The 281,522-nt window shown below is 52.4% G+C and overlaps 8 protein-coding genes and 3 pseudogenes across 9 annotated transcripts in view; 7 read left to right on the forward strand and 4 right to left on the reverse strand.

Annotated features, from left to right (window-relative positions):
• Positions 1 to 39,480: 39,480 nt before the first annotated feature.
• Positions 39,481 to 44,542, reverse strand: SOX8 (SRY-box transcription factor 8). The gene is made up of 3 exons (XM_016207998.2): positions 44,015 to 44,542; positions 42,591 to 42,820; positions 39,481 to 41,777 (listed from the first exon to the last, which is right to left on the reverse strand). The coding sequence occupies exons 1-3, from the start codon at positions 44,434 to 44,436 to the stop codon at positions 41,038 to 41,040; spliced, it is 1,392 nt and encodes a 463-aa protein (XP_016063484.2). The 5' UTR covers positions 44,437 to 44,542; the 3' UTR covers positions 39,481 to 41,037.
• Positions 44,543 to 55,598: 11,056 nt separating this feature from the next.
• Positions 55,599 to 159,208, forward strand: LMF1 (lipase maturation factor 1). Its single transcript, XM_087815746.1, has 10 exons — positions 55,599 to 55,665; positions 67,360 to 67,469; positions 104,622 to 104,770; positions 121,805 to 121,870; positions 136,216 to 136,383; positions 154,526 to 154,709; positions 155,079 to 155,232; positions 155,444 to 155,627; positions 156,902 to 157,014; positions 157,535 to 159,208. The coding sequence occupies exons 3-10, from the start codon at positions 104,759 to 104,761 to the stop codon at positions 157,707 to 157,709; spliced, it is 1,056 nt and encodes a 351-aa protein (XP_087671872.1). The 5' UTR covers positions 55,599 to 55,665; positions 67,360 to 67,469; positions 104,622 to 104,758; the 3' UTR covers positions 157,710 to 159,208.
• A 26,960-nt stretch (positions 159,209 to 186,168) lies between these two features.
• On the forward strand, positions 186,169 to 187,194 carry LOC107533345 (uncharacterized protein C6orf136 homolog pseudogene; annotated as a pseudogene).
• Positions 187,195 to 194,832: 7,638 nt separating this feature from the next.
• On the forward strand, positions 194,833 to 195,397 carry LOC107533346 (large ribosomal subunit protein uL10 pseudogene; annotated as a pseudogene).
• A 26,984-nt stretch (positions 195,398 to 222,381) lies between these two features.
• On the forward strand, positions 222,382 to 222,813 carry GNG13 (G protein subunit gamma 13). The gene is made up of 2 exons (XM_016208014.2): positions 222,382 to 222,518; positions 222,708 to 222,813. Exons 1-2 carry the CDS (start codon positions 222,421 to 222,423, stop codon positions 222,811 to 222,813), a joined length of 204 nt encoding a protein of 67 aa, XP_016063500.1. The 5' UTR covers positions 222,382 to 222,420.
• A 235-nt stretch (positions 222,814 to 223,048) lies between these two features.
• On the reverse strand, positions 223,049 to 232,187 carry CHTF18 (chromosome transmission fidelity factor 18). Of its 2 annotated transcripts, none has more exons than XM_016208097.2 (22): positions 232,042 to 232,187; positions 231,641 to 231,817; positions 231,406 to 231,556; positions 231,050 to 231,218; positions 230,550 to 230,642; positions 230,403 to 230,455; positions 230,140 to 230,269; positions 229,430 to 229,639; positions 228,817 to 228,914; positions 228,458 to 228,581; positions 228,218 to 228,369; positions 227,936 to 228,029; positions 227,449 to 227,547; positions 227,242 to 227,372; positions 226,800 to 226,971; positions 225,696 to 225,920; positions 225,450 to 225,599; positions 225,227 to 225,357; positions 224,398 to 224,542; positions 224,158 to 224,289; positions 223,693 to 223,750; positions 223,049 to 223,619 (listed from the first exon to the last, which is right to left on the reverse strand). In XM_016208097.2, the coding sequence occupies exons 1-22, from the start codon at positions 232,130 to 232,132 to the stop codon at positions 223,483 to 223,485; spliced, it is 2,922 nt and encodes a 973-aa protein (XP_016063583.2). In that variant the 5' UTR covers positions 232,133 to 232,187; the 3' UTR covers positions 223,049 to 223,482. The 2 variants fall into 2 exon arrangements, with proteins under 2 accessions (XP_016063583.2, XP_016063582.2); XM_016208096.2 differs by having other exon boundaries at positions 231,641 to 231,820.
• Positions 232,188 to 232,644: 457 nt separating this feature from the next.
• On the forward strand, positions 232,645 to 235,972 carry RPUSD1 (RNA pseudouridine synthase domain containing 1). Its single transcript, XM_016208099.2, has 5 exons — positions 232,645 to 233,303; positions 233,402 to 233,525; positions 233,618 to 233,720; positions 233,844 to 233,945; positions 234,484 to 235,972. The coding sequence occupies exons 1-5, from the start codon at positions 233,122 to 233,124 to the stop codon at positions 234,909 to 234,911; spliced, it is 939 nt and encodes a 312-aa protein (XP_016063585.2). The 5' UTR covers positions 232,645 to 233,121; the 3' UTR covers positions 234,912 to 235,972.
• A 2,460-nt stretch (positions 235,973 to 238,432) lies between these two features.
• LOC107533417 (mesothelin-like protein) lies at positions 238,433 to 246,861 on the forward strand. Its single transcript, XM_016208102.2, has 15 exons — positions 238,433 to 238,787; positions 239,651 to 239,771; positions 240,789 to 240,909; positions 241,922 to 242,007; positions 242,160 to 242,286; positions 242,360 to 242,550; positions 242,908 to 242,998; positions 243,228 to 243,375; positions 243,743 to 243,930; positions 244,008 to 244,163; positions 244,270 to 244,397; positions 245,300 to 245,436; positions 245,513 to 245,607; positions 245,846 to 246,110; positions 246,542 to 246,861. The coding sequence occupies exons 1-15, from the start codon at positions 238,772 to 238,774 to the stop codon at positions 246,859 to 246,861; spliced, it is 2,190 nt and encodes a 729-aa protein (XP_016063588.2). The 5' UTR covers positions 238,433 to 238,771.
• Positions 246,862 to 247,338: 477 nt separating this feature from the next.
• LOC107533418 (mesothelin-like) lies at positions 247,339 to 250,681 on the reverse strand. Its single transcript, XM_016208103.2, has 10 exons — positions 250,597 to 250,681; positions 249,969 to 250,012; positions 249,765 to 249,864; positions 249,312 to 249,490; positions 249,058 to 249,213; positions 248,785 to 248,927; positions 248,579 to 248,706; positions 248,118 to 248,212; positions 247,652 to 247,838; positions 247,339 to 247,572 (listed from the first exon to the last, which is right to left on the reverse strand). Exons 1-10 carry the CDS (start codon positions 250,679 to 250,681, stop codon positions 247,484 to 247,486), a joined length of 1,206 nt encoding a protein of 401 aa, XP_016063589.2. The 3' UTR covers positions 247,339 to 247,483.
• A 9,642-nt stretch (positions 250,682 to 260,323) lies between these two features.
• Positions 260,324 to 261,786, reverse strand: LOC107533416 (GTP-binding nuclear protein Ran-like; annotated as a pseudogene).
• Positions 261,787 to 278,133: 16,347 nt separating this feature from the next.
• CIAO3 (cytosolic iron-sulfur assembly component 3) overlaps positions 278,134 to 281,522 on the forward strand; it is an 8,942-nt gene continuing 5,553 nt past the window's right edge. The window contains exons 1-2 of the mRNA XM_087815747.1: positions 278,134 to 278,199; positions 279,392 to 279,487. Of these exons, the coding sequence (XP_087671873.1) occupies positions 278,134 to 278,199; positions 279,392 to 279,487 (162 nt within the window). The remainder of the gene's footprint in view (positions 278,200 to 279,391; positions 279,488 to 281,522) is intronic.

Genomic DNA, 281,522 nt, shown 5'->3' on the forward strand with positions numbered 1-281,522 from the left:
ACTATCTCTCATGGAAGCAACCGTGTGTGTGTGTGTGTGTGTGTGTGTGTGTGTATCTGCCTTCCTGGTTGACCATCTGTCTGCTAGATTGTCCAGATCAGGAGCTCCATTCCCTGTCAATGACCCCCCCAGAGCCTAGTCCAGCGCCCGACACTGCAGAGGCATTCAACATGTATCGGCGGGTGAAACCGTGAATGAGTGGTGATCAGAATCTCCCTTGCAATCTGAAAATAGAGAACCAGTCATTCAGTTACATGATCTGCCAACATCTGGCATGTGATTCTTTTCACTGAATTAACCAGCTGTTTTGGAGTCACGCATAAACAGGCTGATTAAATTCATTTCTGTAGGTTGACTTGAGTTGACAGGATAGAAGAGTTCAGTAACGGATTTCAAACATGGGGGAACTTAGCAAACTGGGCATCAGTGGAAGCAAAGCATGGACTCTACAACAACTGATGAGGGGACAATTGTCTGCCTGTAAATACATGTATAATCAGATCCCTACCTCACACCATACACAAAATAAATGCCAGATGGATGGAAGCTGCTAACACGGGCAATAAAAACATCTGTGTGCTTGAAGATAGTGAGAGATAACATTGTAGAAAAATTGTGGTGGGGAATCTTGTGTGTAAGCCTGACATCAAGGCCAAAAAGCATCAGGGAGAAGACCAACATAGTTCATTCACAAATACTTTAAATATGTCAGGTACTACACAGCAACATGCACTGAATGAGGTGCAAAATTAACAACGAATGGTGGTGGGGGCAATATTTGCTTCAATAACAAAAGAGTTATGGTGCAGGAAGGAGGTGGTCTTAGTTTGGAAGATGTGTGGGCAATTGGACGAATGGATAAATAAAATGTAGTTTATCCATACAGTGGAATATTATTCAGCCTCAAAAAAAGGAATAAAATTCTGACACACACTAGCACATGAATGAATCTTGAGGACATTATGCTGAAGGACAAATACTGTATGATTCCACTTCGGTGAGGTTCCTAATTCATAGAGACAAAGTAGAATGGTGGGTGCCAGGGGCTGGGGGAGGGGAATGGGGGGTTAGTGTTTAATGGGGACAGAGCTTCAGCCTGGAAAGGTGAACACTTTCTGGAGATGATGGCAGCCAGAGCTAATGATGCCTGTTCATGCACCAGGCCTAGAGCTAATGATGCCTGTTCATGCACCACCCCTCTGCCTGGGGAATAGAGGCAAGGAGAGAGCCAGGAAAAGAGCTCAGGAGGATGCAGGGAACCAGTGATGAGGGGCAGGGGAGTCATCAGGGAGAAGATGGGGGACCTTCAGGAAGAAAGTGGGGGCTGGGGGGTTCTCAGGGAGGTGAGGACTCAGGGCCCACAGCCAGGAGGAGGAGCTCGGGTGGAGGCGCTCATAGTCACAGGGAACCCAGGTTCATGGCCCCGGGGCTGAGCCCCACCCGAACACTTTCTCCTTAGCATGGGTGTCTGGTGGGAACACACTTGGGGTTTGGCAGGGTGGCTGGCTGGTATCTTCTTTAGCTTACGGCACCAGGGCTTCTGGGCCACATGGTCTACCCAGGGCCCTGTGGTCCCCAGCTGAAAGCCCACTTCCCTAATTACATGTTGGGACCGCGGTGGGGACAGCCTGGCGGCAGTTGCAGGCCTGGCTGTCGTCTCCAAAGGCAGTTTCCCGCCTCGGGGCCCCAGGAGACCCAATATCCTCCAGGCTCCCAAGCAGCTGTGGTGCTGAGCACATACACAGCTTTTTGTAGAGTGGGAATGTCTGTGCCCCACGAGGTCCAAAGCCAGGCCCCACAGCACAGGCTGGGTCTCCTCTCTGAGAATTGTTTCCTTAATACCCAAAGATGGAGGCTTTACTGTTCTCAGTTAACAGATGGACTTTTTAGACTTGGGTTCAGTTTCCACACATCTCCTAGCTATGTGACTTCAACGAGGTCACTTAACCTTTCTGAGCCCAGTTTTTGCATGTGAGATAGGAATGATAACACTCTCATCCCTGGGGACACCGTGAGGACTGACAGTGAGGATGCTTGTGCAGCAATGGCCACACCATGTGGCTGAGCCTGCATCATGCCATCCTGCCCCAAGCAGGTGAGGGAGTGTGGGCATCTCTGTGCAAAAGGCCAGGACTCCACGTCCAACAGCAACACCACACATGGAGAGCCTTCCTCTGGATTCTCCTCAGCCTTTCCGTGATCTGCAGAGAAAGTCACGGTGGTGCCAGGGTGCCTGGCACTCTATCACCTGTCTTAGGGGGGAAGAGCAGGTCTGAGGCCCAGAGCCCTCCAGGACGTAGCAGCAGCTTTCATCATGGGGTTCAACCTGTACGAACGTGGGGTTTGCCACATGGTCCAAAAGACGGTGCCAGGAGTTTGTTTAACATAGTGAGGAGCTTAAGACCCCAGATTCACTGGCAGCCTGGTATGAACCCAGCTGTGCTGCTTTCTGGTCCTGACACTGGGCACATCACTCAGCCCCCTCTGCCTCAGTTTCCATTTTGCTATATGAGATCCTATAATCGGCAAATGAATAGTCTACCTACATTTATAGGAAAGTGTCTGGAGGGACATGCACCCACTGCTCCCCAGGATCATATGATTAGTGTGTTTGGGGCCACAGTAGAAACCTCGGCATTCTCTCTGCTGCTGTGGGCATGTTCTAAGGGTTTCCCAACAAGCATATCTTCTTTGTAAAATAATGTTTAAAACTATGCAAAAGAGAAAGAAAATGAACAAGACCAGAGATTTCTGAGTCCCGACCTTGACACTGAAGGCTGCCGGGCAGATCAGACCACCACCCCTGGGGTCCCAGAGAAAGCGAGGGATGATTAAGTGCAGGCGCCTGGCCCCACCAAACAGGCTCCTGCCCGCCTGTGCTAACGCTCCACCACCGGTCGGGACCGACTGCTTCTTCCTTCACTGCTGAGCAAATCAGGGTGTGTTTCTTCTGGTGGGTTCTGCTGCCACCTGGATGCATCCGTACACAGAAGTGTTGGCTGAGCCCTGCTCCCAGCCAAAGTCACGAACAGGAGGAAGAGGCTCAGCCTGCGTGAGGGCTCAAGAGCAGGGTTTGGGGCTGGGCAGACGTGGGCTAAGCATGGCCTTCTCCTGCTGAATGGACATCCTTCCTCTTCCCGAAGCACAAAGCCCACCCTGGGACTACAGTGGGGCTGAACAACAGGAATTCTGTCACAATCAAAGGTGACCGTGAAGGCAGAAGCAGAAAGAGGGCTGAACACGTAGTGGGCACACGTCCTCCTCGGACCCCTCCACAGTGGCCATGGCAGGCACGTTGCTACTGCGACCACCCCAGAGCTCTGAGAGCCTCTGCTAGCCGATGGCCGTGTTCAGAGAGGACACACAAGTCCACAGAGGTGAACGGGTCTATTGAGGTCACCTGGCTGGTTAGGATGGGACAGGGGATATCCTGGGCTGAGCCTCCACCTGCAGCAGAAACCATGGTGACAAGGCCTGAAGAGGGACCCTCCCATAGTGATCGACCTCGGTGCCATCCTGCCTCTGGCCTCCGTCCCTTTTCAGTCGTGGGCTGTAACTGACAATTACTAAAGAAAACCCCATTGGTGACTCTATGTAATTGTCCCAAATCCCCAAAACAGCAAACACACAAACCATGTGTGGGGAGGGCTAGGCTGCCCTCGAGGGGCATTTGTCTCCAGGCAGATCCCTTCTCTCAGCTGTAGGATATCTCAGCTGGTCCCTCCTAGGCCCCCCAAGATGCTGCAACCGCAGCCCTGCCAGAGGCATCCTCGGAGCTGGACCCTTGCCTTCCTGCCCCCTCCTCATTTAGGCGCCTCCAGGATTCCCGGCTCTCACTCAGGAAGCCACGCGATTCCCCAAGATGACTGGCCTGGGGGCTTCCTTTGGAAGTTGCTGGCTGGAACCTGAGGTTGGTGCAGGCGAGGGAGGGAGCCCTCCTAATTATGAGTGTGCAGGATCGCCGGGCCATCGGAAATGCGATGATTACATGCTCGGGGGCGGAGGGGGGGCGGCAATGTTGGCAGATGAGCAATCTGAAATGAGTTATGGCCACTGAGCAACTTCCCCCTCAACATTTGGCTCTGAGGGTTCCCTCTGCTTTGGGGGGGGCGGTTCTGGACACACAGCCCCTGGCCCCTCAGAACTGACAACCCCCTTCCCAGCCAGACCAGCTCCTCCTTAGCTCTGAGGTTCACAAGGGGGGGGTGCACTCTGGCTGAGCCCGAGACCAAGCCTGGTCTCTCACATACCTCCCTGAACTCGGTGAGTCCATGAGCAGGAGGGAGAGGAAGGCGAGGCTTCTAAGACCCCATGAGGAGCAGCCATGCAGGTGACAGTGGGGACTCTCACTTGGCCCAGTCAGCCTGTTGGCAAGGGTCCCAGAAGTGGCCTCCACCCCAACCCAGAGTCAGACCCTAGGCAAGGCCAAGAGCCTGAAGTTGGTCTGCAGGGGCGCGAGGAGGCAGAGCAAGGGGAGCAGTCATGGAGGGACCCTTGGCACTGCATCGGGGGGCAGGAAGCTGGATGTTTTTGCACCAGCTCCTGGGGGCCTTCCAGCATCCAGAGGGTGCCTGGGCAGACAGGCTGCAGTGGGAGCAGAAGGGGAGCTTGGGTGAGGCTGGGCTGCGGCTCCTCCGGGTCCCCTGTGCGGGCAGAGAACATGGCCCCACATACAGGGCTAGGGCACAACTCCCAAGCAGCCAGCATATAGGAAGCACTTAATAAATGCAGACACCCACCTGGGAGTGTGAGACCACAGCACAGTAAGCCTTGTGGAGATACCCTTTGTCCCGGCGACATGGCCTAGCCCCAGCACAGGCTTACATTGCACACAGTAGGTGCTAAACTAAGATCTGCCCCCTTAAGACCTACTGTGTGCCCAGGAGCACTGGAGAGCTGGCCCACCTGTCCCAGACTCTGGCCCCAGCCTTAAGGGGTTAATGATAGGCAGGCAGACAAACCCCTACACTGGTCCCTCCTGACCCCTAGAGCTCTTTCCATCCCCCCACCCCGGTGCCCACTCATCTAGCTCCGAACAGGGCCCCGTTGTCCACTGTAGCCCACGCTGGAGGAAGGGGGAATGTCAGGCCACTGCCTAGAGCACATGTGTCCCTCTTGGCAGGACTGCCGGGAGAGGCCGCTGCCTGCTCACTGCATCTCCAGGGCTGGTGGCCAGCTTGGGGGCCTCTAGGACAGGGCTCCGGCTGGTTGGCTTGCCCCCCCATCCCTGCTGGCCTCTGTCCACAGTGTCAGCATGGGCCAGACAAGAATGTGGGTCCCACCACTTACCACCTGCGTGGCACTGAGCCTTGGTCTCCCCACCCCGCAGCCCTCAGGGAAGCTGGAAGCTTGAGGGAGGTAATGGGGGCTGTGCTGGAGAGGGCCAGCACTCACCATGGTCCTCTCCTTCCCCACGTCTCTTCTGAAACCATGGTCCCATTCAAGCCAAGGCCCCCAAACTCCTAGCAGCCGCCTGTGGCCAACTCTGCCACCACTGCCCCAGACTGGCTACACCAGGTACCCTAAGGATCACTTCCGTGGCCGGTGGCCTCCGACCATCCATATCAGCCTGGGAGAGGGTTCAAGTCGGGGTCAGAGGGTGTCAGTCACTGCACCCTGGGCAGCATCCACTTGGGGCCAGGCCCCTCTAGGCCTCTGTCCCGATGCCCCAGTCATGTGCTCTGCTGTGAAGCGAGTCTGCACTGGGACCGGTGCCCTACTTGCTGGGTTCCCAGGGCCCTGGCAACCCAGTCACCTTGGCCAGCAGCTTGCCTCCCTCAGCCAAGCCCACCCCCCAGGCCCCAGGCCCCTCCCTGCTCCCCCTTCCCACCCAGGTTGGCACTGCACTAAAAGGCCCCTGCAAAGTCTGAACAGATGGATGCTGAGGGCACAGCTGCCTCCACCTGGAACTCCAACCCTTTCACAGCCACTCCTGAAGCCCTTCCTCTTCTGCCCAGACCACCCTTGTCCAGCTGCTCTGTTCTCTCCCTGCTCAGTCAGCATCTTCCCTCTCTGAGTTTTCCCCCAACCAAAGGAGGTGAGTGTTTATGCTGCTGCAAACTGGAAATACTTCTCAGCAGCAGTTACGGGAGCCAGCAGGTTCAGACTCCCACCCAGATCCTACAGCCGTGGGCAGGGCTGCCTGCCTCGAAGCCGGCAGGAAGGCCAAGACCCTGGGCATGAGGGTGGGCTGTGAGCAGCCAGGGGCCCGGCTGGCACTCACCTCTCCTCCCATTCATCACTCACTCAAAGTCAGACACACAGGAGGATGGATGAGTGGATGAACAGATAGTTGGGCAGACGGATGGATGGATGGATGGATGGATGGATGGATGGATGGATGGATGGATGGATGGAGTTAATAGAGCCTGGGAGGGCCAATGGAGCCTTCAATTCCCTTCTTTTGGCTGTCAGGGGCTCATGGGAGCAGAACTACCAGCTGGGTGTAGGGAGGTGAGCCCAGCTTTGGCCCTCACCCGAGGGGCTCATGCAAACCCTAATCCTACCCTTTTAATTTGGTGGATGATTCTACATGTGGGCACATCCTGTGTGACCCAAAAGCTTACTATGGGCTTTTCTTGCAAAGTCTTGGAGGTCACACAGCAACCTCTATCTGGTGACGCTAAAGGGCAGCAGGAACAGGCCTCCAGCCAACCTGGAAAGTTGCAGGTAGAGTCCAATCCCAGTTACCTCTAGGGCCTGCCTGTGTGCCTGGCTGTGGTGGGCTGAACAGTGCCCACCCCCCCTTCATGTCCACCAGAACCTGTGAACATGAGAGTATTTGGAAAAGGAGTCCTTGCAGATGTAATCAAGTTAAGGCTCTCTAGATGAGATCATCCTGGATTACTCAGGTGGGCCCTAAATCCAATTACCAGTGTTCTTATAAGAGACAGAAGAGAGAGACACACACAGAGGAGGAGGCCCAGATAAATGATGCAGCCATACACCAAGGAGCACAGAGGATTGCCAGCCACCCCAGAGAGCCACCTCCCTCCATCTGGTGGTCTGCCCCCACCCAGGCTGGGCACCTGGGTTCACCTCCTGGCTGAGCCTCGGGTACCTATTGTGGCCTCTCTGACCTCTCCGAGTCCCAGGCTCCCAGTGCACCCCTTCTCTCTGCAGCTCCAGCCAAGGTGTGGCCATGGCAATTGCCGCCTGTGCCTGCATGCCTCACTCCCCTGTGCCGCCACCATGGGGTTGCTCAGTGGCCTCTGTGTAAATGCCTTGGAGAGGTGATATCTCTTCTGGCAGGCCACTGACTAAGGGGCACTTTTTATCCGATTTGTCACCCTTTCATTAAGCCATTTGGCTCCCACCCTTGGCCCAGAGCTGCAGCTTCTGACCCACCGTCTGGGTGACCTAAGTGACCACAGGTAGTCCCTCCATAGCTGAGGCTATGAGCACCAGGCCCTCGCGCCAGGCCCTGGTCAAGTCCTCCTGCTCCAAGCAGCTGATGCTCAGGTGTCCAAGTTGTGGGAGTAGAGCCCACAACCGGCACCCTCCTAGCCTCCTCCCAGATAGGCCTCCATCAGAGCCCAGCGTATAGGGCCGAGCCAGAGTGGCAATGGGTATCCTAATGGAGCTGGGAATGGGAGTGCCCCCTTCATCGCGGAATCCTGGGGTCCCTGGGCACAGGGCTTTTGAGCAGGCCTCCCACCCAGCAAACCCCAGCCTAGCCCCCCAGGACACCCTCTGAGTTCCCCCAGGCCTCCCTGCCACCCCACCCTCTGAGGTCATTTTCCACCCAGCCCACGCCTGCTGGAAAAGAGACCAGGACACCTCATTGCCAAGCCAGGGGGGCCGTGGGGGGTGGGGCAGTGGGAACCGGACCAGGCTGCAATTTAAAACAGGAGGCGAAGCTTGGCAGCCACCAGGAGAGTGGACTGTTGGGCCCTGGCGGCCACCCTTTGAGGAGAGGCTTTGTCCAGGCCAAGGGGCACTTCAAGCCTGAGGGGTCCTTTCGGTAGACGGCCAGCCAATGCCCATGTGGGGTGACACCCTGCCAGTCCCGGGAGCAGCCCTTGCACCCTGAGCTCTCACCTTCATCCCGTCTTACACATGGTCACAGGGCCAGCATGGAGTGACCACATTCGGTCCAATGGCCCCGACTGGGGCTGGGTCAGGGAGAAGGGCCAGCCATGTGGACAGACTACGGGGTGGGGCTGGGCAGCCTCTCAGCCCTGTGGCTGCGGTAACAAGGCACCACAAACAGATGGCCTGAAACAATGGAAATTCATTCTCTCCAATCTGGTGACCAGAGTGTGAAATGGAGGTGTCTCTGGATTGTACCCCTCAGAGGCTTTAGGGCAGGATCCATCCTGCCTCTTCCAGCTCCTGGTGGGGCCTCCAGTCTTTGGCTTGCGGTTGCATCGCTCCAGTCCCCACCTGGTCGTCACACACCGTTCTCTCCCCTGTGTGGCTGGGTCCCTGTTTCCTCTTCCTGTAAGGATGCCGGCCACTGGATTTAGGACCCATCCCCTTCAGTGTAGCCTCATCTTAATGTGATTACATCTGCAAAGACCTTATTTCCAAATAAGGTCACTTTCTGAGGTCCTGGGTGGGTGTGAATTTTAGGGGGGACCCAGTACAGGGACTCAGGGGATGCCAAGGCCTCCTGTTGAAACTGTGGGCAATGTCTGGGGAATGAGGGGCCATCCACAGGGCACACTGAGGCATGAGGGAAGGTGGTACTGGGGTCCTGCACCAGGCAGAGGGGCCCCTGGAGGCTTTGGGGTAGGCCTGGCTGGGGCAGGCTGGGGGAGTGGGAGGGGAGATGGGACCCCCTGGGCTGGGAGCCTGTTGGAGCTCTGCAGCTGGCTCACAGCAGTGGTGAGTAGATGCTCATTGAGTGAGCAGACGGGAGGGAACAGCAGGACTGTGGAAGGAGCCCCAGGTGGGAGAAAATGGGATAGGACTCAGGCAGATTAGGGGGGGTCTGTTCTGACCCAGAGGGGAGGTGAAGAGTCTGGAGAGGAATAGCCATTGCCCGGCCAGGCACACGTCTGGGGGACATGTTGGCTCTGTTGGCTTTCCCTGGTGACAGATGTCCATGGTGCTGAGCAGAGACAGAACTGCGTCCACCCTCCAGGCAGCAAGCAAGGGGTTGTGTGGGTTTCCCTGGTGGGGGAGGTGAAAGGCCAGGGCCTCCTGGGGGCCTGTCTGGACAGGGGGCCTAGGGGAGGGCCCACTGAGAAGGCAGCTGTGCTTGGTGCGGGTCTGCTGGGTGCATGTCTGGGGGAAGGCGCGGGCCTCGCAGACTTCCTTCCTGCGCTGACACACGCGCATCAGCCGCTGCTGGAAGCAGTTGTGCGTCTCGGCATGCAGAGCGGGGGTCCCGGCCTCCCGGACCAGGCCAGGGCATTCCCTAGGCGCCCGGCCTTGGGCCCGGAGGAAGAAGGGCCATCTGTTTTCTGTCAGGCAGACAGTCTGGGGCTTCCCCGCATGTGGCTCAGGGACCTGCCTCCCAGGTGGGGCTTTCTGCAGACCAGCCAGCAGCTCTAATGTGCAGAAATAGGGAAATGACAACAGCAGCTCTGCCGGCCAGCCTGCGCCGCGGTTGATGTGGGTTGTCCCTGTTGTCCTTGCTAAACACACGGGGCAAGGAGGCCAAGCCTTCCAGAAGGTTCCAGGTTTGCCCCAGATTCCCCTGCACTGCCCCTCACCTCTGCCCCATGCCAGCCTACTGGCCCCTCAGTCCTTCATCACAGCCGAGAGTCATCGCTCAGTTTATAAACACGGAAGCCTGGTGTCCCACCACTGGGGACCGGTCAAAACAGCTAATGGCACATCCCTGTGACAGGGCACACGACTCGGGAACTCCTTATGGGACATGCATGAGAACCGAGGCAAGGAGGTGTATATGACTGCATTTCACCCCCTTTTTTGTAGTAAAATATACATAACATAAATTTACCAGTTTAACCATTTTTAAGTGCACACTTCAGTGACATTAAGTTCATGTACATTTTTGTACAATCATCACCACCCTCGGTCACCAGAACTTTTTCACCCTCCCAAACTGAAATTCTATAACAGATATATCCAAAATGCGATCATTGCAGCATGTCATTAATATAAACATTATTAATGAGATATTTTTCATTTTAGAACAGTTTCATTGATGTATAATTTGCATACCATACAATCCCCCCATTTAAAGTGTTCACTTCAATGGCTTTTAGTATATTCAGAGTTGTGCAACCAACTGCTCAGTCAATTTTGGAATGTTTTCATTCCTACAAAGAGAAACCTGTCCCCTTTAGCAGTCACTCCCCAATGCCTGCCTCCCCAACTATTTACTAATCCACTTCTGTCTGTGCGGATTCACCTGTTCTGGGCATTTCCTATAAATGGAATCATACAATATGTAACCTTTTGGGCCTGGCTTCTTTCACTGAACATCATGTTTTCAAGGTCCATTCATGCTGTAGCGTGTGTCATTCCTTTTTTAAGGCTGAGTAATATTCTGTTACATGGATCTACCACATTACATTCTTTTTTTAAAATTTAACTTTTTATTGATTGATTTTAGAGAGAGAGGAAAGGAGGGGGAGAGAGAGAGAGAGATAAACATCGATTTGTTATTCCACTCATGTATGTACTCATTGGTTGCTTCTTACAAGTGCCCTGACCAGGGATTGAACCCTCAACCTTGGTGTATAGGGATGACGCTCTAACCAGCTGAGCTACCCCTCCAGGGCTACTTTTTTTTTTAAGTCTTGGAAATCTGGAGAGTATTTTATACTGATGGACCATCTCGATTTGCACCAGCCACAGGGCAGGGCTCACAAGCCACAGTGCAGGGCTCACCAGCATCTGATAGAACAAGCTCAAATGTTGGGTTAAAGGGGGAGGGAAGGCCTGTCACATCCCTCTGGTGGTACAGCACATCCTGACCACTGTGCTGCTGCTCTGAAGGGACAGGGTCACAGGGACGGGCTATGTCCTCCAGCCATCGGCTCACTGCCCTGCTTCCCAAATAGGCAGATGCCCTCCCCACACCTCCCACTCAACTTCTCCACCCTCACTGGCCCAGTCCACGTCTGAGGGCACCTTTTGTACTGGGCAGTGGCCGTCTCCATGACAATGCTAGCTTGATGCTGGTGGTGAAGGTGGCCTTCTCAGGGGTATCAGGTTTCCAGCCCCTGAGCTGCTTTTAGCAGAGCCCTCACCCTGATGATGACCCATTTCACTTTCAGATGCCAGCATCTCCTGCTGCCCGGCCAGGAAGCGGAGACTCAGGGGGAGTGAGATCAGTGAGAGCCACTTCTCTGCTGACAATGTCCTGATGGTGTCAGGGGTTACCCCCAGCCCCTTGAGGGCACTTGGACTCGCCAGGATCCCCTTAGCAGTGCATGGCACCAGGGAAAGGCAGGGGCTGGTTCTTAATATCCTTCTAAAGTGTAGACACTGCCCCTTTAGATGGGAAAACAGGCACAGAGGTACAGGCCATTTGTCACCCAGTGGGTTTTCTAACTCCTAATTAATGTCAGTGCTATAGCACCTATCGCATGGGGAGGAAACCGAGGCTTGGGGAGAGGGATGGCTCACTCTCCATCAATCCCCCACAAGGCCCTCTGGCTGCAGCTCCCAGTGGCTCCACGGCGCCCAGCCGGCGGCTCTGCACCCTGCATTCACTTGAGCTGATGCTCAGAGCTCTCCCCGAAGCTTGTCCACCGAGCCAGGCCTCAACTTCGCTGGCCAATGTGCGGGGTCAGCGGCCTCCAGGCCCAGGGCTGAGTGAAGAACAAAGGGCCTTATCTGAGCTGCCACCCAACTCACACCTCAGGTCAGAACTCGGGTTCCCACAGTTGCCCTGCGCCCCAAGAAGCAGAAACCACTGGGAGAAGCTCCCTGATCACTGGCCCTGCGTTTCCACCCCCAACCCCAGCAGAGCCAGGCCTCCTTGGGAATTCCACTCACACGCCCAGCAGGGTGAGGCCATGTTTGCTCCCTCTAGAAGCGGAAGGAACGTCCTGCAAAGGTACCTCGGCCTCCTGCCAAGTAGATTCCCAGGGTGTTTTCCAGGCAAATCAGGAAGAAGAATCAGCCCCTCATCCAGCTCCCCGGGAGGGGCCCGCAGCACTGAGAGGGAGCTAGAGGAACCAGAGGAACACTGCACCTGACTCAGAGGCCTAGCACCCAGTCCTCACTGTCCCACAGCCAGGCACCTGTGACTCTGGACAGTCACTAATCCCGCTATGTCAACATCAGAGGGGTTTTGACGGTGTGGCCTTGTCGCCATGGAGCTGAGGCTAGAGCCACGACGGGGAGGCAGGGCTGGATTATATGTCAGACCCTGGGGGATGCGTAGAGACCCCAGTTCTGGAAAAGAATCAGTGATGAACAAGCTCCCACTGGAATGGAGGACACCCTGGGGGCCCTGGCCAGTGCGAGCTGCTTCTGGGATCCAGACAGGATTTGGAGGACTCAGAGTAGCTGGACACAAACCCCACTCCTCGTCCCTCCTCTGCAGCCAGCCAGTCACTCAGAGCACAGCCCTTCGCTACCAGAACCCCTGTCTGAACCCTGTATCCAGCCAGGAAAACCCCACTTTGCTAGGAATTCACCCAGAGCAGAAGTTTATTCAGAATACCTGAAACCTCCAGATGGGTCACAGCGGGTGAGGGACAACTCAAGCCTCCAAAGGGTCCCTGGGGGCAAAAGTCACCAGTAAAAATTTGGGGAGCTCCCTGAGCTCCCAATACTCTGGCTCAAAAGCAAAGCCTGGGGAGCTCTTGATGGTGTAACCCAGCTTTCTTTCTAGGTGGGGGGGGGACACCAAGTCACCTGTGGCCACGTTCCACCCCATGATCGAGGCCAGAGGAGGCGGTCAGTCCCTGGCTGCCCTGGCTCCCAGCTTAGCCAGCCGCAAACCCCAGCTAATTGGGATTCTCTCCCAACTTGAGGGCAGGGTCTACGGGGTCCATCGCCCACTTCCCTGCCCCCACCCGGCACACACATACACTAATCTCTCAGTTCCTGGTATGGGCTGGGACCAGGCGCCCCTGCCCTGGCCCCAGCTGGGCTGTGTCTGTCTCCAAAAAGCAGAGGGACAAGTTGACACGTTGAATGGAATCTTTGGGAGCTGATAACACAGCCCCTCCCAGGATGACCCTCCAAGCAGTGGAGCTGGGGCCAGAGTTCAAACTCATTAGCACGCACAGGACTCCTCAGCCCTGACCTCTCCACCTCTCGACCTCTGACCTCTAGTCTTTCACTCAGTGAAGGATAGACAGCCCTCCCTCCCCTCCAGGTGCTGTGACTTCACCATGCCCTGGTCTCTCTCCACAGCAGCGTCCCCCAGTGGCTTTGTGTGGCCAGGTGGAGAAGAGCAGAGAAGGGGCACCTCGGGGTGGGATGCGCCTCTCACCAGCTGTGTGGTCCCCAAGAGATGGAGGAACAGGGAAGAGGCCAAGGTGCCCCAGGCCCCCCACTTCCCAGCCCTCCCCAGCACCGCCACCTCTGCCTCCACCCAAAGTGCCTGAAAAGACCCTCCAAGGCCTCCCCGTTGGAGTAGTCACGCGTTCACACATACATCACACGCCAGCTCTGTGCACAGGGCGAACGCGGAGCTGCAAATGCCCTCAGGAAAATGTCCTTTTACTTCTCCCTAGTCCTTGTGCAGAGGTTGTCGTTCTGGGGCCCAGGGATGCCAGGACATGTGCGGAGACCCTCACAGCATGGAGACAGTGCTTTCCTGGGAGGAAGGTCTGTGGCTTTCAGACGGTTTCTGCCCAGGTCAGGAGCCCTCAGCAGGGCAGGCACAGGCCTGTGACTTGTCCACATGTAGGGAGGGGCAGGCACTGGGCACATGGAGGACTTCCAGGGCATGTGAAATAATGGCCATTGCCCCTGGAGGCCGCCAGGACACATCCCTTTGGCTATGTCTGCACAGTGGGCCTTCGCCAGAACCAGGATAATTCCTTTAACTCAGAATCATGGCAGATCTGCCCGGTCCTCACATACCTGGACCACAGGTGACCCTAAGGACATGCCCTGCATGCCCATCAGGGTGCACTTGGCTGGGTTGAATCCCAGCCAAACCCTGGCTCCTCCAGCAGAACAGCCAAAGGTATCTCAGTGGCCCAGCAAAGAGTGATGGGGGTCTCCAGAAATCCCAAAAAAGTTTTAAAGAGAAAGTAGAGGCCTGTGAGTGATTTACAAAGATCAGCTACAAAAGTGAGGTGCCAGTGAGGGCAGGCACGGCAGTGGGTGACCTCAGCCCCTCCTGGTACCTTCCTCTGTGGGATGTAGATGGCAAGTGTGAATGGCAAAGGGCTGTGGGCCCGGGAGAACGGGAGAAGCAAGGGGTCAGGGTGATGCCTGTGGGCGCAGCTTTCCTCTGGGGCTGTGGGCCGGAGATGCCAACCCAGGGCAGACCGTTGCTATGTCTGTCGCCGGCTCTGTGGGGCGTGCCCTGCTCCGGGATTCAGCTGCCTTCCCTGCTTGCTGATTTGTGGCCATCCTAATCCCACACTAATTAGATTTCTGCATTGGTGGTGAAAGGGGCCCGTGTGTGCCAGCCTGCAGGCAGCCCAGCCTGCTGCTTGTTTTGCACAGAATTTTAATTGTTTCCAAATTAATCCAGGGGCTCGAGTGAGCTCAGTGCAGATAAGCCAGTCGCAGGGAGGGGAGTCACCGCGTTCCCATCTTCCAGGCCCAGAGCTGGCTGCCCCTGCAGTGGCGTGAAGTGGGGGAGGCTAGCCTCGGACATGACGCCATCACCCAGAAATGTCCAGGGCCTTCTCCTGCTCTCCCGCCTTCGAGTACTCAGCCTCCAGGCTCGGGGAGTTTTCCTTCTGTTTGCGCTTGGCGCAGCTTCTCCCCTAATCCTATTTTCACCAGTTTCTATCCAATTTAATAGAGCTTCTGTAAGTCAGAATTAATTACCCCATGTGCTTCCAGCCCAGCAATCTCCTGCTCACCACTCACCATTCTGGGGACCAAGCATAGAAAGTGGGGTTTGGAGGGTAGGCAGGTAGAAGAGAGAAGGGCCTCAACACATGAAGGGGCTTTGGGGTCTCACTTCCACACCAAGGAGCCGCTGCGAGGCTACAGGTCCCAATCTGCTGCCTCAAGGCCCAGCCTTTCCCACCAGAAGCCTTTTCTGACTTCCTCGACCTAGAAGGACAGTCTGTGCGCAACTCTGGGTGCACCTTCCCGCCACCCTGCTCACAAGGACTTGCACCTTGCAAAATGCATCCATGACAGTCTGCTAAGATGAATAAAGATACCAAAGGCACAAGTGACAGGAGAAAAAATAGATACATCGGGCTTCGCCAACGTTTAAAACTTCTGTGTTTCGGAGGGCCATTCAGAAAATGAAAAGACAACCCACAAATGGGAGAAAATATTTGCAGATCATATATCTAATAAAGGACGAGTACCCAGAATATATAAAGAACTCTCACAACTCAACAATAAAAAGACACATAACTTAATCTTTAAAATGGGCAAAGGATCTGAGCGGATAGTTCTCCAAAGAAGCTACACAACTGGCCAATAAGCGCAAGAAAAAATGGTCACCATCATTAGTCATCGGGGAAATGCAAATCAAAACCACAGTAAGATACCACCTCACACCATCAGGAAGGCTGTTATCAAAAAACAAACCAACAAGGCACCCGAAATAATGAGTGCTGGACAGGATACATGCCCTTCTGGTGGGAATGTAAAATGGTGCAGCTGCTGTAAAAAACAATTGGTGGTTCCTCAAAATGTTAAAGATGGAATTATCATATGATCTAGCAATTCCATTTCTAGGTGCATACCCAAGAGAATTAAAAATCTATGTCCACACTAAAACTTGTACAAGCATATTAATACCAGCATTATTTACAACAGCCCAAAGTAGAAACAACACAAACATCCACTGATGAATGAATGGGTGAACAAAATGTGGCCCATCCATTCAATGAAATAGTATTTGGACATAAAGAAGGAATGAAGCTCTGACATATGCCACAACATTCTGCTGAGTGAAATAAGCCAGACACAAAAAAACACATTCTGTACAACTGACCCTATATGAAATGTTCAGAACAAGCCAGTCCACCTGTGCCTGTCACCTTTGCCTTTGGTGTCTTTATTCATCTTATCAGACTGTCAGAGACAGAAAGTGGACTAGTGGTTGTCTGGGCTGGGGGTTATGGAGTGAAGGCCAAGGGGTACAGGGTTTCCTTTAGGGGTGATGAATGTTCTGAAATTGATTGTGATAATGGATGCACAGCTCCAGTATGTTTAGTGTGTATACTAAAAACAATTAAATTGTATACTTTAAAATAGCAAATCTCGCCCTGGCCAGGTAGCTCCGTTGGTTAGAGCATCATCCCGAAATGCCAAGGTTGTGGGTTTGATCCCCAGTCAGGGCACATACAAGAATCAACCAATGAATGCATAAATAAGTGGAACAACTAATCTGTGTTTTTCTCTCTCCCTTCCTCTTTCTCTCTAAAATCAATAAATAAAATTTTAAAATAAAATAAAATGGCAAATCTTATACTGTGTAAATTGTATCTAAGAAAAAAATGATTATTTAAAAATGAGTAATGACTAGACAAGGGAAGAAGAAAAGGCAAAAGAGACCAAAAAGTTCAGAGAGTGCCCAGAACCCCTAAGGTTGCTTGAGGTGGGTCTGCTAGGAGCTTCCTGGTAGGCAAAGCAAAGATAGAAACTCATTATAATAGTGCTGTTGACTCCCATGTGCTGAGCACAAAGTGCTGAGCACATTCCAGGCACTTGTCATGTGTGAACTAAGTTCATCGCCATACGTGTGGGCAGGAGGCAGGCTTTACAGATGAGAAAACAGAGGCAGGTCCAAGGCCACCAGCTAGCAAATGACAGAACCCAGATGGCTTTCCTCACCCCCTGCTGACTCCACACCTGCCCACAAAGATGTGAGTGGTCACCACCAGCAAGAGCTGCCACACATGGCCTTTCCAAAAGTGGTTTTGTAACTTGTCTTGAGTGCAGGGTGCGGGGACACCCCCACAGGGTGCTGCACACCAGGACCAGCCATGTGTCTCCTGCAGACGGAAGACAGCTCTGAGGCAGCCTTGGGGAGAACATTCAGGGCTCGTCACAGAAGGACACTGGCCAGAGAGGTCCCGATTCAAGCCATGAAGGGCCCATTCCCAAATGGGTTTGGGGGTTTGTTGATGCCCAGATGGACAGACCCTTGCACCCAAAGGTCGTCAGCCCCTGTCATCCATGATGTCCACATAGACGGGCACACGCCCAAGGGATTCGGGCAGCCTCTCCAGATTTAGGCTGTCTTTCCAAGGACTAGACTCTGGAGAATTCTGGGGCTTGTGGTCTAGGGGGGTTCCTTTCTTCTTCGCTTTTCCCTGGAATGAGGTTGGAAAGGTGGAGCGGGCACCAGGAGACCACAGTTCCCCCTTCAGTGTCCTCTCAGAGGCCTCCGCAGACCCACTGGGCTCTGGGTCTCACCAAAGAGGAAGGGCCTGGGGGGGGGGGCTTGGCCCAGGGTTTGCTCCCGGGATGGCTGTGCCTGGCTTCCTGGAACCTTCCACCATGGATTCTGCCCTACCCTTTTTTTCAATCCTCACCTGAGGACAGATTTTTATTGATTTTAGAAGGAGAAGAAGGGGGAGAGAGAGAGAGAAAGAAGGAGAAAGAAACATCAATCAGTTGCCTCCCATACACTCCCCAACCGAGGAACAAATCCACAACTTAGGTAAGTGCCCTGACCAGGAATTGAACCTGTGACCTTTAGGTGTGCGGGATGATGCTCCAGCCAACTGAGCCACCCGGCCAGGGCTCTGCCAGATTCTTAAACACCCGCATCACATGGGGCATTGAGCCGGCCTCAGGCCTCCCAGGGGGAGGCTCAGCTCTGGGACCCACAGCCTCCACCCCGCAAATCCTGAGGCCCTTTGCCAAAAGCACCGACATCTCCCCCCCCTCCAGTGCTGAGCCCCCGGGAGGAGGGGACATTTAGGGCACAACCCATCCTGCTGAACCCTGGATTCCACAGTGTCCCTGCCTGGAGTTGAGACAAGTGGCCAGCCCTGGCCTACTTCGTAGAGCTCTGAGCAGGCTCACCCCCCTGGTAAGGGGCCCCCAGGGAAGATGGGAGTATAGGGGTGTCCCCCACCCACAGGTGCTGGGAGGATCTGCCCAGGTCTCTCTCAAGCTGCTGGTGGCTCCTGGGCAGCTCTCGCCAGTCTTCACGCGCTCTCCCTGAGTGAGTGCTGGGTCCACACTCTCCCTTCCCATAAGGACACCAGTCCTGTGGGGTCAGGGCCCACCCGCTCGGGCACCACCACATGCTACCTTCACTAATGACAGCTGCAATGATCTCATTTCCAAAGGAGATCATAATCAGACGTACTGGGGGTCAACATGTCAATGAATTTCAAGAAATGCAATTTAACCCATAACAGCTCCTGCCAGAAATTTCCCCATCAGCATGTTTTGTTTAAGGCCAATGTGCGCGCTGGGGAGTGTCGAACACGTTGGCCTGGGTGCAGTTTCTGGGCACGAGGGTGGGTCTTGGAGCAATTCCTAGGGGTGCCGAGGCCTGATGGGCTGTGCTGGGAGCAAAGAGCAAAGAGTCCCCGTGAACCCTGGCCCCTCCAGGGCCTGTGGGGGACACCGCTACACTCTCGTCTTCCCGGGAGGCCCCTTACCAGGACCCTGTTCCTCACTCTAGGGTCCTGCTCTTTGGGCCTGTGTTACACTATCTGGCAAAGGGAATTAAAGTTGCAGATGGAACTGAGCTTGCCAATCACTGACCTGAGATGGAAGGACCCTGGGTTTTTCAGGTGGGCCCAATGTCCTCACACATGTCCTCAGAAGCAGAAGAGGGAGCCAGAGAGTCTCAAGTGAGTACTGCCAGCCACTGCTTGAAGAGGGAGACGGGGCAATGAGCCAAGGAATGTGGTGCCTCTAGAAGCTGAAAGGCAGGAAGCGAATTCTCCCCTGGAGCCTCCAGAGGAACCAGCCCTGTCGACACCTGGATTTTAGCCCAGGGAGACCCACGTTGGATTCCTGACCTCAGAACTGTGCAAGAATAAAATGTCACTCTTTTAAGGCGTGAGTTAGTATAGCAGCGATGGGAAACTAATACACCCCCACCCCCACCCATCCCCAGGGGAACGGGGGTCTCCAGGAACGAGGCCCAGAGCCCCATGCTGCCCATGTGAATCCAGCGAACCAGCCACAGAGGCTTTGGAGCAAGTGCTGGTTGAGCACCACAGAGGGCTCCACAGAGGGACACAGCACAGCCACGGCCACAGCGACATCGCACAAGCCTGACACAGTGAAAGTCCACACCCTGCGCTCTCCACCTCCATGGACGCCCAGCCAGCTTTGACCAGGTAACCGAAGTTTTGGCCTAGGGGCTACCTTTCAGGCCCTGGGGCTTGTGGGGGCCTATGGGATGCCGACAGTGCTAGGCACGCCCGCCTGTCCCACCCCAGGCCCTGGAGGCCTCTGTCCTCCACCGACCCCGGCCTGAGCGGCCAGCCTGCCCAGCTGCTCTGAGCAGACTCGGCCACAGAGAATGGGCCCGGCCCCAACACACACAGCCCCAGAGCTCTGGCCGGGAGCACCCTCCCAGAGGGAGCAGCTTCCAGCCATCCAGGGCGTCATCTCTGTCACTGAGACTGGTTGGGGTCACATCATCACCAAACACTGTCCTTAAACTCGGGTCGGTGCCAGTGTGCTGTGCTCCATGCCACCCTACTGCTCAGAGAGGCCAGGGGCCACCAGCTAGAAGCCCATGCCTGGACCCCCACCCTGAAGAGACAGCTCCCCCACTCAGTTCTGCAGACAGAACCCAGGAAAGGTCAAAAGGAGACTCCACAGCCACTGGGCTCAGGCTGCCACCAGAGCGGGGGCGTCTGGATCTCGACCCCCAGCCCAGCCACTGTGATTCCTGCCAGAGCTGGACCGCTGCCCTGGGCTGGGTTCTGCTCCACCGGCCTCTGTGCCCCAAGTTCCTGGCCAGCTCCTCTCGCTGCCCGTGTCCCCGGCACAGCCTGAGATTCCCTGGGCCACCTGGAGCTCAGGATAACCCCGGAGGAGCCATTTAGGTTATTCAGACGCTGAGTGGGCTGAGAGGAGGTGGGCATTCAGACAGAAGGCTCGGCCCCCCAGTGGTAACCCACACCTGCTTCGCAGGCAGATTAGTGAACAAAGAGGACACGTATGAACTGGGCACACTGGCCTGCAACCCACATCTGTGTATGAGCACCACGTGTGTCTATATGTGTGTCCCCACGTGTGTGCACACATGTCTCTGCCATGTTCCCTGAGTGTGTGCGCATGGCAGTGTGTATGTGCACATGTAGCTGTGCACACATGTGTGTATGTGTGCGTCTAACTTGCGGGAGCGCTCCTGAGGGCTTTGAGAGCCACAAGGGGCCCAGCCCTGCCCCAGGACCCTGTGGGTTGCAGCCATCTGCCCTCCCATGGACACTGTTGGTGCTGGGCCCAGGTCTGGGGTGGGGCTGAGCGGACCTTTCTTCACCACCTCAGACACCCCCTGCCTGCTCTGGGCAGGGCATACCAGGCAGGGCACAGCCTGGGCGGAGGCAGGAGGCGGGACCCAGCACAGGACTGGGTGGCATTGGCTGTGAAGCTGAGCAGCCCTGACCAGGAGACCGCCTGAGCTCACACACCCTGGGACCCAGGGCGGCCCCCTCCCACCACTCTCAGCAACCCCGGCTGCCTTCCCAAATGTGCGGATTTCAGGACAGCTGTTCGGCTATCGAATCGCCTTGGGAAACCCAGACAGACGCTGCCTGGCAGTGCCGGGGTAATCCGCACCTTCCTGGGGACAAGGGTGGCCACTGGGAGCTCTGAAGACCGATTTTCCACCCAATTTAACTGGCTCCTGTTTCCCCCACCACTGCCCCCACCGTGGCCTCGGGATGCTGGGGTCCAGAGCTGCTCTTGGCCTCACCTTCCCCTAGATCTGGTCTTGCCTGCCTGCAGGGGGCTCTCGGGTGTTAGCACCTGAGGGGACACAGTGTGGCTCCTCCATTGCCTGGAAAATGGGCGCACATGAGACCTTCCGGGTGGTTTTAGGGCCTTGGATGAGAGGCTTTCCTGCTGGCAGGATGGAGGTTTTTCCAAGATGTCCTGGAAAGAGACCCCACCAGCATCACAAATATGCCATGGGAGTCTCCTTTCAAAACAGAACTTGAAGCTCAAAAAATCGATTTATTTTAAAGAAAAATATGTTGCTAGTGGCACAGGGAGCCATAGATCGATGAAGGCAAACAGTGCTATAACCCCCAACCCCTTGAGTGTCAGCAAGAGACATGAGGTTAATATGTATCTCTTGGTTCCTATTATGCATCCAGCCCTATGCTGCCAACTGAATGGGTTCAAGTAGAGAAAAATGCGTTTTAAATTATGGGTTGTGATCCTATCAGGAGCATGGGCTGGGGAGATAGGCCAGGCCCTTGGGCTATCTGACCCGGGGTGAGAGAGGGGGGATGGCCGGTCAGAGTGGGTTGGAGCCATGCTCTGGCCTCACTGAACCTGGCCAGGTCACAGCATCAACTGCATTTCCTAGGGCTTCCCCAGCCCACAGAGCCCACATTCCCCACTCGCTCCGCCCACCAGCTTCTCTCTCCACCCCATGAGCGTGCCTGCAGGTAAAGTCAGGACAGAGTCAATGCCTTCAGGAGCTTCCCAACCCACAGGGAACAGGACCAGCTGAGAATGTGATGTGGAGACAGGCAGGGAACCTGCGCTGGAGGAGGCGATCAGAGGGATGCCAACAACCACCAAGGACTACAGGCGCCCACAGCAGCCACAGGAAACTAATGAGAATCAGGGCCCAGTAACACAGGGCCACAGACCAGGGGCTCAAAACAGTAAAAACTTATTCTCTTATGTTCTGGAGGCCAGAAGTTCTCAATCAAGGTGTTGGGAGGATTGAATTGCTCCTGAGGCTCTAGGGAAGCAAATGCAGGGTGCATGGGCCTGAGAATGCCTGCCTCACCTTTCTTCATTTCTCTTCCTCTGGAGGGTCAGAGGTTTCCTGCCCCCAGACGAGGGCACGTGATCACACAGCTGGTCACCTCAAGTGGAAACGATCTGGCCTAGTGGTGTCACAGAAAGCACTCATGGCCAGTATGCTTGTCCCCACAGGTGTGTGGGGACCTCCTCACACATGCCCGCCTGCCTGGTGGTGTTGCTATAGGCCACCTGGTTTCAGTGTCACAGCCCAGGCATGTTTCCACGGCTGTCCCCGCTTGTTGACAGGCAGCGGTTTTAATATGGGGTTACTGCCGTCTGGCCATCCAGCACCTCCAATTTATAGCGGGAAGTCCTCCCAGGTCCCTCTGTGCCCACCTCTGCCTCTGTCCAGCCTTTTCATGGCCTCACGTTGGAGACACTAGGGAGGCTGGCAGGGGAGGACATGCTGGACTGAGGCGCAGGACAGGGGCTTCGTGCAGCCTGTAGAAGTATAACTGAGGCCAGGCCTTGCTGGCCCACAGCTGTTCCTGAAGTAGCTGCTGGCAAAGAAGCAGGGAATGGGGCTGGACCAGGCAGGCCAGCCAGGTGCCCGAGAGCGAGCCCCACAGTCAGTCCAGGCCCCCATCTGTGCAGCTCCCGCTTCCTGCCTCACACAGGACCAGGCTTCCTCATAGGCCAGGAGACCAGCCTCGTGGACACTGTCCCCCCTGGTCTGCCCCTTCGAGGGTGCCTGCGGGCCCAGTCCTTATTGTCCCAGCCATGAGCTTGTTCTAGAAGGACAGAGGCTCAGACAGCAGTAACCGCTACTGAAGGCCTCCAGCCTCCTTCTGCCAGTGTCCCACTAACCTCTCTGTCTTGTTTCTGCAAAGTCCCTTCTGTGGACATTCTCTGAATACCTACTGTGTGCGGCCTGCCTGGGCCAAGCCTCCACAGCCCCCAGACAGCAGGCACATGCCCCGCTCGGGAGCTCTTCCTCTGTGCTGCCGGCAGGCTCCCTTCTCCCTCCAGCGGGGCCTGTGACCTACCATCATCCAGGGAGAGGTGCGATTTCAGGCCGCTTTCTTTGCTCACTTTTTTTTTTATTAGAATCACAACCCAAACCACCTCTCAGAACATGGCTCTGCTTTTTATTAGCCAATGTCACCCCTATAAATCTAATAGAAAAGGGGGGAAAAAGAATATGCCTCTACGGTTGCCCTTCCAGCCTGATCCCTCAGGACTCCTCCCCCTGCCTTCCCACCTCCCAGACACCCGGGGGTGCCCCAGGAGGCCACCTCTTTACTAATCTGGCCAGCTCCAGCTTCAGCTCCCTGGGCATCCACCTCCAACCAGTTCATTCCCCTCAGCACTTGGGGGCTCCCTCCTGTCCACAGGCCCCTGTGTCCCCCAGAGCAACCCCCACACCTTTGGTCCTGGCTGTGTACCCAGAAGTTGGCCTGGACCTGGAGGCTCTCCCACCTCTGGGCCTCAACTGCCTGAACTATACATGGTGCTAAACTGGGTCTATCAGCATCCCTCAAATTCATGTCCACTGAAACCCCAGGATCACAGATGTAATTAAGTCAGAATAGGTTGTCCCGGATTAGTATGAACCCTGATCTAATGGCACATGTTTTTATAAGAGGAGACACAGATGAGCACTGAGGGAAGATAGCCATGTGACCACAGAGCCAGAGACTGGAGTGATGGACCCTGATTTCAGGCTTCTGGCCTCCAGAATTGTCAGAGAAGAAATTGCTGCTGTTTTCAGCTGCCCAGTTTGTATGGAATGATTGTAGTGGCCCCAGGACACTGACACAGGCACCCCATTACTGCCCCATCCCCTGCGAAGAGTGAAAATCCATTGGCTTCTTAGTCTCGCCTTAAAGGACCATTTGTGAGCATCATCAATGATATCCTGGAGTCCCCCCAGACTGCCAGGGAGGCGGGGGTAAGGGTAGGAAGCCAGCCAGGACATCCCAGCCGTGCACTAGGTGACAAGGTCTACGAGAACCAAGCTAGAGGTAGATCCCTGCTAAGAGTCTGAAGGTCCAGTGGGAGAGGTGCCCGAGACCTGCAGAGCCTCACGGGTCTCAGGAGCCTCCTTCCCTGGGACCACGGGAAGGAGGCAGTAGAGCGTTGCAGGCCCTTGGGCCTGAGCTGGCCGGGTTCCCCTTCAGGGCCTGGAAGGGCCTGAAGGGGCAGGAGGAGGACATGAAGCCTCAGGTAGGAGCGGGGACAGCTGGCTGACCCCCAGCTTTGAGCTTGGGCCAGAGGGTAGTCCCTGGGTCAGCCTCTGGTTACTTGGCCTGGCAGGGCTCCCTGCAGCCTGGGGCTTGTCCTTCCTTTAGGGCATCCATGCTCTCCTTCTTGCTCTGGACACCTCAAGAGCTATTTCAGGTGCCTAGTGGAGACTCAACCCATTTAGCCAGACAAAGGCATGGCCCCCACCCGCTGGGCCCTCCCTGCCAGGTGCCCTGGCCCTGCGTGTCTTGGCGACTCACACCCAACATTAGGCTGAAGCCCTTCCCCATGCAGAATGGCTCTAGTGGGGAGGAGCACCCAGTGCCAGGTGCCCTACGGAGAGCAAGCTGGCCAGGATCCTGTGCCTGGGAATGCTCCTCCAACCCCCTTGTCAGCTGCCCTGACTCCCACATAGGCATGTTTGCACATCCGTTCCCCACTAGACACAAGGGACCACCTGGAAGGTCCCCTGGTGGCCTGGGAGTTAACATAGTGGATAGGCCACAGGCCTCTCTTTTCAGGGTCCCAAGCCAGCCTCTGCCCCCTGGCACCAAGGCGTGTCCCCACCTAGAAGAGGGAGATCAGATGACACCAGTAACTTCATGCTCCCCTTGGGGTCCACATCAACCTCCCCTCTTGCTCTGCACCCTCCTGCTCTGGGCCAGAGTCTCAAAGCCACCACTGAATATTGCTCAATCTTTACTCAAAGGGCCCTGAGCAGCTCTGGGGAGCCCATCATCTGGAATGCTGGGACAATTATGGGTGACAGTTTAGTGTAGATAGTAGCAGGAGGGACCTACTGGCTCCTGAGCTGTCCACACCCTGCTTGGGATGTGGCCACAGTGGGAGGGTTGGACAATGAGACTGGCCTGGGCTGACCGATCATGCCACCTGAGATGTGACCAAAGACCAGCCAAGGTCCTATGTCCCTTGGGGCTGGGGTGAATTCACATCAATGGTCCCAAGACCCCAGACCAGGGGGAGAAGGCAGGTCAGCCCAGCCCATGGACAGCAAACACCACCTCCCCCTCCCCCCCAAAACTTCCAATCAACACAAAATCAAGAAAATAAAATGATCACTGCCTCTTCCAAACTGCAGTTCCCTTCCTCCCCTCTGATTATTGGTTACTGGAAAGTAAGTTTTACAAACGGTTTTCTGTAAAGAACTTGTTTTTGGCGAGTTTATATAGCTACCTTTGTTACTATAAAATCTGGAAGCTGCCCCTTGCATGCTGGGCCCCTCCCCCTCAAACACTTAGGAGAGGGATTTCTGCATGAAATACGGCTCCCATCAGCAGGGCCCTGCTCTGAAGCAAAAATGAGAGCAGTAAATTCTGAGGAGAAATTTGTTTAACCTCTCACCCCAAGGCAGTAAGTGTGGCGCTGAGCATCATGGCGCACACTGATGTATTTTATAACACTTGGCAAAGCCACTTTGGAAAGGAGAAAATCCACCAATCGGAGCTGCTGCAGGGGTGGGCTCGCTCGTGGGCCGGCTACTCCCTCATAGAAAAAGTTCTGAAGTCACCAGGTCTCTGCAGCAAACCCATTCACTCATTCATTCATTCATTCACTCACAGCCAACCTCCCTCTCTAGCCAGGCTTGCTGCTGCTGGACAGGACCCTAAAAGATGCTGCCCCCAACCCCAGCCCCCAACCCGTCTGCCTTAACGTGCTGGTGAATGGGGAGCTTAGTACCATGTCCAGCTCAGTCCCCCCATCCAGAAATTTGGAGAAACAGCTGAAGGAAAAGGAGGAATCAGGGGAGCTTTGCTGTACTTCAGACCGTCCTACCAAACAAGCCTGGCAGCCTTCACAGAGAGTGAGCTCCCACCTCCAGAGGTGAGCAAGGAAAAGCTGGGCGCTGTTGCAGGCTGGGCTAGGGGAACCCAGGCCTCTCCAGGAGCTCTTCGTCTTCCCCCTCGGAGGCTCAGAGACAGAAGGTTCCCTTGGACCTGGGCCTATAGCCTCTGGTCACAGCCCGCTTCTTCCTGCCAATGACAAGAATTGGAAGGAGGTGGGAACCTGAACCCTCATTTGTCCACATTGGAGACATGGTCCCTCACTAAGAGAGACCCAGCCCTGGGTTTTATAAGACTCTGGTTTTTTAGCTCCAACACAGAATTTGGGCCTGGATGACCATCCCCTAGGGAGATCGTCCCTCCACAGCCGTCAGCCACCAGGGGCTTCTGCAGGAGCAGAGCCTGGGACCAGCAGGGTGCTCAAGGAACAGGCCCGTCCTAGGACCAAAGAGGTGAGGATAGTCTTCAGCATTCCTGGACACCCACAGGAAATAGGTGTTTTATAAATGAAGTCTTAATTAAAATAAGCTAGGAAATTCTCCCCGATTTGGTTTTGGCAAAGCAAAGAAATAGACCTATTATGTTGGTTGGGGGTGGGAGTGTACCCATGCAGGTGTCACAGCTTCCTCCTCAGCCCACAGCCCCCATCTCAGCCCACAGCCCCCCTCTCTGCCCACAGCCCCCATCTCTGCCCAAGCCTGAGGGTTCCATCCACCCCAGGCCCAGGGCCTCTTCCAGCAGTGGCCCCAGAGCCGCCCTGCATGCTCCCTCCACCATGGAGGCCTGGCCGGCGCCACCTTCCCTCTGCATCAATATTGACCCAGCCCGGGAGTGGGGGGCCCTAGCGGCCCACAGGGGGCCCACAGTGCTGCTCACACGCGCCTGCCTCACTCCCCAGACTCCTGAAATGTTTGTGGAGGGTTGGGAACCACCCTGGGCTCCACGCAGGGCGTCCACATTTACATTGGGAAAAATAACAGGGTTTTTTTTTCTCTCTCCATGAAACGTTCATTAATGGCTTCTGGAGGGGAAAGAAGCGTTGGGATTAAAACCTCCCAGGAGTGTGAAGCTCACCGCTGTGCTTGCCACGGCCCGGGCAGGCATGGAGCCAGAGCAGAACATTACGCGGCTTCTCTCAGTGCGGCGGTTTGCCTGGGGTCTCGATGCCAAGGTTTGGTTTAAGGGAGGGCCAGCTGGGAGACCTGCCACCATGGGTGTCCCCATAGTGCTTCCTGCAAGGGGAGTCTGCACAGGTAGCGAGGAACCCTTGGGTCTGTCCCTGGGAAGGGGCTGGTGGATAGATGTTAAGGGGCACAGAAGCTTCTGGAACCCTCTCAGTGTGGGACCAGGGGCTGCCTGACATCACACCGCACTTGACCTGCAAATATCTTACCGGCTTTGTCTGCTCGGGCTGCCGTAACAAAGCACTACAGACCTGGTGGCTTAAACAACAGAAATATACAGGGTGTCCCAAAATAATGCATATGCACCTTAACAGCTGATAGCTCAGTTTTGAAAATGAAATTTATTTTAATGAACACCACCTTTATAATTATTCTAAGTGTGTGTATACATTTTTGGGGGACACACTATATTTATTTCATTCTACTCTTGGAGGCTGGAAGTCCAAGGCCAAGGTGTCAGCAGGGCTGGTTCCTCCTGAGGCCTTGGCTGGGAGATGGTTGTCTCCTCCCTGCCCTCACATGGCCTTCCCTGTGCACATCCGTGTCCTAATCTCCCAAAGATGCCAGTAACCTTGGGTCAGGGCTCACCCCAACAACTTCATTTCACCCCAATCACCTCTTTAAATCTGACACCTCCAAATGCAGTCACTGTCTGAGAAACTAGGGTCAGGACTTCAGCGTAGGAATTTTGGGGTACATGCTTGGCCCATAAGAGCTTCTATATCTGGCTATTGCCCAGGTGACAGTGAAAATGAGACCCACCACCCAGGTACTCAGAGCTTGGCCATTTGCAAACACCTCCAGGTTCATTATCCCCTTAACCCCACAAAAGGGGCAACAACTATCTTCTTCATTTCCCAGGCCCAAGGTCAGGGCATGCAGATGGTGACACAGTTCTATAACCACTGGGAGGCATGGGAGAAACACCCTTGATGTCCAGGGGTCCTAGATCTAGGCCCATGGGAACCCCAAGGGCACACAGGCCTGAAGGGTGGTGGGGAGAGTCTGGGAGATGATTTTTAACTCACTCTCCCACCCGCAGGAGTCCTGGTGCAGCACCTGGGCCAGTTGCATCATCTCTTCTAGTCTCAGTTTTCCTATCTGTAAAATGGATGCAACCAGAGTCCCCACCTGGGGACCATATGTGTGAGTTTCCTCTCCGCAGCAGCTGTTATTACTACCAGCAATGTCACGGTCAGAAAGTTATATCCAGGGACCAAAGGTGGGCAGCACCCAGACAGGCTTGAGCAACCGGTGCCCTAGAAACTTCTCCTCCACCCACTTCAAGGGCCACCCCTGCTGCTGTGTCAGTGGCCCCTATGTCCACCCCCTGCTGCCCGGGCCTGGGCCCCGGCCAGGCCGCAATCCCTGGGCCAAGTTAGGGGCTGGCTTCAGAGGAGCCTGCCTGAGATGCCATAGCCTCAAGGGGCACCAGGGGCCACTGCCCAGGCTGGCGTCATGCTCAGGGACCAAGTCCCCCAGCCTTTGGAGAAATGACTGGGCTGCCCCTCACCGCCCGTTAATGAGGCCTGACAACCAAAGAATAAGGAAAATGGATGTCATGCCAGGGAACTTTCCCCAGAGGGGTATTTGCCCTGCACAGCATCCAGGTGCTACTGTCTGGGGGGAGTGCGGGGCATGTGGGACTCTGGGCAACAGTGACCACTCTAGCCCCTTCTGGGACCACATCTGGGCTCCCAGCCCAGCCAGGCGGTGTGAGGGGCCCCTCCCAGACTTCAGCCACGGGCAGAACTTTCCATAAAGCCTGGAAAATCTCTTTGGGGCCTGCTCTTTTCTCTGAGAGTGGTGTGTGACTGGGGAGGGGAGGGCAGGGGGAGCTAGTCCCTGAGCCCAGGGCACCGTGCGGGTGAGCATGGGCTGAGTGTATCTGTGGTGGTCACCGGGTGTGCATGCAGCACGTGGGGCCTGGGCGTGGGGGAGCAGAAGGGCTGCTGTGGATCCAGCAGCAGATCCTCATTCTGACCTGGAGTCCTTGGCTCTGGCAGGGTCTCCAGGACGCTCACGAGGCCGAGTCCATGCCCCAGGAGGCCACTCGCCCTCCTGCCACCTCTGCAGCATCGTCTTCGCACTGGCTTCTCCCGGGAAGGGCAGAGGTTGTCCCAGCTCTTCGCCCCACACCCCCAGCCTGGTCCCAGACCCCGGACCCTACCCTGCCAGCTCGGCCTTGACAAGGACATTCGTTCCTCCAAACTCAAACCTTTCCCCTGACCTGGGGCTGAGCCTGCGTCCTCTGCCCATGTCCCTCGTTGGATGGATACCAGCCACCAGCCTCTCCAATTTGCCTCCCGCTTCCTGGCCCTCAGGACATCACTTTGGTCTTCTAGCTTTTTAGAAAATGTCAGATTTTAAGCCACCACATGCAAATGGTCTGGATGAGTCACCTTCAACCTGAGTCATCCTGGATCCTACGAATCTTTCTATTTTAATATCTTTTCTTTATTGAGGTGAGAGTGACATAACCTAAAACTGACCATTTCAAAGTGTACAAGTCTGTGACATTTAGTTCATTCGCAGTGGGGTGCACCCATCCCTTCCATCCAGTTCTGGAACACTTTCGTCACCCCAAAAGAAAACACTGTGCCCATCACCAGTCACTCCCCTCCCCCTCCCCCAGCCCCTGGCCACCACTAACCTGCTTTCTGTCTCTGTGGGTTTGCCTCTTCTGGACCTTCCCTGTAAGTGGAGTCACAATCTGTGACTGACTTCTCTCACTGGGCATGACATTTTTGAGGTTCATCCACAACCTAGCATGTGTCAGTGCTTCACTCCTTTTCACGGCTGAGTAATAATCCACTGTGTGGATGGACTACATTTGTCTACCCTTCAGCCTGACCCTTGTCACCCTGTTCTCCCGGGAACACAAGAGTGAGCACTTTCGAACATCCATGCTCGGTCCCAGCCCACATATCTGGCTACCGCACACTCAGCTATCAATTTATAGTCATTTCTCCTGGAGGAGTCCCTGGAAAGCCAGAAGACAGGGCTATCCAAGGACAGTTTGGATGTCACTAATTTTAAACAGCCCAGGTGTGGTGTGTCAGCTGTCCGGGCCCTGTACCAGCTGCCACCTCTGTAGGGAAAGGTTGATCCCCCATTCACGGAGGCCACTCCATGTCTACTGTCCCTTCTGAGGGCAGTCCCCATCACTCCAAAAGCAGGCTCTAAGCCTGAGTAAGGGGCTGCCTGTGTCCTGTAACCTGATCCCCTGGAGCCTTGTTGGAGGTGAGGCGTGGCCCCCAGACAGGCTGAGACACAAGCAGAGCCAGGGAGGCCATGTCCCCCAGCCCGCTCCAGAGCCGGAGCCCAGCCTCTGCCCACTCTCCATTACTCGGCTTCCAACTGATTTTCCTGCTGGCATTTTGGGGAAAGCAAATCCCCTGGGGGCGAATGGCATCTGTCCAAATGAGCTTTCTGAGCCTGCTTTAAAACACTTCGGGAAGCTCTAGGAGAGAAAATATGGTTTTGATTTTCTGGAGCAGGCTTAGGCCCCCAGCTCAGCCCACATGGCCCGAGAGCCAGTCTCACCAATTCTCACCCAGACACAGCGCCAGGGAGCTCGTGGCCCAGGAGCCAGCCAGGTGGAGCTGCTGACAAGTGCCTAGGGCTCCTGTCTGAGGGTGCTGCTCCCTCCGGCCCTGGCCTCCCCGGGCCTTGGACAGAGCCAGCCGTCTGAGCCCAGACAGGTCACTTGTCAAGGTCACTAAGAAACTTGGGCAGGGGAAAGAGTTGATCCCATGGGACTTCAGGAGAGATTTCAGCCCCCTGGGAGTCACAGCTGCCCTTCCCAGTCTCTCTGGCCAGGTGACTGGGGGATGTCGGGGGGGGGGGGGGCTTCCCACCTGGGACAGCCTGACAAGGTAGTGAGCTCTCCTGAGCAGAAAGGATTCTGTGGCAGCTGGGCATGTGGACCGAGGCCCTCCAGAGAACATGGTCCATTGCTTGTCTCGTCTCAGATTAGAAGTGTCGGTCATGCCTGCCTCTGTTAGGATTCTGAAGCCCACAAGTAGCAGGGAGGGTCCGACCACCCAGAGTCCTTGGCAAGCAGTTCCTTGGGGGCTCCTGCTGACTCTCCCAGGCCAGGCTCTCAAAAGCTCTGGGGAGCACATATGGGAGACCTATCAACCTCTTGGGTATGAGGTCACAGGGAAAAGGGCCTCCTGCTCCTGGGGGTCCCTGAAGGTTTGTACCCCTGCCTGCTCCTCCCCCACTGTCTGGAGTAACAGCCCAAAAAGCCTCACGATCTCTGGCTCCTTATAACCCAGGAGGCCTCAGTCCCCATGGGCAGAATGGGGGAGACCCCATCCAGCAGGGAGTCTGAGAGATATCACGTGGGGCCCTGGCCAGTGTCCAGTGCTCAGCCTGGGGGCTGGGCCAGGGTATAACTGAGAGCCCACACCCAGACTCTTCCCCAAAGTCCCCACCCACCCTTGTGTCGCTTGAAACCAATCAGCCAGTCACAGCCACTGATGGGCAGATCCATGTGCCTGGCATGAGGTGCTAGGGTGAACAATGACCAGAGCAGGCCTATTGCTGTCCTCTCGGGGCTCACGGTGTGTGGGCTGGGATGACTAGGACCCACACAGTCCCACCCATTGTGGTGATTGCCAATGGTGACCTAGGCTTCTGGGAAAATAATCGGATGGACACATTGTTCAGGGCAGTCAGGAAGGCTTCTTGGAGGAGGTGGCATATGATCTGAAGGTGAGAGGCTGGGGAGGCATGTTTGGGACTAAGGCCACCTAGGGACATGAGGCAGTAGGCATCACCTGCCCCTTCCTCCAGGAGGAGAGATGTCCTTTACAACAGCAACTTCCAGGAAGGTCAACTGGGGCCCACTCTGTCTTTCCCATGCTGGAGACAAGTATATGATCCACTCCAGTCCCACTGGTCTCAAGTGCCCATGCTGGCTTGCTCCCACCCAGGCCAGCTGGAGTCCTGCTTAGCTCTCGTCTTTCTTGTCAATCTTGGATGCAGAGAGCTGGGTGCTGCTCTGACCATCCTGGGCCCCCCAACCTCCTTAGTATTTTCTTATTACCTCCTTAGTATTTTCCCTCCCTGGCGTCTCCTCTACCTACTCCCCACAGCACCAGTCCAGGGCGCCTCAGCTCTTCCCAGGGCTGTCTCTTTGGAGAACCAGCCATTTGCACACACAGTGCCCTGCTGCTCACAGGCTCCGTCCAGCTCAGCACCCACCCAGGAGCCAGTACCCATAGCTGGTAGTGCATGTTTCCAACCGCTACAAGGAGCCTCAGACTTCCCCCAGGGTGGCCCCTGAACTCCCCAGGGCTCTAGAGCTCGGAGCCTCCTGTGTGTGCCTCCGAGGGGCAAGGTCTCTGGGTAATAACTGAGGTGCTAGCGGGGCCATTGGGTTCACATGCCCTCCATTTCATGAGGTCTTCCCCGGGAGTCACCCCAGCCTCAGAGCACGGCCCCAGCACTCATCCCCCTGGCTTCTCCACCCCATGGCTGCATGTGGCGCCTACCATTTTAATCCTGTTGCTCAGGCTCCTCGAGGCCCAAGCCTCTTCTCATTTAAACTGAGCACTTGGCCACCCACTGGAAAAGCTGCCTTCTCCTTTCGGGTTGACTCCCTAGCCCCTCTGAGGGCCCCAGACAGATAGCCCCTAGGTGCCCATTTCCCAGACAGGTAAGCTGTGTCTGAGCCTCCCGCGATATGCCCAGAGGGTGTGATCAACAGGAACCATGGGAGCTGCCTCTAGCTGGGACCCTCCTGACACTGTGTCAGGGGAGCCAAGGCTAGGGGACTGCATGGTGCATTTTGCAGACTTGAGTTTCAGAGACTCAGAATAAAAGAGGGTTCTTGTTGGGGACTCTCCTTGAGGAGTCTCCAGGGTCTTCATGCAAATGAGCCTCTGCTGGGACTGTTCTGCAAAAAGCAGGGAGTAGACATGCCCACACTCCGGATCTGCTGCGCCCCACCGCCCACGGACCCTGTGGAATTAGCTCGCAAATGGGAGGAACAGGTGACGGGCACCCTTGAGAAGACAGTCAGCCGCCCACCTCACACTGGGGTGTGCGGAATGGGAGGCAGGAGCCAGGATCCTGTGACCCCATTATAAATTGAGATGTGATTTGTCTCCTTTCCAAAGCCACCAAGCTGGCTGCATCCCTACTTTGCAAGAAAATTACTTTGCTACCAGATGAGAGCAGGACGCCCACCTCCCAGCAGCTCCAGCTTGTCTTCCTCCAGCGACAGGGTCCGCTAACTCCCGACACTGCTTGCATTCCTGAAACGATGAGAACCCCACTCATCTCGGCTGGCTGAGCCTGTGACATCCATTTGCCCGCAGTGGGGCTGGGGCTGGTGTTCATGGGAGGAAATACTCCAGCCAGCACTTCCTGCTCAGGTGGCCTGGTATCCCTGCAGCTCCCACCAGCTGGCAGTCATGGTGGCCAGGTCCAGGCCTGGCGTCCAAATCCTCAGCTCAGCACCTGCCCACATGCATCTGTGTCCCTGACACCGTTCCTGGGAAGATAGGCATGTTCTTCCCATTTCACAGATGGACCACTGAGGTCAGAGAGCCCAGTAACTTGTCCACGTCCATGCACCCTGAGAGCCCAAGTTCCCAGACACCAGGCACCATGCCTCAGGGTGAATTTTCCCTGCCTGACACCCCTCTCCCTAATTGGGAAAAGGTAGAAGACTTGGGTATCTAGAGCCAGGGCCACCAGGACTCTTATCCACCTTAGTCCCTCCCTGCTCCTCTAGTGGACAAGTTCCTCAGAGGGCTGAGTGACCCCAGGGTATGAGGGAGAAGGGAAGGGAGGCTCCCCTCTTCAGGGGTAATACCCAGTGTATCCAGGCCTGCCTCAGTGTTTGAGAAGGGACACACACACACACACACACACACAGCTGTGGATGGCGAATTGCAAAAGCACTGAGCATACTTCTCCATGGTGTCCGGATGCCCTGCCACCCAACAGGGCACTTGTTATCTGGAAACAGGTGTGGTCTCTTTTCTGTGCATCCCTGACTGGGGTGGAGCCTCCAAGAGGGGCACCCAGCACTTGCCCTCTGCCTGCACGTGGGAAGTCCTCTGCACAGAGCAGCCCAATCCCCATGAGGGCCTCAGGAGCCCAGAAGCAATGCCTGGGACACTTAGCCTGGGTTCAAGTCCAGGAACAGGCTCTGCAAGGTGTCCCAGTGGTGCCATTTGTCCCTCAACATCCAGCCCTGAAAGGGTTGATGACTGACCGGTTGACACACCCAGGGCAGGAGAGACCCCTCTCCCAAACCTGCCTTGGATTTCACACACACACACACACACACACACACACACACACACACGTCCCTATCTTTGAGACAACACCCACAGGAGGGAAAGGGTAAGACTCAAAGCTGCAGGAAACAGGAAGCCAGGGCTCCAGGCAAGTTTCAAATCCTGCCCCCAGGGTGCTGCAGGGTCATAGGGATGGGACAAGCTGAGCCTCCCACAGTCCAGAAGCCGTGGGTAGTGGGCCTCACCATGTACTCCCAATTCACAGGCCCCTCTGAGTGGGAGAACCGGATCTGTGGGTGGCACTTTTTCCTGGTGAAGTCTAAATAACCATGACAGCAGGAGCTAAGGAGGGAGGGGCCTAGCCCTGAGAAGTTCCTTCTAAGTCTTCAAAATTCCTCTCCACTTCCCTCCTCTCCTGCCTCCTCCTCTCTCCTCCCCATGGCCCCTTTCTCTCTTTTTTCCTTTCTCCTCTCCTCACCTTTCTCTTCTTTCCTCTCCTCTCCACCTCTCTCCCCCTCTGCCTTCTCCCCTCTTCCCCTCCTCCCCTCCCCCGTCTTCTGCTTCTCACAGTGTGGGTAGCACTCCCACTGCTGGCCTCTGTCCCCCGAGCTGGGAACTGGAGTTCAAGGGTCAGAACCCTTACCCAAAGTCCCTTCTGCACCTAAATATTTACTGCTGTGTCTGCCCACAAAAATTAATACCCCGATTCTGTCGGACGATTCCCACTGCCCACTTTGCCTTTGAAAGTCACGCTGGCGCTGGTGCGCTCAGGCTGGCCACAATGTCAGTGCCCACAATGCCCGCACAGAGGCCTCTGGTTGCGCATACAAAGCACCCGGCCAGCTATTATCATTCCGGAGCTGAAATCCACCCCAGCGTGCATCTCATCGGTCATTCAGCAGCCCTTAATGACTTGTCAGTTCCTTGCCCTGCCATTTTCTGTCTAATTAATTCTTTTATTGTGCACCGGATAAAGAAAGACAAAGGCCTCCCGGCAATAGTGATTCATTAAAATGCAGCGCCTTCCCTGGAGCTCTTGGCCCTGTACCAGCATGGCTGCTCTGCCCTGCCAGGCCTCGCGCCCCTTAACCCTTTGCAGGATCCTGGCTTGGGGTGCCAGCCTGCCTCAGCCTCTGGGGACTGGGTGAGTGGGGCTCCTACAGCTGCTGGTGCTCAGGGAGGAACCTGACCTGAGCTGGTTGGGAAGCCTCCTGAGCTGGTTGGTGAAGCGTCTCCCATGGCAGCAGCAGCTGGAGGAGGCCAGGGTCTGGCCCCAGCCCTCTGGGACAGACAGGGACTAGAGAGAGCTGAGAGGTGCAGAGAAGGCTTCTGTACACGCACACAGGACCCTGCTGGGCACAGCCTAGCCGGGGCAGGGGAGGCAGAGAGGCTACCTGAGCCCCTCCAGCAGCCATTCCAAGGCTGAGCTAAAGGGAGCCAAGCCAACAAGTCACTGTGAGTCTTGGGGAGAAAAGGGGAGAGGAGTGAAATTCCCAGGAGTCCAGGGACGAGTCTGCCAGCAGGATGGAGCAGGAAGGTGCCTGTCATGTGTGTCTATGTGCTGGCCTCGGCCACACCTGGTTAATCCTCTGGGCACCTTGGCAAAGCCATCGCCATCACATGGTCATGGGGAAAACTGAAGCACAGATTGGTAAACTGGCAAGTGGCAGAGCTTCCAACCACTGGCTCAATCAGCCTTCCTGTGGGGGAGCCTGGAGGCCATCTCAGTGCAGCAGCAGGATCCCAGAGGCAGAGATGGAGAGAGGTGGTATCAAGTCCTGTTTCACTTTTACTTAATTTTCTTATCAGCAAATTCACCCTGTTTTGCAAATGGGCAAAGAGAAGCATCCTGTGATTGGAGGTAATAATACCACCTATAGTCAGTCTCGGGAGTAGGGGCAAAGTGCTCAGTCACAGCAGGTCCTAACCTCACTGAGTACCCCCAACACTGGGGTGAGGGACATTCTCATCTCACAGATGGGAAAACCAAGCTCTCCGAGGAAAGCCAGGTGCCCCAAAGACAGCTGGACGAAACAAGACACAGCAGCCCTCAGCACCAGGCCTTGGCCCCTCTCTGCTCCAGATGGGCCTCACGTGAAGGTAGGACCCAAGCCCCAGGGCATCTCCCCCTTTTTCCCCTTCCCTCTCCGACTTTCCTCCTGTAGCCCCAAGTGAGCCCCAGGGTCCCCACAGCCCCATCCTGGGAAGATGTCATCTGCAGACCTGCTCTGTCCAGGATACAGGAGACCCCCAAAGTAGGGAGGCTTCTACCAGGGTGAGACAGGAAGCAGGAGGCATTAGGACACAAAGCCTCCGAAATGATGTTCCTCCCTTTCCTGGCCAACTCGGAATGTAGGGGTTCCCAAAGTGACAGGGACCAGGGTGGGTCCCTGCAGCTCCCAAGCATGTCCTGACCAGGGGCTGCAGGTGGTTTGGAGGCACAGCCCCCTCACGTGCATTGGTCAGCTCGGCCGCTGCCGTGTCCTCAGGATGGGTCAGGGCTACAGAGCAGGTTCCAGGGAGCAGGGTCCCGGGTGAGGCCATGTTTGGGGGCCCCATACATCTATAGTCTCCTTCCCTCGGAATGATTCCTTGGCCTGAGTGCCTGAGGTGGGCAGCCAGTCTCCCTGTCTTGGGGTCCACACTGTCCTCCAGTGAGAGTGGGGGATTTGGCAATGCTGACTCTGTGGCTCTGAGACTGGGTCCTCATTGACACAGGTTTTCCGCGAAGCTTGGTGGAATGAGTCCAACGTGGCCATCCACACAGGTGGCGAGGGCTCATCTAGTATCTGGTGGCTGTCATGTCACCACTGGGAAACACATTTCCCCAGCCCAATGGACAGCTGCCCCTGCAAACCTGGTCAGCCAGAGACAGAGTCCACAAAGATCCTCTGTCCTGGGCCAGGCACTGAGGAGAAAAGATTGGGGTCCAGAAACCAGGCCAGCACCCAAGTCTGTGACACTCATCCTGGGCGTTGTCCTCTTAAATGTGGCCTAAAGTAGAAGCAGGCTGTGCGTGTCCCAAATCTGACCCCTGGGTCAGGCCTAGTGAGTGCGGGTGACGGGCCTCTCCCAGGCAGCTGCTGGGAGGACGCAGGCCTCCCCAAAGTGGACAGCCACGCTGGCCGTGAACTCACGTTCAAACAGAAAATCCACTCCCGAAAGTTGACATTGTCCCAGGAAGAGCAATTGTGCCTGGGACCAGAAGGGGCTTTTCTAGACTATCAACGCAGGGCTGCATCATAAACGCCGTTTCCTCTTTCTCTCTGAACAGGGCATTCTCTTCAGCTGAGATCAGAGGCAACACACTCTTTTCTGCATGAGGAAATAAAAAATGAGGAACTTTCCCACTGGCCCATCCCCAGGATGGGCTGCTCTCAGTGAGAACAGGGCTCTGGACAAGCTTGGGCAAACACCCCTCGGACCTGGGGCAAGGCAGGGCCGAGGCTGGCCTTGTAAATAATGTTATCAACCAGAAGCTCCTGAAAAACCCTCACCAGCCCAAGGGCCAGGGCAGGCCCCAGGACTCCTCATAGAAGTCCTGACTCCCAGGGTGCCCACTTTGCCTCCCTCCTCAGAGTGTCACTGTGGGAGACAAAGAACCCTCATGACTCCTAGGGTCCTTGAGTGCCTGAGAATGCTCCTAGAGGTGAAGCCAGCAGCCAGGCCTCCACGAAGGGGGGCCAGGGACAGGCAGGAGAAAAGTTCACATATGTCGTCTTCAGGTCCAGGCAGGGGCATGGCCTCCCAGGATAGTGGTAACTGTCCTTCGTCTCCCTGAAGTTTCATGAGCTCAGAGGTAGGAAACCCATGGAGGCTCATCCGGGACCCATGAAGCTTTCACACCAGTGGAGGTTGGTGGGAAGGAGGGCCAGGCCCCCAGGAGTTAACACGCAGGAGCCCTGCCAAGTCCACACAAAACTGCAGAACGTCCAGCCCTCGGGAGCCTGGCAAGGCCTGAGCGAACCCGGAGCAGCCAAGGGGCGGCCTCACTCACCCTATCAGTGAGCTGGATGCTGGAGTTCCTCCGTTTGGGTTGTCAACGGGCAAGCTCTGAGGGCCATATGGACCTGGACAGCCCTTGGCTGCGCACAGGATGAGCTGGGCCAGTTCCATGCAGGCAGAGGGCTGTGAGAGTCAAGGGAGTCCAGGGGCCTGGCTTTCTGTAGCGCCCTCCCATACCCCACCTTGCCCTGGAGGCTTGGCACACCCTGGACCGCACCAACCCTCATAAATCCAGACAGCTCTTCCCAAACGCTACTCTTGGCAGGCCCTGGACGTGGCTCCCCAGCATGGGGCGAGGGACGTGCCCTGGACTGCAGCCACGAAGGCGGCTGGACAGGCAAGGGGAAGGGGTGAATGCCCCCCTACCTGGGCCACCCCATTAAAATTGCAGAGGCAGCTGCCTAGTGTATCTGGGTTCTCATGAGAAGCATAATCTTCCTCTTACCCCTAGCCCTGAGAGGCCCCCGAACCAGCCGCGTGTGCCGGGGAGGCCCAGCCAGGGGGTGAGGCTGCCCCTTGCTCGCTGTCACTCCCCACAACCATTTCTCCCTAGAAACACTGTCCGCCAACCAGACAACCCTGCCTGGCTCCTGCAGGGCGGCTTTTATCCCGCTCCCAGCCTGGCCCTGTGCCAGGGCCCGAAAAATGCCGTCAGCCACCCAGAAACCCGCTTTGGGATTTGCCTGGGAAGAAACCACAGCCCCTGAATCTGGCCCATCTGGACCCATTTTGCCTACTGAGGAGGCCCCCCAGGAAGGAAGATGTATCGCCAGCTTCCTGGAGTTCCCTGATAGCTGTCATGTTCAAATTCAGACACAGTGCCCAAGAGAGACGGTGGTCTGGCCACCCCCCTGGGATAGAGATGGGTCTCCACCTTCGGTTGAGGTCTGGCTGGGCCCAGGGGCTTTGACTGTCCACGTCCTCCGAGGCTCAAAGAGCCCCACCTCTGCCTTGGCCAAGCGCCTTCAAAGTGGGAGCCCCCTGGGCCTTGGAGCCCCACATCGCCCAGGCTTAGGGAAAGCAACAAACACAATGCTGCCCTCATAGATAGAAAGCATTTTTTTTTTTTTTAATTTCATCAAATCAATCTGTACAAAAGTTAGCATGGCTTGGCCAGAAAGTAGTGAAACACAGCAGGTAAGTGAGAGTAAAAGTTCAAACTCAACACTGAAAAATAGATTGCATAAAAATGAGTGTTGTACTTCCCCGCCCCCACCCACAGAAAGAGATATGCAAAAGACTTTTCTAGAAAAAAGGTAGGAAAAGTAGAAAAAGTAAAAAGAAGCAACTTCAATGTATTTAAATTTACAAAGTTTAAAGGCACAAGTTTCCATGACACTGGCAGTTATCATAGCTGAGCGTACAGCGGAAGCAGTACAGGTAAGTCAGGTATTATTATTCGTCTAAAACGAAGAATCTAAAAACGCTTAGTGAAGGTTTTAGTTTCACAGCTTGGAGGTGGCGCCTGGTTCCTAGGAGCCAAGGTTAATGTGTTTCTAAAGCCACCACATCCCAGGAAATTCCCGTCTCTACCACTTAGCACAGTTGTGGGCAGGGATGAAACACAATGATGTCCCTGCCTCCTAAACCTCAAGTTAATACCTGGTGCCCGGAGCACCCCAACCTGATCAGAGACACTACAAGGCAAATTCCTTCTCCCTCACAGTCCCAGCTGCCTCCCGGAAGCCTGGAGCTCAGGCCCTCCCTGGCGCCTCCCAGCAGCCCAGCTCCAAAAGGCCCAGATCGAGGGTCCCAACCCCACCTGCCCTCCGGGCCCAAGTCCTCAGCTCCCAGGCTTTCGTTTTATCTTAAATTCTACTCTCTGCACAAATTACTTCATTAATTAAAGATAAAATAATACAGGACATAAATACATTTTAACAGCTTTCAAAACAAATCAAACACGTTTGAGTCTCAAAAATAAAAATTAAAACAAAATAAAATAAAAAGAAAGAAGTGTTAATCACAGCCAAACCTTCCTCAGAAGAGCCCTAACTACAAGGAACACCTCAGATCTAACAAGCTGGTCCCAAGAGATGCTCCTGCAGACTCATCCCTGCCAAGGTGGTCCTGTGGATGCATCCCCGCCAAACTGCTCCTCCGAACGCACCCCCAAGGCTGTGGATGTGCCCTTTCGCCGTGGAAATGGCATCCATGGGTCCTGGGAGTTCTTGGTGCTGAGGCTGGCCGGGAGCTCAGAACGAAGGGGGCCTGGATACCCGTCGCCTCTTCCCTCCTTTTGTCCTTTGTACCGTGGCTCCGTTTGGCACCCACTGTGATGCAAAACCAAGGCGCTGGTGTCTGTGCAGAAAAGGGACCCAGTGGCTATCCTTCATTTCAGAGTTGCCAGTCACCACAGAGAGAGGGGAGGAAAAGAGGGCTTTGTCCATTGACAGAAGTTTGGAGATCTCGAAGCAAAGCAAAGGGGCTCGGGTGGTTTCCTGCACACATCAGCAGGCACTTGATGGAGCTGGGCACACACGGCTGCCTCTTCTCACCTCGATGACCAACACCTCCAGGGTGACCTCAGAGGCTCTGTCTTTGAAGAGATAAAGGTTCTCCTCTGCCCAGGCCGGCCCTCTCCACTCAACCACGGTGCCTTCAGGGTCTGGTCAGGGTGGTGTACACGGGCTGGTCCCAGTTACTAGGGGGGCTGTGAGCAGGTGGCACAGAGAGGCTGCTGAGCAGGGGTGAGGTATAGGGCCGGCGGGATGAGTGGAAGTAGGGATACTGATAGAGGCTGGACGGGTAGCCAGCATACGGGTTGTAGTAGTTGGGGGCCTGCAGGTCGGTGTAGTCGCACTGTGAGCTGGTGAAGGAGCTGGCAGCTGCAGCAGAGGCGGCCGTGGTGACACTGGCCTGGGCACTGTAGGAGCTGTAGTCAGTACGGCCTGGAGAGCTGTGCGATTGGTCACCATAGTGGCCGGGGCTCAGCTGCTCGGTCTTGATGTGCGGTCGAGGGGGACCTGCTTCGGTGGGTGATGCAGAGGCCGATGGGGCTCCCTTGTGTGCCCACACAGGGGATGCTCCAATGCCCGCCGACCCGGAGTGTGAGTAGGAGGCACCCCCGTAGGAGCCAGAGGTGGAAGGCTGGCCCGGCTCTGTGGGCAGGGCAGAGTGGCCATTGAGGGGCAGGTACTGGTCAAACTCGTGGACATCGAAGGTGTCCATGTTGCCGATGACCTCACTGCTCAGCTCTGAGATGTCCACATTACTGAAGTCGATGTTCTGGCGCCCACTGTCCACCAGGCGGCGGCCTTCCAGCTTCAGCTCTTGCTTGCCCCCTTGGTGCAGGTCCGTCTTGGGGGTGGTAGGTGGGGTGGGTGGCCCGTGGGTCTGCCCTAGGGTCAGAGCACATTTCAGGGATGAATGCCCCTTCTGTGGGGGCGGGGGGTGGGGCTGGCAGGGCCGGCAGGCTGGCGACATGCACATGGGAGGAAAACCAGCCTGCTAACAGCCGCAGGTAGGAATCAACAGCTTTTTGTTCCTGTACATTTCCCAGAAATTCCAGCAAAGCCAGACCCAGACCTCACTCCTTGCCTGAGAAAATTCCGTTAAGCACTGCTCTGTGGAAAGACCTGGGACCAAGGAGGCCCCACTGAAAACCACAGTGGAGAAAGAAGAGATAACTACGTCTAAGAAGCGTTCAAGGAGTGCCTAGCCCGTGCACGTAACAGCAACACAATCCATACAAAACCTGTTCATGACTTTAGCCAGCTTGACTGAGACTGCTTGCAGGCCAAGACTGCACCTCGGTCAGTGGGACCCTAAAGCTGGGCTGCTGACAATCATGCTGGCAGCAGGAGTGAGTCCTGGGTCAGAACCAGCAAAAAGGCCCAGGGAGGCAGGGGTGCCTTTGGGTAGGACAGAAAACCCTCTGTCACAAGGTGCCAACTAGGCAACCTTTGAGATCCTCCAAGCCCAGAGGGGCTAATCAGAGTACCCCCTCCCCACATAGAGTATGCATCAGAAGCAGTTGCCACCGGGAGCTTTGGGAGCTTTGGGGGGATATACAGGGAAGGTTTGGTCATCTTGTGAGTGCCTGCCCTGGGAGTGAGCCCCTTTTCACTCCCCCACTGCCCATCTCTGCCATGGCCAGAACCCCCACTTCTCCCACTGGGGATTCTCAGACACTGGGGGCTCCAGGAGCTGACCTGTGTGGTCGCCGTGGTGGTGTACGTCGCCAAGGCCCGTGTCAGTCTTGTACACAGCACCGCTTGGGTGGTGGCCCAGTTCGGCGCCCGAGTCGGAGTCGCTCTGGCCTGTCTTGACGCTCTTCCTCCGGCGGGGTTGGTACTTGTAATCAGGGTGGTCCTTCTTGTGCTGAACCCGCAGCCGCTCCGCCTCCTCCACGAAGGGGCGCTTCTCATTCTCACTCAGCAAGCTGCGGAGCCAAGAGTACAATCAGGATGGCAAGGGCGTCCAGGCTAGCACCGGTGCCCACGCTGCCTGGGAGCTGGACTGTGCCCCAGATGAAGTGCAAGAAGGGGGCCAGGACAACCCTGACCAGGAAAGCTTGGGTGCACCCGCACCTCAGTAGGCACTAGGCAGTGCTCCCCCTCTTTGAGCCATGGCGCCTGGGTGGTGAAATCTGTGTGTTCAATAAAGTCAAAGAAGGAACAGTAACAAGACCCAGATCTCTCATCTCCTTCCTCCTGACTCCCCCAGCCCAGCCTCTGACTGTCCCCTCCCTTATGGGCAGGTGGGGGAGGAGGGCAGGACCCAGCTGAGAATACACTACGGACAAAGTGAGCTTTCTGGGAATTGAGGTGGGACTTCTCGGACAGCTGGGCTTCCCAGACCTCCAGAAAATTCTGGCAAAATTCAGTGATTCTCAATGAGGCTCAGAACACACACTGGCCTCTCAGACTCTTCCAGAAGCTCCCTTCTAACTGCCTGCAGGACAGGGCATTGGGGCACAGAGGCACAAGTCCACGGTGCCCCGAACGGACAGGAACAAGAGCACAGAAGACAAACATGCAAGCTTCGATCGCCCACACTCATGAGGTGAGGAGCAGAGAACAGTGTCCCGGTGCCCTGAACCCAAAGCCGTCCATTTTGAGCCCGAGTAGAGAGTGTTTGGTGGGATGGGCTGTCCCGAGCGGCAACTTTGTCACTGCTGCTGTCCAACTTTCTGCAAAAACCACCAGCCTCACCATGCCAAAGTGTGCAGCTGTGCGGAGAAGGTGCCAAGGAAGCAGACCCTCCCTCTGCCCTTTCCAAGGCGGAGCACCCCCAGACACAGGCAGCTTCTCCTGGGGGAAGAATAGGCTTCCAGGCTCTCAGGCCACCTACAGCTGGGGCCCCCCAACTCTGCATGCCAGCCACCGCCTTAGGCAGGCTATTCCCGTTCCAGGCTCCAGAAATGTGGTAAGGGTGGCACGCTCCTGCTGCTGCCCTCTGTGGGCCCACACCCGGAGGGCCCGCGCCTGGTCCTTGCCGGCCAGAGGGTGTTTTTCCACTAGGGCTCGCCCTGGGAACAGCCACTGGGAGCAGGGCCGAGGCCGGGCATAGCGCCACCGCCCCGAGCCCCCCAGGACTCACTGGCAGCCCCCGCCCCTGGACCGGGGACACTCACCGCCACAGCTTGCCCAGTGTCTTGCTGAGCTCGGCGTTGTGCAGGTGCGGGTACTGGTCGGCCAGCTTTCGGCGAGCTGCCTGCGCCCACACCATGAAGGCGTTCATGGGCCGCTTCACGTGCGGTTTGGCCTTGAGTGCGCCCCCGCCGCCGCCGCGCACCGGCATGGGCACCAGGCTCCAGTCGTAGCCCTTGAGCACCTGCGACACGGCGTCGCGAATGCAGGCTGGGAAGCGTTCGTCCGCCGCCTCGGCCGAGTCCCCCCGGCCGCTGCCTCCCGCGCCCGCCGTGCGGCCCAGGCCCTCGGAGCCCGAAGGCGACGGCGGCGCGTCCGAGTCCGAGTCCTCCACGTGCGACATGGAGCTGGCGGTGCCGGACGGGCTGCAGGGCGGCTGGGCGCGGGGCTCGCTCATGTCCAGCATCTGGGCCGCACGCGGAGGGGCGCGCGCGGGGGATGCGCACCGGGGCCGACGCCCGGCTGCGCTGCGGCCGCTCTGGGACCCGAGGTCACCGCGCGGTGGCCCGACCTGCGTCCCCGCCGCCGCAGCCGCCCGGGTCCTCCAGCCGTCGCCTCTGCCGCCGAAAGCTCAGTCCCCGCGGAGGGACCTGCAACAAGTTTCTTTAAGCAGCAATCGAGAGGCCCCGCCCCTCCCGGTTCTTCATTGGCCGGCTGGCGCGGCCCGCGGCCCCCAGGGGCGGAGTTTGGACGCCCCCGCCCCTCCCCCCACCTTAAAGAAAGCGCCTTGATTCCCGCTGCGCCCCCGCGCGCCCCGCCCGGCCCTGCACCACGTGGGGCACGGTGCGCACCCCAGCCGAGGACCGGAGCCCGGGCAGTGCACCCGCCCGCCGGATCGCCCCCCACCGCCGCGGGGCCTCCTTCCAGGAGGAGCAATAAGGAAAAGAGGGTCAGAGGTGGGGAACGGTGGGGCGCTCCGGGCGCTCTGCACGCCACAGGGGCTCGCCGCCCAGCTCCCTTCAGCAGGCGCGGAGCGGCTTCTATGCACCCCACCCCAGGCCCAGTTGCCCAGCCTCGGGTATCCAGCTCCGAAAGTAGGCGGGTCCCCCCCCCCCCGACGGTCTCGAGCCCTGAGGTCTCGCCCGCAAGCCCAGAGGCGCCGGAGTCAGCTGCTGCCGGCCTGCGGCCCAGGGGAGGGTCGGCTCGGCTCGGCCGCCAGTCCCAGAGCCGGGCTCCCCGCCCGCAGGGCCAGCGAGACTCGCCGAAGCCTCCAGCGCGCCCCGAGCCTGCGAGCGGCGCTCGTTCAGTTAACCCGCACCCAGGAGCCGCGGCTCCGAGCGGGGTGATCCCAGGCGCCCCGCCCCATACGGGTACGGGCTTGGAAAGAGCGGCGGGGGTGCGGTCCCAGGAGCCCCGGCAGCCGGGGGGTCGAGGGATGGGGAGGCGGGGGCGCTGGGCGGGGCTTGGGCTGACCCTAGCTGTTGAGTCCCTGGGGCTGGCCGGCGGATGGCTCGGCCGGACGCGGGGGCCCAGGGCCTTCCGGGCGTGACCCTGGGGGTGGGGGCGAGGAGGCTGTCCGGCGGGGCGGTCCTGGGTGGTCCGGTGGAGGCGGAGGGCGCTCCGGGCTCCTGGAGTGGAGGCTGCAGGCGCACCCGCCGAGGAGGGGAGGTGGGCGGAGTGTGCCCGCCCTAGTGGGGGCAGTGGGGTCGGGAAAGGGACATTCCCCCCGAGGCAAGCGACGGGCCGCGGCTCCGAGTCCCCGCCTTGGGCTCGACGGTCCCCAAGGGCGGCACGGATTCTTTCGCCAAACCCTCCGGGAGGCGACAGACTGGCCGCGTAGAGCCTCCCCGTCGGGTGCCTCCGAGCTTGTGGCCCGGGAGCCCCGGGTGACCCTAAGCAAGGGCGCCGGGCTCTCCAGCTGCGCGCCTCCCGCCGAGTCACGGACGCCTGGGCGATAGCCTTTGGAACCGAGCGACGCCGATTCTCTGGCTGCAGAAGGGGCTGGTCTGTCACCAGGAAACTTCAAATTGAAAGTCTGCGGGTGGTGCCGAAGCCTTCCCGCCGCACCTTTACCAACCCTGGGGAAGACACAGCTCCTCTGAACGCGCAGGACGCGCCTCCGGCCCTCGCCCGGGCGCAGGAGACCGTGCACCCAGCGGCTCTGCCCCCGCCGGCGCTGTGAATTCTTTAGAAACGGAGCTGCGGCGCTTAGAGCTTAGAGCCGGTCGGTCCCGACCGTCCTTACCGCCCCTTGCCTCACTGCGAGGTCGGTCCGGTCCTGCAGCCTTGCATGCCCTTGCATCTGGAATGCTTGGCGCAGGATTCCTGCCACCTGCGGGTGATTGGAAGGTTCTCTTGTATTTGTTCATGGACTAACCCTCGTGCCAAAGGTCAGTGAGCCCCATTTTTCACCTAAGGGGAAAATGGCCCAGGGGGTGGGGGCAGCATTTGCTCTTTATGGTGAAGGTGTGCTGGGAAACCCTCACCTGATGGCAGGGGGAGAGCTGATCTCCAGAGTGGTCCTCCTCTTGCCTGCCTTCCTGCCACCTGCCTCCTTTTGCTGGGTGACCTGCCAAGGAACACCCTTCCCTGCTGCCTGCAGTGTCTCTCCTTTGGAGGTCCTGCCTTCCACTACAGGTCCCCACTCTGCAGTGAGAGAACACTGAAGGAAGGCTGAAGTGGGAGCTGCCTGGGGGCATCCACTGGACGGACCCATGCAAGTGAAAGGGTTTAAGGGTAGGGGACATGGATGGCAGACCTGGCCCAAACTGTCCTGCCCCTGTGGAGCAGATCCCACCCCCTTCCTGCACCCAGTATGGCCTCTGGGTTTTCAAGAAGAGCTCTCAGGAAAATGAGGCACGGGCTGCTTGCATGTGCCAGGCAAGGCAGCTTCTCCCTGCTCCCCACCCACTACCCAGGGGCATCACACAGCCACGCCCGAGTGCCTAAGACACAGACAAGTGACTTCTAGGACCCTTGGAGGGAAACAGGCTGAACTGGGGGAGTCCAGTGCTAGACCTAGGTCACACAGTGGTGTGGCATGTGTGGTCCTAGGCCCTACAGGGCTGCATTGACCACCCTGGGACTGATGAGGGGCTGCTAGTGGGCAGCCTCTGTTGTATATGTGCTGGCCACCCATCCAATGGAATGGGTGGGGAGGGGCAACTCCCCACCAGGGCTTGGCCTAGGCCACTGAGAGCGAATGTGTGTACTTTCAAGAGGGTAGCACTCAGGGTGCAGCCCCCACACTCCAGGATGGGCTGCTGACCCGAGGGGCCACACATGCCACACCACTTTGGTTCATGTCTTCAGCCACTAGGTGTGCCCTGAATGGAAACCAGGATGTAGCCTTCAGAGAAAGAGCTGGTTGCCTTTGGTTCTTGTGTTCACCAGTATTGATGAAGCCAGGGGCTCTTCTGGGCAGCACAGCACAGAAACCACAGTGCACAGTTCCTGTCCAGAAGGTGCTAGAGTTGAGGAGGGGGCTAACAGCAGACACACCAAGGGGCCAAAACACTCACCACATGGGGTGGGGGTCCAGGAAGGTGGCTTTGAGGAGGTGACAATTAAGCTAAGACCTGAAGCTTCCAATTTCTCAGAGAGAAAGGAAAGAGCACTTCCTGGGTGGGTGTGGGGTTATATGCAAAGGCCCTGAGGCAGCAGAAAGCACAGGGTATTGGAGAATAGGGAGGCCACAGTGACTTAAAATTTGAGGGACACCTCTTTGAGCCTCCTCTCAATCCACCTCCTGGCCTCCCCTTCTCAGCTTTTCCTTCCTGCCCCCACCTGACCCACTCCACTTGACCTCACCTTCATTTAGTGGGTTTTGTGGTTCCAGGGAAATGATCTGATTGGCTAAGTCTGGACCCTGGAGCGTGGGAAAGCTGATGTACCCATGCAGCCTCTTAGAGGCCCCGGGGCACCTGCAAAGAAGGAGGTGTGCTGGAAGCACCCCCTATGCATATGAGACCTGGGGCCTGGCCAATCTTGACCTGGAGAGCTCTAGGAAACCTCTTCCAGGCACAGAGACAGCCCCCCAACCCTCTCTACCCATGTCTTATCAGGAAGCCCATCTGTGCTGGGCACTGGAGAGGCTGAGCAGGAAGGAAGGGACTGCTAAGGGCTAAATGCCACCATGGAGGAGGGTGCCTTGCTGTCACTCCTTGCATTGCCCTTCCCATCCTCTGCCTGGCCCTGCTCTTGGACAGTCGGGGAGGCCATGTTGATAGTTTTTACAGTCTTTAAGAGAAAGGTGTTGGGGGCAGGCTACTTGGGCCCGTGAGCCCCAATGCCAGCACGTCGCCTGTGTCTGCAGTCCTGGCCTGAGCCTATCTATGAGCCAGCCTGAGGAGCTCAGCATCACATCCTGAAAACCCTGGCTCAGCCTCGGAGATTAATTGGTGCTCTTAATTACTGACTGATCCGCAGAAAGCAAATGTCCAGGGCAGAGATGGGCTAGTGGCTCTGAACAGCAGCTCCATCATGGAAGCCTCATCCTGCCCTCCTGAGTCTCCAAAAAGAGGAGAGGGGCTCACAGCGGTGACAGGAGTCAAGTGTCCCCTGTAACAGACTCAGAGCTCTGGGCCAAGCTTTTACTGAAACCCCCTCCTCGACTTAGTTTGCCAGCTGGCATGGAAGTTCTGGTTTGGGCTCAAAGCTGGCCCTTGGGTTGGGCTGATGTCCGCTTGGGAACTGGTCGTGTCCCTCACCCTTCCTTGTTTTCAGAGGACACGAAGGTCATGCCTGGATTCCTCCCCTCTGCCTGTAGGACCAGGGTGTTCTGGGCCAGCCTGTGATGGGCGCTGGTCCCATGCTTGGGAAGTGACCCCCAATGTGATTGCCTGGTGTCATGTGGGTGTGCAGATATGTCTGGAACAGCTGTGGTCTCAGCTCTGGCTTCTACTCACCCCTGCTGAGAGCAGTCACCGAGTCTCTGGCTGTGCCCATTCATCTCTCCCCAGGTTGTGACCACTGACCCCACCAGCAGCCATTAGGTCTCAGCATGACATCTCTTTGATGGCAAACAGAGGGTGCTTCTGCAGCCAAAAAACATCATCAGGCAGGGTCATGGGGATCTCAACATGCAGCCCTCCGTCAGTAAAGAGAGCACCAGGGGTCAAGGCCAGGCCCCAGCAGCATCTTCTACTAAGGAAACTGAGTCTGCTAAAGTGTTAGAAACTCAGAATCAGACTATGCCTTCCCCTGGATGTTTCCATCCCATAAGCCGATAAATTCCATTCCTTGTCCATGCAGAAGAGCTCTACAGGACACCAGACTCCTGGATCCCTGGACTCCAGCACCTACCCCAGGCACTCACTGTCCTGTACCCCAGCCCCATTTCTAACCCTCACTTCCCAGGACCCCCAGATCCAGCCGCATTCCAGATCCTCACTCCTTTGGATCCCATTCTCATTCTGGGCTTTCACCTCCTGGACCTCTGCCCTTCGCCCTCCCTTGGGCCTCTAGGCCTGTGTGTCAAGCTCCTCTGTCTTCTGGGTATTGAACTCTGAGAAGCCACAAGGGTCAGGAGAGGCTTTCTCAGCCCAAGTGCAGGAGGGCAGCCAGGACATCAAAGTCAACTCTAGAAAATCAGTATTCTGAACCCAAATAGGTGCTGAGAGCTGTGCTAGTCCTTCCAAGCTCAGTTTTCAGATTGGATGAGGCTTCTTGTTCAGGATGTCCAAATGTGAACCCCTCTGAAGTGGGGCCCTGTGTCAAGTGTGACTGGGAAAAGTATGTGGGGGATGGAGGTAAACACACCACAGAGAAAAACACTCTTTCTGAGTAAGGTGCCCCGACTGCCTCTACCAGACAGAAGGTTCCAGAGACCCATTAATACCACAGGCAAATGGAAACACACCTGTCAAAAGATTTCTGCTGTCTCCCAGGTATTTCTTTTCCTGAATATGGTGAAGGAGGGTTTAATTAAGATGCCCTCAGGAACATTGGGTAAAGTGGAAGGAAGCTGCATGGTCCCTCTGCAAAGTGAGGCAGTTGAGCTGTTGAAGAAGCTGGCATCTGGAAGGCTCAACGACAGCGTGGCAAAGCTTTGCCTCCCTAGGCTCTAGATTAGGAACAGAGGTGCGGGAAATTGTCAGGTCCCCTTTGCGTTGGTCTGTCAGGGCCTGGCAAAGAGAGCTGACTAGTGCAGACCCCAGCTCTCTCGACTGCAAATCCTCATGTCCCCTTCCTTGTGGGGAGTGGCATGAGTAGATAGGACCCAGCAGCCACCCACCCTTGTCCTCCAGGACCTGAGGACTGCGGAATATGCTCCAGCTTTGCTGCTCAAATTGGCAGTTCCCACCTAGTCACCTCCAATGTCAGTTTGAGAAGAAACTGGCTCCCTGGTCAGGCGAGAGCAGGAGCACCCATTGTCTAGGCTACATCCCTCACTGGTCATCAGAGGAGGTAGCTGGGACCTCAAGGGCAGTTACATTGGGGCTTCCTAATGGCTGAGGGTCCATAGCCTCTCCTTCGACAGGCACTGAGTGGGCTTTGCAGAGGTGGTCTGCATAAATGAACTGAAAGTTCTTGAGTGTTCCTTGGAAGTAATGATATACAACCTGAGGGGGTTAGAAGCACATTTCTGGTGACTTTCATCATGTATGACCATCCTGAGAGAAAGCACCTCATGCAGACACTTCATGGGTCCGTGACATGAGATCCTGGAGAGTGTTTTCTGTAGCTTTTCCCATAAACAATTCTGGAGCTACACCATGCCAGGCCTGCATGCGTGCTGGACAGAGGGTGATGACCCACAGGGCCCTGCCCTGCAGAAGCTCAGGCTGACAAAGCATTCTATGAAATATAAGAGGAGGAACCGCAGAATGGTTTGTCATTTGGGGCTGCCAACTGCCCTTGGGGTGTGGAAAGAGGTAGGAGGGAGTTGTAGGCTCCCCCAAGAAGGCATTGAGGTTCTGGAAAGGAGAGTGTTTAAGGTCACGGGACCTGCTGTTGTCCTCTGTGGCCCTTTGACTTTGGGCGAGTTAAGGGGTCACTCTGGGCAGTGCCTGTCCTGAGGGGCACCACTGGGCCTGTGTGGGTTGATGTATGTAGGATGCCAGGCATGCAGTGGCCAACACCTGGTGTTTGTTGTATTTTCTGCGCTTGTGAACCCATTATCATCTGCGGGTGGGCCCATCTGGGCATGTCTTCAAGGAGCACATGTAACAGGAAGGCCGCCCACTCTCCAGAAATGGGTTGTGTGCTTTAATCACTGGGGGAGGGTCACAGGAAGGGAAGACCAGGTGATGGATGGTGTTGGGCACAAGCTTCCCCTCAGCTCCCCTCCCCCACCATGAAATAAGAGGTTTGGGCCAAATCAGGGGTCTTGGACTTAAGTGGCATCAGGAACCAGGCAGAGAGGGGATGTGGAAGCTGCTGCAGAGGAAGTTGTAAGAAGTGGTGGGGCCTATGGACAGCTAGAGAGAGGTCCTGGTCATCCCAACGGCCAGCCAGGGCCCAGCTGCCACCCAGACCTCAGCTGAGCACAGATGCATGTCGGAGCCCAGCTTGGATGGGTAGCACTGCTGGCTGACACAGGACTGTGATTTTTTTTAGACAGCGTTATTGTAGCAATCAATAACTGATACATCTCTGTGGGCAGGATTCAGCTCAGGGGCCTCCTATTAGTAACCACTGGCCTAGGCAATTCCCAAGATTACCTCCAGTTCAAAATGTGATTCTAAGAAAAAAGAAAATTTTAACTACACGTGCTTTTACCCCACAGAGCTCTCCAACCAGAGAATTGGGATTTTTTGCTTTCTACTCTGCCAAGCAATCATGGCTCATCAGCTCACCGGGCCACACAGGGCCACATCCTCTGGGTTACAGGCAGAGCAATGCTCAGGGCCTGGAGCTTCGGGTGCCAGCAGAAGAGCTGGGTGAGCCAAGCAGAACAGCCGTCTGTGAGTGAGTCACGGTTCCAGGACAACCAGCAAATGGCCCAGCACCTGCTTGCCCAATTCACCCGCACCTGCCAGCCTTACCAGAGAGTTTTGGCCACTGGACAGTCATGGTGGGACAGGCCCAAACTGATCACCCCTCCAGAGAAAGTGACAGATGTTAGTGCCAGTGGGTCCTGCCCTCCCATCAACAGATGTCAAGACATGAAAAATTAGGGTAAATGAAGGGTGCACGATTAGATTCGGGCCCAAGCTGGGTTCTTATGGGTGCCAGAGACAGCTGCAAAGGCACGTCAGAGACAATTGCCCTGATGCGGCGGTGGCTGCCAGGCAGGCCAGGGTGCCTGGGGACAGCTGGACGAGGTGCTGACACGGGGCTCATTCCTCTGTGAAGTAGTCTCTCAGCTGCTGGGAATTGCCGCCAGCCCTCAGGTTTGTGTGTGTCCTGGCTCTAGAGCCGAGCTAGAGGAGCTGTGGGCCCATCGGGGACATGGGCCCACCTAGGGATCTCAGCTTGTTTGTGGGTCTCCACAACACTAGCCCCAAGCTTGAGCTGACAGCTTCTTTCAGGGGAGCCCCACCCTTTTCTCCCACCTCCTTTTCTCAGCTTTCTCTCTGGCTCGGCCCTGGGTCCTCCTGTGACCAGCCCCAAGCACTTGGGCCTCATCTCAGCACCTCACAGCCTCTCGCTTATCGGCTTGACTTTTTCTCATACTGTATTTTACTTGAAAATGTAGGTTCAGTAGTGCACCCCTCCCCAGTCCCCTGGTGCTGGTGAGCGGCTGCTTGGTGGAGACCCCAGTGTGCCTGTGACACAGGCACTGAGCTGTTGGCTGACTGCAAAGCATCCTGGTGCCTCTCCAGCACGAGCTCTGGGCACTGTGGTGGGCCCAAAGTTTGCAGGAAAGGTTTGCTTTGTTTTTAAGTGGAGCATCTTCGTGGGGCCTAAGACATACCCACATCTAAATATTATTCTAAAACTGTTCCATGTTCCCTAATATAGATGAAGAGGTAAGTTTGGTGTGAATGACATGACCTATCCTCACAGGTAAAACAGCAGTGCCTTGTAGGTGATTCTGAAACAACAACAGGGCTTTTTTTTTTTTTTAGTTGTGTGGGTTTTTTTAAGTGAAATTCACATAATGTAAAATTAAGCCTTTTTAAGTGTACAATTCAGTGGTATTTAGTACTTCCATGGTACTGTGCCACTACCACCTCTATCGGGTTCCAGAGCATTTTCCTCACCCACAAGGAAACCCTGCACCCATTAGCAGCCACTCCTCTCCCCCTCCCCCAGCCCCTGGCAACCATGGATCTACTTTGTCCTGTGAATTTGCTTATTCTGGACATTTCATATAAATGGAATCAGGCAACATGTGTCCTTGTGTGTCTGGCTTCTCTCACTTAGCATGATGGTTTTGTAGTTCATCTATGTTGTAGCATGCGTCAGTACTTCACACCTTTTTATGACTGAGTAATATACCAGTGCACTTTTGATTAAATCCAGGCTGAATGGGCAAGAACTGAGCCGCTGGCCAGCCCATCCGGTGCCCAAGCCCGGTCGGTGGGGTCCACTCCCTCAGATGAACTGGACCTCTGCGGTCAGCTCCCAGGAAGGAGGACCCTGGAGGAAACATGAGAACGGGAGGGCCCAGCAGACCTCTTCGATGGCCTCTCCCACCCCGGGCAAACCCAGAGAGGGAAGGAACCCAGAGCGCAGCAAGCTGGAGGCCAGACAAGGGGTCCCTTTCTGTTGTGCACAATGCCCCATTGTGCCATTCTCTGGGGACAACAATGCAGCCCCTGGCCAGGGGAAGCTGAGGACAAAGGGCCCATTTGTGAGGACCATTCCCACCTGAAAAGCAGCACCCAGGGTCACACCTGATGGCAGAGCTGTCCTTCCTTGCCTTCTATCTCTGAGCAGCTCCTGCATCCGGACAGAGACCCAGGGAAGCTTGGGCCAGCTTGGGCTGAGGGTGCTGGATTCTCCCTGCTCTCCCCAAACAGCTGTGCTGGCCCATCCCAAGTGCTGCGCCTGGACAAAAGGGAGGAAAAGTGCAGGTTGTGGGTTCTCATGGAAGGAACTGGAAACAGGGCATGGGCCAGGGCTAAAGTTCCTCTGATCCTCAAGGCTGTAGCCCTCTGGGCACATGTTTTCTTGCTGGGCCTTCACCAGGATATAGAAGATGTTTGTGCCACCCACTGCAACATATTTTTATAGGCCCCACTTTAGAGTTGGGTTCCAAAGGAAGGGTTTTTCATGAGAAAGGCAACTTCGGGGAAAAAAATCACACTGTAAGATGCACTTACATGCTATTACTCCAACAATGGTTGGAGGGAGGGGCGAGGAAAGGCTGGGGAGGGGTTCCAGAAGTTGCTGGTCTGGCCTAGATTTGGGGGACCCTATGTCCAGAGCCAGTCCCTGTCCTCAGGAAGCTCACACTCGACAGGTGGTGAAGATACAATTAAACATGCAAGAAAGACTGATAATTTGACCACACAAGTACTGATAATTTATATGTCAAAACACTGGTAAAATTTAAAAACAAAAAACGCAGGACAAACATTTGCATATAAACAAAAGAACAGGATCTTTAAAATGTAGAGAGCTCTGACAAATGAATAAGAAGAACTCATACCTACCTTTTTTGTTTCCAAGTGCGGCACAGTTTACCCAATGACCTCTGGGGCTCTAATGTCCACATTATCCTCACATGCCTTCTTTCTTCAAAGGAACGCCTATGATTCCACCCTCTTGGAGCTACCTCTCCTGACAGTGCCTGGACTGCTCTATCCTCAGAATGAAGAATTGCTGGTGTCCTCACTGGAGCTCTGCTTGGGTAATTCCACCATGGGTTGGAGGTCCAGTCTTGAGAGCACGAAGGAGCTCTGCCTGTCTAACAGCGGCTTTACCGACCTGAGCTGGAGGATCTGGCTAAATTTCAAGGCCTGCTCTGTCACTCACCAGCTGTGTGACTCCCACCGCAGCATCTTCCTTGTGCAGCAGAGATGAGAAGTCCGAGAGGAGACACCTGCAAGGCGCCTGGCCACACACCCCATGCAGGCAATGACAGCCTGGGGCCCTGGGTTGAACCACTGCTCCAGCCTTTCCTCTACCACTCCACACACCCCGGTGAAATACCCGCCAGAGTATCCAGCTGCCCACAGCCCAGCTGCTCTGAATGCTGACCAGGCCCCACTCATACTGGCCAGACACAAGCTTTCCAACAGTCTCCTTCCCATTACATTTCTATTCCTGGGGTGCCTTCTGCGCCCTCCCTAGGGTGAGGGTCCTTGAGGGCAGACGCCTAGGTCAGGGAATGAACAGGGGCGCCCTCTTCAATGTGGCTGGTGAATGAGTGAGCGGAGTGGGTCAACCCTTTCCAACTGGAGAGATGCTCAAGGTCTTCCCAGGTACCCACTTCCTTGCCCTCTGTTACAGTGCCCAACACCGGCTGCGGGAGGCGCGCGCGCGCGCTGGGGCCTGGCGCTAGCTCCCCGCACATGGGCGTGTCCTCCCGTCTGTGGGCGGGGCCAGGCGGAGTGGGCGTGGCCCCAGGCTGAGGGCCGGCGTCCCTGCGCCCGACGCTCCCCGCGCATGCCCCCTGACGGCCCGGCAATGGCGGCGCCGGAGGAGCAGCTTAGGAGGCGGAAGCCTGCGGCCGCGGGCCAGGGGTCTGGCTCTCCGCCGGCGCCACGGCGCGACCCCGCGGGCTGCCCGGCCCGCCTCCGCCCGGGCACCTTCTGGCTGACCAGGATCTTGCTCCTGAGGGCCCTCGCTTTCGTTTACTGTGAGTCCGCGGGGCCTTGGGCGCCGTCGGTATCGCTCCTCCGCGCGCGCACGCGACTCCTGCCAGTTACCCTGCCCCGTCCCGTGCTCAGGCCAATCCTCAGGCGGGTACACAGTGGAGCCCCCAGACATACACGCCCCCTCCACGCCACTGCACATGCACCCCGTCGCGCGACACCCTCCCCTCAGGTCCCGGGATCTGGCCGAGGTCTTGGCGGGGGTCGAGGGAAGGTTGGGTCCTCGCTGGTGACTTCGCACCTGGTCCCACTTTGCCTTCCATCGCCCTCCCCGACTCCCCCAGCCTCGCCCACCGGCCGTCGGTTGCCCGGACCCCAAGTCAGGTCCCCAAATTGAGCAGGGCTGCTCAGGGCCCCCTCGCATGACCTCGGCCGGCCTGGGGCTGCGCTACAGAAACCCCAGTTCATTAGTCTGATATGGGCTGGGGGCAGCAGGAACGTGGGCGCCGAGCACCCTGAGCAGCACCCCTTTCCCAGACCCCAGGAGGAGCCTAACCGCAGAAAGAGAGTAGCATCTCCACTCTGTGCCTCCGATTCCAGGAGCGCATCCCAACCGGTGGGCAGCCCCTGTGGGACCCAGAGCCTCTGGAACTTTCATCATCCCATAGGCCCAGTGGGTCCGCAGCGCTCCCTCTGCCTCCTGATGTTCACCAGAAATTTGTTGGCAGCTTTGAGACCGAGGCAGGTGAAGCTTGTGCAGGTGACATCCACATCTCATCAGGCTGACAACTGCCTGAGAACCAGGCAGCTGTACAGGGCTTGCCCATCCAGCCAGCAGAGCCTTAGAGAAGTCGGTCTGTGCCCAGAACACCAACTCCTGGCCTGGCAGCCAGCGCTGATTCCAGTCCCCCCCCCCCCAGTCCCTACACTCAGAAGGACACAGAGGCCCTGAGCATTAGAGCAGTAGTGAACACATAAGTACACACTCCATGAGCCCAACCTGCGGTCATGACTAAAACCAAACTCTCCGATTCTCAAAACACCTAGAAGTAGGGGAGACCAGTGGGGATGAGGAACAGTTCCAGGCTGAGATGGCCTGGGCAAGTGGGCAGTCAACTTCTATGCTGGTCCCTGGCACTGACTGTGTTCGCTGAAGCCCTCAGCTTCATTTCTAAATCTCTCCCCTCACACGTGGAATAAAGAGCAGAATTGCAGCTCTTTGGACAGTGACCTTCCAAAAACAGGCAGCCCCCCAGGAGGGTGAGGCTGAGTGTTTCCTTCACTGGGATAACTCAGGCCATCTCCTAGCACACAGTAGAGACGCGATTGTCACTGCAAGACTTGCTGGAGGGGACTCTGTGTGCCATGGGATTGCCAATATGGGCTTTCAACTCAGCCCTCTTTCTCGCTCTTTTAAGTTACATAAAAAATAGTTCTTGCAGTGTTGCTTTATCCACCACAGGATTAAATAGTCATTCTAAACGTTTGAGCTGTCACTTAGCAAAAGATGAAGTCAAGACAAAGTTAATCTGTGAGACTTTATTAGACCTTTAAAAGGGGAGCCTATAACAGTGGAAAAACCCCAGTGGCTTTGCTTGCAGAGAGAGCATAGCTTTATAAAACCTGGCTCTTGGCTTTCAAATGAGCAGGCTGCCTTTGATCTCCACAGGGATTCTCTGTTCAATTCAAAAGGAAACAGTTTTGAGCCACTGGGTCAAGCAGATATATTCTGTGCTGAGCACAGAATGATTTGCTTTGGCAGATGCATTTTTTTCTACCTTGCAAGTATGTTTGGGGTAAAATCTGTATTTTTCAGCTGTATAAAGGAACCAGTTTCCCCTGTTTCAGGGACAGGTTGTCTGGCTGAGATGGCCCGGGGCAAGTGGGCAGTCATCCTGCACAGATCTCTATCTAGAGGGTTCCAGATCTCACTGGACTGTGAGCCACTTCAGAGTCCCTGAAGTGCCAGTGATTGTCCACAATGCCTTAGGGGCTCTCCACACATTTCACTTGATGTTGAATTTTATAGTTACTCTTGAGGACTGCTAATCCCATTGCAAGGCTGAATAAGGGACCCTTGCCCTACGCATCCTTCACCCTCTATACATTTATTAGAATTCTTAGTGTTAACATACCAGTCTGTCCTTCCACCTGTGAGTTCCTTGCAGCCCAGTCACTTGTTTTTTATTTATACCTCTATCTCTGTCTTCTAGGGGTGCCTCCTGCTCTGTAAAATTTTCTTGACTTTCTACACCGTCTTTATCATTGCTCTGTGTCATCACAGGATACTTTACCAACCATGTTTTCTTCCCCTCCCTTGCCCCCACGACATCCTTAGTCCCTGGATGTGAATACTCACTTCATAGACTGCACACCCTCAAGGCCCTCTGGTTCTCCCTCCAGTTGTATTCATAATTCCCAGTCTTCTTATTTCTTGGTTTATTCGCTTTTTGCTGGAGTGTATTCCCAAACAACTTTTCAAGAAAGGATATGGAGAAAGTGAACTTTCATGTCTTTTCTTGCATGCATGGAAATTATTGGTTTGCCTGAGCCTACAAATCTTAGTCAAAGCAGTTTTCTCAGAACTTTCTGGTGTTGAGAAGTCTTCACACAGTCTGGCTCCTGCTCTTATGCAAGTGACTAAAGGGAAACTTTTACTCACACACTTCTGACACCAAATGTGTGAGTTTTTTTCTCCCATTAAACAATTCTAACAATGACTGCCTGGCAGTAATCAGACCCCATAGGCTAAGGTCTCCGTCCCACAAGATCATTCCCACTTCACACTCCAGGCACAAGGCCAGGTTGTCAATTGTGCATTTGACCAACCAGCTGTAAATCAGGGTTCCCACAACTTCCTCCTCGGGTTCCATAATGTGCTAGAAGGGCTCACAGAACTCAGGGAAACACGTTTACTGGTCTATTATAAAGGATGCAACTCAGGAACAGCAGATAGAAGAGATGCACAGGGAAGGTGTGGGAAGGGTGCAGAGTTTCCATGCCCTCTCCAAGAGTGCCACCCTCCCCACCCCTGTGCATGTTCAGCACAACCCAGATGCTCTTCAAACCCCTTCATTTAGGGTTTTTATGGAAGTTCCATTACACAGGCTGATTGATTAAATCATTGGTCATTGGCTATTAGCTCAGTCTCTATCCCCTCTCCCTTCAAGAAGGTCGGGAACAGGGCTGAGAGTTCTGGACCTCTAATCGCAAGGTGGGTTCCCCTGGCAACCATCCCTGATCCTCCAAAGGTCACCTGATGGGAATAAACCCAGGTATGATCGAAAGGAGTGTGTTAATGAATAACAGCAAATGCTCCTCTCCATCACTAAGGAAATCCCAGAATTTTTAGGAGCTTTGTGCCAGGATCACAGAAGACCAAATAAGTATTTATTGTCTGATGATATCATAGGGACCTATTTTTCTCTCTGGAAGCTTTTAGAGTCTCCCCATCCTTGCTCTGGGTCCTTGTCATTTAATGGCAGGTCTACGTGAGGTCCCTTTCTTGTTTCTTCTCAAAGAATCTCAAGACTCCTGCCCTATTCTGGACAAGGTTCTCTGGCCCTATGTAGTCTGCTTACTTGAGACCCATGTCCCAAACACCCCAGTGGATCCCAAACACAGCCCATTGGGGGGCCACCTGTTTGGGTGGTCCTGAAAAGCCATGTCATGAAGCTAAATGAGGATCCGATGGAGAAGAAGATGGGCTCCTCTCAGGCCCTGGCAGTTGTGCCCCCATGTGGAACCACCTCTGTGACTTCCGTGACCATGAGAGTAACCGTGCTGTGCCCATCTCCAGAAGGAACCATGAGCACTGGAGCCAATGGTGGACTTTTGACACATGAACAAAATTGCTTATCGCATCAGTTTCACATTGTTACCTCGGAGTCCCTGGGATAACATTCTTTAAAAATTCAGCTTTGAAAGAATCTCAAAGCTAGTTTTTGGTCAACTCTAATTCCTGCATTTGCTTATATTACCTTTTTTTGGTTTAGACACATCTTGGGATACCATGCTTGTCATGTGTATCCTGATTTTGTGCAGTTGCTCTGTCCTCTTTCTTTACATTACATATAGTAGAGTTTTATTGCTTTTTCCTCCTCAATTAATACTCATTAATTAATTGAGGTGAATCTCAGTTGCACTTTCTAAAGGGAGTAGCTTGTTACACTTTTGGTCACGATAAATCAAGTTTCCTGGGATCTTGTGGCTCACCCTGCCTCCCAGATGGCACCCGAGTGCAGGACTGAAGTAGCAGAGCTGAACCATTCACACCCATGTTTGCTAAACTTTTAGCTGTTCTTTGGAAATTTTGAGGGAAAAGTGGAACCAAAAGAATTCTTGAAACCTTGCCTCACTCTGTGTTGTTCTGAGCTTCCAGCGATTCTGAGAGTTCCTGGGACATTCCTTCTGTCCTCCAGACCACTCAAATTCTAATGAAATGCTCTGCTTGGTTTTACAAGCTTCTCTGTAAAATGCTTCCAGTTTGTTTAAAAAACAAACCCCACTGCCCTACCTCTCTCTGCAGCACGAGCCTTTAAAGAAAAAGCATCAGAGGCTATTGTACCAAGGCCAGAATTTAACCACCGTCACTAAAATTGCCTGGTTGGAAAGCAACATTTCAGGAGTGATTCTGATTTAGTTTTATAGTGATTTATCTGAAAGGAGAGAAAACTAATTTTTTCTTACTGAATTTATTGGGGTGTCATTGGTTAATAAAATTATGTAGGTTTCAGATGTAAAATTCTGTAACACATCTTCTGTATATTGTATTGTGTTCATTACCCCAAATCAAGTCTCCTTCCATCACCATTTATCCCCCCATACCCTTTCTTATTTATTTATTTATTTATTTATTTTAGTTCTCACCAAAGGATATGTTTTTATTTATTTTAGAGAGAGAGGAAGGGAGAGAGAGAGAGAGAGAGACATCAATGTGAGAAACATCAATCGGTTGCCTCCTGTATGCGCCCTGACTGGGCATCAAACCCGCAACCTAGGTACATGCCCTGACTGGGAATTCAACCCACAACCTTTTGGTGTACAGTACAACGCTCTAACCAACTGAGCCAGGGCTCTTTTTTATTTTTAAAGAATATTTGCAGACATCTTGATAATGCATGTATAGGTATATAGATGACCTGTTTATCTCCTCGATCAGACTCTGGGCTACCCCACAGTGAGCAGCTGAGAAAGCCTTCATGCCTCACCCCTGCCCCTTCCTTCCTAGAGTGGGGGTGGGGGGCTGACTGAGCCTTCCTGAGGTTGGTTGGTTGGTTGGTTTAGCTTTGAGATCCTATGATTTTTTAAAAATTTGTTTATTCTTTCTACTTAACCATTTCTATAACAGGAGTGGAAATTAAAATAGTTTCTTTTCTCTGAAATTTAAATCCAGTCTTCATTTTTTTTTTCTGATAAGTAGACTAGGAAGTTTCCTATGCTTTTTGCCTTAGAATTATTTTTTAAACTATTTAATTGATGAGACCAAATCTCATTTTTCTTCAGTGGCATTGGAGTTCGAATTGTGGTTTGGGGGAGAAAGGACATCCAGCTGTTTAGCCATTGATAATTAGGTCCCCGTGTGGAAGAGCCAGGTAGGCTCTGGAGCACGTAGGACCAGTCTGAGTCAGGAAAGAGATGTGCACACACGGTGGGAACTGCTGTGGGGAGCTCTCTGCCGCCCTCCCACCCGACCCTCTGCAGTGTCCAGCCCTCTACATCTGCCTTGTGTCTCCTCTGAGAAGTTCTGCTTTTCCTGTCTGTTCTCTGTCCTCTGGACGCTGGCCACTGATCCAGCCCATGCTCTAGTGGGTCAGGGTGCTCTGGAGGGGCATCTCCATTATTTGGAATTTTCTGTGAGGAAGATGTGTATCTTCTCCCTGTCTATCAACCACAGTTAGTTTCACTTTGGGTTGTGGTCCAATGCTGTTTATTCATTGTGGTGTCAGATGTCTGGCTTTGGTCAGTGGTGGGTCTTCCCACTTGTGTCCCGTGTCCCTGCGGCATGCCTCTTTATCCTTTGAGCACTTCTTGCCTTTCTGGTACTACAGGATGCTGCAGGCTCCTTTCATATTTCCTACACTTAAAACCAGTATTTCTCCAAAAGGCCTGGTTCTTTTTATTAGAGAGTGGTGTTAGGCACTCGAGTCTGGATGCCCATTGCTAGAGGTGTCGCTGCTTCCAGACCTTCTTGGCGGACAGAGCTAGGTTATATGTGTGTGTGCATCCATGTGCAATTGCTTCTCTCTGTATCCATCTGAATACATGTTCGGATGAGGTCACACTGGCTTCTCTGGTTCTAATCGAGTGCACAGGTGTGGGCTGGCCTCCCATTCTTGCTTATCTGCAACTTCCTTCTCGACCGGTGAGAAATCTTGCCCCACCATCCACCATGGTTTGTTTATTTGCTCACCCCCAGTGCACATGCAAAGCAGTTTCAGAATTGTTCACCTACCCCCGTGAGAAAAACCAACTAGACTCCAGTGTTTATATACAGTTCCTTTTGTCTTTGTCCTTAACAGTTTTCACTCAAAACATTTTCCAAAGTTACTTAGGCCAGCTCTCCCTTTACCCTGCCTTTAAGTGTGGTCTGTTATACATTTGCAATAGAGTTCAATTCATTTGTCACAGTCTGCATTCCATCCTGGCATCCCCTGACCTCCTGGCTAGGTTGTTTTGATAGTTTGTATACATTAAGGTTCAATTTTTGTGATGTACAGTTAGTTCTATGGGTTTTGACAAATGCATAGTTATCCATCATCCAGTACCCTGTAGTATAGTTCTAGCCCCTGAAAATTCCCTGTGCACGTATTCGCCACTACCCCCCCCCCCCCCCCACCGGCTCCTGGCATGCTCTGATCTGTGTCTGTCCCTGTGGTTTTTCTGTTTCCAGTATGCCGTATGAATGGAATCCTATAGTATTTAGACTTTGGGTCTGGATTCTTTTATTTAGCAAAATGCTCTTAAGACTCATCCACGTTGTTGCGTGATCAGCAGCTCCTGCATTTTTGTCTCTGAATATCATTCCATTGTATAAATGTACTGTAGTTTGTTTACCCACTTCCATGTTGAGGGACAGTGATGTTTGTTTTCCAGTTTTAGCAATTATGAACAAAACTCCTATAAACATTTGCATGCAGGTTTCTGTGTAAATGTGTTTTCAGTTCACTTGGGTGAATACCTGAGGGAATAATTGCTGGGTCATGTGGTAAATCTATGTTTAACTCGACAAGAAACTGCCAAACTCGTCCAGAGTGGCATACCAATTTGTATTCCCACCAGCAATGAATGAGAGTTCCTGTTGTTCTGAATCCTCTGGAGCATTTGGTATTTTCAGTTTTTTGGATTTTGGCTGTTATGATAGGTGTGTGGTGATATTGCATTGTGGTTTTAATTGGCATTTCCCCAGTAACAAATGATATTGAGCATCTTTTCATGTGTTTATTTGACATCTGTATATCGTCTTTGTGTGAAACAGATGACTTCGGCATCTGTTCAGATCTTTTGCCTATTTTAAAACTTGAGTTTTTGTTTTCTTATTAAGTTTTAACATTACTTTAAATATTCTGGATACAAGTCCTTTATAATGATTTGCAATATTTTTTCCCAGTCCATGGCTTGTCTTTTCATTCTCTTAAAAGTATTATTGCTCTAGCCAGTTTTTCTCAGTGGTTAGAGCATTGGCCTGCGGACTAAAGGGTCCCGGGTTTGATTCCAGCCAAGGGAAACATACCTCGGTTGCAGGCTCGATCCCCGGCCCCTGGTCAGGGCATGTGGAGGAAGCAACCAATCAATGTGTCTCTCGCACATCGATGTTTCTCTCTCTGTCTCTCTCTCCCCCATCCACTCTCTCTGAAAAGCAGTGGAAAAAATATCCTTGGGTGAGGATTTAAAAAAAGTATTATTTACAGAACAACAGTTTTTCATTTGATAAAGTACAAATTTATCAGTTTTTTTCTTTCATGGATCATGCTTTTAGTGTTGTATCTAAAAACATATTGCCAGGCCCAAGTCACATAGATTTTCTTCCAGAAGTTCTATACTTTCACATTTTACATTGAGGGACATGGTTCTTTTGGAGTAAATGTTTGTGCAAGGTATGAGGTATTGTCAAGGTTCATCTTTTTGTATATGGACATCCAGTTGTTCCAGTACCATTTTTTGAAAGGATTGACTTTGCACCTTTGTCACAAATCAATTGACTTTATTTATGTAGATCTATTTCTAGGCCCTCTGTTCTGTTCCATTGATTTATGTGTCTATCCTTTTGCCAGCATCACACTGTCTTGATTACTGTAACTTTGTAGTAAGTCTTGACATTGCATAATATGAGCCCCTCCAACTTTGTTCTTTATCAGAATTGTTTTGTCTATTCTAGTTTGCTTTCCTATATAGATTTTAGAATCAGAAAGTATCTACATGAAAGCTTGCTGGATATTTTTATTGAGACTACATTGAATCTATAGGTCAGATTGGGGAGACTTGACATGCTGACTTTTCAATCCATGAACACGACATATCCATTTATTTAGATTTTCTTTCGTCAGTGTTTTTTAGTTTTCCACATACAGATTAGAATCTGTTAGGTTTTATGCACTTTTTTGGTTGCTACTGTTATTTTTTTAAAAAAATTCAGATTATAGTTGTGCATTGTTGATATAAGAGGAATACAGTTGACTTTTTGTATATTAATCTTGTATTCTGTGACCTTCATAAACTCACTTATCAGTTTCAGGAGTTTTTTTAATAGATTATTTGGGATTTTCTACATAGACAGTCATGTCATCTGTTAATAAAAACTGTTTTATATCTTCCTTTCCTTTTCTTTCTTTTACTTGCCTCATTGCACTAGCTAGGACTTCCCATACAATGTTCAATAGGAGTAGTAAGAGAGACATCCTTGCTTTGTTCCAAATCTTAGGAGGAAAATATTTAGTTGTTCCTCTTTAAGTATAATATTGGGTGATTTTCATAGCTACCTTTTCTTGTTTTTCATAGCTGCCATTTATAGGTTGATGAAGTTTCCTTCTATTCCTAATTTGAAAGTTTTTATCTTGAATGGATGTTGAATTTTGTCATGTTTTGTGTATATCAGTTTATATTATTTATGTTTTCTCTTATTTAGTGTTAGTATGGCGAACTACATTGATCGATTTTTGAGTATTAAACTAGCCTTGCATTTCTGTGATGCGATTGGTTGTGATGTATTATCTTTATTTTTCCTTTTGTGAGTTTTAGTAGTTTGTCTTCCAAGTAATTGGTCTATTTCATCAAAGTTGTCAAATTTATGATCTTAGATTATAATGTTCCTTTTTTTTTTTAATATATCTTTATTGATTTCATAGAGAGGAAAGGAGAGGGAGAGAGAGATAGACATATCAATGATGAGAGAGTCATTGATCGGCTGCAGCCCGCAACCCGGGCATGTGCCCTGACCAGGAATCGAACCCCGATCGCCTGGATCCTAGGTCGATGCTCAACTGCTGAGCCACACCCGGCCGGGCTATTATCTTTTTAATGTCTGTGGGATCAGTAACAATGTTTCCTTTTTCATTCCTGATATTGAAGTCTTCTCTCTTTTACTTGGTCAGTTTGGCTGGAGGTCTGTCAATTAATTATATCGACCTTTTCAAAGAACCAACTTTTGGGATTATTGATTTTCCCTATTTTTTCTTGTTCTCACTTTTATTGATTTCTGCTCTTAAATTTTTAAGAGATTTCTTTCCTGCTGCTTGTTTTGTAATTTTTTTTTTATTTCTTAAAGGAGAAGTTTAGATTTGAGACCTTTCTATTTTTCTAAGATGGACATTTCACTGTAAATTTTCCTTTAAGCACTGCTTTAGCAGCATCCCACGATTTCTGATATGCTGTCTTTTCAATTTTCATTCAATTAAAAATATTTTGTAATTTCTCCTGTGCCTTTAAAAAACCCATGGTTTATTTAGAAGTATGTGGTTTAATCTGCAAAGACTTGAGTATGTTTCCAGATAATATCCTGTTAATGATTTTTAGTTTAATTCTGTGTGGTCAGAAAACATATTTTGTCTATTTCAATGCTACTATATGTTGATATTTGCTTTATGGCTCATACTATGGTGTGCCTTCCTGAATGTTCCATGTAAACTTGAAAATTATATATATCTTGCTGTTGAGTAGTGCACTAAAGATGTCATATAGTTGTGTCTTGCTTTTTTATACTGTATGGCAACCTGTTAGTATCAGTTAGGTTCAAGTTAAAATATGTAGAGAATATATACATGTATGTACTAGGTTAGGTCATTTTACATGTACATGTGCGTTGTTGTTAGGTACATGCACATTTAGTATTGAATGTTCGGGGAGCGCGTGGGAGGCTCCAATTGATGTCTCTCAAGTGGATGTTTCTCTCCCCCCTCTCCTTCCTTTCCTCCTCCCTTCCTCCACTATCCCTAAAAAAAAAAAAAATCAATGGAAAAAATATCCTTGGGTGAGGATTTAAAAAAAAAAATCTACCATTTTGCTAGTTATTTTCTATTTGTTCCTTCTGTTTTGTTTCTTTTCTCCTTTTTTCTTGGTTTCTTTATGGTTAAAGGAGCATTTTTTAATTATTTCATTTTAGTATCCATATCTATGATTTATTCCTTAGAATTGTTTAAAAAACATTTTGTTCTCCCACAGGACTTTTACAATATAATACATTCTAAGTAAATCTGAATCTGCCTTCACATAATAGTCTGCCACTTTCTAGCATTAGGTCTTTCTAAGAGCATATTTCCAGTATCTCCCTTCAGCTTTTGTGCTGTTTTCTTATATATTTTTCTTTACATGTGCTATAAACACACAGTTCATTGTTACTGTTTGCTTTGGACCAGGGGTTGCCCACTTTCCTGAAAGGGCAGATGCTCACTGTTACTCCTGTGAGCCTAACCCACCGCCTTGTTCTCAATCTCACCCACAGTCCTGCCTGTGATGCAGTTTTCTTCACTGTAGAGATGCAGTGTATTTAGCTTTTTACAAAGTGCAGCCTGTGTCTCCTTCAGTGTGAGTGTGTTTTCTACCCAGCAGTGTCACAGTGGTCATCCCAGCACTCTATATGGAACTGCTTTGAGCTGCCTTTTACTTACCTTTCCTCTCTTGGTGGCTGTGAGTTTCCCTCTTCATGCTCACAGACAGGAGTGCCATGCACTCCTGTAGCTTCTCTTTGCAAACATAACCACATACACACTGAAGTCCAGAGGACATGACTGCTCTTGTAGGAGTGGCAATTGTTAGAAACGAATTCAGAAACTGTAGTTTGAATGAAGGGTAATGGTGACTTACATGTAAGCACTATCATAAATTTCAAACACTGCAGCTAGTTCCAGGAGTAGCACCATTGACCAGACCCATGGGTTATCAGGATGTATTTATAATGGAAATGCTGCGTGCAGTCTGGGGTGGTTAACTGACCATTTACATGTATATATTTTATATACATGTATGTCTATATGTACACATATACAATGTGTATAAGTAGATACAACATGTGTAGGTATATATACATATACACGTGACTTCTCTAGGTTGGGTCTTCCAAAATTTCCCCCAAGATTTTGAGAAATACTCGGTCCCCAAATCTATGCTTTGGTTTCAAATCATTGGTCAGACTCTGCCTTGTCTTCTTGCCCAACCAAGCCCCACACATCAGAAGAGCACCCACTGGTGTCCGTGGATGGTGTGTTCCTGCTCACGTTCCTTTTGTCCTTTCCTTTTTCTTCCAGTTGTGGCATTCTTGGTGGCTTTCCATCAGAACAAGCAGCTGATTGGAGACAGAGGACTGCTGCCCTGCAGAGTGTACCTGAAGAGTGTGCAGCAACACTTCCAGGGGCAGGTAGGCTGGAGCGCCGTGAGCTATGCCCCGTCTGTCCTCTGGCTGCTGGACTGGTCACACATGGACTCCAACCTGGATGCCCTTGCGCTGCTCGGCTTGGGCATCTCGTCTTTCATCCTGGTCACTGGCTGTGCCAACATGGTTCTCATGGCTGCACTCTGGGTCCTCTACATGTCCCTGGTCAATGTAGGACAGATCTGGTAAGTAGAAAAAACTGGGCATATGTAAGCCAGGTGTGCTGTAACTCAGCATCGTGGGGATGTTACCGCAGAGCCAACCACAATCTCCTGGCAGCTGGAGAGATCGAGCAGGCTTTCCTCTTACATCAGCTCAGGAGAGTATCATCATGTTAATGAGGCTGTGGTAGAGACTGCTAATTGCCAAACAACTAAAATGCAGGGGACTTTCTTCTTTGGGAATGATCACGATTCTGTTGGGAGTGGCATGGCTTCAGCGAGACCACATGGCCACCTTCCTAGAGCCAGCGGGACTATGAGATGAAGATGGAAGTCACTGGGTGGGCTTCTCTTGACAAGACTGACTTGGAGGCTTAAGCCTGTTGCTCCTTACCAACCCCTCTCCTCCTTCCTTGTCAAGAGGGACATTTACCAGCTAGTACCAGGGGTCACAGACCAGGCCAGCCCTGCTCAGGGGAGTAGGCTCCAGTGCTGAACAAATCAGAAGTAGTGATGGAACTCTGTGGAGGTGAGGAGAGTGGAGAAGTACTGTGGGAATGCACACAGGGCACATGGGTGTGTCAGGGCAGCCTGTGGCCTGGGATAAGCCTGGATGAAGTCAAGGGGCCCTGAACTGTTACAGTGTTTCAGCTGGTCTCGGGGGATCCCTTTTCGTCTCAGTTCTAGGTTCCACAAATAGGGAAGATCACCTACCAGAGGAAGCACAGAAGACTCTGGAAGATAAGATGAAGCCTTGAGAGAAGGCTCTAGGAAAGAGGTGGTGTCTGTGTAGACATGCAGGAGTTAAATATGCAGGTTGCTGTCTATAGATACACAAGAAGCAGATGTAGGGCTAGTGTGTAGACGTAGGAAGTAGATGGGATGGGTTTCTGTATAGACGTGTAGGAGGTAGGTGTGGGGGTGGGTGTCAGTGTGGAGTGCAGAAAGTAGATGTGGGGGTGGGGGTTTATGTAGACATGTAGGAAGTTCTGCACATCTGGGGCCGCTGTTGGGGTGGTCCCTCCAGAGCCCATCTGTCCTCTGGGAGAAAAGCTTTGTCCATGGCCTGACAGTCTGTTCTGTGCTGGCCCAGGATGGAGAGGGCCACTGACCGTGACGCTTCCCAGAGAGGTCTTTAACCCAGAAGGTCCGACTCCTGGGCATGAGGAGCTGACCTTCAGTTCCCCCCGTTGACTTATTTTGAATGATCCCACAGCTATGGCATGGACTGGGGATCCCTTAGCGGTCCCTTCTTAGCTCAGTCATCTGCGCCCTGGTCCCCAATACACATGTGCACTGCTGTGAGAAGGCATCTGGGCTGGATCTTTCCGTGCTTCTTCCTGCTGTGGGAAGTGCTGGTTTGTGCTTGGCTTGGGTCAGGACCAGTGTGAATGACACTCAGTAGTGTGCAGAATGCTCTGCCCCCAAGTTCAGCCTGTTAAAAGAGGACTCAGTGTCTCGTCACCCTGAAACCCCCTCCACTCTGCCCCCCCCCCCCGGGGCCTTGTGTCCATGCGTTACTGTTGAGAGCAAACACCATGGCAGTCAGTGCCTGAGATTTAGGAAGAGACGGGGAAACTTCAGCACCTGCAGCTGTGGCATGAGTTGCATGCATTGGGAAAAACAACCAAGGGCTATGCCACTGGTTGCTCAACTGTGGGTGTCTGTATGAGTGTTCACACAGGTCACCCAGTGACCAACAACATATCATTTCGGCACATGCACCGTGTGTTCAATTCCATACAGAAACTATTGGTTTCCTAGAGAGGCGGGTATATTGAATGAGATTTATTGCATTTTCTTTTTGTAAAGGACATGACTGAAGGTGGAAATAGGGCTGGTGCATGGTCAGGTGTGTCTGGCCGTCTCTGTGGGCCCTGAGCACAAAGCAGCCATGAGGCACGTGATGCTTCCCTCACTCACATCTCCTTCCTGCATGGGCTTCACGGGTACCGCACTTCGGGGCGTCTCACCTCCATGGCAGCCACAGGTGGTTACTGCCCGCCTGCAGTCTGCTGGTCAGCGGTTATTTGCCACCACAAGAGGCCTCTGGCTGGGTTTTTCTGTGATGTCCAAGGGGCTGCTGTTTCTTGAGACCTATGATTTTAATCCACCCTAGAGGAGGGAGAATTCTAGGTGCGTCGGTCCTATTATAACGGAGTTACGGAGAGTGAGAGAGCCCCACTCAGTGTCATGCCCAGAGATGACATGCTCCCTCTGTAACAGGTGGTTCGGGTCATGTCTTACTGTACCTGGCAGGCAAACCATATCAACTTTAAGTTTTACTTCAAAAAGTATTTCTGAGTCGTGTCTAAAATATATTGTCAGGTATGATTAACCCCATGCTTAAAATTCTAAAAACCAGTCTGAGCACATGTGGCCAAAAATGGAGGCTTATATTTTTTCACTGGGAAAGGTATTCTGCTCCCCCTCCCCTTGGGTATGTTAAAAAGTGTGATTCGAATTAATTTAAGCTCACTAAAGCAAAATAAAATAAATGGCACCTGAGATGTTTTAGGTGAAAAATGTAAAAGAAGAAACCATCTGCCAATGGAGACGAGTAGTTTATTCACCATGTTCCTGACGCCAGATGCCCATGGTCACAGCTGAACTGTGGCACTGGTTTGGCACAGGCTTGGGGCCATGGGGTGGGACTTCATGAGCACCCAGGTGGGTGGCTAGCACAATTCAGGTACCCTCCATTCTGACAGTGTCTCAGGTCAGCTCTTGACTCACATTTCCCTGGTGGATGATAGTTTTTGAGTTGTCAGAGTGGCACTGAAACCTTACTGAGAGAGTGGACCACTTAAATGGAAAATGGGCTTTCTTTTTATTAATACCCTGAAATGAAAATTAGACACGATCTGTTCTTTCATGTCCCCTTTATTTTAAGTTGAGAGGAAAGAATATTTGTTTGGGATGAGATGCTCAGATAATAGACACCGTTGATGGAACGTCTTTCAAGTGTTGTCCAGCTGGCATCCCGTGGCAGGGACAGGAAGCCCCCGTGGGGCGAGGAGGCGCCTGGCAGGTGTGCGTGGTGCTTCGCCGGCACTCAGCCCTGCATTGGGTTGCCCAGCTATGCTGAGTGCGTGCTGTGGCCGCTGCTTCACTTGGAACCTCTTTCTGTCCCTTCTCTTTAAATGGGTGTCCTCTCAGCTTCTCCCTAAACCAGACCAGTGTCCATGACAACTTTACAGTGTCAGAAATGAATGTCTCAGCACACATGGGGATCTTGAACTGCTGCTACAGGAGACAGGTAAAACCTTGCTTTGCTTTTCCAAGGGCAGCGTCGTGGGGCAGTGTCAGCTAGCCTTACATGACATGCTGCACATTCTGGAACCATGCCTGCCCTTCGTCCACTCTCCTGTCTGGATCCTGATACTTGGCAAGGCAAGTGGGAGCCTAGTGATTCCTCTTCGTGATGGCAGTGGTTGAACGGCTTCCTTCCAGGGAGTGTGGCTTCAGTCGTGCAGCCTGTGCTTTGCAGGATAATGACCCACATTCTTGGATGTGGGCGACCCCACACCCAAAGCAGACTCTAGGGTCCAGGTTCAAGTAGATGGACTTAGAAAGTAAGCCTGGGCAGTTCAGAACTTGGAGATGGGTGAGAGAATTCCTTGGGTGGGAGGGAAAAGGAGCAGATTCACTTCCTTTGTGGCATTTTCTTAGGCTCGGATTGTGTTCTTGTTTGGTTGATTGAGATGCTCTCTGCTGTCTGAGGATGGGCTGTGGGAGACAGCTGGACAGGCCTTTCTAACATTGGCCCTTTCTTCTGGACATGGGAAAGGTGACTGGACTCGGGATTATATTCTACAAGACAGGAACTAGGAAAGTGGCCCAGCACCGGGTGGCCCGACATTCCCTTGTGTTGGCTACTGCAAAGAGGCGGTTAGAATGCGACAAGGCTGTAGGCCCCATGGTAGGAGTGCAGGGCGAGCCCTGCGGAGGCTCCGGGTTTCTGAGGACACAGTGCAGTGGTGCCAGGTGGCTGTGAAGCTGGGGCCCACCCTCTCTCCTTGTCAATCGGGTGTGATTGGAGTAAGTTTTGATTGATAATGCTCAGGTACAGGAGTGGTAATAGGTACCAAAGTCATCCTGAGGAAAATAGTGAGGGGCAGTTAAATGACCACTCTTGGTTCCTTCCTATTTTTTAAAGAAGGAGGCCTTGTTAGGAGAAAGCACAGAATTGTGTCTGTTGGGATGGGAGACAGGAGGCAGCCTGGGATTAGATTGGGCAACAAGGTACCTCAGATTGGGTGGCAGGCAGCCCACTGCTGTGGAATATTATCCCCTTCTCAGATGGGCTTGGGCTCAAGTTGGGTTCATCCTTCTTACTGAGAGTTTGAGTTTGTCTGCCCAGGTGTTGCTCAGAGCCCCCAGACATTGCATCCCGTGGAAGGAGGCATATGCTGTCCTGACCTGGGCGACCAGTCCTTCCTGGGGGCCCAGCCTGCACTCTGCTTTGTGCGCTGGTGAGGACCAGGCGGGGATGGAGGGGGGGCTGGCAGGCATAGGTGCTGGTGCTGCCTAGCTATGCTGTCTTGTTTTTAATTTAATAAGCTTCACTTTTTGGAACAGTTGTAGATTTCCCAAACTATCACAGCAGTAGTGCAGAGAGTTCCTGTGTACTCCACTCGTTTTCCCCAATGCCATCCTGTTACATCAAGTGAGACATTTGTCACACCTAATGAACCAGTGTCGACACATTATTACTTATTCACATTTCCCTAGCTCCTCCTTAATGCCCTCTTTCCATCCCAGGATCCCACCAAGACCAGCATGATGTTTGGTCATCGTGTCCCCTTACACTTATCTGGACTAAGCCCGTGTCTCAGACTCTCCTGTTTTTGATCCCTCCGAAGTTTTGGGGAAGACTGGTCAAGTGTTCTGTTGAGTTTCCCTCTGTTGGGATGTGTCTGATGTTTCCTCCTCATTGACTGGGCTTGGGGAGAAGACCACAGAGTTACAGTGCCATCGCCTTCCATCCTATTGGGTCTGTGCCATTGACACAACTCATCTCCGTGATGCTGACCCTGGCGTCCAGCCAGGTCATGTCTCTTAGGCATCTCCACTATAAACCTCCTCCTTTCCTCCCAAGTTTACGCCATGTGTTCTCTTTGGAGGCATGACTAGCACAGCCCATACTTCAGGGCTCCTTAAGGGTAGAGCACCTGCATGGTTATGTGGGTTCTTCCACATAGACCTGTCTCTTGTCCCATGATATTTATTCATTCATTGATCAGTATGGACTCCTGCATACAGCTGTTTTGGTACTTCAGGTGTCTCTTCTATGTCTCTAGGAGTTTAAAGTTCTTGGGGATCAGTGGCATTTCAGAGAAAGAGGCAGAGTGTGGTAACTAGTATTGCATAGAATTTAGGTGATCTTAAAGAAGAACCTAACCACCATTAGCACTGTTAGGCTCTGATTATGTTCTTGTTTGGTTGATTGAGGTGCTCTCTGCCTTCTGAGGATGGGCTGTGGGAAACAGCTGGAAGGCCTTTCTAACATTGGTCCTTTCTTCTGGATGTGGGGAAGGTGGAACCTTGTTGGAAATCCTAATTGTGACTTCTGCCCCAGTTTCTCCAGTTAGTTTAGCACCAGCTTTTCCAAAAAGCTGGATTTGTGATCTTTTTGTCCATGCTTTACTTTGGCAATAATCCTAAAAGCCTCCTTTGTTGCTATTAAGGATTGCTGTATAACTGTCCTCTCTTCCCACCTTCCTGGCCCCCCAAAAAGAAGAAAGAATTATCTCTAGAAACTTGGACCAAGGTTGGGCGGCTCAGGGGGTCCCTTCCTGTGGAGGAAGCTGCCTCTGGCACGTCCCTCTGACACAGGGACGGTATCAACTTCAAAGAGTACCGAGAACAGATGCCAACAGACCGGGAGATGTGGAGGGGACCAGGGTCAGAGCTCCGCACTGACTGTTGAGTATGAAAGCCTGATTTTAGCTCTAGGCCTTAAATACAAAGTCGTTCCACGGCTGCCTCTGCCCTAGTTTGTAGCCCATCAATTTCATCAGGTATAGATACATTTGATGCATAAAAATGAATTCCTCCTTCAGATTTATGAGGTCCAGGGAGCAGAATGGTGCCATTTTCATTCTGTGGTAATAAGGGTCAAGTACCCAATGCCAGGCAGGGGCGCAGTCCCAGGTGGTGGTGGAGGAAGGCAGGGCTGTAGGCTCTTCCATTCTTGTCAGACAGTCGTGTTCACAAAAGTCCAGCCATCTTAGAGACTCCTCACAACAAGATCAGCTCCACCACAACAAGACAGCCCTTCTCACCCAGAGAGAAGGCCCTTCTCTGCTCTTGCCCATTGGCACTGGGACAGGGCCTTGCCGGTGCCTTGGCTGGTCCCGCATTGCTGATCAGGTAGGGCTTCATTCCCCATGGTCCTGTGACGAGTATTCCAGCAGAGGTTGGGGTGGGGGCTGGGGTGGGGGCCGGGGCAGGGTAGATGCCCCCTGACTGCTTGGGCACACCGAGGGCTGCTGTTTTAGTTCCTGTGGCATTTTCATCCGGAGTTGCTTCTGTTTGGCCATCACTACACGACAAGGACTTCAGTGTGGATGATGTGTCAGGAATTGGGGTGGCTTAGAACAGGTTTTATCACTAACTCCTGTCTACCTGCTTCCTGAGTCAGCCTTTGGGGAGCTCTGTGCCAGGCAAGAAAATGCGGGGAATTGTCACAAATTCACAGCTTGCCTGTCCACAGCCATGGGAGCATAACTTAATAAATATTTATCCATGAAGCCTTTTTATGACACAAAAAAGTGCTGGAAACCTGATGTACTTTTCTAATCAGAGGTCTTCTGTAAAAATTGAAGCCTCATACAGAAGTGACTGGGGTAGAATGAGGCCCGGGGGGCCATGGACAAAACCGCTTTGTGTGGTGGGCAGGTGTTCTCGCCTGGATGTAGCTCCTTTACCAGGCTCCCCCCTTCTTGGTTCTGTCGCTTCCTTCACATGAAGATGGCCTTCCTCTGTGAAGAGGCCCTGTCTCTAATCGGCAGGCATGGGCACCGTGTTAACACAGGCCATTTGGGAGCAAAAACTAGGTCTCTTGGAAAACGGAAGGGCTTGAGTTTCTTTAAAGAACAAAACAGTAAAATGTCCCCAAATAGCTCCATGGATGGTCATCTCTTCTAAAGTAAGTTCCAGCTGTTAAAAAATATAATAAAAGCTATAAAAGTAATGAAGACTTTTTAGTTTTTCATGTAATTAGATATAATTACCTATATTTAAAAATCTTGTATCAGGCAGCCTTGAAATTCAAAATTCAAAACAGCGAAGTTACGGAAGAACACATTTTTAAATATCCTCAGTAAACGTGGTGGTAACACCACAGGCCTGCCCCTGGTTTCCAGGGGGCGCCGTCTCCTAGCTGCCCAGGCTGCAGGCGGGAGCCTGGGAAGCCAGCTCCGACCTGGCCGCTTTCCGTCTCTACTGACCAGACCTGATACCAGTGGAAAGCACTCATTCTTCATGAGTTAGTGCAGATGCTCCCTTTTTCCTTCTGCATCAACAAGCTGAGTTATTGAGAGAATTTGCTGGGGAAACTTGTTTCTTCAATTAGCCAGTGTGTATACTGGCTGTTTTAAAAGTTTTGAACTATGGGAACTTAGAACCTGTTCAAAAGTAGAGAGTATAATGCAAAGAACCCTCACACACACACGTCTGTCCCGTCTCCTCCCAACTTGTCTTTTCTGGAGTAAAGAGCAAACCCTACATCATGTTATTTTACCTGTAAATAGTATGATTCCCTGATGGGTCAGGATTGTTAAAAGTACCATTGCCAGGCCGCCAGCACCCTCAGCTCTGAGAGAAAGCCACCTGATGGTTCTTCCTCACCGCCCCCATTGCTTCAGTGTCCTTCAGTGCTGACTCTTGCCTTTAGGGTCTGCTTCTGAACTTTTCACAGTGGAAAATCACACATGCATTCAAAAGCAGTGTAGCAGTCCTGGGGCCCACAGTGCTCTAGACTCCCAAGATTTACCCTGGCCTCTTCCCTGAGGACTCTGTGCAAATTGCAGACCTGACCCTTTCAGTCACATGTGTCCCATTAAACAACTACTTCTTTAAACATCTTTATTGAGGTATAATTTGCATATCGTTAGATTTAACCATTTAAAGTATACATGTCAGTGGCCTTATGTAGTCACAGAGTTCTGCAATTATCACTGTCTAAGTGTAAAAAAATTTTATCGTCCCCCAAAGAGACCCATACACCCCCATTTCCCTCCACACACCCACTTCCCTCCCAGTCCCTAGCACCCACTCATCCACTTTCTGTCTCTGTAGATGCACCTGTTTAGGACGTTTCACATATATGGAGTTAACACACTGCACTCCGTTGCCTTTAGTGTCTGGCTTATCTCACCCAGCATGATGCCTTCAGGGTTCGTTCATACTGTAGCATGTCAGCTCCCCACTGTTTTTTACTCCTAAATAACAGGCTGTGATGCTTGTAAAGACAGGTGTGGTCTTTTTATCCTTAAGCCCAAGTGGTAGATTTTGTTATTAACTTGGGCGGGGGGACAGGTGCCAGAGCTGCACAGGTGTGAGGGGTATTTGGCCCAAGGTCACATGCAACCCCCCCACCTCACTTTTGTTCCGTTATATTTTAGGGATTGACTGTCTGTGTTTGGGCTCCTGTGTCTCCCCTCCCCAAGGGTGCAGAGTGAGCCTGCATCATGGAAGCCCCGGGCCAGTGTGAGGACTCGAGGTTCTACTCAGATTCAAGTGAAGACAGACCTCATGGCCTTAGAGAAGAGACAGGAGACAAACCCCCAAAGTCCTTTAATTTAGGGCTCTTTCCTAATAATATGGGCTCTGGGTAGTACCATCCTTTAAATTTTCAGATTCTAAGGTATGGCATTCTAATGGTGTTTGATGGAAATTATTTACTGCAAGAAAACCAAGTATTACATTTACTTTTCTCCAGAATATTTTTTGATTGGTCTGCTGTGGGTGTGGTGCTGTACTGGCTATGTGGGGCGTGGCAGGGGATGAAAAGACTTTTATCCCCCAGGACAGCCTGGTGGACTTTGGGGCTCCAATGTCCCAGTCAGAGCACCCGAGGATGGGCCTCCCCTCTGCTCTTACCTGCACGCAGCACCTGAGGACAGGTCTCCCCTCTACCTTCACCTCCTGCTGCATTTAATGCTCATAAGCTCTGTGCCCTGGGGTCACAGACATGGGCTCTACTTAGTGGGATAACACAGTGCTGTAGTCTTCTCTAAGTTTTTTGGCAAAGCATGCCAGATTTTAATACACTTTTCTCCTTTTGTTTTTCAGGTATTCATTTGGTAAGTGAAAATCATTTAGAAAAAAACTCTGCAAGAGTTAACATTTTGTGTTGGGGTATGTATCCTCGTGCCTTTTTTTCTGGCTTTCTCATTGCTTGAGCATCTGTCATCAGCCCGCAGGTTTCACCATGTTGTTCTGACACTGTGTTTATTATCTAACCTGGACTCCTACCCCTAGGCAGCCTCCTTGCCCAGAGTGGTGGACTAACACAGATGAGGGAACTCATGCATTTTCAGGTTCACTGCGTGTAGAACTGACTGTATTACTGGATAGAGTAGTCCCAGAGCAGTGACAGCAAGCAGTGATGGTTCCATCTCGTTATGGATCCATTCTTCAACCCTGGAGGAATGAAAAGGCCTATGACATGTGTGCTCCCCTTTCCAGGCCACACTGAGTCCCCAGTGGACACAAGCCCATAGACACCTTATGCAGAGGAGGGCTCCCCAAAGGTGGTTGGATTTTTGCCTGGTTTGGTAGGGCAAGGACTTTGGGTCCCCCCAGCCCATGGTCTGAGGGAAACGCTGCACCCAGAGTGAGCATGCAGAGTAAGGTTTTTGTTCACAGATGAATGGGTAAGTGGGACCGTGGCCACTGGCTAGGGGTAAGCAGAGAACAGCCCCCAAGTGGACAGGGCTGGGCACAGCACAGGTTACATTTGGGTCTCACCAGCTTACATGCTATTACAACAAAGACATCAGTGCTCTCCAGAGGGTGTGACAGAACCCAGATATCCCTCAGCTCGACATTCTCATGTTCAGGACACAGCCCCCAACCACACAAGAAACAAAGGACCAGGACATCAGGCCCATTCTGGAGGAAATAGACAGGCAACAGAGGCCAACCCCAAGATGACTAGATGGTGGAATTTTCAGACGGTCTAAGCAGCTGCAGAGACTGCATACCAAGGTGAGGGAAACCAGGCTCCTGAGGAATGAAAAAAAATGAGCTTGCAGCAGAAAAATTGAAAATATAGAAAAGAGCTAAGTGGAAATTTTAGAACTGAAAAATGCAATATCTCAAATAAGAAATTCACTAGATGGGCTGGATAGTAGGGTGGAAATGACAGGAATGAAAGTAGATCAGTAGACATCACCCAGGCTGAGACCAGAGCCCCAGGAGGAGGGGAGGGGACAGAGAATGGCTGAAAAGTTTCCAAATGTAGTGGGACTCATAAATGTGCAGATTCAGGAAGACTGGTCAACCTCAAACAGCATAAATAAAACTGCCTGCTCACATCATCTAAAATCAATACCGAAAACCAAAGGGGAAGGGAGAATTTTGAAAGCAGCCAGAGAAGCTTAACATGGCCCTTGAAATGGTTGGACTCTGGTACCCAGGAACAGTGGTGCTGAGAGATGGACACCATCCACCAGGATCCTGCACCCTGACAGTGCCCTCCAAGGATGAAGGTAAAAGGAGGAAAGTGAGAGAATTCACTGCTGGCAGATGAGCACTCCAGGAATGCCATAGGCAGCTCTCCAGGCTGAAGGAAAGTGACAGTAGGTAAGAACATGGGTCCCAGCACAGGATTGCAGAACACAGAAAACAGTAAATACACAGGTAAATGTGAAGATGGTTTTCCTTCCTTCCTTCAAAATACATAAAACTTTTTAAAGCAAAATGAATCCTTTGTCTTCTGACATTTGTAATGCACTCAGAAGGAAATACATGTGAGAAGCATGACATGGAGCATGGTGGAAGGTGCAGATGGATCTGTGTGGTTTCAGTGTCCACATTTTATGTGAAGCAGCATAGTATTTTAGTAGATTTAAAAACTAAGGCTGTGTATTGTAGTCCCCGGAGCATATACCAGGAAAATGTAGAGTAGCAGTAGAATGCCAATAGTCACATTAAAGGGGTGTTCTGAAAGTATATGAATGACCCAAAAAAGCAGGGAAGGAGGAACATAGGAATAAAAACTAAGGGTTTAATAGGAAAAAAAAAATTAAGTGGTAAACCTAAATACCATATCAGTAATTACATTGTTAATGGACTAAACACTCCAGTTAAAAGACAGAAATAGAACAAATTAAAAAGAAAAAAGTAAGATGCAGTTATATTCTTCTAGAGGTAATGCACATTAAATATAGAAGCACAGAAAATTTGAAAGAAAATGATGGGAAAGATACACTGGAGATAGTAGTCAGAAGGTGAGTTCAGGATCGAGCATCACTGGAGATAAAGGATCATCAGGCAGGAAGACGTAACAGACATCAAAGCACATGAAATTTAAAAAGTGACAACTAAAGGGAGACAGAAAAGGAATTTCAACGTCCCCTTCCCTCAGTTGACAGTTCACTTTGGAAAATTGGTAAAAAGGGATGGACTCTGAACAGCACTGCCTAGCACCTGACTCTAATGGGTGTTTGTGAAAACACATGATCTGTTCACATGCACATGGTTTGTCCACCGGGAACACCGGCCATATACTAGGCCATACACAAGGATTCCATTGAAAACGGATTAAATCATATAGAGGTTCTGCTTCCCTGAGAGACTGTCTCTCCCATCCTAACAGTGAGCTGGATATTGTGTGAAAGCCAACTTTTCTGTATTCCCTTAGTGTGCTGCGTTTGCAGAGCAGCTAAGGGATCAGAATTCCCATCTCCCCCTGAGGAGGGATGGACCTGTGACTGGCCTCACCTTCACCAGAGCAAAACAGGGAGAGGGTAAGGAGAAAGCCACCAACAAACTGACAAATTCTTAGGGGGACAGTTGTCACCAGACATGGGGTTCTTGCTTAATGTTATGGTCTGCAAGCCTCTATGAGGCTTGTGAGAAAGATTGGGGCAGATGGGGTGACCACATAGGGTCTTTTTGGTGGTGTGGTATGAGGTAGCTGGCCATCAAAACACCTACCTGCCCCCTGGACTCTCCTTTTATAAGAAGCAGAAGCCTCGAACCACTCAGAAGGGGACATCAGCCCTATGCACCAAGGTTCATGGGAGAAGGGGATCTGTGAGAGGGGCCCTAGATCATGTCTGATACAGAGCATGCTCTGCTACTGCTTTTCTACTGTTGGTGAGTGGCACTGGGGGAGAATCGAGAGGAATTCTGAGAAGGCCCCACCCCAAGACTGGAAGTGAGGCTAGACCAGGAGCCAAGAGTCCCTTCTCTCATATCTGCCCAGCACCCAAGGATAGGCAGCATCTTGGGAGAGACCAATCCTGCTGGTGCATAGATGCTGCTAGAAATGAGAAACCCCCAGGCCCCACACTGAACACAGCAGCTGACTGAAGCCCCTCCCTAGGAAACTGCAGCCTGTGGACACTGAGGGTCGTGAGGGAACAACAAATTGAAACCCAGCTCATTTTCTGGCTAGATTGTCCCACCCCCACCTCCACCCCTCCCAACTAACAGCCTCATTGTACATACTCATTCCTGGGTAATTATGTTCACCTCAGGAGCTACTGTTTTTCTACACACAATATTTGACATAATAAAAAATTATTAGACAAACACACACTGGGGAAAAAAATGGACTCACTGATAGTAGATTGTTGAGAGATGCAGCAATCAGTAGAGATGACCCAGATGTTGGGGCTCTCAGATAGGGTACCTTAAAAAAGAACTGTGAACATGTCAGAGGTTCTAGTGGAAAAGGTGGACAACCTGCAAGAGTAAATGAGCTGTCTCAGCAAACAGAGGGAAACTACAAATGAGCCAGGTGGAAATGCGAGAAGTAAACAATAGTGTCTGATCTGGACTTCCTTTCATGGGTTTGCAGCAGAGCAGACACAGCTGAGGAAAACAGCAGTGAACTTAAAGATATTAAAAATAAAACACAAATGGGAAAAGAAGAAAACACAGCACCTGAGGGGTGATGGACACTATCAAACAATTTAACGTAAAGGTAATTTAAGAGAGGAAAATTCAGAAAGAAAGGGCAGAAAAATATTTGAAGAAATAAAGGCCAAGAATTTTCCAAAATGAATGAGAGGCAAAATGCCACAGATTCAAGAATTTTAGAGGACACTAAGTAAGAATACCACATCCACACACATTTCTGGATATGTTATAGTAAAACTGTCAAAAATCAAAGAGAAAGAAAATCTTAATTGAAGCCAGAGGTGGGAAAGGCAGGTACAAAGGAACAAAAATAATAATTATAGCACACTAATTAGAAACTGTGCCAACCAGAGGACAAAGGAGTGACATCTTAAAGTGCCAGCAAGGAGGGAAACCCCACTGTCAACCCAGAATTCTATACCCAGCAAAACTGTCCTCAACAGTGACAGCAAAAACAAAGTCTTTGTCAGGTGATCTGCACTGTCAGAAATTTTAAAGGAAGTTCTTCAAGCAAAGCATTGGAATTTGTTAAAATGAGAGAAAATACCAAAAAATTTTTTCTGATTTTTAATTACCTTAAAGGTAGGTAATAAAGCAAAAATTAAGTTTAAAATTTAAAGCAAAGCAATCAGATTGTCACAAGCCAGTGTCCCTCACCAACTCCTTAACTGCCCAAACTGAGCCATCCAGTGGCATGGCTGTGCTCAGAGTTGGGAGTTGCCAGGACCTTGTGATAGGTGGTGGTGACATTCTCTTCCCTGTTCTCAGGTTTGCACTTTTTTTTTTTTAAGCAAGGAAGAAGCAAGCAATGGAATTATTTCAGGAAATACTCTCTTCCCCGTTTGCAAACCTAGCATGACCTAATCGTAATCTGTTCTATAACCTGTGAGTTATGTGCACTTGTGTCAAAGGAAAGGAAACTTTCATAAGTTTGGCAGTGAGGTTAGACATGAGAAAGAGCTGGGCTGCCTGCACCTTCTAAATTAGGGTTTAGTTGATATCAAAATTATCCTCAAAGAAACTTGCCTTGTCCAACATTTAGATAAGCCCTCTTGTCTTAGTAAACATTTATTTGATATATCTGAAACTGCAACAGTGTTCTTTTTTCCCAGTTGCTATGACAGATGAAACTACTAGGCCCTAACTCCTGTATACGGTGGGAGAATTCCCTGTGCTTTGAATTCTCGGCAGTTCAGTGAATTGCAGTGAATTCTAGGCAATTACCTTGAAATCGGCTCTTGTGGAGCAAGCCAAGCACACACTGTGGGGCCTGTGAATGGACAGGTACAGGTAGCAGAGGCAGCAAGAAGTAACTAACACTCAAGCACATGCTCTCATGACTTCCTGACAGATGCCTTTGGGGTAGGGTCGCTGTTCTGTCTCAGGTGAGGCAACAGGGGCTTAGAGAAATCAGTGGTCACTGAGGATCGTAAGACCAGTAGTGATGTGAGAGCTGGGGTAGGGATCCAGGGTCTCTGACATGGAGCTGATGCCCCTGGTGAAACTTGGCATTTGTAAATAGGGTATGGGGAAAGCATCGGGATGAGGTGCCTGGGCACCCCACAAAACAGTCCGCAAGAATGAATGCAGTTCCTTAAATCACGTGTTAATCCAAGAAAGGCTGCACCCTGAGGATGATTCTAGAGCTCCCCTCCCTGCACCCCCAACTGCTCGTCACAGCCCCAGACCTTCAGCCCCAGTTGGTGGCACGTGGGATGGGCTCTGCTAATAGGACACTTGGGCTGATAGCTACATTGCTCCAAATTAAAGCAATTCTGTCCTTCATTTATACTTCTGTTGACATATCTGGTGCTCTTCACAAGTTTAACTGCCTCTCTGGTCACAGGTGATAATGTTAGAGACTGAGAAGCGAGCCGTTGACTTGCTACTACATTTTCTCCTGAGGGGTCCTGAGTAGGACTGAATTTCATGTGCTGTCTTCTGTGTAGTACATGGTGGGCCACCCCCACTAAATGTCCATGAGCACAAATTCACAGGACCCCTAATAGTCACAGCAGCAGGCGTGCCACTGGGTGACCGCCAAGCATCTCTGCTCTGTTTCCTCCTTCAGCTACTGTGGTGCTGGGCCCAAAACAGCCAAACTGAATGGACTTTCGACCTTCTGGGAACTTTCCCAGCTGGCTTCGTTTGGGGGTTGCCTACAAGAACTTAGTTTTCTTAAGAAGCAGATCATCCTATCCTATTTGTATTTATTTCTCTATGTTCTCATTAATGAACATAGATATATTAATGAACATAGATCTTAATTATATCTGTTGTCTTTATTTTGCAAAATGGACTTTGATGAAAATAAAGCAACTCTGGATTACAGGCTGAAATTCTAAGCTGCACCACAGAACAGCATTCTTGGAAAATGCTGTGCCCCGGGCAGCTGGCTGACTTGAATTGAGCGAAGCTGCTGGAGCTATTGTGTTTAGTATGGTTGTCTCCAGCCACGTGTGCTTTCTGGCTTAATTTAAATTAAGTGAAATAAAGCTGGTGCTTCTCAGCCACACCTGTGGCACATCAAGCGCTCAATAGCCACGTTGGGCCACGCTGATCACGTACCATCTCCGTCACTATGGAAAGTTCTGTGGACAGCTGGCCAGAGGATGCCCTCCGTTTAACTGGCATTTTCTTCTGGGGAGCTCAACCACCCCTCTGACCACTTATGATGCGGCAGGTGTAAGTGTAACCCCATCAGTTTGGGAGTAGGGACACGGGCTGGTCTACTGTTTGAAGGAGATACAGCCAAGGCCTCTCTGGTTGTCTTTCCTTCATTCAGTGACCAGGTGTTTCTCAGGATTTCTGAGTTTCTATGAACATTTCTCCACAGTATTGAAGTCCCCTCTTCAATGTGGGTGTCACCTGCGGCCCTGTCCCCCAGGGTCTTGCATTCTCTTTTGCTCGGATGTGACTGCTGGGTAAGGAGACAGCATGTGAATGGAGGCCGTTTGCTCCAGGACACAGGAAAACCACAGCATTTGTGATAACACCACCTCGCCAGCTGCATCTCTGCTGAAGCATTGAGTGTGGCTGTGCTTTGAAATCTGCTGGTCTGGTAACTCTTACTTCAAAGAATGGCTCTAAAACGTGATTAATTCAGCGCCCCTCTACATGCTGTTTCCTGCTCCTCTGTAGGAAGTGAGCTTTTTGATATTTGTGAGCTTGGGGCTGGAGCCTTTTTTGAAACTTCATGTCGTCCTAGTGCATCTGAAAATAGTGCAGGATCTGGCAGGCGGCGAAGGGTTCCAGGAAGGGCTTTCTGGTCTTTTCACCAGGACGGGCTGTTCTTGGCCCATGCCCTCCTGATGTCCTGCTGAGCCCCTGGGGCCATGCACTCTAGGAAGGGGGCTCCTGGTCTCTGCATTTGGTGAGGTTAGGATGAGCAAGGGCTTTAGCAGTTGTTTTTTCAGGGCTGAGTCCTGTGACTTATTCCCGAAGCTTTTGTGGAGTCTGCCCTCAGAGGCCCACCCCTCATAGGCCTGGGGCAACCCAGGGAGCACTAGAGCAGGCACGCTACAGGCAGGGCCAGTCCGACTGCCTCAGGGACGTGGCAGGCAGGCAGGGAAAGACTCATTTTGAGGGATCCTTTGACTGTCACGGGCTCTTCACACTGGTCCAGACACAGACCTGAAGAGGTGGGCATTGAGGAAGGCAGCTAATGGCAGGAAGCTTCTGTGGGATGAATTCTGGACTTGTCCTGATATGTTATGAATTGATCCCTCTAATATAGTGTAATTCCTTTAATATTGAAAAGATGCAGAAATCAGTAAAATTGAGCCTCAAGATTAGCTGTATTGAATCCATGGTTTGGGTTCGCAGTGTAATGCTGGAAACAAGTGTGGGGGTAGCAAGGAGGCTGCAAGGTATCCTATGTAGACAGCCCTGAGGGGTTGGCTGGTGCAAAGGGGCGTGGGGGGGGGGGGGGACATACAGAGGAATTGGAGTGAGACTTGAGCACACTCTGGATGGATTGAGGGGTCTGAAGGGGATCTTAGGGAAGGATCCTGGGAAAAGACCATTTCATGTTTTACTGCAGGCCTGTCAGGCTGAGTTGGACAATTTAGCGATCCTTCATTTTGATAAGAACCATAATCAATGAATTATTGATTTACCCTAATGTGAAAACCAAGTGTCAGCTAGTCTAGAATCTTCTTCAGGGCTGGGAAGGTATTGGTGAGTTCTGCTAGGAACACTGGTCAGGGAGCAGGATCAGGAAGGAGGCCTTGGGGGCTGATTCAGATCATGTGCTGTGAGCACACCAAGATCTCCATGAGAGATCCTCATCGTGGGCACAAGGAATGAATGGCACACACCAAGGCTGTGGCGGCTGGTCCTTGGGTGAGCCTCGGGGTGGGGCTGGCTGAGCCCCCGAGGCTGGGCGGGGCGGCACTGCCCGGACAGTCAGGTGTCCGGTAGGGAAGCTGGCGTGCAGTGGGCCACACCTGTGCGAGGCGGGGGCCTGCGCTGCAGGGACTGTGCGTACAGGCTGCTTTTTAATTTCGTCACTGTCGCTGTACTGAGAGCAGCTTTTTGCTCTGTTCCTGTGTGACGCTTCGCATCTGCCTTATTAAGGCTGTTTTCCAGGCAGGTCCAACGCTGGCTTCGTGTGTTTATGGAGCCTGGACACTTGAACTCAATGTACTCTGTCACAGCAGCGCCTCCCACCAGCCGTTGTGAATTAATGCTCCCTGTGACCCCTCGCCCTTGCTGCTCTTAAATTCATGCTTTAAAAACAGCTTAATGAGGGGTTTACTGGCCCAATTGGAAGTTTTTATTAAAACCTATTAGTGCTGGAGTGGAGCCTGCCTGCAGGAAGCGATTAGCTGCCTTGGAGCTCTGAGCTTCCTCAGCCGCAGCAGGTCCCTCCCCGCCCCCCAAAACCGTCTCCAGGTCCTCGCTTCGCCTGGTTCTCATATCCTCTGGTTTAATTATGGTTCGTCTGATTCTCTTCCCAGCCCCCATGTCCAAGAAAGCAGTTTCTTTTAATTAAATTATTCCCATAATCAGAGGCAGCCTCATCCGCCCGACTGTGAGCTCGCCCAAGGCTGCAAGCCCTTTCTGGGGAGTCTCCACTGCCATGTCGTAGGTTCTCTGGGTTGATTAGAGAGAGGGGCCAGCCCTTCTGGGGACCTCCCCCTCCTTACTCAGCGGCCCATCCACCTCTGGTCTGCAACCCTCCCTTGTGCTCTGGGCTCTCTGGTGCTTCTCAACGAAGGTCTCGGGATCAGTCTTGATCCAGGGGTGGCGTCTCTACCTCGTTCTTTCCTTTGTCCCCACACCCCACTTTCCTCCCAGGTCAGTGGGACACCAGTGAATGTTTTGAAGGGACCTTCCCAGGATGTGACTCTGTTGCTGGTGGAGGAGTGAGGGGTTGGAACTGGGGAGGAGACTAAAGGTGACGGACATCCAGACAGGGAGAAGCCAGTGCTCCTGGCTGTCACCCAGTTTGGCACAGTTGTCCACAGGGCCTCACAGATCATCCAGATTTTGACTGTCAGGGGTGCATGGCATTTGGACCAGGACATCAAAGGGGGGAAAACTCGTCCTGGGGCACTGGAGAGTGTCTCTCGTAGTGTGGGTTCTACTTCCTTCATGTGTGGCCGCACACTGTACATAGTGCGTGTTTTTAGTGTCATCTTTTTCATCTAATAATGTCCCCTCCCCCCTTCCTGAGTTAACCACCCACCTGACTGTGGCCTTTCTTGGCTTTGTGCCTACTCAGATCTGTGCACCTGTGCACGAGCCTGGACATGCACACACACTCGGGCCGGGGCCAGTGCCTGCCCAAAGGGCAATAGTGTTTGCATTTCTGCTGTTCTCTTTTTTCACTTAGTAATGTCCGGTGAAAATTACTTATTCGAACCTAGAAGAAAGTATATTTTAAAGACCATTTATTTCTTATGTTATTGTTAACACTGGTTTAAATTTCTCCCATCACACCTAGTTACCTATTTGTACTTCTAAAACATGCTTACCTCTTTAATATGCGGAATTCTAGAATATTGAAGAAGCATTTTGTTGCTGTAATTCATACTTTCAGTCCTGAATCCATTTGAGTGGTTTTTGTCTGGAATGCTTCTACATTACCTTTTATTTTTATTAAATTGTGTTGATGTGTAAGTTTGGTGAGCATTTGCTTTTCAATTTACAGTATAATTAATGATAGTATCACAGTTTACTGTTGAGAGTTTCCTGGGTGCCAGCACCCTAACAGTTAAAGAAGGTGGTTTCATCACACCCCACTTTCTAGAGACTTGCTGCAGGTCCCTGCAGATGAGGGATCTTTTGACCTCAGCACTCTCTTCCCCGCTGCCTCCTGGCTGCATACTGTTCAGAGTGGCCTCTCCACTTCCATCCCCAGCTGTAGTTCTGCTGACTCTCCTGTGTAATGATAAGTACTGGTCAAAACAGCCATAGGCTGTTTTTGTTATGGTCTCTTCAATCAAAGAACTGGTTTTATTTATCAGATTATTTTTAAATAATGTTCTAGCTCATTAATTTTTACTTTTTATAGGTTGCTTCCCCCTTCTGCGAGGAAGGGGTTTATTATTTTCTAAGATCATGTGTTGATTGTTTAACTCATTAATTTTCCATCTTATCTGCTAATGAAAGCATGGAGGCAGGTGGCCACTCCCCTCTGACTGTGTTCATAGCCCACCCCATCAGTTGAGGCCCCAGTGTCTCCTTGACAGTTGCAGATAGTGTTGTTTGTAATCCTCAGTGCTGATGCCTCTTTGCTCCAAGTGCTGTTTAGAGAAGAGCTTCAAAAGTCCCAAGCCCTTAGGCTTTATAGGTTAATTTTGTTGACCAATTTCTGGTTTTATCACACTATGGCCAGATAATAAGGCCTGAAGATCATTCTCTTAATAATTTTTAAAATGTAGACATGTGCATGGATTAGAAAGTGAAATTGTATTACATAGCTTATAGCAAAAACAGCAGTACCTGTTACCTTTCCTCCCCCTCCAGTTCTCCATGGGAGCCTCTTCATCTTCCCTAGCACTCCTAGTGTTTACCTCCAAGGTCCTGAATAGGTGCATGTAGATGATTCTTGGTGTATCACTTTTAGAATTATCTGTATACTTCCTATTATGAATGATTAGGATTACTCTCCCACATCCCTAACATTCTTCCCTTCACTATCTCAGCATAGCTATGTCACAAATATAATTTTTTATTAAATAATATTCAGTCTTTATTGTGACTGTGGAAATATTGTTGACTGCTGAGCCAATCATGAAGTATAATTTTTCCCTAAGAACTCTTTGTTTTTCCTGGAGTTAATAGTTGCCTCTCCTTTTTTGGTTTGCTTTGTTTTTCATCTCGATCATGTCCCAATAGTTTGTTCCAGATTCACCAGCACAGCTGCTTGACCTTTCCCACTACCATTTTTTGATGAATCAGACACATTAGGTAATCTCTCAGTTTCTTCTCCCTGCTTCCTAGAGATTTCTGCTCAGGAGCTCTTGGTTACTGCCTGGAGTAGATGTTTTCCAGGCCCCTGGAGTTGGAGATTATGGGGCAGGTTTACCCTCTGTCAAATTGGGTACCACTGACAGATTTGCCCCTCTCCCCATCCTAGGGATCCTTATTAATTCATAGGTGCAGGTACCAAGTTGTGCTGGGCAAGGCTCAGGGACTCAGCCACTCCCCACTGCCTTCTTCCCCGACATGTCCCAGAGCAGCGTTCTTAGGGAGGGTCATTTTTAAGCCCTTTTCTTTTCTAAGTTTTTGTATCTACGTCTTTATATGAGATTGGGTTCTCCAAACACTGTGATACCGGAATAGAGAAGAGAAATTATCTGCACATTGAGTATAGATGAGAGCTCTCCCCATTTTCCCCCAAAACTCCAAAATTCACATATTCAGTATCATTTTGCCCATCAGTTCTGGAGGATAGTAGAAAATTTCCCTCATTCATAAATAATTTAAAACATTATTCTTTATATTGCTATCCCTCAAACACATCAAGTGTGTTCCCAACTCAGGGCCTTTGCACTAACTGTTCCCTCTGCCTAGAACTCCCTTCTCATGATTCTTGGTGTATCACTTTTAGAATTATCTATATACTTCCTGTTAATGAATGATTAGGATTACTCTCCCACATCCCTAACGCTCTTCCCCTCACTATGATTCTCTCATGGCCTCTGCTTGTCTCTATAGCATGTACCACCAACTGATATCTCGCACACAGTGTTTACTTGTTACATGTGTTTATGGCCTGCCTCTGCCCACTCAGATGTACACTTCATGAAGACAAGGGCTCTCTTGGTCTACTGCTGTACCCCCAGCTCCTAGAGCAGTATCACGTGTATGCTGGATACTCGCTGTTTGTCAAGTGAGAGAGGTGGCACGTAGAGTTATCCTCTAGCAGGTGAGCCCTTTTCTTGATCGCACTTATATAAAGACACTAAGAGCACTGGGTGAGCCGGCTCCGGCATCAGGAGTTGCCTGTGTGAGGCAAAGTGAACCAGGTTGGTTTCACTCACACTGCCTTAGTCTGCTTCCCCGCCAGGTAAACATGTATGTGTCCTAAATTGATTGCAGTGAGCACCAGAGGCCAGAGAAAGGCTTTTGCTCTCAACAGACACCATCACAGCCACTGGCTGGCCTGGAACCTCCAGAATCTGCCGTGTGTCCCCGGAGCTTCCTGGCTCCAATGCCCCATTGTTGAATGCAAGAGGAACACAACGTCGGCAAGCCTGACCTTTGCCAATGCAAGTAACAGGGAGAGGCATTGTTAAGTTAGCCCTGGAGTAGCAGCTGTGTGCCAGTTTCTTTTGTAAATGCTTTGATATTTTAAAACAGAAATTTTAGACGAGGAGGCCATGCCTTGCTGCTGTTACAATAGCAGCTCTTGTCTGTGTAGATCACTGAATGGAGACACAGATACCGGTGCAGCTTTAGCACTGTTAATGGTTCCTAAGTGCATATAACAGATCTCTTCCTGACGGTTGTGTCCTCCTCTTATCAGGAATTTTACACCCTTTTAAAGCAGTACCCCTATGTTTATTATGGGCATGTTTACTGGTCTCAGATTAATATCCCTTTAACAGCATAGTGTTAGTTTTGCCTTCTGGTTTCAGCTTTGGTGAATGTCTTTTGAGCATTTAGAAGACTGACATGCAGACAGGATTCAGTGATAAATTTTTGTGTGATCCCAGCCGGCGTGGCTCAGCAGTTGAGCATCGACCTATGATCTAGGCGATTGCAGTTTACTTCCCAGTCAGGACACATGCCTGGGTTTTAGGCTCGATCCCCAGCAGGGGGGCATGCGGGAGGCAGCCTATCAGTGGCTCTCTCATCATTGATGTTTTTCTCTCTTTCCCCCTCTCTCCCTTTCTCTCTCTGAAATCAGTAAAGACATATTTAAAACAAAATAAAAAAATTCTGTGTTGTCCATTACCACTGATGGTCCCTGCACTGGCTCTTTCCGCTGTAGGACATGGCCCCCAGGAGCTGCGTGTTTCTCACCTCTACCTCCTGTACCTGCATCTGCACAGCCCCAGCCCCCAGCCCAGCTTTGTTGTTCTCCAGCTTGCCACCCCTGATGTGGATCTTTACTTGTATGCCGGTTTATCATCTCTATACCTGCCTCTCCTCCTACCAGACTGTCAGCTGCATGAGGGCCCAGGGCTTTGCCCATCCCCTTTGTCCCCACAGTGCATAGGACAGGGAGGAGCTCAGTCACAGCTTGTCTGCACATGGAATCGAGGAACTGGGTCCACATGTAGGTGTCATGAGATGGCAAATAGTCTGGCGGCTGCCACATGCTCTTACATCATCACTCTTAAAGGGGACCACTGACAGCTTGGAAGGCCATGCTTAGTGGTGAGGGACATACTGAATCGAGAAACCTGATTAGTTTTCTTTGATTTTCAGTGAAATGTCTCCTGAACCCAGAACTGCTAACACAGTTGTGGTGTGCATTCTGGTGTTTCTGAGTGACCACGTGCATAGCCCTCCTCAGAGATGTTCTTCGCCTCAGTGACAGTCCACAGGTCTGGGAACATGGCACCTCCTCCTCTTGACACTTAGCCTGGCATAAAAGAAGCACTGAGCAAAACGTCCTCAGTCAGTAGATTAAACCCAACCAAAGGCAAATGCGCGATGGAGCACAACCATCATGGAGCTCTAGCCCCATGTGAGGTTTGCTGTCCTCGCATTGACCAGATTGCTTTTCTTTCTTGTCTCTAGTTCCAATTTATCTTCACTGAACATTTTTGCCTGTGATTAAAAATTAATAAATTAGTTTTAGTAAAATGAAATTAAAGGTGAATAGACATGAGCTGAGTTGGGGTTGACAGCAGGCGTCTTAAGAGCCTGGATGGGAAGAGGGAGGGAAGGGAAAGGCTTTGGCTAAGAGGGGAGCTCTACTGAGGCAGAGGGACTCACTGGCCCAGTGCATCCAGCTGGAGCAGGGATGCCTTGGCCTGGTAGAAAGGCTTCTTTCCCTGGGACTAAACAACCTGCCTGTGGAGGCAGGGTGCAGGCAAGGTTCAGGGGGCAACCTGCCAGTGCTGGGATTTGGGAGGGGTGGAGGTCTGCAGAGGGTGGCGGTGTGATGAGCCTCTGAGAAGGGACTATGGATCTGTCTTCGGCTAGTCCCAGGGTTGACCTGCTCTCTGCACCACTGCCCAGCAGGAGGCGTTGGACACTGGTGCATGGAGACAGTTAGAAAACTGTGAGGGGTGCAAGGAAGGATCAGAGATACAGTAGAGTCTTGAGTAGGTGAGGAAGGGCTGATCCTGATCAACCAGGAGAGATGATGGTGTCAAGATTTGAGGTTCAGTGAAGCCAGCTGCAGGCATGTGAGTGAGAGCGAGTTAGTCTGAGGAATGTAGAACATGCAAAGTACTTTATAAATAATCTCTTCTTCGTGCCCAGAGCACTTTGGGGTGTGTCTGCAGAACCTGGGGTGGTAGATGTGACGGCCTATTCTGCTCACAGTGTGGTAATGGACCTGGCTAGGCACTTGGTGCTTCATTAGGGCCTGGTGAGTTTAATATCCTTCTACTCGCTATGTTATGCTGTTTTATATTTTTTGAAGGCAAGAAATGTCCTTTCATCTTAGTAAGAGCTGTTTGATCTGCCTCAGGAAAGGCAACAGAGCTTGGGGATAAAAGCAGTGACACAGGAAACAGAAACCTTGATTCTCATCGCGCCAAATAGCTGAGTCTCCTGGACCTCTCCAGGCCTCAGAAACTCCTGGGCTCTCCATGGCGCAGGCCCCTTCTTCTTCCTAAGTTCTAAGTGTGTTTGTGTGTGTGTAATTTTATCAAGACTTATATGAAGGTCATCAGCGCATCAAGTTTTAGATTGGTGTCAGAGTCCTGCCGATTACAACCACAGAGGGAATGGGTCTCATGGTGGTCCCCATTTACATAAGACAGTGAGATCAGCATTTTAGAATAAACACTATTATGCAATCTTCGCTGATGAAATCTTGCCCTCCCCATTTAGTCACTTGGCTTCAGGACTTGGATTTAAGTGAGACAGTTGGTGCCATTAAATCCATTTGGCTCATCGTCAGTAAGTGTACAGCTCTGTTTCTTTTATTTCCTTTTGATTCTGCCCAAATCAGCAATTATAGTCATAATAACCAATGAAAATAACAGTTGGGAAATATCAAGGGAAGTGCAGGTAGCCAGCAGGTACACATTGGGCAGTGACAAGAGCAGAAACCATGGCTGGAGTGAGCAGTGAGGGAGCTTTGCTTGTACATGTGGGGGGCCCCTGGTTTGGGAGCAGAATGCCCAGGGTGAACACACCCCCTTTCTTACATGAGCATTGAACTAGAGCAAATCCTGCAGTTTTCTTTCTTTTTTAATCCTCACCCGAGGATATTGCTTTACAGAGGGGGGGGGGGGGGGGTGGTGTGCAGAGAGAGAGGGAGAAAGAGAAACATCGATGTGAGAGAGACAGCGATTGGCTGCCTCCCTCTCTCGCTGACCAGGGTCGGGGATGGAGCCTGCAACCGAGGTACGTGCCCTTGGTCAGGATAGAAGCCCGGACCCTTTAGTCCACGGGCCGGTGCTCTAATCACTGAGCCAAACTGGCCAGGGCTCCTACAGTTTTCTTAGCGAATGTGGCCTATGCACAAGAACTAGGACCCCGACCTTTCTTCCCTCGGGCCCCACATAATGCCTCCGCTCTGTTTGAAAGGCTATGCTTGAGGGAGTGGGGGTTCCAGGGGGTGGTCCGGGTATGCAGAGCCTGTGACCACCACAGGCTGAGATTGGTGACCTCTAAATTAGAACACAGAGAAGCTCCTCTCAGTCCCATTTCAGCCCCCAATTCTTAATCTCCTTGGGGAAATCAGTAACTCTAAAAAATACATCCCCTATGTTGTTCTGGAAAAACATTTTTAATTGTTTTTAGAGTTATACCTGAATAGTTTGATTAGACTCACTACTACAGACAGTACTGTCCCAGCTCCCAGAGATACTGGCTTTCAGCTGTTCTAAAGACTTATTTCCATATTCACTATAAGTTTGGCTTCTAGAACAAATGACAGTTCAAAAAATTGCATTTCACAATTTGTTACAGTTCATGAGAATTCCAGCGGTCATTTTTAAACATCCCAGCAGAAGATGGGAGAGCTTCCTACTTGTTTATTTTTCTTTAACTTTTGATTATCAAAACTTTCAAACAAATACAAAAGTAAAGTGAATGGTGTGTTGCACCTCCATGTATCATCTCAGACTGGCAGTTATCTAGCACATCTCCCATCCTTTATTAATTGACTTCCCCTCTGCTCTGTTGTTTAAAGTAAACCCCAAGCATCATGTTATTTATCTGCAAATACAGTGGTACCTTGGTTTTCGAATGTAATCCATTCCGGAGACCATTCGAGTTCTAAAACATTTGAAAACCCAGGGATCCACAGCTGACACCTGGGCCTCAGGATCTTGCCCTCAGTGGAAGCCTCGTGGCATGTTTGACTTCCGAGGTGTGTTCGAAAACCGAAGCATCTCCTTTCAGGTTTACAGCATTCCTAACCCGAAATGTTCGTCAGTGGAGACGTTCGAAAACCAAGGTACCACTGTACTTCATTACAGACGTCTGAGAGATGGGGTCTTTTAAAACAATGTAACTAAAGTATCATTATCACACCTAAAAAGTTAGGATGAATTTTTACACCTGAAGCTAATGTTATATATCAACTATAATTGAAAAAAATAAAATTTTAATTTTATTTATTGATTTTAGAGGGAGGGAAAGAAGCATCGATTTGTTGTTTTACTTATGTATTTGCTGAAAAACTTTTTTTAATTTAAAAAATTAGGATGAATTCTATCAAATATTTAGTGAGTGTTCCAGTGTTGCCAGTTGTCTCATGAATAAATGCCTTTCTACAGTTGGTTTGTCCATGTAAGGATATGACACATTTGATGGCTGTGGCCTTTTAGTCTCTTTAAAGCACCTCCTCCTCTATGTTCCCAGCCATGGATCTGTGTAGCAGAGTCGGGGAGCAGCAGCTTATAGCAGTTTATTCCAATTACATGTGTGTTAGATCTTTTGATGTTGTTTCACCAGTTCCTAAGGGGCTGTTCTTTTGCTATTCAATCTTTTTTTACGTCTCTATTCTTCAGATCGAATAACTTCAGCTGAGCTGTCATTATATTCACTCCCTTGTTATTCTCTGTTCTCCAATCTGCTATTAAGCTCATTTAGTAAAATTTCACTTTCAGGTATTTTATTTTCAGTTCTAGAATTTGTTTGGTTCTTTTTTATAGTTGTCGCTCCACTGAGTATTCCCATCTGTTTATACCTTAGGAGCATATTTTCCTTTACATCCTTGGTTATGCTTATTATGGATGCTTTACCTTGTCTGCTTGGAGCTTGCGTTGTGGGTGCTGCATGAGTGGAGAATGGAACTAAGTGAGATGTGAAGTATGTGGAGTGGTGAGAGTGTTGTGGGGTAGGCGGTGCCAGGAGGGACTAAGGCCCTGTTATACATGTTACGTTCAGGGAAGGCCTCTCTGAGCAGGGACTTGACAAAAGGCCATAGGGATGGGCACTGGGGGTCCTGGGCCTCCAGCAAAGGAGAAATCCCAGGACAGAGCAGATACTGGTGGAAGAGGCGGTCAGTGAGGCTCTGGTGAGCTTCATCTTTTCTCTGCAGGTCTGTGTGTGGTCACTCGTGCTATTTTCCTGAGATGATTCTTGTCAGCTGACCTAGCTGAAAACTGATCCTTGATCAATGTACAGTAGATGCCTAAGAATGTCACTGCCCATCCCCAAGTCGCTGAACCACCACCCAAGGCTCCTTTGAAAGGGACCTTTGAGTGAGACTATGACTGTCAGAAGTGCCCACTAGGTCCTCGTTTTGTGGCCAAGATGCTTGACCCTCTCCTCCCTGCCCCCATGAGGTCCACACACTGCCCAGAGTGGGTCTGTGGGGTGGGCTGCCCCTCAGCAGCTATCCCAGCCTCTGCGCCCAAGAGCTGCCTCTCACCACTGACCTTGCTAGAGAGCCAGAGACAACTCGCTTTCAGAGGGGTGTGAAGTAGGTTAGCAAAGTGAGTCCACTGATTAGGACATGCGGACAAATAGAGGTATGGGGAGGGAAGAAGAATGCAGGTTTTTCCACTGCGGTGACCCCCAGTGGAGACAGTGTCTGTGTGGGGCAGAGGCCAGAGGACCACCCTGACCTCTAACCTATGCACATGCCAGGTGGAGGTGTGTGTGTGATCCCTACTTTACTGGTGAACTGACCCTCCCCATTATTTCTTACAAGAATGTGTGTTTATGTAATAACTGGACCCGCTGGCCTCTCCCATAAGCCAGGCCCCACCCTCCCTCATGTGACAAGGGCCCATCAGGAACATGGAGGATGCCCAGAAATGATGTTTGGTGTTCACTGAGTGTGTGGGAAGATCTGGAAAAGCTGTGAGGGAAAACAAGTCATCCTCCAAGACTATGTGGGGTAAAGGTAACACCCACATCTGGGGATGTGGGTCCCTGTGTGCTGACAGCCCACTCAGATGTGAGTGAGAGTAACATCCGCTTCTATGGGCACAAGGGTCTTGCATGCTGATGGTCCACGAAGATGTGGGTGAGGGTAAAACCCATGGGCACAAGGCTCTGCATGCTGATGGTGCAGTAAGATGTGGAATGAGGCCTGGCCAGTGTTGCTCAGTGGTTGGAGCATTGGCCTGTGCACTGAAAGGTTGCAGGTTTGATTCCTGGTCAAGGGCACATACCTGGGTTGCGGGTTTGCTCCCTGCCCCCAGTCAGGGTGTATGCAGGAGGCAAAAGTCAATGTGTCTCTCACATTGATGTTTCTCTTCCCCTCCCCACCCCCCGCCTTCCTTCCCTCCCTTCTGCTCTTTCTGAAAATCCAGTGGGAAAAAAATCCTCCGATGAGGATTGATGACAATAAGGTGTAATGAAGGGGACACCCACTTTTGCAGGCCCAGGGCCCTGCATGCTGATGACCCACTCAAATGTGGGGTGAGGGATGAGTGACACCCATTTCTGTGGGCACAAGAACCCTCTGCATGTAGGAAGGAGCCCCTCCAGCTGCAGTGCTGGAATAGACCCGTCCACTGCACTCAGGACCTGTGGACACTGCCTCTGAGCAGACGTGCTTCTTGGGATAGACAAGCGTAGGGCCAGGTCTGCCCTGTCTGCCTCGAGCTGAGTTTAAGGCTCAGAAGCCTTTGTGTGGTCAGTGGGCACTGGACAGCACAGGCAGAGTCAGAACATTTGTTCCCATTGTCAGACAGCCCTGTGGACAGAACTGATCATCACTTCATGGGACTCTGACAAGGCACTCTGAGTCAGGCTTTGGCTAATTCTTATGCACAAGAAACAAAAGACAAAGAAATGGTAATGCACCGTGCCCTTCAGCCTGATATATGTTAAATATTTGGAATATATTAATCCTAAAAAATCTGTTGCTAAGTCTAATTTCCGTTGACAGGAAGCATTTTCATATTTATCCAAACCAATGAGCTAGCTAAGGTCATTACTGTGGATTTTGTTTTGGGGCTAGCTGGTGACACCTGCATAGATCTAAGCAACAGGGGACACCTGGGGCTAGGAAGTCTGGTTGCCACAGCAACCAAGTATTAGCCAGCGCCGTGACAAAGTGCAATGGACATGGAGGGTCACTGTGTGGGTGTGTGGGTTACATAGGCCACTTCCTGTTCCCTGCAGTGCCCAAGGACATCCCTAAAACATATATTAACAATTTGTTGAACGCCTCATAGTTGGGAGCATATAATTTAAAATGATTTTATTTAAAGCACGAAGCCTTTAACCTGCTCTTTCAAAAATATTCACTTGCTAGAAAATGCTCTCCCATTTACAGTCTGCTCTCTGGCTGAAATATGAAGTCCTCTGTGGCTGGTTCTTTAAGTGGGTAGGCTCTGTCCAGGAACAGACTGGGCTCTGTCCAAGGGACCTGCCCAGCTCAGGCTGGTTCTGGAGATTCCTGGGCAAACTGGTTCTAAGTGGGTCCTGCAGGCCTGTGTGGAGGCCTAGCAGGCTCCAGACCAGGCCCAGCAGGAGTGAGTGGGGCCCAGGCCAGAGAGGCAGGCAGGAGCATAGCCTCATCTCTGGAGTGGAGCTGACCTCAGTACCTCCCTGGCCCCTGAGGATGAAGGATGGCCCCAGTCTGTCCTCTCAGGGCAAGGGCAGCTCTGCGAGGTCATTCTGACAACCAGAAGGGGTTAATGGGCCTGGGCAAAGCCCTGTAAACGGTGCCTTCCCTACAGGCACACATGTGGTGCTTCTTGGCTGTGGCTGGTTGCCATAGCAAGTGTGTTTGGAGGGGAATATAAGATGGAAAGGATTATGTGAGCAGTCGGAATACAGATTCCTGGCCTCTGCTGACAGGCTGGGTGGGTTGCTGGGTGGCCTTTGTCCAGGTAAAGAAAAGACAAATGCATCTTCCCTGTGACTTGCTAGATAGACACTCGCTAACAGGATGCTATTTTTAAATGCTGGCAGAAGTTGCCTTTCAGATTTTGTCTTCGCCTCCCTTATGTTTTTTGTGGGTTTTTTTTACCTGATCTCATGTTATATTTTGTCTCAGTGAAAGAGGAAAATGTCTTAGCCAGTTGTTTGGTAGAGTGGGCCCATCGCAGTAGTGGCGTTTGCAGCAGTAACTGGACAGTCGGCAGCTCTCCCAGGTGCTTCCCAGGTGAAAGCCAGGCAGGTGAGCAGGTTCAGACAGTATCAGGGACCTCCCTCCGCTCCCAGCTGCTGTGCGGCCCCTGCCACCCCAGGCCCGGCTCTCAGGGAGACACACTGCAACAGAACTGTCCTTTCCTCACTTATCTGAGGCTGCATGCCAGTGGGAGTTGGGGCTCCAGCTGGCCCCCCCTGCCTGAGCACGCACCAGGCCTAATCCCTTGCGGTGTTACTTCTGTGTGCTGGCTGCAGGCGTGGGTCCTACGTTTGACCACCATTCCACTTTCAAAATGCAACTTTCCTTAAGCAGCACCTCCAGTCACACATACTGAGTGACAGTGATTAAAACAATAAAACGCGGTTTGGCGGAATGGTCATGTCTTGGGAGAACACGAGTAGCAGAAACAGCTCGAGTGGCTAGGATTTGTGAAGGCACAGCCTGAACCTGGGCCAGCTGAGAAGAAAGGCTCCTCCCTCCACCGGCCGTGACTTCACATGGTGCAAGACCTCCCAAGGCTGCGATAAGAGCTCACCTTTGAAGCGAGCACTCTGCATACATTATCACAGAAGTTACTTTCCCCGGAGTCAGAGACACAGAAGTGGGGCCTGTAGGCCATGCATTCATGACCCTGTGACTCTGGGCAGGTGTCTGCCTCCCTCATGATGGCACAGCCCCAGTGGCCAGGCCCTGCATTTTGGGCAGACCCAGGCGACCCTCTAGCTGTGGTCTGCAGAGTCCATGGTTGTCTCCCACTGTCTGCCGTCACAGTGAGTGAAGTAAGCTGCCTGCCTCATCCCGCCACCTTGCTGACCAAGCTCTGCCTGGGCTCCCCCCTGTCCAACCCTCCCCTGGAGCCATCGCTGGCCCATTGGACCTCAGCACGTGTTTGCCGTGAAGCCAGGGGAAGGGTGTGAGCAGGACCCAGAACCATCCACCAGCACGGAGGGTGCCAAGGACAGTGCGCCAGCACACCAGTGCCCCTTCTGCTGGCCCCCACCCTGTAGATCTGCACCCCACATCTCACACATTGGTTCTCCAGAGCCTTCCCTCCCTGCTACAGCAGTCTCTGCATTTCTACAGAGGTCCAGTACTGTGTGACAAAGGTGCTGCATCTGTGGAAGACAGGGCCACCCTCATCTGCATCGGGGTGCTTTCTTGTCCCTGAAGCTCATTGCCATGTCAGTGACTGCAGACAAGACTGGTGTGCCACTCTGGAACTTTCCATCCTAGCATACAACCCATAAAGATTAAGAAAATAACTTTTAAGAGCTCGCAGGTCTCCAGGGCATCATTAGGAGCCCCAGGTGGCCGAGGGCGGAGGCTCAGCGCAGGAGTGACAGCCCGTCAGGAGGGAAGCGCTTTTCTCCATTTTCCCTGATTTTAACTCGAAGCTAATGGGTTCCTACTTCTAACATGGATGGTGGCTGTCATTTCTGAAGGATCCATATGTGCGAAATTTAATTACTCTTTCTAAGTAGCTATAATAGTTTCAAGGAAGGTAATGAGGCCTCAGTTGATATTTTCTTTCTAGAGTGGCCATCCGAGCAGCTTCTGCCTCAAATGTTGATTTAGATTCTTCCTTGGTCAGAGGCGGCTTAACCTGTACTGTGTTGTCCTTGACTCTGGGTGACCTCTGAGCCCCAGCCCAGTGGCCCCTTGTCAGCTGGAGCGTCTCCACTGGCTTCCCCGTCTCTGCTCTTCCTGCCCAGGGCACGATCAGCGAGTGTCCCATTGACACCGCTCATCCTGCAGGCGCCGTGCCTCCCACCCGCTCGCCGGTGCCGCAAGTCGCCAAGCACAGGTCAGGCCTCTTGGTGAACTTTCTGGGTCATCAGTAGAAAATGTCTTCACTCTTCACTTGCCCCTAAGTAGATAGAAAAGAAACAGCACCATTTTTACATCAGTGTTCTTTGGGCAACAGGTGCCCCGAGATGGGGCAGAGGAGTGAGAGACCCCACAGGTCAGAACCTGGCCAGGAGGCTGAGGGTCCAGTTCAGCATGTTTTATGGGGCCTCTCCTCAGACTTTGTGTGCAAATGCCCTGGCAGACACAGGTCATGTGCTCCGTGCCAAGGCGTTTTGTATAAACTCGCAAATAAGTAGGAGAGCGTCTGACTGTTCTGACCGCTTGAATCCCCACAGCCATGGCTGGTCCCGACCAGCAGGGCCCCCAGGCTGCCACAGACCACAAGACCTGGGTGCCATGGACACCGACTGGCCCTGAGCTCTGGTCAGCGCTGCGTCAAGTTTCACTGGCCCATCAGGACCAGGCTGGAAGACCCCAAAGCTTACCCGAGTATGGTTCATCCCCACCCCCGCTGCCTGTCTGGGGACATCCCTGGGAGACAGTGGGCAAGCAAACTGTTCCTCGGAAAAGGGAGAAAGCACGGGAGCTGCCCCGGTCTAGACACTGCCCCAGTGGCCACTGAATCTGTCAGTATCCAGGGCTGGGAGCACCAAGTCCCCAGTCTCACAACTGGTGGCATCTTCCCTTCAATTTTATGTGGAAACTCCAAACGCAGCTGGTTCGGGGCTGGTTGTGTTGCTCAAAATGAGCCGGTAGCCATAGGTGTGAAAGTGCCAGAAGCAGGCAGGTGCAGCTTATACCCCATGGCTTCTTCGAGGGTGTTTGCTAACCGTCACCCCGAAAGCCATGGACAGGACTGTCACACCAACACAGCCGATGGAGCAGAACCTTCCAGGGTTACCATAATTGTTAGTAGATGTTTGCCAAGTGAAAGGGCTAAATATGCCCTCCCACCCCCAAAAGGCTCAGCACAGGTTGAAAGGCACTTTAACTGATTTCAGAGGCACCTGGTGGAGCCTGTTGACTGCTGGGGTCAGCGTTTGCTCACAGTCACGAGCACGTCTCTCGGCAGTGTGCTGTGTGCCGTGCGCTGTGCCATCCGCAGGCGCACGGACAGCCTCTCAGCCACAGGAAGCTGCCACGGCCGCGCACTGGGCATTTGTTTTTCTGGGGACGCCTCCCCACCACGCTGAAGCCGAGAACAATGGTGTTCCTTGTGCAGGCAGCACAGCTGCTGAAATTTGACAAGATCCAAGCAAAGAAAGCAGAAGCAGGTGGGTCTGCAGGCGACCCTTTCCTCCCCAGCGGTATCAGGGAGTGCTGATGGCCGGAGGGCCAGTGCCAGCGCCAGCGGGGCAGCATCCAGTTGGGGGGGCATGTGGGAGCAGAGGGGGTCCCGCAGTAGGAAGCCTGCACGCCTTGGCTTCCAGGCGCCCACTATCTCATGCACCCCAGCAGAGTAAGGAATATTTCAGTAGGCTCAGGAGGCAGGAGGGCCAGGGCCAGGTGACCCTCTGCTAGTATACGCACATCCCTAAGGTGACAGTGTATCCCATCCCTTGCCTACTCTGTCACCTGCTTCCTGGCACTTAGACGGTCTCTGGGCTCTGCCATTTGCATATCACTTTGATTGGTGTCACTCAAACAGCGTATTAAAATTCCGTTCATCACATCTGTGCAAAGTGAGGTGACAATTAGAGAAGGCAGGCCTGCACCCAGGGAAGGCTCTGCTCACCCACGTGGGGTCTCAGAGTTTACAAGGGGTTTGCAGGAGCAGGAGCGAGACAGGTTTTGCACTATGGAGTTGTGCAAGGACCCCACACTTGCAGCAGCGCAGCAGCTCCTCTAGGCATCCTGGGTGGTGGTCCAACCCGGCTTTCTCTCTGACCAGAACCCCCACCCCCCCGCTCCACCTGTGATGCTCACAGGGCTGTGTGAGGCAGGGGCCTCTCACCACCAAGTGGAGGAGGGATTGGAACAGGTGGCCTTTGAGGTGGTTTCTCAAAAAGTGGGCATGTCTATAGATAGTGCACTTGGAGCTGTGACTACCGCGCCTTCCACATTCTGCGTATCCTTTGCTCATCAAATCACGTATATTATAAAATGCACCTCAAGTAAAGTAAGTTCAGATTTAATGAAAATTATCTTGAAGTAAAACTACAGAAATTGTCATACACAACGAAGTTTGTTTTTTCCTGGCTAAGAGAAGGGAAGTTTGGAGCAAGTTGTAATGCAAAGGTCTTCTAAAACCACAAACAAGAGGAATGAATCCTTGACCCAAAGTAAGCAATTGCTCTGGGTCTGAAATCTCATAAGACTAGTATAGACACTATCTGCATTTTTCCCTCTTGAACCTCTGAAGGAAGTCAGGGGGTGTCCAGTGCTTGGTGGGGTGCAGGTGAGCCCTGGAGGGGCCTGGCTGAGCCATGCGGGCATCCCATGCATTCAGGCTCCCCTCCCCTGCCGTGGCCAGCGCCCTGTGGCTCAGAGCTGTTCTCTCCCCTCGGCAGACAGCTGTGCTACAGGACCCACCACAGCCTGCTTTCGCTGGGGCTCCCCCTGCCTGCCTTGCTTTGGCCCCCAGCGCTGTCCATGCTTCTTTCTGCTTCTGAACTCATCTCCTGATGAGGGCAGGGTGCTTGCTGATGGCCCCAGAGTCCCCAGCTGGCTCCACTGATGCTAGCTGCCCTTCTAGGCTGAGACTACCTCCCCCTCTGGGCAGTGACAGATCACTGTCACCCTGGTGTCAGACATGCTGCTCTCAGGCACTGCTTCACTGCAAACGACCTATTATCTCCAAAGAAGAACTGATTTGAAACTGGAGTTTCAGAAATCCACAGAACACATGAGAGTAAATGGAAACCTACCTCCCCCCCCCCCCATCTTATGAAAAATTTCAAACTACAGAGAGTTTCGAACAGTTGTGCGGTGAAACCTATGAGCCCCCCACCTGGACTCTGCAGTTTGTCTCTCGCTCTTCTGGCTACATCACGTCTATTCGTTCCTCGGTTTAATCTTCAATACAAAACAAGTTGCAGGCCTGAAGGGCTGTTCATCAGCCCTGAAACTAGGGTTCAGAATTCGTATAGGTTTGTATGTCTGAGGAAGAAACTAAACCAGAATGCACACATCCTAAGGTGCCTCTGGTAAGTCTTGGCAAGGACACCCGTGACCCACTCCCTGACCAAGTGCAGACTCCATGTCCCCCCGCCCGCCTCCCCAGGCAGCTGTGTTCCGATTTCTTTCACCTGCTTCAGTTTTCCTCATTCTAGAACCGTCTATAAATGGAACCACAGAATATATACCCGTCTAATGCATCTTCCATGCAGCATGATATTTTAACAGGAACTTGTGCAATACTCAAAACGAAGTGCAGGTTCCTTTTGAAGAGCCTGGTTTAAAACTCCCTGAAACCTGTCCTGGGTTCCAGGTAACACAGTGTGAGCAGCTGTTTCCAAAGGGGGGGCCCATTCTGAGTTTTTAGGAGAACTTGGAGTGCCAGCTCTGAGAATGAGAACTGAGGTGCACTTACTCGCCTGCATTTCTCACCTGGGGCTCCCAGCGGGAAGAATTGGCTAGCACCCCTCACGTCTAACCGAACAGCTGCCTGCATAACGACTGAGCCCAGGCGGCCGACAGGAGAAATTTCCATCTAGAGCCGCCATCACCTGTTCCTGTTTCTCCCCCTGACCTACTCCCTCACCTGGGCAGACAAGGGCATGTTACCTGTACCCGTGACTCCCCACGGCTTCTTCCCTCACCTGGGGAAGATGGGGGCTTTGTCGCCTGTACTGGCCCTGTATTTCCTTATGACTTCCTCTCTCACCTGGTGCAGGTGGAGGCCGTGTCACCTGTACCTATCCTGTCTCCCTCACCTGGGACAGATGAGGGCCACATTACCTACACCTCTGACTCCCTGTGCTTTCTTCCCTCATCTGAGGCAGACGGGCTGTGTCACCTGTCCCTGTCCCATGTCTTCCTGTGACTTTCTGTCTCAGCCTGAGGCAGACAGGGGCTCTGTCCTGTGTCCCCCTATGACTTTCTCACTTGAGGCACACAGGCTATGTCACCTGTACCTGTCTCGTGTCTCCCTGCAACTTACCCCCTCACCTGGGGCAGACGGGGCCATGTCATCTATACCTGCCCAACGTCTCTCCGTGGCTTCTTTCCTCATCTGAGGACTGTGTCACCTGTACCTGTAACTCCTCTGGCTTCTCCCTCACCTGGGGCAGATGGGGACTGGTTCACCTCTACCTGCCCTGTGTGTCCCTGTGACTTCCTCTCTCGGCGCAGACAGAGGCTGTATCACCTGTGCCTGTCCCATGCCTTCCGGTGACTTCCTATCTCACCTGGGGCAGAGGGGGGCTGTGTCATATGTACCTGTTCCATGTCTCCCTGTGACTTTCTCACTTGGGGCAGACAGGCTGTATCACCTGTACCTGTCCTATGTCTCCCTGTGACTTCCTCCCTCGTCTGGGGCAACAGGGACCAGAGTCAGCTTTGCATTCAGAACCTCACATGCAGGCCTCTGGCCTCGGTGCGCGTTGCCCATCCTGGTGAATCCTTGGAAGAATGCATAGAGCCGTGGTTTCAAATGCAAGCCTGTTGAATGAAAGAGGCCTCCCTGCCCCCATTGGCAGAGTGTGCTCAGCACGAGGCCGTGTCCCGTTTGCAGTGCCCTGAGAAGGACGGGGCAGTGGCCTGATGCAGCGTGTTGGCTCGGGCATGGGGGCACAGTGCCGTAGCTGCCACTGCTGCCACTGAGTGTGCCTTGACTGTGGGCTGACACGTGCTCCTTGGTTACTCTGCCCTGTGTTCAGGACTGTTAAAGTTACACTGAGTTCGGTGGGACTGTTTCTGTAGAGAATGTCCAGCTGTGGTTAACATGGCCTCTGTTCTCTTACTGTCACCATTCAGGATGGGAGTTCCAGCTTCTGGAAACAGGGTTCCTGGGGATTTTCCTCTGCCCTCTTTGGACTCTGTCTCGACTGCCCAGGAAGACCCCCACATCCCGGATTGTTCTGTGGGGCTATCGGTGGCTGATTTTCAGAATCATGCTCGGAGCAGTAAGTAGAACTTTTATTTGTAATATTTTGGGGGAAATGTACTAAAAATGAGTCCCTCGCCTTACTGTCTGCCCATTGGCTGGGCTGGGCCCACTAGGCCCCTTCTGCCTCTTTCTGTGATGTCCTGTGGCCCCATTTTTAAGTCCTGGAAACTCCATTGGCTTCCCTGGTCCTTCACACTGTGGACAACAACCTCAACTCAGGTCATTTCACACAGAAACCCATGGGGTAGAGCCTCTCAGTGCTGCCTTCTCACCAGCCTTCCTGGTGGTCTCTGGAATGTCGGAAACATCTCACATCCCTTTAAATCAGTGAAGAAGGGCACGACCTCACCTGTGCTTCTCAACCGGAGAAGCCACACTGGCTTCCCTTCCAGCTCTCTGCCGCTAGCCTTTTCTTTTGGACGCCCTGCTCATTGGGTTCGGGGAGTGGAGTGGGCTCAGCTGTTCCCTTTACTCCAGAGCGGCCCGTCGGTGGCAGCTGTGTGCTCTGTGCTGTGCTCAACCCTGGAGACTAGGGTTCCTTAGCTGCTGTCTTCCACAGAGCCTTTGAAAGTGCATGCCCTGCCTTTAATTTCACTAGCAGTTGCCTTAATATTTCTCAGAAACATTATCTGAGCTTTAAAATTTAGGAGTGAAGTGGTTCCTTCTGACTTCCGGCTGTAGACAGAGAATTTAGCAGTTTTCCCTTCTTTTTCACTCTCTCTTCTACTTCTCACTCTTCATAAATAAGATCTTAATTTTTTAAAAAAACATTATAAACTACTAAATTATCTTACATTGGAAACCTTGTCATACAGATATGCTAAGCATCTGTTTGCTTTCAGTTTTTCCTTGAGGGACACTCACAGACTTGGAGAATTGTTGGGGGATAGGGCAGAGGACTTGCTCCTGACCTGCCTGAGAATAAATATGAGTAGACTGACTCCACAGAAGAAGCCATGGGCATAAGTCAATACAAGCTGAGCAGGGCTGTTGAGGACAGGACACTGTCAGCATCACTTGTCCATAGGGTCACCAGGAGTCGGTGCTGCATCCACAGGGACCACCTCACTGTGTCCCCTCTAGTCCAGACTGTCCTCAGTCTCCCTACCCCATGACCCGACACTGCTGCTGTCTGATGTGCCCTTGAGCAGCCTGAGGTCCGGCATCCCTGGCAGGAGGCCCCACACTCTCCTCCTGGGGGCAGCATCCATCTGTCCCCTCGCTGCTCAGGTGGGCCCAGCTAGTCCTCCCACAACATTGCCTTTTTCCACAGTGTAATTAGCAAATGTTTTGTGGCGAGGCCTCTAAAATGATGTGGCTGTCCCATTTTTCATCCAGTGCTCAGCTCCCTCTGTATTGTGTGTGAGCCTGCACTCCTGCCCTCTGTTCAGCCAGCTCTCACACCTCTCTGTGGCTGTTGTTATGTGATGCCCTCATTCCCTGTATGTTTGGTGCTCCATAGCCCTCGAATGCTGACCAGTTGCTGCTTTTACATGCCCTCGAGTGAACTCCAACTCCTGGTGACCCTCTGAACGAGTGATGTCAACAGTGTCATGTCCTCAACAACCCTGCTCAGTTCCTATAGACTCATGCCCACAGCTGCTTCTGTGGAGTCAGTCTACTCATATTTGGTCTTCCTCTTTCCCTGCTGCCTTCCATTTCCCCAGCATCATTGCCTTTTCCAGAGAACCCTGTCTTCTCATGATGTGCCTGAGTAGGACAGCTGCAGTGGTGTCATTTTCGCCTCCAGCTAGTTTTCAGGCTTAATTTGCTCTAGGACCCACCTGTTCCTCTTTCTGCTGGTCCCAGGTATCCGTAAAGCTCTCCTCCCACACCGCAGTTCAAATAAGTCAGTCTTTTCCTGCCTGCCTTCTTCACTGTCAGCTTTCACATCCGTTCATAGACTTGACCAGCACTAGCTCTTAGCCAGCACTGATGGACATCAGTTCTGTGAAGGGGGGACGTGCCAGTCATTGAGCAGGATCTGAGTCCTAAAGGCACATGCCTCCTAGTTCTTTCTGTTACTGTCAAGAGCCCATTCACATATTCTTCAGATTCCCTCTTCGACGGCTTTCATCACAGCACAGTGGCCATCTGTGGTTGGGTTACCTGTGGCTGGGGCCCCAGGAGCACTGGAAACAGCTGGATGAAGAGAGACACGTTCCACCTGGGGCAGCAGGCTGGGGCCAGGGCCCAGTGTGACTGGTCACGTCCACTTGCGTGGGCAGTGAGCAGGCCCCCAGGGGCTGTGGCAGTGGCAGTGCCAACCAGAGGGGCAGACGGAGTGTAGAAGCCTGGAGAGCACCCCATTTGGAGTAGGAGTGGTTGGCAAGGTTCCCTACCTGGGCAAGTATGAGTAGCTACAGATACTGGGAGACACCATGTTGGGGGGATTATGTGTCTGGATTCCACACAATCAGGTGTGATGCTTTCTCTAAATTTACTTTCCCATTTATTTAGAAAAATAGTCATTTTCATGGTTCCTTTTAATGAAACATTGAAATTATTCGTTGTCCATGGTTCTTTGTCCATCTAAGACTTGATGTTGGATTCTCTCCTTGCTGACTTTAAAAAGTATAAAAATGTATGAAATGTGCCCTGGCTGGGTGGCTGAGTTGGTTGGCGCGTCGTTCCATGTACCAAAAGGTTGCAAGTTCAATTCCTGGTCAGGGCACTTGTGGGAGGCAACTGATCAATATTTTGCTCTCACATCGATGTTTCTCTCTTTCTCTCCCTTCCTGTCTCTGAAATCAATAAAAACATAACCTCGGGTGAGGATTAATTTTTTTAATGTAGGAATTGTTTCAAAGGACTTTATCGGGGACCCTATCAAATGGCAGTTTCATTAGGTGGGACACATAAAGCGAGGGGTCCCCAGTGCAGGGGCAGCCCCGGCTGGAAGCCCTGGAGGACGGGCCTGTCAGTCTGTTTTGCGCAGGTGTGTGATGCTGAGAGCTGAGCATGTCCCACCATGCCTGACAGGGTGCAGAGGATCATTAGCACATCCCAAAGCACCTTTTATGGCATTTTGATTGACTGTCAGCACCAGCTGGGTAAGAAATTATCAGGTGCACTAAAAGGTATAATTACTTGATTTAGCCTGTATGTTCGATTTTATTCATCTTCCTTCAGTAGAAAGCAGAAAGTTGAGTTGACTTGACAAAAAAAAAGTGCCAGCAGCAAAATGGCCATCCCTCTGTGAGGTCAGAGAAACCACAGCTGACCGGGTGATAGTAAAATGACTAAATGAAGCCCCTGTTCAGCTCCTGATCTTCTGCTACTGGGTCAGAACCGGGGACATAGAATTGGCTTAGAGGTAACTGTTCTGAACACTAAAAAAACCACTGTGGTTCTTGTCATCTGGAAGTGATTCATGTGCCCTGAAAGACGATGGGCTCTTGTAGAGCCCAGTCTTAGAGGGAACCCTGAAGCTGTGTGGGTCAAGGTGCCAGGCAGAAAGAAAGAAAACACATGGCCTCTGCCCACAGAAGGCCTGCTCTTCCCAGGAGCCTGAGATGGAGCCAGCACAGCTCCTGTCCTTAATTCTTCTGGGTACCGACTTATGACCCCCTGCAGTGCTGGGGGGTGTAGGGGTTGAGGGGGTATTGGCAGAAAGATGGCCCAGGCTACTCTGCTCTCTGTAAACAGCTGGACACTGGACACACACCATGACGAGGCTGTTTTCCTGTCAGACAACAGTGTGGGATGGGGGGCCAGAGGTAAACACATGAGGTGAGCCCCTCAACACTCTGGCTCTCTGTGGGGAGGCGAGAAGGAGGCAGGTGGGGGGAAGACCCAGGGAGGTAGGAGGCCAGCGGGGCAGGCAGAGTGGGGGACTTTGCGCACTGTTGGGAGTGGAGGAGGATGGAAGGCAGTAGGGCTCTCCTCAGCCTCTAATCCTGCTGGAATTCTGGAGCAGGGCAGAGAGAGGAGAATCTGTGCACAGAAGGAGCGCCAAGGATACTGCAACATTCCCATTGCCGTCTTACAAAAATGCATTGCTCTAATCTAATCATGAGAAAACATCAGGCAAGCCCCAAAATTCTTCAAAATTACCGACCAGAATTTTCAAGTATCAAGGTCATGAGATGCAATTAAAGACTGAGGAATTGTCGGACTCATGGAACATGACAGTTAATGAGGCACCCTGGGTGTCCCTGATACAAAAAGGACATTAATGGGAAAACTGGTGGAATCCAGATAAGGTTGATAGTAGTCGATTAATAACAACAGGTATACAGGAACTCCATACTGTTTTTACAGCTTTTCTGAAGTCAAAGAATTTTTCAAAATATAAAGTTAAAGAGAAATAATATGAACAACTTTATGCACATAGAGCATGTGATTCCAGGAAATGATTAAATTCCTTCAAAGACATAGGTTACTAGCACTAACAGAGGAAGAGACAGGAATCTGCGTAGTTCTATAAATTGAGACCATTAACACAAACAAACAAAAAGCACTTTCCCACTGAGAAAACTCCAGGCCCAGAAACCTTTCCTGATGAGCTCTAAAAAATATTTAAGGAAGAAACTATATGAATCCTATGCACACTCATTCAGAAGGCAGAGGAAAGGGAGCCCTTCCCAACTCATTTTTCTGAGGCTAGCAAAACAAGGTCATGTCAAGAAAAGGAAATTACCAAGAAAATTCTTCAAGAGCACAGACATGAAGTTCTTAAGGAATTATTAGCAAATGATTGTCCCCAGAATTCAAGGTTGGCTGGACATGAGTGAACGCATGTGATTCGCCAAATATCAGATCAAGGGAGAAAGATGTCAAATGATGTGACCATCTCAATGTGAGGAAAGTATTAGACAAAATTAAACGATTTTTTGAAAATCTTGGCCAACTAGGACTAGAAGGAAACATCCTCAACCTGATAAAAGATAACTATATGAACTACCTCCAGCTAATACTGTACTGAATGGTGAAATTCTGAATATTTTTACCATAAGATTGGGAATAAGGCAGGGTTGTCCACTCTCATCACATCTGTTTGACAGTGTATTAAAGATCTTAGCTTGTTCAATAAAACAAGAAAAAGTAATAAAAGCCCTGAAGATTGGAATAGAGAAAATCATCTGTATTCACAGATGAAAAGGTCATGTATGTGGGAGATCATAGGAGTCCTTAGAACCAGTGAGTGAATTTAACCGAAGTGCAAGATTCATGGGCAATATACAAAATAATATTTCTATATGTTAGCAAAATTTTACAAAGTGAAGTTGTAAAGTATAGCATTAATAATATCACAAACCATAAACTACCTAGGACATTTTAACAGAAGTAGAACACTTACACCCTGAAAGATACCACACATTGCTGAGAAAAATTAAAGAAACTTAGACCATGTTTGTGAATCAAGAGTCTCAATACTGATCAACTGTCAGTTGTCCCCAAATTGTTCTATGGATTTTATGCAACGCCAGACATAATCCTAGAAGGATTTCCTTTTTAGAAATTGATGAACTGCCAAGGACCTAGAATAGCCACAACAGTTTTGAATGAGTCAAGTTGTAGAAGTAACACTGCTGTTCAAGACGTACAAATGGCTGTTATAAGCACTTGAAAACTGCTCAGCTTTTATTAGCTATTAGGGAGATGCTAGTAAATCTACAGTGAGAGACCATTGTGTGCCCACAAGAATAGCTAAAATTAAAGACGGACTAAAGAAATACGGAATGTATCTTAGTTTGCTGATGTTGCTCTAACAAAATACCACAGACTGAAAGGCTTAGACATTTATTTTCTCATAGTTCTGGAGGCTGGAAGTCCAAGATCAATGTTCTGGTTAATTCTGTTCCTGGTGAGGACTCTACTTGGCCTGCGGACAGCCGCCCTCTTGCTGTGTCCTCACCTAGCGGAGAGAAAAGCTCTGGTCTCTCTTCTAATAAGTACACAAATCCTGTCAGATCGGGTCCCCACCCTTATGACCTCATCTAACCTTAGTTACTTAGTCTAAATACAGCCACACATGAATTTGGGGAGGTCACAGACATTCAGTCCCTAACAGCAAGGATGTGAACAAGAGGAACTCTCCCTGCATTTCCCTCCTATGGGTGTATAAAATGATACCAACGCTCTGGGGAAACAGTTCGCAGTTCTTTACAAAATTGATTTACTCTCACTCTACCATCCAGCATTTCCACTCCTCGATATTTACCCAAGAGAAATGAAAACGTGCTCAGAAAGGTCTTTTACACAAACACAGCAGCATTCACATGCACCAAGCACTGGAAACCAACGGAGCCCATGAACAGGAGTACAGGTGGACACCCCATGCTAACCCCCCCCCCAAAAGGAAACCACTCAGCAATAAAGAGGAACAAACGCTGCTCACTGTGTGACAGACCTGGCTGACCTCACAGCCATCGCACTGAGTGAGAGAAGCCGGACCAAGGATTGTGCACTACGTGGGCCCTTGTGTGGGAGGTTCTAGAGCCGGGAGAGCCAGGCAAGCAGTTGCCTCTGGGATTCGGGTTGGGGATTGACTGCGGGGCAGGAGGCATGTGGGAACTTTCAGAGTGATGAAAAAGTCCTGTGTGCTGATGGGGTGAGGGCCCCACAGGTGTGCACATCCCCAAAGCTCCTCGGTCACATGCTTCAGGGCAGGACAAATTATTTTTGAAACCTAACAAGAGGTCAGCAGCAGGGAACTTCAGGGAAGATGACCCCATGGAGCAGAGACATCTCGTTGTGGGCAGGACTGGAGAGCAATAGACCCCACCCAACAGACCCTACCCAGCAAACCACATTAGCCTGTGTGTTCCTCACTTGAGCACCAAATAAAAACCATGTGCCTTCAAGCTCTGGAAAGACTATCCACCTGGCCAGAGGCTGCAGTTCAAAACAGGCCCACGGGACTCAGCTTCTTGCCCTGCTCCCTGTGCCAACTGCGGGCCTGGGCTGTGCAGGGTGGGATATCCTGTTTCCTTTCTTCCAGTTTTTGGTGCCCACTGACATATAGGTGACATGATGGCCCCAAACTGTCACAACATGGTCCTGGTGGAGGCAAGGTGGTCACCCCACTATTGACATGATTGGACTGGAGCTGGAGTTCAAGCAGCGTGAGGAGTGTCCTTTTGGCTCCCTCTGTGTGGCTCCTGGCAGCCTCAGTGGGGGCTTCCTGAATTTGCATCCTGAAGCCAGGCTGTAAACAGCATGGAGTCCCCACATCCCTTCCATGAGAAGGTGGAGCAGCTCCTGTCCCCCTGTCCTCCTACTCGGGGTGATGGGGTGGCGGTGCAGGGTGGCTGTTTGGGCCCAGGCGACCCCACTCAGCTGCTTTCCTCAGAACAAAGACATGGGTCTGTTCAGGACACATACCTGTGCCAGTCCACTGGAATGAGGTAGATGCACACTAGATGTTTTTTGAGGGGAGAGCTCTGCATCGTTTCTCCGATTTGGGGCTCAGTTTTCTGCTCTAAATGCATAGATTTCAATCATATGAGAATGGAGACTCTCACTTGCGGACACGGGAAATGGTGTGGGTGTCTGAGTCCCTGTGTTTAAGGCAATAGGTTGCCTTTATGCTTTAAAAAAAAATTATTTTTTCACTTTTTCCTCAATCTCAAATTTTATCAAGACAATGTGTGTGTGACTGAGTTCATACTGACCAAAGTTTTTACCCTGGAGCACATCAAAAATGTCACCGAAGCCTTAGCTTTTTTGGCTCAGTGGTTAGAGCGTTGGCCCTCAGACTGAAGGGTCCTGGGTTTGATTCTGGTCAAGGGCACATAACTTGGTTACAGGCTTGATCCCTGGCCCCAGTCAGGGCGCATACGGGAGTCAACCAATCGATGTGCCTCTCATACATCAATGTTTCTCTCTCTGTCTCTCTCTGTCTCTCCCCCTCCCTTCCACTCTCTCTAAAAAATCAATGGAAAAATATCCTCAGGTGAGGATTAACAACAACAACAACAAAACACACAAAAAAAAACCTAGTCGCCAAAGCCTGGAGCCCTTTGCTTCTGCCCCCCTGCGCTTCTCAGGCAGGAGCAGACAATGGGTTTTCCACACGGCGCTTGGAGCTGAAGCTGTCCTTGATTATGTCATAGTGTGATAGGCTGATGAACTGTGTGTGCTGAGGGTTTGGAGCTCTCAGTTGCTAAAATTCTGGGAATTGAGCCAGTGCCCTTGTTGCTGGGAATTCTCAGACCTGGTTAGTACCAAAGGGAGGCCACGTGGTTTCAGTTTGACCCCCCCACCCCAAGAATTGAGAAACCGAAGCCCAGTCTCTTCTGCACCCCGCTCTCTCCCCCTCTCTGCACCCCCAGCCTGGCCTCGCCTGGGGCATGTGTACAGGGCCGTCGGGTTTGGCAGCAGCGGATGTGCAGGCCCTTTGCTGCCATCTCCTCCTGTAGGAACCTGCGCTGGCGTCAGCATTACCTTGTAGAGAACACGCAAACCTGAACCATGGCAAGTGAAAAAATACGGTGTCCAAACGCTCTTCAGAGCCGTCAGCATAAGGACAGTAGGTGTCAGGAACCTGGCTGCTGGCGAATGCCACTCTGGGGATACGTCTTCTGGACGCAGCTGCTCTGCATGCACTTAGTGTGTCAGCATGATTTTCATCTTCCTGCGCTCTCTCCAGTTCTGCCAACGTCTTGTACTACATTCCTCCTGATAATGAAGTATCTTTATTGTTGCTTCACATTTTAAGAGTTAAGAATGTAGTACCCTCAATTCTTATTGAGCAAAATCATAGCTAAGATTAGCGGTTTTCATTCCAGTTTGCATATTTGCTATGCTGGAGCAGGTGGTTTTTATATGAAGGGATACAACCATCGACATAAGAAACGTTTAAACCTGTAGAGAATTTCTGTAAGAGTTTATTTGAACCAAGCTGACGACCTGAGCCAGGGAGCAAAATCTCAAATGCTCTAGAGTGACAGTTTCACAGTTTCTGTTCTGCATTTTAAATTCAGGAAGATTGCATGAGAGTGGGAGAAAGCAAGGTGGGATTGAATTACAGGATAGTATGGAGACTATGCTCTTTTGAGGGTGGTTAAAATTATTTCAAAGGTGTGACAACCTAGAAACACAATGGATAGGGCTTGCTTAAGGCAGAGATAAACCTTTTACTAAAAAGTAATATGTCTGGGACTTGACTACCCACCATGACCTGCCCAGTTAAGAATTTGTGATTAGATCACCCTGTGAAGTTACTTTCCATAGAACCCCTTTTTCATCTGCACAATATAAAAGGAGGAACAAAGGGTCAGGACCTGGTGAATTCGGGCATGAGCAAGAGCCTCTGATGCCTCTCAGAAGCTGACGTGAGGATTAGCGTTCCTGGCCATACATTTCAGTGACCCCTGAGTAACCTACAGGCTGCAGAAAGCAGTGACAAGATGTCAGTGCATTTTCCATGCGGCTCCAGGCCCCTGGCCATTAATCAGCAGGGGCTGGACTGCTGAACACCTGCGCCGCCCACGGCCCTGCTCACACCTGGCTGCAGCACCCACAGCGGCCTTTCTGAAGCTCCTGGTGTGCAGACTGTCCTACTGTCTTGTTAACACACACGCCAAAAAGCCATATCTGCAGTGCAGAGAAGACAGGCCCAGAGGACCTATAGTTCTCAGGTCAGAACTCAGCAGAGCCGGGAGCTGCAGCCAGGCTGTGATTGAAGGGCACCGTGAGAAAACACTTTCCTCAAATAACTGGTAATTGCGTCCGAGATCCTGCCATAAAGAGTCACCTGGGATATTATGAAAGCTTTGGGCCAATAAATTCAACGATTTAGATGAAATGGACAAATGCAACTTACCAAAACTGAGACAAAAGGAAACAGGAAATCTGAGTGACTCTATACCTGTTAAATAAATTGAATTTGTAATCAAAAACCATTCCAGAAAGAAAAGTGCAGGCCCAGATGGCTTCACCAGTGGAATCTATCAAACGTTTAAGGAGGAAATAATAGCAATCCTGTACATAAACTCTTTTGGAAAATAGCAGAGGAGGGAACATTTCCCAGATTGTTGTACGCGACCAGCATGGCAGTGATACCAAAGCCTGATAAGTACATCAGAAAAAGGAAAATAGAGACTGATGATCCACAGAAGCCCTCTGCAGAAAACCAGCGAAGCAAACCGGCGATGTGAAAAGGCACGCGGACCGCAGGAGTGCGAGGTGGTCTTCACATTGAAAACCAATTAATACAATTCACTGGAGTAACGATATAGATGAAGAACCATTTTATCATCTCAAATGCAAAAAGAAGCCCATGGTGCAATTCAGCGCTCGCTCATGACGGGCTTATACAGAACTTCCCCAGCCCGACAGAAGCCTCTGGAGCCTCAGCTCACACCAGGTCCTCATGGTGAGAGGAAGCTTCACGTGTGGCTAGAAACCAGGCCCAGACAGCTGTTCCTTGTCTGCTCTGCCACACTACTGGAAGCCTTTGTGCAATAAGACAAGAAAAAGGAAAAAAGAAATGAAACTTATCCATAGATATGATTGTGTATGTAAGAAAATCCAGGGGGATCTAAAAAGCAATTACTAAAATGAGTACATGAATTTTACAAGGTTGCAGGATACAAGGTGAATGAGAAAAATAACTGTCCTTCATATACTATTAAGAAATCTCTAGAAAATAAAACTGAGAATACTAAATCTGATTAAGGAGGTTCAAGGCATGCACATTAAAACTGAAAAACATTGCTGATAGGAATTTAAAAGACCTACATAAATGAAGAGATGTACCATGTTCGTGTGTCAGAAGACTCAATATTGTTAAGATGTCTACTTTACCCAAATTTATATATAGACCCCAAGCAAAATCATCATGCTTATTTTAAAATTTACATGGAAATACAGAGAATCTTGAAAAAGAAGAACAAAGTTGGAGGACTTATACTTCCTGATTTTATAGCTTAATTTAAATCTGAAGTATGGCATTGATGTAAGCTGGAAAAACGTCAGCAGAAGAGAGTAAAGCCAAGAAACAAACCCAACCTCTCCTGTCGGTTGATATTAAACTAAGGTGTCAAATCAATGGATAAAGTGAAGTCATTTTTTTATAAATAGTGCTGAAATCATTGGATATCTGTATAGAAAAATAAAATGAGTTTTGACTGCAGTTTCATCTATACCAAACTCTAACCTGAGATACATCATGGACCTAAATGTAAAAGCAAAACCTTCAAGTTCTTAGCCTGGTGTTGTGTCTCAGTGGTTGAGTGTCAACCCGAGAACAAGGAGGTCACTGGTTCAATTCCCAGTCAGGGCACATGCCCGGGTTGCGGGCTTGATTCCCAGTAGGGGGCGTGCAGGAGGCAGCTGATTGATGTTTCTCTGTCATCGATATTTCGATCTCTATCCCTTTCCCTTCTTCTCTAAAATCAATAAAAACACATTTTTTAATTAAAAAAAATAAACCTTAAAGTTCATAGAAGAAAACATAAAAGAATATCTTCCAGAAATACATTCACACAGATACAGTGAATTGATTTTCAGTCAAGTCATTAAGTCAAAACAGTGGGGCAAGAAAAGTATTTTTTTATAGACAAAAGCCAGAATCATAACGCGTTTCAAAAATAACATAGTTACTTCAAGGTAAACAAAAATTTCTTGGACAGGGCACAAAAAAGCACTAAGCATTAAAGAAAAAATTATTGATAAATTTTACTTCACTGATACTAAAGTTTTCCTTGATCAAAAGACACCATTAAGAAAATGAAAAGACAAGCCAGAGACTGGGGAAAATATTAGCAGTGCTTAGGTCTAACCAAAAATTAACATCTTGAATGTACAAATCACAATAATAAGACATAGGACCTGAATGTACTTCACTAATGAAGATATAAGAAATGAGATGTGCGTGAAAAGCTCAGAGACATTTAACCTACAAGAGGGTGAAATGTGAAACACTGTCAGCACCCCAGGCTAATGACTATGCAGGGGACTGGAATTCCTAGTGGGGTTCATCGCTAATGGGGAGGAAGATGGCACAAGCACGTTGAAGCAGTTGGCAGTCTCCTACAAGGTGACGCTTGTGCCTGCACTGTGAGCCAGCCTTCCACTACTGGGAATTTGTCCAAGAGAAATGGAGACCTGTGTCCACACAGAGGCCATATACGTCCCCGGCAGCCCTAATCATAACTGCAGTGCCAGGAATAATCAAACGTCCCTCGGGGTGGAGAAATTGTGATGCATTCACCCGAGGGCCCGCGCTCGGCTGTAGACGGGAACCACCTCCCGATGCAGCAACACGGACGAACCCTAAAGCATGCTCAGCACGACCCACCAAACCCGGAGCCAGAGCTGCTGATGCCCAGGGGTCTCTGAGACCCCAGAGCAGGCAGAGCTGGGCCTGGCTGCACAGCTTTCTGGTGAGTGGGGCATGGAATTGCCTGGAAAGGGGTCCCAGAAAATGCTCTGTGGGATGGAAACCTGTATCCTGTTTAAGGTACTAGATATCTGATTGTATACAGTTATCAGAACACATTGAACTGAACACTTAAAGATTTGTGTGTTTTCATGTAAGTTGAAGCTCAACCCTCAGACTTAAGAAACTATCATGAGTTTGCTTTTCATATGTAACGATCACCGTGCAGCCCCATGAACCCCACACGCTGTGGATAATGAGGGTGTTGGCCATTGCCAGTGTTGGGAGAGCCTTGCAATCACCCCAGCCCTTGGGCACCCCAGCAGCGCAGGGAGGGCAGCTGTGTAGCCGCTGGCATTCTCTTCGACAGCAGCCGTGTGTGGGGTGCAGCCGGAGCCCACCCTGCGCAGGACTGTCCTGGGACTGGGGAGGCTTTGCTAGCTGCTGGCAGGGGCAGTGAGCCCAGCAGAGCAAGGGCGTAGCTGCTCGCTGCGGCCATGTCCGAGCCACACCGGGGCCTGGGCTGGCGTCGGCTCCCGTCTCCCGCTCTGAGGTTCCTGCGTCCATCTGATGGGAAGGAAGTTTCTCAGCTGAGAGGAGGCTTCGGCCAAGAAGCTCAGCGAGCCTGCACTTGGATCCCTGCTCTTTCCCATGGAGCCCGGGGACTGACTGGAACGGGTGACTCAGAATGACTGTGAGAGCTGTTTACTTGTTTGTGTGCCTCACTTGCGCATGTCCCGGAGACGCTCCGGCCCAAGGCGGCACCGAAAGGTTAGCGAAGAAAAGCAAGGAGCTAAGTCACTAAAGAAAAATGAGAGTTTCAAGTCAGGAGCTCTTTCTTGGAATTCTATTGCCTCCAGTAAAATCGTATTACATATAATGAAATAAATGTCGGAATGCAGCATGCCCCACGAAGACCCAAATCAAGCGGATGTCGTTGTCATTTCCTTGGCCAGCCTGCCCTGTCCTGGGATCCCCACTCCCCAAGGAGAGCAATTATCCCAATTTGTTTTATTGCATTAGTGTGGGCAGAGCTGAAGAAAGGGGCTTTCTTCCTTCCTGCAGGAGCACCCAGGAGGCCAGGCCTCAGACTCCAGCCCGGGGGCAGCGTGGGGATTTCTGGGAAACGGTGTCTGCCATGGTCTGACCTATGGCCCCCAACCCCCCAGGCTCCCAGGCTCCCAGGCTCGGCTCCTCAGCACCCTCTTTGTGCCTCTATTTCCAGCCACTTGTGAAGACAGTTGTTCCCGGTGGTCTAGAAAGTCATTGAGTCCTAAATGCCTCCACAGACCTGTGACAAGTCCTTCCACCCACTCCATGCAGCCCCGCTTCAAAGGCTGTCAAAGGCAGGTGCCCCATGGCAATTTTCAAAGGCTCTCCAGGATTTGGTAGAGGGCAAAAGAAAACTTGACAATAAATGCCTATAGTGATTTCTTTCCCTAACTGCAGGTTTCATTCCAGGCGATGTCCTGTAACTGACTGGCACTTACTGTATGCACTTGTGCTTGCCGATTGTGGGTTTAAATCATCGTACCTTGGGGTCAGAAAGTACCGACAGCACCAGACTGACGCTGGAGAGTAAGAGACGGAGCCAGGTGGTGACCCTGGCTTTGCTGGGGCCCTTCAAATGTGGAGACAAGTCGGCTGTTGTGGTTGCTAACATAATATATGAAACACTAAGCAGTGAACCTCAAATGTAGGGGTCACCACGCACGCTGAGACATGGGTCCCCCTCTGTCCACTCAGAGCACATGGGGTACCCCACCTGCTAAAGGTGCACGTGGGGTCCTATGGGCCCAGCTCAGCTCCCACGGGAGAGAAGCAGCATGCTACTTGGGTCAGGGCAGAACTCAGGGTGACCCGGCCCCTACTGGCCCAACCTCCCCATCACCCCTGAGTGGCACTCCAGACACCTCGTCTGCTCGTGTCTCCCCTACACTGGAAACCCCTCATTAGTGCTCAGGCCTCCAGGGCCCATGAAGCTTCTCCTGTGTGGGAAAGGAGCAGGCAGAGACTCGGGGTGAGAGAACAGGTGTATGTTCACAACGAGGCCCTGCAGACAGAGCTCGCTGTGGTGGTGCAGGTGCCCCGAGGAAGGGGCCTGCCTCCGCTGGCACTCATGGACTGTCACCCTCCCGTCAGTGCGAAGGGACTTGTGCAGCTGGGCAGAGATGCCGCTCTGGGGGGTGAGGCCTTGGAATTTCCCCGTCTCCAAAGGGGAGTCTTGGAGAGGAGTGTTCTCAGACCCTAGAGCTTCAGAGAGGAGCCCATCTGCATCCCACAGGCCCCTTACCTTATGGTCCTGCCTTTATGCTCCTGCCTCCCGCCCACTGCCTGTAAAGCCTGGGGCTTCCTCAGCCACTGCGGAATGTTCCAGCATCCTGGCACTCTCCCGTTCCCAAGCGGAGAGCAGGGGTTGTATGGACAGCTGCGGGTCACTCGGCTCTCTTTGGGTCTGCCTTGTTAGTGACCTATCTGTGCCGTTTTTTTTCAGAATTAATTTTGGGCGGAAAAAGTCTCAAAGAAGGCTTTGTTCCTTTGACACTTAACTCTGGAAGAAAAAAAATCTGTGGAAAATCTGACATCTGCATTGTAGGGAGAAATCAGTAGATGGGGAGGAATATAATTATCCTCCGCTCCTGAAAGAATGTCTCAGATTTTTAAGTGTCTCATATCAGCTTCGAGTTTGAATGACATTTTAATTATTTTGTTTTTTTCTTCTTCGCCTGGTTTGAATCTCCAAAGAGCACCACTCTCAGACTCTGAAGGGATGCAGGGAGCGCAGCCGTGCTCACGGGGGAGCCTCATGTGACCACATGGCTGAGTTTGCTGCAGAACCAGGGGCACGTTCATCAGAAACCAGCAGCGCTCCCCGGGGCAGGATGGGCTCACTCGGATCTGGGTCATCAGGACACGTTTGACTTTCTGAAGGGCTGTTTTCACACAACATAACTGCGTGGCCAAATTCAAACTGGGAGTTGTCTCTGGACTGTCACCTAAGTCCGGTTTCTAAGCAGATCATTTCCAGAAAGATGCGACTCTCTACTTTTCAAAGTGATCCGTTCAGGCCTTTCTCCTTGGAGCACAGCTCCACGTTGAGGCCACAGCTCCATGACGTTGGAAGCGGCAGGTGCGGCTGAGGGCCAGGCGTGAGACCCCAGCAAGGTGGCTGCCGAAGCAGAAGTAGCTTCTCCAGAACGAACTTCAGAATAGCCTTCGGGTCTTAATGGTGCTCAGAAAATTGAGTACCGCAGCCCCTTTGGAGTGCATTTGTAAACCACTGTTAGGTGCACCCATGTTTCCAGCCCATGCGCACCCCGGAGCTCTGTCATTCAGTCTTACTGTAGAAGCCGTGTGGCCCCCACATGTCACTCTGTATCTCCTCCCTGCTCCTTTGGGTGTTGCTGAGTCTGTACCGCCTACCCCACACCTGCTCCAATCCCTCAGCCCATCCTGTGGGCTCCACATGTCTGGAATTGGACACATCCCACATCCCAAACAGTCATTCTGCCTTGCTGGCTGCATGGCCACCAGAGGACCCATCAGTTCACGCTCCCATCCCTGGCTCAGAGTCCTCAGCTGCCCCAAAGTCTGTCCCATGCCTAAAGGTCAGTTTTATGTGTCAACCAGTTCCAGCCACCACCCCCCGTTATTCAGTCACACACCAATCTCAGTGCTGCAGCAAGGATGTTTCACATACATGACTAAGGCTCATGATCGGTTGGCTTTAATGAGGAGCACTATCCCGGGCATCCTCGGTGGGTGCATGGTGGATGGGTGGCTGAAACTGAGGTAGTCTTAGCTGCAGAAACCACCGTCACCAGAGAAAGCTGAGCAGCATCCCAGGGCTGTTTCTTTTTCGGCGCAGTTTCTTTCTCACCCTCTAATCCAGCTATTATGTAAGAGACAGAAATTAGAACTGAATCTCTGCTTCTCCAGCAATGTTTTTATTCCTGGTAGGGGAACAGTTGGTATCTGACTTATGAAGGAATCACGTGGGAGAGAAAGTGGATTGTTGGGAGTGGGGGCTGCATCCGACGGGCACGTGAGCTGACGGCCTCCCTGCGAGCGCAGACCAGCCGTGATGGGGACATTGCATGCGTCCCGGAAGCTGTGCAGGGTTGTGGGGCAGCGACTGTGCTGCTCAGAGTCCCCTCTCCCTGCAGCCACTTTCCCAGTGAACGAGCAGCACTCTCGGGCCTGAGCACCGGGGGCTTCCTGGGTGCCCTGAAACGGTAGTGACCATGCGAGGGGACAGGTGCAGGTTTTCATGTGGCCCACCTGAGTTGCTGAATGGTGTGTCATCATGGCAATTGTGATGTTGTCCCTTTCACATCCTCCTAGGTGTCTAATAGAAGTATAAGTAAGGTTGTGTGTGTGTGGCTTTGCAAATCTGTCCATTTTAAAGCCTCACAATGGCATTACTGTGATGATGCTCACAGTCTAAAATCTGAGTTTTAAAGAAAGCGCAGAAGGAACTGCCTTTATAACAAGGAAGCCAGTGTTCTTTTTCCCTGTAGCATTTGCTGACTTTCTGTCATTAAAGCCTTTGTGAAGCTTTCTTTAAATCTCACCCTTTACGTCACTTCAGGTGGAAGATAAAATTGGTTGCTCCCTTAAAGTTCCTTTCAGCGCAGGTTCTCCCCCCAGCAGCGATTCCCATCCCTGGGGACCTGGGGAAGTGATTCACATTGCTCTCTCTCCTTCTTGCCTTGGCAGGGCCTGATCAAGATCCGGGGGGACCAGTGCTGGCGAGACCTCACCTGCATGGACTTCCACTACGAGGTGAGCAGCGTTGATGCCATGATGTGATGACAGACTTTGGCTCATTTGAGAGCCATTTCCTGTTTTCCTGCTCAGGGAGGCAGAGTGTCCCACTCCCTGAGGCTGGCACAGTGGGGTGTCTGACCACTGCAGCTGTGGGTCTGGTGGTTCATTACGTTTCTGGGCACTGTGCCCCTCTGCTGCTGTCCACAGTGCTGCCCAGGCCCTGGACCTCAGGGCTCCCTCCTAGAGTCTGAGCTGGCCCTTTCTACCCTGTGCCCAGCCCCCAGCCTCAGTGGATGTGGGTACAGGGGTGCCCCAGCTCCCCCAGGGGTAAGCTCCAGCCCCCTCCCCACCTTGGCCCAACGCTTTGGGCACACTCCCCCTATCTAGGATCCAGGCCCTGGTCTGAGCCCCTCCAGACGTTCCTGTCTCTGCTGACTGCTGGCCTATTCATGGGGGGTTGGGATCACTTTTCCTTATGAATTAATTCGAGGGCATTTGGCATGGAAATGTCCTTTATCTTCTCAGTAATGTTGGCTAATTCGCATACAGAGTGCATGCCTGTCGGGTGCCCATTCTCGTGTTGGGCTTATGTTGCTTTGTTGGCAGTGAAAACCTTGGCACGCCTAGAGCACCACCCATCAGATAGGATGTTCCCTGCTCGTTGCTTATGGCTCAAGTGGTTTTTATCGCTCTTCTTCTGAAAGGTGGCTTGCAGACCATCTTATGCCTTCTGTGGCTTTCAGTCCCAAGTATGTTTAGTCCTGGGTGTTGCCTCTGAGCCCTGGTGGGATGTCCCCTCACTGCTGTCCCTGTGTGTGTTCTGGGCTCTGTTACCTGTTAAGCAGCCCAGGGCGGGGTGTCCTCTGCATGCTGCATTTAAGAGGTCAGGCTTTATCTTTAGGGTCTGGAGATCACCCCTTGTCTCACCTAACGTGCCTTGGACTGTCCTCCCCTCCTGCCCAAGGGCCCATATGACCCACCCTTGGTCCTAGAGCTCACCTTTCCAAAAGTGCCAGCCAGGAGATGTTTCTGGCTTGGCAGGAGGGGGTATGGGGCCCTGTGGGCTGTCCTAGGCCTGCCCACCAGCCCCCTCAGCCACCCTAACGCTGGCCCAACGTGTGAAGACAGTGTGTGTCCCCTGAAGGGCATCAGGGCATGGTGAACAGGCAGCTCCTGTCAGCCCCCAGAGTCCAAATGCCCGTGCTCACTGTGCATGCAGCTCTCTGGCCAGGATGGAGGCAGCTCCAGGACTCCTGTGTTAGGACAGTGGAGGGAGCCTTGGTGAGTGGAGGGCAGGGCTGGGTGAGTGTCCCCAGGAGGGCATGGAGTTGCATACACCCGGGCAGGGCTGTTGGTCCCCACAGGCCTGCCTGAGATTCTGGCAGGCAGTGGGAATGTAGCCACCACAGCACTGGCTTATGAACCAAGTCCTGGGGAGAGGCCAGCAGGCTATGGCATCAGTGTGTGTGAGGTCAGGGACACTTGGAATCGACCTTCTAGGACAGGACAGGTCGAGGCTCATTGAGAACTGGGAATGTGATGGCCAACGATCACTCGGGATCTAGGGCTGAACCAAGCAGTGCTCTGAGGCCCTGACTGTTCAGTGCTGCCATCATGAAGAATATGGGCCCGTGGCACTCACATCAGGCCCTTTGAGGGACTGAACCCCTTAATTCTCTATAGCCACAGAAGTCTTTTCTCAGTGAATCTCATTTGAACACCCGCTTTGTAAGCTGGATTGGAGCAAGGGCACCTACTGATGTCTTGTTAGCGGCCAGGCCATGCTGTTTGCTGACTGTAGACCATTTGATTCACCCCTTTGAAGTTGTCTGTGCCCCTGGGGCAAGGATAGGCGGGCCACATGGCCTGTCCTCTGTGTCCTGGACACCTACGGTCTGTGGCCAGCGGCAGCAAGGGTCCCAAGTGATGGTGGGGGCAGCAGGGAGGGGCTCCCAGTGAGACAAGAGCTCAAGTTCCTGTCCCTGCTCATCATTGCTTCTATTTCACCTCGAACTTGGCTGCTACCGAGGATGCCCTTTTGTATGGTGTGAGGCCGGGTGAAGGCCTAGGACATCAGGAAGTCACAGAGCTGAGCCCTGGCATGTCTGGGTGCTTAGGGTTGTGTGAATTCTCCCCAGCATCCCAACCCCAAGTGTGAGAGGAAATGGCCACTGAGCTCCGCTCACCCAGACCCAGCCAGCAAGTGGAGGGCTGATGGGAGATGCTTCAACCCCTGCCCTCCTGCCTCTTGGGCACAGCTCGTCTCATAATGTGATTGCTTGTGAGGCCCAGGGCCCTTGTGCTGTCTTTCTACACCCTCACCAGCTGGACAAGGCATCAGGGTCAGGGATACACTGTCCCTGCCCCTTGTGTCCAGAGACCTAGAGCACTTGGCAGGAGCCTGGTCACACTCACTTATGACATCTTTCAGTAGCACAGAGAGCGAGGTGAGCAGCACTGCCATCCTGATTCGCCGCACAGGTCCAGGAGTCCACACTGGAGTAGGACAGGCCCTCACCTGCCATGTACCCTTGGCCCAAATGGCCCATACGCCCACACGGCCCCTTGTCTTTCCATCTACTCGTAACTAAGAGGCGGTGGTTGGTGAGTTCAGTCAGTCAAATCAGAAGCAACGCTGGGCAAACGTCTTTGAGTGCAAGTCGTCAGTCAGAGCAGGAGAAAAGGCAGGCAGCCTCCGGGTGATGCTCTCCCACTAAGAGCAGTTCCTGCAGCTCTGGATGGCTGACCCTGCACCTACACCAGGCCGGTGTCACGGAGCACATCCAAGGCAGAGCAACGCTCTGAAAGCCCCGTCCACACACTGACGGCTCTGCTCCAACACTCAGTGAGACCATCCACAGGAAACACCCAAGGGCGCACCCCGGCTGTTAGATGCCGAAGGAAAGGAAGAAAGACAAACACAGCTTACCCGCTAGCAGTCTTACGTCTCGTCCCATTACCTTTCAACATGCAACATTCCACTTAGAGCAGCCAGAAAATGCTCTTAGAGGCAAACTTGCATTTCTTTGTGGGCCACTCTGCTCTATAATGTCAACTGAAGGTCATGGGCACCAATTCCGTGCCAACAGGAATTCCCAACTTGGGGTGTAATGGAGAAGGAAAGTGTGTTCAGGGTGGTACAGCAAAGCTGTGAAACAGCATGACTGCGAGGCAGCCCTGGGGCCAGGCCCTCTCGGCCAGGCAGCCCTGCTCCACGCTGGCCTGCTTTGTGCTGCGCCGTTCTGCTCCGCTCCACTCATCTCCCCTCAGCTCCCCTCAGGTCCCCTCAGCTCCGCTCCCCTCTGCTCTGCCCTGGGCAGTCGGCTCTGGCCTGCACTGGGCTGCCCCGCTTTGCTCTGGAGAGACAGCTTGGGTGTCTCAGCTCAGCCAAGGAAAAACAATTTTCAGTCTTAGGTAGAAAGGGAAAGCGCGGCGCTGCCAAAACCGGAGGGGACCTGGCTTATATAGACAGAAGCCCGGCCCCTCGCCCCTGATTGGTCTGTCCTCATGCAAATGAGGGCTCCAAATCCTTACAGTCTGATTGGTCCAGAAGGCACTGTCCTGATGGCTCTGAGGCCAGCTCTGGGTGATGGGGAAGCCTCAGCTCTATCTACTGAAAAGGGGCTGGCTCCGGTGCAGAGACACAGCGCAGGCGGGCAGCTCAGTGCCCGCTCCTCCCTGAAGCGTGGTTTGCGGGAGAGGCCCCCCGCAGAAACAGCTGCTAGGCTCTGGTTTCTGGTTTTGTTGTTACTGTTGTTGTTTTCTTTGAGCGCAGTTAGCTCCCAGGAGCCCCTTCTTAAGGTATCTTCTGTCTCAGTGTCTACAATACAAATGAATCAAATTTGAACTTTTTAACTTTGGTATACTTTGACTACACAAATTTAAATTCCTTTGTATTGGACATATCAGTCGCATAACACAGCCTTCACCCTACAGCTCAGTGCCTCACTTCTAAGGAGCACATGTGTTTTGGCCACTGAGCTGTCAGAGGTGTCCTAGCTTCACTGAGTCCCTCCGCGCACCGTGGGTCCCACCTGCAACCCCTTCAGAGTCCCTCTGTGCTGAGCACGGTGCAGACCTTTCTGTGTTTCTCCCCCACCCCCAGGCGTACATGAATGAGTTCAAACAAGTTTACACTGTTGTTTTACTCCAGAGTCCTGCATGCAGAGCTGACCTTTAATCTAGGGATATAAATCACTTTCCATTCCTATTATTTGTAAAGTCCCACAGCCTCACAGCACATAAAAGAGGCCTTTGTGTCGTGTCAGTTGAGTTTTTGAGCTAGAGTTTCAAGCCCACGGTAGGAACAGCTGACTCACAGGGCACCTCCAGGATTCATCCAGAGCCTTGCTGGTGGCCCAGAACCTTCGTGTGCAACTAGACAGTAATGTTGTCACTTGGTGTGCTTCTTGCCTGCCATTCCTCCCGATGCATGTGGGGTGTCCACGGTAGATGCTGCCACATCGTGCTCACCCCTAAGGGTCAGCTGAACATGTGCAAGGTGTTTGAGACACACTTCCTTTGACCCTCCTCTCTCGTGATGTGAGTGTGAAGGCAGCTCCTACTGGTGTTTCTAGAAGCCTTTCTTCTTTCTCTTGAGATTAGGAAGGTCACTGCCTCTCTAGGACATATCTCCACTTGTCAAGGTGGAAAATGATCCCTCATCCAGTGCCTCTCATCTCACGACGGGGTTGCTGTGGCCACCTGTCCCTGGACACTGTTCATCCCTCCACAAGCTGTAATCATTCTCAGCACGCTGCCCACAGGACCCAAGCGAGGCACTCCTTCCCAGTGCCAGAGATCATGGCAGCCACACCAGGGTGTTCCTGAGAGATGGGCTGAGCCCCATGGACGGGCCCTAGCGCCCAGATGGCAGTGTGGATGGGAGCTTCCAGCCCCTTCCAGGGCCCTCCCCACCTCCCTGGCAGCCAGTGCCCTCCTGGTAATGAGCATTGTCAAGGAAGGCTGCTCACGAAATGCTGGCTCAGCCTCTGGGTGAGCTACAGTAATCCACCTGCGAACACTGGTCCAGCCCAGCCACCTGTGACCAGCGTGTTTCACGGTCCCTGAGCCCTGGGCACAGCTGCGTGCTGGCACAGTCGGGGCTGCCCTGCCGACCCCATGCACCAGCAGAGCAGAGCCTCCATTCTCCTGCGTTCCAGGCCCGCTCCCAGCACGGGTGGCTTCTGTTTGTGTCTTGGGCCAGTAGGTCCTACTTTTAATTGCTGTCCTGGGACCTGGGCTACCAGCTGTTTTGTGCCATAATTGGATGGGGGTCCACCAATCTGGAAATAATTTGAATCAAGGTTGACGTTACCGTGAAAGCTGTAAATGTTAACTTGATAGAAACTGTGACTATTACCGCCAGTAGGTTGGGAGTTGCAGCTTATTTGCTTTGTCCACTGGCAGTTTGTTGATTTTGTAAGTAGAGGGTGTTTATGTGTGTATTGGGGACTGGAGAGGGGTAGTTGGTGCTGGGCTTGGAGAATGTCAGGGCCAGCAGGGGCCAGGGCCTGGCTGGATGACTGATCACAGGGTGGTTTTGGTGGGGCCCATGCCCTGAGAACACCCAGAAGGACCAGCCCCACCAGACCAAGGCCAAGACTGTGAAAGGTGAGGGTGCAGCCTCAGGGTCAGTGATGGCCATTGCTCCAGAACATTAGCTCCAGAACAGTAGCGCCCAAACTTGAACCCAGGTCCAAATCATTCCATACAGACCTGCACTGCCTGCCTTCTCAGGGTACCCACTTCTGGCTTGTGTGATCCTGAGCAAGTTACCTAACTGCTCAAATTCTGTTTTCCCAACTTTAGACTGATAATAACTCCACGGTTGTTATGTGAATTAGGTGACATACTTTACACTGGAATGTAAACTCCATGAAAGCCAGTTAGAGTATGTAGCTGAGTTTCCAAATATGAGAATTTTTCCAGCCATCTTTCTGTTATTGATGTCAAATTTAATTCCTTGTCAGAGAATATACAGAATGTGACTTGAATCTTTTAAAACTTTTTCAGACTTGTTTTGTGGCCCAGAATATGGTCTATCTTAGTGACTATCCCATGTGAGCCTAAAAAGGAGTGTGCATTCTGTGTCCTGTAATGTTCAGTAATTCAAGTTGGTCAATAGTGTTTTTCAGGTCTTCTATATCCTTACTTATCTTTTGTCTATTTGTCCTATCAAGTATTGAGACGGGGGTTAAAATCTGACTGGAGATGTGGATTTGTCTGTATCTGCTTGCAGTTCTATCCATTTTTGCTTTGTGTACTTTAAAACCCTGTAATAGATATATAAATGTTTGAGTGTGTGGCCTCCCGATGAGCTAACCCCTTTAGCATTATGAAATGACCTTTTATTCCTGATGATATTATTTGCTCTGAAGTTTCTTTGTCTGATATTAATATAATGACTCTAGTTTTTTTTAGTTTGTTTTTTTTTACTACTGTCTGCATGGTATGCGTTTTTTTCAAGCTTTCACTTTTAACCTCATGTGTCTTCACATTTGAAGTGTGTCTCTTATGGGCAGCATGTTGTTGAGGCTCGTTTTTTATTGTCTGACAAATTCTGCCTTTTATTGTGTATTTAGGTCATTTGCATTGAATGTGATCTTTGATACATTAAGTTTCAGTCTTTATTTCTTTTTCATCTTTTTCTGCTGCTTTTGGGTTAGTTGAATGTTTTTTATGACTCCTTTTTATTTCCCTTCTTGGCTTATTAGCTATAACTCTTTGTTGTTTTACTTTTGTGGTTGTTTTAGGGTTTATAGTATAAATCTTTAATTCATCACAGCTTGCCTTCAAGTTACATGAACTTGTTTGTTCATAAAAGAACAAACACATGACAATGATGTTCTCCCCCTTTTCCCTCCTGGCCTTTTTGCTAGTGTTGTCATACGTTTACTTTTACACAAACCACATACCATGTTATTATTTATTTATTCATTCATTCATTCATTCATTCATTCATTTTAATCCCCACCTGAGGGTATTTTTTCCATTGCTTTTCCGAGAGAGTGGGGGAGCAGAAGGGGGGAGAGAGAGGAACACCGGTGGGAGAAAGACACCCCAATGGGTCGCCCCCTCACTCACCCCAGCCAGGGCCAGGAACGACCCTGCAGCCGAGGTGCGTGCCCTTGACTGGAATCAAACCCGGGACCCTTCAGCCCGTGGGTCGGTGCTCTAACCGCTGAGCCAAACCAGCTAGGGCGTTATTATTTTTGTTTAAACAGTCAACTTACCCTTTAAAGGTGTTCCATTAAATAGGAAAAATAATCTCGCACGTTTATCCACACGCTCGCCGTTCCCAGTTTTCTTCGCCCCGGGTCTATCTTCCACAAGCCAGCGCCCGCCAGCGTGCGGGTGCACCGGTGAGGAGTCCTTCAGCCTCCCCCCTCTGGCCCTGAAAGAGGTCTTTGGCGGGTACAGGATGCCAGGTTAACAGGCTTATTTCAATGCCCTCAGGATGCTGCGCCAGCGGCCTCGCTGGGACCCAGGCTTGCCCTGAGTCGGGGGCTGCGTGCGCTGGGCCTGTGGGTGGCAGCTCCAGGAGCCACCACGATGAGACCCTGACGGCACGCTGCCCACTGTCCTTCACAGCGTCCCGGGCTGCGGGCACTGTTGTTCAGCCCACATTTATAACTTGTTCTTTTCTCCATCCCAGTCACCTTGGTGGGAGGTGGGAAGCAGCCATGGGGAGGCTCGGTTCACAAGGCGAGTACCAAGGGGCCACCCCAGCACATCAGCTGTGCCTTGTGGGAGGGACCTTCGGCCCCAACATCAGGGTCAGCTACCAGCTGCATGTGACAACCCATAGTAGATCTTACCCTTTTATCCTAAGATCCTCACTTGACAAGGTACATGGTATGTCCCCTTCCCCTCCCATCGGGGAGCCACCAACACACAGACACCCCCATGTCCTCAGGACACACATCAACACCCACAGTATCCGAGGGCGCACCCCGCAAACTCACCTCCCGGCTCTTCGGTCTTCGAGGGACAGGGGTCCTGGATCAGTGGGGAGGGAGTACAACCCACAGGGTTTTCTGTTAAAAGGGAACAAGTTGGAGCTTGAGAGTTTAAGAAATTCATTCTTCAGACAAGAATCACGTGTGTTCCCTTTCTCATTAAAACCCCAGACACATAATTTATAGTCCCTAAAATGGGAAACTGGCTGGAAAAAAAACATTTCTGTTCTTCTTGGACTCCTCACTGAGGGCCGGGGGCGGGTGTCAGGGGAGAGCACTTGTCCCCCAACAGGAAGTGACATTGTTCCCGAAAGATTTGTTACCTTCTAAATCCCTGAACAGTTTTCATCACTCTTCATATTTTCATCATGTTTTCATAATTTAGAACTGTCTCTCTTTAAGGGACCCTCTTGTAAAATGCTGCAAGGGTCTGGGCTGTTGCGCCTGGGCTGGGCTGTGCTCGGGACACATGGCCCTCCCTGTAAGTGAGCGCGTCGCAGGCGGCGCTGGGCACTCCTTCCCATGCTTTATGGGGTGTGATGCTCCAGTCGCCACTTCCACGGTTTACAACCAAATTTTACGACATGGTGTTTTTTTCCAGCTCAGTGCAAACAGAAATAAAACTGTCCTGGGCTTGCAGGAGAAGGGAGGCCTTGAGACCCTCCCAGTGGGGCGGCCCAGACCAGCAGGGCCAAGTGTCTTTAGGGGTCAACGCACAGAGCAGGCCCCACCCGCACACACCCGCCTCCTGGCAGGTCATAAATCCACACAAGGAGCCGAAGCTTGGTGCTCCTTAGGGAGCGGGGCCCTCAGAAAATAGAGCCTTCCTTTCAAGGAATTCCATGTTGTCAGGGACTGCTAATGTCACAATCACCGCATTTGTTCTCATTTACATGGTGCCGTGAAGCCCCGCGTGGCTGAGGGCGCAGGGCCCGCCTTGGGGCTCCCACCTGCAGTATCGCTCCATACCTCCCCTGGAGTGGGGAGCAACTGGCCTTCCAGCCCCCCACTGTGCCCATGTGCCACTGGCTCGGTGTTTCCATTGAGCATGTTCTCTCCTTCACAGCACCTCACCTGTGGGAGCTGAGAAACGTCACATAAATCTGAGGTAGCATGAACTTGCAGCAGCTGTCCCAGCTCCTTAGATGTGGGTCATGTCCTTACCCTGATCAAACCTGGGGTGCCACCTTAGCTAGCATTCAAGTCCTCTGTCCAGGCTCCCAGAGGCTGCTGAGGCTTCAATGGGGACATAAAATGACTCACACAGCCTGGGAAACATCCCCCATCCCTGCGATGCGATTCCTACAGGTCTGGGGCAACCACAGAAACATGCATTTATGTTCAGGAAATGAAAAGCACTGAAGCCCCGACTGGGTGGCTCTGCCCCAGGTGCCCTGCTCCTGAGGGACAGGTTGGGCCATTGAACCTTAGTGGAAAGTAAGGAGCGCTGCCCGGAGGTGGCCATGGTGGCTGTGAGAACAGCAGCGGCCGTGCAGCCCACAGCAGGTTCTGTTTGCTGGGTCGTGGGCACCGCTTGGTGATTTACTCTTTTGGGGCCCAGGCTGTTTCTTTCTTTTGGAAACACTTAGGGGATGTCATTAGATCTGATCTCTGCCACCAGCACCCCACCTCTCTGCTGCTGTTCCTTCCAAAGACGGGGAATGTGCAGGCGCCTCCCCTCCAGCATCACTCAGTGCGGGGTCTGGCTTCCTTCCCCGGCTCTGAGCAAGCGACAAGCGAACTGTTTATTTTTCTCATTTTCGTGCGCGCCGTACAAGTAGCAGGGGCTGCCCCTCGGGGAGGCGCACGTGGAATTTCCACACAGGCTCCTGAGAAACCCCCCCGGACAGAGGCCCCACGCCGCTGGAGAAGGGACCATGCTTCGGGATGCTCAGCCCTGACTGCTCTGGAGGTCGCAGCAGCACGTTCTCTCCCGGGCCGTCGGCTTGTCCCCCCCCTGGGATGCTTCTCTCCTTTGTTCGCTCGCTGGGAGCTGAGAGTGAGGAGCCCAGTGCAGGTCCTCCCCACGCGGGCGTTTCAAATAAGGCTCCGCAGGCCTCTCTGCACAGCTGGTGCAGAGTCCTTTTTGCTCATCGGTCCACCTTGGACAGCCTGCTCTGAAAGGCGAGGGACACGGGCCCAGCCATCCAGGGCAGTCAGGGCGAGGTGACAGTGAACAGGGAGGTGGTGTCCCGGGAGCCCTGCCTGTGTGCCCAGTGCCTCCCGGAGAGGGCCTTTGCCTTCCAGCTCACCGGAGTATCAGCTACCCCTGGGTGCTGGGGTTGGGGCGCTGGGCATAGCAGAAACTTCAGGAAAGACAAAACGGGGCCCAAAGGCAGCATGGGCAGGTGGGCCTTGTGCACATCCGGCCCCCCACCTCTGGGCGCAAGATTGAGCCGCACGACACCCAGGCCCTAACGTGCCCATGGCTGTCCCTGTGGGTGACTCCGAGACTGGGAGGGACAAACAGGATTGTCAGGGATATTTCTGCTCAGAGCCTGTGTTTCCGAGCTGGCTGGCAGCTGGAGCCACTCTCAGCCCCAGGTGCCCCACATCCTTGTTGTGTGGCTGCAAACTCCAAGCCAGCAAAGTCCCTGCACTCAGGCCATGAACTGGATTTATAAAACCCGGTGTCTCTAGCCTGGGCGCATGGTGCCCTTTTCAACAAGGGCCCTGGGGGTGAGAAGAGAAGGTCCTCAGACCCACATCTGTGCTGCTGGAGACCTGGTTGGCCACATCTCCACGGGTGGAACTCAGCGTGTCTACGCCACCCAGATAAGTGGGTCAGGGCCAGCTCAGCCTGGAGCCAGTGATGATGCTAAGGTAGCCATGGATACATTGTCATACCATCCTGCCTGCTTTAACGACGCCCTCCTTCGCTTATGGAGTGGGGTAGGGGTGTGGAAGGCCCTAGGCCTCTGCCTTCTTTCTATGTCTGGTGGCTGTGAGTGGAGGAGGCTGTGTTGATGACAGGAGCCCCTGGGGGCAGCCAGAATGGGCAAGGGGCTCCTATTCACCACGGGCAGGACACGGCCATCTTGTCAAAACTCACTTTCCCTGGCTAGATCCGACTGTTGGTAAAAGCAGGGCCTTTTACCAACAAAGAAGTGTGCAGGATCCACTGTCCCTCTGCAAAAACCAGAGCCAAGTGGCCTGCTGCCCTTTCCTGCATGTGCTACCGAGAGTTGGTTCGTCGCCAAGCCACTTTCTGAAATTGGGCCGAGGGGCTCATCCTGACTTGGGGGGAACAAGGAGTAGTGGTTCTGTCACCATGTGCTGGTTTGGGCCTTCTTCCTGGTGCTGCCAGTAGAGAACAAGCCTAGGTAACAGGGTCCCCTCTCCGGATGGGCTCTTGAAGGCAATGCCTGCCCCGAGCCTGCAAACCCACCTCCTGGCCGCTCTGGCCTCATCGACACAGCTCCAGCCCAGGTGCTGGGTGCCCGGTACACATTCCTGTCCAGGGGCCACGGGCGCCTTGGGGTGGGCTTGCACATGCACACGTGTGTACACACTGTGTCCACACATACTGTATCCAGAGAGCTCTGCTTTTTTGGGTTTTTTTTAAAAGCTGAAACATTTGGAACTAATTTTGATGGCTTTTTCTGGTTTTGAGTGAAATTACTGTTAACCACCAGAATATCTGCAACTTTAGGACCATAGGGGTTTCTCTCTGCTCAGGCAGTACCTGGCATGTGGCAAATCCGTGGTCAGGAAGCGCAGGCCTGTGAGCAGAAATGCCCGATAGTCCCACTTGCCCTCTACCCCTGTGCCCCCCCCCCCCCCAGAAGGGCATGCTTCTCCATCTTACCCCCCCATCTTACTCTCCCTCCCCATGCACAAGTGGGGACAGGCTCTAGTTTCTGGGAGCCCCTGGGGCAAAGGCTGGGAGAGGCCTGCTGCTCACCCCCCAGAGCTGCAGAAACCCACTCAGAGTACAGTTAAATGCAGAGATTGGTGAGCTAGGTTGGTGTGGATGCAGGGTCAGATGAGACGTAGTCACATGTCTGGTTCCCAGCTCTGCCTGCTGAGCACCCCAGAGATAATGATGCCTGGCCAGGCTGAGTCCAGCCTCAATCAGAAGGACCCAGCTCCTGGGAGGGACAGCTGTGCCCAGGGGTGGGCAAGGAGGGGTTCAGGTGACCCCGGAGCATGTTTAGTGCCAGAAAGTAGGAAAATGCTCAGAAAGTGGTATGGACCATCAACACACATGACTGTAACCCACAGAATAAAATAACCCACTGTCCACACTGGCACCAGTAAATGCACAGAGAGGTGGGACAGCTGCTCCTTGCAGTGGACCGCCGTGCAGAAGCCATGCAGAACTCACTGTTCAAATGCCACCGGAACGATTGACTCCGGCAGGAATCGGCAAAGCGTGATTTTGTTTAAGTGACATATTCAGGCAACTGGAGGAGTAAGACGCACAGCTGACAGACAGCAGCACACTCCTAAGTCCCGAGTCGTGATGGGCGCTGCGCAGAGGAGAGCGCCCTTCTCTGGGGAGGTTCCCGCTGCCGTCCTCAGGGTGCCAGGCGCACGTTCAGCTGACTCCCAGGTGGTGCAGAGGACACACCTGTGGCAAGAGGAGGACGGGGGTGGCAGAACGGAAGCATTCGGGGGCTCGGGGATTTTCTTTACTATTCTTGTAACTTCTCTGTAAGTCAGAAATCGCATCCAAGTGAAAAGTTAGCAGGAAAACACTTTCCCAGATGGGACAGCGACCCTCCCACAGCTACTGTCCTGCCTCTGAGCTGCAGGGTGGCCAGTCAGCTTGGGGCGCCACCATTTTCATGACTTCCTACCTCTGCCTCTCATTCATTCCCGCCACCCTGAGTGTCAGGTGAGAAGGCCCACACTCTTCAGGGCACACAGGCTCTTGCTCTTTGACCAGTGTCTCCTCATACTCAGTAGTCACCTCCCTGTGCCCATCGCACAGTAGGAGACCAGCAGGACAGGGACTTCCTTGTGTCCACAGCAAATATGAGAGGAAGCATGCCCAGGGCAGAGGTAAGAGCCAGGCTGCAACCACAGCCAATGCTGAGGGGCCTGAGAGGAGCAGGTCACAAGGGGCTGGGGTCAGCACTCCAGTGGCAGCTGCAGGAGGCGCTTCCTTCCTCTGGGATCTAAACCATCTGTGACAAGGTCAAGTCCATTTAATATTATCAGAAACATCTTTAAGTTTCAAAACTGGAGCCATGCTGGCACAACAGCTACTACCCAATTGTCTGTTTGTCCCAGCCTTTCCCTGACGGTGGCTGTCATCACCCACACGGCGGCCTCTGTGTGGGGGTGTGGGGGTGCACGGAGGACAAAGTCCCCAGGAGCGAGAAGGGTGCGTGTGTGTTTGGAAGCTTGGCCTGGGGGAGGGGAGGGAGGTGGGCACAGTGGACCTCCGCACCCTTCACGAATCTTCGTACTCTCCGAAGATGGGAAAGGGAGCCAGTTCATGTTAGAGGTGGTACAGCAGGTCCTCCTGGGTCTGGAGCCACCAATGCCTGGTGTCCCCTGTGTACAGTGAGACCCATGCCCTTCACTGATGGCAGAATGTCACACTGGGTCCTCTCTGACGGGGCAGTGAGCCCAGTTCAAGGCGTGTCCAGGCCATCGTGGGTAGGAACGTACCCAGCGCCACACAGTGTTGGCACAGTTGGCTCCTCTGAGCGTTGATGGCCATGTGGCCTTCTGCATGGCCTACTTCCAGCTTAGCTACAGATGGGGGCTGGGGGAGCACAGGGCTTTGTGGTCAAAGGTACAGAGCCTGTCTTGGTGGGCCCTGGGGCGGCCAACGCCACGGCTGAGTCAACACTCGGGCCTCCTGGGTAGCATTGCGCCCACCTGCTTCAAACACGTGTTCCCAGGAGCACACACACTCGGGGCCGGGACCCTGCTCCCCCAGCCTTCATTGCCCTTCAAGCAGAAACCAACCCCACGCGAGCATTCACCTGAGACAGGCTCCCACAGTTCCGCCCCCTCCACCAGCACCCTGTCCTCGCACAGGGCTCTCCAGTGCCCAGTGCTGCGCAGGGCTCTCCCCACAGGCTTTCCCTCAGCATCGGAGCCCCCATGTAAGCAGGGCCTTCGGGGCCCCTGAATGGGTCCATGTCAGAATTACCGGAAACCAGGCAGGGAGGGTGCCTCTGATGTGCACCCCAAGAAGGCCTAGATGCATGCTCCCATCGCCCCTATCCTGGTGATTCGGGTCTTGGTAGCGTGTGAGCTGCCGTGGCACCAGCCTCCCCCATGTCTTTCCCAAGCAGGACAGTCCCAGACACTACCTTCCCCCAAAAGCCCCCGTGCCATCCTCCACCGGCCGGTGGGCACCACACAGGCAGCGTAGGCAGGCTGGGCCCCCGGGGGTGGGCTTCGGGCGCGGCTCACAGGCCTCCTCCTGCCCCACAGACACAGCCGGTGCCCAACCCCATGGCCTACTTTCTGCACCATTCCCCGTGGTGGGTCCACCGCTTCGAGACGCTCAGCAACCACTTCCTGGAGCTCGTGGTGCCGTTCTTCATCTTCCTCGGACGGCGGATGTGCGTCCTCCACGGCGCCCTACAGATCTTCTTCCAGGTGAGTCACTGCGGAGCCCGGGGAATGTGGGCATCGCTTGTCAGTGCCCAGGGAAAACACTGTTAGGATTTTAAATTTCTGTGTCCTGCTTTTTTTGTTTGTTTTTAATCTTCACCTGAGGATATTTTTTCCATTGCTTTCCAGAGAGAGTGGAAGGGACAGAGAGAGAGAAACATCGATGTGAGAGAGACACATCAATTGGTTGCCTCCCGCACTCACCCTGACCAGGGATGGGGATCGAGCCTGCAACCGAGGTACATGCCCTTGGCTGGAATCGAACCCAGGACCCTTCAGTCCATGGGCCTACACTCTAACCGCTAAGCCAAACCGGCCAGGGCATGCGTGTGTTTGTTTTTATTGAGTCACCTACATGCTGTGACTTCACTGGTCATGCTCCTGTCTCTCCCTCGTCTGCGGTGTCAGGTTGCAGGTGCAACAGGCGGCAGGACTGGGCTCCCCCGATTCCAAAGGAGATGCTCCCTGGCCTAGTGAGATGTGACTATAGGTGGTTCGGTTGGTTGGTTTTTGTGGCTGCCTTTACCAAGTCGTCTTCTATTTCCAGTTTACTAGGAAGTTTTGTTTTATGAGTTTTGTTTGGGATATTTTTAGTCATGAATGAATGTTGAATTTTAACAAATGGGTTTTTGTCCACCAGTTTTTAATCTGTAAATAAGGTGAATTGCATCAATACTGCTAATGTTGAACCAATTTTACGTTCCTAAGATAAACTCAACTTGGTCGTGCTGTGTATATCAATATGTTACTGGGTATGATTTGCTAACATTCAGCTTTGGATTTTGCATGGTTGTCAGTGAATGAGACTGGTCTGTAATTTTCCATCTTGTACTGGCCTTCCCTGGTTCTGCTCTGGCTTTGCTGTCGCTGTGGAGCTCATCGAGGGCTGGCCCCCTTCTCTGAGTTCATGGGGACAGAGGCAGCGTTCCTGTATGAGCCCCTGGTCTCCAGGGGTCTCTGTGACCACTGATTAATGCCTTTGGTGGCTGTCGGACACACAGGGTTTCCATTTCTCCCGAAGGCAGCTTTAGTGGCAAACATTTTTGTGAGAATTTGTCCATTTCATGTTTTCAAATTTATTAGCTAAAAAAAAAGTCATAATATTCTCATATTTGCAAAGTCTGGGTTTGTGACCCCTTTTCAGCCTGTGTCCGTCTCTCCAGTGTGGCTCCTAGCAGAGCAGGATTCTTCTCAAACTGAGGCTGACGTCCGTTCTCTTACGTAATAAGTCCACACATCGCGACTGGTGTCGGAGTTTCTTTGCACGTCTTTGTTTTCTTTTTGTCCCTTTAGCTTTCTTCAGAGGTTTTTCTCATTCCATTATCTTCCTCTCCAAGTAATAAGTTATACACTCTATTTCTTCCAAGTGAGTACATGTGTAGTTAACTAACTGAAAGTCTAAATTTAACCCGTCCTTGCCACTGTGAAGGCCCTAAAGCCTTAGAATGTTTTACTGTCTCTGCCCTGCCTGCTCACCTGCTTTCACTGCCCCCATATTTTAGCTCTATTTTTTGTTTTTTAATTAATAGACTGTTTTTAGAACAGTTTTAGATATATAGAAAACTGAGCAGAGAGTATAGAGGATTCCCTTATCCCCCTGTCCCCCTTGCACAGTTTCCCCATCATGAACATTGGTTATAATTGATGAGCCAACATTGATAGTTCATTGTTAACTGAAATTCATAGTTTACACTACAGGTCACTCTGGGTGTTGTACTTTCTGTGGGTTTGGACAGATGTACAGTGTCATGTGTCCACCACTGTAGTATCATACAGAGTAGTGTCACTGCCCTAAAAGCCCTCTGTGCTCTAGATTCAGTCCTTCCCTGCCCCCCAGCCCCTGGAAACCACTGATCTGTTTACCGTCTCCATCGTTTTGCCTTTTCCAGAGTGCCATGTAGTAGAATCACCCACAATGTAGCCTTTCAGGCTGGCTTCTTTACGTAGTAATATGCATTTGAGGTGCCTCTTGTCTTTTCGTGGCTGGAGCACTCATTTCTTTTCATTGCTGAGTGGTATTCCATTGTCTAGATGCACCACAGTTTATCCATAAACTATCCAGAGCTGGCTAAATACAGAGCCTTGGCTGGCGAGTGGCCCTGGCCAGCAGCCAGGGCGTTCTGCACCGTGCCCACTGCACACACCGTTAGGCCCCATGCTCTGCGGTCTCAAGCCAGTGGGAGGAGGCTCCAGGTAGAGGCCTGAGTATCCAGCAGCATGGGCGCCACCTCATGCTGGACCTTCCCCTGCTGTCTGAGGATGCCCAGCCAGTGGCTCCCGCCTTCCCCTCCCGATGGAGAACATAGGGCCAGCTCCCGAGGCAGCTCAGAGGGCCCCGCCCAGCACACAGCCTCGGGAGGAACGAGGACTGCTCTGACTTCATGGCCACCTGGTGACCGAGACCCACTGTTGGGGCTGCAGGGCATTAATTAGTCATTGCTTTTGCTGCTTTTATAAATGTTGAATCAGGGGGACCCTCTCAGGGCTATAAACTCCACTGGGCCTGTGGGGACCCTTCAGGCATCCCTCGGGCTACTCTAACTGGCTTTCTGCTCGAGTAATCCAAAGCCAGCTTTGACAAGCACTAATGAAAAGCAAGCTGTCATATTACCTAAAAAAGCCATTGAACGAAGTTTGGTTACTAGTGCATGTGGAAAATCCTATCTGGGAAGATCTTTACATTGACCATTGAACCAGTGGCCTCGAATTGCCCTTGTTTGTTCACAGTGCACTTGGCTCGAATCTCATGGTGCGCCAGGTCCAGCTCTCTGAACCTGGCGTGGCAGGAAGTCTGAATCCTGGCCCAGCAGGGGCACCTGACATGGAGGCAGGGACGGGGGATGAGTGGCAGCCTCAGGGAACAGGTATAAATGACTCCCAGCAGCCTCAGGCCAAATGGGTAGGTCTTGACCCAGTTCTGGGGTCTGCTGCCCTGCTGGACAGTGGTAGACAGTGGTGGCACAGAAGCACTGGGCAGGGAAGGGCCTTGCTGACATTATTCCAGAAGGCCAGCCCACATATTTGCCTTCTACCCCCTGAAGGCCTTGGAAGCCCCTGGTCAGGCATGTCCCCCATGTTGTCCTCTCCAGCCCCACACCATGCCAGGACAAGGCAGGAGAACCCCAGAGCGGTGGCTCTTCTCCCAGGCCTGGTCTGTTGCCCCCTCAGGAGTCAGGCCTCAGGTGTCCAGAGCAGAGAGGATGAATGGCCAGCTGGCCCAGCTGTGACGTGTCCGGCCCCCTCACAGACAGTGTGGGGTCTCAGGTTTGGGGGCCACAGGGCACAGGCTCATTGCAGGTGTTCAGCTCTTCATGGGGTTGCTGCAGTGCGCTGGGCGTGTCACTCACTTTGGGAAGTGGCCCGTGTTAGGTGCACCACATGGGTTTACAAGGTACCCTGCCAGGGACCAAGCTCCTGTCTCTGCCTGAGACCCCAAGAGGTGTGTCTGGTTCTATTTGTTTCCGTTCATTCCCTTGGGAGAGGATTGAGGATGTGAACACCTCACCTCCTCCCACGCTGAGTTTACACAGCTGTTCCAGAGGATTCTGCAAGGCCATTGTCTACTAGGAGAGGCATACCACCCCAACCTCAGACCCCGCTCTGATGCCCAGCCACAAGCCTGAGGGGGAGACCCAGGAGGGGGTGGTCATCAGCCTCCACCGTGGGGCTGGGCAGACATCCCATCCTAGCACAGGGCGGGCATTCGCCGGGCATCGGGCTCCTGGTCAGTGCAGACTCACCCTGGATCCCAGACCAGATTTCCCTTCACCTCCCACCAAATCCTAATCTCTGTGACTGGCCAGAGTCCTGGGACATCTCTCAGGGGCCATCCCGATGGCTGTGGGTACAGAGAGCTGCCTCTACTGGCCCTGAGTTCCTTGTCCACACTGGGGCCATAGGATACCGGCCTCTGGACTTCTGCTGCAGAAAGTCTCCTACGAGCACAGAGCACACATGTGTACTCTGCAAGGCCGTCCAAGTGGAGAGCCCAGCAGAGAGTTCCAGAAGCCCCGCCCTCCCTCCGCAGGGTCGGGTTGTGTCATCCTAGAACATCTGCTACAGCATCTCCTGGGCCCAAGATTCCAGCGCTCACCACTCATCTTCCTGCCCACTGTCCAGCTCCAGCCACCCCAGCACCGGTCTTGGGCCACTGACCCATCGGGTCTCCCGCCAGCTGCATGGTGCACTGAGGGTGCAATTAAGGCTCCTCCTGCCGGAGTAAACACAGATGGATGGTGTGATCCATTCATTTCCCTTGAAGGAAACACTGCAGCGTTGCCAAGAAAGATCATCGACCCCCTCAGCGCACAGGGGCCACACACATGACGCCAGACTCCATTTTTCTTATTAAAAACATGGCCATCCAGATAGTTGGGGCAGATAAAGGGAAATGGGCCAGGTGGGGACACTGAGCACAGCCGAGTGATGTCCCCATGGTTTCTGCTGCTCTGTTAGAAACAGGGTTTCACCCCCAAATTGTTGAACCCTAGTTCTCTAGGTCAGGGCCACCCAGCTGGGCTCACATTAGAATGACCCGGGGGGTTCTTTGGAAATATGCGTGTGCTGGGGCTGCCCCACCCAGACCCACTAAGACAGGAACCAGGAGGGCCAGGCATTGCTCAGAGGTCACTTAGGGCCATGTGGCCATGCATTTCGAAGTGCGCTCCTGAGTTCTCACCCAGATAAAACTGTCAGGCCTTGAGAATTTTGTTGCACCAGAACATTCTGGATCATGGCCATGTGGACCAGGCATCAGGTGTGGCTACTGCTCTTGCAGCTGCACAGAGAGATGACCCTCTCTGGGGCTGGCCCCACGTGGCTCCTGTACCCAGGTCTATACCCAGAGCTGCCAGGCCACCAGGCAGAGGGCTGAGGCTGGGCTAACATGACCTCTTCAGGAAGCAGGACTGGGGTCACTGTGTGCATTCAAAGCTCCTATTCACAAAATAACAGTGCTGAATGGACAGCAATGCCACCCGGAACCTCAGGAAGAAGGCTTGACTCCCAGGAGGTGTCCCGGCTTGGCTGTGCTGTGTCTTCACTCCTGTGGCCCAGCTGTGCTGTGTCGCTTGAGTGGCCCAGGCTTGTGTCTACCACAGCGTCAGGCAGGGCCAGGCTGGAAACACCAGGGCTGCAGGGATGTGGAACTCTCTCTGGTGCTTATGTGGGGCTGGGGGATGGCTGGTTGTTTTTTCCAACTCTTTTTCAAAAGTTGAAGAAGACCCCAGGCGGGTCCCATCCCTGCCTGTGCTGGGCAGCTGTACCCCCTCCCCTGGGGGTCTGTTGCTCACTGAGGGCCCTGGTCAAGTCTGCCCAGTATTGGCCACCACCAAACCAGCTTATTTACGATGGGCAGGTGGAATTGTGGATCGTCAGGGATAGCCTGGGTTGTCTGTCCCCAGGAAGGCTCAGATTACAGCTAGCAAGATGACAGGGTCCCAAATCAAAGCCGGGGAAAGCCCCCTGGAGCCTCTGTAGCATCACCAATTGCAGGAGCCCTGGTGACATCTCAGGGCTGATTGTTCATACCACTGGCGTGTGGCCCTCACATGTCTGAAGTGGACAGTGGACCCCTAGAAGCACCAAGAGTCCCCCTGGTGGCACTTTTTCTTGTTTTAAATGGAAAATAACTGATTTGGAAAATAAAAAGGGAAGGCAACCCATCATGTGCCCACTGATAGTCCCATGGAATTTTCCTATTACAGGTGACACTCAGTATTGTCCTGTGTTAGCTTCAGGTGAACGGCATGATGGTTAGACATTTATATAATTTATGAAGCGCTTCCCCAATAAGTCTAATACCCGCCTGGCGCCATACAGCATTACTGACTATAGTCCCCAAGCTGTACTTCACACCCTGGCAACTATTCTGTAACTACCAGTTTTTACATCTTAATCCCTTCACCTTTTTCATCCAGTCCCCCAACCCCTCCCATCTGGCAACTACCAGCTTGTTTTCTGTATCTGTGAGTCTGTTTCTCTTGTTTTTTCATTTGTTTTGGGGTTTTTTAGATTCCACATGTAGTAAAACCGTACAGTGTTTGTCTTTTCTGGTTAGCTCATTTCACTTAGCATAATATCCTCTATGTCTATCAATGTTGATGTAAATGGTAAGGTTTCATTCTTTTTTATTTTAATATGGTTTTATTGATTTTTAGGGGGAGAGGAAGGGAGAGGGATGTGAGATAGAAACATCGATGAGAGAGAAACATCATCAGTCATCTGCCTCCTGCATGCCCCCTACTGGGGATCGAGCCTACAACCCGTGCATGTGCTCTGACCTCGAACCATGACCTCTTGGTTCCTAGGTCAGTGCTCAACCACTGAGCCACACCAGCCAGGCAATTTCATTGTTTTCTATGACCAAGTAATATTCCATTGTATATATGGACCACATCTTTATCCACTCATCTATTGATGGACCACGTAGGTTGCTTCTATATCTTGGCTATTGTAAATAATCCTGCAATGAACATAGGATTTGTATATCTTTTTGAATTAGTATTTTAGATTTCTTTGTATACCCAGAAACGGAATTGCTCGGTCATAAGGTAGCTCTTTTCAATTTATTGAGGAACCTCCATACTGTTTTCCACAGTGGCTGCACCAGTTTATAATCCCACCAAGTGTATGAGGGTTTCCTTTTCTCCAAATCCTCATCAAAACTGTTGTTGATTTATTGATGGCAGCCTTTCTGACAGGTGTGAGGTGATATCTCACTGTGGTCTTAATTTGCATTTCTCTGATGATTAGTGACACTGAGCATCTTCTCATTTGGCTGTTGGCCATCTGTATGTCCTCTTTGGGGAAATGTCCGTTTGCATCCTCTTCCCATTTTTTAATTGGATTATTTGGTTTTTGGGTGTTAAGTTGGGTGAATTCTTTATAAATTTTGGATATTAACTCCTTATCAGAAGTATCATTGGCCAGTATCTTCTCCCATTTGGTGGATTGTGTTTTCATTTTGTTGATGGTTTCCTTTGCTTTGCAAAACTTTTTAGTTTGATGTAGTCTCTTTTATTTGTTTGTTTGTTTCCCTTCCCCTAGGAGATATGTAAAAAAAAAAAAATTACTAAGAGCAATGTCAAAGTTTACTGCCTAAGCTTTCTTCTAGGAGTTTTATGGTTTCAGGTCTTACACTTAAGTCTTTAATTCATTCTGAGTTCATTCTTGCATATTGTGTAAGAAAGAGGTCTAGTTTTATTTTTTTCCATGTATCTGTTCGGTTTTCACAACACTATTTCTTGAAGAGGCTGTCTTTACCCATTGTATATTCTTGCCTCCTTTGTCATAGAGTAATTAACCATATATGTGTGGGTTTATTTCTGGGCTCTCTATTCTGTTCCATTGATTTGTGTGTGTGTGGGGGGGGGGAGTTATGCCAGTACCATGCCGTTTTGCTAATTATATAGCTTTGTAGCATAGTTTGATATTAGGTAACATTATGCCTCCAACTTTGTTCTTGTGTCTCTTGTTCCATATAAATTATTGGATTATTTGTCTAGTTCTGTTAAAATGCCATTGGCATTTTGATAGGGATTGCACTGAATCTACAGATTGCTTTGGGTAGTATGGCCATTTTAACGATGTTAATTCTTCCTATGCATGAGCATGATACATGCTTCCATTTATTTGTATCTTCTTTATTTTCTTTCTTCAGTGTCTTATAATTTTTCAAGTAGAGGTCTTACCTCCTTGTTCAGATTTATTCCTGGAACTTTGTTGATGCAATTGGTATTGTTTTCTTAGTTTCTCTTTCTGATAGTTTGCTATTGGAGCATAAAAATGCAACCCAACTCTGGCCAGTTTTGCTCAGTGATTAGAGCATCAGCCCACAGTCTGAAGGGTCCCAGGTTCGATTCTGGCCGGGGCATGTACCTTGGTTGCAGTCTCAATCCCTGGCCCCAGTCAGGGCACTGTGCGGGAGGCAACCAATCAGTATGTGTGCCTCCACCCCCACCCCCCATTCTACTCTCTCTAAAAAAATCAATAGAAAAAATATCCTCAGATGAAGATTAACCAAAAAAATTTAAAAATAAAAATGCAAAGGATTTCTGAATATTAATTTTGTATCCTACTAGTTTGCTGAATTCATTTATCAGTTCTAGTAGGTTTTTTGGTGGAGTCTTTAGGGTTCTTCATATACAATATTATGTCATCTGCAAATAATGACAGTTTTACTTCCTCCTTTCCAATTTGGGTTCCGCCTTCTTGTCGGATTCCTGTGGCTGGGACTCCAGTACTATGTTGAATAAGAGTGGTGAGAGTGGACATTCCTGTCTCACTCCTGATCTTAAGGGGAATGCTTTCAGTTTTTCCCCGTTGAGTATGATGTTAGCTGTGGATTTGTCATACACGGCCCTTATTTTATTGAGGTATGACCCCACTATTCTCACTTTACTGAGAATTTTTATCGTAAATGGATGCTGGATTTTGTCAAATGCTTTTTCTGCATCTATTGATAGGATAATGCAACTTTTATTCATTTTGTTTATGTGGTTTATCACATTAATTGATTTGTGGATATTGAACCAACCTTGCCTCCCAGGAATAAATCCCACTTGTTCATGTTATATGATCTTTTTAATGTATTGCTGAATTCAGTTCGCTCATATTTTGTTGAGGATTTTTACGTACGTGTTAATTAAGGATATTGGCTTATAATTTTCTTTCTTTGTAATGCTTTTGTCTTGTTTTGAAATCAGGGTAATGCTGATTTGGTCTGGTCTCATAAAATAAGCTTGGAAGCCTTCTCTCCTCTTGAATTTTTTGGACTAGTTTGAGAAGGATAGGTATTAGTCCTCTGAATGTTCAGTAAAATACACTTGTGAAGCCATTCAGCCCAGGACTTTTGTTTGTTGGGAGTTTTTTAATTAATGGCTCAATTTCATTTGTAGTTGTCAGTCTGTCCAGATTTTCACTTTCGTCTTGGAAGATTGTATATTTCTAGGAATTTATTGATTTCTTCCAGATTTGTTGGCATATAATTGTCTGTAGTATTTTCTTATAATCCTTTGTGTTTCTGTGGTGTCAGTTGTCACTTCTCCTCTTTCATTTCTGATTTTATTTATTTGGGTCCTCTCTTTTTTTCTTGAGTCTTGTTAAAGGTTTTTTTTATTTTCTTTATCTTTTCAAAGAACCAGCTCTTGGTTTCAGTAAACTTTTGTACTTTTTTAGACTCTATTTCATAATTTGCTCTGATCTTTATTATTTCCTTCCTTCAACTCACTTTGGGCTTTTTTTGTTGTTGTTTTTCTAGTTCCTTTAGTTGTAAAGTTAGAGTGTGCATTTGAGATTTTTCTTGTTTTTTGAGATAGGCCTGTAATGCTGTGATTTCCCTGCTTTTGCTGTGTGCCATAGATTTGGGGTCATTGTGTTTTCATTTTTATTTGTCTCAAGGTATCTTTTTCTTTCTTTCTTAACCTCATTGTTAACCCATTCATTGTTTAATAGCATGTTTTTTTAGCCTCCATGTGTTTGTGTGTTTTCAGTTTTCTAGAAATTGATTTCTAGTTTCATACCATTGTGGTCAGAGAAGATACTTGATATGATTTCAGTCTTTTAAAATTTATTGAGACTTGTCTTGTGGCCTAACATGTGGTCTGTCCTGGAAAATGTTTCATGTGCACTTGAAAAGAATGTATGTTCTGCTGCTTTGGGCTTGAAGTACTCTAAAATATCAATTAAATCCATCTGGTCTAATGTGTCACTTAAGGCTGCTGTTTCCTTGTTGATTTTCTGTCTGGATGATCTATCCATTGATGTCAATGGGGTGTTAAAGTCCCTACTATCCCTGTATTACTGGCAATCTCTCCTTTATGTCCTTCAATATTTGCTTATATATTTAGGCGCTCCTATGTTGGGTACATAAATGTTTACAAGGGTTATATCCTCTTGTTGGATTAATCTCTTTATCATTATGTAATGTCCTTCTTTGTCTCCTATTATAGCCTTTGTTTTAAAGTCTCTTTTGTCTGATACAAGTATTGCTACCCCAGCTTATTATTTTATTTATATATATATATTTCAGAGAGAGGAAGGGAGAGGGAGAGAGAGAGATAGAAACATCAGTGATGAGAGAGTCATTGATCGGCTGCCTCCTGCATGCCCCCGACTGGAGGCCAAGCCTGCAACCTGGGCATGTGCCCCAACCAGGAATCGAACCGCAACCTCCTGGATCCCAGGCCAATGCCCAACTGCTGATCCATGCCCAGCTTTTGTTTTCATTTGCATGAAATATCCTTTTCCATCTCTTTACTTTCAGTCTGTGTGTCTTTCTATCAGAAATGGGTCTCTAGTAGACAGCATGTGTATGTATCTTGTTTTCTTACTCATTCAGCCACCCTATGTCTGTTGAAAAATCAGCTGATAGTCCTATGGGAACTTCCTTGTAGGTATACAACTGCTTTTCCCTTGCTGCTTTTAAGATTCTCTCTTTGTCTTTAACCTTTGCCATTTTTATTATGATGTGTCTGGGTGTGGGCCTCTTTAGGTTCATCTTGTTTGGGACTCGCTGTGCTTCCTGGACTTGCATGTCTATTTCCTTGACCAGCTTAGGGAAGGTTTTCATCATTATTTCTTCAAACAGGTTTTCAATCCCTTGCTCTCATTTGGGTGTTTTCTGCTACCTTGTCTTCTGGATCACTGATTCAGTTTTTTGCTTCATCTAATCTGCTGTTGATTCCTTCTAGCGTGTTCTTCATTTCTGACTGGTTCTTTTTTATGATTTCTGTGCCATTTCTTGTTTCCTCTTTGTCGAAGGTCTCCCTGGCATCATTTCTTCTTCCGCTAAATTCATTGAGTGTTCCCTTAATCACTGCTTTGAACTCTGTATCTGGTAATTTGCTTGCCTCCATTTCATATACTCCTTCTTCTGAAGTTTTCTCCTCTTCTTTGATGTGGGACATGTTTCTTTGTCTCTTCATTTTGACTGCCTCCCTGTGTTTTTTTCTAGGTAGTAGGTGTCCCTTGTGTAGGTTGTGTGCTCCCTCCTGTTGTAGTTGAGCCTTGATTTCTATTGGCACATCAGTGGGTGGGGTTGACTCTCAGGCTAACTGGCTGTGAGGACTGACCACAACCACAGTGTAGGAGCTGCTACGCGGAGATTGACCCTTCAGAGTGGGATTCGCCCCAGTGGGACTCTGGTGCCTGCCAAGACCATCCGTTGGGTATTCCATTTGTAGGACTCATGTGTGGTCTGAAGCCAGCCACTGAGTGTGTTCATTCTGGGACCTCTTGCGGAAGAGGCTCTGGTGCTGGCCGATGTCAACGTTGCCTGTGCTTGTCCCAGGGCCTCATGGTAGGAACTACAAAGCGATCTGCGGTTGATAGCTACCTGTGTTGGGTTCGAAGGGTGTGGGAAAGGCCACACTGCAACCGAGGCCAGCTGTCACCAGTGCTGAGCCTGGAGCCACTCAGCAAGAGACGCAGGACACACTGAGGCCAGCCACCACCTTCCTGGGGCTTTAAAAATGTCTAGGACAGTTTTTAAGAAAGTCCGTGGTGAGGATTCCTGCCACAAAAGTGCCCAGCTCTATGATCACAGCTTACACAGACAGCATTCTATGTGGATATTTCACTTGCCATTATAATCTTTGCAGCCATTGTTTTCAACAACCATAACTGTCATACACAAACTTTTTAAATAAATAGTCAATTATCTTTAGAAGAAATTTAAAAGACCTTTTTCAGATATTTAGTATTAATCCACATATCCATCATTTTCGACACTCTGCTTTCCTCTGCACAGACCCAAGTCTCCACAGGAGTCATGTTCCTTCTGCTGGAAGAATGTTCTGTTTGTTTTTTAATGTGTCATCGTGGAGGCCACTGATAGATGTCTTTACTGCAACCACTGTCTCTAAGGGTTTTTTGTAGCTGTGATGCTGCAGCTCGATGGCGTTTTCTTTTGAAGAGGACGTATCTGTCATTTTTGCCCAAATCCTGTCCTCTGTCCTGGTTTGTTGTGCAACTTCCCCTCTGGCTGCTTCTACATTTTTCTGTTTTCACTGGTTTTCAGCAATTTGACTTGTGCTGTGTGTGAATTTCTTTGCATTTGTCCTGCTTATGATTTCTTAGGCTTCTTTCACCTGTGCATTTATAGTTTTCATCAGAGTAGGAGGATTGGGGGATATGATTTCTTCATTATTGTTTCTGCCCCCCTTCCTTTCTGGGGTGTAGACCACACGTTTTAGAACAGACTGTGGTGTCCCCCAGGTCCCTGAGGGGCTGCTCGGCTCAGGCGCACTCTGTGCTTCAGCTGAGAGAAAGTTCTGATCCACTAACTTTTTCTCTGCGCCAGTTTTGTCCAAAACCTCTCAGTAGATTCTCCATTTCATATATTACCTTTAAAAATCTCGAATCAACCCCAGCCAGGTGGCTCAGTTGGTTGGAGTCTCGTCCCACACACCAGAAACATTGCGGGTTTGATTCCTGGTCAGGGTACATGCGTAGTTGTGGGTTTGATCCCCCAGTCAGGCGTGTACAGGAGGCAACTGATCAATGTTTCTCACCTCGATGTTTCTCTCAAAAAGAAAAATTTCAAATTACCGCTTGGTTCTTCATCATTTTCCTCTCTCCTAGTTATGACCATGTTTTCTTTCCAATTCTTTAAGTTATTCACGGTAGCCGTTTTACCATTCCCGTCTGCACCTCCAGGTCACCTCCTGCTCCTGGTTCCGTTTCTGTGAGCTGTCCTTTCCTCCTGGCTGCGGCCTGGTTGGATACTGGCCACTGTGTTGTGGTGTTGAATTCTCCCCTCACAAGCAGTTGATTTACTTGCAAATCAGTTTTGTCATCTCGAAACTTGTCTTCAAATCTTCCGAGTGGGTCTGAAACAGCCTCCGCTGTGGGCTCACTCAGCCCTGCTTGTGGGACGCGCTGGGATTTCTGCCGCATGCGTGCCTTTCCACGCGGTCTCTCCACGCGGGTTCAGCAGACCTCCGAGGCCTCCCGCACCTGTGCGAGCCGGGTACCCCGTACCACACAGGTACCGCGCCTCCCGGGAGCGCGCCCTCCCCGGCCTGCGGAGGCGCCTGTGTGCCTGTGAGCACGTGGTTGGCAGAGTCAACAGGACGCGGCTTCCTGCAGCTCCTGGTGTGTGTGCTGCCTTCCATGTGGCGAGCACCAGCCCCTCCACCTGCCCAGCGTCAAGTTCTGTCCTCCTGGGGCCCCTCCCTGTGTGACTCCGCTAATGGCCTCCACACAGTGCGCTGAGGCCATCACGGTCTGTTTGTCTCCCTTCTCTCTTGAGCCAAGAGTCCTGCAGGGCCATAGCCACGTGTCACACAACAGTTGCTTCATCTCTTTTGTTCAATATCCAGTTGTTTGCATTGGCAGTGAAGGTTCTAGTACTACTTCCTCCCTCTTAGCCTGAAGCAGGTTTCACCTGGTGGAGTTTTAACCCTGAAAACTGTCATCCCTGGAATGTGAAGTCAGAGCAAGGAGGTGGAACAGGACGGCATGCGCTTGGGCCCTGCTTCTGGGGATCGTAGATGGAGGCGGCGCACATGGCTCCTGGGAGCCCGTGGCGCGGCCCAGACTTCAGAAAGCAACCCATCTGCCCAGGGCAGCCTGTCAGCTGAGGCCTGGGGACCCTGACGAGCCAGTAGGAGCTGGCAGGAGAGACTGCCAGCCCAGAGCAGGTACAGGGTAGGCCAGTTTTTTGGCATAGGGTTTGTAACATCATAGAGAATAAGAAATAATTATTTTTGGGCTCAGAGCCAGGAAAACTAGCTTTCCAGATTAATCCAGGGAGAGCTGTGAATCCACCGTCTCTCATGTCACACATCATAAAACTCCGCTGTGACCCATAAAAATGACATGACCCATCAAAAGCTTGGCTCCTCCCTCAGACCCTCATTAGGCCATCGTCTGAGACGGCGTGTTCCTCCCTATTGCTGGGATCAAGACCTGCTTTAATTAAAATTCAGAAATTAAGGGGCTGGGGCATCAGCCTCATTTTGCTCAGCCTTGGAGAAGAGCTGAGGTGACTGGTGCTGGGCCACACAGAGATGGCACGTCCCTGCTGCCATCCAAGGAGGATGCACCCTTGGTGGAGGTGGGGCAGTCTGTCACCCCTGCATCTGTCATCTCACCTACTTCCTTAGCTGCTCCCTCTCTCCACGTGTTTCTGCAGTAACAGCACCAGACTGGGCCATCTGCCCTCCAGAATTCATAGACACGCCGGTCAACTTACCTGGATGGGGAGGTGGTAGCTCTGCCTGTTTAGTGACTGCTGGCTTGTTATGGCCTTCTTTCAGAAATGTGTTCACTTGTTTAGGTATGTGGATACATTTACACGCTGAACTTCATGAAATTCCCTGTTTATTGGCTCTTACTTTGTCTTTTCCCCAAAGTTCCTTCTGAAGTGTCCATCCGGCCATTCTCCTCATGTGACAGATGCCTGCACTCGGGTTCTCTGATTCTGCTCCTGTCTGTCTGTCCCTTGTTTTGTGTGTGGGTTGCTGGCCTACTGCGGCTCCGCCTCTGGCTCCAGGCTCCTGTTTCCTCTTTTCTGAGGCCCAGACTTGAGGCAGCTTATCCCCCTGCAAACACTTTAACTGTGTCCACCGTGGACCCGCCCTCAATTCCCGGCACCCCTGACCCCGTTCCCTCCACAGCCCAGTCATTCCAGATCCTGATCCCCTGACCCCCTGATCCTTCCTGGTTGCTCCAGCTCCTCCGCTGCTCCTAGAAGGCATGGCCACCTTCCTAGTCCTTGGGACTCACTCTAGGCCTAGCCTGGATTGGCTTCATGCCTTCCTCTCCTCCTGGGCTGGTTCCTGGGCCTGAGAGGGAGCCGGCCAGATTGATTCCATACTGAGTCCCCACAAGGAGAGATGGGCTCCGAACCTTACTTCACACCGCACATGGAAATCTAACTGAAATGGGTCAGAGCTGCAGTTGGCTGGGTGGCTCAGTTGGTTGAAGCGTCCCATATACCAAAAGGCTGTGGGATGGATTCCTGGTCAGGGCAAACACCTAGGTTGCAGGTTTCATCCCATCAGGGTGTGTAGGGAGGGCAACCAATCGATGTTTCTCTCTCTCTCTCTTTTTCAAATCAAACATTTTCTGGGGTAAGGATTAAAAAAATTGGATCAGAGCTCCACATACAAATCTTTTAGAAGATCTTTATAACCTGGGGGTAGAAAAAAATTCTTAGATGGGACACAAAAGCACTAACTGTAAAGTTTTTTTTTAAATGATAACTTGGACTTCACAAAAAAGCAAAGTTTCACCTTTTCCAAAGACACCATAACGAAAGTAAAAGGGCAGGCCACCAGCTGGCAGAAAATAACCACAATATGCGCATATCAGACAAGGACTCTTACAACCCAAGGAATCAGCCAATTATTTGTTTTTTAAATGGGAAGAAACTGAACAAGTGCTTCACCGAGAACAGGTGAAGTCCAGCAAGCACAGGAAGAGACCCTCAAGGTCGCTGCTGACAGGAAGCGCCAGGTCAAACCAGCAGGCTTCTGCTCATAGACCCAGACGGAGGGCTAGGGGTGGCAGACTGCCCCATAATCCCGAACAAGTCAAATCTCCGTGTAAATGTTCATGTGGCCTTGTACTACTACATGCGGTAGTCAAGACCTGGGTGCACCAGCACAATAGGACAGGTACCCATCTCTGTGGGCTGTGGGGTGCTCTGAGGCCCAGGAGTGCGTGTCTCAGAACCCAGAGCTGAGCCAGGGGAACCAGCACCAAGTTCTAGAACAGGCAGGATAACGGACACAACAGAAGTCCGTTCAGAGGTTGCAGGGTTGGGGATAGGGGGTTGACACAAACAGGCAGCAGGAAACTTTCGGGGGTGGAAGTTTGGATTTTGTGATTTACGTGGGAATAAATGTGTCAAAAGCTATGAAGTATATATGCTAAAAATGGGTGCATTTTTTTCTTTCATATCAATAAAATTGACTTAAAAAGTAAGAGTAAAGCCCAGCTGGGTGTGGCTCAGCGGTTGAGCATTTACCTAGGATCCAGGCGATTGGGGTTCGATTCCCAGTCAGGGCACATTCCTGGGTTGCAGGCTCGATCCCCAGTCGGAGGCGTGCAGGAGGCAGCCGATCAATGACTCTCTCATCATTGATGTTTCTCTCTCTCTCTCCTTTCCTCTCTATTGATTTCAGAAAGATATATTAAAAAAAAAAAAAATGTAAGAGTAAAGACCCCGTAACCATGTCACATCAATTCCTCTGTGTGCTGCTCCTGATCCTTCTCTGGCACCGTTTCCTCTGTGAGATGTTTATTGCGGTCATGTAACTCCTCCTCTGCCCTCAGCCATCACTGTCTGTGTCCTGTGACCCTGTATTTCAAGGACATCAGTTGGTCCCCAGTGAGCTCAAATCCAGGGGCCTGGCCTGGGGGCATCCCTGGTGGGGCAGGGCCTCCAGTCAGCACATTCACACCTGCACTTAAAGGAGCCACTGCCCTTGTGTCTGGGCTTTCCAGAGGTTTGGGGGGTCCCAGGCTGCACCCTAACTCACAGGTCAGTGGAGCCTAAGGCCTCTCCACCTCCCAGCCTGTGCTCCCCTGTGGTCATTTGGAGCCCTCCTCACTGAGGAAGCTCTATGCTCAGCAGGCCCTGTGGGTCCCTGGGGGCTTGGAGACGAGAGGCCTCTGTCCAGGGCACATGAGTAGGGCATGAACCCAGAACCCTCCCCTCCCCAAAAGTGAAGACCATTCACTCCCTGCTACCCGCCACCCAACAGCAGGGCATCAGGCCAGAGGTGTCCTCTTCAAGTCTCTACGGCAGCTGACAGTGGGCACTTGCCAGAAGGCACTTCCCGAAGTTCTGACTGGGAGGCAGCTCCAGGATGCCATCCTGAGACAGGCTGGGGGTGTGGGAAGTTCCCGTGCTGTCAATACCTGTCCATTCATGACCTTAGTTCTTACAGCCACGAGTCTCAGTCCCTCTGGGGGTGGCTCTGATTGGAAAGCCTCTGCGGGTCACTGAGTTAGCACCATGCCACAGAGATGAGCCCAGTGGGTCCAGGACACAGGGCAGCCTCACCTTCCTGGCCACCATTTTAGTGGGATTTAGGGGGCATGCCAGTTCCTCACCAGGCGCATTGGAGCTTCCTGGACCTTGTGTCATCTAGGCTCACTCCAGACCCTGCACCAGAAGCAGCTGCGGCAACTCATGGCCTCTGAGGAGGAGCAGTGACCAGCCTCTCAGACAGCCGCCCGGCAGACAGCCCTGGTCTGGCCCTGTTCTTGTGGCCACTGTGAAAGTACAGGAAGTTGGGCTCCATCTAAGCCGCATCCAAGGGTAGCTCAGGACACACGGGACCCTAGGAACCTGCCATGACCATCCCAGAGGGTGTCCAGGCCCAGGGGACAGCCCTGTGCCTGGTCATCAGGGTGTGGAGGGCAGGGCAGCAGACAGATAGGTGAGTGCACCGGTTTTCCCCAACCCTGATAGGGAGAGCTGCAGACCCCTCCCGCCTCCCACATGCCCCAGGCACCGTCCTCGACTTCAGGGGACATTGGACTCTAGATGCCCCCACTTATGGTGGGAGAGCCCCTCCCTGGGGAGGGGCACACTGCAGGTTCCTACCCCCGGCTTGTATTGGTTAATAATCACCATAACAACTGCCCCAAACACAAACTACAGCATCAAAGAACACAAGTTTGTTATCTCACAGTCCTATAAGCCAGGAATCTGGGTGGCTAAGCTGCAACCTCAAGTAAAGCCTCAGAGGCTGGAATTGTGTCAGCGGGCTGGGCCCTCGCTAGAGGCTCTGGGAAGAATGTGCCTTCAAGGTCATTCAGGGCATGGTCATCCTTGCGGCAAAGGTCTAGGAAGGCCAGGTGTGTGGCCTATGGCAGGGAGCAGGGCCAAGACGATGGCCTCCTACTACCCTGGTCCCTTGGGAAACAGCACAGGCACCCACGTGTGCTTCTAGAAAGACACTGGAACTCCTCCGCCCCAGCACCTCTGGGTATGGAATCTGCGAGTCACTGCTGTTTCTGGATCCTGGTGGAGTGGGTGGAGCACAGGCAGCTAAAAGGGACAGCCAGGCTACTACCAGCATGAGCACCCCAAGCCCCAAGTTTTAGGCGTGACAACTGTCCTCGGCCTCTGCTCAGCCTGGGGCTGAGACACTGCTCCGTCCCTCAGGTGGCCCTCATCATCAGTGGGAACCTGAGCTTCCTGAACTGGCTGACCATCGTGCCCAGCATCGCCTGCTTCGATGACGCCACCGTGGGGTTCTTATTTCCCTCTGGGCCTGGCAGCCTCAAGGACCAAGTCCTGAAGATGCAGGAGGAGGAAGCCCGGGAGGCCCGGCCTACACCGACATATGGTGGGTGGACACCTGGGAACATGGACAGCCCTTTATTCGCAGGCCCAGGATAGCTGGTCCCTAGAGGTGCTGGCCCATTCTTATCGAGTGACAGCCAGGCCCACCCCATGAGGCCAGTTATCATGACTCGGTTTCTACATCAGCCTCAGAAGGTGTCCTTGGCTGGGGGAGATGGGGGCTGTGGGCAGAGGCCCCTTCCCAGGCTCCCAGGCGGGGGGCTAGCGGCCCCACCCTCAGCTTCTGTGAGCCCAGAGGAGCTGGAGGGCCAGCTGAGGGGAGGGGGATGGGGACAGCCTCAGCTCCTCCCCATGGTTGGGGCCCCGGCCTGGGGTGCAGGAGCTTACCCACTCTCACTCTCTCCGGGCCCAGGCTGCATGGTGCGGCAGGCAGCCAACCTGGCACTGGGCATCCTGGTCGCCTGGCTCAGCATCCCCGTGGTCCTCAACTTGCTGAGCTCCAAGCAGGTCATGAACAGCTCCTTCAACCCCCTCAGAATTGTCAACACATATGGAGCCTTTGGAAGGTACCATGCATCCCTGGGGGTTCCCATCTCGCTGCCCCTCTGGCCTGGCTGTGGTCTCTCCTCTCCCTCCCCCAGGGCCAGCCCCCACCTGCTCCTGCTCTACCCACAGCCACAGCTCCAGCCTCACCCTAGTCTACTCAGGGTAGAGAGGCACAGCCACCGCCCGCAGTTCTCCAGAGCCCAGCCTGCCCTGACTTGGTCTCCCCAACAGCATCACCAAGGAGCGAACAGAGATCATCCTGCAGGGCACAGCCAGCCCCAACGCCAGCGCGCCAGACACTGTGTGGGAGGACTACGAGTTCAAGTGCAAGCCAGGCGACCTGAGGAGACGGCCATGCCTCATCTCCCCCTACCACCACCGCCTCGACTGGCTCATGTGGTTTGCGGCCTTCCAGGTAAGGGCCCTCTCCTCCTCCTGTACCACCATCCCCCTGCAACCCTGCATGTCCCGGTGCTCACAGTGGACTCGGGCTCAGGTCACTCCAGCATCCCCAAGGTTGTGGTGCCCTCAATGGGGATACCTGGGGCCCTGGTATCCCCTGCAACAAGTGCTGGTGGGGAAGGCAGGTGGGGGTGAGATCAGACCCCACTGGAAACAATGTCATAGCCCACACAACATGCAGCCATGGGTGCCCGTGCAGCCCCCACTCTGACCAGCCTTCCACGACCCACCTGGGCCCTTGAGGACACGGGAGGTCAGGCTGGACTCTGGTGTTAGGCGTTAACTGTGGAGTTTCATCTGGTCCCAACCCCAGCCCTCGAGGCAGAAGTCACTCCACTGCTCAGGCACCTGAGACTGGGGCCTGGATCTGAGGCCAGCCAGTGACATATACAACATGCTCCCAGGCTCCCGCCCCCCAGGGGCTGGGTCTTGCTCCTTGAGTAGCCTGGGCCCAGGCAAACATCTGGCTCTGCGGGGTTCCAAGGCCAGTCTTTCCCTGTGCTCCACTGCACACATGGCTCTGCCTCCGGACAGCAGTGGTTCCCCTCAGGTACGGGTCCCCAGAGGCCTCCCTCAGACACCCTTACACAGGGACCATGTGCCACAGCCAGCTTCTCAAAGTGCCTCCACCACAAATGACAAGACAGGCGTGACTGATGCCAGGGAAGCTGACCTCCACAGAGCGTTAGCTCAGGCCAGAGAAAGCCTGGAGGTGCCGCATCTCCCGCTGACCCATCTCGCCCATGGTGACAACCTCAGGAAGGCTTTGTCCCTTGCCTGAGAGGCTCCCAGGTGACAAAGCCAAGAGGTGAGCTGGAACGCCCGGGCCCTGTGCCTGCTGCATCTGAGTTACCGGAGGACAGGACAGTGGGGTAGGGGACCCAGCACCCGAATGAACAATTCAGACATCTGGCCGATGGATCAGAACAGAAGCTGGCAGCCCCTCTGGAGCAGAGCCTAAACCAAAGCAATGGGCATGGGCCCCCGGGGCAGCCCACTGACCACACTTCAGGCACATCCAGGACAACAGCCTGATATAGGGAGTGACCAGGCAGGGCCCTCTGGAGGGAGGGAATGAGCAGAGAGCACGCCCTCTCCTGAGGGTTCTTGGGGGCCACACCCCACAGTTCCTGCCCGAAATAGGGCTCAGACTGGTGGCCTCGTCCTGTGGGCGCCCAGTGCCAACCTGGGGGCAGAGCCCAAGTACCCTCCTCTTCTTGCCCCCAGACCTACGAGCACCACGAGTGGGTCATCCACCTGGCGGGCAGGCTCCTGGCCAATGATGCCGAGATTCTGTCCCTGCTGGCCCTTAACCCATTTGCGGACAGGGCCCCTCCCAGGTAAGATTCTTCTCCCAGACGGGACCCCCCCCCAACAGGGGCCTCAGCTGCCTCTCAGGGCTACTCCTCCAAATGCAGCTAGTGCTCTGGAGGCCAGACCCCCACTCCCTGGACATGCGCCGGGTACAAAGGTCCACGGGTCCTCAGGCGACCCCCTTTCAGCACCACTCACCTCCTGAAAGGACACCGGGACTTCTGGGGTAGGGGTTGGGCCTCCTAAAGTGAGGCCTGTCCTTCTGTCCTGGTGGGCTCTGGAAGCTGTCACCAAGAGCTCAGCCTTCCTTGAGGCTACACACCACAGGTCTCCTTTTCTGGAGCCCTGCCTGCCCCTCCAGCATCTGATCCATGGCCTGGCAGTGATGGGAGCTACTCATGGGCCCCTCTGTCTTCCCTGGGCAACCTGTCCCCACCAAGGAGCGCCTGAACAGACACACGGCCCCTCTGAATGCAAACCTGAGACGCTGAGCCCCGGGGCCCCCTGAGAGGCTGCTGCTCTGGGCTGACGCACCCCTCCCTGCAGGTGGGTCAGGGCGGAGCACTACAAGTACAAGTTCAGCCGCCCTGGGGGCCTGCATGCCGCAGATGGCAAGTGGTGGATCCGGAAGAGGATCGGCCCCTACTTCCCCCCACTCAGCCTTCCGGACCTGAAGGACTACTTTAAGTCACGGGAGTGGCCGTACCCAGAACCAAAATAGAGGGGCCCAGGACCTGTGCGCTGAGAAATAAAGTGGGAAGGTATTGCTACCCCTGCACCGCCGCCTGCACCCAGCATCCAGGAAAGCAAGCCGGGGGGGCATGGGGGTCTGCTGGAGTCTGGGTGGCCATCTGTGCTTTCCTCATTTCCCACAATGGGACCCAGGCAACTCAGCCCTCTGCTCTACCTCACCCCTGGACATCTGCCTCATCACCGGACTCCCCAGACACGGGTGTCTCAAGGAGCCCTGGTTGATCCCGGACCACTAGCACCTACTACACTGAGCCTCAGTTCCTACCACTGGTCATGGCCTGGCCAGGGGGGTCCTTGGCACCTGGGGTGCTGGTCCACAGCCAGGCCCTTACCCTCCAGCAGCCAAGCCCGTTGTATACCTGGCATGGCTGTGAGGAAGCCCTTACTCCCTGCCTCTCCTCTGCACCCACGGGCTTGGCTCCCACCACATCCAGGACAGGGACTCGGGAGAAGCCAAGGCTCCCAATCCCCCACTCATGTTCACCCCCTCAGAACCGCCGCAAACCCTACACACACCCCTCCACCTGGCCTGGGCCCTGCTCTCCTCCCCAGTGACCAGCCATTTGTCCCCTCTTGAGCACAGTGTGTCCTCATGCTCCTCTGTGACCACGTGTCCTCCCCCTCAGTCACACACCATGGAGCCTCCTGCTCCCTGACCTGCGGGTGAGGGGACAGCAGAGTGGTCAGCCCCAGCCTGGGTGCTGGGGTGGAAGGGGTCCCCACGGTGACAGTTTTGAGGCCCAGTTGTTAGAAGTTAAAGTAGATTAATTCTGTTTTGCTTGGCAATCCTTGGGCCCCACTGCAGAGAACTGGGTGCAGCCCAGAAGCTTCACTGGAGTGTGAGTGAGCAGGGAGGGTTCTGCCAGGAAATAAGCCAGCACCCGGCGGTGCCGCCCCGCCTGCCCAGCCAGGCTGAGGGACCCTGGGCAGTTGGATCCAGCCCCACCCAGGGGACAGCGGCCAGGGGGTGCCAGGCTACCCTCCCTTCTCCCTGGCCTGGCAAATGCTGGTGGGGGTGGCCACCCATCCCTTCCTCTTGCCCCACCCCCAACAGCCCAGGGCACCTGGCCATACTGTGGAGAGCCCCGGAGAGGTGGTTCAGGCCAAGAGGCTGGGACGAGGTGGGTACAAGTGCAGGTCTGTGTGGAGCAGCCCCCTACCCGCCTGGGGGGCCAGCCCAGGTGCCAACAGAAAGGCCGTGTTCCTGCTCACAGGGAAACAGGCGCCCTGTGTCTGTAGCAGGACAGACAGGGCCTCAGACAAGGAGCCTGGAGCCAGCAAGTCTGCCTGCGGCAGCCAACCACCAGCCACTGCCTGGGCAGCCCTTCCTGGGGGGCCGCCCTGGGAGCTCTGCCAATGGGTGGGGGCACCAGGGGGCCTGAGGAGACCCTGCACCTTGGCTCCGGTGGTGTTCCACACCCCTTGCCCAGAACCTCGGGTGTCCTCCCTGCCAGGAGTCATGGTGGCTCCCCACACACACACACCCACACCCCCAACCCTTTTCACACACACCCAGGGCTCGCTGCCACCTGGGGCTGGACAGGGGAGGCCCCTGTGACCCAGGACTGCTGACTGTGGACTCCTCTCTGGGCCTTTATCCAGCCATGCCCCCCAAGCCTCCAGGACACCCTAAGCCTCTCCTCCTTCCAGAGGCTCGTGTGTCCCCCGATGCCCACCAGTCTTTCAGCAGCCTCTGGAGCCTCTCCTGAAGCCACTCCCTCCCATCAAAGGGGGTCCCACTGAACGCTTCCTTCACTCACAACCCTCTTACAGCCCCACCTCCCTGAGTGTGAACCTAAGGTCACAGCCCATCTCCCCAGCCACACCCCCATCCCTTCCATTCCTCACACCCACCAGCAGGTCAGGCCTTGGGGACCCACTCTGCCTTCTCTGGACCCCAGGCTGCTCCGGATTTTGCTCTAGGGTGATGGGGATCTAGTCCTGGCCCCCCAGTGCCAAGTGGCACCCGATACAGGTCTTCTGGGTAAACCGTCCACCTAATGACAGAAAAAGGCTCTGCCTGACACTGCCCTCTCTCCAGCTCATGAAAATCTGCTGTTTCTGATTCATCCCAAGAGACACTTCTAGAGGGGAGAGGGTGTTCAGGGACATGAGGCAGGGGGCATTAGCCCACCTTCTCTCCAGACAGCTGAGCCTGAGAGAATGGGGCACATTCTTCCGCCCTCGCTCTCCCCTCCCAAAACCGTCCACCTGGGGTTGAGGGGCCTGTGAGATCTCTCTTACCCACCTGATAGGGACACACAGCACCTGCTGGAAACTGAATGTGCATCAGACTCAGGTGAACATGCTAGAGTTGCCACAGGAAGGACCACCTGCGCCCCTGCCTCCTCCCAGGGATGTGAGACTTGGTACTCTAGACACCAAGATACCATCCACCAGACAGTGGCTGTGCTCAGATGACCCAGGGCCTGGCTTTTGGCCCCATCCAGAGCAGCAGGCTTAGCCAGGGGCCTTGTCCAGGGAGAACTCACACCCTGCCTCCCCCTTGCTCTAGCCAACAGGCGAGGGGCAAAGGGCAGAGCTCCCATTGCACGTGAGGCAGGATGTGTGTGAGCCTTCATCAAGCCAAAGGGGTCCTTGGGGTCTTATTTGCTGAGATGGTTTTCCACTCAAAGTGCATTTTTGGCACCTGCTAAGGCCAAGCACATGCTCCTCTCAGCCACGCTCAGATGAGACATTCATCCTCAGGGATTCAGTTCCAACACCACTAGGTAAGGCAGAACTCAATATATCAGCAAATCAGCCCTTAAAACTGCTAAAGTAATCAACAAAATTGTGAACCTTTAGCTTAACTGACAGAGAAGATGCAAATAACTAAAATTTTTTGAAAGGGCATCACTGCCGGCCTTACAGAAATAAAAATATAACAGTACTATAAACAAGTATATGCCAACAAACTAGGTAACCTAGATGAAATGGACAAATTCCTAAACACAAACTACTAAAAGTGACTCAGGAAGAAGTAGAAATTTTGAAAGGATCTGTAACAAGTAAAGAGAGTGAATCAGGCATCAAAAACCTCCCAACAGCCCAGCTGGGCGTGGCTCAGTGGTTGAACATCAACCTAGGATCCAGGTGATCGGGGTTCGATTCCCGGTCAGGGCACATGCCCGGGTTGCAGGCTCGATCCCCAGTTGGGGGCGTGCAGGAGGCAGCCGATCAATGACTTTCTCGTCATTGATGTTTCTATAGCTCTCTCTCCCTCTCCCTGAAATCAATAAAGATACATTTTTTTAAAAAAAACCTCCCAACAGAGAAAAAGATACTGGGCCAGAAGGCTTCATTACTGAACTCTCTCAGTTTAAAGAATTAATACCAATCCTTCTCACACTCTTCCAAAAACATACAAGAGGAGGGAACACCTAGCTCATCCTGTGAGGCGTGCATTACCCTGATGACTCCAGACAAAGACCAGTATCCTTTGTGAATATAGATGCAAAAATTCTCGAAAGGACTAGCAGAACAAATCCAACAACATATTAAAAGGGTCATACACCATGACGCAGGCGGGTTCTCCTGGGAATGTCAGAGCGGTTCAACATGAGATCAGTTGACGCAATACACCGCGTTAACAGAACGCAGAGGGGGGAGCCACACGACCACCTCGATGGATGCAAAAGCATTTGACAAGATCCAATACCTTTCACAATAAAAATCACTCCAAAAACTAGGAATAGAAGGGAACTTCCTCGACATAAAAGGCATTTATGAAAAACCCACAGCTAACATCATACTCAACGGCGAAAGACTGAAAACTTTTCCCCTAAGAACAGGACCAAGACAAGGATGCCTGTTTTTACCACTGCTGCTCACCAGAAGTAAAACACTATTCACAGGTGACATGATCCTATATACAGTCCTTACTGCTTAACAATGGGGACAATTTCTGAGAAATGAGTCATTAGGCAGTTTTGTTGTTACATGGACATCTTAGAGCGCACTTACACAAACCTGATGGCACAGCCTGCTGCCCCTGGGCTACAAGCCTGTATAGCATGTTAGTGTACAAAGCGACCAGAGATTAAATCAAGCTCAGGAGAAAATGATGCAGTCTAGAGACCAGCAAACACAAGATGTATGAGGCATACTGTTGTCCAGATGTATGAGCCAACTTTTTATGTCAAAAGTATACATTCTAAAGTAATGATAAAATGTGTAGTATCGCAAATACATAAACCAAGAAGAGTCGTTTATTATTATCATCAAGTGTTACGTACTTGACATAGTTGTATCTATTCTTTTATATGCCTGTCATCGCAGGTGTGTTTACACAGCATCACCACAAGCACTGAGGACTGAGTTGCACTGTGACATCACCAGGTGGTAGGAATTTTTCAGCTTCATTATAAACTTTCAGGACCACCATTGTATATGTAGTCTATGGTTGACTGAACCGTCATTGTGTAGCACATGACTGTATAGGAAAGTCCAGTGATCCACAAAAACACTGCTGTTGTTAATAAACTAATTCATCAAAGTTGCAGGGTACAAGATTAACACAAAAATCAGACGTGTTTCTATACATCAGCAATGAGCAATCAGAAAAAGAAACTAAGGAAACAATTCCATTCACAACAGCATCCAAAAGAACCAAATACCTAGGAATAAATCTAACCAAGGAGGTGAAAGACCTGTACTCTTAAAAACTATAAAACATGCCCGGCCAGTTGTGGCTCAGCTGTTGAACGTCAACTTGGGATCCAGGCGATCAGGGTTAGATTCCCAGTCAGGGCATATGCCCGGGTTGTGGGCTCGATCAATGACTCATCATTGATGTTTCTATCTCTCTCTCTCCCTCTCCTCTCTCTGAAATCAATAAAGATAGATTAAAAAAACAACTATAAAACATTGCAAAAAGAAATTAAAGACAAACTAAATGGAAAAGCATTTGTGTTCATGGGTTGGATGACTTAATACTCTTAAGATAACAATACTATCCAAAGTGACCCACAAAGTCAATGAAATCTTTAACAAAATTCCAATGGCCTTTTTTTGTAGAAATATAGCAGCCAATCTTCAAATTCATATGGAATTGCAAGAGGCCCCCAAATAATGAAAATTATCTTGAAAACAGAAAGTTGAAGGGCTTACACTTTCAGATTTTAAAACTTAGTACACAGCTACAGTAATCAAAACTGTGGTAGTGGCATAAGGATAGACATATAGACCAATGGAATAGAATGGAGAGCCTAGAAATAAACCCTCACACATACGGTCAAATGATTTCTGACAAGGGTGCCAAGACAATTCAGTGGAGAAAGCAGTCTTTTTAACAAATGATGTTGGGAAGAACAATGGATCTAAACACTAAAGAATTAAGTTGGACCCTTACCTCACACCATATTCAAAAATTAACTCAAAATGGATAAAAGACTAAACATAAGAGCTAACATTATTAAAACTCTTAGGAGAAAAGAGGTAAATCTTCATGACCTTGGATTTGGCAATAAATTTTTAGATATGACACTAAAGGCAGAAGCAACAAAAGAAAAATTAGACTTCATAAAAATTTAAAATTTCTTGGGCATCTAAGAATGTTACAAAGAAAGTGAAAAGACAACCAACAGAACAGGAGAAAATATTTGCAAGTCATATATCTGATAAAATTCTAGTGTCCACAGTATACAAGGAACTCTTACAGCTAAGCAACAAAAAGACAAACACTGCAATATAAAAGGACTTGAATAGACATTTCTCCAAGGAAGATATACAAATGGCCAACAAGCACATGAAAAGATGCTCAACATCCTTAGTCGTTAGGGAGAGGCGCATGAAAACCACAGTGAGTTACCACTTCACACCCACCAGGATGGCTGTAATTTTTTAAATAGTGTGTAACAAGTGCTGGTGAGGACATGGAGAAATTGGAGCCTTTTTACATTGCAGGTGGGAAGGCAAAATGGTGCAGCTACTGTGAAAAAGTCTGGCAGTTCCTCAGAAAGTTAAACAGAATTAGCATACAATCCAGCAATTCCACTTTTCGGTACATATCAAAAAAATTGGGAAGGAAAAACCCAGATGGCGACTAGGTAACAGGTGCACCTGCTGCCTCCCACAACCACATCAAAATTACAACTAAAATACAGAACCACCATCACTCAGAGCCTCCTGAAATCTGGCTGAACAGAAGCCCCACAACCAGGGACCTGAAGAAGCATCAAGACAGGGAGGAGGGGCGGAGACTCGGGTGGATCCGGGCTGGATCAGTGACTCACCGCGGGCCCACACTCAGTGCCGCCGGTTAAACCCAGGAGGGAATCTCTGCGGCAGAGTTTTCCCAGAGAAGGGAGGGGTCCCAGCCCCACAGCAGGCCCCCAGTCCAGGGCTCCAGGCCAGGAAGAGACGCCCCCACAACTCTGGGCTGTGAAACCAGTGGGGACTGTGGCTGAGGGTGGAGGAGGCTGCCGGAGCCCCAGTGGCTCCTCTTAAAGGGCCCGGCGCGGACTCACTCAGACGCCCCCTCTGAGCCCAGCGCAGGGCAGCAGCTGGAAAGGACCTGGGATACTGGAGAGGAACTAACCTGCCTGAGATCTGGGCGAGAGGTGGAGGAGCAGCTTCCTCCCAGGCAGAAGGGCTGGCAGAGGCCATGGCTCCTTTGGCGAGCCTCCCTGCACACAGCCCGCAGGCAGGCGCCATATTTGAATCGCCAGCACCTGACTGGAACCGTTGGCCCCGCCCCGTGATTCCCGGAGGCCCCGCCCCTCCCCACCTGCAGCTCATCCAGGCCACTTCCAGGGGCTTTTCTGTGCAAGTGGCCTCTCTAGCCTCATGCTTAGGACTTCCCTAAAATCTCTCAAGCAGCAACTGCCCCATATGGCTTGATAAGTGGCCCCAGGCCTGGCACTAGCTGCAGCCTGCATTGGCTCATAGCTTGGCCTCTCCTGGACACCTCCAAGCCCAGCACAAGTAGCAGCCAACTACGGTTTGCTGTGTAGCTCATGCTGGGTGGCCCTGGGCAAGGCACTGGCACAGGCTGACTCTGCACCTCCCCAGAGGCCCCAGAGACAGTGCACCTGGTGGTCAGACTCGACCACACTGGATTACAACCCTACCACAGCCACGAGTGAGACACTCAAGGGGCGCACTTGGTGAACACCAAAGCTCCACTGAAGTAAATCCTGCTCCATAGGGGTGTCTCCAGCACAGCAGCTCTTTGGCTGTAGCTACAGCTGCTCCTCACAGCTGATTGGCCTGGGGGTCAGTTCCTCCCAGCAACGACAACAGCAACCAAGGCTCAACTACAACAGGACAGTGCACACAGCCCACACAGGGGAGCACCTAGAAGGCCCAGCTCAGGTGACTGGGGAAGCTGAGCCACTGGACCCTACAGGACACCTACTACACAAAGCCACTCTACAAATTCCAGGAGACTTAGCAGCTCTGCCTAATACACAGAAACAAACACCTAGAAGCAGCCAAAATGCAGAGGCAAAGAAACATGTCACAAAGGAAAGAACAGAAGAAATCTCTAGAAGAGGAACTAAATGAAATAGATCCAAGCAAGCTAACAGATACAGAGTTCAGAATTTTGGTTATAAGGATGTTTAAGCAGATGGGTAGGGAAATAACTGAGAAAATTGATAACATAATAAAGTACCAAATTGAAATGAAGGCTACAGGAACTGAAATGAAGAATAATTTACAGGGAATCAACAGTAGAGTAGAGGATGCTGAGAATCAAATCAGCAATTTGGAACATGAGGAAACAAAAAACACCCAACCAGAAGAGCAAAAAGAAAAAAGAATCCAGAAATATGAAAATAGTATAAGGAGCCTCTGGAACAACTTCAAGAGGCCCAACATGCTTATTATTGGGGTGCCAGAAGGGGAAGAAAGAGACCAAGAAATTGAAAACCTATTTGAAAAAATAATGACAGAAAACTTTTCCTACCTGGGGAAAGAAATCGACTTTCAAGTCTAGGACGTGCAGAGGGTCCCAAAGCAGAGGAACCCAAAGAGGCCCACAGCAAGACACATCATAATTAAAATGCCAAAGGTTAAAGACAAAGAATCTTAAAAGCAGCAAGAGAAAAGCAATTAGTTACCTACAAGGGAGCACCCATAAGACTGTCAGCTGATTTCTCAACAGGAACCTTGCAGGCCAGAAGGGAGTGGCAAGAAATATTCAAAGTGATGAAAAACATGGAACTACAACGAAGATTGCTCTACCCAGCAAAGCTATCATTTAGAATAGAAGGTCAGATAAAGAGCTTCACAGATAAGAAAAAGCTAAAGGAATTCATCAACACCAGACCAGCACTACAGGAAAAGTTGAAGGTCTTCTTTAAGAAGAAGCTAATGAACAAAAGAATCTGATGAACTAAATAGATCCAGAGACACTGACACATGCAACAGACTTTCATATTTCAGAGGAAAGAGGGAAGGGGGGTGGAGGGTGGGAAGAGATTAACCAAAGAAGTTATATGCATATATGCATAACCCATGGACACAGTCAATAACAGGGTGAAGGCCTGGTGATGGGGTGGGAGTGAAGTGGAGGGGGTCAGTTGCAGGGGTATATGGTATACCTGTAATACTCTCAACAATAAAGATAAATTTAAAAAGTGAAAGAAAAAAAAATTGAAAACGGTGACTCAAGCACATACTTGCTCGCAGCAGCATTATTCATAGTAGCCAAAAGTTGGAAACAACCCAAATGTCCACCAACAGATGAATGGATAAACAGAATGCGATCTATCCATGCAATGGATATATTATTCATCCATAAAAAGGAATGAAATACTGACACATGCTACAACGTGGGCAAACCTTGTAAACATTAGACTCAGTAAAAGATGCCAGTCATGAAAGGTCACCTATTATATGATTCCATTTACATGAAATATCTAGAATAGATAAATCCATAAAGATGGAAAGAAGATTGGTGATTGCCAGAGGCTGGGGAAGGGGAGAATGAGGAGTGACTGCTAATGGGCATGGGGTTTCCTTTGGAGGGGATGAAATATTTTGGAACTAGGTAGAGGTGATGATTGTACAACACTGTGATATACTAAGTGATGCTGATTATTCACTTTTTAAATGGTTAATTGTATGTTAATGGCAACTTTGAAAAGTGAAAGGGAAAAATAACAAAAAAGAAGGAATAAGCTGGTGCACGAAAAGGAGATGCTAAAAGCCAGAATGTGGCACCCCAGGCTTGAGGGAAGAGGTACCTTGTCCTTATGACTCTGGATAAACCCTGATTGGTAGTGGGGGTTTTTTTAATTTCTGTGATTGAAGTACTCCCACTGAGTCCAAAGACCTTTACATAAAAACTAGAACACTTTCAGGGCCAAAACATTGAGAACATAATCAATGAAACTCAATCTGGTTCTTTGAAAATATCAGTAAAATGGGTACATCTCCAGCTACAATGATCAAGCAAAAAGGAAAGAAAACAAATAACCAATATTGAGAAGGGAAGAGAGAGCATCACTACAGATCCTATCAACACTGAAAGGATAGAGACTATTATGAACAACAATTCTAATAGATTCTACATCCTAGTTGGAAAAAAAAAAAAAAATCCATGAAAGACACAAATTACTAAAACTGACTCATGAAGAGAGAGAAAACCCAACTAGCCCCATAACAATTAAAGAAATTGAATTCACAATTTAAAACCTCACAAAGAAAATTTCAGGCCAAAGCTTGATTGGCGAGTTCTAGCCAACATTTAATGAAGAAATTACATCACCCTATACAAACTTTCAGAAAATGGAGGAGGAAACCTCATGCATTACTGGTCAGAATATAAATAAAGGTATAACACTGGAAAACAGTTTGGCATTTCTGAAAACATTAAGTATGTACTACCATTCAACCCAGCCATTTCTCCTCTATCTACCCAACAGAAATGAAAGCACAGAGACCTGTAAGTAATGTTACTAGCAGAGTTATTCATAAGAGCCAAAAAAAAAAAGGAACAGTCCAGGAGTCCATCAGCAGGGAAGTGGATGATCCCATTGTATTGTCCACACAAAACCCTTAGCAATAAAGAGATCATATTACTGACACATATGTTTGAACCTCAGAAACATGCTTAGCTAATGAATCCAGAGACAAAAGAATATCTACTGTGTGATTCCACTTATATAGAACTCTAGGGAGGGAAATAGTCTTAACTACGGTGATGGAAAACAGGCCAGTGGTTACTTGGGGCCCCTGTTGGGAAGGAATTGACTGGGACGCAGAACAAGGGAATAGTGAGGGGCTGGAAATGTTCTAGATCTCTGTTGCATGGTAGGTACCTTGATGTACACATTTGTCAAAAACCACCAAGCTGTACACTTCAAATAGGTGCATTTTACTTTATATAAATTACAACTGACTCTGGATAAAGCCCTGATTTGTAGTGTTTTTAATTTCTATGATGGAAGTACTCCCACTGAGTCTGATTTCAAGCTACAGAGTGTCATCACTCAGCACAGAGCTGGAAAGGATTGAGTGGCTGGATCTTGTGCAGGGGAGCAAACCAGCACCAGCACTTACACCTTAATCAAGCTGATTTTGAAAACAAAAGAAAAACACTGAAATATCACTACTCAAGGCTGAAACAAGTAAGACTGGCAATGCCAGTGCTGACAATGTGGAGGGCAGTGGAAGTGCTGGTCAGAGTCTAAGTTGGCAGCATCTACCAAACTGTAAATGCCCAGGACGCAGCAGCCCAACCCTGGATGTGTGCACAGCACAAGCAGGGACAGATGTCCCCAGGAGGCACGTGCTAAAGTTACAGCAGCCTGTTCATAAGAGACAAAAGCAGCAAACAACCCAAAGTCCATCAAGAGTAGGATGGACAGTCCAGCTGGTGTTGCTCAGTGGGTGAGCGTCAACCTAGGACCCAAGAGTTCACCAGTTCAGTTCCTGGTCAGGGCACATGCCTGGGTTGTGAGCTTGACCCCCAGTGGGGGCGCGCAGGAGGCAGCCGATTGACGATGTTTCTCTCTCATCAATGTTTCCATCCCTCCCTCTCCCTCCCTCTCTCTCTAAAAATCAATAAAAACATTTTTTTTAAAAATAAAAAAGGATGGACAGATGATGTTTATGTGCTTACTTGATGGAATCCTTTCAGCCAAGAGAATCAACAACCTAGAACCATGTAGAAAATGGGGTGAATGTCCCAGACGTGCCACTGAGCAAAAGGTGAGACGCAGTAGAGATCAAATTATTGACACATACAAGGACATGTGCATGCCATGTGGTGTCACTCATCACCTAACACAGACATGCAGGGCCAGACTGGTGCTGCAGACCAGGGTCATGGTCCTGTTGGGGGAACACAAGGGACCACGAGGTTCGAGTTGTTGAGCTGGTGGCAGTCACACTGACGTTTACTTTGTGAACATTTTCTGAGCTCACACACTTTGTGGACCTTTTTGTATGTGTTCTAATTCACAAAGAAAATATTTTAAAACAGAAAGACCTGCTTTCATTATCGAATATTCCATCCCACTTCGTATCCGGTGTGTTCTAAAGAGCCTTGAGCCGGGTCTGCCTTCACGGGCATGTGTAGGAAGTGTCAGCAGGCAGGCCTGTGTCCACTGCGACCCTTGATGCGACCAGATTTCACCCAGCTTAACTGTGTTTTGACTGACTGCATTTTTCCTTTGCTTGTCACCCCTTCCTACCCTCCCTTCTTACTCTTCAGAAATGTTTTCTGTTCCCTAAGTTTTTGTGGCCAGGTGGGGACTCAGGCGGGGCCTCAGGAAGCCCCCGACGCCCCTTCCCAGGGCACCTGGTTGGGCTGTGAGTGTAGCTTCTAAAGTCGTTTGGACCCAGAAATGTGAGCAGGCTTCCCAAAGCCTCACTAGACCGGGAAGGGACGGAGGTGGCCCCACTCACCGCCACCACCACCTGTAGGGACACCTATTTCAAGGCTGGAAACCATGAAAGCCGTGACGGGCAAAGTCAATAAGACAAGATGATGCCTCTCTCCATTCCTCGTCTCCTGTTGGGGAAAACCAACTCCATTTGTCCTCAGGGAGGGTCGTCCGCAAGTCACCTCCTCCTTGCGCTGGCTCTGGCCGGGCGCTGCACCTGGGCCACGAGGGCATTCAGCCCCAGCCCGCAGCTGCAGGCCTTTCAGTGGTGGGCACGCATTTGCATCTCAATAACCCCTGATTAATATTTAAGGAGCCAGCTGTCTGAGCCACATGAAAAAAATGGGGAAAAAACACGCCTTGTTCCTTTAAGGGGTGGGCTCCAGGCTCTTCATCAAGTGGCCTCATCGCCCCACTCGCTTTCACACACAATTCTTCTGGATGAAAAAAAAATATGAAGCGCCATTAGCAAGTTATCAGGGACCAACTGTGTCCCCATCAATGCCCCTCAGTCCATTGTGGCCGCCGTGCAGCTGCAGGGCTGGCGCCGAGCAAGCCGCCGGGCTGGGCTCCATCCCTCTGTCTGTCCTGTCATCGGGCACTGCATCCACTGTGCCCTTTCCCTGAGCCATCAAACGGAAGTGGATACCACGTTCAGAGCTCACACACAGGCCCGAGGGGACGGTCCCCAGCCAACACCCCCCACCCCACCCTCAGAGAGTCACAGGCCCCATCACTGTTTCCCTCCTGGATGGCTGCACAGCCCCCAGTCCTCTCCCAACCTGTCCCAGGCTGGCTACTCTGGGGAGGACGGGTGGTTCTTGTCAATCACGTCAGGCCACCTTCACTGACCACCACCCCTGGCAGGGTGACTCCTCTCCTCCCCTGGGTCTCAGCTCACAGGTCCACCGGAAAGGCCTTCCCTGGCCACCCCAGGGCATCCTCCCACTGCACTTCTCTGGGCAGGTGTCACTGGGGCCTGGTGCTTCCTGCTGCCTCTGTCCCCTCATAGAGGCATCAGCTCCACCAGGGAGGGCCTGTGGGTCAGCTGTAGTGGGTAGAATAGTGTCCTCCCAAATTCACATCCACCCAGAACCTCATAACATGACCCTTGGAAACAGGGTCTTTGCAGATATAATTAGGAGGTCATGCTGGATAAGGGCGGGCCCTACATCCAATGTCTGGTATCCTTATTATAAGAGGAGACCCAGAGGCACCAGGAAAAGCCATGTGACAGCAGCAGAGACTGGGGTGATACAGCCACAACCCAAGAGATGCAGAGCCACCAGGAGCTGGAAAGGGCAGAAAGGACCCTCCCCCTGGAGCCTCGGATGGAGCAAGGCCCTGAGACACCTTGACCACAGACCTCCGGCATCCGGGCAGTGAGGATGCATTCCTGTTGCCCTCAACAGCTGAGCGTGGTCCTATGCTACTGAGGCCCCCTGACCCGCTCACCCCACAGGAGTGGGACCGCGACTGTGGATGCGGGAGAGCCTTGCATACCCATTTCTGGCTATAAAGTGTGTGACCCAAGGCAGCCACCCTCCTCTCCGACCTGGGGGGCAGGTAGCTGGGTGCCTCCCGGGGCAGTGCCCCTCCGAGAGGATCAGGAGCACAAGGCAGCAGGACCCTGTCAACCCACACAGCACCCCTAAGCACTGTCTGAACCCTTGATGCCCACCTGACCCTGGGAGTCCTTGCCACCGTCTGAGCCCTTCACGCCCAACCAGCGCCACTGGGAGCTCTGGCGCCTGCCCAGGGCATATTGTCCTCAATATGCATGGATTGCTGCTATAATAAGTCCCTAGAGGAGGGTGGGCACTGAAGGCCTAAGGGACCAGCCTCTACCTGGGAGGAGAGGGTCCCAGGCCCCCGCGCCTCCCTGCCCAGGTCCTATGCTCACGGACAGCAGGACAAAGGGCAGGTCTAGAGAAAGGATTTCATTAAATCTTCCCCAGAGAGCACGGCTGCAGAGAGCCTGGGGACAGTCTCTTTTCAGGTTCAAATGCATCTTCCAAGGAAGGTCAGGCATCCCAGAGGTAGGGGTACCCTCAGCCAGTTTGGCAGCTAAGCCCACAGTCTCACAGACCTGTCCCCACATCCTGAGGATGCCTGGCAGCGCTGTGTCCACCAGCCCCTCTCAGGAGCCAAAATGGCACCAGGAGGACACCATCTGGCTGCAGGGTCCCCAGCCCCCTGCTCAGAGCTGTGGCAGGTCCTGCAGGAGCCCCTACCCCATCTGGGGCTGCACTGACTGGCCCACCCAGGGCAGCTGTTACAGCAATGAACCCAGGCAGGAGCCCAAGGCCCCCAGTGCATGCAGCCCACTGGCTCATTCAACATTTGCTGGTGTCACAGGCTCTTGGCTGGTGGGGCACAGTTACCAAGGGGGACTCCCCTCCATTGTCCTTGAAAGATGGGGCTGAAATAGTGGCAAAGCCTGGAGGGCCTCCAAGTAGAGGCACAGCTCTGAAGGCCTTGAGGCAGCTCCACCAGCTGACCCCACTGAGTCATTTCAGTTTAGTATTCCCCTCCTCTCGTCCCCCGAGCTGGTGCGGGGTACCCAGAGGGACTCTGAGCCTTCCTGGGTCAGCTCTCCCCAGCCCTACCTTGCCCCACAGGCCAAGGGGGCAGAGCTGCCGTGAGAGCAGGTGTTGGCCATTTGGACCATAGGGTGCCTCCTCCACCTGGACCAAAGGGAGGGGCCAGGGTCCCTGGACTCGGTGGCATACACCTTTCTGGGGGCCAGGGTCTCTGGCTCAGGTCTCGAGGGAGTAAGATGTAAATAGAACTTGTCTTCCCCAAGCAGATTTGCAGGGAGGTGGGAGAGCGAGACAACCTGGCACGCAGCTGCCCTTCTGTCGGGGGCAAGCCCAGCAGGAGAGGGTTAAACTCAGTGAGAGGGACAACACCCCACCCCAGGGACAGCTGGCCCGTCACCTGTCAGGGCTCAGGCACCACAGCTGTGCCGACAGCAAGAGCCCAGACTCTGATCCAGGAGAACAAAGTGCCCACACTGTGCTCAGAATTCCAGTCGGTGCCACACACTGCTGGCAAGAGCCGAAGGCAGGCCTCTGGGGCAGCACGGCTGGCAGCACCCACCCGGGGCCGGGGCAGACACCAGGAGCGCCTATGGGTCCCCACACAAGATGAGGACTCTGAGCCCAGGTCCCTGGGGTAAGCATAAGATACAGCAGCTCTGTCCCTCCGAGAGGCGCCTGGAGACCCCACTGCTAAGCCAAGCGCAGCCTCTGCCACTCCAGTGAAAATAGAGGAAGATGGACTGATGCGCACCCATCAGCACTGAGCTGGTGAGGCCAGCCGTGGGGTGGAAACCTGAGCCCTCCTCAGAGGGGGCCGGGAGCAAAGGGACGTTGTAGAATGACCTGCCTGCCTGATGATCCTGCAGCCAGGACCAGTGAGTTGCCCTGTGGGCTCAGAAAGCTGCCAGCTCTGCCGTTTCGGGGCCTGTGGGTCCAAATTGTGGCCAGGAAGGAGAGGCACCCCATTCCAACATAGCGGTGTGCACTCCACAGCTGGGGCCGCACCAAAGAGTAGCCCTTGGGATTGGGCAGCAGGGGAGGCCACTGCCAGAGACCTGTCAAGATGGGCTCAGTAGTGCACCCCAAACAGTGTGTCCATGTCCTGATTCCCAGAACCTGTGGATATGACTTCATTTGGAAAAAGGGCCTTTGCATTTTGATTTAATTAAGATCTCAAGATGAGATCATCCTGGCTTACCAGGGTAGGTCCTAAGTCCAATGACAAGTGTCCTGCAAGAGACCAAAGAGGAGAGATACAGACAGAGGAGAAGCCAAGTGGAGATGGAGGCAGAGAAGGAAGGGATGCAGCCACAACCCAAGGGATGCCTGAAGCTACTGGAAGCTGGGAGAGGCCAGATGGAGCCACCCCCAGAGCTTCTGGTGCAAGCACAGCCCTGGATACTTTGATCTCAGACGTCTGGCTCCAAATGGGAGAAAATAAGTTTTGATTGTTTTAAGCTACCCAATAATGCCAATTTGTTACGGTGGTCACAGGATGCAGCGCGCTCACCATCCCACCATGGTGTGGATGTAATGGGAGTGGCTCCATCTCCCTGGGCTTCCTCTGACTCCTCTGGTCAGCCTGGAGGTGCAGCTGCTCCTCACAGCCCCATCAAGGCTCACACTTGGCCTCTGGCTGCACTGGATACCCCCAAAGTCAGACACAGAGACGTCTCCCCTTGATAACTCAGAGGAGATGCACCAGTTCCTCAAAAACCACAAACACCCATACTCACCTAAAATGTAGTAGGGACTAAATAGTCCCATAACTATCAAAGACATTGAATTTTTAGTTAAAAATATGGGAGAAATGCCCAGGTCCAGGTGGTTTTACTGGTGATGTCTACCAAACATTTAAAGAAGAAATAACATCAATTCTACCCAACCACTTCCAGAAAGGAGAGGAAGCACAGTCCCCATCCCACTGTATCAGGACAGCATTACCGAGACCAAAACCAGGAAAAGACCGCACAAAAAACCTACATCCCTCATGAACACAGATGGAAGAGACCTCACAGAACATGAGCAAATGAATCAGCAACATATACAAAGAATTATACGCCACGACCAAGTGGGCTTCACCCAGGAATGTGAGGCTCGTTCAGACTTTCAAAGCCAATTCAAAGGCTAAATAAGAAAAACCATATGATCATCTCTCTCTCCCTCCCCTTCCTTTCCCTCTCAAAATCAATGAAAATATATCCTCAGATGAGGGTTTTTTTAAAAGAAAATTGAGAGAGAAACAAGATGGCGGCATAGGTCACAGCTGCGCCCGCCGCCTCCCGCAACCACATCAAAATTACAACTAAAATACAGAACCACCAGCACGCAGAGCTCCTGAGATCCGGCTGAACAGAAGCCCCACAACCAGGGAGCTGAAGAAGCATCGAGACCGGGAGGAGGGGCGGAGACGCAGGCGGATCGGGGCTGAATCAGAGAATAGGCCTCGGGCCCACACCCGGTGCCTCTGGTTAAGCCGGGAGGGAATCTCGGCGGTGGGGGTTTCCCGGAGGAGCGAGGGTCCCAGCCCCTAGCCCAGGGCTCCAGGGCCCGGAAGAGACGTCCCCACAACTCAGGGCTGTGAAACCCGCGGGGACTGTCCCTGAGGGTCCCAGAGGCTGCGGGAGCCCCAGCAGCTCCTCTTAAAGGGCCCGGCAGGGACTCACTCGGACGCTCCCTCTGAGCCCAGCGCCGGGCAGCAGCCTGAAAGGACCTGGGACACTCGGGGGGGAACTAACCTGCCTGAGATCTGGGCGAGAGGTGGAGGGGCGGCTTCCTCCCAGGCAGAAGGGCTGGCGGAGGCCATGGCTCTTTTGGCGAGTCCTCCCCGCACACACCCAGCAGGCAGGCGCCATATTTGAATCGCCAGCACCTGACTCACGCCTTTGGCCCCGCCCCGTGATTCCTGGAGGCCCCGCCCCTCCCCACCTGCAGCTCATCCAGGCCACTTCCAGGGGCTTTTCTGTGCAAGTAGCCGCTCAAGCCTCATGCTTAGGACTTTCCTAAAATCTCTCAAACAAGCAGCAGCTGCCCCATACGGCTTGATAAGTGGCCCCAGGCCTGGCACTAGCTGCAGCCTGCATTGGCTCATAGCTTGGCCTCTCCTGGACAACCCCAAGCCCAGCACAAGCAGCAGCCAACTATGGTTTGCTTTGTAGCTCATGCTGGGTGGCCCTGGGCAAGGCACGGGCACAGGCTGACTCTGCACCTCCTGGGAGGCCCCAGAGACAGTGCACCTGGTGGTCAGACTCTACCACGCTGGATTACAACCCTACCACATCCACCACTGACACTCAAGGGGTGCACTTGGTGAACACCAAAACTCCACAAAGTAAATCCTGCTCCATAGGGGTGTCTCCAGCACAGCAGCTCTTTGGCTGTAGTTGCAGCTGGTCCTCACAGCCAGTTGGCCAGGGGGTCAATTCCTCCCAGCAACGACAACAGCAACCAAGGCTCAACTACAACAGGACAGTGCACACAGCCCACACAGGGGAGCACCTAGAAGGCCCAGCTCAGGTGACTGGGGAAGCTGAGCCACTGGACCCTACAGGACACCTACTACACAAAGCCACTCTACAAATTCCAGGAGACATAGCAGGTCTACCTAATACATAGATACAAACACCTGGAAGCAGCCAAAATGCAGAGGCAAAGAAACATGTCACAAAGGAAAGAACAGAAGAAATCTCTAGAAGAGGAACTAAATGAAATAGATCCAAGCAAGCTAACAGATACAGAGTTCAGAATTTTGGTTATAAGGATGTTTAAGCAGATGGGTAGGGAAATAACTGAGAAAATCAATAACATAATAAAGTACCAATTTGAAATGAAGGCTACAGGAACTGAAATGAAGAATAATTTACAGGAATCAACAGTAGAGTAGAGGACACTGAGAATCAGATCAGCAATTTGGAACATGAGGAAACAAAAAACACCCAACCAGAAGAGCAAAAAAAGAAAAGAATCCAGAAATATGAAGATAGCATAAGGAGCCTCTGGAACAACTTCAAGAGGCCCAACATGCTTATTATTGGGGTGCCAGAAGGGGAAGAAAGAGACCAAGAAATTGAAAACCTATTTGAAAAAATAATTACAGAAAAACTTCCCCTACCTGGGGAAAGAAATAGACTTACAAGTCTAGGAAGCACAGAGGGTCTCAAACAAGAGCAACCCAAAGAGGCCCACAGCAAGACACATCATAATTAAAATGCCAAAGGTTAAAGACAAAGAGAGAATCTTAAAAGCAGCAAGAGAAAAGCAATTAGTTACCTACAAGGGAGCACCCATACGACTGTCAGCTGATTTCTCAACAGAAACTTTGCAGGCCAGAAGGGAGTGGCAAGAAATATTCAAAGTGATGAAAAACATGGAACTACAACGAAGATTGCTCTACCCAGCAAAGCTATCATTTAGAATTGAAGGTCAGATAAAGAGCTTCACAGGTAAGAAAAAGCTAAAGGAATTCGTCACCACCAGACCAGCACTACAGAAAAAGTTGAAGGGTCTTCTTTTAGAAGAAGCTAATGAACAAAAGAATCTGATGAACTAAATAGATCCAGAGACATTGATGCATGCAATAGACGATCATATTTCAGAGGGAAGAGGGATGGGAAGAGATGGAGAGTGGGAAGAGATTAACCAAAGAAGTTATATGCATATATGCATAACTCATGGACACAGTTAATAATGGGGTGAAGGCCTGGGGATGGGGTGGGAGTGAAGTGGAGGGGGTCAGTTGGGGGGGGAATGGGACACCTGTAATACTCTCAACAATAAAGATATATTTTTTAAAAAAAGAATATTATTGACTATATTCCCTATGCTGTACTTTACATCCATGACTATTCTGTAACAACCAATTTGTACTTCTTATCCCTTCACCTTTTTCACCCACCCCCCCAACCCCCCTCCCATCTGGCAACCATTGAAATATTCTCTGTATCTATGAGTCTGTTTCTGTTTCACTTGTTCATTTATTTTGTTTTTTAGATTCAACTGTTGATAGATATGCATTTATTGCTATTTTACTGTTCATATTTTTGGTCTTTTTTTCTTCTTCTTAAAGAAGACCATTTAACATTTCATACAATATTGGTTTGGTGGTGATGAACTCCTTCAGCTTTTTCTTGTCTCATAAGCTCTTTATCTGACCTTCCATTCTAAATGATAGCTTTGCTGAGTAGAGTCATCTTGGTTATAGGTCCTTACTTTTCATCAATTTGAATATTTCTTGCCAGTTCCTTCTGACCTGCAAGGTTTCTGTTGAGAAATCAGTTGACAGTATTATGGGAGCTCCCTTGTAGGTAACTAGACTTTTCTCTTGCTGCTTTTAAGATTCTCTCTTCATCTGTGACCTTTTGTATTTTAATTATGATGTGTCTTGCTGTTGGCCTCTTTGGGTTCGTCTTATTTGGAACTCTCTGAGCTTCCTGGACTTGTATGTCTATTTTCTTCACCAGGCTAGGGAAGTTTTTTGTCTTTTTTTTTTTTTCTCAAATAGGCTTTCAATTTCTTGCTCTCTCTCTTCTCCTTCTGGCACTCCCATAATGCAAATGTTGGTGGGCTTGAAGTTGTTCCAGAGGCTCCTCATACTATCTTCAGTTTTTTGGATTTTTTTTCTTTTTGCTGTTCTGATTGGGTGTTTGGGAATTTTTTGCTTTCTTATCTTCCAAATCACTGATTTGATTCCTGGCTTCATCTACTCTACTGTTGATTTCCTGTAAATTATTTTTCATTTCAGTTAGTGTATCATTCATTTCTGACTGGTCCTTTCTTTATGCTAAGTTCATTGAGGATCCTTATAACCAGTGTTTTGAGCACTGAATCTAGTAAACTTCTTGTCTCCAATTTGTTTTGTTCTTTTTCTAGAGTTTTGTTCTGTTTTTTCATTTAGGACATTTTTTTTTTTTTTTTTTTTTGTCTCCTCATTTTGGCAGCCTCCCTGTGTTTGTTTCTATGTATTAGGTAGAGCTGCTATGTCTCCCAGGCTTGGTAGAGTGGCCTAATGTAGTAAGTGTCCTGCAGGGTCTAGTGGCACAGCCTCTCCCTTCACCAAAACTGGGCACTCCAGGTGCACCCCCTGTGCAGGCTGTGTACTCCCTACTCTTATAGTTGAGCCTTGGTTTCTGTTGGTACATCAATGGGAGGGATTTACTCTCAGGCCAATCAGTTTCAAGGACTGGCTGTGACCACCGACCACTGTGGAAGATTAGCTATGCAGGGGCCCACCCCATTCTGGTGCCCACTGAGTCCACCTCTTTAGTGTGTTGCTTGTGGAGGTGGTTGGGTGGTGGTACTTCAACGTGATCTGAAGCTGTCCACTGGATGCACTGGCTTTGGGCCCTCCCGGGAAGTGCAGGCTAAGGTGAGCCATTGCCTATGTTCTGCCTGGGGCCACCCAGCATGAGCTACAAAGTGATCTGCAGAAGGCTGCTACTTGTGCTAGGCTTGGAGTTGCCCAGGCAAGGGCAAGCTGTGAACCAAGGCCAGCTGCTGTTAGTGCTGGGCCTGGGGCCACTTAGCAAGAGGTACGGGGCCCACTGAGGCCAGACGCTGCTTGTTTGAGAGATTTTAGGAAAATCTGAAGTGTGAGCCGAGACAGGCCATTCATAATGGAAAAGCCATGGGAAATAGCCTGGGTAGGCCCAAAAACTTGGTGGGGAAGGGTCTCAGAATCACCAGGGCACATAGTGTTAGCCAGGTTGATGGAGACTCAGATATGGTACCCACCTGTGGGCTCTGTGGGGGAAGAGTTCATCAAAAGAACAATGGCTTCTGCCAGCACTGCTGTCTGAGAGAAAGCTGCCCACTCCCCACCCCCTACCCCGAGCCCTTGCCTTGATGCCAGGCAATTCAGTTCCTCCCCATTTATCTCTTGTACCTTCAAGCTGCTGCCCCATCACTGGAGCTCAGACGGAGTGAGTCTGGCTAAATCCCTGCATGGGCCCTTTAAGGGGAACTGCCTAGGACTCCAGCAGCCCTCTGTACCCCTCAGCCTCAATTCCCACTGGTTCTTACATCCAGGAGTTACGGGGACTTCCCTTCCTGGCACAAGAACCCTGGGATGGGGTGACTGGTGTGGGGCTGGGACCCCTTACCCCTTAGGGGGGACCTCTGCAGCCAAGATATCCCTCCCAATTTTTATCTGCCATATGTGGGTGTGGGAACAGCCTCTTCCATGTCACCACCACCCCTACCAATCTCAATGTGGCTTCTTCTTGAATTCCCTTGTTGTAGGTCTTCCATTCAGCCAGACTTTGGGGGTTCTGACTGGTGGTTGTTCTGTATTTTAGTTGTAATTTTAATGTGATTGTGGAAGGATTCAAGTATCACACTTACCTTTACCTACCCCGCCATCCTGACCAGAAGTCTGTACTGATCAATTTTTTATATGAAACTACACTGCTGAATCCCTGGGATAACAACTTATTAAATAATAGTGTGCATATTTATAAATTCACATTTCTGAATTATAAATAGTTATAAATATAAAAAATCAGGTTATTAAGAATGGCATTCTGACTCAGAAAGAGAAACTAAAAAACAATACCATTTACCATTGCAAAAAATAAGATACCTAGGAATAAACTTAACCTTGGATGTAAAAGACCTGTACTCAGAAAACTACAGGACACTGAAAAAAGAAATAGAGGAAGATTTAAACAAGTGGGAAAATATGCCATGTTCATGGATTAGAAGAATTAATATCATTAAAATGTCCATACTACCCAAAGCAATTTATAAATTCAATGCAATTCCTATTAAAATACCAATAGCATATTTCACAGAGCTAGAACAAATATTCCAAAAATTTATATGGAACCAAAAAAGGCCCTGAATAGCTGCAGCCATCTTGAGAAAGAAGAACAGAGTGGGAAGGATCACTTTACCGGATATCAAACTGTACTACAAAGCCATTGTAATCAAAACAGCCTGGTATTGGTACAATACCAGACATATAGATCAATGGAACAGAACAGAGACCCCAGAAATGGACCCAAGCCATTACGGTCAGTTAATATTTGACAAAGGAGGCAAGTGCATACAATGGAGTAAAGACAGTCTCTTCAAAAAGTGGCGCTGGGAAAATTGGGAAAATGCAACAACAAAAAATGAAACTAGACCACCAACTTTCACCATACACAAAAATAAATTCAAAATGGATAAAAGACTTAAATGTAAGTTGTGAAACTATAAAAATCCTGGAAGAAAACATAGACAGTAAAGTCACAGACATCTCACCTAGTGGAATTTTCACTGATACATCTCCTAGGGCAAGAGAAATAAAAGAAAAAAATAAACATATGGGACTACACCAAACTAAAAAGCTTCTGCACAGCAAAAGAAAACAGCCTCAAAATATGAAGGAACCCCACGGTCTGGGAAAACATATTTGCCAAGGATGTATCTGATAAGGGGCTAATCTCCAAAGTGTACAAAGAACTCATAGCACTCAGCAAGAGGAAGACAAACAACCCAATTAAGAAATGGGCAAAGGACTTGAACAGACACTTCTCCAAAGAGGACATACGGATGGCCAAGAGACACACAAGAAAATGCTCAACGTCGTTAACCATCAGAGATGCAAATTAAAACCACAATGAGGTATCACTTCACACTTGCCAGAATGGCTGCCATCAACAAGTCAACAAACGACACGTGCTGGCAAGGGTGTGGAGAAAGGGGAGCCCTAGTTCATTGCTCATGGGAATGCAGACTGGGGCAGCCACTATGAAAACAGTATGGAGGGTCCTCAAATATTAAAAGTGGAGCTGCCTTTTGACCCAGTGATCCCACTTCTAGGAATATACCCTAAGAATCCTGAAACATTCATCAGAAAGAACATATGCACCCCTATGTTCACAGCAACACAATTTACAATAGCTAAGATCTGCAAACAGCCCAAGTGCCCATCAGTAGATGAGTGGATAAAAAGCTGTGGGACAGACATATACACCATGGAATACTACACAGCTGTAAAAAAGCTGTGGGACAGTATGGATGGACCTGGAGAATATTATGCTAAGTGAAATAAGCCAGGCAGAGAAAGACAAACATTACATGATCTCACTTATATGTGGAATCTAAAGAACTTAATAAGCTGATGAACAGAAACGATTCAGTGACATGGAAGCATGGATCAGACTGACGAATGTGAGAGGGAGGGAGGAGGGCGGGTGGGTGGAGGGAGAGAGAGTAACCAAAGAACTTATATGCGTATATATACAACCCAAGGACATGGACATTGGTGGGGAGAGGGACTGGGGAGGGCGGTGGGGAGGGGTGGAACTGGTCAATGGGGAGAAAAGGGCATATCTGTAATATTTTGAACAAAAATTTTAAAAAATAAAAAGAATGGCATTCTGATTTTCTAAATCTTTGCTTACTTTCCTCTGCCTGTTCTCTCAGCTCTTAGAGGGGGCGTTCAAGTCCAAGGACATTCCCACTCTGCTGTCCATCTCACCTCGTGCCCATGGTAACCTGCCGGGGGGGGGAGGGGGGGACAGGCAAAGGAGCCAGCACCCCCAGCTGCATCATCCTGTCAGATTCCTAAGGCACCGCAGGCAGCACAGGCGGTGTCTCCCCTTCTGGGGTGTCGCTCCGAGAAAGCCAGGAACATACAAATGGAGCCATCTCGCCCTCGGCCTTGCTTTGAATATATTTATTCATTTCCTTATTTCCAGTGTTTTCCTAATTTTTATTTTTAATTATCAAGGCAGTATGTGCTATCGTGGAGAAGTTGGAAAGCCCAGGAAGTGGAGAGGAATTGCATCTGAGCCTGGCACCAGAGCAACAGATATTCAGAGAAAGAGTGGCAGGCATTCGTTTCAAGTTTGGGGGGCAGCCCACACCATCTTCGGGAGGACCAGCTCGGCCCTGGCCCTCGGGATAAACGGAACCACGGGGTCCGGGTGTAGAGAGCGCTGCCGGCCCCGCACACCTACCCCGGCGGGGCCACGGCTGCATCTGCCAGGGAAAGTTGGCTTTCCACTGAGAAAAGACAAAGGTGAAAACAAAAGGCGCACAGGTGCAAGTCTTCCTCCGGCATCTCCTGGTCTGCTTCACACGCGGAGGGAAGGAAGCGGCCTCGCTCCTGGCTGTTTTCTGACTGTGACGCAAATATCCTCTCCTGGATGACATCGTCCCAAATGGACGTGGGAGGAGCACTTTGCAGCAAGGACTTTGCTGAGCCCTCTCCCGGCCCTTTTGCTCCTGGCAACACGGATGCACGTCTGTGACCTCTGTCCTGTCAGGACACCTCCAAAACCGGAAGGTGACCAGTGCCAGTGTGTGGTCACCACTGGAAGGAGGCAGTTGATCGCTCCCTGGGGGTGTAGACTAATGAAGGTTGGGGCCCCACAGGCACCCCAGGGGTGAATCCATGCTCCACCTGGGGTCCTCTGGCAACCAAGTCAGGGCCCCCAACTCAGCTCCTACAGATGCCCGGAGTCTGCAACAGCGACTTTCTGGACAGAAGGTCATGTCCCCAGCCCCCACTCACAGCTAGGTTCTGAACCCAGCCTCCCAGACGGACTGACTGAGCTGGGGGAGTGGCCGGCCCAAGCCCCCAGACAGCTCCCCTCCCGCCAGGCACGCCAGCTGCCAGGTGACCCCTCCACATCACATCCAAATGCCCGATGCCCCAGTTCCCCCAGCTCCTGCCTCACCCCACAACTATCTCCAGTAGTTGCCACAGACCCCACTCCAAAGCACATCCCCAACCTCAGCTTCAGCTGCCCCACCGGCCCCCAAGGTCTCCAGGGCCATTTAGAGGATGGCCGACCTCGTCCTCCCACCTCCACGTGGCACCCTGAAAACACTGCCCTCATTCCCCCTCGGGCCTCTTCCCGCAGCTCCCCGCTCACCCTGACCCTGCCCGTGGAGCCCGACTCACCACGTCAGCTTCTGGTGAGACCCTCCCTGCGCCCGTCAGCACAGAGCCCCTTGAACTCACACGTGTGTTCGCCGGTTTCTCCTCCATTCAGGAGACTGAAGCACATCAGGGAACTTCAGGGTCCGCCACTTGGAAACAAATGGCTGCAGAAACCCACGGGAGCGCGCACAGCCAGGTGTGAGACAAGCCAGCAACCTCGGGACTGTGCAGGTGTCCCCTGTGCGCACCTCTCACCTCCAGCGACTGGGGGTCGCTGCAGCCAGGACTGTGCCAACCCCACCTGGGCAGCACCTGGCGCAGGCGCAGGTTGGGGTGGGGGGGGGACAGGCTGAGAGGGGGTCAGCAGGTGAGGAGTGGGTACGGAATGGGTTTCCAGAGAAGGGAGGATGAGCCCCTACTAATTGCAGCCCAGGCCCTGCCCAACCTGCGGGCTGCAGCGCCCCCTGGTGCCCACCCAGCTCAGGGCCACCCCGAGCCCTAAACCAACCCTGCTCGGAGCTGGGGGGACCCAGCTGCAAGCCATGTCCTCCTTCCTGGCACGTCTACCCCACACACCCACTAGCCCCACACACCACACACACACGGCTGGCCACAGTCCCCTGCCCCAGCCCTGCCTGCTCCCAGCAAAACCTCTCCCTATAGGAGGAAAACAGTACGCCATGAACATGGGATTTACTCCGAGATTCCAAGGCTGCTTCACTGTTAGGAAATCCATCCATAAAGTGACCATATGGACCAATCGAGGGAGAAGAACCATATGGTTCTCTCCATCGGTGCAGGGAAAGCCTTTGACAAAAATCTACTGTCGATTTCTTATAAAATTATAAACAGTACGGAAAATAGGAATTGATAGATATTGTCTTAATAAAATGCATATGCCTTTTCCTAAACCCATCACCTCGCTGAATTAGGAAATGCTGGTGCCATCTCCCCTAAGATCGAAACTAAGGCAAGGCCACCCCTCGCTGCGCTGGAGCCATCAGCCACCGCATCAGACAAGAGCACCCTGTTAGGGGCACAGGACGAAAAGAAGCGCAACCGTCTCCACCTGCAGAGGCTTCGGCGCTGTCCCGGGAACTGCTGGAAAAATGCCGCCCTGTTCAACCTGCGACGACAGAAACATTCCAGAGCCTCCACGTCCAGTGAGGCCCCAGCCACATGCGGCTGCCGAGCATTAAAAATGGGGCTAATGTGCTTTTCCCATCGGCCATCTGCGGTGGAATCCCCACCAAGATGCAGACTTTCATGAAAACCCTCGCGGGGAAGACCATCACCCTCCAGGGTGAACCCCGGGATACAACCAAAAACGTAAAGGCCAAGATCCAGGACAAGGGAGGAATTCCTCCTGGTCAGCAGGGACTGACCTTAGCTGGCAAGCGACAGGAAGACAGACGCCCTTTGTCCGACTACAACGCTCAAAAGGAGCCCACTCGCCTGGCCGGGCGTGGCTCGGCGGTTGAGCATCGACCTAGGATCCAGGCAATCGGGGTTCGAATCCCGGTCCAGGCACATGCCCGGGTTGCGGGCTCGATCCCCAGTCGGGGGCGTGCAGGAGGCAGCCGATCAATGACTCTCTCATCACTGATGTTTTTTCTCTCTCTGTCCCTCTCTTTTCCTCTCTCTGAAGTCAATGAAGATATATTTTTAAAAAAAAAAAAAAAGGAGCCCACTCTTCATTTTGCCCTGAGACCTCGTGGAGGCGCTAAGGGAAGGAGGGAGCCTCACGCCACTCCCAGGAAGGGGAGCGAAAGGGAAAGGTCAGGCTGCTGTCCCGAGACACACACTGCGGGCGGGTGACGCTGGCAGAAGCCGCCTTTGCTGGGGTCTCTATGGCCAGCCGCTATGACGGACATTATTGTGGCGAACGCTGCCTGACTTGTTGCTTCAACAAACCAGCAGACAAGTAACTGTGTATGGGTTAATTAAAGACATGAGCTAACTAGCTAAATAACAATTTTTTTAATGGGGCTAATGGGACTGAGGGACCCAGTGTTCGGGCCCACGTCCTTCTGTTTTACGTACAGAGCCATTAAGAGCCACACGTGACCGCCTTCCGGGACAGCAAGCGCGACCCTAGAGGATCCCGAGGGGAAAGGGGACCGAATGAACACGCGGAAATCAGGAGCCTTGATGCCCACACAAAATACAAGCAGCGGGGGGATGGGACGGTAGGGAAACCGCCGCCAACAACGGAAGCCAGGAAAATAAAACACTTAGGAACACAGCTGACAGGAAGGGGCAAAAGTCATAATCGGGACAAGCAGGGCAGTTGGAAGATGGGTCGGTCGCAGGTTAGAGACCATCTAGCACTGAATCGATGCGGGAGTCCGGGTTTGGCCCCACCTGGGCTGCAGGAGGACGCCCTGCTTTGAGGAGACACGCCCTGAAATATTTAGGGGCAGGAGCACCGCCCTGCAACTTGGCCTCCGTAAAGGACACAGCGAACATGCCACATGTTAACATGTGGGAGATGTGGGGAAAGGAGGTCGGGTGTTCCTTGTAATCTTTTTTTGCAACTTTTCTCTAGACGTGAGATTTCAAAATAAAAGGTTCAAGAATTGAATTACAGGTGCCTGCGTCCTGTGCGCTGGCACTTTCCTCCCAGGAGCTCAGGTTATGCTGGCGCCTGTGAGTGTGGCTTTCACAGGGATAGTCTCTGCCTCCAGCCTTTGCTTCCAGTCCTTCCAAAGGTCGACCCACAGCTAAACTACCTGCTTGCATGCGGTGGCTTCTTGGGGTGCATCCGCAATGAGAGCTGGGCAGGCCCCGATGTGCTGATTGTCGAATCCCTACATGTGGTCGGGTGAAGAACACAGAAGGTGCAGAGAGCGGACATGTGTGCACAGGGCCCCTGCGCACATACACACTGAACATCCCAGGACCCCGAGCAATGTGAAGGTGGGCACCCCTCGGGAAGGACTGGAAGCATTAGGTGGGGAAAACTCATGCTTCAGAGCACATCCCTAAAAACTAATTTTAAAAACATAAATGGCTTTTGACACTGTCAAAAATAAGATGATATACAGCCGGGACCCTGTTGTGCATTGAAATGTGTCCCCAGAATCCCTTCCCTCAGCCCGAGCCCCCTCCTTTCCCCTTCAAGAAGTCGGCTCCTGGGCGCGCTAACCCACTCTCCGCTCCCCTAAGACCATGCACCAGCCCAGCCTGGGCCCCTGCCTTCGCTGCTACCAGGCTCCACCCCGGGACCAGCTTTCTCCACCGGCTCAGCCATTCCCAGCCTGAGGCCCCACTCCACGACTCCCACTCCCCCACCTTCTCCACTCTTCTGGTCTCCCCCGCCTGCGCGCACACCCTCCCTCCCACCGGGCTGCTGCCCCGAGCTCCCCCACTTCCTCTCCCTCGGGTCCAGGCCCTTGGCTCACCACGGGTGGTTCTCCCTCCAGGAAAGGGGGAGGAAGGACCAGGGCCTGAATTGCATAGTGGCTGCCTGGATGGGCTTAGGAGCCTATTTGAGGGACCTTCCTGCCCCTATCTTGGGGCTTTGCTATCTTTCCAAGCCCCTGTGACTGTCTGCCCTTTCCCTGCCACTTCGTTCAGGAGATCCAAGTGTGGAGGATCACCTGGCTGTCATGGATGACAGACTGAGACAAGAGCTTCCCAACCCCTTCCTTCACTCCCATGACTACACTCTCTACTCGTCGGGTGTGGAATTCATCAATGAGATCCTGAACGTACCAAGACATGGTATATTCTGTCACTAACCTTCTGCCACTTCCTGGCCTGGAACTATTTTGCACAATTTCGGTTGGAGGTTCTACAGTTGACCTGTTTAAAAAAAAGAAAGAGGAAGAAAGAGAGAAAAAGAGAAAGAAAGTCCCCAGAAAGATATGTGGAAGTCCTAATGCCCAGTGTCTCAAAGTGTGACCTTGCTTGGGAACAGGGTCATTTCATTGCAGGTTTAATTAGTTAAAATAAGATCATCTTGGAGCAGGGTGGGCCCTGAATCTAATGACTGGTGTCCTCATAAGAGGAGACACAGAAGAGACAGCTGTGTGACCACGGAGGCAGAGAGGGGGCGATGAAGCCACGAGCCCTGGAGCACAAGGGTTGCTGGCACCACCATTAGCTGGAAGAGGCAGGAGGGAGCCTCCCTGCAGGTTTCAGAGAGTGCAGCCCTAACACCTTGGTTTGGGACTTCTGGCCTCCAGGCAGTGAGGGATATATGGTTCTTTGTTGGAGTGGCCCCAGAAAGTAACACTGACCCTATAAACGAGCACAATGCCTGAGTCCCAAGTGGGCACAAAGGACTGGGTATAGCCAGTGGGAACACACCTCCTTCCTTGCCCCCTCAACCAGATGTTGAATCTGTCCAACGCCCAGCAGTTCAGAACCACCTCTGCTTGTAGATTCTCTCAAATGCAGATTCTCTCAAATGCTAATTGGGATGCACAGGAGGCTCCAAAAAGGAAATGGAATAATAAGAGGGCAGCAAAGCCTGTGCCTGAAAGGAGATGGGAGAGGAAAAGAGCCTGGGAGGGAGACAGGAAGCTCAAAGGCATGCAGACTGACAGAGGGCCTGCCACCTACAGTGACCTGCCTGTGTGGCTAATGCGACTGAAGAATACCCACAGAGGGGCAAACCAGAGGGGTGTCCAGCGAGCACAGCTAAGAGAATGGCCTGGTGTGAGGACAGCCAGCACAGACGCCAGAAGCATCTCCACTGTGTCAGCCTGAGGGTCCCGCAGAGGGTGTTGAATGACCTTCTGACCTGACGGGTGTGGAGGAAACAGTCAGGGCTTCAGCGGCAGGTGCAGAGCAACATGCCCCCGGCAAACATGGCCTCCACCTGATTCCACAAACACAGGCATCCTATGTAACCATGTGCATGCGTGAGCATACACACACCAACTTTGAGGGCTTGCCATGCACTGTGTTATGCCTTTACATAAATGACCCTATTCCAGTAAGGCAGGAATGTTATTATCCCAATTCCCAAAGGAAGAAACTGAGGCACAGCAATGTAACTTTGCACAGAAGTTGGTGGTGGTGCCAAGGTCCCCATTGGGAGGCCACACTTCCATCCCCCTGGATCCCTTCTGCCTTCTGATTCACTCTGAGCAGACGCCGGGGGGCAGAGCAGCTCTGCCCCTTCTTGAATACACAATCCTGAAGCCACCAGAGGGATAAACAAGGCAGGTGTCTCACTAGTGATAGAGGCGTCATGTGAGCAGAGCTGGAAATAGAAGACAGAGAGCAAGAAATTGAAAACCTATTGGAAAAAATAATGACAGAAAACTTCCCCTACCTGGGGAAAGAAATCGACTTTCAAGTCCAGGAAGCACAGAGAGTCCCAAACAAGAGGAACCCAAAGAGGCCCACACCCAGACACATCGTAATTAAAATGCCAAAGGTGAAAGACAAAGAGAGAATCTTAAAAACAGCAAAAGAAAAGCCTAGTTACCTACGAGGGAGCTCCCAAAAGACTCAGCTGATTTCTCAACAGAAACCTTGTAGGCCAGAAGGGAGTGGCAAGAAATATTCAAAGTGATGAAAAACATGGAACTACAACCAAGATTGCTCTACCCAGCAAAGCTATCATTTAGAATAGAAGGTCAGATAAAGAGCTTCACAGACAAGAAAAAGCTAAAGGAGTTCATCACCACCACACCAGCACTACATGAAATGTTGAAGGGTCTTCTTTAAGAAGAAGCTAATGAACAAAATACTCTGACAAACTAAATAGATCCAGGGACATGGACGCAGGCAACAGACATTGGTCATATCTCAGAGGGAAGAGGGAAGGAGGCAGGAGTGGGAAGAGATTAACCAAAGGAGTTATATGCATATATGCATAACCCATGGACACAGACTGAAGAGCTGGCAGAGGTCATTGCTCCTTTGGCGAGCCCTCCTCCCACAGAGCTGGACAGCAGACGCCTTCTCTGAATCTTCATCAACCTGACTCACACCTTTCACCCCACCCTGGTGATTCCGGGAAACCCCACCCCTTCCTACCTGCAAGCTCAACAAGCAATTTCCAGTGGCTTTTCTATGCAAGTGGCCTCTCTAGCCTCATGCTTAGGACTTTCCTAAAATCTCTCAAACAAGCAGCAGCTGGCCTCAGCTTGTCCCATACCTCAGAGGCAGCCTGCATTGGCTCATAGCTTGGCCTCTCCTGGACACCTCCAAGCCCAGCACAAGTAGCAACCATGTACAGATTGCTGTGTAGCTCATGCTGGGTGGCCCTGGGCAAGGCACAGACAGAGGCTGACTTTGCACCTCCCCAGAGGCCCCAGAGACTATGCACCTGGAGGTCAGACTCGACCACGCTGGATTACAACCCTACCACAGCCATGAGTGAGACACTCAAGGGGCGCACTTGGTGAACACCAAAGCTCCACTGAAGTAAATCCTGCTCCATAGGGGTGTCTCCAGCACAGCAGCTCTTTGGCTGTAGCTACAGCTGGTCCTCACAGCCGATTGGCCTGGGAGTCAGTTCCTCCCAATGATGCCAACAGCAACCAAGGCCCAACTACAACAGGACAGTGCACACAGCCCACACAGGGGAGCACCTAGAAGGCCCAGCTCAGGGGACTGGGGAGGCTGAGCCACTGGACCCTACAGGACACCTACTACACAAAGCCACTCTACAAATTCCAGGAGACATAGCAGCTCTACTTAATACATAGAAACAAACACCAGGAAGCAGCCAAAATATGGAGGCAAAGAAACATGTCACAAAGAAAAGAACAGAAATCTCCAGAAAAAAAAACTAAATGAAATGGAGCCAAGAAAGCTACTAGATACAGAGTTCAAAACAATGGTTATAAGGATGCTCAGGGATCTTAGTAAAACTATTAAGATCCCTTACCCTTTGAGACAGCATGGTGGGACCTGGAGAGTATTATGCTAAGCAAAATAAGCCAGTCAGAGAAAGGCAAATGTCATATGATCTTACTCATGTGTGGAATCTAACGAACAAAATAAACTGATGAACAAAATAGATCCAGAGACATAGCAGCTGCAACAGACTGACAGGTCTTAGGAAAGCAGAGATGGGGGAGGAGAGATTAACCTAAGAACTTATGTGTATAAATGCATAACCCATGGACACAGACAATAATGTGGTGAAGGCCTGGGGAGGAGGTGGGAGCAAGGGGGAGGGCGCCAATGGGGGGGGAAATGGGACACCTGTAATACTTTCAACAATAAAGATAAATTAAAAAAAAAAAAAAAAGCTGACTCTACGCAAGTCCATGTCTGTGGGAGATGGTCCAGAGGAAGCGGGCGAGGCTTACACAGTTGGCCTGTTCCTCCAGAGCCCACAGTGCATCCTGGACCTGCCCAAGGTCCCCACTTGGTGGGCCTGGGGAGCCCTGACCTGCCTCGGCTTCTCTCCTCCCCTGAAGGACCTACGGCACAGATTAACTTCTATGTTGACTTTACTTTGGTTTCTCCCAAGAGTTTAGTGACCCTCCCCTTGGTCTGGAGACTCGCCTCAGGGTCCAGTCAGGTGTCCTGATCCAGAGGAAGGACCCCAATGACTTTCTTGCTCAGGGCAAGAGCGTGGCTCTCACAGAAGCTTGTGCACAGAGACTCGGTGGTGGGAGGGCCAGGGCCAGGGCCAGGGCCAGGGCCAGGTCAGCGCAGCCAGGGCAAGTACCCTCTCCCGGAGGGAAGAAGACCACAGGGGCCAAGGTGGTGCCACCGGAGCAGTGCTTCTGGGCGGGGACCGTCAGCTCTCTCTCCTGGAGAACGCCCTCCGTCTCTCCCCTGCCACCAGACTTGGCCAAAGCGGCTCTTCTCATGGTGTTTTCTAGGAAGCTGTTTCTCCATACTCTAGCAGATTCTCCGTGGCATTGAACTGGACCCCAGGGGACACCATCACACTCGCTGCAGCCAGAGCAAGGACAAAGGCGCTGTCGTGCTTTCCTGGCCCGCGGTGCCACCAAAAGGACTGCACCCCAAACACCTGGCCGCCAGCACAGCCTGACCGCCTGGAGGACTGACCCTGCAGTGGCCCAGGTTGCAACTCCAGGAGCAAGGTGCTAGGCCCTAGGGCAGGGCAGGGAGGCCCAGCCCAGCTCCTCCTGAGGGACCGAGCCCCCAGCCCCAGGCTAAGCCTGTTGCCTGGCCCCACGCAGCTGCCTGGTGTGATGCAAACTCACTTCTCTTCTTTGTCTGTGTTTTCTCTGGAGCCCGACCCATGGGCTTTTCTGCATTCTCTTTGAGATAAAAATCAAAAACAAATCTTTAAAGGCCATCTCCAAAAACCACAGAATGGCTGGAATTAAATAAAAATAAAGCTTGTGGCTTTCCTCTCAGGAACTTCCTGCTTATCTGAAATGCGTTGAGTCAGCAGCAGCTTGGAGCCCAGGCCTCGGTTCCCGGGCCTCAGCCTCCAGATGGGGTCAGGCCTGAAGGCCACGGAGGGAGCAAAGCCGGACCACAGGCAGCAAAAAGGGCTCTTCCCGCCATAGATTCCTCCTAATCAAAGGTCCTCACATTGTCCCCCTCAGCCGAGACAAACGCACACCCACAGCGACACTCTGAGGACCCATTTCCAAAGCCAGGCCTGGGTGTTACTCCACGCCTGGGCCCGAAATCCTCCCCCTAACTTATATGGGGGCTCCAAGCCTTCCCCGCCTCCCCCCAACGCCGCACCGCGGCAGGAAAGGGAAGGCGTGAGCTGATGTCAACCGCAGCTCTCCTGATACACGTTTTCCCCGGACTCCAACCAATTCCCTAACTCTCTGGACACCAACTGGGTGTCCCGCTATTTAACTCAATTCTGACACTAATTGCCCTACATTAACCAGACGCCACAGGCTGAGGGCTCCGTCCCACAAGTCCACCCCCACTTCGGGCCCCAGTCACAAATGCAGGTTGTCACCTGTGCTTCTGACAGGCCAGCTACCGAACAGGGTTCCCATGACCCCCTCCTGGAGGCAAAAAGTGAGGCGTCCTCGAAGGGACTAGAGGGGAATCGTGGGAGAGGAGCCAGAGCCCGTCTTGAAGGAAATAGGAGCTCGTGCCCTACTCCTGAGCACCGACCTCAGAGACCTGAAGGCGGGTGTTCAGACAACACCTGAGGCCCACGCTCACAGCCCGAGACCCGCCAAAGGCGGAGGCGGCCCAGTGTCCATCAGCAGGTGAAGGGGTGACTGCAATGTGCTCGGCCGCACACTGGAGTGTTATTAAGCCATCAAAAGGATAACATAAAAAAAAACTAAAAAAAACCAACAGCACAAACCATTCCATTTAAACATAAGCAGACGACCTGAATAGACATTTTTCCAAAGGGGACATACGAATTACATATGAAAAGATGCTCAGCATCACTAATCATCGGGAAATGCAAATCGAGACCATAGTGAAGGGACTGCCTCCCGCCCCTGCCCCTGACTCCAACTCCTAAACCAGCTGCTTCGGGGGCTGCGGCAGGACCAGGGAGTGAGCACCCACAGCTTCCACTCACCTCAGTCGCCAAAGGGTGTGCAGCCTCATCAGTGCCCATGATCACAGGCTTTCAGATCTCTTCATCTCTCAGAAGAACCGGAGCTGGAGTAGTGAAATGGACATTCTTAGTGGAGCCCAGAACCATCTGGGGAGCCAGATAACCCTCTCTTTGCACCATAGGTAAAATTCCTTGTACGAAGAAAAAAAAAGACCACAATGAAGTATCACCTCACACCTGTCAGAATGGCTCCATCAATAAATCAACAAAGAAGTGCTGGCGAGGGTGTGGGGAAAGGGAACCCTCGTGCACTGCTGGGGGGAATGCACACGGGTGCGGCCACTATGGAAAACAGTATGGAGGTCCCTCAAAAAATTAAAAACAGGCCCAGCTGGGCATGGCTCAGCGGTTGAGCATCGACCTAGGATCCAGGAGATAGGGGTTCGATTCCCGGTCAGGGCACATGCCCGGGTTGCGGGCTGCAGCCGGTCAATGACTCTCTCATCATTGATGTTTCTATCTCTCTCTCTCCCTCTCCCTTCCTCTCTCTGAAATCAATAAAGATATATTTATAAATAAATAAATAAATAAATAAATAAATAAATAAAATTAAAAACAGAACTACATTATAAGCCAGGGATTCCACTTCTGGATATATATCCAAACAAAACAAAAATACTAATGCAATATATATGCACCCTTATGTTCTTTACAGCATCGCTAATAACAGCCAAGATATGGAAGCAACGTACATGCCCATCAACAGGGGAATGGACAGAGCAGATGTGACACACACAATGGAATATTACTCAGCAATAAACAAGAATGAAATCTTACCATTTGCAACAACACAGATGGGCCTCGAGGGTATCATGCTCAGTGAAATCAGTCAGACAGAGAAGGACAAACACCATATGGTTTTACTTACATGTGCACTCTAAAAACCGAAATGGAAACAGACACATAGGTATAGTGAGCAAGCTGATGTTTGCCAAAGGGGTGGGAGTGGGGGGTGGGAATAAAAAAAGTGGTGAAGCCCTGTCACCCGCTATAACACGGATGAACCCTGAGCACATGATGCCGAGAGAGAAGCCAGACACACAAGGCCACAGAGTGTGTGACTGCCTCCATTTATGCAAATTATCCAGAACAGGCAAATCTACGGGGACAGAAAGAGAAGAGTGGCCGCTGGGGGAGGGGGAGTGGGGACTGATGCTAATGGGTATGTAGTTTCTTTTTGGAATGAAAATATTCTGGAACCAGACAGTGGTGGTGTTGCATAACATTGTAAGTGTGCTAGATGCCACTGGATCGCTGAATTTAAAATGGTTAATTTTATGGTATGTGCATTCCATCTCAATTTTTAAAAAGAAAAGAACCTGGTAAAAATCAATTTGTTTTGAATCATGGAGAAGTGGCGGCAGAGAGAGCTGCGGGTAGGAAGCGGCTGCTGCGTCCCACGTCCTTTCTGCAGTCACCATGCCAGGAAGGAGGCTCTGCAGGGAAGATGAGCGTTGGCTCCACGGGCGTAACACTCTGCAGGCAGGATTCTCAGGACACATGACTGCCTCACACAATCAGGACAGGGGAGAGGTCCCCTTTCCCTGTGAGGCTGCGAGGCTGTCACTTCCCTGCCCCTCCTGGAGCTGCGAGGCCTCCGCCGGGAGGAGACCAGCCGGCCCTGACGGAGGGGGGTGAGTGGAGCCAGGGTCCCGTGAAGGCGCTTGAAGAAGAATGAAGGGCTCGGGGCAGGAGGCCTGGCCCAGGCTGCCCCTGTGTGTGCTTGTGTGTGGGCATCTGTGCACGTGTTCACATGCGTGCATGTCTGTGTGTATACATGCATGTGCATGTGTGTTCTGAGAAGGTAGGCTCGTACAAAGGAAATAGCACGTGAGCTACAGTCCTAATTTTAAGTTTTCTAGTAGCCACACACATTCAAAACGTGAAAGGAAACAGGTGAAAGTAATCTTAGTACATTTCCTTTAAACGGACATGTCTAAACATCACCGTCCACCACGTGAGGAACACACAATGTGTCAATTCGCTCATTTTCGGGCTGTTTTCTCATCAGGGGCGTGTTTTGCACTCACAGTGCCCTGGTCTGGACCAGCTGCATTTCCGGGGCTCAGTGACCGTGTGTGGCCGGTGGTACCACGTGGGCAGCCTCACTCCGGGAGGCAGCCCGTCACTGCGCCCTGCCCTGTGCCCAGCTCCTCTGACACGCCTGGCCCGGGGGGAGTGAATGGATAGCAAGCTGACCAATAACCGAACGAGTCAGCTCAGGGCCACCTCTGGCCCCGCCAGTGATGACAAGGTGAATGACAGAATAGCTGTCAGAATGGCCGTCGTGGCCCTTGCCAGGCATCCTCCCGGGGGTGACACCGTCTTCAAACCCTATGCGGCCCTCCCTGATGCACCATGAAGCCAGGGAAGACAGGGCACCTGGAAGTTCGGCTCCTTCCAGGTTACCCAAATCGCTGCATGTGGGAGCAGCCAACGTGGGCTCCCAGCAGATGCAGCAGATCCGCATGTGCCCCCCGGGAGGCTGCGGTGCTGACAGGCAGGAACGCCGTGATGCGCAAGCCCATCGAGGCACCTGGGCAACAAGCAGCTCTGAGGAAACCGCCACCTCATCTCCGGGGATGTGGGCTTCGTGTTCACCAAGCAGGAGCTCACTGAGACCGGGGGCATGCTGCTGGCCAAGGAGGTGCCAGCCCCCGCCCGTGCCGATGCCATTGCCCCGGGTGAGGCCACCGTGCGGGCCCAGAACACTGGTCCGGGGCCCAAGAAGACCTCCTCCTTCCGGGCCTTAGGCATCACCACTGCAGTGTCCGGGGCACCACTGAGATCCCGAGTGACGAGCAGCTGACTCAGAGTGGGGACAGAGGGGGGCAGGGAAGCCACATGCTGACCTCTCCTGTCCCCCTGGAGACAGAGGGGGGCAGGGAAGCCATATGCTGACCTCCCCCCCCCCTCGGGCTGCTCACCCCGCAGGTGTCTGACTCCTGCTGCGTCTACACCCAAGCGCTGACATCAGAGGGAACTGCATTCCCGCTCCCAGGAGGAAGTCCCCAAGGTTGCCAGCAGCCGTCTGCAGACGGGTTACCCAGCTGTTGCATCAGTGGCCCGTTCTGTCATCAGTGGACACAAGTGGGTCCCAGCTCTGTCCGTGGAGACCGATTACACTTCCCACTCGAAGAGGTCAGGCTCCTGGGCTGATCTGTCTGCACCCGTGGCTGCTGCTGTTGCTGCTGCACAGCCCCGGCCAAGGCTGAAGCAGAGGAGAGTCGGGGGAGTCGGACAAAGATCTGGGATTAGCTCCCTTTGAGTAATCACCAAAAAGCAACCAACTCCAGCTTTATTTGTGAAACAAGGAAATAAAAACATACTTCTCTTTAAAGTTTAAAAAAAGAAAGAATGGCCGTCAGGACCAGATGGCTCCAAGGTCTCATCCTGAGCCCAAGGGCAGCCAGGCAGACCGCCCATCACTTGCCGGGTTCCTCGGTCCAGGGAACCTCCACCTCTGGGGCTTCACTAGTGTCCCCTGCTCCCAAAAATGTCCAAGGTATTTGGGCAACGGCACCAAGAAACCAATGAAACTGCTCATTAAACTTTCCTTCAGCTGCCAAGGGACACCCTTTGGGACATTAAAATTCGGGGAGGGGTGGAAGGAGCGCCTTCTCAGGGGGTGTCTGTGTGTCTGCAGTCACTGCCAAGACGTGCCACAGGAAAGTCAGCTCGTTTGTGACCAGGTCATCTGACCACAGTGCGCCCCTGACCGCACATTCCTCTCAGCTCAAGGAGGCCGTGCACTTGAGATCTGCCTGGAGAAGGCGTCCGCCTGCTGCCTAAATGCAGCGCAAAAATCTCCTTTGCAGCAAGCGGGCTCCTCCTGCCTCTGTGATGCTGATCTTTAAACACGGTTAATTTAAGATGCTGTGACATGCGGGGGCGAGGCTATCTGAAATTCGCTCAAGGTCTCTGCTGGATTCCACAAGGAATTTAATTTAAAGACACCGCGGGCCCTCGCCTGAATTACGCAGACATCAGCAGCGCTTGCACCCTCCGCAACCCATGGCCTTAGTGGTCTCCTGCGGGGGATCTAAGCCCCAGGTTTCACGCAGAGTAATCTTGCCTTTCTTGCACTGATGCAGTAAGAAATAACAGCTGCTTTTAAAATTCACCATCCACGCACGGTGACAGGAGATCGCTGCCTATCAGAACCTGGCTTTGCTAAAAAGTGGCTGGTTGGGAGGCAAACTCCTAATTCTTACTTAGATGGAAAGGACAGCCAGTTAACTTTGCCAAGAAGAGCGAGAACTTGGGAAAGACGTAAAGAGACAGACCTGGCATCGGATTAATTTCTTTTGTGCAGCGCAATGTTCCACCAGCTTACAGCTGTAAATTCTAACAAGCCCTAGAAAGAAAGGAGGAGCCACACATGCCCAGAGCAGAGCCCGAGGCCCACAGCTGTCCTGACTTGAGAGCGGGAGCAAAAGCAAAGTCACACGTGCCATTAAAGCCGAGAGCTTGAGGGAGACGTGGGCACATCACCGATTTTAATGAACAAACACCCTCGATTGCCTACTTGCCGGGAACTGAGAGAGAAGTGGAGGCTTTAGAACAGAGCAGAGGAGTGAGGGGCGGGCACTGGGGACTAAGAGGCATCTAATTTTATCTGGCTTCTTTCCAACAATAAAATCTAATCCATCATTTTCTCCGGGTGAAAGCTCTTAATGAAAATTTAGAGAGTGCGACTGAAATTTAGAATTCTCCGGGGGTTCTGCTGGGAAGATGTCTAGCAGCCTCGCAAAACTCACCCCAAGCGAACCTGCCTGGAGAAGCCGTGGGGTTGAAATGTGGCCGGGACCTGTGTACCCCTCACCGTCGCAAGAAACCCTGGAAAGCCAGGCCAAGATGAGCTCATGTTTACGTCTCCCGCCTCCTCCCAGCCCGGGGAGGATGGTGTCTCCTCCCAGACCTCAGTTTACTACTCTAGGTCCGTGGTCAGGTGGGAAGGGGGGACAGAGAGAGGCAAATTCTTGGCTCAGCCCCTCAAAGCCACACACTGTCACCCGTGACACCGCTCCCGTCACCATCCTCACTCAGACAAAGATGGGGAAGGAGGTTTGCTCTTCTCTGATGTGTAAATGCCACCTCTGTCTAACCACCGCTTCTATCTGGTTCCAAACATTCCCACCACCCCAAAAGGAAACCCTGTGCCCATCAGCAGTCACTCCCCATTTCCCTCCCCCAGCCTCTGGAAACCACTAATACACTTTATCTCTATGGATCTGCCTGTTCTGGACATTTCATATTAATGGAATCATACAAATATGTGACCCTTCACGTCTGGATTATTTCACTTAGAATAATGTTTTCGAGGTCCCCCCAAGCTGTCGCATGTGCCAGTGCCTCGTTCTCTTCGTAGCTGAATAATATTCCATGTATAGATGGGCCACATTTTGCTCACCCGTTCATCCGCTTCTAGTCACTTGGGTTGTTTCTACCTTTTGGCGATTGTCAATAATGCTGAAATGAACATGGACATACAAGTATCAGCTCAAGGCCCTGTTTTCAGGTCTCTCAGGTTTATACCTAAAAGTGGAATTGCTGGATCATATGGTAATCTAATATTTAACTTTTTGAGGAACTGCCAGACTGTTTTCTGCAGCGGCTGCTCTATTTTGCGTTCCCACGCAGGGTTCGTGTCTCCGTGTCCTGACCAGCACTGGTTATTTTGCACTTTGTGTTATAATCGCCACAGTGGGTGTGAAGTCGTATCTTGTGGTGGTTTTGATTTGCATTTGCTGAGCATCTTTTCAGGTGCACATCGGCTCTCTGTCAATCTTCTTTGGGCAAATGTCTGTTCAAGTCCTTGGTGAAATTTTTAACTGGGGTGTTTGTCTTTTTGTTGTTTCCACTCATCTTTCTTGAGCCCCTGTAATGTAGAGGCTCTGGGCGACCCTTGCCAGGGCCCAGATGTAGGTGGGACCCCGGTGTTCAGCGAGAGGCTCACAGGACCCCCCAGCATGGCCCACCCCCTGGAGGATGGCAGGCTGGCTGAGCAGGCAACGCCCTTTGGTCAATGTTTGAAAACAGGTGGGAGGGGCGATCTCAGCCTTTTCACATTTCCTGGGTATCCCCTTGTTAAGGATATTTGATCAAAGGGCATTACTGTCTAGTATACTTTATTTTTTCCTGGGAAGAAAAGGGTCCCAATTATCACAGAGCATAAGGAATGACCCAGAGGCCAGGTTGGCACCTAGAGCCTGTAAAACAGTCTCCAACCCATAGAAATGCAAGCCCACGGCAACCTTAGATCCTGGAAAGGATTTTAAGAACCAAAACGTACCCTCTAGAGGGAGAAAAGGTTACCGCTTAAGCCAAACAACACGGAGCGATACCATATGTCACCAGTAAACAAAATAGTGGCAAATGTCAAATGCAAAAGATGCCTTCTAGCATCCCAAAGTTCAGACACCAAGCCTGTTCCCTGCATGGCGGGCTCACTGTTTCTAGTTTTCTGCCCAGGATAAACAGGCAATTTGGACCCATTTCCACAAAAGCAGGGCCCACGTCATTCTCAACAGATGCGCTCTAAGCACACGAGATGTTAAAGGGCCACGTCAAACACTTTGCATTTTAAATCTAAAGTGTCACTCCCTGAAAAGCCAGCCTGATTTCAGAGGAGCTCCCCAAAATTCAGAAACCATGTTTTTCTTTATCTGTGTGAAAATATGAGTATGATCCCTCACACTAGCAACCTAGAAATAAAGCTCCTGATGATGAAGTCATGTCAGCACACCCATCCAGTGGCTGCCAGGAGGGGGAATACAGGGGTGCTCGCATGCAGGGCTGCTCCGGGGCCCCCGACGCGGGAAGCTTACCGCAGCTCACTGAGCCCCTGGTGTCTCCCGATGGCCCCGGCAAGGAAGCTGATGGGCTCATGGTTCCGAGCACCAAGGAGTTGACAAGTTCAGTTGCGGTGGTGGCACACGGCACATCCCCCTTTCGTGTCCTATGTGGGACATTTTGAATCCGATTAATACCAAAAACAAGAAAAAGCTAATTGAAAAAATTGTGTCCTATATCTATAGCTACCCAAGACCACGATGGAAGTACGTGTCCTGTCACCGGCCCCGTGGAAGTACGTGTCCTGTCCCTTCTCCACAGGGCCCCTCTTGCCTTCACTGGGGACCTCTTTCCTCACTAGCCTTCACTCGATCATGTGTTTTCCTGATAAAAAGCCATTTCCTTTCCCTGGGACGCCCACAGGAGGGAGGCACCAGGCTGGGTTCTGTCCGGTTCTATTATGTACCCTCAGGTTCTGCCAGTTCCGTCAGGTCCTGTCAGGCTCCATCACGTCCCTGCCCTCAGCAGCTCCCTGGCCCTGCTGTGCCTGTGAGCCAGGCCCCCTAAGGTCCCCAGTAAGTCCTACCCTTGCTATCCACCCGACAGGGGGCAGGCAGCCTGGCCACATGCCCCCCGTCAGTGTGCGGCATGGCAGGGCCCTCCATGCGTCCTGGATAGATCAGCTCCGACATGGGACCAGCTAAGGGAAAAAAGAAAAAGCCGTCATTTGTCTACCAAGGGGATCATGAGCAATCTTGATCTTTCCACTCCCTCTGGTGAGTTTTATAAGCATGATGTCACCCCTCCCGTCCCACCATCCAACCCCCATTTCTGGCCAGGTCAGGGAGCCTCTGTGATGAAAGGGGCTGTAGGGGAAGAAAGACCTTTTCCTCTATGCTCTTAGGTTCAGCGACTGGGGCCTGTGGATTAAACGGAAAAACAACAGATTAACAGAAGAAAAAAGTTCATTCATATGCACGTGGTAGCCAATGAAAGTAGCTGGCTGAGCAACTTGTTTCAATTAGATGCTTCTATACATAGTAGGGGTAAGGGAGCAGGTAGAAAAGGGTTCTTACGGGAAGAACAAATAGGCTTCTTTAAGAAAGACAAATACGTTTTAAGAGACCAATAGAGGCATAAGAAGGTTTGTGATAAAGTTTGCCTGTACAGGTGTAGGTGGTCTTTCCATCTCCTTCAGGGCCATAAAACTCCCCAGAGGAGGGATTTGAGACAGGTCTTTTTCACAGTCTCTCCACTGGGAGTAGGCTGCCCTAAAGAAGGAATTTACAGCAGCCTCATTTCCCAGAACTTGCTGCTTTTAGTCAGACGAGGGAAGCTCCAAAAAGGTTTCTTTCTGTATCTGTTGATTCTCAATTGCCTTCAGCTCAAAACAATCCTTCAGCCAAAGTGATATATTTTGGGGTGGCCAATCCTGCTGACACATTTGCCCCATTACCCAGTGTTGTAAAGAAGTCCTCCTGGACCAAAAAGAGTTGCTGTTGGGTGGACTCTCCACTCTTTCCTCTAAGACCAGGCCCCAGCAGAGCGAAGCGAAAGTCAGTAACAGTCACAAGAACACCCTCCGCCTGGAACTGTTCAGCTGATGGCTCCTGGGCCTCAGCGACACTGATGCCACTGAACGTCCTGCTGGCGCCAGCTGCCTTTCCCTTCACCCCAGCACCCAAGCTCTCCTTGCTTCCCACTTCTTTTTTTTTTAAACCCTCACCTTAGGATATGTGTTTATTGATTGTTAGAGAAAGGAAGAGAGACAGAGAGAGAGAGAAACATTGATGTAAAAGCAAACATTGACTGGTTGCCTCCCGTGCATGCCTCAACGGGGCATCGAACCCGAAACCTCTTGGGGTTATGAGATGACGCTCCAACCAACCGAGCCACCTGGCAGGCCTTAGCTCACTGTTTCAGCGAAACCACAGTTGTGTTTAGGGCACCTGATAAATTATTGTGACAATAACAAAAGTCAAGATTTCTGTCCTGGCACACTGGAGTTCTTCCACTTGGAATAAGGTGAATAATTCCCCTCACCTTCCAGAAAATACAGGCCCATCCCTGGAACACCAGACCTCTTGTGAGCCCCACCCCCAGGCGCAGGAGGTGAGCGGTGCGTGGTGAGCAGGGGCCACCCCGCTTTCCTGTCTCTCGCTCCCCGTGTCTTACGCGGGGAGCCCAGAGCTCGCGGGCAGGGAAATGGTGCCCGTGCCAGGCCCAGAAAAGCTCCGGGCCCCACGGGGGGGCGGAAAGGAGGCGTGTGGCGGTCCAAATGGGAAGGTCTGGCTGTTCATCCACAGACGAAGCCCCCCCTCAACATTTGACTTGCTTTTCTGAAGACAAACCCCAAAAGATCAGTTTTGGGGAAGCGGGGCTCTGTTTCTTCTTTAAATGTTTGAGGAAGCCTCAGCTGCGGAGCCCTGGGGGCAAGGGGCACAGAGAGGAGGAGAGTCTGGAACAAGCTGTGACTTGACAGAACTGAAGGGTCAAGACGCAATCTCACCAAACGCAGCAAGAACCGCTGTGGCCACATCCCACAGGGGCCATGAAGGCTCCTCAGCCACAGGTCCTGCAGGTGGGGGTGTAAAACCGCCCATCAGCCCATGTCTGAGGGACAGCGGGAAATAAAGGCTCATTAAGAACGTCTGTTAAAAGCCAGGAACCTCTACCGTCACTCAGCAAAAGATGTGTCAGCAGAGAGTGGAACCAAATGCACTTCTTCTGGGAAGGAAACAGGTTTTTCACAAACCAGCTGCACCAGGAGCAGCAAGGCGTGAGTCCCAGATGGCCACTGGGTTCCAGGCGGCTCCCACCCAGTGCTACGCAGGCAAAGAGGACGGCCTGGAAGTGGGTTCCAAAAGTTTCAGGTCTCCCAGCACCTTTCCCACCTCCAAGTTCAACTCAAGTCACTCAGCCCAGAGTGTCACACACGCACAGCCTCCCCTCTTCCCTCCTGCCTGCTTCTGCAGAGCCCAGCCCTCAACAGGAGCCAGTCACCCACGACCAGCAGTGGGCCATAAGCAGAGCCACCCCCCGCTGGTTCTCCTGCACCAGCAGAATCAGGGTCCTCAACCCTCACCTGGGTCCTGAGAGGTAAAGCAGGTGAAAGCAGCGCCTCGAGGTCCTGAGAAACCCCCATAGCCGGAGTGAAGAACCTAGAAAAGCCAAAGGATTCTGGGGAGACAGCGACTTGAACACACATTCCCATTAGCTTACCTGAAGAGCAAGCCCAGTGGGAGATGGCAGGCCGGCTGGGCAGGGGTGCCCACCGGATCCTGGGGGCTGATGAGCTGAGGCCTGGAGGATCATGCTCCCTGGACAGAGCCTGGCCACCAGGGACTGGACATCCCCTTGCCAAAGCAGAGCCTCTGCTCCCCCTGAGATGAGGACCCAAGTCGGGAGGAGCTACAGGGTTCCCCTCCAGGTGGTCCCCACCAGGTGTTCCCGCAAGGCGCTCAAACCAGGTGCTTCCAACCAGGTGCTCCTAGTCTGCTCCCAGCCAGATCCACCTGCCAGGTGCTCCCAGCAGGTTCCCCTACCAGGTCCTCCCACCAGGAGCTTCTAGCCAGACTCACTCCCCAGGCGCTCCCACCAGGGGCTCCCACCAGGGCTCCCACCAGGGCTCCCACCAGGGGCTTGAAGGTGTCGGACCCCATTTCCCTCGGCCTTACTTTGCTGTAGCTGCTTCTGTGACACCACCTGCCCCCCCCCCCAGCCCAGGCTGCTGACCCTTCACTTGCTCATCCGCTTCCTCCTCTCCCCTGGAGGACAGAAGGGACCTCCGCTCCCACCCCCACCCCCACCCGTCTCAGGGGAGGAAAGCGGGACCTACAGAAAGGTCATGGTCCAAGAAGCAGCCACCATTTCCCCCCTAACCTTGAGAAAACCATGTGACAAGCCCCAGCTAAGGGGCACCCTACAGAATTCCTGGCTAGCACGTCTCGGAACAGTCAAGGCCTAGTGACACGGTCCCAGCCCAGAGGAGCCGTGAAGACCAAACATCATGTGGGTCCTGAAAGAAGACACTGGGTCAAAACTAAGGCAACCTGGATAAAGTGCCAGCTTTAGTTAATAACGCTGCAGTGTCCAATCATTAATTGTGACAAATGTACCACAGGGTGCAAGGGGTTAGCAATGCGGGGCTGTGCCGGGCAGGGAGTATAAGGGAAAACTGTCCTTTCTGTTCAATTTTCCTGTAAACCTAAAACTTCTCTAAAAAATGCCTATTAATTATTTTTTAAAAGTAGTAAGATACCCCCATACTCAGACCAGCACAGTCTCTCCCCAGACCCCGAAAGGTAAAAGGACGGAGACTTTGGGGACCAATCTGCCAAGTCCCTCGCACAGACCTACTCACGGTCCCCCTCCCAGAGTCCCCGCGGGCTTGAGGGCCAGCTCCCAGGTCAGCGCGGCTCACCTGCAGTTCCTTTTGGGCTCTCTCCAGACCGAGTTTTCTGGGAATCCCGAAGATCTGGGCCTCAGCAAGGCCGAAGGGCGCAGCTTCTTCATGTAACCTCCATCAGAAATCCAGTTTCTGCAAGTTCATGTCTCCACAACAAATTATACGAAATATTTTACACTTGATCCTCCTTGTCTTCAACAAAAGGAATCAAAAAGCATCAAATCAATGTGGACAGAACAACAAAAAAGGGCTTGAGCCCGGCAGGGCGTGGCTCAGCGGCAGAGCATCGGCCTAGGGTCCGGGAGATCGCAGTTTGGTTCCAATCTGGGCACATGCCCGGGGGGCGGGCTCCATTCCCAGCAGGGGGCGTGCAGGACACGGCTGATCAATGCCTCATCATTGATGTTTCTCTCTCTCTTTCCCTCTCCCTTCCTCTCTCTGAAATCAATAAAGATATATTTTTTAAAAGGGAGACGGGGGGGTCTTGAGGCATCCAAGCTGATTCTCAAGGTGGGTCTAGGAGAGCGAGGCCTGCGGTGCCCAGCTGATTTTCAGAGGACTGCACTCCTTCTCTTGAAAGTGCACGGTGCTCCCAAGGCCACGTGATGGGCAACGTCATGACAAGCTGAAGGCAGAACCGAGCGGAGAATGCAGCTCTCCTGTTAAGAGATCTACACACATGTAAAATGATGCCTCTCAGCTTAAGGGGAATATAGCTGTTTGTCATTAAAATGTAATGTTCACATGTAGTGGATTTATTCTTGCTGATTTTAAGTGAAAATAGAAATGTAACAGATTCTCCATTTTTATGTCTAACACAGTAAATACCCCTAGATGTCACTGCGTAACAGAAGCTTGAACTGTGTAGGAGAGTTAAGGGGTCCTGAATTTGACTGCCAATGGGCTGGCAGCCATTTGAAACCCCAGCTGGTGTGGGCCTGCGGCTCCACCTAGAGGCGAGAGCCAGACGTTAGGGGACACCAGTTCACTGTAGACACCATCATCCATCACACCACCTCTTGGGGCTTGTGCTTTTCCGAGTTAAATGGGTGCCCATAAAAAAGTGCTCAAGAAGTGTCTTTTGGGGATACAGGTGAACTGTAAAATCAAATTCTGTCCTGACAGGGCCACTGGGACCTTCCTCCAAGATCCAGCCCTGAACACCTTGGCCCGAGGCCTTGCTCAGGGTCCTCCAGACCCTCTCCCAGAACATGGAGAGCACTTTTCACAATGTGCTGCTGTTGGCCATCTGCCCTGTTAGACAGGGACCCCCAGAAAGTGGGACTTTGGCACGTGCACATTCCTGACCTTGCCCAGGGTCCAGCTGGGGGCTCAAGGAGGGGAGAAATGCACATGTGAGTACACACCAACCGGTGGGGACACAGAGGGACTTGGGATTGACCAGGATAGGACAGTAGTGTCGCCACCTTAGGCAGCACTCCAGCCTCCACCCACTAGATGCCAGTAGCGCCTCAGTCATGAGGAGCAGAAACGCATCCAGACATTACCCAGGGTCCCCTGTAGATGAGCTCACCATCCACACCGTGGCACAGACGGTGGTGGGGCAGGATGGGATGCGGGTCACGGGAGACCAGGCTTCACAGGGTGCAAAGGCCACAGCTCCTTTTCTTGTGCCTGACTAGGCTATTCTGTCTCCAAGCCGCACCTCCCCGCTGGCCGGCAAACCTGCCCTCACACCCACCTCCTCAGTGTCCAGAGCCACCAGACCCACAGGAACATCGCCTGAGGTCCTTGGATGGAGTAACGTTGGAAGACAAGCTCTGCCTGCTGTCACCCATCTGTCTGTCTTGTAAGTTGTGCACACTCAAGTGTCTGATGTCTCTGAGGCAGACCTTCCAAAAATTAATCATGAAAAAAATTATGTAGCTCACTTAGGTTTCTAGAACAGCCCCTAGGAGAACAGGAGAGTGTCCACGGCTTTGCCACCGTGGCAACATGGGGTGAGGAGACCTGAGTGAGGACGCCTGGGGTGGGGGAACCTGGGGTGAGGGGACCTGAATGAGGAGACCTGGGGTGGGTAGATCTGGGTGAGGAGAACTGGGGTGAAAGACCTGGGTGGAGACTGAGGGAGGATACCTGTGAGGGGAGCTGTGGTGGGAGCCTGGGCTGGGGAGGCCTGAGCCGCAGAGCTGGGTGTGGCCTTGCCAGGCTCTGTCGTCTTTCTCCAGCACTGCCCTGTTTTACAGGTAGTCTTGCAGCTCAACTTGCTTGCCAAGGTCACTGGTGGGAGGGTCTGGCCCCCTCAAAGATCATTTGCCAAAATTAAACACAAGCCTGAAAAATCATTGTGTCCAAAGAACTCCATGTTGGGGAGCAGAAGCAAGGAGATACTCTGAAAAGTCACACATGTGACAATCCCGACTCCCCCAACTGCAGCTTCCACCCCCGCTGACACCACATGCTGCGTAGGGCACAGGTCCCCTTGCGTGCCTTTTGGCTTTGACCCCGAAGTGATCTCCCAAGTCGGAGGTGAGCGGGCAAGGCCCGACAGGCAACTGAACTTAGGAGGACCGGCGGGTGGAGGCTGCAGGGGCCCGCCTGCTCCGCTTGGTGGGGCAGAGAGGCCCCGGTCCCAGCTGCAGGAGAGTCCGGCAGGCCTGGCACGTCCCCTGGCTGCCTGGAGGATGTGTCAGCAGGCTGGACGTGCACCCAGTGGGGCTGCGGGGACAGGGAGTGACAGGTGAGGCGAGGGGCTGGCTGGCCTTCATGAGCGGAATCTGAGGAGCCGGAGGTCCCGCTCTTTGTGGTTCACTTGGGCTGCCAGGCTCTCTGCCCTCTCTTCAAGGATGAAGTCGGGGACATCCTTAGGCAGCAAGGCTGCACAGGGCTCAGCCCAGCCTCCCTGCAGCGTGGACGGAGCCACACAGACTCTTTACCTCCCTCATCTCCAAGTGGGAGGATATTTTTCTAAATATCCTCTAACTGGAGCTGGGGCTGGGGCTGGGGCTGGGGCTGGGCGTGTTTTAGTGCAGCCTTTGAGCTAACTGACTTTTACATTTGTAGAGGGTGATATTAACAATAACTGGAGGGTGTGGACCCTGAGAAAGAAGATACCTACCAAAAAGGGCCCCCAGTGGCTAATTGGGCTCAGATTTTTAAAAAAATAGAGCCTAGCAGCCATTTTTACACAGGAGCCTCTCAAGCAAACTGCACAGCAGGGAGAAGCCTGCATGGAACTACGTGCCCTGCCCTGAACCACCTGCCTACACTGTGTCCCTGCCATCTGAGCCACACCTTATAAAGGACTCCCTGGAATCCCATTTCAACCAATAGGATTGAGGCTTTCCCTGTCCAATCAGAGCTGCACAGCTCTATTTCCCCACCCACCCATCCACCCAATCAGCTTCCTCGCCGACGAGTCAGAGTGGCTCATTCTGGCCAATCAGGACAGTGCCTTTTGGACTCCGGTCAGCATTTTCCAGTCAGACCCAGCCCTGGGAGATTTTATTGGGGTGTGGGGAGCAGATTCCTGTAAATCTAGTGTCTGCCTCTGAGACCAAGTTCTCCACCCCAGAAGACAGCAGACAGGGCCCAGACAGGCAGAGGGAGTCCCACACTGAACCCAGGTCCAGGCTGGGGTGGGGGGTGAAATCCGTGGTCCCTATAGAGACCCCTGCCCCAGGCAGAGAACAGGAGTCCTGTCTGGGAAAAGAGAACTTTGTGATAGTTGAGGTCACTTGGGCTGTGCGGTCACCGAGCTTCCCATCAGCTTCCGATGAAACTAGATCAGATGGCCAGGTATCCAGATGTTTGAGGAAAGTCACTAACACGAAAGACACAAAATCAACAGAAAAGGACTTGGTGGTGTCCTCAGAGGAGATAAGAGGTGACATCCAAGAAGCAAGGACACACAACTGTCCCAGAGGAGCAACAGGACAAGAGTGCTGTCCTAGTCTCCTGGGGCTGATGTAACAGCTTACCCAAGATGGGGGCAGGAGTGGGGGTGCTTAAGGCTGCGGAACGGTCTAGGATTAAGATCAAGGTGTCACACACACCTCCCTGGAGGCCTGACTCAGCTTCTGTCCTCCCACCTCCTCAGAGGCCTCAAGAAATGGTCCTTTGTAAGTGTGTTATCTTTACCAGCAAGAGGCACTCTTCACAAAGACTGAAGCGGCTTCGGTGTGTCGTGGGAAAGTTCCTGGGAAGCATGAGTTCAGACTCAAAGTGCAGCCCTGCCCGAGCGCAGTTCTTGTGATGGGCTCTATCAGTTCTCACCTTCGGCCCCCAGTGCCGCTTTTGAACACCACCAGCCCTGCGCTACTGCAATGCCCACAAGAGCGGGGACTGGAAGGAACAGCGCAGCCTATCGCTGGCGAGTATCCTTGTCACCTTCAACTTAGAGCTCTCGGAGATCACACAGACCTGTGGCGTGGGGTTGAGTGACGAAGCCTGGGCCCCAGGTGTCTGCAGGGCACCGTCAGGGTGCTGGCAGCTGGCCCCATCCTGTCTCTCAGGAGAATGTCTGCTGCAGTGCGCAGGAGCCTGCCATGCTGTACACGCGTCCCCTCTGAGGAGAGACACCGCAGGACTCCCAGGCCTGCATGTGTCGGCCACAGCCACACTAGAGATGGTGTCCCCTCCACCGCAGCCCAGGAGTCTGTGCACCCGGGGGGGGGGGGGGAGCTGCCAAGGGTCCGAGTGTCAGGGCCAGTGGGTATCCGTGGAAATGCATTCTGCCCCTGAGCTCCAGAGCAGAAAGTAGTGGTCACTCTGCTGGCTGGTGGGGAGGGCTCCCCTGCTGTACCATTGTGGCCTCACGGTGGGGATCGAGGACAGACTCTGAGCAGCCCTGACAGCCGACCCCAACTTCAGGGGTCAGTCTGACATTCAGCATCCAGAAATGGGGGTGATGAACTGGTGTTCCTGCTTTTGCTTGGTTTTTTATCAGTAATGCCTCCTTAAGGTGGAAACCCTGTAAATATAAACTTAAGGTTTTCAGTTAAACCTAACAAAGGAATTGGGCACCTTTTTAACTCTAGGTTACTCTCAGGTTATTGAGCTGGTGTCTTTGTTTGGGGTTTTTTACTTAACTTTTTTGTTATTTTTTTGTTTCTTGTTTTTTGGGGTTTTGGTGGCGTCTTTGTTTGTAAGCCAGGCAGAGCAGGGGCGCCGGAAGGCGTCTGCCCTCACGCTGCTGGTCGCCCTGAAGGAGAGCGCACTGCACAGGGGCCCTTCCTCCTGCGCAGTCACTGTGCTGCCCCCCGTGGGCTCTGGCCACTGGCCAGGTGCTGAGGATGTTCAAGTCCACAGGTGACAACCACTGTGTCCTTTCGCAGAGCCTCAACAGAACGCTAGAAGCCCCAAGTCTCTCAACTTGGCAGTACTGTGCTCATGGCCAGGTAAGTCCAAGGGCCTGAGATGGCTCTGCCAGGCCTGCTCTCTGTCCAAGACGGTGCCCAGAGCAGCTCCCACTGGCACTGTGGCCACAGGCCACGCCTCAAGGGCCAACTACAGACTCCCAGGCAGGTGGCCCTCTGCAGTCATGAGCAGAGGGCTTTTCCAGAGTTCCCATCTGGCCTTTAGATGCACCTGGGTGTTCTGTTGGACAGCCAGTGCTCACACTTGAGTTTATACACATTCACTCGCCTCAGCCTCCGGGTGGTAATAATCTCTCTGTGCTCTTGTGCTGCAAAGGGCATGTGTGTGCGTGCATGAGGCGTGCACATGAGTGTGTGTACACATGTGCAAGGCATGTGTGTCAGTGTCAGTGTGCATGTGAGGTGTGGGTGCACACACATGAGGCATCTATGAGTGCATGGGTGTGAGATGTGTGAGGCACGTGTGCACAGTGTTTGTGTATGAGGCATGCACACCTACTAGGCATGTGCGTGAGTGTGCACGTGAGGTACGCAGTGTGTGAGCATGTGTGTGCACGTGTGTGACACGTGCAAGGTGGAACAGCCTTTGCACACCCACACGGTCATTTCCCCGCCCTAAGGGTTGAGGCACCCTCTGGAGTTCAGTGGTTCGTGAGAAAACTTAGGGGTTGAGTCCTGACCTTCACTAGCAGAGGGGGCACTCCTTGGCTGTTCAGGTGGCAGTCCCCGACCTCCTCTTCACCAGGGTCCTGTCTCACCCTTGCCCATGGTCTGCACAGGGATGGTCACTGTGGCCCGCTTGAAGCCCACCCCCTCCTCCCTCCACAGGATTACACGCCACCTCCAGCAGGCTTGGTGCTCAGCAGCTTCCCCCAGATCCTGAGGGAGAAGCTCACCTGCTTCATCTAGTCAGTCTCCCGCCCCTCCTTCTCTCCCTCAACCCTCTCCCTCCCCCACTGCTTCAGCTTCACAAACTGGTGAGTGTAGAGGCCTTCTCAGAACTCTGGGGGCTGCAGTGGGCTGTCCCACGGGCTCTGTTTGCCTGCTCCGCATGCGTGCTGACCCCAACATCTGCGGGGCACTCTGCTCACTGGTGCACCCTACTCTCTGGGTCAGCGGCTCCCTGCTACAGCCTCTGCTCAGTCTTTGAGCCCATTTCCCAGGTGGGCGGGAGGTGGGCTTCCCGCTGCCTTGGGCTGATGCTCTGCTAAGTTCACTACCTTCGTCTTCTGAGCCTGTGAAGCAGCCAACAGTGGGGCTGAAGGCAGAGGCCTGGGCGCTGCTCGCCTGGGTGCTCACCATCCCTGAGCAGGAAGACGACTCATTCCCATGACCCTGTGGCACCTGTCTGCCTTTCAGTTTGGGAGCACAGGCTGACCACAGTTTTAAACAGCTGACCCATTACTGGGCATCTGAAAAAGAATGGAAAACAGGAGTTTCTCTGGAAAGTTTTCACTGTCATCAGAGCCAAGATGGGTCAATTGGAAAGCACCGGGAATTAAGTTCTCAAATTCATTCCAAGGTGAAGCTTTGGGGGGGTCGGGCAGCTCTGTCTGTCCGGCTGCCTGCCCGCCCTGGGCAGCATGTGCCAGCCCCTGAGCAGAGCCTGCCAGCTCCAGGAAGCAGTGGTCTCTGGCTATGGTGTCCTGGAGTCCCCTTCCGGGGGACCTTGGCCCAGGGGCTGTTCCAGCAGGCTGTACCTCATGAAAACTTATGACCCTGGGCAAGGTCCCTACCGCTCTGTTGTTCAGCCCTGAAGTGAGCACCAATGTGACCTAGTGCACAGGGCATGGCTGGGCTCCCACACACCCTTGGGTGCTCTCAGGCTTCCTGACATGGGGAGCAGGTGGGGTGCATACTGGCATCCAGGAATTTTGCTGGCTTTCTCCCGGGTCGCATCTTGGACATGCTGGTTTATGTGGGCTCTTTGTGGGTGAGGGCAGTAAACCCCTCATTGTACCTTTGCTGTCAGTCATTTTTCCTGGTAAGCCCTATTTTTATTTCTCTACAGAACTCTTCAGCATTGTCTCCTCTTCCTGCTTCTGGGCTTGGATCCAGCTTAGCAAGGCCTTTCCTGCTGGGCGTCATTAGGAACTACGTGCTGTGCTTTCACCTAGAGCAGGGGTGGGGAACCTTTTTTCTGCCAAGGGTGATTTGGATGTTTATAACATCATTCTCCGGCCATACAAAATTATCAACTTAAAAATTAGCTATGGTCCGGCAGGCATGGCTCAGTGGTAGAGCGTTGACCTATGAATCAGGAGATCGTGGTTCGATTCCCGGTCAGGGCAGGCCCAAGTTGCAGGCTCCATCCCCAGTAGGAGGCATGCAGGAGGCAGCCGATCAATGACTCTCATCATTGATGTTTCTTTTTTTTTTTAATTTATCTTCATTGTTGAAAGTATTACAGGTGTCCCATTTTTCCCCCCAATTGACCCCCTCCACCTCGCTCTCACCCCCTCCCCAGGCCTTCACCAAGTTATTGACTGTGTCCATGGGTTATGCCTATATGCATATAACTTCTTTGGGTAATCTCTTCCCACCCTTCACCCCCCTTCCCTCTTTCCTCTGAAATATAATCATCTGTTGCATGTGTCAATGTCTCTGGATCTATTTACTTCATTAGATTCTTTGGTTCATTAGCTTCTTCTTAAAGAAAACCCTTCAACATTTCCTGTAGTGCTGGTCTGGTGGTGGTGAACTCCTTTAGCTTTTTCTTATCTGTGAAGCTCTTTATCTGACCTTCAGTTCTAAATGATAGCTTTGCTGGGTAGAGCAATCTTGGTTGTAGTTCCATGTTTTTCATCACTTTGAATATTTCTTGCCACTCCCTTTGGGCCGGAAAAGTTTCTGTTGAGAAATCAGCTGACAGTCATATGGGTGCTCCCTTGTAGGTAACTAATTGCTTTTCTCTTGCTGCTTTTAAGATTCTCTGTCTTTAACCTCCAGCATTTTAATTATGATGTGTCTTGGTGTGGGCCTCTTTTGGTTCCTCTTGTTTGGGACCCTCTGTGCTTCCTGGACTTGTAAGTCTATTTCTTTCCCCAGGTAGGGGAAGTTTTCTGTCATTTTTTCAAATAGGTTTTCAATTTCTCGGTCTCTTTCTTCCCCTTCTGGCACCCCAATAATACGCATGTTGGGCTGCTTGAAGTTTTCCCAGAGGCTCCTTACACTATCTTCATATTTCTGCTCTTCTGGTTGGATGTTTTTTGTTTCCTCATGTTCCAAATTGCTGATCTGATTCTCAGTGTCCTCTACTCTATTGCTGATTCCCTGTAAATGATTCTTCATTTCAGTTCCTGTAGCCTTCATTTCAAATTGGTACTTTATTATGTCATCGATTTTCTCAGTTGTTTTCGTAATACTCTTACTAATATGCTTGAGCATCCTTACAAACAAAATTCTGAACTCTGTATCTGTTAGCTTGCTTGGATCTATTTCATTTAGTTCCTCTTCTAGAGATTTCTTCTGTTCTTTCCTTTGTGACATGTTTCTTTGCCTCCACATTTTGGCTGCTTCCAGGTGTTTGTTTCTGTGTATTAGGTAGAGCTGCTCTGTCTCCTGGAATTTGTAGAGTGGCTTTGTGTAGTAGGTGTCCTGTAGGGTCCAGTGGCTCAGCTTCCCCAGTCACCTGAGCTGGGCCTTCTAGGTGCTCCCCTGTGTGGGCTGTGTGCACTGTCCTGTTGTAGTTGAGCCTTGGTTGCTGTTGGCATCGCTGGAAAGAATTGATCCCCAGGCCAGTCGGCTGTGAGGACCAGCTGTAACTACAGCCAAAGAGCTGCTGTGCTGGAGACACCCCTATGGAGCAGGATTTACTTCAGTGGGGCTTTGGTGTTCACCAAGTGTGCCCCTTGAGTGTGTCACTCGTGGATGTGGTAGGGTTGTAATCCAGCGTGGTTGAGTCTGACCACAAGGTGCACTGTCTCTGGGGCCTCCCTGGAGGTGCAAAGTCAGCCTGTGCCAGTGCCTTGCCCAGGGCCGCCCAGCCTGAGCTACACAGCAAACCGTAGTTGGCTGCTACTTGTGCTGGGCTTGGTGTTGTCCAGGAGAGGCCAAGCTATGAGCCAATGCAGGCTGCCACTAGTGCCAGGCCTGGGGCACTTAGCAAGCCGTATGGGGCAGCTGCTGCTTGTTTGAGAGATTTTAGGAAAGTCCTAAGCATGAGGCTCGAGAGGCCACTTGCACAGAAAAGCCCCTGGAAGTGGCCTGGATGAGCTGCAGGTGGGGAGGGGCGGGGCCTCCGGGAATCACGGGGCGGGGCCAAAGGTGTGAGACAGGTGCTGGCGATTCAAATATGGCGCCTGCCTGCCAGCTGTGTGCGGGGAGGGCTCGCCAAAGGAGCCGCGGCCTCTGCCAGCCCTTCTGCCTGGGAGGGAGCTGCCCCTCCACCTTTTTCCCCAATTCCAGGCAGGTTAGTTCCTCCCCGAGTGTCCCGGGTCCTTTCAGGCTGCTGCCCGGCGCTGGGCTCAGAGGGAACGTCCGAGTGAGTCCGTGCCGGGCCCTTTAGAGGAGCTGCTGGGGCTCCCACAGCCTCTGCGACCCTCAGGACAGTCCCCGCAGGTTTCACAGCCCAGAGTTGTGGGGACGTCTCTTCCCAGCCCTGGAGCCCTGGGCTGGGGGCCTGCTGTGGGGCTGGGACCCCTCCCTCCTCCGGGAAACCTCCTCCGCCGAGATGTCCTCCCAAATTTAACCCGAGGCACTGGGTGTGGACACGCGGCAAGGTCTCTGCGATTCAGCCCTGATCTGCCCGCATCTCCGCCCCTCCTCCCAGTCTCGGTGCTGCTTCAGCTCCCTGGCTGTAGGGCTTCTGTTCAGCCAGATTTCAGGAGGCTCTGAGTGCTGGTGGTTCTGTATTTTAGCTGTAATTTTGATGTGGTTGCGGGAGGCGGCGGGGGCAGCTGTGACCTGCGCCATCTTGTTTCCTCTCCATCATTGACGTTTCTCTCTCTCTCTCTCTCTCTCCCTTCCTCTCTCTGAAATCAGTAAAAACATATTTTTTAAAAATTAGCTATGAAGAAAGCTCCTAGGTTTATAGAATTTCGAGTCCTGCCTGCAGTTGCCTTAACAGGGCCAGACCAAATGATTTCATGAGCCATGTACGGCCCGCGGGCCAGACGTTCCCCACCCCTGACCTAGAGCTTTCCCACATAGTTTAGCGCCGGTGGCCCCAATTTTACTTGAAATCTGGAAGCTCAGGGTGAGAGGGCAGCATCTGCCAGAGGTCTCCACCCGCTCACTGTCCTAAGCACTGGGGATGAAGCCGTCAGACCCCACAGCCCACTCAGCCAGGGAGGATCCTCGGGGTATGTCATGGTGACAGGGTTGCCTCTTCCTGCCTCAGTTTAGATACAAAGAGCTCATCTGCTACTTGAAAGCGTGAGGTATGAAGACGCCATGAGTGAGAAAGGAGCTGGTTTCTCTCAACCACGTGTCCACTTTCTTCTCAAGTTTGCGTGGCCTTTGGGTCCAAGTGATAGTTGTCACAACAAATCCCAAGTGGTGGTGCAAGGATATGTGCGCCTCCTCAGAGGCCCTGTGTCCCTCCACCCCAGGCTGCGGGAGCTCCATGACAAGGTCCCCTTGTACTTGTGCAAGTGCAGGGACTTCCCCGGTGCTGGCTGCAGGTGGCTGGTGTCATGAATGACCTGACCCACCACACCTCCCGCCGCTCGCACCCAGCAACTTCCAGACCTACCTGAAGATGTCCTGGGCTGGCAGTGTCCCCTGAAGGTGTCTTGGGTTGGCCATGACCAGTGGGTGGTCAGCGTAGGTGAGGAGCTGCCCAGAACAGGCTCTGGTTTCTGACCATGTGCGCCTCTGTCTGATCTGTGCTCAGATGAAGGGGAGCCCTGAGGCTCCCTGTCCCACAGGCCCCCGGTGAAGCTCTGGGTTGTCATGAAGCAGGCCCTGTGGGTGCACTGCAAGAACCTGTCCCTGTGCAGAGACTGAGTGCCTGCCCCACACCCTCCGGCATCGCCCGACACAGGTGGCTCACAGGTTCTCTCGGAAGACAGGGCCACACCCACTGAGCACCCATGTTATAGGGGCAGTGCTAGAGCTTCCTGCTCCCCATCCGGGACAGTAGCCCCAACCAGCAACAGTGTGGCTCCCTGACCTCGCTGGCCTGGGAGGCGCCCCCGCCCTGCTTCCAGATGGTAAGCTTCTCCTCTAGCCCGGGACACATTGTCCAGTTACAGCAAACGTGGTGTCTGCACTTGGAGGCACCCAGGCCCCGCACCTCTAGGGTTGGTGAACCATGTGGGGTCAGGCCATGGCTGTGGCAGCTGGCCTCCTTGGTCACTCCTCCATCCCCAAACCCCTCCCCACAAGGGCGTGAGGTCCCTGTGCTGGCCCTTCCCCTCCTGGGATTCGGTGCCCACGCCCACCTCCAGAGCCTATCCCGGCACCCACCCTGACCTCTGCTGCACTCAGTGGGGACTTGCCTATAAGCTGCCCACACACACACACCTTGGAACCTGGTGGAGCACCCCCACCCCTCCCAGACCCCCAGCTGCACAGCCTCAGGTGTGACTGGCCACCCGCCCCATTCTTGACCACCCCTCCCCATGTACAGACCCACAATAGCAGACACCTGTTGGCCGCAGCCCTATGGTGTGGGCCCGGCTCATCTCTGCAAGCTTCTGCCATGGTGTGCCTCATGGTAGGCAGTGCCACACGTGGCCAATGGCATTCTGCAGTAGCTGAGTGTGCACAGCACCCCTGCCCGCGACCCTCCCCCATGGCATGGCGAGTCTGCACAGGGCACCTCTCCCGCCTCCTGCTCCACCGCCCAGTCTCCCGCAGTATGCACTCTACCTTCACTCTCACTTTCCTTTACACAGGCCTGGCTCAGGGCTCATGGGGGCTCTCAGGCCTGGTCTCCCAAGATACTCGTCCACCCACCAGCTGGGCCTTGAGGCCTGCCTGCTGCTCTGTGTCCAGGTTGCCCTCCACACGCTGCTCACAGAGCTGTCCTGGCTAAAGTTGCAGCTGGGCGTCATCCTGGCCTTTGGGGTGAGGCTAGTGGCTGGGTACCGTATGGAGTGACGTCTCCTGAAGGGCCTCCCCTTCGTTTGCTCTTGTAGGAAAACTTCTAGGCACTGAAGCTGCTTCTAGAAGGCCTCACACATGAAACCACTGTCCTCCTCAACATGGTGGAGGTGATTGTGCAGGACCCGAGTTGCCAGAAGTGAGCCCTGCTAAAGATGTAAGTGCACAGTCACAGCAAGGGGGCCCGCCCCAGGCCTGGCTCCCTGCTGACATCCTGGTGGGCCTGAGGCCTGGTGCACTCAATAGGCAGGTCTGTGCCTGTTTCCTTTGTAAAGCAGCAGAGGGTGAACTGCCCCAGAATGTCAAACAGCTGCCTTGCTCCACCTTGTAGAGGGCCACGCATGTGGGGTCAGCCAAGGAAATCACGACAGCCCTCCACACATCCCAGCCCCGCTTGCATACCTGCACCCACACCGCATGGTGCTGCCACCCCATGCCTGGGCGGGATTCTAAGCTGTCACTGCGTGAAACTGGGGGGAGTGGGGGGACCTGCTTCTCATTCACTGGTGGTGCCCTGGCTGATGTGGCTCAGTTGATTGAACACTGTCCCATGCACCAAGAGGTCACTGGTTTGATTCCCTGGTCAGGACACATGCCTGGGTTGCAAGGTCGATCCCCAGTGGGGGGCATGCAGGAGGCAGCCAATCAATGGCTCTCTCATCATTAATGTTTCTCTCTCTCTCCCTCCCCCTTTCTCTCTCTGAAACCAATAAAGATATATGTTTAAAAAAGAGAGAGCAGGCAGAGTTCCGGCAAAGCTCTGCTTCTGCACCTGCCAGCCAGACTCCCAGGGCCACAGGCCCAGCCCAAGTGAGGACACACTGGTGGCCTGATGCGTGTCTGCTCTTCCCACTCATCTTGTGTGGCCTGTGTGTGTACCTTTGAGGGTGCAGACCCCCAAGGGAACCTGTGGGGTGTGCAGGTACATGTAGCAACACCATAGCCAGCCATGTGCAGGATGTTCTGTGCCTATGCAGATGACAGACCTTAGGCCCCAACTATGTGGGTGAGGTTCTGTGCCGGTCCCTGAGCTTCCACAGTCCAGAAATGCAACCTATCACCATCTTCCTGTCCCACATGGTGGCAGAAAATCTGAGCAAGTAAGTGGCACTGCCCTGGGGTCCTGTCTCCCAGCAGAGACAAACCAGTCGTGGTGGCAGTTTCAACACAGCAGGATGCACCCAGAAGATAGTTTTGTCATCACCTCCCCACCCCCAGGTTGGGCCTTGGCTACTTGGGATCCTCCCACCTACAGGCGGGCTGCCAGCCCTGGAGCACAGGGCTGGGCAGGTGTCCAGATGCCCTGCCTTCGCTCCTTAGGAGTCCCTGGGCAAAGTTGCTCAACCTTTCCCATTTCAAAGTAATTGTCTGCCCACGTGGGAGGGGAGGCAGGGCCTGCAGCCAGAGGGTCCTGTTGTTGGGGTCAGTGGGATGTGTGGAACAGTTAGCAGCCTGGGTCTGCGGAAGCTACATGCCTAGAGCAAGCCAGTGATGGAGCTCACCTGCTCCCCACGGGGTCACAGGCTTCCCGCTTCCTCCACTGACCAAAAGGCCATACCTTGAGATCATAAACCACCTGCAGCTGAGCAGATCCGTGCTGTTATTAGAAAATTTGTGGCTGTCTTTAGTCAGTGCTCTCAGAGAGGTGCTTTACTGTATACGACACTGGAGGTGCTGAGACCTCCACCACATTCATAATTCCCACAGAGAGCCAGCCCCCCAGAGGAGCTGTGGCTGCACCCGCCTGCCTGGACCACAGAACTATTAGGATAAACCACATTAACCGAAGTGACTTCCCTGAGACTCAGTAACTCAAGGACGTACTGACCAGAGCCAGCTGCCCCACCTCGATTGTTGGAATTATTTGTTGTATATTTTGCACTCTTGGGTCTAAGAGCTTAAATTGTTTTTGCAAATCATTTTCAAACTTTCAAAGATTATGTAAAAACTGTCTGGTTTTTTATGAGCTCTGTTTAACCAGGTGAAATGAAAGGTTTCTTTGGTGTTTCTCCAATCCCCATGGTCACCTTTCCCAGTTTGGTTTCCAGGTATAGGACACAAGTCAGCAGGTCTCCCTGAAGCCACCAGGGCCGTTGTCACTGTGCCTCAGGAGGGAGGGTGGCCTGTTGTAACCCAAGGCTCCCATGCCCTCCATGGGATAGAGGGCTATCAGGCCAGGCCCCCACTGTGCCCCTGCCAGTCAGGGTTCTGCAACATTGGCCAAAAGTGGCCAATGTTGCAGGACCCTGGGAGGACCCTGTGGCCCTGGGAGGGTTGCATATAGGGTCTGAATCCCCATCCCCCACCCAGCAGTCTCTGAGGGCTGCAGACACCAGCGGTGGCGCTCTTGCTGAGGGCCTCATCACCTCTGCCCGGGGCTGCCTGCCCTCTCTCACTGGGGAACCATGGGGAAGAGTCTCAGTCTCTGGAGAACCCACATGGAGCTGGAGGTGGAACTGGGTAGCTCAGAGGTGACCTGGCGAGAGACAGGCCAAAGGTCAAAGACACATTGGAAACAGGCAGGGATAATACCTATCTGTGGGTCTTGTCTGGTTGGGGCATTTCCTCCCCTTTGTCTCTGATCCCTCCTCGGGGACTCTACCTGGAAGGTGTCAGAGCAACCCACACACCATTTTATATTCTTTCTGAGCACTGAGAGCATCACTGTCACAGTCCTGCCACCCCTGCCCCCCATGCCTTCAGGTCCTCTGGGAGGCCTGGCCTGGATCACCCTGTCCCATGAGAGGCCCCTGCAGGCGTGGGGCTTGAGCAGCAGTTTCTAGGCCAGCGAGCTCTGTTGGCTGCCACCAGCAGCCCAGTTAGTGGAGCTAATTTCAGAAAGGTGTTTGGTCTCCTTGGGCCCACTCTGGGAGTCTGGGAGTTGGTGCTCAGCTGGAGGACAAGTTGTCACTGCTGCTCCAGTGGCCCCCTCCCGCCCTGAATCCTTGGGCCTTTGAGCATTCTGGACCTGCCCAGTCAGTCCCCCTCAGAGGCTCCAGTGAGAGGGCCTGGCCATGTTTGGGGTCCACAGGAGCGCCTCCCAGGAAGGCGAAAAATAGGAGCCACAGGGTTCCCCAACTCTTACCAAGGGGGTGGGCTTCATGGGCTCACACAAGCATACATTCTTCAGCTGGACCACCAAGCGCAGTTGTGGCTTTCATCACATGGGCCCACCTTAGCACAATGACCGCTTCTGAACCCCAAGTGTCCCCACAACAGTGGGTCTGACTGCACCAGAGACTGTTTCAGCACAGCACTGGGGGAAGCGCAGTCTGTGCCCCACCACACAGCTCCCGCCTACAGACCCAGCCATGCTGTGCTGAGGGCGCCCAGGTGAACTCCAGTTTGGGTCTCTGAGCCCTACCAGCGGTTCTTAGTGGGTTTCAGCTGTGACTACATTGAACTTTCTGATTCCACAGTGGAAAATTCAAAATGCACCTGCAAAGCAGGCCCCTGGAGCCGGCCACAGGGGTCCACACCTAGCCAAGTCACACCAGGGCTTCTCTCTCAGGAGATTCTTGGGGCACTGTCAGGTCAGAGCCTGGGGTGGATGCCTGGTTCTACCCATGCCCTCTGAGAGGAAGGTGTGAGTGGGTAGTGGGGCCTGGCTGGCCTGGGTCTCAGTCCCAACCTTGATCCAGTCTTGGGGGCCAACAAGAACCCCTGCCCTGAGCCTCCCACCAATATGAGCAGGGTCCCCCAGCCCCATGAGAGCCCAGGCAGCCCAGTCACAGCACCGGAGGGGCCTGGCAGGCAAATGACCACAGGCCCTGGGGGGGTGGGGAAGTGGGGAACGGATGGTGGTGGAAAGAGGCCAGCACTGTGGCCATCTGCCCTGAGAACACAGACACCCTTGGCTCTAAGCCCCTACTCCCTAAATCCATAATAAAAATAATCCCTAGTTTCCCTGATGTGCCCCAGTTCCAGAGTGCCTCCTGATCTGTCATCATGTACATGCTCAAGCACCGAGACGCCACTGACCCCTTTTACAGAATCACACTAGGAAGGGCCCAGGTATCTGAAGGGGCAGGGGGCCCCCTGTCCTGCTTTCCAGGTGGGGCAGTGACCAGTCATAGGGGTCCGCCCCAGGGGAGGTCACAGGAGCAACTGCTAAGAGCCTGGGGAGCCTTGGGCTCTGGCCTTCTTGAGGACGTTGGTTGGAGAGCTAAGCCCTGCCATCTGGGGGCCCAACCAGGATGTAGCCTTGTCCCTGTGTCACCCAATGACCTCAGGGGCACAGCTTCCCTAAGAATGGAGCAGGGCAGCAGGCCCACTGGGCACACCCAGGGCATCATCTGACACTGGGATACAATCTTGGCCCTGATGGGATCTGCCCTGAGGACTGAAGAGCAGGGCAGGATTTCACACTCAGGACCAGAGCAAATCTCAAACTGCATCTCCCACCCTTGGAGGCTGGCTGGGCCAGGCCAAGTCCCCAGGGTCAGCACAGCCCTGAGGAGGGCGGGTGGAGGGCGGGGGCGGCGCCAGGGCCCAGCCCCAGGTGGCAGGAGTGGGCGGGCACCTGCTGGGCTCTGCCTGCCTGTGGGCAGGCTCACTCGCCCATCACTTAGCCCTCGAAGTCACTTTGCCATCACTTGCCCCTTGTCATCACTTCTCCCTCACCATCACCACCCAAGGTAAGTCTGATGGACCAAGGTAAGTCAGATGAACTGGTCCCTTAGGCTGCGCAGGGAACCGAAGCCCAGGGTTCTGAGATTTGCCCAGGTCCCACTGGGCTGACCTGGACAGACCTACCCTGAGAAGAGATGCCCCGGCCCGTCTTCCAGCTGAGGGCGGCTGCCCTGAGTGTCCCAAAGAGCCAGGCCAGGCAGGGAGGACCCCCTCAGTCTGTGGGCTGGGTGGGGCGGGGCAGCCTACAGGAAGGGGAGCCGCCTCCCTCTGTGAGCCCAGCGCGCCACCGGCAGTGCTGGCAAAGCATTGTGTTGGGGGCGGTGCAGATCGCGGGGCAGGCAGAGTGCGTGGGACTGAAGCCGGCTCGGCAGCGGCTTCACACAGGTAGGGCCCGACAGCGGAGGAGGGGGCCGTGGACAGCACCACTGCGACCCCGACTGGGATGCCCCCCACCCCACATGGCTGTCCACGTGAGACCCTGCTCTGGGGGGGTTGGGGTGCTGGAACTTGGGGTTTCTGGGAGGAGCCTGTACACTCCCTCTTGGCTACCCCGCAAAGATGTCCTGCTTCCCTGGGCTCTCACCCTTGCCCCTGGCTGGCCATCCCTTAACCCTCCTGGCCTGGCCACTCTCCCCAACCACCACAAAGACAAAGGCACACCTCCCCACCCCCCACACACTTCCGACCCAGGGTGGAGACTGTCCACTGTCCTACACAGCCTAAGGGGCAAGGTCATACTCCTGTCAGCCTCTGTGGACCACCTGCCCACCCCTCCAAGGTCAAGAAAGCCAGCCTCCTGGTTCCCAGCCTCAGTGCTTCGGGTAGTGGCTGGGGGGGCAATGAGGGCCTCCCTGGGCCCCTAGGATGGACTGGGGTGGGAGGTCAAAGAGCAGCCTGCCCTCATGTGACCCCAACTGACTGGATCTAAGGCCTCAACCTGTGGCTCTGCCAGGCTCGTTCACAAGCAGAATCTGGGCCCTGCAGTTTGTGAAGCGCCAGGGGAGACACAGCAGCAGGAGGCTGCAGCTTCTGACCACCAAGATCCTCGGCACTCTCAACCCCCAGCCAGAGATGCAAAAAGCAGTCAAATCCTTCTAGCCCCACGATTAACTTGCCCTCAATGGGGGCTATGCCCATGCAAAGTAGGGGGAGGCACATGAAGGGCGCCAGGTAGGGTCCTGCTCTTTACATGAGGGCCTGGGCTACACCTACACAGCCAGGAGTGGGAAGCGGGCCTCACAGTGGGGGTGGGGGACTGGTGTGGGCTCCTGGGAACCTGTCTGTGCCATGTGCTGGTCCTGCTACCTCCCCAGCAGGGACAGTGAGTGCCCCATTCCTCTCCAACCCAGAGGCCCAGCCTTGGTAAGGCTTTGATTGGGTGGGGATGCAGAGCTAAGGGTGGAAAGTTTCCTCTGCAGTTAATTAGCCCCATGGGGGGGAGGGTGCCTCATTAATAGGGCCTCAGATCTAGGCCCTGCACCCCAGTGCTGCCCGTGTGGATATGCAGGGTTGGTGGTATGGCCCCTAGGGGTCTCCCCAGGCAGTGGGTTGTCAATGTACAAGGATGGGGCTCCCTCCTTTTGTGTAGGGGTCTCACCAGTGGGGAGGGAGCATCTGGGGGCTATTGCAGGCTAGCATCTCTATTGCTTCTTCCTGTGCCCTCCAGCCCCAGGCTGGCCACTTCCGAAGCCCCCGACCCCATGGAGGAGTGGGACGTGCCCCAGATGAAGAAGGAGGTCGAGAGCCTCAAGTACCAGCTGGCCTTCAAAAGGGAGATGTCATCCAAGACCATCCCTGAGTGAGTCCCCAGGAACCCAGAGCCTCAGCCTCACCCCACCCAGGGCAGCTGTTGATTTGCCTCTCATTTCCCTGCCCTGTGCTCATTTGCATAAGCTAAGATCAAACCCTCACATGCAGCTGCAGCCGCTGCGCAGCACTTCTGAAGGAACAGGTGCCCACCTGCTCACCCCAATCTCCCCACCCACAGGCTCCTCAAGTGGATCGAGGATGGGATCCCCAAGGACCCCTTCCTGAACCCTGACCTCATGAAGAACAACCCGTGGGTGGAGAAGGGCAAGTGTGCCATCCTGTGAGACCCCCACAACCCCAGGCTCATGCCTCTTTGTGAAGAGAACAGCTCTGTAAAGGTGTGGCTTTTATAGACTTTCCGGGCACTATCCCTCCTGGGAGCAGCCTGTGCCTTTCCCTTCCTCCTCTTCTCCCATAGGCGTGCATCTCCTAAACTCCAAGGGACCCCATGAGACTTGCAACCAGGGGAACAATAGGTAGCAGCAGCTCATCCTGGGCTAACCCCCTGAATCTGTCTCCAAGGCCCTTTTCTGTCTTTCCAGTGAGCTGACAGCAGCTGGGCCTTGGCTCACTTCTGTCACTGTGACTTATTTGTCAGTGAGCCAAAGCAGCCCAGCCTAGGCTCTCTCCTGTTGCTTTAGTCCTAAGACATTCCTTGTGTCACTGTCCTCAGCTTTAATAAATGTATTCTCAAAATCAAAATAAAAAGAAACAGAGAAAGCAAAGCTGAGGTGTCCAGTGTGGACCTGGGGACACCCAACATGACCTCAGGGTGTCTGGTGTAGATCTGGGTGTCAGTCATGAACATAGAGGCATCTCTGGGGCATCCGGTGTAAATCGGGGCATCCAGCATCGATCTGAGGTGTCCAACGTGGACCAGGGCATCTGGCGTAACCCTGGGGAGTGTGGACTAGGGCGTCCAGTGTGACCCTGGGGTGTCTGGTGTGACCCAGCTACAGCAGGTCCCTGATATGTAGGTTGCGTCGCACGGCGTTGGAGACACCCTCCTTGAAGCGGAACCAGACGTCGCTCCTGCCCACCGCAGTGCCCATTCGCTGCTCAATTGTGTCAGTCTCAGGGGCTGTGTTCTCTGTGGGGGCCACAGGGTTGATCTTCTGCCCGACCCTAGCCCCTCCCTCGACAGCTCCCACCTCCATACACACCTGTACTTACGGCTGCTGCTCTCCTGACAACCACACGACCGAAGAAATCCCTCTCAGTCTAAAGAGGATGGATGGTCAGGTTCATGGGGACAGACATAGAGGACACTCCCTGCCATGAGGGGAGAACTCTCCCAGGGAGAATGGGTCTCATAGCACCTCTGAACAGTGGCCCAGGGCTGGGGAACAGTCACCTCTCCCAGGCCCCTCCCCTCATTCTGTGCTGACCTGTCAGCAAGTGTCCCCTCTATCCCCAACCACCCTCACAGATGCGTGCTCCGTCAGGCAAGGGCAAGAGGTGCCAACAAAAGCCACTCTCCTGCCCAAGTGGGAAACTGAGCCCAGGTGAAACCCTATCCTGCTGAGCAGCAGGAAGCTGGACCCTTAGGTGGGTGCCTCAGGGCTTAAAACCAGCCTACACCAAGGTAACACAACCCCACCCACATGGCCACCTTCCAGCCCTCAAACCTGGTCCTCCAGGGCTGCTCTCTTCAGGATGCGCTCCAGCTGCTGCTCGTGGCTTCGGGGGTTGTGTGGCTGTGCCCCTTTTCCCCCAGCACCCTCCTGTGCGATCTTGGCCCTTGGGGGACTCCCGTCGACCTGGGTGTGATGAGAGGTGACTGGGCAGGGCCATTTCAAAGGCAGTGTCCACTCCGAGGGCACTGCCCTACCAGGCCCTGCTCTGCCCCAAGCCAGAGGTTGGCTCACCTGGGGACTGTCCCCATCTCGGGCCAAGGCCTCTGCCCTTCGCATCTTCTCCACTTCAATCTCACGGGCAATAAGCTGCTTGGCCTGGTAGGTGAGGGGCTTTCGGGCAGGCAGTTCAGGAAAACGGCAGACCTCCTCCAAGTTCCTGCTCAGGGTGGGAGGGGCAGGACACCCAGGAACCCACTCAGTGGTGATAGGAGCAGAAGCAACCCACTGCAATAACACCAAATGCCAGAAGGAGAAAGCTGCAGGACAGGGTGATTCTGGCTCTGCTGTACCCCAACCTTGGGCCAGCAGGGGGATTACCCCTGAACCTCAGTTTCCTCAACCATATGTGGGCATGAAAAGGGACCTCCCCAGGGCTACAAGGGGAGGGAATGGGACGACATGGCGCAGGGCTGGGGCTCAGGCTGGGCTTGTGCTCAGGGACCACCATTACTGCCTCCTTGCCATCGGCACGGAGAAACACCTGCATCCCAAATGCACTGGGGCCCTTTCTGGGCAGCAGGACCCCAGGGGACCACTCCATCCCCAAACCATCTCAGGGCAGGGAAACAAAGCCCTAGGGAACTCGAGGAACCACTGGGGTGGCTCCTGGAGGACACTGGGGCAGTGAGAGGTTCCGCAGTAAACCTCAGGTCCTGGGGCTATCTATCCCCAACCTGGGGGCCCACTTCAGTCACATATGGGCAAAAGCTGAGCTAGAAACGACACCCCTGCCAATCTCTGACAAATGGGGAAACTGATACTCATACGTCTCACCAAGGCCATGCTTTTAGACTCTGAGCCCAACCCCCCAGGACCCCTATTCCAGATGCTGCAGACTCACGGTTCCAGCCTGTAGACATACTGCCCGTCAGGCGTGCGCTCCTGGCGGTAGGTTAGGCTGTAGGCAAGCATGGTGCCCACAAGGCTGGCCAGCTGCAGCTTCTCACGGGCACTGTAGAGCTGAGTGCTCACCTGTGGGCAGGTAGGCAACAAGTAGGAACACTAAGCAGTCAAGAACCCAGTTCCACTGGAAGCTGAACCCTCCTTCTCGGTGAGGCACTCACAGGGCGAAGCTTAGGCACGAGGATGTCCAGGAGAAGGCAGAGGGTGTCCAGGACAAGGGCCTGGGGCGCCGTACGGCTGCGAGTGGCTGGTGCAATACCTGATACCAGTGTCTGAATCAGGTTCTGCACCTGATTTGTCCGGTTCTGGGCCTGGGGTGGAGGGTAAACCAGAACCAAGTCAGCCAGGACCCGCCAGGATCCCAGGCCCGGCCTAGACAGGGGCAAGGGGCAGGATGTACAGCACACCTCCTGTTGGCTACTGGGGAAGGCAATCCTTGGCACATGGCTGGAGGCGAACAGCAGGTGGAAGGCCACAGGCAGGAAGGGCTGATAGCGCAGCAACTGGAAGCTCTGGCTGTGGTAGGCGGCCTGGCCCAGCATGTCCTCAAAGGCCAGCCAGTCGAGGGCCACACACACAGTACCCAGGCTGGAGTCCCGCAGCCGCAGCCGCAGGAAGTTGTCAAACAGGCCCTGTGGGTGGTGGGTCCCTGAGCCCCTCCAGCATCATGAACCCCTTGCCACAGCACAAGGGACCCTTCACTGCCCATCTGCCCTGCCAAGTCTGGGGTCTCGGGATAGCAGCAAGCACCAGTGAGTTGCCACATGGCCCTGAGGGGGAAGCCAGGAGGGGCCACCTGCTGCCCCAACTCTGGTTTGACCAAGATCCTGGGATGTGCAGGAAAGAACTCCCCACCTCCACACCTCCCTAAAGGAAGTCTGTCCACCAGAATTGAGAGCAGAGCCCCCACTCTCCTACCAGGAAGTCCCATTCCCTCCTGCCACTGCTCTGCCCTCAACAACCATACATTTCTGGATTTGCAAGGACCTCGAACCACTAACCCAAAGCGGCTTAGAGAGACAGCATAAGCCAGGCTTTCAGGGTTGGGGGTATATCTCTAGCACCTGCTCAGGCCAAAATCCCCACCTGCTCTAATCCACATGTCCCCATTCCCACAGCTCATGTCCAGAATTAAGCCCCTCCCAGCCACTGGATCAGTCCGCCCAGCTGCTGCCACACTGCTGGCAGCCAGTGATCCCATCAATCAAAATGAACCCCCACACACACACCCACACCCAGCCCACTGCCATGCTGGTGACCATTCCCCTCCTAGCACTTGCCGTGACCATTCCCCTCCTAGCACTTGCCAACCCCTCCTCCAGCCCTCTGTGCCTGTCAGAGTCCCCTCAGAGGCCTCCCCGATGCCCTGTCTGCCCCACCTCACTCCCATCCCACCTGCTTTTTCTAGAGATTGGCACTATCTGAATTGTCTCCTGTTCACTGTCTAGAGACAAGGAAACACTCCCCCCACAATGCACCCTAGAAAGAAAGTTCAGGTCAAGTGTAGTTACCTGGACTACCTTCTCATGCTCACCCGCGGAGGCGACCACATGAAGAACATGGTAGAACCGTTGTGCAGCTGTGGTCAGAGGTGCCTTGGAAGCCTGGCGCCCCAAACCCATGAGCCCATCGCCCAGCAGGAGCATGTGGGTAGGCAGAGTTGGGTCCTGCCCCACACGTTGCCTGCAGAAGGGTTGCTGAAGCTGGAGTGGAGCCCCCACCCACTTTATTCCTGTTGGCAGCACCCTCCCCACCTGAGGGAGCCCCAAGGAGAGAGGAGTGGGGGAGGCTGAGGCACAGCCTTGAAAGCAGAGCCCAGAGAGCCTTGGGTCTCTGTTGGCAAAGAGGGGAGAGGGGGTGCAGCCTGCACATGCAGGGTTGTGTTCAGGGCTGAGCACAGCAAATAACAAGGGAGAGCCTGGCCTGCACACTCATTCTGGCCACCCCACCTACCTCTGGGCCCGGGGCAGCTGGAAGACCTCCTGCCACACAGAGAAGAGCCCCTTGCGCTGGTCCTTGAGGCCAACTCGTGTAGTTTGAACAGCCTGAACACTCAGCTCCCGCTGGCCCCGCCCATGCAAGAACTGGATATAGAGTGTGGGGGGTGAGAGATAGCTACCCCCTGCCCCACCCTACCACAGCCAGCTGCCCCCCACACACCTGCAGGGTGTTGATGCAGGCACGGATATCATTGTCTGTCTTCTCACAGAGGGCTGCCAAGGCACCCGGGTCAGCCTGCAGGCCCTGCCGTAGGGAGATCTGCAGGAGGCAAAAGCATGGGTACCCACCCTCCCCGCTCAGAGCCCCACCCTCCCCCCTCAGAGCCCCACCCTGTGGCCACCTCCTCCCTAGAAACAGGTGAGTAGCTGCTCTCATCCTACAAGAGACAAAGACTGCAGATTCTATGGACTAGTCTCATTCCCCACTAGGGACCACCCAACACCAAAGACCAAAATGATCCAGTCACCCTCACACGAGGACCTGGAATGGGGGCAGGTGATGGAAGCAGCACAGGGGATAGGGCCCTGGACTGGAAAGGGGAAGGATAGGAAGGGGAAGATGAGACCATGACAGGGGTCATGTTCCCTCACCTGGTCATCAGCCATACAGCCTGGGCCCTGTGTCCCCCCTCCCCACTCCCACTGACCTCCTGCAGCCGCTGTATGAGCCTGGAAGGTAATGTAGGCGGAAAGTGGAGCAGGAAAGCCTGCTGCTTCAGCTGCCGCAGAGAAGACGCAAACCTGTAGGATGGGCACAGGATATGGGAGAAACACTCATGCCAAATCCCAGTCTCAAATCCACTGGGTGGTCAGGTGGGGCCGGGATATGCCATCCCAGGGGGTCAGGGGCCCTCTGCCCTCCTGTGGAAGCCCCACCCAGTGGAGCATCCTCAGGCCCCACCCTCAAAACCCTGCATCACCCTACTCACTGGTCATTACAGATGCAGATAACTGGCCTCATCAAGAGACCCTTTCCTGCTGGCAGCCGCCGCCCCTCACCCACCAACATGGCCGGGCCCCCCAGCTCTGCCTCCTTTGGGCCCTTGCGGTCAATGATGCTGAGGAGTACATTGATGGCAGCCTGGGGGGACATGCAGCTGGTGCAATAAGCCACAGCCCCCATTGCCCACCCACCACCCACCCACTGGCCAGGTACCCAGGAGGCCCACCGTGGGGGCCCCATCAATCTCGTCGATAATCAGACAGTTGGGCTTCCCACCAGTGCCCAGCACCGACTCCATCTGCGTGGCCGCCTCAATGTGCGTGCGGAAGGCCTCAGGACTGCGGTCATCACTGTAACCATGAAGCAGGGGAGGGACCATCAGGACAGCTGTGGCCTCGGCCAGGGCAGCAGCCACTGTTCCTGGCAGGATAATCTTCCAGGGCCAAGCTGCCACACTTACACCTCAAGGTTACCACAAGAGAAGAACCCACAACAGGACTGCTCCAAATCCCAATAACCCAAGATTCAACCAGACATATCAGTACAAACAAGAGGCCCAGAGGCCAGGCCTTCCCTTCCACTCACCTTGCGTTCATTTCCACCACACAGTAGCCGGCGTGCCTTGCAATCACGTGGGCCAGGGTGGTCTTGCCCAGCCCAGGGGGTCCACATAGCAACGCTACCTGCAGCCAAGATGTGAAGACATGCTGCAACCTATACTATGTTGGGGAGTACCCGGCCAACCACCAAAGCTGATAATCCTGTTCCATGAGGTTTGGTACTGGGGAATGTCCCTATCACCCTACACCCACCCCAGACACCAAATGAGAATGCCCACATGCTCGTGGCTCAGAATGAACACTTCAGAACGAGAGAAAACCCCGAATAAAGCAAGTGATGGGGGGACCTGACAGGGCCACAGCCATTACTGACATGACTGATCCCTTGAAGTCACCCACTGTTCACCACAATCATTCTTGGGGAGCTACAAGGCTCTTTGAGGAACACTGGCTTTACCAAAATCATTAGAACTCAAGTCCCATTCACATCACTGACACCCCGCACTAAAGCATCATCATGCCCACAGCCAGGGGTGAGTAAATGTGCGTGCCTTGTGGCCCCCAGAGGTGCAAAGGCACCAGCCAAGGGGTAAAACCCCTGGGCTCAGAGGTATGCAATGCAGACAGGTGGGGCTCACTTTTTGCCGGGGCCGCCGGCTCAAGTCCAGGTCAGCCTCAAGCATCTCCTCCAACACCTGCTCATGGCTTTTCCACTTGCTGGAAGCTGTGGCCTCCTTGCCAACCCGGGCCGGCTCCACACTGGGCCTGGGCTTCCGGGCCGGCCTCTCTCGGCCGAACACCACCAGATCCCACAGCTTCAGCCACTTGAGGAGGCAGCGGTTGGTGAACTGTGGGAAGGGAGGCATTGCCTAGGGGGACCACAAATGCCAAGAACTCCCCATGCCTGCCCCTTGTGCTGTCTGAGGACACACACAGGAACGCTGAGGCTCACTAACAAGTTGCCGATACCCACTCATCCTACTGGTGAGTGGCAGAGTGGAGCTCAAACAGGGGCCTCCATCCCCATAGTCCTGGCCCTAACCCCTCCAGGAGCCCTGCCAACCCCAGGGCCATCCCACCCAGGTACATCAGCTGCTATGAGGAAAGAAAACAAAGGCTACAGGCTTGAGGTGCTCTGGATCCTCAGCCCACATCATAGGTGACCAGCAGCATGCCGGCCCTGTACTAATCTCAGTTTTCCCATCTACAACTCAGCAAGGCAGACCAGTGCCCTGCTCTCCATTCTAACAATTCTATAGGCTGGTAATATATTACTTGGCTGGGTCCTTAATTCCCCCCTCTTGGCAACAAGGAAGTCAAGCACACTTCAACAAGTACAAGGCCTCACATCATCACTGAGCAGTTCTGTGTAGTGCTGGGGCGCAAACTCATCCACCCAGAGGCAGTGCTGGGAGTCATCTTGGCTGTTGGCTGGCACCTCCTCAGGGGCTTCCTCTTCCACCTCCTCTGTCCTGAGACTAGAGAGCATTGTGCCCTGAGCTGCCTGGACTTAACCCCAATAGGGATTACCCCTGACCAGAATTCAGGCTGGGGGGTCAGCAGTTCAAGAAATGGTGAGGATCCCAAGAGCAAAAGGACCCACAGCATCACCTGTGCAGTGTATCTGAGAGTCGCTGGGCCTCTTCTAACAATCGCTGCTGCCGCTGTGAACAGTAAGGGTTGGGATCAGGATGGCTCAGACAGCCTCAGTCATCCCAGAGCTACCCCTCTCATCCAGCAAACCCCAGCAGACCCCACCTCACTGTCAACCTGCTCCTTCAGAGTGGCAAAAGACACACCCAGCAGGTTCAGGTGTCCATGTCCATGCCACTGGATGTCCAAGAGAGAGCTCTGGGGGGGAGGAAAAGTAGTAGTCACCTCTGGAACCCCTCCTAGGTCATGGGGTTACCCATGACCTCCTCCCAACAATGCTCAGGAACCGAGGTGGCATTCCCTAGCACAAGCAGCTTAAAGATGGAGGAGCCCCCCCTCTAACCAAGGACTGGAAAAGGAAAAGCCACTAGGGGAGAGGCAGCTCTAGAACGGAGAAGAAGAAAAGTGGAGGGAGAAGAAGAAGGGAAAGAGAAGACGGCCCTCCTGAGTAGATGACTGGAAGCCAGGTGAACTTCCTGAGGAGTCCCCAGGGTCCTAGTGTGGGTACAACCCTCAAGACTCTTTCCTGGGCAGCACCAAGCCTGCCAACCCCATGGGAAGGCTGTGGCCAGCCTGGCCACCCCCCATGGCCAAACAGCACTCACCTGCACCCTAGTGCCCACTGGGTCAGGCCGTAGCACCAGAAAAGCACGGTCACCGCCCGTGGAGGTTACGTTGATATAGTCCTCCAGGACAGGGGGTCGCCTCAGGACCGGATTGCGAGTGGCTGGCGAGGCCCATTTGAGACCCATGTCAGCACCACCGTCCATGGTCCTGAGAAAGGACCAGAGCTCTCTTGGAACTTTTGCTTCCTGTTACCCTCCAGCAAGGAGCCCAGATCCACCCTCCGATAAGGAGCCCTCCCACAGGCCCCCCCAGCCACAGGCCTTGGGACCACGTCTGAAAAACGAGACCCTTCCAATTCCAAGACTCTAGGACACCTGTGCCCCAAGCCACACACCCCTCGTCCCACAGCTCAGCTGGGACCTCAGGACTCGGTGGGGGGGTGATGTCCTGAGGAGGGGAGTCAGGAAGCAGCAGCTCTTCCATCTCGTTCTGCTCAAAGTTCAGCCTCTTGACCGCCTCCAGCCTGGGACGCTTGATCTTGGGAGCTGGAGAAACACACACACGCTGGGAAGAAACAGAGGTGCTTCCCCTGCCTTGCACCCCACCCCTGTGGGGAGCTACAGACGTACTGAGGGGCAGGAGTCTGTCCCTCTGTGCATCGCTGGCCAGCTGCCTCTTCCTGGCATCCCGCTTGCGGTTCCCTGAAGGTCCACCTGGGGAACAGGGAGCTACAGCGTCCCCTCTAGCAAGGGCCTCCTCAAACGTCAGCCGGATCCGGTCCCTGGAGGATGACAAGGCCTCTGTCTCTGCTGGGAGAGAAGATTTCACAGCAACCGCCTCGGGGCGACCGACCTCCAAGCACCGTCATTGACGCTAGAAGGCCCTTCTCTCTCCGACAGGCCCCCGCCTCAGGTCGCGGCTGCCTCCAGCCTTCGCTGGCGTGCCCTTCTCCGAGTAGCCCTCCCGAACTCCCGGGGGCAGGCCAGGGCCCAGTCGCGAGCTACGAGGTCTCGACGAGACCCGCGCCCACCTTCCAGCTCCGCCAGCACCTCGAGCTCGGCCGCGAACTGGCTGTGGAAGTCGTCCTCGACGTCGGAAAGCTCCGGCTCGTAGTCCTCCATGGCCACGCGAACCCGACAAAGCCGCCGAACTCGCAGCCAGCTCCGAACCTCCCGCGCCACAGCTGCGCGCCGCTCCCGCCCCCAGCGTCCCGGCGCCGCCAATCTGTGGTCGGCGTGCCCGGCGGCGCTCGCCATTGGTTAGCGTGAGGGGCGGGGCGTGGGCGGGGCTGCGCGCGCAGGCCGGGTGGGGCAGAGTCAGGGCCTGGAGTCGGAACGGCAGGTCCCGGGGGCTCGCCATTGGCCCGCACGGCCGCCCGTCTGGGGGCGTGGGCGGGTGTGGGCGGGGCTCTGCGGGCAGGCCGGACCCGGAGAGAAGCGGCTCAGTGGCCGGAACGACAAGTCCCGGGGTCGTGGGTCGCGAGGTGCGGGGACGCGGGGACGCGGGAGCTGGATCCAGGGCGGGTCAGCGGCATCGGGGACCCGGACAGCGCGGCCCGACCGCAGGTCGGTTCCAGAGTGGGCGGGATCGCGGGAGGGGCTCGCAACCGGGATCCGCCCGGAACCCCTCGGCTTGTGCCCGTCACACGCAGGAGGTGGGGCTTCTGCGGAGGGGAGCTAGGGAACGAATGCGTGGGGAGGTGGCGAGGGTGGATTCCCCTTGCACGCGGGTAACTCGTGTCGCCCCCGGCTGGGAGGGGATATAGCAGCCTCTCCCCTTGACCCCTTCCCCACTCAGCAAAGGCCCCTGATCTGTTGGGAAGGGTCGGTGGGAGCGGGCTGGAGAGCGAGACTGCTTCTCCCAAGGCCTGGGTCTGGCTGGGACTGCGGGACTGCCCCACGTCGGAGCAACTCTGGGAGCTCCCCTCACCTTGGCCACACTCTTACCCCAGCTGACACTCCTGCATAATTCAGGGGTGCGAGTTATAAGGAGCCCAGTGGATGCAGACACATAGTAGGTGCACGTGCTTGCCTGACACACAGCATCTGTGGCTTCAGACCCAGAGCCCTGGGGAGCAGGGTTGTCTACCCCACTTGGGCAGGCCCCCACCATGGAGCCAGGCAGCATGGAGAACCTGGCCATCCTGTACCAGAGCCGTGACTTCCTGGTGGTGAACAAGCACTGGGATGTGCGCATCGACAGCAAGACTTGGAGGGAGACCCTGACCCTCCAGAAGCAACTGCGGCACCACTTCCCTGAGCTGGCTGACCCGGACACCTACTATGGGTTCAGGTACATAGGAGCATAGCACAGATAGCCCAAGACAGCCTCCATTGGAGGGAAGTCGCTGCCCCCAACCTAGCCACTTCTGTCCCTTTGATCTATGCCAGGTTCTGCCACCAGCTGGACTTCTCCACCAGTGGAGCACTCTGTGTGGCCCTAAACAAGGCAGCTGCAGGCAGTGCTTACAAGTGCTTCAAGGAACGGCGTGTCACCAAGGCTTACCTGGCTCTGGTAAGGCCAAGCCAGGCCTGGGGCATGGGGACTCCAGTGCTCAGCCCACTTTGGCACGCCCTGAGTTTCAGGTGGGCTCCCCTGCCCTGCAGGTTCGAGGGCACGTCCAGGAGACCCGGATGACCATCAGCTATGCCATCGGCAAGAACAGTACAGAGGGTCGGGCCCACACCATGTGCATCGAGGGCACCCAGGGTACAGTGGGCAAGGGAGCAGGAGCCACGGGACATGTTTCATCCAGGGGGCCATGTGCTGAGGTGGACTGGGGCTCCAGGACTGATCCTGTCAACCCTCACTGTCTCCTTTCCTCACCCCCAGGCTGTGAGAACCCGAAACCAAGCCTCACGGAGCTGGTGGTTCTAGAACACGGGCTCTATGCAGGTGACCCCGTCTCTAAAGTGCTGCTGCAGCCCCTCACGGGTACGTTCAAGAACAGGGGCCAGGAAGCTTCCCAGGCTCCTCATTGACCACCTATAGTGTCCTGCCCCCAGCATGGTCGATTCCTGGTATCAGCATGTCCTCAAACAGTGCACTGCAGTGGCCTTGTTGTATAGGAAAGGAAACTGAGGCACAGAGGCAGAGTAGCCTGACTGGGGCCACCCCAGCCATCCGTGGCAAAGCTGATCCTCTCCCGCACACTTAACCCTCAACCTGTAGCTCTTGCCCTATAATTGGTCTTGCTGGTTTGGGTGTGAAGGCAGTGGGAAGGCTGGCCTGAGTTCTCCAGCGTACTGAGTGCCACCCTGGCCCTGCCCTTACCAGAGGTGACCCCAGAAGTTGATTTCCATTCTGAGTTCTTTTGTTCTCATCCATAGCAGGAAACAGGGAGGGTTGTTGTCCCCAGACATTGCATGAGGCACTGAGTTAGCAGCTGGAGACAGTGCTGGGTGTGACATGAGCAGTGGGTGGTGATCATGGAGTGGCACCCCCTTCTCACTGGCCCTCTCTCCCCACACAGGCCGAACACACCAGCTGCGTGTGCACTGCAGTGCCCTCGGCCACCCCATTGTGGGGGACCTAACCTACGGGCAGGCCTCGGGCCGGGAGGACCAACCGTTCCGCATGATGTTGCACGCCTTCTACCTGCGGATCCCCACGCAGGCCGAGTGCGTGGAAGCCTGTACGCCGGACCCCTTCGTGCCCACCCTTGATGCCTGCTGGAGCCCCCACACCCTGGTACAGCCACTGGACCATCTTGTCCAGGTCCTGCGAGCTGCCCATGACCCTAAATCCACAGAAGGGGACCCGGGGCCCTGCAGTACTTCCACGCACCTGCCTGGGCCAGGCCGGCCCCCACCACCCCCTGCCAGTGCCGCTGAGACAGAGGCTCAGCGGGCCTCATATCTTCAGTGGCTGTCAGAGTGGACACTGGAGCCGGACAACTGAGAGTGTGGGCCTAGTGTTGGGGTGCAGACTGGAACCTCCAGGTGGATAGGGGCTGCGGGTCAAAACCCTAAGCCCATCCCAAGGAGGAGGTGTCCCAGCCGCAGAGGACTGAAGCTCCACCCCAACTGTAGCAACCAAACCTGAAGAGGGACCAGTGGCCAGCAGGGGGAGCCAGGCAGCCATGGTTAAGGAGGATGAAGGGCTCAGGTGGTGGGACCAGCCCCACCCTGGGGAAAGCAAGGCCTGCCTATCCTCCCAGAGCACCTTTCTCAATCCAGAGCTTCACACCCAGGGCCCATTTTGTAGACTTGCCCAGGGGTTGCCCTGGAAAAGGACCTGGGCCAGCCCTTGCTTGGGTGGGCTCCTCCTGGGCACCTAGTCTATCCCCCAGAGCGCCCTGCTCCTTACTCTGCTTGGACTTTCTGTGCCATCACCCCAGCTTGGCTGAGCCCTCCTGCAAATCCTGACTGGTCCCCCACCTCGCCAGTCCTGCCTTGTGCCTTGGCTTCTGCAGAACTTTGCCCATGGGTCTCCTGCCTCCACCCACATCCTACTCATCACACAAGGGGGTGGGCCTGGGCCGTTTTTTCTGGCCTGACATAAGTGCTGCTCTGTGGGGTCCTCCCCACACAGCCACAGGCTGTCAGACCTTAGCCTAGGAGCGAGGGCAGCCCGGCTCCTGCCGCCTCTTCCCCTACAGCACTCCTACATCATTCCAGCTGCAATTGGGCTCCAGGATTTAGAATAAAGGCTCAGTGATTAACCCTGTGAACAGCCATGACTAATTCTGATGGGGGAGTTACAAGGGGAGCCCAGACTCCTGAACCCTTCCCTGTACCAGGCAAACCTCTGTCCCAAGGCCCCCTGCAGGACCTAGGGCTGACTTCGAGGTCCTGGCTGCTGACCTGTACCCCCATGCGGTAAGCATCCTCCTGTCCTAGTTGGGGAGAAGCTGGAGGATCCCCAGCCCTTCCAGCCAAAAACGTTGGGAGTATCCATCTAGTCTTTCCAGCATTCCTCATAGATCCACTACCCCTGACCACCATCATACTGGCCTTAGCGCCCTCCACCATGTCAGAATGCCATGGGAGGGCTGTTGCCTGGGCCACCAGCCAGCCTGAGGTCACCCAGCTGAGCCAGACCCCTCTCCAGTTGACAGAGACAGGTCCTATTGTGGGTCTCCTGGGCTAGACCTACCTGTGACCATATCAGGAACTCAGCTGGGATGGAACCAGAAGCAGCCACCATACGGCCTCTGCAGAGACCCAGGTCCCAGCCCCTGCCCCCTGCATCTGTTTCCTCATCTGTAACAGGAGGGGCTGGAGCAAACCAGAGGGCCCCCCATTTTGCCCATAGTGATAACCTAGACAGTCAGATGGTTAATGTAATATGCCCAGTATGACCAGGGGTGCGATGTGATAGCATCACCAGTCCCCATCCAGCACACCCTGCTTTTTCCAGTTTTCACACTTGCTGAGCCTTCTACCTCAGGACACATCACCTTGCTGAGGCCTGCCCCGCCTTTCCCCCTCCACCCTCTGCCCTTGCCCCCAGGCCCCCCTACAGCCCACACACAGGCTTCCAGCCTGGCTGCGGGGTCTGATCATGCTCCCCACTTACTGCTTTGTGGCCACAGGCAAGTTGCTCAGCCTCTCTGTGCTGAGTTTCCTCATCTGCGAAAGAGGCATTGAAGCTGTGCCATGAGCCAAGGCCAACTCTGAGGGAGGCAGTGCATGGAAGAGCCAGGGAAGGATGTGACACTACAGCCCAGCAATTGCACTGTTGCTGCAGTCATTTGGGGCTGCCCTGGAGGCTTAGCTGTAGTGGGCAGGCCAGCATGTGGTCTCCTGCACTTGCTGGCTGCTTCCTGTTCCCACCCTCTCTGAACTGTGGGAGTCTCCAGCCCTGGGATGGGTGGAAACCCCCATACCAGGTGACATCCCACTCCCCCAAAATCCCTCAGTGTATAGAGCCCTAGCAAGTCCTCAGCCAAAACCTGGGCCCCCATGGGGCCTGTGCGGAAGCCAAGAGCGATCCACAACTGATCCCTCCAGCTGTCGGCTCCCAGGCTCAGGTCAGTGCCTCTTCTTGGCCATGAGGCTGGTTTGTTGGGCACAGGTGGCCCTGTAATGCAGATGGCAGTCATCAGGCAGCTGATCCTGGGCTATAGGCAGGTTGGAAAGTCCCTCCTGTATTCACTCCTCCTGCTCAGCGTTAGAGACCTGCTTGATAGATTGGCCCCTGGGCATGTGTGGCACACTCTCCACCATCAAGGCTGCCCACCTGGTGCCCACATGCCCTCCCTGGCCCTGGTACACAGGTGTATGGCTACATGCTCTGCTCTGCTCTAGCACCCACAGAACAGAAATCCCACCATACAGGTCACTAAACCTAAGCACCACGGTGAGTCCACATGTGCCTAATGTCCCTGCAGGGTACACACATGCACAAAGATGTGTGTGCTCCCAGGCACACAAGTACAGGCACCTGTGTGCACATGCAGACACCAACGCACGATGAAGGCAGAGGTGCATATGTGAACACAGGCACAACCCTTGAGGCACGACCCCTCAGTGGCAAGGGGTTACGCTGCGTAGCCGCCAACCATGCACTCAACACCTCACTCTCTTGAGGCTGAGGAGCAGGTGCTGCTGTGCTGGGGCCCCAGGGACTACCGTAGCAGCGCCACCTGGCACAGCTGCAGCCTCTCCCCTACACATCAGCGTGGTGAGCGTCACTGCAGAAGTAGGTCGCTGCACAGGCTGGGTGAGGCATGGAGGTGAGCAGGGACCCTGGCGCTCCAACCCTGCATGACCCCTGTGCCCCGGGCCTCAGCTGCAAGGACTGACATGCTTAGTGAGCTGGGACCGCTGATGTCTGCAGTGTCTGGCACCTGGTTACAACTCTCTGCATCCAACAGCCGCCACCTGGTCCCAGAGCACCACCGTCTAACACAGAAGATCTTTGTGCTCAGGTGAGGGCCAGGATCCAGGGTGGGGGCCATAACCAGCTGAACCCACAGAACCAGGCTTCTAGTCTGGTATCTGCAGCCCTGGGTAGGTAGCTGAGTCCCTCTGAGCCTCCGTTTGCCCCCTGCATGGGATAGTAACCTCCCTGTCTTGCTCCTGGTCCATGTGGAATCCGGAGGCCCACAGGCATTCCAGCCTGTGAGACTGTGCAAGGCTGTGCCCAGGAGTGGGCAGTGTGGGCCAGACGCCCAAATGCCCCTCACCTCCCAGGACCTGCATCCCCAAGCCTCATAGCTTTGGTCTCCACCATAGCCCGGGCTGTGCTGGGAGGGGTGGGAGCTGCACTGTGGGTTGTGTCTGTGGCCAGGCCTTAGGCCCACAAAAGGGTAGAGCTGCCTGGACAGCCCAGATGTGGGGGTGATGCCAGGGCAGGTTGGGAAGCCACCAGGTCTATCCCCCAGCTACATGTGGGGACTCTGGGACTGCTGCCCCCTCCCCTGTAACTGTCAAGAGATCAGTTCACTGGGGACACTACAGCCCAAGCCACAGCCTGTGGGTCCCCTGAGCCCCAACTTGCGATAAGGCCTGGTTCCCCCTAGAGCAGCTCCCTTTTGTTCCAAAGATGCTTGTGGGGTTACGCCTTTCCCGGAAGACAGAGAGACGCAGCTGTAGCCGGGCTCAGGTGGCCTGCCCAGCAAAACGCCCATCCTGCATGACCCTGGATGTGACCCTGTACAAAGGCCCTCCTCCTCTGTGCCCCTCGGCCAAGGCTGGTTGGGGGAGATCGTGGGGGGCCTCATCACTTCCTTTCTCCTCTCCAGCTTGTCCTAGACCTGCTGCTCGTGACCCCAGCGTCTTCCTGCCAGAAGGTTCCATGCACGTTGCATAGCGATGGGCCCCCGAGCAGGTGTGATGACTCCCCTCATGGAAGGGGCTCCCTGGGCTGCATGATGGCAGATGTGGAGAATGTTCTCACTGGCCATCATGTCCTCCCAAGCCTGAGGTCAAGGGTCCTGCCCCAGGAGGCCCCCACGACAGGCTGGGGTTCAGGGAAGAGAAAGGCAGGCAGGGCACTGGGCCTGGGGGTCCTGGAGGGGACAAGGCAGGGACAAGGAGAGGTCATGGCGAAAAGGGGCTCAGGAGGAGGTGGGGTCAACCCCAGCCCCTCTGCTTGAGGCTCTTGGGTCTCGGGCCATGAGGACAGAGCCAGGAAGATAGAAAGTACAGGTACACATTGGTACACACTGTCCACACACGTACATATCATCACACATGTGTGGACATTGGTGGACATGTCTAGGTCATCAAGTATGTATGCAGATAATTCCAGAGACACAAAAAGGTACGTGCCACCAGCTAAACATAGGTACACATCACCACACACATGTACACTGCCATGCCACCAGGTACGTACTGTATTGGGCATGCACGGCACCACAGGCATGTATACGCCACCACACACATGTGCGCATCACATGTGCATACCATTAGGAACACACACATGCAGTGTCGGACACATATACAGTCAGACACACTGTCACACACAGGTTCACCTGGTCAGACACACATACCACGCTGAGGCCTAGGCTGCTACACACAGGTGACCAGGGCCACATGGCTTCCAAGGTCTCCATGTTGGGGTAGTCACAGACCCCCCGGGACACAGGATCCCTGGGCAGACCCGCTCCGGATGCTCCCACACGTGCTCCCCTCAGGCAGGGCTCAGCCTCCCAAGGGGCCAGTGGCTGCTTACGGCCTATTCTGTTCCAGGTGCCCTGGTGAGCCCAGGTCTCATCCTCTTCGTGTGGCTCACTACCCACTGCTCTCATCCCCAGGCCGAAGGCTTCTCTCAGGAAGGGCTAGATGCCAGCAGGGCCATCCTGTGGGCCAGGTGAGTGCCAGCCCCTCCTGTAGGCTCTGAGTCCACAAACCATGTTTCCTGCAGCTGACTCCCTGGCGGGCCTCGGAGGGGGTGGGTGAAAAGGAGGGGCTACCTCCAGGGTCTGCACACGATGGCTCAGGCATGGCTATGGCAGGGCCACTGACTCCTGGCTCTGAACCAGGGCCTGGCCCTGCCTGCCCAGGTCACTCACCCACCTCGCCCTGAGATGGCCCAGAGTTCAGCGTCCTGCATCAGAGTCATGTCCACATGGCTGACAGCAGGTGCCCAGGCTATCACAGGCGCTGGGCCCAGGGTCCCTCCTGAGCCCCCCTACTGCTTGCACTGCTCCCCTTGGCCTGGCAGGCAATCACTGCTCATCCTGCATCTTCATACTTCCTTCCTTCTACCCCAAGGCTTTGCCACCTCTCAGGCCCCAAACAGACCCTGCATCGTTTCCATGCACTGTCTGTGCTTAAGCTCAGCTGTCCCCTCCTTCCCTGGGGAGTTGGAGATCACTGATCAGCCATCAATTGATCAATCAGTTGACTGACCAGGCAAGGCTGGAGGCCTAAGTTGGACCAGCTGAGCCCAGGTTAAAGCCCCAAGAGACCCCCTCCTCGTGCACAAATTTTAGACTCACATCATGAGGAAGGCTAGGTGGGGAGATGGAACTGGCTGCGGTGGCCCAGCAGGTGCCCAAGCTACATCTCCTCCAAACCGTCAGCCATCTCTGGGACCAGCCTTGGGAGGAAGCAAAGACCCAGCATCTATGCAGGAGCCACCCCTGCTCATAGCTCAGAACCTGCACTGGGTGCTTACAGGAGGCAGACGGAGGGAGGGAGTGAAGCAGGAGTCTTGCCTGTGTCAAGGCCCTGCCTGCCACACTTCATTCCTTCTGTGTTGGGGGTCTGACCTCCATCCTGCATGCTGTAGTCTGAGCTGCAGTCTGCTGCCATCTGGGCTGCCCCTCCGGCCCCCACCTCCACCCCCACCTCCACTCCTCACCTCCTGCCTCCTTCTGCTCAGTGCCAACACCTCCCTCCTGCAAGGCTTCTGGTGCCAGCCAGCCAGCCAGCTGTCTCGGGACCAGCTTTCAGCTCTGATCAGGAGGATGGCATCGCAGCAGGTGCTCCTCAAAGCCTGGCAGGTAAGGAGCCCCAGTTGGCATGAGTGGGCTGGGTGTCAAGGGCAAGAACAGGCTCCTAGAAGAAGAGCGTTAGAGATGGGTAGGAAGGGAGAGTGTCCCTCACAGAGGACACAGGCCAACAAGGACCAGGTCCATTTGGCCGGGATACACAGGGCCGTGCTGGAGACGCTGCACATGATTGTCTCTAAGCCAACCTGCCAATTTCACAGCCACCTGAGAAGCATCTCTTAGGCCAACTCCGAGGTGACAGAAGCCTGCCCACCCCCTTGGGTTGTTCTCCAGTATGGCCCACTTTAGTGGATCATTTCCAGGACTCCTTAGCCAGTTGCTTCCTGTTTGGGGTTGGGTGAGGACTTGTTCACCTGGCCTGCTCTGGCCCCTGGGGTAGATCTTCCAGCCTGCTGGCCTTTCTCCCACCTGGACCATAAGGGGGGCTGACTGAGGGCAGGTCATGCTTAGGTCAGCCATGAGTCAGCCTGACCTAAGCATGACCTGCTCTGAGTTGGCAGGGAGGGAGGGAGGGAGGGAGGAAGGAAGGACATCTATCATTCTGTATCATTATAAAGTTAGTATAAATCTAGTAATAAAAGGAAGAAACACACACAAAAATAAAAGAAGAAAAAAAAACTAGCAATAAATTTGTAACGACCCCAAAGTAGGCCAAGCTGGACAAGCAGTCTGGGCAAGGGTGGCATTGGGATGAGCCTCCATGGTGCAATGGGACTGGGGGATAGGCAGAGGCCTGAGTGCCGGCCCGGGGTGGGGGTGGGGGGACAGTAATGTTCAGGCTGGGTTTGGCCCATCCTGAGGCCATTCTGATGTGGAGGGTGAGGCAGACAGAGAAAGACATCAAGTCCAGGTGACACAGAGCAGGCAGGTGGGAGGAAGGAACTGGGTAGATATGGGGGCAGGTGTAGGGGACTTGGGCCCAAAGGCCCCACTGAGGGGGAGGGTGACATGGCAGAGGGGAAGGGGCTGAGTGAGGGAATGATGCACCATTCACCCTGCCCAGCTCAGCTGCCTGGCCAACCTGGCTGCCCTGCATGGCCTCCAGAGTGACTTTTCACTCCATCCGCCTGACCTATTGCTCTTCTACAAGTGAGTGTCTCCCCTCACCCCCCTCAAACGTCCAGCAGACTGAGCATGCCTCCTCTGGGTCCTGGGGACCCCAGCTCCCCAGGAGCACCTGGGCCACCTCAGAGGACCCCTGGGTGGCCCCGCCCTTCCAACAGCCCGCCACCTGCTTGCAGCCTGGGGCAGGTAAGGGAAGCCAACTGCCGGGCCTTCACCCGCCGTGCTGCCCAGGGGGACACTGAGCTGCTGGCCAACCTGCCTGACCAGAGGGCCGCCCTGCAGCACTCAGCCTTGGCTTGCCTGGTAGGCCCTGGGGCGGGACAGGAAGGGTGGGAGGGCCATGGGGCCAGGCTTTCACTGACCCGCTGTCCTGCAGGGAGTGCCCCACACACGTCTCAGTGCCTCAGATCTGCTGCTCCTTGGGGTCCTGTTGTGCGACATGGATGCGTCCAGCATCGTGGCCTCGGACCCACATGTGCTGCAGAACCTGCAGCGCTGCCCCCCGCTGACCCCTGCCCAGCAGACTGCTCTCAATACGCTACTGGCCAGTGGGAGGACCATGCTTGGGTGAGTGGGGACCCCATCCCCTTGGCCGAGCCCTTCCCTCCTGGAGATGAGACAGGAGGCAGCCTGGGGTTTGGGCTGAATTCCATAGCCCTGCTGACCTCCCACTTCTGACGTAGCTCACAGCCCTACTCTGACCTTACAACCTTTGGGGCACACAGGTTTGGGGTGCTTCCAACACCCACTGGGCCCCTCAATCCCCCTGCCCTGAAGCCTGGGTGGGAGAGTCTCTTCTGGGTAGGCAAGGCATCCCCAGCAGGGCAGGCCCTGGGAACTGTGCACTCAGGGACAGGCAGGCAGCCTCCAGGGGCTGGGGTACTGCTCCGGGCCCAGGCACAGCACCCCCTTCCCACACACCAGGCCCCCTATCTCCTGGAACCTGGAGGGGTTGCAGGCTCTGGGACCACTGGCCACCTACATCAGCTCCAGCCTGTGGATGCAGGTGCAGGAGGTAGGATAGTGCCCTGGGGCAGGGTAGCAGGAACTGAACTGGCCCTAGACACAGGGAGGGATGTCCAGCCCACCCTCCACCAGCCTGTTCAGGCCTGAGAGTTGACCATTCAGCCACCCCAATGCCTGAGTGGTGTCCCCAGTTACTCCCTTCACAGGGTTTCTATCTGTGGGGTGGGAGAAGGAACCAGGTGGCCCCAGGGTGGAGAGTCTTCAGCACCCCCTGCCAGGCCGTGGGCCTGGACTTCTTTGGCAGCATGGTGGCCGCGTGCCGGACAGGGCAGCTCAGCCAGCGTGACACCAGGCGCTTTGTCACCAGCTTCCTTGAGGCCAAGGCCAAGACCAAGTCAATGTTCTCACGACCCAAGCGGGGCACAGGTCAGTGTGGCCACTGTGGCCTGGGGACACTGCTCTGGACTCCCAATACCCGGGTGGGGGCTCCCAATACATGGTGGCACCTGCCACTGTACCTCCTAAGCTAGGCCCAGGGATCTGTGTCCAGTATGAGCAGGTCAGAGGCAGTGAGGCTGGACTTCTGGGCCAGGGCTGGGCTGGGAGTCAAGGTCAAGGTCAGGCTTGACTCAGTCTACTCTGAGTCAAGTTCTTGGCTAGGGGTCAAGCTTGGGGAGAGAGTCAAGGGTGGGTGAGGGTTAGGGGTGAGGTGGAGCCCAAAGTCAGCAGCAGTGGGGGCTCAGGCCATAACTGAGCAGCCCGGTCATCAACCCCACCCCACCCCCAGCCACAGGGCGACCCTGCATCCAAGGCAACATCACGGTGGCTACACTGCAGGATGACCTTTTCCTGGTGCACTACGACTGCTCACAGCTCGAATCTTGCCTGGGCAGCCGAGTGCTCAGGGCCAACCTGGACCCCCTGCTGCAGCACCCGCTACCTGCTGAGTGCCAGCGTGTCATCAAGGCCAAGTTGGCTCGAGTGCGAGGAACTCTGGGTGGAGGCAGATGGGTGGTGGGCACTGGGGGTGGGGCCTGATCCTCTCTTGCCTGCCTCAGATCTACCCGAGTGGCGTCCCAGAAGAGCAGCTTCGGCTCATCACCTCACTGGTCTACCTCTACTCTCCCATGGAGATCAGCCAGTGGAACATCACATCTAGTGACACGGTCGTGGCCCTGCTGGCCTCAGATGTGGCCCTGGAGAACCAGACGGAGGTGAGGGCAGTAGGGGTGGGCAGGGTGGTGTGGATGGGGGGTGGGGGTGCCCACCGGACCCTGCCACCAACAATCCCAGCCCCATCAACCCCGGCCCTGCCCCCAGGCCATCCTGCAGAATTTCCTGGACCACAAAGGCAACATCACCAGCACCCTGCTTGTGGCTATTGAGGGCTCCCGACTCTGCTGGATGAGCCCCCAGCAGATCCAGGCCATCAGGCCCTTGGAGTTCCGGTGAGCCTGACCAGCAACACCCCCACCGCATCTCCTCACCAGCGAGAGTTCAAGGGGGAGACAGGCTCAGGAGGGGTCTGGGCCAGGCCACCACAGGTGTTAGTTTCTGACAGCTGCCAAAAGAAAGTACCTCAGACTAAGTTTTAATTTTTATTTATTTATCTTGGTTCATTCTCACCTGAAGATATTTTTTCCATTAATTTTCAGAGAGAGTGGAAGGGAGGGAGAGAGGGCAAAGGAGGGAGAGAGAGAAGGAACATCGATGTGAAAGACACATCCATCAGTTGCCTAGCACACGACCCACAACCCAGTATGTGCCCTTCACCAGAATTGAACCAGTGACCCTTCAGTGCACAGGCCAACGCTCTAACCACTGAACACACCAGCCAGGGCTCAAACTGAATTTGAAGAGAACAGAGATGTATTCTCTCATAGTCCAGAGGCCAGAAGTCTGGAATTAAGGTGTCAGCAGGGCCAGGCTCCCCCTGAAACCTATAGCAAAGGTTTCTTCCTGCCTCTTCCAAATTCTAGTGTTGCCAGCAATCCTTGGCCTTCCTTGACTTACGGACTCATCACCCCATCACTGCCTCCATCATCACGTGGCTGTCTCCCGCCCATGCCTGTGTTTAAATTTCCTTCTTTTATGATACCAGTCGTTAGATTTCAGGGCCCACTCTAATTCAGTAGGACCTCATCTTGCTTTGATTACAGCTACAATTAGGAAAAACCCTATTTCCAAATAAGGTCCCATTCTGAGGTTTTGGGTGGACATCAATTCTGGGGAAACACTATCAGCCAACTACAGAGGGCAAGAGGGCAGCTGTGGTTTAGGGAGAGAGGGCCAGGCCCAGCCAACAGGACAAGGGGCCCCCAGCCTGCGCATCAGCCTCCCCCCTCCCCAGGCTGGCAGGGGCCCTGGATATCGCCGCCTGCCCTCAGAACCAGAAGGACGTGCTCTACTACAAGGCCCGAGAGGCCTTTGGCAGCGGCAGCGCCAGGACCACGGCTGCCTACTACCACTTCATATGGCCCTACCTGGGTGAGACCCTGCCTTGTGGACAGACACCCTTCCTCCAGAAGCCCCCCTCCCCCGCTCACCACTTCCCTGCCCTCAGGAGGTGCCCCCATAGAGGAGCTGCAGCACCTGATCCAGGCGAACATCTCCATGGACATCCACACCTTCACCAGTCTGAACCCTCGAGTGCTACAGGTGGGCCCTGGCTGTTGCCCTGGGGGGAGTGGGGCAGGCTGCCCAAGCCAGGGGAGCCCTAGGCCACAGGTCCCCAAAGTGGGCCCAAGGTCACTTCTCCAGGCTGGTTCTGCCACATCTCACCCCTGTGCTCACACCTCGGGTAAGCACTGCCCTGCCGGGTCTGCCCTTGGCCCCAAAACTGGGCCCCTTCATGACTCTCTGTCTTCCCCCCACGGCCCCCTCACTTCCCTTGAAGAGCCTAAGTGTCGACAATGTGACAACGCTGCTGGGCCAGAACATCGAGGACCTGCAGAAGGCACGCAGCCACCCAACCATCAGCTCCTGGCTCCGCAGCCTGAACAGGTCGGCCCTGAGCCAGCTGGGCCTGGACAAGGACCCTGACAGCCCCATCGGCCCCACTGGCCCAGTCCACTCGACCACTGGGACTCACAACAACACCCCCTGGACATCCCATCTAGCTACCACATTGGGCGGGCCTGGGAATGACGCCCCCACCTCAGGTACAGCCCCACACCCAGCCCTCCCCCTTGGCAGGCCTGCCCCTGCCTCTGCTTGGCCTTGTCCGCCCAGGGCCTCTATGAACCCCAGACTGCTACTTGTGCCCAATCTCATATTCCATTGGCCAACAATTTTTCCATTTGCCTCTCGGGTGACATTTGGGTGACGCTGGCTTCACCCTGTGTCATCTACTGAGTTATCAAAGGACACAATCACCTCCTCCAAAACCCACTGATCTGCATAAAGTAGGAGCCAAACCCCAGGGAGGGGGAAACTTTGAGAATCTTTGTTGGGGCCCAGAAGAGTGGCCACACATGGCCTTCCCCACCCACAGGGATGGTGTGAGCCTAGAGCCCAGAGGGAGGGGCTGTCCAATGCTGGGTGTGGCTCACAGCCAGAACTGATGGGTGTTCCCTCCGTGTCCCACCTACAGGCAGCCCACCAGTCTACCTAGGGTACCTGCCACTTGCTGTGGCCCTGCCCTCCAGCCTCCTGTGGCTGCTGTATCACGGCACCCTGGGGCCCCATTGGGGCTCCTCACAGGGCACCTGCGTAATGGCCTCTGACAACAGTGCTGTGCTGGCAGGTGGAGCTGGATGCCGAGGCCAAGGCATAAGCCCCAGGCACAGAAAACCTGGCCATTCTAGGAGCCTGCAGGGCAGATCCTGCCCACACCCAGCTCCCAGGACCTGGAGCTGCACCGAGGGCCTGGGCACAGCTGTGACTATTGGGTCACCAACTCCTGCCAGCTGAGGGGGACATGCCCCCCCTCTGGTCTTCTTCAGGACAAAAAGCTGGGCCTGGGGAGGGGTCCTCCTTGGCACTTACTCCGCTGACTTTATTAAAGGACAAGGTGACCTTCCTGCATGTGGCCCTTTGCTCTGGTCTGGGCAGGGGCACAAAGACCCCGTTAGCCGGGAGCAGGACTCTCACCCCCGATCGCCAAGGGCCCCCTGGGTTTGTTGGCCTTGCCTCAGGAACAGCATCAGGAAAGCCCCTCCACTTCCCCACCCTCTACCACCACTTGGAGTCCTTGGCCTGCCCCACCCCTTTCCAAGTACCAATAGAAAAGGCTGCAACTCAGGGAGTCATGTCCGCAGGGTTACAGCCCTCAAGCATTAACCCCTTAGAACACCACAGCCATCAAAGCCCAGGACACCAGAGCTGTCAACCCCCACTCCACCCCTCAGAACACCATAGCCATCAGGGCCTCCCACCCTGTCCCCAAAGCACCACAAGTCACCTCTTTGGTGGGAGGACGGGTGCTCTTTTATTGAGCCACAGTCCCCTGGAATGGGGCAAGGACCATCCAGGCATGCTCCCACCAGTGGGAGTCTCCACAGCAGGGCCCAGTTCAGCATCCAGAGTAGTGTTCTCAGCTCAGGATGAAAGCCAGGAGCAGAGTTGGGATCACAGTGAATGCAGATCCAGGTCCAAGGAGGTGGGAGCCCCCCAAGAGGGCCTCTACACGGAGAGGGAGTAACTCAGACCCCCCACATCATTCAGCCTCAGCCCCACCAGCCAGCCACCCACCCCAGCCCACCTCGAATGTTGAGGTCTAGGACCAGATAGCCATTGGGGATGCCACCATGGAGCCCCAGGCCCAGTCTGTCCAGGTCATCCTGCCGCTGCCTGAAGATCCAGTCCCGCACAGGGCTGTTCCCCTCCTCTGCCTTCAGGCCCTCCAGGTTTGGACCCAGAAGTTTTTGCACCTCGGCAATGGTCAGCGGCTGCCAGAGTCCCCAGGCGGCTGTCAGGGTCTCCCTGCCTCTGTCCAGAGGCTGCTAGACTCTGCTGTATCCAAGCCACCCCATGCTTCCCCAGCCCACAGACCCTGCGTCAGCACCTCTAGGCCTTGGAGCTGCCTCAATAGTTGCCCTTCCCAAGACCCCACCCTCTCAGTACCCCCACCCTCAATGGCCCTACCCACCCAAAGACAAGCTCTTCTCTGAGGCCCCTCCTTTCCCATGGGCCCACCCTCCAATCGCCCCACCCTTCTGGTGGCATACCAGCAAGGCCTCTTTCCTCAGCTTCTTGAATGTGGCCACGTCCATGCTTATGTTCTGCTGAATGAGAACCCGCAAGTCCTCTGTGGAGGCCCCACCTGTGCCCAGAGAGAGGCGTCCTCAGCATGAGACTTTTCACAACACTCCCCCTACTCTCACCCTCTGACCACAAGCTGTGAGAAGCCCACTTCCTTTACTGGGATTCCCTTTTCCTGAGGAATTCCTGGGCCCTAGTTTGCCTGGTGACCACCTGACTCTCCCAGTCAGGAGAGAGGCTGGAGGTGGTCAAATGCTTGAGCAAGGGTCAGAACTCACAGGACCTCAGCCGATATACACTTGGAGGGATGGAGGGCACCCTGACCCCTGGTCACACCACCAGGGGGAAGCCCAGGGAGACCAGAAGCTGGCAGCACTGAGGGGACCTCAGGCATCCCAACCCCCACCCCCATGTCCTCCTGGCTCACCCAGGAAGGGCTTGATCCTTGCAAAATATGCGGAACCGCTCATGTTCCGGAAAGCGATGTGGGCCTTGTGATAGAGAACGTCCATCTGCAGTGGACCGCACCCATCCAGGTCCTGAGGCCTGACCGCCCTGGGGAGGCAGGGTGGGGCCAGGAAGTGAGCTGGGAGCACAGCACACGCACCACACCAGCTGACCCCTGGGACTCACCAAACAACATCTTGTTGCACCAAGCTCAGCTGCTCAGGACTGAGGGAGCAGATGTAGGTAGGGTGAAAGCTGGCCAGCATGTCCAGGGTGACCTTGTCCAGCTGGCCTCCTCCCACCAGATAGCGGGCAATCAGGGCAGCCACCTATGGGAGGAGCCTGGTGAGGTGCCTTGGGAAGAGACATATCCCCTAGGCCTGCACAACCTCACCCCCTGTGGTTCCCCCAGGCCTGCACAACCTCACCCCCTGTGCTCCCCTCGCAATAAATGGTCACCTGAGCATCCATTTTTCCCCCTTTGCTGATTTGAAGCAGAGATTTCACAGTCTCCAGGGATGTCACATTCCACTTGTGGATGTCCTCGGGGGTGACCTCAAGGAAGAAGTAACTCAGGTGCTGAATCAGGGACTCAGGGTACCCCTGTGGGTAGAACTGCCAGGGAAATTGACTATGAGGGCCACAGCCACTCCCCAGGTGGCTGGGAAAGGCTTTGGCACCGCAAGCAGGTGGGAAACCAAGTCACGAACTACCTGGTCCAATTTCCGCTTTAAAATGTTTAGCTGCTGGTAGGTGAAGGGAACTGCATTCACTTGGTCCATATGCTCAGCCAGCAGGGCCCCGTGCACACAGGCCTCCAGCTCCCACTCCGAGTAGAAGACAAGGCTTTCATCCACCACGTGGACCTCTCTCCCTGGGGGGCAGGCCTTCTCTACAGGGGCAAGTAGGGGGTCAGGGGACTGGGCTTTTCCAGTCAACTTCCTCTTCCTCCCATACCCACGCCGAGACGCCGGGTAGCACATGTCCCTCTCCAGGCCTCAGTTTAATCATTGGCAAAATGGGATGGTTCTGTCCACTCTCCAAAACTGTCACAATTGAACGAGCTGAGCAGCCAGAAAGGGCCACAGCACCAGCAGGTGAGCCCACAGTGCCAGACCCCACCCTCAGGTCTTATGACACCCGATAGGGCTGGGCCCTGTGCTCACTCTCTGTGCCGCGCAGAGCCCTCGGGAGAATGACAATCGGCTCAGGCCACTGCCTGGACAGGTCCCGGGAAGTGCGTTGCAGCCATGGGGTCACAACACCCTAAGGACAGAACAGGATTCTAGCTGGGCCATGCATGGCCCAGCATCCAAGGACACCCACCTAGGGCCAGAAAACCCTCCCTTGTTTCCCCAGAGGGTCCTTACCTGTCCTGTGTCTGCAGTCTGGGCTCTGGAAAGTAGCACCCACTCTGCAGGGCAGGGACACAAGTTTCGCAGGGAAGGCCGGGGGCTTCTGGGTGTGCCTGCTGCAGGCCCAACCCTGGGGAGGAAGGAGGCAAAGCCAGCCCTTCCCTGACCCCAGCCCCAAACACACTCCACAGGTGTGGAAACAGAAGGTTAGGCTCCTATGCCCCATGATGTCACAGCCCACCACACCCCACCACAGGTGTCCTGCACCCCACCAGGGAGCCCAGGCTCCCACATCCCCTTCCTGGGACCCACTGCCCAGGGCAGGCAGGCACCTATCCCCACAACACCCTCCTCATCACATCACTGCCCTGGCTCTGCCTCCGGCCTATGGGGCATGGCAGGAAGAGACAAGGCTCACAGCCTGTGGGACTCAGGAACCTGCTAAGACTCAGGACTGCCTGAACTCAGGGACTTGAGGCACCTGCCGAGGACAGGGGCCACTGTCTGGAGACTCAGAGACTCGGGCGGGGGTTGGGGGTGCGACAGGTAGAGCCCTTCCTAAGGTCCGGCCCCTAAGAATGCCCGGCTGCCCGCAGGGCTCTCGCGCTCCAGCCCTTTGCAGCAGCCCAGCCCCATCACTCACGGAGGCTGAGAAGCAGGAGCAGGAGTCTGCCGTGGGTGGGGGCCTCGAAGAACCTCAGCGTGGGTCGGGCACTCTGCAAGGCCATGGTCTGTGGAGGACAGCCACTCTGATGTTCCCACTGCTCTCCCACCCATGAACCTGCCCACAGCCAGTGAAGGGGTCTGGGAGCCCCTGGGGCTCCAGGTCAAACCTTCTCAGGCCCCCAGAGCAGTGTCTGTGCTGCCTCCAGCCCTGCTCTAGGGACCAAGCACCCCGCCCAGCCCGCCCCCTCTGGGAAACTGGCCCCTCCTGCCAGGGGGTGTGGGTCTGAGTCAGTCCTGCCCTCAGCTGTAAGAGAGCTGGGGACAGGCAGACAGCGGGCCCTATCCTCTCTCCCTGCAGGGCCGGGCAGGCGGAAGAAGGCAGGGCTGCCTCTGGCTCAGGCTGGCCTCAGTTTCCCCATTCGCACCAGAGGGACTAAGCAGTTCAGGACTGGGGGCCCTGCTGAGTACCCCCCTCAACCTGGGGCATGGCCATCCACCCCCTCCACACCCTGCCACACCCACAGCCACAGGTGCTGTGCTTTGTGCAAACCCAGGGCCCTGACATGTGGACAAGGCTGGTTTCTCTCTGAAGTCCCTCTCAAAACAGAGGCCTGGGTGGGTGCCAAAGGGCGATGCCGCCTCCCACCTTCCAGCCCCTTGGGTGGGGCGGTGAGTGGGTAGGCAGCCCTGTGGGGGATGGGAGATCCCCTTGCACTTTCTAGAGTGGGGAGGTGGGTGAGGAGGGTTGTCCCAAGGTAGGGTGGAGCCTGAAGGAGACCAAGTGACCTTCTGTACTCACCCCTCCCAGGGAGGACCAGAGCTGGAGGCTTCCTGTGGCCATCCCCTCCCCCAAACCTTAGCCCAGGCCTGTGTCAGCCCCACCCCTGGCTCAGAAACAGGGGAGCACATTCATGCTTCAGCAACCCCTTCAGCTATGCAAAGAGCCAACCTGCAGGGAGTGTCCTGGGGAGTGGCAAGGCCCCAGAGAATCCCTCTCCCTTCCCCGAGCAGGCCCCAAAGGAGGTGGGAGAAAACTAGACCCCAGACCAGAAAATGGGCAGTGGGTGGGACCAGACAAGAACTGTACCTCCCCCTGCTTCTCCCCTCAGAACCCACCCAGCCCCATGTAACCAGGGGTCCCCAGCACCCCAGGTGGGGTCCCCTGGGAGCTACTGCCAGCCACCAAGGCCCTGGAATCAGCATCCTTCCTTCTCCACCCGAGGTCAGATTGGGGCCACAGAGACACTGCAGCTGTCTTAAGGCTGCATCTTCCAAACTGGCCAGAATGCCACAAGCAGGAGTCATGGTGTTTCAGCCAGTCTAGAGCATGGGTATCTATGTGTGACATGGAAACATTCCCAGACAGCTTAGTGGGTCCCACTGGGGGCAGGACAGGGTAGAACGGAGCATGGTCCCATCTCTGACCTGAGTCCCCTAAGACCAGCATCCACCTGGTCACCTGCTACTCATGAGCCACCTACACACTCGCTTAGTTCCTACTGCATGCTGAGCCCTGCTCGGACACTGGCACAGGCTGGAGCAGGAAAGATTCAGGCCCTGTCCAGGACCCTGGGTGAGGGACCTGGTCACAAAGAGGGCTGGCCCTGCCCTTGCCTTCCTGCCCCTGCCCCTGCCCCTGCTACCAGAGCAACAGCCATCTGAGGGCTGAGTGGACCACAGGCTCTTCAGAGTAGAGTGTGAGGCGGAGGTGACTGTGATAGAGGAATGGCCATCCTGAGAGTCATGAGCTCACAGCCTCTAGCAGGTGCTTGGCTGCAGGACACTGGCAGAAGCTCTCTCCCGCCCCACCTGTCCCACCCACCTGCAGAATCTCCCACCTCAGCCAAACCTCAGTCCCCAAGAGCTGGCCCATAAGTGATGGAATACGAAGTCAGACCACATTCCCTGCCACCACTGGCCAGGCCTGTCTGGAGAGGGTGGGTAGGGGAGCAGATTATGGGCTTAGGACAGGTCTCAGATATAGAGATGCTGTGCAGCCAGCCCAGGGTCACACGGCATATCAGGAGCAGCTGGCACTATGACAGAGCTGACCCCCAGGGCACCACCCTCTAAGTGGAGCATAAGCGGTGGTGTGGGGTCCTCGCTGCTCCCCAAGTGCAGTGAGGACTGGGGAGGAGGCATCCAAGGTGGCAGAGGCAGTGGCTGCCCCACCTCCCCCCAGCCTGCTGGTTTGGGACTGGTCAGGGCCCCCTCCTGGTGGGTCCCAGTACCAGCCTCAACCTAATCCCTGCTCCCACTCAGAGCTGCTTGGCTAGAAGTTCCAGGAGGTGCTAATGAAGGTTTCCCGGCCTTCACCTCCCCAGGCAGGCCCACGCACATTACCCAAACCCTGACCGAGCTGCTATCCACCCCCGGCCCCCATGGGTGAGGCTGTGGCCAGCCCCTCCTGAGCCTGAATACTGAGCTGGGTACTGGGGGACCCCTGGAAAAAACCCTGGTGCCCCCAGGCCCCTCCCCAGGGTCCGGGTAGGCCCTGCCCTGGTGACTCTGATGTTCCCACGGTGATGGACCAAACCTGAGCCTCCTCTGCTGTGGTCTCTTCAACTGGTAAGTGGGTGGTCAAGAGGCCAGCAGTCTCTTGGGTCAGTCAGGGTAGAATGAGGCATTACCGGTGCAGCTGAGAGCTACACTGCTCATGCTTTAGGAATGTGTGGGTGGGGACCCTGCAGAGGGGCCGCCTAGGGAGGAGGGGTGCCAGGTGGAGAGCTGTCTCAGCCCTTCCCTTGGTGGGCGTGGGTGGAAACAGGCATGTGTCAGGAGCCAAGGCCTTGCCTCATGGGCTCTTACTCTCCTATTGCTCAGGTGGAGAAACTGAGGCTCAGTGAATGGCCAAAACCACACAGCACAGCCAGGGTGTGATCTCCCAGTGGAACCCTGGCAGGGTCTCCACAGGCCACCCCACCAAGTCATTCTAGGTGGTGGCCTCTCTGCCACGATGTGACTCCCAGAGTATCAGTCACCGTGTGGCTTCTTTGAGTGAGTTCTGAGCTCATGGTAGTATTGAGTGGACATCACCATGGGGTGGAGTGGTCGGGTGGGGGACTGCAGTCCAGGGGTTGGGGGAGACCAATACAGCCCGGCTCGCTCCAGTGAGCACACAGCACTGCCCTCCACAGCGGTGGGGCCAGTGAGAGCCCACCCGCCTGGACTAGCTGTCTCCCAGACTCGAGGAGTAGGGCGCCTTCCTGATGCTGTGGCCGCTGGCCACTGGATGGGGACAAGGTGCACCTCTGTGCTGGCTGGACTCCAGAGCCTGCTCACAGATTCCTGACTTTAGAGCACAGCCTTCGTGTTGTGACCTTGACGCCGAAGCCGGCCCTTCACTTCCCCTCCAGCCCCTCCGGTGGTTTTGGGAACAGGAATTCCCTGTGTGGAATTTCTCTGAGCTACAGACCTGCAGAGCTTCTGTTTGCTGAACTGAGTACATATAGCTGCCCCATCAATCGCCTTCTCCATGGGCTGGGTTTTCTACATATGCGGCTAAACCAAACGCTAATTAAACAGGCATGCCTCATTTTATTTTGCTTCACAGACGCTGCATTTTGGGGGGTGAGGGGTTACAAATTGAAGGCAAGAACCTTCACCAGCAAAAAGATTATGACTCCCTTTAGAACTGAACCCGCAGTATCTCCAAGGTGTGCCTGCACAAAATTCAGCAAGGCTGCCCAATACAAGAATCAGCTTATGGAAGTCAATAGAGGAGTAAGTGCCTTAAAGTCCTGTCCACAGAAAACAACTGAGAAGTTCCGGACAAAATGTGAAAAACCAGTTCCCCAAGGGCCCTGGGGAATGAACAAAAGTCAGATCTGAGGGGAACTGATATTTGCGGAAAGAAGCCAGCATGCAGTGGTCCTCCGTGTGCGGCGTGGCTTTGTCCTGAAGACAGCCAGAGGTGTGGCCACGGTGGTGTGAGTGCTCGGACTCCACCCGAGCCCCTTGCGGAGCCCTGAATCACGTGTGTGCAGGCAGATCGGAAACGGCTTCGCCAAAGATGAAAAACGGGCCAAGACGAACCTCTGCGCACCTCGGGAGTAGCAGAAGTCGCAGTTAAAGTCTAACCAAGTTCATGACCCACTAAGACAAAAGCAGGAATAGTCTTTGCAGGAATACAACAATTCAGTGTCTATACAGCATAACAGTCACAGTGTTCACAAGAAAATCCAAAGATACTCAGCATAGAAAAAGCCAGGAGATCGTGATCCATCTTCAAAGAAAAATGACTGGGGTCAATGCCAAGACCAGTCAGCCAGTTAGAATTACCAGACAAGGATTTTAAAGAAGCTATTGCAAGTACACCGATTGCAACTACACCCAATGAGGTCACGGAAAATAGGCTTTTTGTGAACGGAGAGGTGGGAAAAAGGAAAATATTTTTTAAAAGAACCAAATGGGCAATTTTTGGAATCAAAAATTCAAGACCTGGAATTTTGAAAATTCACTGGATTGGCTTAATAACAGGATTAATCGCCTCCAATTGATGGTTAGATGGGAGCTTCTCAACTGCACAGTTAAATGGGTTTTAAAATGTGGAGATTTCCTTTGTGCTGCATTGAGAACAATAGTTCGAGTTCAAAAGATACAGCCTCTGCAGACGTGCAAGGGAAGGAAGAGTTCACTTCTTGTTTGAACTCTGACAGCACGGGAAGTGCATAAAGCAGGTTACGTAACGGTGGGAATTGTGACCCACCCCACCGCTCATTTGACATTGTTTCTGTAAATGCTGACTATTTTCTGGTTCCAGGAACGAGTTAAGCTGTTTGACATCACAGAGAGATTTTCTTACAGATTCTGGGAAACTGAAGGACGTGTTCAGCCCGGATCCCAGACGGACAGGACCTATCTGAAGAGAGACCGTTCTGGGCTAATATTTGCAAGGCCAGTGAAAGAAGGCAGGCCCTGGGAACTCACTGACTTTAGAATTTTTCCCACCACTAACCCTATAAAGAGTTTGTTTAAAATGAAATGGCAGAGCGGTCCTTTCAGGGTGCCATACCTGCCGCTCTTCTAGATTCCCGACGATCTGATTAACAAATGCTCATAAAATATTCACTCTTGTCTCAGCTTATTGCCTTAGTGGTGACGGGCAATAACAGACCCATTTTGTGACCGGTATCATTATTTGTGATTCACAGAGCATTGGTTGTTAATATGACGGTAATGTGTTACATATTTTGCATGTAAGTGCTGTTTTCCCTTATAATTTTAGGTTGACTTCATTAAGAAACATTATCAAGTCTGAAGCAAATGTGAAATTCCAAAGATATTCAGTTTTCAGTAATTCAGGTTAAAGGAGGGTCTTCTCTATGAACATACTGACAAACATTGAATTGTACACTTAAATGGATGAGTTGTTTAGCGTGTATATATCTCAGTAAAGCTGTTTTAAAGACTAGACCAAGTCCTAGGGTGGCTCAGTTAGTTGGAACGTTGTCCCGAACACCAAAAGGTTTGGGGTTTGATTCCGGTCAAAAGCACATACCTAGGTTTTGAGTTTGATCCCGTGTCAGGGCACGTATGGGAGGTGATCGATCAATGTTTCTCTCTCACATCGATGTTTCTCTCTCTCCCCCCACTTCCTCTCTCTCTAAAGTCAATAAAAACATTCCTGGGGTGATGATTTAAAAATAATTAAAATAAAATAAAATAATAAAATTAAATAAAATAATAAAATTAAAATAATAAAATAAAATAAAATAAAATAAAATAAAATAAAATAATAAAATAATAAAATAAAATAATAAAATAAAAAACAGGCCAAAGATTTGAACAGACATTTCACAAAAGAAGATGTGTGGATAACCAATCAGCACATGAAAATATGCCCAACATCATCATCACTCGTTAGGGGAATGCAAATCAAATCCATGGTGAAATACCACTACATACCCACTGAATGACTAAATTTAAAAGGGCTGACAATGACAAGTGTTGACACCAATGTGGAACAACTAGAGCTCTCAAACATAGCTGGTGAGGGTACAAATTTATATAATCACTTTTATTTGGCATTTTCTTCTTATTTTCTTTATTTTTTAAGTACAGTTTACATTCAATATTATTTTGATTAGTTCAGGTGTACAGCATAGTGGCTAGACAAACACTTTACAAAGCGCCCCCCCCAATATTTCAAGTAACCACCTGGCACCATACATAGTTATTACAATATTATTGACAATATTCTCTATGCTGTATTTTCCAGCCCTGTAACTATTTTGTGACTTCCAATTTGTACTTCTTAATCCCTTTACCTTTTTCACCCAGCCTCCCAACCCTCCTCCCCTCTGGCAACCAACAGTCTGATCTCTGTGTCTATGAGTTGGTTTCTATTTTATTTGTTTGTTTATTTTGCTCTTTACTTTCCACATATAAGTGAAATCAAATGGTATTTATCTTTCTCTGTCTGACCTATTTTACTTAGCATAATACCCACTGGGTCCACCATGTTGTGGCAAATGGTAAGATTTCATTCTTTTTTATAGCCGAGTAATATTCCACTGTATATATGTACCAAAAATTTTTTATCCACTCATCTGTTAATGGGAGCTTGGGTTGCTTCCATTTCTTGACTATTGCAAATAACACTGCAATGGACATATATTCTTTTGAATTAGTGTTTTGGGTTTCTTCAGATATATTACCCAGAAGTGGAATTGCTGGGTCACAAGGCACTTCCAATTTTAATTTTTTTAGGAACCTCCATATAGTTTTCCATGGTGGCCTCCCCAGTCTGCATTCCAGTACACGAGGGTCCTCTATTTCCACATCCTCTCCAGCACTTGTTGTTTGTTGATTTGTTGATGGTGCCATCCTGACAGGTGTGAGTTGATACCTCATTGTAGTTTTAATTTGCATTTCTCTGATGACTAGTGACCTTGTGCATATTTTCATGTCTACTGACCATCTGCATCTCCTCTTTGGAGAAGTGTCTATTCAGGTCCTCTGCCCATTTTTTAATTGGATTGTTTAGGGTTTTTTTGGTGTTGAGTTGTATTATTGCCAGACGGGGTCAGGGCCCTGGGCAGGTCTGCCTAGGGCTCACCGATACTGTGTAGGTTCTTGACTTTGTGTAAGACAGATTTCACAGCACAAGTCCAAGTGAATTTGTGAACACGTTTATTAAAGCTGGGGACAGTGAAACAAAGGAAGGGCTTAAGGTAGAAGCAGCAACAGGAGAAAGTCAGAGAAAAGGGGGCCTTGGAGACAGGTTCAAGGGGTAAGCCCAGGACAAGCTGCTGCTGTCCACTGCTCCCCTGGTTGCAAGTCTCATGGGGTTCCTTGGAGTTTAGAAGATGCATAAATGTGGGGGAAGAAGTAGGGGAAGGGAGAGGTGTGAGTGTGCTCCCCCAGGAGGAAGACTGCGTGTGCACGCAGTGGATCTTTTGTCTTGATGCTTTTTAACCTTTCCTTGACCACTGGAATCTTAGGGGAAGTATCAGAGGGGGGTCTTAACAGAATATTCATTAGCTTTTCAGATGTGTCCTTCAATATGTTGATTCATCAAAATGTGTGCACACAGGATCTAGAGTTATTTTCTGGTTAGTTTTATTTTTAAAGAGTGTTATTGAAGAGGGACTGGGACTGAGGCCAGTCTGCCCTGGGGATAGTCTGGAATGTATAAACCATTTGCTCCTAAATGTCCTTGGTTAGGGAAGATAAAACTGTGATTTATTAGCTGGCTGTAAGCTGGCTGTACATTGTCTCGCCTTGTCTAAATATTTTGTCTCAGTTTCCCTTATTCCACTTGTCAAGGAATTTCCCTAGCTTCTTACTGTCCTGCCTCAGTATGAGTTCTTTATAAATTTTGGATATTAACCCTTTGTCAGATGTATTATTGGCAAATATCTTCTCCCATTCCATAAGTTGTCTTTTCATTTTGTTGGTGGTTTTGTGATGCAAAAATTTTTTTAGTTTGACGTCGTCCCATTTATTTTTTTCTTTTGTTTCCCTTGCCCAATGAGATATATCCAAAACAAATATTACTGAGAGCAATGTCAAAGAGTTTACCGCCTATGTTTTCTTCTAGGAGTTTTATGGTTTCAGGTCTTACATTTAAGTCTTTAATCCATTTAAAGTTTATTCTTGTAGTTAGTGTAAGAAGGTGATCTAGTTTCATTTTCTTGCATGTATCTCTCTGATTTTCCCAACACCGTTTATTAAATAGACTATCTTTACCTCATTGTAATTTTTTATCTCCTTTGTCACATATTAATTGACCATATAGGTGTGGGTTTATTTCTGGACTCTCTCTTCTGGTCCATTGATCAGTGTGTCTGTTTTTATGCCAGTACCATGCGGTTTCTTTGTCGTTGTTGTTGTTTGTTTTTTAAATCCTCACCTGAGGATATTTTTTCATTGCTTTTCAGAGAGAGTGGAATGGGGAGAGAGAGAGAGAGAAACATCAGTGTGAGAGAGACACATCAATTGGTTGCCTCCCGCATGTGCCCCAACTGGGGCCAGGGATCGAGCCTGAAACCAAGGCACGTGCCCTTGGCTGGAATCGAACCCAGGACCCTTCAATCTTCAGGCCAACGTTCTAGCCACTGAGCCAAACCTGCTAGGGTGGTACCATGCTGTTTTGATTATTATGGCCTTGTGGTATAGTTTGATATCAGACAGCATGATACCTCTGACTTTGTTCTTCTTTCTCAAGAAGAACATTTGGGGTCTTCTGTGGTTCCATATAAATGTGGGGATTATTTGTTCTAGTTCTGTGGAAAATGCCATTGGTATTTTGATAGGAATTGCCTTGAATCTATATATTGCTTTAACGATGTTAATTCTTCCTATGCATGAGCACAATACATGCTTCCATTTATTTGTATCTTCTTGAATTTCTTTCTTCAGGGTCCTATAATTTTCCGAATACAGGTCTTTTAACTCCTTGGTTAAATTTATTCCTAAGTATTTTGTTTTTGTTGTTTTGGTTTTTGATGCGATTGTAAATGGGACTGTTTTCTTAGTTTCCATTTCTGATAGTTCATTGTCGGTGTATAAAAATGTAACAGATTTCTGAATGTTAATTTTGTATCCTGCTACTTTACTGAATTAATTTATCAGTTCTAGTGGGGGGACGGAGTTTGTGGAGTCTTTAGAGTCCTCTCTATATAGTATCATGTTAACTGCAAATAAATGACAGTTATGCTTTTTCCTTTCCAATTTGGATGCTTTTTATTTCTTCTTCTTGTCTGATTGCTGTGGCTGGGACTTCCAGTACTATGTGGAATAAGAGTGCTGAAAGTGGACATCCCTGTCTCGTTCCTGATCTTAATGGAAATGCTTTTAGTTTTTCCCTGTTGTATATGAGGTTAGCTGTGGGTGTGTCATATATGGCATTTATTATGTCGAGGTATGTTACTTCTATTCCCACTTTGCTGAGTGTTTTATCATAAATGGGTGCTGGATTTTGTCAAATGTTTTTTCTGCATCTATTGATATGATCATATTACTTTTATCCTTCATTTTTCTATGTGATGTATCATGTTAATTGATTTGTGGATATTGTACCAACCTTGCATCCCAAGAATAAATCCCACTTGATCCTGGTATATGATCTTTTTCATGTATTACTGAATTCAATTTGCTAATATTTTGTTGAGAATTTTTGCATCTATGTTAATCAGGGATATTGGCTTATAATTTTCTTTCTTTGTAGTGTCTTTATCTGGTTTTAGAATTGAGATAATGCTGGCATCATGGGTTAACTTGGGAGTCTTCCCTCCTTTTGAATTATTTAGAATAGTTTGAGAAGAATAGGTGTTAGTTCTTCTTTGAATGTTTGGTAAAATTCACCTGTGAAGCCATCTGGTCCAGGACTTTTGTTTGTTGAGAGTTTTTTTTTATCACTGCTTCAATTTCATTGGTTGTAATCAGTCTGTTCAGATTTTCTGTTTCTTCTTAATTCAGTCTTAGAGGATTGTATGTTTCTAAGAATTTATTGATTTCTTCCAGGTTGTCCAATTTGTTGGCATATAGTTGATTATAATATATTCTTATAGCCTTTGTATTTTTCTGATGACACTTGTTATTTCTCTTTCATTTCAGAGTTTATTTGCCTCCCCCTTTAGATATTTAAAATACAACTTTATTCTGATTCTAAACAAAAAGGAATGGGAATGACAGTAACAAACAAGGTTTCACTGCTGAATGTTATGATGCGACTGCAATATTCTTATAGCTGAAACTCAATAAGGAAACAACTGGGTCCCAAAACAACTAAATATTCAGGTCAAAAAAAATAAAGGTATTTTTAACTGCCATATTAACTCCAAAGCCCATTCGTCTTCTTCAGCGTCCCAAAGATCAAGCGCAGATTCCACTCAGCTCTATAATAAAGTGGCACACGTGTTGCACCACTGACATCCCAGGACAGTTGCCTATAAAACTAGACTTCTGACGCTGGGCTCCAGCTTCCCTTTCCATAGGTCGCCATCCTCACCGGAAAGAGCAGTGGTCTGAGCAACCTGTGGATCGTGCTCAGACTGTGCTGCCAAAGCTGGGCCCATGGCAACCTCAGGTGGGGCAAGAGCAGACCTGGCAACCAACTCCCACTCAGGGTCTCCGATTAGTTTCCTAGCAAGCCAGGGGAAGGGCTTTTCAGAGTTGTAGTTACTTTCGGCAAAAATGCGGTAGCCCTGAAGAGTCTTCTCTTGGTGGAAGATAATTGATTTTGCCTTAACTTTCCTGTCCTCAATATGCCCTTTGTTGCCACACAACATGATGGGGATGTTTTCACAAACTTGTTCCAGATCTCTATGCCAGTCAGGCACATTCTTTTAAGTAACTCTCAAAGCTACATCAAACATTATAATGGCACACTGGGCTTGGATGCCAAGCAGCCTCCCCAGTCCCCCAGACCCCCCCTGGCCCACCGTGTCCCACACATTGAACTTAATAGTCCCTCTGTTGGTGTGAACATGAGGGGATGGACCTCAACACCAGGGTGGCTACATACTTCTCAAATTCACCAGTCAGATGATGTTTCGTTTCACAAATATCGTTTTCCCAGTCCTGCCATCACCAACCAATACAAGTTTGAATTGAACTCAGGGTTCTCCTCGGGTGGCCATTGTGATGTTACTTCCAGAAACATCTCCAGGGCTGTCTGACTCTCTTTTTTTCTTGATGAAGTCTGGTTAAAGGTCTATCAATCTTGTTTATCTTTTCAAGGAACAAGCTTTTGGTTTTATTGATTTTTTTGTATTTTTTTTTTTTTTATTTCAAGGGAGAGCGTGAACTCCCCCCCACCACCACAAATTATGCAGTTGAGTTTCCCACATTTGGGAAAAGCGCAGAGGGGCAAGTGGTGTTCACCAGATTAATGAAGATTCGAGCTTGCTGCCAGTGCTGGGTCTGTGGCCACTCAGCAAAAGTCTCAGGGTACACTGAAGCCACCACCACCCTCCTGGAGCCTGCGGACTTCTGCGGTGGGGCAGGGTCTCAGTGAGTTGTCAGGGTGAGACCAGTAGACTTCATCAGGCCAAAACGGATTAAGATTTGCCCATGTGGAGGGAGGCTCCACACAGGAACAATGGTGCTGATAGGGGCAAACGGGGGGGAAATGGGCCTCAACTCAGAGCCACACAGCTCAGTCTCTCCCTAGGCATCTCTGACACCCCCTGAGTCTTCCTGGACTATCTCAAGAGCCTTCCAAGGAAGGACGCGGTGGGCCCAGGCTTCCTGCAGCTGGCTGACTTCTCAGCAGGCCATGAGGATGCAGAGCTGGGCCACAGGAAGTCGGAAGGGGGAGACCAGTGGATCTCCCCAGGTTGAGGGGCGTGCTCAACCCAGGAAAGGGCATCTGTACACAGTATGAAAGAGGGACTCAGCGCAGGGGCATTGGTGGCTGTCATTCCAGCCTTCTCCCCAAGGCCACACAACCCAATCTCTCCCTGTATGACTTTAGTCCATTCTGAGCTGCTGTCCTTCCACCAGGGCCCAGGGTGAGTGCCCGTGAATGAGATTTTGTGCACTGGCCTTTTAAGAGGGCACTTGGGTTTCTAGCAAGCTCGTCTCTCTCCCTGGTGAACAGAATTACCACTGATTTTCACAGCCACATGTTATGTGGACTCCTCTTCCTGGCTTTAGTGCTCTGGGCTGGGGATCCCCAGCATGGGGCTGAGACAGACCCCTCACTTCTCAGGGGTAACCTTTGCAGCTGAGGTATCCCTCTGAATTCTCATCCAAAGCACATGGGCGTGGATCCAGCCCTTTTCATTTCTCCACCCTTCCTACAGTCTTAACATGGCTTATTCTGCATGTTCCTAGTAATAAGACTTCTGTCCAGCTAGTCTTCAGTTGGTCATTCAGGCTGATTGTTCCATAATTTAGTTGTAATTCCAATTTGGTTCCTGGAGGAGGTGAGTGTAACTTGCACCTACTCTGCCGCCATCCTGGATCTGCCATTTGGCATTTTCTTAAGAGACTATAAACATACACTTAACTGTACAATTTAGCCATTCCATTCCTAAGTAGTTACTCCAGGGAAGTGAAAACATATGTTCCCACAAAGAATTATCCATGAATATTGATAGCAGCTCTATTCTGAATAGTCAAAATGGGGGAGAAAAAAATTCTATCACAAAACATAATGTAATATATTCATATGATGGCATAAATGAAAAAAAGACAAATTTCATAATCATTATGCTGCATGAAAGAGGCAGACATCAAAGAGTACATAATGTGTGATTCCATTTATATAAAAAATTTTTAATGCACACTAATCTATTATGACAAAAAGGCACATCAGTGGTTGCCTAAGGCCAGGCAGCTTCTCCAAAATCAAGGATTCCTGTCAAACAGGAGTAGCAGGAACGACTGACCGAAAAGGAATGGAAGGAATCTGTGGGTGATGGAAGTGTTCTGTATTGTACTGTGGTGGTGGTTTCATGGGTGTGTGTAACTGCCAAAGCTCTAAGAATTGTACACTTTTTTTTTAATTGATTTTGAGAGGAGAAACAGAGAGAGAGAGAGAGAGAGAGAGAGAGATCAGTTTGTTGTTCCACTTACTTATGCATTCACTGGTTGACTCTTGCATGTGCCCCGACTGGGGATCGAACATGCAACCCAGGCACATCTGGACAACACTCCAACCAACTGAGCTACCTGGCCAGGGCCTGTACACTTTTTTAAAAAATTTTATAAGAGTTTATTTGAGCCAAATTGACAAGATCTCAAATGCTCCAGAGAATAACACTGTATAGCTTCTTTTACGCATTTGAAATTAAGAAGGGAAGGTAAGAAAGATTACATGGAGGTGGGAGAAAGCAGGGTGGGATTAAATTACAGGATAGGTAACAAGACTACGTGCTCTCCTGAGGATGGTTACAGTTTATTTCAAAGGTGTGTTGATCTAGATGCACAGAAACAATGGGCAGGGCTTACTTAAAGTAAAGATAAACCTTTTAGTAAAAAGTTATATATGCCTGGGCGTGACTACCCACCATGACCTGCCCAGTTAGGAATTTATGATCAGATCACTCTGTGAGGTTACTTTGCGTTGAACCCCTTTTTTCGTCCACAGTTCTCCCTTTTGGTCACAAACCAATCTGAAGGATGCACTGATGAACAACTTTTTTATTGCATAATGTGGTCTCTGTCGTGAGCAAGGAGACATCCCCAAAAGGAGTCACTCACACACGTTTGTGTCTTTCCACGATGCCAGGTTTATTAGGGGAGACCTCCCCAATAAGCCAATAGCATCGCACGCAGGTTGCACACAGAGAGAGGCAGCTCACTCGACAGAAGCAAGCAGAGCGAGTGCAAAGCAGAGCAGAGCAGTGCGAAGTCCCAGTCACCGGTGGTGTCCACAGGTGGAGAAGCGCGCATCGGCCTCGAGCCAGGTGGCTCCAGGGGCAGCACGCATCCTGTGGAGTGGAAGTCTGGCAGGGCTCCGACATGACCCGTGGTACAGCCAAGCACAAGCATCAAGTGGTGGGAGCTCTGAGTTCTTCTTATAGCCCACAAGGGGAGGAGGTCCCACTCTTATCGATGTCTAGAGGCCTTATCCAAGTAGCCAGACTTGTGGTTTTGGGCTTCGAGGCCCCTCCTAAGGGTGTTCCCATTTCACCCCATTACCTCAGTCTTGACATAGCACTTGACCTAACTGTCACGGCTGACAGTGACTCCATACTGGATTGTCACAGGTGTCCAAAAAGTCCGCTCTGCTCGTGCTCTACACAGTCTCACAGTGCTGCAAAGGCTCGTTCCTGGGAAGTCTCGGTATTGACATCGTCCTGTTGACCACTGGGGATGGGGCAATACTGTGACCATGGGATCTGAGTTGAGGCTGAATTCTCCCCAAAAGGGAAGAGCAGGTAAGTGGAAGGCAGTCAGGTTTGTGGCCTTCGTTGCAAAACACCACTCTGGATCATTTCCATCCTGGGGACTGTCATGATCCGAGTTTTGCCTTCTGTCTCCTTTTGCTATATTTGGCACCTAGTATATTATTTACGCAAGCCATGGAAAAAGTAGAAACAGTTATCTCCTACATTGTCCGGTAATCATAAACGCCTGGGCTACATAGAAAAAAACCGAAGAACAAGTATAACTATTATTATGACTAATACCATTAACAAATAGGTAAAAACTGATAAAGACTAACTGGAACTTTAAGAAAACATAGTCAGTCAGGAGGGTCTATGGGAGGAGCTAGGGCTATGGAAGTTCCTGAACTTTACATGACCGCAAGAACCCTACAGGAAGAACTCCGCGTTTATAATAAAGCTCTGTGCTTCTACCTTCCCCTCCCTTTAACTCCCCTTTCCCTTATATAAATACTCCTCCCTCTCAGCACGCCGGCTAGAGTGTGCATGCAACTTGCCATGTCCGCAGGCACTGGGTTGCAACCTTTCTTCTTCCTGAAAAAGTCCTTTTTCATGACAAAACACCTGGCTGATATTGTTTTTCCCTCACAAAACAATCAAGCAAAATGGACTCTGAGTTCAGCGCCAGTCCACAGGTATCCAAGCCCTGTCGCTCGATGTCTTGGGAGAGCTGTCTGCCTCCGACGTCAGCAGCTTCCTGTCCTCTGGGGCTCGATGCCGTAGACAAGGGTAGGTGTCCGTTCGAGATTAGGCGCCTGATAAGGTCCCTTCCAATGAGGATGAGTGTCTTTTATTTGATGTTCTTTCCAATAAACAAAATCTCCAGGTGACAATCAATGATCTTTTTTCCCTCTTTTTTTTTTTGATACTCAATGATCCCTAAAGACGTCATCTCCTGGGAGCTCGCTGTGAAAGGAAGTGGTTACCAACTTTGCATTTCTTCAGCTGACTCTATGAAACCTTGGTGTAAAATGTCTCCTTTCAGTAATGTCAGCTTAAATACAGTGTGATGATGCCAGGAAGCCGGCAAGAACCAAGCAGCAGTCTTGGGTTTCCCATAGGCCTGACATATTCATTTAATTTATATCCACTGTGTACATACGCAAGGTACCCTAGAAGTTTTTCATCACTTATATTACAATGCTTATAAAACTAATCTTTTGAGGTGTTTCAGGGGCGCTTCTGAAACACTGCAGTTATTCGTACATATATTGAGACTTTAACCCTTAAAATCTCAACGTCTAATGAAAACTAAGAAATAATCAATTAGCATTCTTTAGTTTGGCAGATTTATTAAGACATTTTATAACCTCTAGAAACATGTTTCATAGACATCAAAGTCAGTTATTGACATGAGCTTATTTTTGTAAAACCCAGGCAAAATAAAGACATGTCTGGTATATTTAAACCAACAGACTTAAGCTAGCTTTTATTAACTAAGGATTAACCTTAGATCATGTGAACCTGAAAAGCATTTGAGTTAGTTTCTATATTTCTGAGAATTTTAGAATATTCAGTCCTTACAAGTGCTTGCCTTTAAATTAATTTTAACAATACCATCCAGAGGTAGAAAATAATCTCACATTTTCAACATACATTAATAGACATACACAGACAGACACAAATAGAACAGTTGGATCTAAATTTTGTTTTGGAGGCATATACAATTTATACCTGTCCTTGATAAGTCAAGTTCCAAATGACTCTCCCCCTTTTAAAATAAGGACAGTGGCCCTGGCTGGGTAGCTCAGTTGGTTAGAGCATCATCCCCAAGGTTGCAGGTTCGATCCCCGGTCAGGGCACATGCAAGAAACAACCAACAACTGCATGAATAAGTGGAACAGCAAACTGATCTCTCTCTCTCTCTATCTCAAAACAATTTTTAAAAAATACTGAGTAGACCCAAAATACACAACTGTGGCTCATGAGTAAGTGGAAAACAAAAATTAAAATAAAATAAAATAAGAACAGCCATTTTTAATACCTCAAAGAATTGGGCTGACACCTAAAGGACATCATAGGTTGATCCATGTATCTAAATCCTCTTTTTGAAGCTTTGAGAGACCAATTAAATATGTTCTCCAGTCATTCCGCCTAATGTTATAGCTGGCTTTTTCTAACCATGTGCGCAAAAAATTAATTTAGAAGTATCAAAGGATCCTCACCTTGGCCAGCTTAATATTAATGGGAGGCTGACTGTTGTGGGCCTCGCTGGCCTGGGAGGCACGATTTCCCGTGTTAATTTTGAGATCTGTAGGGTCCGAATAAACTACTAGGGACAACCAGCCCTACATGCATGTCTTCGGAGGAGCCGAGGCAGTGAACATCCCCACAGGACTGCTTTAAGCCCTCGACGACATTTTTCCTCAGACAACCCACATTCATTCTTAGTCACCTAAGGATACCCGAGGAAGGGCCAAAAAGAGCTTACCAGGCACCCCCTAAACCACGATGCTTTCCAAGGCATGTGTCCCCCCTCTTGGGCCCCTCTCTCAGGATGCACCCATTCCAGGGTGCCCTGCCCTTCTCCCCAGGGCTCCCACTGGCTTCTCCAGGATCAGCTGTGCTACCGCCCCGGACAACTCTCAGCACCCATCTGCAACACCCCAGATTTGGGGGTCTGAACAATCATCACCACCCCATTGGCTATTCGGGTTGGGGAAGCAAGTGTCCTTTCTCTTTCTGAGCTAAAGAGAGTTCAGTATCTCATTTAACCAGCAAAGATTTTGTTCAAACTCTCAGTAACCAATCCAATTAAAAAGCCAAAATTTAAGGCAGGGACCCATTTTTTTCCTTCCCCTGGGTCATCTCATCGCTTGATCCACCTCAAGGATTTTCCAACAACAACTCAAATAAAGTCAGAGCTGCTACTTGAAGCAAGGAGGCCTGCAATCCCAAGAGAAACCCAGCCAAATTCACTTGATGCGAAGCGGGGAACCAGGAGAGCACAATGGGTCCTTTCTTGTACCTAGCACCAGGTCCAGGTCCACAGGGTGGTCCTGGGTGGGCTGCCGCCAAATCCTGCTGTACTACGCCAAGAAAACTTTGACATAAGGAATGTCCAAACCTATAATTTTTATAAACATTTATCTGAGCCAAACTAATGACATATGCCAAGCAGCAAGATCTCAAAAGTTCTTGGATTGTACTTTTTAAATGGATGTCTTTATTGTACATAAATTAAACTGCAATAAAAGTGACTTAAAAATCAATAACATAACAAGTCTTCTTTTTTATTTTTATCTTCACCTGAGGATATTTTTTTCCACTGCTTTTCATAGAGTGGAGGGGAGAGAGAGAGAGAAACGTCAATGTAAGAGAGACACATCAACTGGTTGCCTCCTGCACGTGCCCCGACAAGGGGCCAGGATCAAGCCTGCAACCCAGGTACGTGCCCTTGGCGAGAATTGAACCTGTGACCCTTCAGTCTAACCACTGAGCCAAACCGGCCAGGGCAATAGCATAGCAAGTCTTGGTGAGGATATAGAGAAAGTTAGGCCCTTGTGCATTGCTGGTGGAAATGTGAAATGGTGCAACAGCTAGAAAACAGTTTGGAAGTTCCTCAAAAACTTAAACACAGAATTACCACATGACCCAGGAATTTAAGGTAGTGGAAAGATGTGAAAGCAGGGACTCAGCAGATACTTGTACACCCATGTTCACAGCAGTGTTATTCACAATAGCCAAAGGTGGAAACAACCTAAGTGTCCATCGACACATGAATGGATAAACAAAATATGGCATATAATACAGTGGAATATTATTCAGCCATAAAAAGGAATGGAGTTCTAATACATGCTACTACGTGGATGACCCTTGAAAACATTATGCTCAGTGGAAAAAGCCAGACACAAAAGGACAAACATCGTGTTTATATGAAATGTCCAGATTAGGGAAATCCTTACAGACAGAAAGTCCAACCGAGGTTATCAGGGTCTGGGGAGGCAAGGGAAAAGAGAAAGTCTGTGTTTAATGAGTGCAGATGTAAAAGTTCTGGAGATGGATGGTGGTGATAGTTGCACAATATTGTAAATGTGCTTATGCCACTGAATTACACACTTAAAAATGATTAAAATGAAAAAAAATTATTAAAATGGTAAATTTTATTTTATGTGCATTTTGCCACAATAAAACATAGTAGCATTTCTTTATGTCAGCAGTAATAACAAATTTAATAGAAAACATGTCATTTCTAATAACAATGAAATCCACCGAGTCATAGAAATCAACCTAATAATGCAGAATATCTTTATGTGGAATAACCTGGAGTGATAATGAAGACAGTGCTCCTAAAATTATTCTATATATCCAATTCAATCCCAATAAAAGTTCTAAGAGGATTTTTTTTTTAGGAACACAACAAATTCATTCAAAAAATAAAGAGAACAAACACCTATGATCTAAAAAGAAGTAGCAAGCTCCCAGATATTAAGACAAAGGGGCAGACCAGAGATTTCAGGCAAAAAATACCCATGTGCATATGTATGCATGGGACCTCATACATGAGGATGGTTCCACAAAACAATGACAGGGGATGGAGGGAGGGACAGATCTGTGGGGGAGATGGTGCTTAAAAATATGACTCATTATGTCAAGAAAAATAAAGCAGACCCCTAGCTGACATCATGTATGGGTTGGATACCAAATGCATTAAAGGCCTACATATGATAGAGGAAACTTTATGGATAGAAAAAGACATGATAGGATGCAGAAAGATGCCAACCTAGAAACGACGCTGCACAGTGTGGGTAAACTTGACTTCATCAGAATTTAAGGTTTCTACTCAACAGACAAATTGGCATCTAACAGGGAGAAGAGATTTCATCACCCCAAAGTGCTCATGGCTTGGTAAGTGAGAAAATAAACCACAAATCGACACGAAGAACAGGAAACCGATGGAGAGGGGGCCAAGGAGACAAGCAGGAACTCTCATAAGAAGAGTGAACAATTAGTGGTTTGTGAAGACAGGCTCAGCCTTTGAAGTAACCACAGAAATTCAGATTCAAACAAGGAGATTCACAAAATTAGAAAGGTGAATAATAGCAGGTGTTGACCGTGTGGAGAGATCAAACAATAGATTTTTTTTTTTTTAATAAGCAAAAGTAAATGATAATCATTAAAGAAGGGGTGAGATTTTGGACTGTGAAAAGAAGACAGTTGCCCTGGTCCAACCCTCTACCCCGGCAACTTTGCAACCCCGAGGGGCTTCCTTCGGGCCTTGGCTTAGCATGTTGCAGGATGCGCTCAGGTGCGCGACTGGCTCCTTGGGCGCCTTTCATCCCTCACCCAGGACGCCTATGTCCTTGCTCCATCAGGGGCTGGCTACAAGCACCTGCCCCCAAGCTACTGTTGGCCTTTGCACTCTGAGTGAACAAAACAACTTTGAGGCGGTTTATTTTGCACTTTTTAAACCTTTTTTCTTTTATTTTCACATAGCTAAATCTGTTCCTCATCAGGATACCGCCGGTCACATCTAAGTCCAGCTTCATTGGTCTGATTGCTGGTGCGGACACATTTAACTCTAATGTTAATCCCCATGAGGCCAAGGGTAACCAGCCAGCTCCCCTGACGGGACCGTGCTCTCAGAGGGCAGGAGCAGTGCCGGAAGCTCAGTAGATTGGCTCCTACTATGATTTCTCAAAAATCCTGTCCCCCAATGTGGGCAAAATAGAAAACGAGACCAGAGTCCACTGGCCTGGAGCCTGAAGCAGACCTATCATTGGGTCTCTGCTCCAAATTGCCTCTTCCAGGAAGCCTTCCTTGGTTAACCCAGTCTTCCCAACTCTGGGAGGTCAGCCCTTCTCCCCTCCTCCCAGGGGGCTGCACCATTATCCTGGAGGCCATGTTCTACTGCCTTATGTCAGATTCCACCCCATCATGGCCACCACTGACCTGAGGGGCTGGTTCTGAAGGCCACCGACCCTCTTCCTGGGCTCTGTGATCCCCTGCTCACTAATTGCTCCCAGTTGGAGACCATGTGCATCCCCCTGACAGGTGCGGGGCTCTGGGCAGAGCTGGGACTGCTTCATCCAAGGTGGGGACACAGGCCAGGTCCCAGGGTGGGGGTTGTGGGCCAGGACCCCAGGTGGACACAGGCTGGGCAGAAGCAGCCACCCAGCCTGAGTGCCTGCCTGCCTGCTCCCACTGCTGCCCAAGCCCTGGGCTGTGAGGCCCAGTGGAGCCTGTGAGAGTTGCCATTGAATCCCTGGTGCTGGCGTGGCCTCTGGGCTCCTAGACCCTCACCCAAACATCCCCCACCATGATTGTCCTGTATGCAGCTTCCAATGCCTTCTCAAAGGAACAGAGGAGGCTCATGCACAGCTGGATCCAGAGCCCAGGCTACCCCCAATATGGTGTGGCAATGTCTGGGAGGGAGCACAACCCAGGTCTCTGGCTGGCCCTGCTGGCCCTGCTGACCCTGACCCAGCTGGCCACACTGGCTGTGCACGGCTGGCCCAGGAGGGGCTGCCCACCCAGACATTCCTCAGTGCCCTGGCCAGCTTCTTAGACATGATGATGCATCTGAGTGGCTGTCCTGAGTTGTTGGGTACAGGGAGGGAGGGCTGTCATTTGCCCAGCTGACCCCTCTTCCACAGGCCCAGCTCCCAGGGCTGCCCCAGCTGCCTCCTGCTGGACCTCTCCCTCACACCCGGAGCCCTGCCTCCCAGACAGTGTAGCCAGGACATCAAGCTCCAGTTCCAGGCTTGCATACAGTCCTTCCTGCTGACCCAGATCCCAGGGGACATCTCCTGTGACACCTTCTATCAGTTGTAGGAGTGGGGAGGTAGCAACTGTGGTGCTGGGTCTGGGAAGGACTGCGCAATGACCTCACCCACATGCCCCAACCCCAGAGTGAGGGGCTGCAGACACTTCCTGACCTACAAGGCACCTAGGAGTGAGCGCAGCTGAGTACGGCCACCCTAGTCCTCTGACCCACCACCACCACAGTCTGGAATCCTGGGACAGTCACTGGGGGCAGCAGATGGGCAGAGCTCAAGGGCAGTCCTGTATGGTATCAGAAGTCAGGCTTGGACCCCGAAGGCTCTTCTCCAGGGCCCAGAATTGGGGGGCTGCCTCCCCCCACATATCTGAACCACTTTGGGCTGAGAAGGGCCCCCCAAGGACCTTCACTCACCATGTCCATGTGCTCAGTGACACAAACTCCTTGCTGTAGCTAGATGAGCACCTGGGAAACAGTGTCTTCACCAACCAGCCATCTGCTGCACTGGAACCTGAGGCTCAGTGGTGTGAGCCAAGGGAGGGGATAGCTAAGGGAGCGGATGGTTAGGGGAGAGGAAACTGGATGGGGGTAGGTGCCTTGGAGAGGGACAGGTAGCTCATGGACTGCTGGGAGGACAAACACCAGATGTCAGGGCTGGGGTATGGCCAAGCTGAGGGGCAGTGCCTGCCCCAGGCCCAGGTCTTGGATAGATTCATGCCAGCCCAGCTGGCCGCCTTCCCCATAGCCTCAGGGAGCTATACATGGCCAGGTCCTAGACTAGCTCTCCATGGAGCTCCCCTGGTGGACCTCAGGGTTAGCCCCTGGCCTCGGCATAGCAGGTCTCTTGGGTGATCTGAGGCCACTCTGGCCAGGGCACCTGCGGTGGCTCACCCAACCCCTCCCACCCTGCCCCCAGGCTTGGCCTGTACCCCACCTGACACTGCCAACCCCATGTGGTGGTCCTTCTTAAGCCCCCTTGATGCCTATGAAAACCTTATTTAGCTCCAGGGCAGCTTCAGAAAGTGCCTGACCAGGCCTTGGCCAGGGCTGGCCCTGGTGGTCATTGGAGGGTGACTTTGCTTCCCCAGTGTCCTCTGGCTCCTGGCATGCTCCCACCTCTGAGAGAATGCATGCCATATATACTTACAAACACATCTTCCTCACTGACCTGACCACCACCCCCTGCAGTGCCGAGGTCCCCAGAGGAGGTCAGGACTAGAGCACAGGGGCTGACCCAGGAGGTGTGTGAGGACTGTCCAGGGCAGGAGGTTGTGCCAGGTCGCCAGCTCCATACCCTCCACGGAAGGGAAACAGAGACCAGAGATGGAGAGAGAGGAAGGACTTCAGCAAGTCTGAGGCTGGAGCAGTGGGAGGACCCCACCCCGGGCACACAGAGGGGCTTCCTATCCCCCTGCCCATACCAAGGCATCTGGCTCCATCTTCTAGAGTTCCCAGAACCCCCAGCATGAGAAAGACCTCCTCTTCAGCAGGGTTCAGGGGGTCCCTAGCCTACTCCTAGCTGCTGCGGCTGAACTGTGTGAGTTGGGGGGCAGCCCCAAAAGAGACTGTCAAGGGTAGAGAAGAAACCTAGGGTTGGGTCCCCTGGGGAGGGCCCACGATCTCACAAGCTGGGAGCTTCCAAAGCGGAGCCACTGGGGGCCAAATGCACAATTTCCAGGGTGATCCTCTCACTGGCAGCAGGCCAGGCATGACCTTCACAAACCAGTAAAAATATCACACAGAGAAAACCAGCCAGGCTGCCAGTGACCTAGAGGCTCCCAGGTTCCTGGGCCTATGCAGAGGCCCTGGAGCTAGGGGCTGCCATGGGGATCTCCCCTCACCCAGCCACCCCATGATTCTGTCACAAGGCACATGCTTCCTCAGACGCCCAAATGGCCCCCTTGATCACCTGAGGGGCTGAGTACAAAGTGTGAGTGTAGAGGTACCTCAGGGACCACTGGCAAGCCAGCCTTGATGCTCTGACACTGCAGCCATGACCATGATGTTCTAACACGGTGGGCTGGGGGAAATGCCCCAAAACAGTTAACCTGCTGCCACTAACCCCAGACAGGCAGGTTGAGCAAGTCCCCTGGAGAGAGTCACCCTGCATAAGCCTGCTGATCTGTAACTGAGGCTCAGCCCCGACCAGCTTTGCGCCTGTTCCCCCAAGAAAGCAGACCAGGGGGCCCATGGACAGCGGGTGGAAATGCTGTGCCCCAGACCCTCCTGGCATTCTCCCTCCAGCACGTGGTCAGGCAAAGAAGGAGGCTTCTGCTCTCAGCCTGCCCACTGGTACTGCTTGGTCCCCTGTCCCCACTGACCACAGAGTTATGGTCTCTGTGTCCCCTGCTTGCCCAAGGGGCCAGGGCAGGGCCAACCTCACATGCCTGTGGACAAGTGTGCAGAGCACCTGTTCTCCCAAAGCTCTTGAACATCCCCAGCACACAGTGAGGCCCTCTCCATGACCTGCTCTTTCTGCTGCTCCCTGCAGCACTGCCTGGGTAGGAGCAGAGGGAGGATCACTGACGGGCCGGGCCACCGGAGCTCTCTCTGACCCTCCTCCTCTCCCAACTCCTGGCCCAGGGCGAGCCTCCTCATTAGCTACTAATTGCGCTCTGTGCCAGACCTCCCAGGGCTGTTACCCGATCACACCTGTTGACAAGATGTGGCAGCCCCGGTGGGAAGGTGCCACGTGTTGATTATGGCTCTAATAATGTGCTCATTGCCCTCAGTAATTCCCCAAGTAAAACACTATTTCTGGGATGCAGATCTTGCTTGTAAAACCAGGGGGCGAGTGGGGGGGCGGGGCTCAGGCTCAGGGGGAAATCATCCAGAAGACCTGAGGGTGAGATCCCCTTGTAAGGAGATCCCCAGCTGACCATTCACACTGACAAACTAAATAGTCCCTGGTTTATAAAAAGCCTGGGAGTGGGTTTGGGAGGTGAGAATCACTAGTTGGGTAGGAGGTGGAACCTGTACTCAAAGAGTTGCCTGAGCCAGGCCCCTGGGAAACCTGTCCTCTGTTCCACACAACTGTGTCCACACAGGCAGGGGCTCATGGATCCAGCCCCCTCCCCACTCCTCCCACCTGGCAGTTCCTGGGCCCCCAAACTTAATATGGGCAGTTCTCAGTAGCTGATCCCACAGTGCTGGGGGCAGCAGAAAGCAGCTCTCGCCCCCATGGTCCCTGGCCACTCCTTCCCAATCTGTGCCTGATGGGGGGGCCTCTTGGTGGGTCCTGTGGGCCTCACCCTGGATGCACAATCCAACAGTTCCGCCATGCAGAGCAAATCCCACTTCTGTTCAATTTCTTTGGGGGCCTTGACCCCACAACACAGTAACATCGGAAAATGCAATACATATTCTGAAATCCCAAGTTAGGAAAAATTTACATTTATTTTGGAAAATACAAAATACCTTTTACTTGGCCCCACATAGGCTAGCTGCCCCAGAAAGAGACCTGCTAGCCCAGCCTCAGCTCTGCAGCACAGCCCGTGGGGTTCGCGTAGGCATGGCCTGGACTGAGGCCCCTCCACCCCATCAAGTCCCCTGAGGGCCAGCCCAGTCCATGTGGGAGGTGGGCTACAACCTGGTGAGATGCATCCCATTATGTAGCTGTCCTCCAGCCCCTGAGGATCCCATAAACATCTAGATATGTGGCTGTGGTGGGCTGAATGGGAGCCGCTCAAATGATGTCCAACCAGAACCTATGAATGGGACCTTATTTGGAAAAAAAGTTTTTGCAGCTGTAATTAAGCTAAGAATCTCTAGATGAGGTCATTTTGGATTAGACTGGGCGCTAAACCCAATACCAAATGTCCTTATAAAAGATGGGAGAAGACACACAGGAGCTGTATGACCATGAAGTCAGAGACAAGAGTGATACTGTGCCAAGCCCAGGACCACCTTGGAGGCCCCAGAAGCTGGACATGGCAAATGATCCTTCCCTGGATCCTTTAGAGGGGGCACAAATCTGCCCACACCATGATTTCAGACTTCTGGCCTCCAGAACTGAGAGAATTAATTTCTGTTGTTTTAACATACACACACACACACACACAGTTTGTGGTCCTTTGTTACAGCAGTTCCAGGACACTAACACAGGGCCAATCCCTTAGAGGGTGAAGCTAACACCAACCCACAGGAGAGGACAGGCGGCTCTATGCACTTGATGGAAACCACACATGCTCCTACCCAATGGCCGGCTGGTTGACTTTGGGCAAACCTGTGGGCAAGTCCAGAGCAGAAGCCGACCTCTGCACCTGTTCCAGCTCAGGTAAATGGGTGCCCACACACAGTCAAGGCCCCACAGCAGCTGCACAGGCCAGCCTGCCGACCCGGCCACAGGAGCCGTGGCCCTCCACGGGTCCTCAGCTGGCCCCTGAGTACACCCCCACCACACATGCAAACTCTAGTATTGCACATGGGAAGCGCACGGTAAATACTCGTTAATGATGATGATGAAACAATTGACAAAATGTGAGAGCAGGCACACCAGAGGTGAGGCATAATATTAGGACTAGAGCCTGAGGATCTCTAGGGACCCAGTCACATAGGCACTCCTACAGGGATGGCTGGACCAATAGTTCGAGCCTGGGCAGATCAAGATATACTTTCTGCCTGGCCTCTTGAGGCCACCTTGGGGTAGCTAAGTTGAGCGGAGGCTTCTAGCCCCCTCATTTTTTAAAATTCTCACCCAGGTATATGTTTTATTGATTTTTAGAGAGAGAGGAAGGGAGAGGGAGAGAGAAAGAAAAACATCTATGTGTGCAAGAAACATCGATCGACTGTCTTCTGTACGTGTCTGGACCAATGATCGAACCCAAAACTTAGGTATGTGCCCTGACCAGGAAATGAACCGGCAACCTTTTTGGCGCACAGGACGACACTCCAACCAACTGAGCCACCTGGCCAGGGCTAGCCCCCTCAATTTTAAACTAGTTTTACTGATATATCAGTTCACATATTATACAATTTGCCCATAAAGATTGAGACCTATCCTGCATATCTACATGTCAAACTCCTCCCCTCCAGCGTTGGGGAAACTATCCTCCCCACCCCCAGATGGAGACGATCCTTTGCCCCCTGGCCAAAGCTAAGCCCCCTCCACTATAAATCCCCTCCATCACACCAGCATAAGTGATCTTCATTCTGCCCCTAAACCCAACGGCTGTTACCCTCGCAGATTTTTTGCAGACTGCCCTAGTCTGTTTGGCTCAGTGGCTAGAGTGCCAGCCTGCAGACTGAAGGGTCCCAGGTTCAATTCTGGCTAAGGGCACATATCTCAGTTGCAGGCTTGATCCCCAGGGCCAGGGTGCATGCAGGAGACAACCAACCGATGTTTCTCTCTCTCTTCTCTCCCTTCCACTCTCTCTGAAAAGCAATGGAAAAAAATATCCTCAGGTGAGGGTCAAAAAAGAAAAAAAAATTTATTTTGCAGACCTACTCTGGGGCATTTCAGTGAAACTAAGTTTACCTTGTGCCCCGCTAGTTATAATTAGTGGGATTGTTCAGATTCCAGACATCACATCTCAGGCCTTGCTCAGATATAGCCAGTACAAGGGACAAGTGTGGCCTAGAAACCTACCTGGGGCAGCTGCTGGGAAATGTCCTGTCCTGGGAGCCAAAAGGAGTGCGGCAGGGCTTGAAGAGGTCGCACCGGCAGGTGGTCTCGGGTCCCTGGACTATGAAGTAAACCCACAGGCCGGTGCAGGAGTCACCAGGGAGTGTAGAAGTCAGGGCAAGAACCCCAAGAAGAGCAGGCGCTCAAGCCCGGCTGGCCCCTCAGAAATTTGAGATGACCACCGGTGCTCTGGCCTGAGCCTGTCGGGGCACCTACAGGGCGGGGCCGCGGAGCCCAGCCACGGGCCAGACTCGACCCCTGCAGTTTTTCTGAAAAGCTCTAACAGAAAGTGGCAATTAAATATACAACTGCACTTCTCACGTTTCATAAGTGGTTCAAGAATTGAGTCCGACAGCAGCAGTCCTGTTTCGGGCTGTAAACTCTTACAGGGAAACGCAGTTTTCTCAGGCTGGTCTCCAAAATTAACAGAAGAGGGCGTGGAGGCCTCCAAAGGAGCTCCGGGGCCCCCTCCCCAAACCCAGGGCTCCGAGCCGGTCCCTTCCATTTTCTTCAGTAACTGGCGCCCTCGTGTGCCAGGCGCCCTCCTCAGTTCTTGGGCGGCAGTGAAACGGGAGAGCGGGCGCACCGGAGGCGACGCTGGACCGAGAAGAGCCGCGCGAGCCCGCGGCGAGGGAGGGCGGGAAGGTGCGGGGTGGGGAGCTGCTCCCCCGCAGGACTGGGTCCGCCAGCAGGGGGCGCGCGCGCCGCAGGCTGCCGGCCGCCGAGCCAGGCTGCGCGCGCCGCGCGCCGCGCTTTCCGGCAGCGTGGCGGAAACACCCCGTCGTTTCGCGCCGTTTGGCGACCCAGGGCGGTAGTGTGGCTGCCATGGCGTCGCCCTTCAGCGGGGCGCTGCAGCTGACGGACCTGGATGACTTCATAGGGCCGTCTCAGGTGGGTGGGCCTGGGTGGGGGGCGGCGGCGGCGGCGGCGGGCGGGCGGCAGGGCGGTAGCCCACTCCAGTCTCAGTTTCTCCCCCTGAGAAATGGGTTCAGGACCAGGGACCCCCGGCCCGCGCCCCGGGGTCTGCGCTCAGGCCACCTTACTACCTACTGGGAAACCGAAGCCAGGGAGGGCGGTGACCCCACCGAGTTACTGTGCTCTAGGCCAAGTCCGCGGGCTTGGTGTCGGGGACTCGCCGTGCCGCACAGTCTAATGAGACAAGTAGGAGCCAGTTATGTTGCCCTGAGGGCGATCGGGTTAGGGGAGCGCGGTGTCCCCCTTCACAGATGGGTGTACGGAAGGCGGAGGGTGCCAGGCAGCTGCTGCGAGAGTCAGCCAGCTGGGGAGTGGCGGGCTCAGGAATGGGGTTGGGAAGACCCTGCCAAGCTTCCCTGAGCCTGTTTCCTCTGTGTAAACAGACGAGACATCCCACCCCTGTTGCCAGAGCAGGGGAGCTGGTCCGCTGGAATCTCGCACGTGACTGCCCAGTAAATGTCAGGGTATATGGTCACTGGAGTTTCCCTCCTGGAGGACAGAGCTTGCCTCTAAAGGAAACAGGCAACCACACTTGAAAGGGGGTGTCGCAGGTGTCTGGTGCACCTGCCTATCAACTACCACAAGCTGTGCAGGCCCATGGCTGGGAGGGCCATAGTTGAGTCCCAGGAGGAGGGGAAGGGGAACACCTCTGGGCAGGGATGAGCTGGGACAGGCCTGCTGGGTCTTTATGGGCTGGTCATATTTAGGAAGGCCATGGCCCAAAAGGTTCCTATGATGAGGCAGACAGGAAGGTGAGGAGAAAAGTGAACTTTTTTCTGGGGCATTAGGCAGGGAGGTGATGTCCAGACAGAGCATTCCTGCCAATTCCTAGGCTTCCTCTCAGTAGCCAATGTAACTGGCCCCTGGCTCTCTGGGGGGGTGGACACGTGGCCTCTTTACACTGAGAAAGGTAAAGGTCAGAGTTGGCGGTGTCTGCTGACAGGTTAGCATGCAGGCCCAGTTGGAACCAGCCTTCATTGACTGTGACCTGCAGAGTGACCCTCAGTGCCAGCAGGGCAAACATGTGCCCAGTACATGAGCAGCCCACCCCTCTTCTTCAGGAGCCTCTGCTCACTCAGGCCTGGTTTGGGGTCTCTTCCTGGTATAGGAATGCATCAAGCCCATGAAGGTAGAAAAGAGGCTGGGAAGTGGCGTGGCCAAGATCCACATTGAAGATGACGGGAGTTACTTCCAAGTCAGTCAGGTAGGTTCTAGCTCAGATGATCTGAAACTCATTTCACCATTCCACCCAGTCACCAGTGCAGTGACCATGAGACCTTTCACATCTGCCAGTCCTTTTTCATGGTTCAAATTCACTGACTGTCAGGCAGCCTGAAAGAACAGGCATGGGAGGGGCCAGGGACAGAGAAGCTGAACATAAGCTTGATTTGTTCTGCAGAGGAGGCTCTTTTTGCAGAGATGGTAGTTCCTGTCTTCTCCTCTCTCCATCTCTGTCTCTGTCTCTGAGTTCTAATTCCATAAGATTTTCCTAATTTAGATCCCTTGTTCTTAGTAAATACCTACTTCCTGTATAATTACCCTGACAAAATCCTGATCTAATGGTGTTAAAATTCACCCCACCACCCTGTCCGGTGTTGCTCAGCAATTAGAGCATCGGCCTGCACACTGAAGGGTTGCGGGTTCAATTCCTGGTCAAGAGCACATACCTGGGTCACAGGTTGGATCCCTGGCCCCAGTCCTGGTGCATGAGGGAGGCAACCAATCGATGTGTCTCCCTCACATCGATGTTTCTTTCTCTCTCTCAATCTCTCTCCCTCCCTCCCTCCCTTCCTTCCTTCTTTCCTCCCTCCCTCCCTCCCTCCCTCCCTCCCTCCCTCCCTCCCTCCCTCCCTCCCTCCTTCCCTCCCTCCTTCCTTTCCACTCTGTCTAAAAAAAATCAATGGAAAAAATATCCTCGGGTGAGGATTAACAACAACAAAAATTTCACCATGGCTCTCTGCCATTTGGACTCTCAAGCATATCTGTGCCATCCCATGGACGGTAGGCACCAGAAGCACCTGGCCCAGGAACCCCTTCTGAGCCTGGGGAGGAGCCCCAGGATGACTCCTGGTGGGGATGGACAGTGGATCAAGCCTTTACAGGGAAAAAACTGGCTATTCATTTGGTGCAGGAGGGTGAACACATCAGAGTTCCTACCCAAACCTGGGGGACTGAGTCCTTTTTAGGGAAAAGATATCTCAGGAGGGGTCCCATGAATGAAGGTGAGGGTGCCTTCTGTGCGGAGCAGCAGTGCTTGATATGGAGGGAAGTTAGGAACCTCATCTGCCTCCTGGTTGATACAGTAGTGCATCCCAGGCCTTTAGGCTGATCTGCTCTAAAAATACGTGTTGAGCTCAAATTGTGGCATTGTGCAGAGCACAGGCCTAGTGAGCTTAACTGGGGAGCTCCAGTCTCCTCAGCCCTCTGGTCACATTCTCAGCCTCTGTGGCTTACCTGGCCTTGGTTCACACCATTCCTGCTTTTGTAGGAGTGAAGGGGCGCAGCTAGGATCATCTGCATCTAAGAAAAGTCACTGAGTTTCAGCCTGGAGGCTCGACTCGAACACCAAGTTCTGTGTCTGCTTGGGAAAGTCTGACTTGCTGCTGTCCAATGTGTCTCTCCTCGACTCTGGGTGCTGGCGCTGGGCGGGTATAGCCCACAGACACAGGCTCCACCGTCTCCTCCCTCTGCCTTCTGTTCTTTCTTCCTCCTCTCCCTGGCCTTTCTCTTCCCCTTTCAGAGCCTGGCCTTTGGCATTTTCCTGGGTCCTCACGGTCCCATGAGTGCAGCTTGGGGACCAGTGACCCCTCCGGGACCTCTGTGGAGAGTCGCAAGCCTCCAGCTGAGTTTGTACCAAAGTCAGAATTTGATGGTGCTATTTAAATCTAGAATGTGTAAAAGTACTCCTGTAATAAATAACTTTAAGAAATTTAGTGGCTCTTATATGCATAAGCTATGGACACAGACATTGGTATGGGGAAGGCCTGGGGGTGGGGTGAATGAGGGGTGGAGGGGGTCGATGGGGAAAAAAAGGGGACATCTGTAATACTTTCAACAATAAAGATAATTTTTTTTTTAATTACTTGAAAAAATAAGAAATCCAGAATATCCAAAGTCAGAATAAAGGCTTATGATAAATCAATCATTGCTTTCATTTGTACCCTAACCGGAATCCTGTTTAAAAAAGAACAGATTTTTATCCTCATACTAATTCTAAAAACAAAAATTTAGTGGCTCAT

Source organism: Miniopterus natalensis, chromosome 3, assembly GCF_054644295.1.
Source record: "Miniopterus natalensis isolate mMinNat1 chromosome 3, mMinNat1.hap1, whole genome shotgun sequence".
Taxonomy (NCBI): domain Eukaryota; kingdom Metazoa; phylum Chordata; class Mammalia; order Chiroptera; family Miniopteridae; genus Miniopterus; species Miniopterus natalensis.

Excerpts from the sequence above, each read along its gene's own strand:
- SOX8 (XM_016207998.2), bottom strand. The coding sequence starts at position 44,436 with ATGCTGGACATGAGCGAGCCCCGCGCCCAGCCGCCCTGCAGCCCGTCC. Across the intron at positions 42,821-44,014 it reads ACACTGGGCAAGCTGTGGCG|CTTGCTGAGTGAGAATGAGA; the intron begins GTGAGTGTCCCC and ends TTGGCTCCGCAG. Across the intron at positions 41,778-42,590 it reads CCACCACGGCGACCACACAG|GGCAGACCCACGGGCCACCC; the intron begins GTCAGCTCCTGG and ends CTCTGACCCTAG.
- LMF1 (XM_087815746.1), top strand. Across the intron at positions 154,710-155,078 it reads CCGGCCTACACCGACATATG|GCTGCATGGTGCGGCAGGCA; the intron begins GTGGGTGGACAC and ends CTCCGGGCCCAG. Across the intron at positions 155,233-155,443 it reads ACATATGGAGCCTTTGGAAG|CATCACCAAGGAGCGAACAG; the intron begins GTACCATGCATC and ends TCTCCCCAACAG.
- GNG13 (XM_016208014.2), top strand. The coding sequence starts at position 222,421 with ATGGAGGAGTGGGACGTGCCCCAGATGAAGAAGGAGGTCGAGAGCCTC. Across the intron at positions 222,519-222,707 it reads TCATCCAAGACCATCCCTGA|GCTCCTCAAGTGGATCGAGG; the intron begins GTGAGTCCCCAG and ends CCCCACCCACAG.
- CHTF18 (XM_016208096.2), bottom strand. The coding sequence starts at position 232,132 with ATGGAGGACTACGAGCCGGAGCTTTCCGACGTCGAGGACGACTTCCAC. Across the intron at positions 231,557-231,640 it reads GGACAGACTCCTGCCCCTCA|CTCCCAAGATCAAGCGTCCC; the intron begins GTACGTCTGTAG and ends GTGTTTCTCCAG. Across the intron at positions 224,290-224,397 it reads GAGATGGGGACAGTCCCCAG|GTCGACGGGAGTCCCCCAAG; the intron begins GTGAGCCAACCT and ends CATCACACCCAG.
- RPUSD1 (XM_016208099.2), top strand. The coding sequence starts at position 233,122 with ATGGAGCCAGGCAGCATGGAGAACCTGGCCATCCTGTACCAGAGCCGT. Across the intron at positions 233,304-233,401 it reads GACACCTACTATGGGTTCAG|GTTCTGCCACCAGCTGGACT; the intron begins GTACATAGGAGC and ends GATCTATGCCAG. Across the intron at positions 233,526-233,617 it reads CCAAGGCTTACCTGGCTCTG|GTTCGAGGGCACGTCCAGGA; the intron begins GTAAGGCCAAGC and ends CCTGCCCTGCAG.
- LOC107533417 (XM_016208102.2), top strand. Across the intron at positions 239,772-240,788 it reads AGGGCCATCCTGTGGGCCAG|TGCCAACACCTCCCTCCTGC; the intron begins GTGAGTGCCAGC and ends CCTTCTGCTCAG. Across the intron at positions 240,910-241,921 it reads TGCTCCTCAAAGCCTGGCAG|CTCAGCTGCCTGGCCAACCT; the intron begins GTAAGGAGCCCC and ends CACCCTGCCCAG.
- LOC107533418 (XM_016208103.2), bottom strand. The coding sequence starts at position 250,681 with ATGGCCTTGCAGAGTGCCCGACCCACGCTGAGGTTCTTCGAGGCCCCC. Across the intron at positions 249,214-249,311 it reads TAAAGCGGAAATTGGACCAG|TTCTACCCACAGGGGTACCC; the intron begins GTAGTTCGTGAC and ends TTTCCCTGGCAG. Across the intron at positions 248,707-248,784 it reads GTGCAACAAGATGTTGTTTG|GGCGGTCAGGCCTCAGGACC; the intron begins GTGAGTCCCAGG and ends CTGCCTCCCCAG.